At 51.2% G+C, this 237,667-nt stretch overlaps 7 protein-coding genes across 18 annotated transcripts; 3 read left to right on the top strand and 4 right to left on the bottom strand.

Moving 5' to 3' along the window:
• Positions 1-4,854: 4,854 nt before the first annotated feature.
• Positions 4,855-6,205, bottom strand: TOMM6 (translocase of outer mitochondrial membrane 6). The gene is made up of 3 exons (XM_080917420.1): positions 5,946-6,205; positions 5,265-5,365; positions 4,855-5,091 (listed from the first exon to the last, which is right to left on the bottom strand). Exons 1-2 carry the CDS (start codon positions 6,071-6,073, stop codon positions 5,269-5,271), a joined length of 225 nt encoding a protein of 74 aa, XP_080773546.1. The 5' UTR covers positions 6,074-6,205; the 3' UTR covers positions 4,855-5,091; positions 5,265-5,268.
• Positions 6,206-6,408: 203 nt separating this feature from the next.
• PRICKLE4 (prickle planar cell polarity protein 4) lies at positions 6,409-54,879 on the bottom strand. 9 transcript variants are annotated; one of them, XM_080917410.1, is made up of 10 exons: positions 54,796-54,879; positions 39,874-40,035; positions 19,639-19,821; positions 19,147-19,276; positions 10,343-10,487; positions 9,415-9,528; positions 8,633-8,770; positions 8,116-8,319; positions 7,323-7,527; positions 6,409-6,881 (listed from the first exon to the last, which is right to left on the bottom strand). In XM_080917410.1, the coding sequence occupies exons 5-10, from the start codon at positions 10,472-10,474 to the stop codon at positions 6,574-6,576; spliced, it is 1,101 nt and encodes a 366-aa protein (XP_080773536.1). In that variant the 5' UTR covers positions 10,475-10,487; positions 19,147-19,276; positions 19,639-19,821; positions 39,874-40,035; positions 54,796-54,879; the 3' UTR covers positions 6,409-6,573. The 9 variants fall into 9 exon arrangements, with proteins under 9 accessions (XP_080773536.1, XP_080773534.1, XP_080773535.1 ...); XM_080917408.1 differs by lacking the exon at positions 54,796-54,879 and adding an exon at positions 54,304-54,486; XM_080917409.1 differs by lacking the exons at positions 39,874-40,035; positions 54,796-54,879 and adding an exon at positions 54,304-54,486.
• On the top strand, positions 12,710-21,229 carry FRS3 (fibroblast growth factor receptor substrate 3). Of its 2 annotated transcripts, XM_080917403.1 has the most exons (7): positions 12,710-13,035; positions 14,693-14,836; positions 16,055-16,143; positions 16,913-17,099; positions 18,668-18,829; positions 19,645-19,799; positions 20,012-21,229. In XM_080917403.1, the coding sequence occupies exons 3-7, from the start codon at positions 16,078-16,080 to the stop codon at positions 20,909-20,911; spliced, it is 1,470 nt and encodes a 489-aa protein (XP_080773529.1). In that variant the 5' UTR covers positions 12,710-13,035; positions 14,693-14,836; positions 16,055-16,077; the 3' UTR covers positions 20,912-21,229. The 2 variants fall into 2 exon arrangements, with proteins under 2 accessions (XP_080773529.1, XP_080773528.1); XM_080917402.1 differs by lacking the exons at positions 12,710-13,035; positions 14,693-14,836 and having other exon boundaries at positions 14,853-16,143.
• PGC (progastricsin) lies at positions 42,813-50,254 on the top strand (the record flags this gene model as incomplete). The annotated part of the gene is made up of 9 exons (XM_080917417.1): positions 42,813-42,871; positions 44,776-44,935; positions 45,285-45,402; positions 46,258-46,376; positions 46,730-46,929; positions 48,250-48,369; positions 48,871-49,021; positions 49,716-49,814; positions 50,102-50,254. 9 exons carry the CDS (start codon positions 42,813-42,815, stop codon positions 50,252-50,254), a joined length of 1,179 nt encoding a protein of 392 aa, XP_080773543.1.
• On the top strand, positions 52,877-107,111 carry TFEB (transcription factor EB). The gene is made up of 9 exons (XM_080917407.1): positions 52,877-53,100; positions 100,797-101,022; positions 101,104-101,358; positions 101,662-101,742; positions 103,012-103,132; positions 103,228-103,284; positions 103,887-103,962; positions 104,467-104,614; positions 106,041-107,111. Exons 2-9 carry the CDS (start codon positions 100,819-100,821, stop codon positions 106,518-106,520), a joined length of 1,422 nt encoding a protein of 473 aa, XP_080773533.1. The 5' UTR covers positions 52,877-53,100; positions 100,797-100,818; the 3' UTR covers positions 106,521-107,111.
• A 22,564-nt stretch (positions 107,112-129,675) lies between these two features.
• MDFI (MyoD family inhibitor) lies at positions 129,676-145,401 on the bottom strand (the record flags this gene model as incomplete). Of its 2 annotated transcripts, XM_080917418.1 has the most annotated exons (4): positions 129,676-129,932; positions 134,083-134,310; positions 137,232-137,414; positions 145,306-145,401. In XM_080917418.1, the coding sequence occupies 4 exons, from the start codon at positions 145,379-145,381 to the stop codon at positions 129,676-129,678; spliced, it is 744 nt and encodes a 247-aa protein (XP_080773544.1). The 2 variants fall into 2 exon arrangements, with proteins under 2 accessions (XP_080773544.1, XP_080773545.1); XM_080917419.1 differs by lacking the exon at positions 137,232-137,414 and having other exon boundaries at positions 145,306-145,381.
• Positions 145,402-180,018: 34,617 nt separating this feature from the next.
• FOXP4 (forkhead box P4) lies at positions 180,019-232,634 on the bottom strand. Of its 2 annotated transcripts, none has more exons than XM_080917286.1 (17): positions 232,401-232,634; positions 214,282-214,517; positions 200,436-200,531; positions 193,466-193,588; positions 193,002-193,088; positions 191,420-191,567; positions 191,099-191,312; positions 190,777-190,881; positions 190,032-190,119; positions 188,663-188,746; positions 188,342-188,510; positions 188,183-188,259; positions 187,398-187,499; positions 184,058-184,179; positions 182,569-182,635; positions 181,949-182,118; positions 180,019-181,630 (listed from the first exon to the last, which is right to left on the bottom strand). In XM_080917286.1, exons 2-17 carry the CDS (start codon positions 214,498-214,500, stop codon positions 181,483-181,485), a joined length of 2,019 nt encoding a protein of 672 aa, XP_080773412.1. In that variant the 5' UTR covers positions 214,501-214,517; positions 232,401-232,634; the 3' UTR covers positions 180,019-181,482. The 2 variants fall into 2 exon arrangements, with proteins under 2 accessions (XP_080773412.1, XP_080773413.1); XM_080917287.1 differs by having other exon boundaries at positions 191,099-191,309.
• Between the last annotated feature and the right edge of the window lie 5,033 nt (positions 232,635-237,667).

The raw sequence follows: 237,667 nt of genomic DNA, 5'->3' as shown, positions 1-237,667 counted from the left end.
CCTTCCTTCTTATCCGGCACAGTAAACTTTGTCTTTGCAGTGGCTACTGCCATGCCCACAGTCTCCCTGGGAATACTCTCTTCCGATTAAGTAGCTCCTGTTAGTGTTTGAGTTCAGGCAGATCAGTTGTCACTTGGTGAGAGTTGTTGGGTAGGGAACAGGAACGGTGAGGCTGAAGGAGGCACCGCCACACTTCCAGGCACATCTGTGGTATTTACTGCTGCTCTCCTTTGAGGTAAACTCTCTTGTAGGCCTGCCAAACACCAGAGACATGGAAGAAATCAGACAGAAAGTGGCTCATCCTGACAGGGATGGCGTGCTGGATTTAAACTTGCTTTTTAATAACACTGTGAGGTTTCTGTAATATTTAGCTTTTATTTGGAAGCGATGATGTAAGGCATTTTTGTGCTGTTTGGTTTTTACTGTTGCAGGCTTTCTTGTGAGCTTTGCTTGGCTCCTCCTCTGCTGGACACTGTTGCCGGTCGCCCACACTGTCTGGGTTCTGATGTAGAGCTGTCCCCTTCAGGGAAGTCTACATTACTGAGATGGCATGGTGGTGACACTTTGTTACCATGGTAGGAATGCCCATTCCAAAACAGCCAGGTGTGCTACCACACCCCTGTAAGGCCAGCACTTGTCAGGCTGAGGCAGGAGGATCATGAGTTTGAAGCTACATTTCGAGGCTCTGTTTGAAAAACAAAACCAACAAACTATTGAGAGTAAAAAAAGGAAGGAAGACTGGCCTGCACCTCACTTTAAACCCTGTGTTTATTCTGGAAGGAGAACTTGCAGTCAGAGAATACAGATCTGCCTACCTAAAAGGAAACACATTAATCAATATAAACACAGGAACATTAAAAGACTCTTATTCAATTTTTAAAAATAATTTTATAGCAGCTATCAGCAGGACTGGTAAGCAGATTAGGAACTTTATTTAAAAAGTCGGAACTGAAACCAACTTCTCCAGAGCCACCCTCATGAAGTTGCCACACCCCAGCACTGGAAGCAGCAGCTCAAAGTACTTAGGACTATGGTGCTTAAGGAGACCTCTGCTGCATTGTCAGGGCTGCTGTACTGTGCTGTCCTCTGCTCTGGGACCTGCACAGCCAACGCAGAGCACTGTCAGCTGCATCACAGTGAAACATTATAAAAAAGAAAGGATAGACCTTGATTAGCTGACTCCAGGACAAACCCCAGCACTGCTCTCCCCGCTGCAGTCTGTCTTGAACCCTTTGTAACTGGCTGGTGTGTTTACTTACTGCTGTAGCCAGCCACGATGAATACACCCCAGCCCTCAAAAATGACCTTTTACCTCAGTCTAGCCTGGCTGTCAAGCTTGTGGTTGCCTCTAAGAGCAGTACCCATTACTAGTACAAAACCAGCAGGGATACCCCTGGCACCTGGAACTGCAGCTCTCATCCCACAGCAGGCAGAGCTCTTGCCAGCTTTAATCCAGCCCCTCTGGCTGACAAGGGAGAGCACTGCCACATAGTAAGGAACTTTTAGATGTGTCTTAGAACATCAAGAATACAATTGGAAACTGTAGAAGAGTTAATGTGTCCTATGGACCCAATACAGAGTTTATTTTTGTTCACAGTGGCAAGGCCTCTGAGTCCATGATTGTATGAGGTCCCTGCCCTGGCTATGCCTTCAGCTTCGTCCACATTCAGGGGGAACCAATGAGGTGGACTGGCCGGCGGTGCCCTGAGTAAGTGGAGAGGTCGCTGGTGCAGAATGAGAATTGGGGGAGGGGGAGATCTAAGATTTGTTTTACTGATAAAGCTTTGTGAACTAATTTTCTACATTCATAAAATTTGGTGCCTTGTACTTGATTGTGGTTTGCATGAGTTGAGGGGGAGGGCTCCTTTTTGTTAAGTGGCAGATGGGTCTGTAGTGTTTAAAGGATACGTGCTATCCGATTCTTAGAGCATTCCTTTCTCTTAGGTATGAATGTAAATTGTTCTTACCAGCAAGTTCTAGAGTTTTAATGTCCAAACTGTATTTGTAATCAATCATTCACCTTATGTCTGACTACCACTGCTGTTCATTGCCCCTTGTACATGCCGAACATTAATGCTGGCCTTTTCTGGAAGGTGACCCTTTCTTGAATGTTTAACACATCCCTGTGTGGGATTGCAGCTTTTGTGTGCAAGGGTTTCCAGTTAGTTGGGAGAGCACAAATGATCAGAAAAGCCTTTCTCTAGATGGCGATGAAGCTGGTGACCAATGGCGGTAGAATCTGCCACTAACTCTGGGGTCCTTCTGCATGAACCATCGGGAAGCAGTGTTACAATACCCACATGTGACTCTTCAGACTGTAAGACAAGCCACTGTGTAATACACAGCGAATCTTGTAGAAATGACCCATCTCCGCCACCCTCGACACTTTCTGATCAGATGACAAATGGGGCAGGGCTGAGTGGCTGGGGAAGGTATGGAGACTCAAGTGTGTTCAGTCAGGGCCAGTCACAGCCAGTTCTTTCACTCCAACCTTGAAGTTTCTACTGAACTAGTGAGACCTCACCAAGTGTTCATGAACTTACCATTCAAAGCATACTTGGTAACTGGGTCCCTCAGCTTCCTTCCTACACTAATTAGGTGAAGTTTTTATCTTTGGGGTGACATTTTCCAGGGTCACTTGACATTTTCATTAGCTAAGTGTGGGTCTCACAGGTTCTTTTTGTCAGTCCTAAAGCTGAAAACGAGTTCTCAGGCCTGTGAGCTTCCTCTCTGCTCTCGGTCCAGGTCTGTCACTTTAACTACGATGTACCTGTCAACCCATGCACTCTACACCATGGCCCAGTAGCTATGAAGTGTGGTCAGTTTTGTGAGATCTTCCCATGCTTATGTTAACATCTTTTATTTAAATACAACCAGCAGCTAGGGAAATGGCTCATTGCTGGCACTTTGCTCTTGAGGCCCTGGGTTCCGCCTGCTTAACAGACACTGCCCAACCAGCATTATGGCTTCAAAGAGCAACAGTAAAGTTATTTGAAATTAGAATCTGAACGAAACTTCAATTAAGCCCTGAAAGCTGTCATGTCTTAATTCTTTGCAGAGTCTGGTTTTTAAGATATTTTTTCATTAACTGTTCAATTTCAGGATCATAGCAAATTTTAAGGTTTTATTCCTCCAAAAATCAGGCTGTTCTTTGCTAGTTGTCTTAGTTAGGGTTTTATTGCTGTGAACAGACACCATGACCAAGGCAAGTCTTATGAATAACAACATTTAACTGAGGCTGGCTTACAGGTTCAGAGGTGCAGTCCAGTATCAAGGCAGAAGCATGGCAGCCTCCAGGTAGACATGGTGCATGCAGGAGGAGCTGAGAGTTAAACATCTTCATCCAAAGGAAGCCAGGAACAGACATCATTCTTAGGCAGCTAGGAGGAGTGTCTCCAAGCCCATCCCCAAAGTGACACACTTCTTCCACAAGGCCACACCTTTCTATTAGTGCTACTCCCTGGGCCAAGCATATGCAAACCATCACACTAGTGTAGCTTAGAGTCTAACACAGCTTACAAGGCTGTTTCCTGTCACCTTTTGAGGCTCTGCCAGTAATGGCTTCAAACCCAAGTCTTATCCTTGTGTTCATACCCTGACCCTGGCTAACCTGAACTACTCACTATGTAGAACAAGCTGGCCTTACAGATTCATATGCCTCTGGGATTAGTGTGTGCCACCAGCCCCCAGCCTGTCTTCTTCTCAATCTCTAAAATAAACTTTTCAGAGTATCTGTAATCCCAGGGTAAATTCTAGGCCTGAGTGCACTCAGGTGTTTCTCCTAGCCATCCACCTCAGGTTCTACCTGATGAACGGTCACAAGAAAACGGTAATCCCTGTCCTATATATGGCTAGGCATGTAGCTCAATAAAGCCCAGAGTTTGAGACTAGCACCATAGAAAACCTTTAATGTTAACCTGTACCTGTGATCCTAAGAGTTGGTTCATGAAAGTGGCAGGATAGGCAGTTCACAGCCACCTTCAACTATGTAGCTAAGTTTGAGGCCAGCCTAGGCTACAGACCGTCTTCAAGGAAAAAAAAAAAAAATACCAATTTTAATTGCACCCCCGCCCCCCAGTTATTTGTGAGTATGTGGAGGTCAAATTCAAAACGGAAGCCTTTTCTCCAATGAGCTGTATTCCTAGGCCCCAAGGACGGACTGACTGAGACACACAGGCCAGATCAGGAAAGCTGCCCTGATGGTTCCTTTAGTGAAACATCTGTAATAGTTATGCAGCTGTGGCTGACACACCTTCCTTCCTCACTGCTCTGTAACCCACAAAGGGGCTGGTGCATAGAAACACCCAGTAGATTAACTAAATGAAACTATGGAAACACCCAGTAGATTAACTAAATGAAACTACCAATACCTGGTTCCCTGGCACAGGCTTTCCATGCTGGTTCTTACATGCTTGGAAGAACACAGACAGCAGTACCAGCATGAATCTCGGGGTAGGAAGCACTTTTCTTTGTGAGGGAAGCTGCTTCCCTATGCTGACACATTTGCCTCCAACCACACATCACTGTCCTCTTTTGCCACCAAATCTTACTCTGTTCCAACAATGCCTCCCTGGTACTTGGAAACCCCACCTGGTAAACTAAAACGCCAACCACCACCAATTTCCTCCTCCAGGACTCAACAATAGGTACTGCTCAAGAATGAGCTTTGTTGGCATGTCTGCATCCCTGTGGAGTGGGTGGTTCCATCCCCATTTCATCTCCACTGAAGTTCATGTTTGGGGCTCATTCCTGTCTCGAGTGTGAAATACAAGTCATGTTTATTTGATTTTTGTAAACTGACTTTTTACACCTTGTTTTTGTAAGAAATTTCTTATTAAAAGAATAAAACAGCTGTCTTTTGTGCAGGCTTTATTTGAAATCTTTCAAGAACCATTGCTACTCTTCAGGACAAGGACAAAGATCACCCTCTGCAGAAAGTTGGGAACTGCACAACTGTGCAGAGGCAACATTTCAGCTGAGGTTCAGGCAAGGAGAGGTTGTCAACTTCAGCTGCCACTCGGGTAGTATCTTGTGATGGTCACAGACAGTAGGCTGTCTTTGGAAAGTTTGAATACACAGGAGTTTCATTCTCTACAAGCAAATAACAGGTGGCATTAGAAACAGGAGAACTGCTTTCCCCTAGAAACCCAACGGCAAGGCTTTACCCCAAGAATCTTCCCTACTTCCTGTGTACAGCTGACAACGTTCTGCTGTCTGCATCTTTCAGGACTCCTGAACTAGGCAGAGGAAAGTTAAGTGCTTACCTGGCTACACCCCTGGCTGAGGTGCCATCAAATCAATGTCACTCAAGTTCCTGGCCAGCCAAACTCCAGCAGCAAAGAGTCCCAAATTGAGGATCAAGTTCCTGGGTAGCGAAGACATTTCATTAACCCTACTGTGGGTGAGACTCATGCAGCTAATGACACCATGGGAAGTTCCTCTCAGCACCACCTTCTGGAGGTGCTGACAATTGATATGTCCCCCTATTATGCACACGAGAATTTTAAGTTCACAGCTACTTATGACACAAGCAAAGGCCAACTTGGCGCTCTGCCGGGACTAAATATTGTTTATGCGTTGGCACCCATTCCCTGCCTCAGATTAGGGTGACTTCTTAAAAATATTACATTCATTAATTTGTGTATGTGTGCACACGTGCACGTGACACAATGTAGGTGTGGAGGTCAGTGCAACCCGCCGGAGTTGGTATCTCCTTCCACCCTGCCGGTCCCAAGGATCGAACTCTTGGACTCAGCTTGACGGCTTAACTATCGTTGCAGCCCAGAGTGACATACCTTGAAAGCCACGTGACAGAAAGCTTTTGCCACCACGAAACCACTATGTTCTCAATGTGATAAAAGCCCTGGGGATGCATGCCAGACTCACCAGGTAGGGAAATACAAATTTAAGTTTATGTAGACCAGAGAGGGACCAGGCTCGGTTACCTCCGGAAGTCGTTCCGATCGGTGGCGAAGCGGTAGACGCCGCGGAGCCAGTCTCCCACGTTGTCTGGAACCTCGGAGGCCTCACTGGCCGAGCCGGTGGCACTCACCGTCACCCCGCTGGAAGCCATAACAGCACAGAGCACGTCTGTACCGGCTGCTTGTCGCACCGAGTCGGCGCAGGCCGTTCGCGCAACTTCCGATCCCGCACTTCCGCCGATCACAGTGAGAAGTGAGCGAGAAGACCCGCCCCGACCGCCTCCAGGAGTTCGCAGAGCTGGAAAGCCTGGTCGGAGGCGGAGTCCCAGCTCGGGGCCCCACCTCCCAAAGCCTGGGACCTGTCACCCGAGCTGCGCTACAACTCCGTTAGTTTAAGCGAGGTGCTGACGGGGAGGCTCTCCCAGCCTTTGGGGATAGGGGCTAGCTCACCCTGGAGGCTCTTGGCAGAGGTGTGCTCCCAAGAAAGTGTCATTCAGGTCAGAGAGCGTGCAGTATTAAGGGGTGTGTCCCGTGTGCCTGACTGCCTTCAGTGTCTGGTCTTTACACAACGCAGCCTTGTTATCTCACTTTACAGATCCCACCCCACCCCCCTAGCCCCCAATTCCACTACTACGATCTCCAGGCTGCGCCACTAACAAATGGTGCAGTGCTTCCTGGAGATGTCTCTGTCATCTGCTTGGAAGTTTCCGGGGGTCTTCCAGGGATCTGGAAGGCGCTGGCCAAAGAAAAAGCCTTCGGATTCTGACTCAGAGGAAGAGGAGCAGGTTGGGCAGGGGCTGTCCTCTTTGGGATTCCCGGGTGTCTGTGGGCAGTCCCTATCCTGCTGTTTGGACGCCCTACTCGAGGTTTCCACTGCAGAGGGAAGCGCAGCTCCGGGGGTGATCTTGTCATTCGAGGGGGCACGGTTCCAGCCGACGCTTGGATCTGGTCCTTCTTCCCCTGTTCCAAATCCATCAGAAATGCCCATCTCAGAGCCCCCAAGTCCCTGTGCAAGAGGCGGGCCAGGGTTGCGTGCGGCCTCCCGCCCCGCCCCAGGCTGTGCCGTGCGCGCCACCGCTGCCGCCAGTCTGCCCCAGGGGCCCCCCGCCTCCGTCCACCAGTGGGCGACCGCCTCCCCCGCCTGGGAGCGAGTCGGGCGCCGCAGCCCCACCGAGTGGGTTCAAGAGGCCTTTGGAGCTAGCAGGCCAGGGACGCACGGTGAGAGCTGTGGGCCCCAATGCTCGCGCCTGGGGGTTGCGGTGGGAGGACGAGGTGTTGCTGGAGTGGGTAGGACGGCGTGGGGATGGGGCGAAGGGTTCTGGCCTGGGAGATTACCCCCTTCTATGCTCAGCCCAAGCTGCCGCTCCTTCCCCTTAAGATCTGCACCATCCCCTCTTTTACCAAGGGACGCTTGTCCTTCCGCTGCCCCTACTGAGCTAGACCCCGTACTTCTGTAGCGTCTGGCAAAGCAGCTGGGGCAGCACGGGCTACCCCCGGGCAGGGCATAACGTCCCCCATTCAGGGGCCCTGCGCAGTCTTGGCAGCAGAAGTGGTTCTCGTGCCAGCGCCGTCCCTCAGCCTCAGTGCAGCGCTGGGAGAAGATCAACTGGGTGAGGGAGAGAAAACCGATTCATTCATTCATTCATTCATTCATTCATTCACTCACTCACCTATTCTTTCATCCATCCAATAGCCACGCCTTATACTCATTAACGCAATGCCCAAAGGCATTTTGATTTGAAGTACTTTGTGACTTTTAGATTCAGGGATGGTGATTGGCTTTGGGCCGGATCTTCCTCGTAGCAGGTGGCACAGCCAGAAATTGGACCCTAGAGCTTCCCTGACTCCTATCCCAAGGTTCAATACGGTCTTTCATGTTGATGTTAAGATCCTGCTAGTATTGGGCAAGCACGGCATTGGTCATCTGACACGGAGATGAGGTAAACATCTGTTCAAGAATCCAGAAACGTTCCAGTCCAAACTAATTTAAGAACCTTTGCTCGTACTGGGGGAGAGCAGAGGTAAATAAAGGCAACAGGTCCCACAGGCCCATAGCTCAAGAGAACAGAAGGGAATGGGGTGGCCCTGGCTGGTTCCTAGTTCTGATGAGCATGCAGCCTAGGAAGCTGTTCCCTGTTCCTGTGTTCCTGGCCCCAGAGAAGAGCTCCCCTATTGCCTCCTCTTGGTGCTCTACCTGGTCACAAGCCGGACATCGAGGTCGCAACAGCTCTGCGTGATGACGGCCACAGTACAGGTGCCCATCGTGGTAGAAGTAGATGAGGTTTACCAGGGCCTGGCCACAGGCCTGGCAAGCAAAACAGGGTCTGTGCCAGCAGCTCCGCTCACCGGCCCTGGCCGCGAGCACGCCATACTCCCCTGGATTCAGCAGTTTCTTGCACTGCCCAACCGGGAAGAGGGGGCATTGAATTGGTCAGGATCTGAAGTTTCTTAGCTTCTCTCATGGCTCTTCCACATAACCCCCAATCTGACCTCATATTGTACCGCAGGCCCCTCTCCACCAGAAAAGCCACACACCCCCGCCCCCCGCCCAAAATAACCTGGCTTCCATTTTTCTCTTAACATTTACCAAAGCACTGCTCCTGAAACCATTTCTCCACTAAAGTCCCCCAAAGCCCTTCTGCAGAATTGAGAGAACAATGGGTAGAGGAAGGGGAAGGCTCAGGGATGGACAAGGAAGGCAGACTCCCTACCTTCTCACACGTGTGGCCTTCGGGCTTAGGAGGCAGTAGACGGGCCACCCCCTGCCCCAGGGATTTCTGCTTCCGCTGGGCACAGAAGAGTCGAAGTTGGGCCAGTTCCTCCTCCCCAAGGGCCAGACAGTAGCGCTCCTGCAGAAACAGGTCCCCATGCACCCAGACCTCAGGGTAGAGCATCACTAGGACTGGAAAGTTCTAGAAGGCTTAGCTGCCGGACCACAGAGTGGTAGAGCCTTGAGAGAGAATAGTATATGTGCTCGGAAAAGGAAGAGAATGCACTGAGTGCCTTCGGTTCACTGTGCTGCCCATGGGAATGGGCACCACTCAGGGCCCTTAGCACCTAGTACTGTCGCCAGATAGCTTGGTTCCCGTTCCCCGTGTAGCTAGACCTCAGCATCGCTTTCAGATCTATGTTCTCTCTGCTTCATAGCTGCCTCGGCTCCCTAGTGAAGTGTGGTGCATGGTGGGGCCTCAATAAATGCTAAACGATCACATTTCTACATTTGTGCATTCCATTCTTGATTTCAAATGCCGTTCATGTTCATTTTCCCATTTGCTCTTGAGCTAAGTAAGCACCGTGGTGTACAGCAGACATCACTGTACCCATTATTAGGTGTGGCAACTCAAGCCAAGGGAAGTGACTTCCACCAGCTGGTGACACAGCTGGGCCTTCTAGTCATATCCTGGATTCTAGACCAAGAGTCTTTCCACTTATTAACAATGTGGGAAGAGGGAGGGAGAAGGAGGGAGGGAGTCAGAGGGGAGGGGATACCCACATCACTGTCCTGTGGAGGAAGCTGCTGCAGGAGGGTCCGAAAGCCAGGCCAGTTTGAAACTTGGTTGATATCCAGGCAAGGTGTGTCCGTGCTTGAGCAGGTAGGGGCCTGAGCCTGAGGAAGGGCACATGAGGAAAAGATGGGGGGCTAGGATTTCTCTTCCTTCATCACCTCTCTTCCAGTCTACAGCAACTCCCAAGCATCCCCCTGCACCTGGAGGGAAAGCCTTCAGTTCTTCACTGAGCCACTCCTGAGCTGAGGTCTGCCTGGAAGGAACCCCTAACACTACCTCATGTATTTGGAGCTGCTCCATTCATTCGCTCCCTGGAGTCAAAGTCCATCTGCTCTGATAACTCAGACTAGACCTCGGAGAGGTACTCTATGGAATTTCCAGTCAGACTCCCAATCCCTGACAAGAGAAAGGGTTGACAAAGCGTCTGTGGATCCCTATAATCCCACCCACTGGGAGGCTCAAGTAGGACTGAAGGTTCGAGGCTGCATAGCCTGAGCCTGGCTCAAAGTAGGGGAGAGCAGGGAACAGAAAGATGGCTCAGCAGGTAAACACTTATCACCAAGCCTAAGTTTGATACCCCAGATCCACAGGGTAGAAGAAAACAACTGACTCCCACAATATGTCCTCAGACCTTCACATGTATCATGACACACACACACTCTAAACAAATAACTAAGTTGGAGGTTGAGACAGGGTCTCTTGCCTGGAACTTGATATGTAGAGCAGGCTGCCCTTGTACTCAGAGATCTGCCTGCCTCTGCCACTGAATTCTGGAACTAACGGTGTGCACTGTTACACCTGGCTAACAAAGGCTTTGTTCTAATAGAGAAATGTAAACTATCTCCTAGTCGGCAGGAGGGGATGAGGGCCAGAGGGTGAGACCACTGCTGTCCCAGAAAGTGGAACTCCTACAACCTGAGCAGAGGTGTCCTCATAGCCCTCCACTAGCCAGGGGCCTGAATCACTGTCTGTGTTGACTGGCAGATCTGGCTCCCTGGAGATAGGCTTGTCCTGCTGGAGGGTCCAGTCAGAATTCTGAGCTGACATTGGTGACAGTCACCTGAAAGAAACAAAACCAGAACACCCCATTCGGTAGGAACACCCCACTCCGTAAGCTTTTGCAGTACACCAGGTGAACCAAACATCATCTCACAGCCTTGCCAACAGCTGGGTGACTTAGGTTGCCTTGTCCCATTTTACAGATGGCCAGACTGAGGCACAGAGAGCAGTGATATATATCGAAGGCTATACAGCTGAGAAATGGCAATGCCAGATGGTTTAGCCTCTGGGTTTGTGAAGTTCAAATTCTTGGGTCTTACAAAGCTGGGATTGACTAGAAGAGAGTCAACAGAACCATTTTCTCTGGACAGGGTGAACCTCTCCTACCCACCTCAGTCTTCCCTGGTTCCTCAGTGCACCCTTCCCCAGGACTTGCCTCCTCACCAAGCCCACTCAGTCTGCACATTTCTAGCTGTGCCATTCAGCCTGGTTAAAGGGCTTCTCACATGGAATCTTCCTCAGCTTCTCTGGCCTGCACAAGAGATCCCTTCCCTGAGTTCTCAAGTGAAGCATAGCCCATAGCCCCAGATTAGCACCCGGTGTTTCCTTATCTAGTCTAAATGCCCCGAGGGTACAAGAAACGGTTCATTCCGTCTCTGATGTCCCATAGCCTCTCACAAACCAGGTAAGCCATTGTCCATTATGTAGCTATACCTCTGTTTTAATATTAGCCCCACCCCAGGGTTTCAGAGCCAAAGCTGGCCTTGAACTCCACCTCCAAAGTGCTGAGATCCAAGGCAAGCACCACCACAGCCATCTTTACAGCAGCAATTTTAATGGCTAGTCTCAGGGCACCTGTTTAGCGAAAGCTTACACGGGACCACCGTGTCCTTGGGTGGAACTAGCTACTGAAGTAGAGAAAAGAGGGTCCGCTCAATGAGGTCACAGGCTAGTGAACAAGAAGAAACATAGTAGCTAGGGAGAAAAAGGGTCATGTACACCGATTCTTGGTGAAGGGTTGGGCTGTGTGGGGAGGGGACAGCCAGAGCAAACTTGTATCTTGATTCAGTGTCTGAGACTATTCTAGACCTGGGATGGAGTCTGACAGCAGCTGGGCTCAGGAGGACTGCCAGTATATCACTGGGCTTTGGGGATGGCCAGCAGAGGCTCAGTTTATAACCAGCAGTCCCCCTTGCTATACCCAGTGCTACCCTTCCTGGCTCCACACCCACTTGCTTCCTTCCTGATCTATCCCTCAGGTCAGGTTTCCTGTGGAAGGTGGCCAGGATGACCATATTCAGGGTTAGGAACAGTCACACCCCTTAGCACTGGTTCAGCTCCATGCAATAAGGCGAGGTGGGGGGACCTGGTTCTGGAGCCCCGGAAGAAGACTTGTACCCTCTTCCAGATTAGTTCTAGTTTGCATGAAAGTGTCCAGCCCAGAAATAACTATCAGAAAACAGACCTCTACCCAACATCCCTCCTGTCCCCTAACCAAGGACAACCTAATTCGCCTCCCTCTACCATTAGACCCCATCTTACTAACATTCTGGTTTCCTCCCATAGTTCCCTTCCTCTCTCCTTTCAGGTAAGAACGGGCCAAACACTGGCTCCCCATGCCCTCAGGTGCAACTAGATCCAGGGGGTCGACCTTCCCCAAACAACACCGGTTCTTGAAAGGATGAGCTGGAGAGGCCCCAGAAACTGGAGAGCATTAGACACGGGAAGGTGTCCCTGAACCAGAGAAGGGGAGGGGAGTGCACGCTTTCACCAGGTGGCCTTCTAGGCATAGCCCCCAAATTTTCTTGAACTTGGCCAGTCCACCCTCAAGGCAGAGGCTCAACGTGTGCTTACCGAGTTCGCCTGGGGTCCCTGTCTAGCTGCTGGTTTAGGAGTGGGGATCAAGAATCCGAAAGGGTCTCAGAGTGGCTAAGCGCCAGCGCCACGCAGAAGAGACCTGCCGTCGGCCACGCCCCCAAGTGGCCCCGACCAGGCGGGTGCTTCAGACCAAGGAAAGCGCTTGTGGGTCTCAGGACAGGAAGGGCACAGGCACCCGTGGAATAGGCGACACGATGCACCCCCGCCAAGCAGCGAACTGTCCCGAGTCTCTCGGCCGGCTCCCGGCTTAAGCCCCGCCCCCTCTACGGCCCTTTACAGAGCCCTCCCTTTGTCCCCAGTGGTCCCTCGCCACTTCCCCTCCTAGATTCCGAGTCGCGTCCTGTCTCAGATCCGCTTTGCTATCTTTCGTGATTTTCTTCTGCTTGAGAGATTGCTCCTACCTCTGTCTCCGCCCTGTCCCGCCCCGCGCCCCTTCTGCAGACAGGCCACGCCCCTCAGGAGTCCTAGTCACCGGCCCGGAGCGCCCTCTGGCGTCTGCGCATGCTCTCTGTTCCCGACTGCAAAGTCCTCCAAAGGGACCTTCTAGGCTGCGCGCCGGTTGCCCCGGCTGGGGTCGGTCCGCCAGCGGCGTCTCGTTGGTGCAGCCAGCGACCTCCGACCCCGCGGGCGCGGGGCGGGGCAGGGCTGGGAAGCCTTAGCTGCGGGCGGGCGGCGGCTGCTGCAGCGGGACCCGGGAGCGGGGCCCGGCGCCGCCCGGGCCGCGGGGCGATGTGAGTCGGGGCGCAGCGGGGCGGGGACCAGGCGGCTCTACTGAGGCCGGGTCGTGCCGCGCCGCAGTCTCCGCTCCTACCCTAGAAAGCCCCCAGGCGGACAGGCTAGCGGCGCACCCGGGGGCTGGGGGCGGGGATCCAGGCTGGGAGCGCGGCCGTAACCTCCGCATTCCGGCTGAGTATCTAGAAAACCTCCTGTTAGCAGTTTTTTTGGCTCCCCAGACCCCACCCTCTCCCCTGCTACACCTTCGGGTCTTCAGGATCCCGCAGAACCCCCTCACTTAATGCTCTCAACCCTCTGAAACGCCCACAGTCACATCGTTCTCTGCTCAGTGGCCCAAAGGCTTCATTCAGCCTTAGCATGCTTTTTTTTTGCAGCCCATCTTCTCCCGAGGCATCGTATACATTTTCAGATCTCATACCTCCATCTAGTGCCTGTACCCAACCCTATCTACCTCAGACATAGCCTCCCCCATCCCACCCGGTATAACCCCCCTCAATGGATCATTTGATAATATGTTTGATATCTCAGAAAAAAGGGGTGTCAGATGCAATCCCTCTCCCATTTACATCCAGTAGCTCTTGACTTTCACACCCCTTCCCAACTCCCTGTTGATAGTTTAAGCCCCCATGTTTTTTCAGTACCTACCTTTAGCCTGCGCACACTTCCTTCAGCCTGCTTCCTCCTTCCAAAAAATAAGCCAGACCAAGAGTGGGGTTCTTACCTAAGAATTGTACAAGGATGCAGGGCTCGGAGGACCCTGCGAAGTACTATTTTCCTGGAACAGGAAGGTGGGATTTCAAGCGTTTTCTTCAGAGTCCTGGTTTGTTGATTCATCTGCCTAGGGCTCAGATAATCTGAAATTTTTTATAATTGGACCTTTCTGACACTAGGAACAGAAAGTCTGTCCAGCTTTCAAATATGAAGTGCTTTATTTATAGCTACTTCTAGAAATTACCTTAACTAGAATTCCCGTAATTGACAGATGTTTCCTCAAAAACAAAACAACAAAAACCCCCTAGGGGCAGGAGTAGAGAGGGTGGAGGGAGAATGAATGACACCCCCCCAGATATAGCAACAAAATATTCTAAAATGTTGGTTTCTAGAATCATGCTGTGATATTGGTCTTCTGAGAAAGAAAGCTTTTTATAAGGTTAAAATTCTTTGTAACATTCAGGTGATAATTCAGGTGATATGTTTGGGTTTGGGTTTTGGTTGGGGGTGTTTTGGTTTTTTTTTTTTTTTTTTGAGGGGAAGTTGTTATAGGGTTTTTTGAGTAGCCTTGGTTCTGTGGACCAGACTAGCCTTGAACTCAGACATCTCCTGCCTCTGTCCTCTAGTGTTGGAATTAAGGTCATGGGGTCACCTTCTCCCAACTAGGTGATGTTCTGAAAGGTTCATATACCGGGATTCAGAGGGGGCTCTGGCTCCAGTGAGGACTGTGAACTCTCAGCACCTCAGAGTTCATTGTCTGTGGTCCTAAGAAGTCCCTTTCAGTGCTGAGAATTTGTGGTTCTTTTATCCACAATCTTCTGACCCACTAGAACCTAGACCAAATAAGTTCAGATGGGCTATGCTGATAACAAGTCTATTTCCTGAAGAGCCAAGGTTGAGAATAGGTCTCCATTAATTTCTGGTCTCTGTCTCCGGTGCTAGGTGAACCCCAGGTGTGACCCCCAGGGATCCAGGTGACATCTCTGCAGACACTCTGCCATGACACCCCACTGAGAACAAGGGGAATAAAGTGGGAACCTTTTCCCATGCCCCTCCCATGGTCAGCCCCCCGATGGCCTGGGTGAGGTAAGACCTGTGGCTTAGGGATAGGCTTTGTAGAGTTTCTTAATGTGGGAGGGATATAGGGGACAGGCCTGGGGGGGGGGGAGGTCGAGGTTCTGTAACGCCGTTCCTGGACAAGCCACTGCTTTATTTATTTATTTATATGTTTCAAGGCAAAGCAAACACCCCTTAAAACTTCAGGCTGGGGCCTAGGTGCCTTAGAGCCTTAGAGCCATTACATAGCAAGTATGAAGGACTAGGTTGGATTTCCAGCATTAAAACCAAAACAAGACTTCTGTTTGGGATCTCTCCACGTCCCTCTCAGTCCCTTAGGTCACCAGTGTCTGAGTGCTGTCCTCTCCATATTAAGGCAGAAACCTGTGGGTTGTGACAGATCATCCCATCACCAGTGTCCTGAAGGGAAAAACTAGCTAAGGTCTCATCTCTGCTTCGGCCTTTGGGAAGAAAACTCAGCCTTTTGTTGTTTTCGTTTTAGAGTGTTGAGAATCAGATCTAGTTCCAAATAAAGTATCCACCCTACCACTGAACAGCTGCATGCTGGGTCCCAGCATTTTTGGTTTCATCAGTAAAGAAATACAGGATGCACCTTTACTCCCAGTGCTTGGGAAGCAGAGACAAGAGGGTCTCTGTGAGTTCCAGTGTTCGGTTATAATGTGTGTCTTAAGATCACAACTCGGCAGTAGCTCACTTGAAGAGAACATTAGAAAATATTAACTTTTGGTAGATATTGGGAGGGTAGATAAGGGAGGAAAGAGAGAACAAGGTTGGAGCAGAACTGGTAAGGAAACTGAGGAAAAGAGAGGGACAAGATGGTGTCTGGGACACCCACGTGACACTGTGTTTGTTGAATCCAAATGAGAACCTCAGGCTAGCACACAAGTGAGGTAGCCACTCCCAACACCTTACATCCATCCTGCTCAAGACTTCATCCACATCACTCCATGGGTTACAATCCCGTGGACTTGCCAGGGGCCAGATTGAATGTTAACCTCTGAGAGGCTTACCGTCCTGCCCCCACCTGCAGGAATCCTTAACTCATTCTAACTTGAATTAATGTTTATCCCAAGCGTGGTTGGCCGTGGATTGAGAGAGAATCCCCTCGGGGGGGGGGGTGTCTGTGTCATACAGCCTGTTGGACAGAGGTGCTCACAGTGCAGTCTGCACAGAGCAGAGCAACTTGGCAGAGCTGCTGGTGACTGCTCGTCTCCTGTCTCTCCCTAGGGTCGGTAGGCCGCTCTGACACCATGGGGAGCTGCTGTAGCTGCCTAGACAGAGGCAGAGTGCCACACAACCACCCTACCAAGTTCAAGGTACCCAACTTCCCAATGCTCCCTTGAGGTTAGACTTCCTGTATCTCTAGGGAAAGGAAGATGACAGGCGGTGACTGTGGGCCCACTAAGGTTCTTGGCCTCTGAGGTAGTGTAAGAGGGAAAACCTAATTCTTGTTTCTTTCTTTCTTTCTTTTTTTATCCTCCCTCTCCTTCTGCCTTTCCCTCTCTTTCTCTCCTCTCTTACTACCAGGAACCATGTGTTTTAATTAGAGCACACATAGCACAAGAAGGAACACTGGGTTGGTGTTTTGTGAACCTAAGCTCCCTACATCCCATAGGAGGCGCCATCTCCTCTCAAGTAGGGTTTTTCTGGGCCTGTGTTTCTCCTGCCCAACTAGAGAGGAACCCTCAGCAAGTTTGCACAGTTCCAGGGTTGGAGGCAGGCTGTATTTGTTCTGCCTTGGGCCTGTCAACAAAACTTTAGATTTTGAATTAACAGTTAACCCCTTCCACATTGTCAAGCCCCAGGAAGTTCTTGAACATTGGACACTTAACCACCTGGTGTGGGCGGTCAGCAGATGACCTTTCCTGTCTGTGCAAACAACAGAGCTGAGGCTCATAGGAGAGACTTGCCCCCAGGAAACTGTGACCCATGGCACTGTTCTGTGTGATCAAGGGATCCTTTGGTACAGCTAGGAGCAACTCGGTCTCCCAGCTCTGTCCTTCATGACACTGCTTCCCGGTGTCTCGGGGCCCTTGCATACACTTCCTAGCTTCTCTATTGACCTTGGACCTCTTCTCTCTACAGGTGACAAATGTCGATGATGAAGGGGTGGAGCTGGGCTCAGGGGTGATGGAGCTGACGCAGAGCGAGCTGGTGCTGCACCTGCACCAGCGGGAAGCTGTCCGCTGGCCCTACCTCTGCCTGCGGCGCTATGGCTACGACTCCAATCTCTTCTCCTTTGAGAGTGGCCGCCGCTGTCAGACAGGCCAGGGTGAGTACCAGCCCTGCCCTCACGTACAGGGCCTGAGTTTGTTACAGAACTGAAGAATGGCCCTTACCACCCTACCATCAGACACTGGACTTGGCAGTATTGTTCAGAGCAGGGGAAGGTCTCGGCCAAAGCCCAGAGCACTTTGGTGCAGAATTATGTGGACCTAGACCATCCTCTTCCATTCCTCAGTCATTGCTGTTCTTCTAGACGCCTTTGTAGGAACACTTGTTACACAGCCCATGGAAGGAGCAATGTTCCTAGACCAGATTCTACATAGCAAAGACAACTCTTCCACTGTTGCCATGGTTTCAGGGTCCTTACTGCCTCTGCAGTAGGAAACACCTCCTGAGCTGCCAGGTCATACACCCTGGTCGCCAGGCACAGTGTAGGAGAAGTCAGGCAGGAGACTGGCTACAGGGGCTGAGTAGCTTGCATAGAGATTTGGGCAGCAGGAGCTTGGGTCTCTTGTATACAGTGCAACCTTCAACAGTCTGACCCGTGTGCACCATCACCTGTGGGCAGTGGAGTGTACTGTATTCCCCCTGCCCGTGTGCCCTCTGCAGCCAGAGGTCAGGGGCTGGCAGGCTACTCATGAACTTGAGGTCTGGGCTTGCTTCTTAGTCCACACAAGCTCAGCACCAGGAGTTCTTCTTGGGATTGTGCTGCAGGCAGACAGAGCTGTCTCTCCTGAGATAGCACAAAGCAATTTGTGTCCTGGGTTGATTGCTGAAGGGCCTTTTCCCTCCATGCACCCCATCCCTGTGGTATAGATGAGCATAACGTGTGAGCAGAGAGGAGGCAGAGGCAGCCTCGCCCCTGGTGAGGTTGATTAACTGTGGGTGTGTGGTGCCATACCTGGTAACATCTATCTTTGCTATGGATGTGTGCACGAGCTATCCCATAGGCCTGTGTTGCAGAGCCCCAGGCTGGTGTCTTCAGAGCCATTGAGTTCCATGTGCTCAGTCAAGCCCTGCCACTTTGGGGACAGACTGGACTTGGAAGTGCTTAGAGGCGCCTACAGCATGAAGGAGCACCGGACTGCCTTGCTGTGTCTCTTCCCAAGCTCTGTGAGGGACATATGTGTGGAGACAGGAGGCCTTTGCTTTCTGGCAAGCTTTTGGGCAGAATATTCTGTGAATGATCTGGGAGTAGGTCAGACCTATCTGTCTTTAGAGATGGTAGAGAGATTGGGTAGAGTTGGCCACACCCTGGATGAAGGGTTTTGAGGGAGGGAGCTGGGAAGCAGGGAGTGATGGGTACAGGAAGATGGGGAATCCATGGTTTTCTCCCCATCCCAGAAGGCACCTTTCCTTATAAAAACAAATGTTCTGGGTCTTGGGATAATAGTAGGTAGTATAGGGAAGTGGGTGCCTAGGGCTCACCCTCAGCGACCTCCAGTATCACTGCGATTCTGGAATGCCTCTGTAGAGCATGCTCAGGGAAGTTGAGGCACTCCTGCCCTCCAACATTGTGAGACTGGAGTTCATGGTCATTGCCTTCTTTTGATTGGCTGACCTTTCCTTACTAGAGGGGTGGGAGGAGCCCTCACTGCTTCTTCCCTTCTCCAGGGATCTTTGCATTCAAGTGCTCAAGGGCAGAGGAAATCTTCAACCTGCTGCAGGACCTCATGCAGTGTAACAGCATCAACGTGACAGAAGAGCCAGTCATCATCACACGGAACAGCCACCCCCCAGAGCTCGATCTCCCTCGAGGGTCCTCACAGCCCGCGGGTGAGAAGACCCCCACCCCACACACCCTATCATATACACACATGAGCACTAGTCTGGGAAGCACAAGTCAAGCTAGCAGGTAGGGAGGGGACAGCTGGGATGAGCCAGCCTTCCTGAACATTTTCTTCGTCATCAGAACCACTCCTGAGGATGGATCAGTCCTGGGCAGGGCCAGTTGGGTGACTCAAGCTGGAGCTGCAGAATCCTGGGCCTTGGGTCGACTAATGGTTGGGGAACAGACAGGAAGACATTCGGTTGCCATAGAAACAGCAGTTGAGCTTTTTGTTTCCTTCAGTCTACTGGCCTGGATCACATACCAAATACAGTTCTACTGGCTTGCTGGCGCAGCCATCTCTGCTCATGTTTGTGTGGCGGTTCCCATGATCTGTGCTTGATGGATCACTGAGTCAGAACGCACAGCCCTGAGCACTGTACTCCCCGGCCTGTCTGTGAGAGACAAAAAGGGCTAAAATGACCCCTGTGTTTGTGAGGTTTTCCTGGTGCTCCCTGCAAAGTCCGCCTGGACAGAGGGTGGTCCAGGGATGACAGGTGTGCCATCAGTGTTTAAGTAAGTCTATGAGGAGTAGGAAGTTGGGTCAGCCTTGGGATGGCTTCAGCAGGCAGGGCAGGGTTTGATTGCAGAGGTGCAGAGGAATGGAGGGTTGCCAGCTCCGTGCGGTAAGTCAGAATAGCGGCCATGCTTGCCATTGGAGGAGTTGCAGGGCACCCCACATATGTGTGCATGTGTGTGCAAAAGACTGTCAGGTAGCTCCCATACCCATCACCTTGGCTGATTCCCCTGAACCCACCTCTAGGCTACACAGTCTCCAGCTTCTCCAATGGCTTCCCTGGCTGCCCCGGAGAGGGCCCACGGTTCTCCTCCGCTCCTCGCCGACCCTCCACAAGCAGTCTGCGACAGCCCTCGCCTGGGGAAGAGTCCACCCACACCCTCATTGTCTCCGATGAGCAGGTGCACATGTGGTAGGGTGGGCCTAGGAAAGGTTGTGAGACCAGAAGAGACTCGATAGCGCCCTCTACCTGAGGGCGTTTGGGGGAGGGGGTTAAAGGCGGCGGGAGAAACTCTAGCTCTTTTCCGGTCCTCTCTGGTCCCGTCCCTCTGCTCTCCCCATTCTCCCAGTTCTTGAAACCACTTGATTTCACTTAACATCTTTACCCCTGCAGTCTCACACCTATGTCAACACACCAACCGGGGAAGAAGACCGCAGGAGTCGCCACTGCCTGCAACCACTGCCTGAGGGCAGGGTACCCTTCCCACCACAGACACAGGTTTCCGAGCAGCAGGACCCACAGGTGTTCCTGCAGCCTGGGCAGGTCAAGTTCGTGTTGGGCCCCACCCCTGCTCATCGGCAGGTGAAGTGCCAGAGCCTCTGCCCCAGTGTGCAGGACCCTCCCCTCCACAACAACAACAACGAGGGCCCTTCTGAGTGCCCAGCCCAGCCCAAGTGCACCTACGAGAATGTCAGCGGGGGCCTGCAGCAAGGGGCTGGCTGGAGACTGAGCCCAGAGGAGCGAGGGTGGAGTGGACTGGCCCACCGTCGGGCTGCCCTACTGCACTATGAGAACCTGCCCCCACTTCCTCCTGTATGGGAGAGCCAAGTCCAACAGCTGGGCGGGGAGGCAGGGGATGATGGGGACTCCAAGGATGGGCTTACCCCGTCCTCAAATGGCTTCCCTGATGGTGAGGAGGATGAAACCCCGCTACAGAAACCCACCAGCACCCGGGCCTCCGCCCGTAGCTTCCCTGTCCCACTCACCCGCCGACGAGGCTCCCCAAGGGTCTTTAACTTTGATTTCCGCCGGCCGGGCCCTGAGCCCCCAAGGCAGCTCAACTACATCCAGGTGGAGCTCAAGGGCTGGGGCACAGCCCGTCCCAAGGGGCCCCAGAACCCCTCAGTATCTGGAGCTCCTGGGCCCACCCCACACCCTGCTCGCAGCTCAGACTCCTATGCCGTGATTGACCTCAAGAAAACGGTGGCCATGTCCAACCTGCAGAGGGCTCTGCCCCGAGATGATGGCACTGTCCGGAAGACTCGGCACAACAGCACCGACCTGCCTCTGTAGACCTGGTCCTCCGCCTGCCTCTGCCCGCAGCAGGCAGACTCCACCTCACCCACCAGCCCAGGACTCTGACACTTCCCTGCATTGCTGGAGTCCCCAAAGATGTCAGCCACTGAGTGTCCAGTTCCCCAAGCTCCTGGGGAGAGGAGAGGGTGAGCCGGAGAGGAGGGAGCCACGGTGTAAACTGTGAAGGGTTTTCAAGGTTGCATTTTGCACCCTTCCCTAATGTCTGTCTGTCTAGTCTGTCAGCTGTCGTGTGATTGTGCTTTCTGTTTTCTTTTCCTTTCCTTTTTTTTTTTTTTTTTTTTTTTGGGTTGGAGTTTTGAGACATTTTATATCTGTTGATTTTATTTATCAGTTTATTTTTCTATTTATTGTTTTAAATGTAACTTAACATATTTATTATTAATATAATTATTTTTAAATTCTGGCTCAGTGAGTGCTCTTGTCTGTGCAGTGTTTCCTGGCAGGGTGTGGGCAGGCAGGCAGCCTCCCAGCGATAGGGGCTTCATTCATGGCAATCCTGAGGGCTGTAAAGTCTGTGGTCCCTTCTTTTTCTTCCCTAAGAAGCCCTGGCCTAAAACAAAAGTTTCCAGGGATGGACAAGCTTTTGCTTCTGCTAAGCTGAGAGCTCAGATGAAGGAATCTGGGAAGAAATATGCCCTAAGAGATGATGTTCACTTCACCGGCTACAATGGACCGGAAATGAGAGAGAAAGAGGCATTTCGCAAGACTCTGTAGCTCCTCCAGGCAAGCCCCAGGGGTCCCTGCTGTCCAGAGTATATGTTGACCGGAAGGTAGCCCACAGCTACTGCAGCACAACTGTACCTGGGTCAGAACCTTCCTTCACAGGGATATTTTGCTAAAATCTCAGAAGCAGCCAAAGGAAAACCATACATGCCTGATAAGGTTTCCAGCTCATCCTTTGGGACTAGCTTAGAGAACTGCCCAGGCTGGAGCACCCAGGGGCCTCTCCTTTTCTTGGCCCACCAGGCCCAAGGAGAGCTCTTGCCCTGCCCCCATCTGCACTTAGGGCATCCAGTGCCCTCTTGTGGCAGGGCCTGCTCTTTTTCTCAGTGTTCTCTATATTTTCTCTACCTTTTACAAGCCTCTGAGGCGTGAGTGAAGATAAGAGAGTTTGCCCAGGACATAGACAGGCTTCTTCTCTGGGCACTTTGCGTACCAGCTCCCTGTCCTGTGCAGTGAGCACATAGATCCCTCTTCATCAAAGCTACAGTCCAGGATGGGGCTCACTGGTTTCCCTCTGCCACTGCCCAGCCTCTTTTCTTTAGCTTCTTCTGTGTGAAGGTTAGACTAAGAGTGCCGTCTTGACTGTGGGTGTCACTCATACCTTCTAAGATGGACAAAGAGGGCTGATCCCAGCAGGACTGAGGGAGGAGACCAGCAATGAACCGCTGGCTACAAAGCCTTATTTTTCCCCACCTGTTGACCTCTGAACTGGGGGATGACTCTCTGCAGAACAGGTTCATTTCCGCACTGCGGCAGGGTGCTGCTGGCCCCTTCAGCCTCCTGGGCAGCTTTACCACTGTCCCATGTCCTCTGTGTCCTCCTCTGCCCATCCTGATTGCTTTTTGAGGCCCCCAGTTAGGAAGGCTTATGTTTGTACACAGGAAGATCAAACAGGGTTGAGGCAGATAAGCCTCTGCCTGGATCAGAGATTAGAACCTTAGCCACACTTTGACAGTTATGGGTCCATGCTGACTGATTTCCTCTCCATCCCTCCCTCTCTCATCTCTCGCCAGTTTTTTTTCTTTCTTGCCCTCTACCCTTGTGGGAAATGATGTGTACTAAGTGAACAGTCCACACTGAACTATATACCCCCAGTCCTCCAGACTCCTCCATGCTTAGGGACAGACTACCAAGGGGTGACCAGAGGTTGGCTATTGCCAAGAGACCAGATTCTGTCCCTGGCTCCACCACTCTCTGCAATCTCTCTCTCTCTCTCTCTCTCTCTCTCTTTCTCTCTCTCTCTCTCTCTCTCTCTCTTTCTCTCTCTCTCTCTCTCTCTCTCTCTCACACACACACACACACACCTGTTTACTGGAAGAGGGCTTCACTCTGTCCCCAGAAGACATGGAGCTACTGTGACAAGTAGCCAGCCAGATGATGAATGGGACTCCTCTTCAAAAGTAGACAGATCCCAAATATGGTGGCATGCACCTTTACTCCTTGTACTTTGGAGGTAGCTGCAAGTGGATCTCTCTGAGTTTAAGGCAAGCCTGTTCTGCGTAGCAAATCCCAGTGCAGCTAAGACTTGGAGTAAGAGCCCGTCTCGAAACCAAAAGGCCCAGCTGTTCCAGACAGCAACAATAAACAATGGTCCCCACTCTTGAGGCCCCCCAACTTCAGACTTGCTCCATTCCTTTATAGATACTTATTCTCATTCTCTTGCCCCCAAAGGCTGCTCTGATTCCCTGGATCCCCCAGAACAAGTCACCATTGCTTCACTAAGAAAGCCCAAGACACAGGCCCCCAGAATTGGCTCCTAGCCCAGTGGGGCCCTTCCCTTCCCCCTCTGCCTCTGACCCACATCTACCTCAGGAATTTTCCCCTCCCAGGGAATGGGTAGACAGTGTGTGAATGGACAGTTTCCTACAGGAAGGGATGGATGGATGGGAGAATGGCACAGTGCCCAGGAGGGTAACAGCTGCCCTTGTGTTGGGACCTGTCCCACAAAAATCAGGGTTGGGACCTTAGATGAAATCATCCATGTTATCCAAAGACCATTAGCCAATGTTAGTGGCTAAGTACTCCCTTTTCTTCTTTGGAAGCAGGCGCTGCTGGCCTCCTGGGCTTCCCTCAGGAAAGGACGGGATCCAGCATCCTGTCTGTGAGTGACATTTCAGGTCAGACCGGAGAGGCCCTCCCCAAACCCACCCCTGTGTAATAACAAGGCTTCACCAAATATACACACAGTGGCTTTCCACAGAGGCAGAGACCACTCATTTATCTCTGTCAGGCCTCACTGGGCAAGTTTGTTATCACCCTAGGAGAGGAAACAGCCAGGAGGTGAGGAGACTCACCTCAGGCTATAAGTTAATTAGCAGCTTGTACTGGGGCTGGATGCCAGTCTCGTGTCCTTCCCACCCCATCCCACCCCTGCTCTGGGCCAAGCCTGGCCTGACTGGGGACCGCTCCCCAAGGCCAAATGGCTCCATTCTCAGTAAAACCACATTCCACTTGGAAGTCCTTTGGAATTTCAGGACCTTGCCTTTTTACCTACCCAGTGAGCCTGCTTCTCCCCAGCCGTCCAACACCTACAGATCCACACTGCTTGTACACTCTTGTACCTCCTCAAGGACAGCTCCTTTTATCCATGGGAGGGGCTCAGGCAGTAGTGTGGGAGGCTTGACCTCACCTGCCCTGATTTCTCCTTCTTGTGGGTAGAAGGATCTCCCAGGGCAGGGCAGGCTAAAGGATCCTGAGCGTTGGCTGCTCCAACAAGTGCTCTAAAGTGAAACCCTACCCAGAGGTAGGGCAGGGTCACGACGGGTGCCACTGGTCCTCCAGAAAAGCCAAGACAGTGTGACGTAGGGAAGAGCTGGGCCCAGATGAACAGGGCTCTGCAATATCACAGCCCAGGAGTGTTACTTGTTTGTCTCATTGCTGGGACAAAGATGCCTGAGCACAGCAGTTAATGGAAGGCTTGACTGGGCGCACAGTTGATCATAGAAGGAAGATATGAGAGCAGGAGTGTTTGGCAGCTGCCCCAAGGTGTCCATTGTGAGGAGCAGGGGCTTAGATCACAGCCTCCTTTTTGTCCTGTCTGGGACCCCAGCCCATGGTGCTGCCCACATTTATGGTGGGTCTTCCCATCTCAACTAAACCTAATCTAGAAAGATGCTCACACAAGGCATCCCCAAAGCTTAGTCTCCTAGGTGAGTTTAGGTTTTGTCAGGTTGGCAACCATGGTTAACCAGCACAGGGCTGGGAGATGGCTTGGTGGTTACACATCCGGCTCAAGCAGAGAAGCCAAGTTCAGTCCCCAGCACCTATCTCTGTCAGCACACACAAAACTGTAACTACAGCTCCAGGGGATCCGGAACCTTCTTCCCCACCCCCGTGGGTGCACATACACGTGGCATAAGCACATGCGTGTGCAGAAATTAAATCTTTAAAGAAATGGATTAACCGTCAAAACTAGATAGTAGTAGTCCAGTGTGTTCTCCTTCCCATGGTCTCTTACCAAGTCTGCTGTTCAGTCTACTCAAGGCCTCTCTGCCAAGGGAGCTGAGCCCTGAGACTTGATCTCTTGCCATCGGTTTCTTCATCTGTCACCCAGAGATAATGACAGTCCCTCCCTCCAGGAAGGATTGCAATAGTGGAATAAGAAAATGTCCTCCCAACATGAGCCACGCAATTGGTTCACAGTTAAGCGCTCAGTAAATGGTTAATGACTGGCACTGCTTACATCCGCATTTGCTTCTTCCCAGCATGCCCTCTGAACTCTTGTTTGAGCTATGGCCAAAAGCCACCCCTAGGCCTGACCTCCTCCATGCAACCAGGTGTTGCCCTGTTCTAGACATTTCTATTCCACTAACACAGGCTGTAAGTGTTCACTTCACTGCTGGTTCCTGGGAGCTCAAGCCTGGCCTGAGACCATCTATCTTCTTCCATATAAACACCTGCCATGCTCCTGGTCCCCAGTCCCCTCTAGCATAGGTGTTCTTGAATGGTGCATGCATTCAGGTATTATTATCATTCCCTCTTGGCTTTCTGAGTATGCCGTGGGGATTGAGTGACACCAACTGTTGCTGTGGGCGTGAAGGTGACCAAACACTAGTGAAGAGGGTCTCCATGGGGCTGAACCATGAGAGTTTGGCTCAGTATCCCACTCCCTTAACTTATTGCTCCATGAGGCTTCATACTGTGCTAGAGATCAGCAGGAAGCCACCCTGGTCACTGTGGCATCTTCTCTGTCTCTTGTCTTGCTCTTTTGGGTAGACACCTCAGTGGTCCCCGCTTCCCCTGGATGCAGACTGCCGGCAGAACTGCCCCTGTGGAGGACCTGGGAAGCTTCTGGGGTCAAGCACATCACTCCTGTGTCTGATTCAAGCTGTTACTACTATGTTCACTTGTTTTGAACAGTGCAGGGTGTGGCACTCCCACTGGACTTGTGACCTAGGTGGCTGTGTCTTCCCCTGCCCCTTTCTTCAGCTCTGATCCTGTTAGCAGAGAGCTATGACCCCTTGGGGGACTCCGGGAAGACTCTCCCTGTTGCTTCCTTCCACCTGAGCCCCCGCTCCCACACTTCTTCATTTCAGTGTGTCCCATTGTCCCCACTGGTAAGAGAATCCCAGAAAGAGCGAGGCAGGGAGAGATACATGCTTAAGACTCCCAGCTGCCGGTGGGAAGGAATGTAATCAATGAAATCTCTGGTCTCCTCTGGACTATGTGCACCAGGCTAGGACAGAATGGCAGTGCTAGGAGCAGTTGAGGTGCTGGCTGGAGGGCATGGGCCTGAGGAATGGGGGTGGGGAAGAGGTACCAGGTGTTCCTGGAGGTTCCTTGTCTTTCTTTGCCTAGGAACATATCAACAGATTGATACATGGGGGTGAGGCCCAGTTTACACAGTGGCCTTGATTTCCCAAGTAAACATTGGCCATCCAGGATACAAACTCTGGATTGTGTGGACTGAGCCATAACAAAGCCTGAGCTCCTTTTGGGGACAAAGCTTTTGTCTAAAGGACAGGATTATGGGACATGTGCTCGTGTCTCTGATAGCTGTGGGACCTCAGGCGTACCCCACTCTGAATCTGCTCCCTCAAATATTATGGGGAGACGATTGCTTGGTCCCTAGAGAGTTACTATGAATAAAATAAAAAGATGCACATGGGGACTGGGGAGACGTCTGAGGAGGAGAAAATACCAGCTGTATAAACTGAGGGCCTAAGTTCAGTCCCTGGTGATTACATAAATATCCAAGTGTAGCTGTACACTGTAATCCCAGTGCCTGGGAGGCAGAGACACGAGGGTCCCCGGAACTTAAGGCTGGCCAGTCATTTTAGCCACATCAGTGAGCGCCAAGTTCGGTGCGAGACCCTGTCTCAGAAATTAACATGAAAAAAAAAAAAAAGAAAGACATCAGATGCCACTTCTAGGGGCAACAAGTGCACACATGTATACATATCCTCACACATGTGTGTATATTCTTACACACATGTGCGCACACTTGCGTGCACACACACACACACACACACACACACACGCACACACACACGCACACACAGAGGAGAGGGAGAGAGAGAGAGGGAGAGAGAGAGTAAAATTCTCAGTCACAGCATGTGTTTGGCCTTGTTGTGGTTTCCATGGCAACAGAGAGCTGATATGAGGCCATTCCTGAAGGAGGTGGACCCTGATCTTGCAGATTTTGGAAAGGACAGAAGCATATAGTCCTAGCAATTGGCCTACTGGGAGGGGAGACCCTGGAGTGTTGAGAGCAAAGAAGTGGGTGGGGAGGGGCTGAAAAGATAGCTTGGGGTGGACAGGGAAAGTAGAGATGGCTGCCCTCTGTGGTCTATGGGACAGAGATCTGAATACCTGTGAATGGCCCGTGGGGGGCAGGCTGTGAGTGGTGAGGAGGCTTACAATTCAGTGCAGAGTGCTCATCCATCCATGTATTTAACAAAGGATTTATCGAGTATCTATCTGCTAGTGTGCCGGGCACTAGGCTGGGGACCCAGCCATGATGGGGTCATTGAAATCCCGACCTCACGGCCCTGCATTCCACTGTCAAGGATAGCCTCTGGGAGGTCAGATTGGAGCAGAGACATTAGTGACAAGACAAAGATTGAGGGCTACCTCAGGGAAGGAAGTTCCAAGCAGAGGGAATTTCAGGTGCAAAGGCCCTGGGGTAGGAGTTCTTGATAAAGCAAAAGAAGGGTGAGGAAAGACCCGAGAAGCTTTTGCAGGGTGAGAAAGGCTGTGGTTGAGACAAGGCACATGGGCCCTGCAGGCCAGGGGTGGGTGGACTTTGTCTGAGGGCAATAGAATGGTTTTGGAGGGTCCTGAGCAGATGCTTTGTAATGAATGTCGAGTGCAACAGGATAGATCCTGTTTCTAGGTGGACAATGGGAGTTGCTAGGAACTAACTGTCTGTGTCCCCCAGTTCCCTATATCGACACCCTGCCCTCCACTGAGATGGCATTAGGAGGAAAAGTCTTCAAGGGGTGATCCATCACTAAGGTAGAGCACCCTTTAAAGGCTTTAAAGACTCAGTGCCATGCCATCTGCTTCATGTCCTCAAAGGAAAACATGGCAGTCTTCACACCTGCAAATGGTCCCCACAGATGTCACATCTGCTGGCCCCCTGGCCCCAGCCTCTGGAATTCCTTCTTATGCAAGCCCCCAGATTTGAGGTATATTCCAGCGGTGCTCCTAACAGGACACTGACATGCCTTTGCCATAGGAAGGGGGACAAGAGTAAAGGAAAGGAGGAGTCACAGAGGGCTCTGAGGCTTCGGGAAGAAGAGGTCACTTCCTGAAGTGGGGAAGGAATATGGGGTCAGATTCCAGCGAAGGGGCCCAGAGGACAAACCCTTCACACTGTGACCCATCCCTGGAGCCAGAGACAGCAGAGCAGATCATCTGGCCACTGGGCGTTTTGGAGCTGAGCGCGCCATACCCACCTCATCCTGGAGGCAGGACGTGGTGCTGTGGGGACCCCACATCAACAACTTGCACCTTCAGTCTGACCTCTGCTCTTTTTGAGGGTGACCTGGGTGGCAAGCATCAGTCCATCTTGGACTTTAGAAACTGGGGTAGCAATGGGCAAGACCACAGTAATGTTGTTACACAGCAGGCCCGAGGGAACACCGGCAGAGGACCCTGTGAGAACCTCCGTAGGCCATCCAGATCTCAGCTTCAGATACTCTAGAAACAGTAAGTGGGGAGCTCTATACTTGAGAAAAAGCAGGTCCCCTCAGAATCTACTCAATGAGAGCTTCAGATAGAAAATCTACGGGGATTACAGGAAGCCTCTGGACCCTTCCTTGTGGTACATGAAGACCCATCAATCCCTTGTCTGAGGCTCCAGGCCTCAGTTTCCCACCTTGTACAGAGCTAGAGGCTCCAACTCTAAGTTGGGTGGCTTCCCATTCTTGTCAAGTTCCTCAGCCAGGCTCTGAACTCTTCTCCGAGGAGCCCCATCATGTCCTAGGAGGCCACCACAGCCATGCCTGAGCTCAAAAAAGATCCAGGTGCACCCAGACAGACCCAAGCAAGCCTGGTAAGGCCACTCAGCTGAGACTTCACTGTGGGGCTGGGGTAGTGGCAAGGGAGAGCTGAGCCAGATCATCCCCGGCCGGAGCTCATTATCAATGTTTAGCCTGGGGCTCTGGGGTCAGGTCCGGATCCTGCTCCTTATCCAGGGATGTGGTTAGATTCTTTGGACTTTGATGTATCCGAGCTTGACACAGGCTCTCCCTTCACTGCCGCCCAATCTCTGTACTCAGCGTTCCCCTCACCTGAGGACACTGGGGGTAGGTTGCTTAATCCCAACAGCCCATCCTCACACTCCAGCCCTCACTGCCTCCTGCTGCTACCACCAGGCCCTGTAGGGCCTCCTGGGGAACACAAACAAGGGAGTGAGATATCTGGATGGAGGGGACCTCTGACAGATCACAGGGCCCCATGGCCACTGGTGCAGAAAAGGAGAAAGGCTGTGGAGACTAAGAGGAGGGACCAGGATAGAGCAGCTATCCTGTGCTACAGTGGGCACAACTGTCCTCATATTTGCTCTAGTCACTATATAATTGCTTTCCCTGATCTTCACTCCGTTGTGGTAGAGGCGAGCCGACCTCGCTGTCATTCAGTAAGGGCCTAACGGAAGCAAGGGCTGCAGAAGCCTTAGCAAGCCTACCCGTCCTCTCCAGTAAAGACAGAGGAGTGGGGTGGGAGGGACAGCATGGGGGTGGTTACCTCCCTGCTCCGAAGAGGGTGTGGCTCTGCAGAGGACACTTGCATAGACACATCTCCTATCCGGGGTCTGCCCCACCCACCTACCCAGTGCAGAAATATTCTCACCCAGACTAGTGGCTTAGGGAAGGCACCCTCTCAGAACCCGGGCAGCAGGGCCACATTGGAAGGAAAGATGGGGCTGTTGCAGAGGTAGCCATTGAGGAAGACAGGTGCAGGAGCGAGGCAGTGTGCAACTTGCATGGATAAATATAGACCTGTACCTGTTCTCCCGAAACTCTCTGACTTGGACTAGCTCCTGCCATCACACGGCACACTGAAGCCACCATCCGATCCTTTGCTGAGGTCTGGTCTGTTGCTAGGCATTGTAATGTTCAATTCTGTACCCCAGGCCTAGGCCCACTAGTGACCCCAGCTTTTGTTGTACAAGCCTTGCTCCTTAACTTAAAACTAATGGTTGAATAGAGATGTTGACAGCCTACAGCTGGGCAGGGGAGGTAGGCAATTTCAGTTCCTGGACTTAGGGTCTGAGACAGAGATCACAAAGGAAGAAGGTGGAGAGAGAAGATGCTGTGGGGTAGGTAAGTCATGAAAACATGGCCAATAAGAGTAGGAGCAGCCCAGAAGGCAAGTTATAACTCAGGGTTATTGGTGGGGAAGTAGATTCTAATAGCTTAGAGGGTAGATATCTGCCCAGCTCTAGTTCGGATTAAGGATTATTATAAACATAAAGGTTTTGTGTCTTTTATCTGGGAAGTACATGATTTAAGGCAGAGTAGAAGCCCCAAACTGATATTAATTAACAGATGCCAACAGTCCATTTTTCTCAGTGCACTGCATTTAAGAGAGACCCTCTGGGCCGAAGAGTTGTCTCAGTGGTTAAAGGCCCGGCTGCTTGATCTCACAAAGGACCAGGGTTTGGTTCCTAGCATTCACACTACGCAGATCACAAACAGCAGTTTCAGGGACTCAGACGCCTTCTGTCTTTTGCAGGCACCTGCAGGCGCAGGACACATGTACCCATAAAATAAATAAAGTAAATGAATCTTTAAAATTACGATTACTAATCTAAGTAAATAAATAAAGCCAGGTGTGGTGCTGCATGCCTTTTTTTTTTTTCTTTCTTTCTGCATGCCTTTAATCCCAGCACTCCCAAGTTTCTGACTTAGAATTTGATGCAGTCAATCAACACAGAACCTGAATTTTAAATATATTTGCATATATGAGTATGTCTGTGCTTAAGTATGTGCAGGAAGGCAGGACAGCCAGGGCTACACAGAGACACCCTGTCTTCAAAAACAAAAACAAACAAAAGCTTTTAATAAATAGAGAGACTCTCAGGCTGAGAATGTGGCTCAGTTGGTACAGTGTTTGCCTACCATGCAAGAAACCCTGGGTTCAAATCCCAGCACCCCACAGACCAGCAGCGGTGGTATATTTCTGTAAAGCCAACTCTCAAGAAGAAGAAACACAAGGATCAAGGTAATCCTTAGCTACATGAAGAGTACAAGGCCAGCCTGGGCTACAAGAGAAATGGAAGAGATGGGGGAGAAGGGAGGGAAAGAGGGAGGGGGAGAGCTAGGGCTGTTCTCTATAACTGGAAGGGAAGATGGGCCCAGCTGGGAGGCTCTGAGATTAGATTTACCTCCAGGCCAGCCTTGCCCGGTTTAGCCACACAATCCCATGAATACAATGTGTACTCCAGCCAGATCCCAGATGTCAGCGTAAGGACCACACACTTATTTTAATTTGCAGTCTTTTCCCTGAAAGGGTTCTCTCTTGCCTCCTGCCCCACAACTTCCAGACCACACCCCTAAAGCACCCCTCCCCTTCCTGCTCGGATTTTCCCCAGCTCTGCAGGCCTGTTCCTGTTTTCTCTGTTTCCTCAATACTGTCCACCCTCTGACCCCTACTTCCTGAGGCTTATGGCCTACCTCAGGACAGCCTTTCTCTCTAGCTTGGGGTAGACCCCGTGAAGAGCATAAATTGCTTGTAAGCCCTAATTGCTCCTGTTTCTCTGGAGAGCCATTCAGAAGTAGGAGAAAGAGGTTGACAGAGGACAGGGGTGTCAAACAAGAATTGGGAATGTTTCCCATCTGCTGTCACTGAAGAACTTGGGAACACTGATCCTTCAGGGTCCCTTAGAATCTGGTCTCTGAAGATTTGCTGTGGATTCCCTGCCGGATGACACACAGCAGACACACTGACATCCTATCCCCTGCCCTGCCCTGCCCTGCACCCTCTCCTTAAAGGCTTCCCCAACATCTGCCTTCTTTAGAACTTTCTGTCCAAGACAACTCTAGTGTTGGACTCCATCAGAGCGTCTCCAGAAGATTGTTAATCTGGGATGAGGATACATTTTGGTGTTGACTAGTTTTACATCAACTTGACCCAATCTCGAGACATCAGAGAGGAGAGAACCTCAATTGAGAAAACCCCCAATATGATTTGGCTGTAGGGTGTTTTTTAAATTACTGATGGATGAGGTAGGGCCATCCCTGGGCTGTTGATCCTGGGTTCTATAAGAAACCAGGCTGAGGAAGCCATGGTTTTGAGGAGCAAGCCAGAAAGCAGCACCCCTCCATGGCCTCTACATCAGCTCCTGCCTCCAAGTTCCTGCCCTGCTTGAGTTCCTGTCCTGACTTCCTTTGATGATGAACAGTGACACGGAAGTGTAAGCCGAAGAAACCCATTCCTCCCCAAGTTTCTCTGGTCATGGTATCTCCTCACAGCAATCGTAACCCAACCAAGACAATTTGCTCCAATGGCAGAGGAGGGGAAGCTGGGAAGTGAGGGTGGGAAGATTTGGGGTTGCATGGTGAATTTATTTTTGTTGTGACTGCTTGGGAGACAGGGTCTCATGCAGCCTCAAACTTGTTATGGAGCTGAGGACAAGCCCAAGTGCAGAGATCATAGGCATGTGCCACCATACCCCGCTTGCAGGGATTGGTCACCTCTACCTTCGAGCTCGAGGAAAGCACAGATTCTCACACCATTTCCCTCTCTGCTGCTGGGGCCAGAGCCTGCCCATCTCTGCTGTCAGCACCAGTGATGTCAGCTTCCCCACTGCTGAGCCTCACAGATTCGTCTTTCCCCCCCCTTCCTACCAGGGATAAAGAAAGCCAAGCAAATGGTGGGGGGGGGGGGGGTTGAGCACTCTTCACCCACAGCCTGTGGTGCAGGGTGTGGGAAAGATACTAAGGGTCATTTTATCTGTTTTTCCAACAGAAAGAGCCATTACCTGCTTCCCTCCTACCCTTTCCTCTTCCTTCCCCTCTCCCTATCGCCCCTCCTCCTCTTTTACTCCCCCCTCCCCTCTTTTCCCTCCCCCCTCCACCTGTCATCTTTTTCTTCCCTCTCTTCTTTTCCCCACTTTCCTAACTTCTCTTTGTGGCTTCACTGGCCTGGAGCTTGTGGTCCTCCTGCCCACCGGACAGCATTAGCCGTGTGGGGTGTGCAGGATACAGGATGAACTGAGCAGGAGCCAGAGGACACCGAACTATACTATATGTACCTCACTCACAGCCAGATGGCAGAACTCAGCAGAGGGTTGCATTGTTGACCATTGATGAAACCCTGAAGCTAAGATAGCATTATAGACTTGCTTCATGTCACAAGTTAGCTACTCACAGCTGGGCAAGGATTCAAACCCAAGCCCTCTAGCTTCGGAACCAAAATTGCTTTATTATTATTATTAGTTATTATTATTATTATTATATATTCTTTTTTCTCTTTCTTTATTTCTGATTCTCCTCTTCCTTCTTGTTATTTGTTTGCTTATTTATTGAGACAGGGTTTCTCTTATAACAGCCCCGGCTCTCCCGGACTCCCTTTGTAGACCAGGCTGGCCTTGAACTGACAGAGACCTGCCTGCCTCTGCCTCCCAAACTCTGGGATTAAAGGTGTGCTCCACCATGCCCGATCTCGTTTTATTTTATTCTTTTAATTTTGTATATGTGTAGGGGGCGCTGTGCATGTGAATGCCAGTGCCTGGGGAGGTCATAGGCAATGATTTCCTGGAACTGAAGTTACACACAATTGTGTACCTTCTAGGCAACTGCAGTGTGTGCTCGTAACCACTCCGCCATCTTTCCAGTCTTACCACCACCACCATCATCAGCGTCACCATCAGTTGAGACAGGTAGTCCAGGTAGACCTGTAACTCACTGTGTAGCAGCCCAGGCTTACCTTAAACTTAAGATTATTCTCCTGTCTCACATTCTAGTGCGCAATTCCATGCTTAGCATTCTCCATAGTTCTCCCTTCACTCCCTCCCTCCTTCCCTCTCTCTTTCTCTTTTGGTAGGGTCTCATTTGGCCTAGGCTGACCTTGAACTGAGGAACCGAGTTAGATACTCCAGACCTACATTAAATTGGAAGGTGAGAACTAACTCCTCAAGTTGTTTTCTCATCTTGATATATGTGCTGTGCACACAGAGAGATAGATGATTGATAGATAGGTGGTTGATAGATAATTGATAGATGGTAGATAATTGATAGATATAGATAGATGGATAGGTTGATAGATAATTGATAGATGGTAGATAATTGATAGATATAGATAGATGGATAGATAATATATTTTTTTAAAGTAATAAGTGGTCGAATATCAAGACCAGGTGAATGGGCCGCTCATGACCACACAGAGGCCAATTCTGTTTTTCAAATATTATTTCCCCATTGTTATCTGTACTGCCCAGATCTGAAGGTTGGGGAGAGGGGCATGCTGGTTCCCTCCCAGCTTCCAGACTCCACGAGGCACCATCTTTAAAGGATCAGGAGCTAGAGGAGAAGCCAAGGGGCTGCCTGTGTCTGCAGTCCATGTGGATATAACATGACCCCAGCCACATCTCTCTAGGTTTATGGCTGGGCCAGACAGGATGGATATTTCTAGAAACTGTCCCTCCTCCTAGAGCTGGCTTAAGAGCAGACAGACAAGTCCAATACTTGCAAACAGAGTCCCCATCACTCTGGCTCTCGGTGGCCTGGGTGACTGACTAGCCTGATGATCTGCTGGCTCCTCAGGAGTAAAGAGCTCAGGGCCTGGTTCCTCCCTGAAGTCCTAGTATCTCTTATGTGTGTGGGCCACTTATTTATTATAGTAAACCGTGGCTGTTCAAAGGGGAGAGGGTCCAGATGATGTCACTGGAAGCCTCTGCCTCTGTTTTCTGGGTAACTACACATCATCCTCAGCAGACCTGAGAGCAGAGACTATCCCCAGGCTACTTGGAGTTCTTTGAAGATACACATCCCTTCTGCCTCCTCCCCTCCCCTCCCCTCTGCTTTTCTCTTCTCCTGTCTCCTCCTCCATCTCCTCTCTGCTTATTCTTTTTTTCTAATGGAAGCAGAACCCAGATATTGCTGGGCAAGTCTCTACTACTTGAAATCTTATTTATTATATATAATTCAGACACGCTGGAAGAGGGCATCAGACTCCATTACAGATGGTTGTAAGGCACATTGTGGTTGCTGGGATTTGAACTCAGGACCTCTGGAAGAGCAGTCAGTGTTCTTAACCACTGAGCCATCTCTCCAGCCCGAAATCTTATTCTCTTAACATCATGATTTATTTTTTTGTGTTTGAAATTGAACCTAGAACCTCATGCTCGCTCCGCCACTGAACCATAAACATCTCTGCTCCCCACCCCTAACTTTCTCTCTTCTTCTTCTTTTTAAATCTTGAGACAAGGTCTAACTAACTAAGTAGCATAAGAAGGCTTTGAACTCACTCTGGGATTCTTGTTTTCTGAGACAGGGTCGCCAGTGGTCTAGGCTAGCCTTGAACTCTCTGTGTAGCTGAGGATAGCCTTGCATTTCTGACACTCCTACCTCCACCTACCTGCATGTAGTTCTGGGGATCAGACCTGAGGCTCTGTTCATGCTCAGCCCTCTGCCAACTAAGCCACACGCTCAGCCATCTTTGAAATCACTCTGCAGCCCACCAAGCTTTGCCTTGGTGATTCTTCTGCCCCAGACTTTTACCACTAATGCCTTGCTTAAGATCTTTCTGCCTTCTCATCCTCTGTAATTGTGGCTTCACTGAATTGTGTGGCTACAATGTAGAGTTTTCTCGTCTCGTTTTATATGGGGCTCAGACAGCAAGTGGTTTGTCGGGTCAAAGAACAGATGGATGGTAGACGCTGGTTTCCAAAAGAGAAGGTAATGATAACACGTGCAGCACATCCTTTCATATGCAAGAAGAGAGGTGATGTCAATGAAGTTGGATGCAGGGTTCTTGGGGGCATTTACGTGAGTCTTAGTCCCTTGCTCCTCCCAGGGCCTTACTTGTCCTGAGGACTTACAACCCAGTGTTCCTGTCTACCCTCTTCAAGGTGTTTTCTGAGGGAGTAGCCAGGATCTAGTAGGTTCCCATCTGCTTCTCATAGCGAATGGGTCCAGGATAGGTGCCTGATCCAATAGAATTTGCCTAGGAATTATGATCTCATTCTTTCTCTAGAAACAAAAATCCTAGCTGCTATTTGCAGGGATACAGAGAACGCAGTTGAAACCAGGCTGAGTGACACATGCCCATAATCTCAGCATCTAGGAGGCCAGAGCAGGAAGGGCATGAATTCAAGGCCAGCCTGGGCTATACAGCAAGACCTTGTCTGAGACACAGATAGAGTTTGGGGAGGGAGCACATGGAGAGGGAGGAGCTACAAATCCCGAATGAGAAACAAAGAAAGCCATCCTAAGGGTGTTTGATCCCTGGCTCTGCTTAGATCCCTGGTCCCACCCCTCCTCTCCTTCTGCAGCTGGTCAGTTCTGTATGAGGCTGAGCTTCCCCACCTATCCAGAGTGCCTCTTTCCAGCAGGGCAAGTGAGCAATCATCTGTGAACAATCATGGTTAATCGGTAGACCAGAGGACCCAAACAATCTGTCTTTCTCTGTATCTGTTGTATCCAAATGTTTAAAATAGGAACAGATGAAACAGATTCCTCCATAGGAATCACAGAGAGCCCGGTGATGAAACAGATACAAAGCCTTCTACACCTTCAGGAACAGGGATGTTTTTGCCAGGGAGGAAAAGACCACTTTCCACCTTGAGTCTAGTTCCTAACTTCAAAAGAAACGAGACAGGCAGGAAATCACCACCAGACTGATATCATAGTAATGACTTGGGGGGACTGGGACCCAATCATAGATATAAAGTCATGAGCAGAAACCTAGGCATGGTGGTACACATCTGTGATATCCAGCACTCGGGAGGCAGAGGCAGGAGGATCTCTGTGAGTTCCAGTCCAGCCTAATCTACACAGTGAGTTCCAGCCTAGCCAGGGTGACACTGTGTGACCTTGTCTTAAAAATAACAACAACAAAAGCAAACCAAAAATCAAAGGCGACATCAACCAAAAATGGTTCAAGCTTGTGATCCTAACACCTGGGGAGCAGAGGCAGAGGACTATCTGTGAGTTCCAGGCTATCGGGGGCACCATAGTGAGCCCCTGCACCCCCTCACCTCAAACAATAATAAAAGTAATAAAGACTTGCAACATTTAAGGGAAAAAGTAAAAATCCAAGCAAACACTAGACACTGCGGCGAAAAATTCATGTTGTGAGCTGTCAAAGACAAAGGTTATAGAACCCTGGTGTTGAGCTTAGACATCCCAGCACACAGGAGAAGCTCAGATCCTGACCCGATGTCACAGCTAGAGCAAGAGACCCTTGACTGTCTCAGAAAGGGTCCTTCGGCCTCCGCGTTCCTCTGACCGTGGGAGACTCACTTCTCTCTGTCTTTGGGTGCATTCTAGTGTGGGAGCCCGCGCTATCAATAACAACGGGAAACTGGAAGGAACTCAAACGAATTGGGCCAAGTACTCCTAGCTACCAAAAAGATACAGCAGCATGCAGCCTGGGAAGACGATAAGGGCTCAGCCTATCTTAATGCATGGAAATGTGTCCCTGTGGCAATCCAACGTGATAAGGCCAGAACAGAAGTTGCCTTGGCACAGGGAGTGTGACTGTGTTAAAGCACACATGTGTACAATAAGGACAGCTTGGTAATTTGAGAGGTGTCAACACTTACGCTTTAAAGCTACCTCGGATTTTCTTTTCATCTTTTTTTTTTTTTCTTTCATTTTGGTGATGTTGGTCCTTGAACCCAGGGTCTCTGGATGCTAGGAAAGCAAGCGCTCTATCAGTGAGTGACACTCCAGGTCCAGCTTAACTTTCATAAAAATTTAATATATGTATATGTGTGTATGTGAGTGCATATAATTGTAAAGGAAACTTGGAATTCTTAGTTCTTATTTTAATTAAAAAATTGTTTATGTATTCTGTACATGTGTGTCACAGCACATGCATAGGGAGCAGAAGACAATTTGGGGGCCGTCAGTTCTCTTTTTCCACCATGTGGGACACCAGGGATAAAACTCAGGTCATTAGGGTTGACTGCAAGCGCTTTTATCCCAGTACTCAGAACTAAAAGGGAAAACCCAAAATGCTATAAAGGGCTTGGGAGCTGGGGAGATGGCTCAGGATAAAGATCTAAGTGCATATTCCCAGAACCCATATAAAAGGCAGGTGTGGCGGTGCATGGATGGTGGGGCAGAGAGAGGAGGAACCCAGGGTTTTGCTGGCCAGCCAGGATAGATGAAGTTGTGAGCTTTATGTTCAGTGAGAAAACCGGTCTCAGAGGAATATAGTGAATGGGATGGCAAGGTGGTACGTCGGTTAAGAGTACTTGCTGCTCTTTCCAGAGGACCCAGGTTCAGTTCCTGGCACGTCATATTCTGGGAGCCTCGAAACCACTTGTTAATCCACATCCAGGGGACCCAATACCCCATTCTGGCCTCCAGTAGCATCTGCACACATAAGCTGTACACTCTTAGGTGCACATACATATACAGAAATAAAGAGAAACCTTAGGAAGATAAGGTGGAGAACTTACTGAAGAAATGCACCCTGATCTCAACCTCTCAACCTCTGGCTTCCATACATGATTGCACAGATGAGCACACCTCCTACACACACACACACACACACACACACACACACAGAGAGAGAGAGAGAGAGAGAGAGAGAGAGAGACAGAGAGAGAGAGAGAGAGAGAGAGAGAGAGAGAGAGAGACTTATGATGATGAACCCAGAAAGTATGCAGTCTAATGTCTAAGGTCCTGTCTGAGAAGTGTAAAAGAATAATACAATTGATTAGTGATGTCTGCCAAGGTTGACTTGATTGATCAGTGATGTCTGCCATAGGTGAAGAATAAACAATGGTTGCCATAATCCCTGCACCCCTATAGGTCTCACTATATAGCTGTAACTGGAACTCACTTTGCAGACTGTACTGACCTTGTTTCTGCCTCTCTAGTGCTGGAACTAAAGGCGTGTGTTACTCTCCCTGGCTTGATGACCATCCAACTCTGGTTGTCATGTTCTAGAACCACTGCCAGCTCCCTGTGTGACTTTGCAGTGCTCTCAATCTCTGACTGTTTCAGAAGTTGTATTTAGGGAAAGAGACTCCTTCTGTGAGTTAGCGGTCGTAGACTCTGGGTAAGGTCATCGGGATAGGAAATAAATACCATAAGGAAAAGAAAATCTGTTTTCCACACTGGTTTCAGAGCAGGCAGGCACCACATGGAAGACTCTGCGACCTTTGTCTGGGTCTTAAAAGGGGTGGGCTTGCTAAGTGAGAAAACAGCTGAGCTGCTGAAAGACTAGGAAGGGAATGTGAACTTTGGGTAGAAACAGGAGCATGGTGATAATTGGACCTGAGGAGTAGCTAAGACCCATTGAAAACTATTACCAATTGTTCAGGAATTCTGGAACCGGGGAAGGTAGGGGAACGTGAGCACTCAGTCAGCACACTGGGAGCTTCTGAAATGACATGTACCAGGGCAGGAGGAGCGGTAAGACGGCTCAGGGGTGAAAGTACTTGTTTCAAAGCCTGGAAGCCTATGTTCCATCCCTAGAACCCATATGAGGAAGGAGAGAAGTGGCCCCAGCAAGCTGTCCTCTGATTGCTACACATAAGCTGTGGCACACAGGTGTCCAAGTATATAAATGCACATACAATAAATACATACATAAAATCAAGCACTCTGGAGAACAGTTTGTGACTTATCCGAGACTGCTGGAGATTCAGGGTGGGGTCAGGGTAAGCTTGGGCTGAAGCCAGTGGTTTGGTTCCCAGTACTGCACTGGACAGAGGTAGATGGTCCTGCTGACATCTCAAGTGTCCTCAGGTCCTGCAGAGCCATGACACATAAAAAAAAAAAAAGTGAGATTTCTAGATACTGGGCAGGGGGACAGACAAGGGGCAGAGGAGGTTTTGGGACATCTAGAAACCCTGAAGTGATTGGCAGAGCTATTGGAGGGTCAAGTTGGGTACACAGGGGGTGTAGAGTCCCTGGGGCCTGTAAGCTGAGCGGGGATGTCCTGGCCTGCTGCAGGTCAGGAGCACTCTGTAGATGTGGTGGAACTTGGCCTAGAGATTTGACTGACAAGGACTCCTGGAGTCCTAGTGAGTCAAGGAAAAGTTCCTGAAGTCTGAGGCTGTGGAATCCGGCAGGCCTCACAGGACTTAGAACATTCCATAGCTTTGGCTAGCTACCAAAGATTCTCTCACTATCTTTTCCCTGTTCCCCAAATCTGGAGATCCTATACCTTACTCCACCAACCCAGACTCAAGAGGGTCTCTGAAGACTCTAGGGAAGAAGTCTGAGTTAGCCTTGAAATACAAATATTCAGAGATATCCCTATCTGTGCCAGGCCCAGGCAAACACCTAGTTCCTCATTTCCCTCCCCTCCTACATCCCAGAGCTTTGGCTGGGCGGTGGGTAGCAGTTGCCAGAGTGGAAAATTCCTCCTGGACAGATGACATACGTGCCTAGCGGATCTGATCCCAGCCTTCTGTCTGCAATGCTAGAGTGTGTTAAATCTATGTGGGGCCCTGAGTCTGGGGTAGAAGGTGACAGAGCTGGCAGGGGACTTTTCCCACTGACTCCAAATAGAGAGCTTGTTGGCGACCAGGTTGGAGGCCTAGCTAACTCAAGGCATGGGAAAAGTGTAACAAGGTTAGAGGGATGGAGCAGCAGTTAGTGGATGTGGGTAAGGGCTTTGGAAAAGGTAATGGGGGAGAAAGAGGGGCTTTGAGAAACCCTAAAGATAAGAGAGCCTGGCCTACTGGTATAGACCTGCAATCCTACCTACATAGTAGTTAGCTAGTGCTGATGCCAGGAGACAATAAGTTCAAGGCTTGCCTAGGCTACATCATGAGTTCAAGTCTAGCCTGTGCAAATTAGCAAGTGTCTGTGTCAAAAATAAAAATATCCAGGCATAGCAGTAGCACAGGCCTATAGTTCCTGAACTTGGGAAGCTAGGGCAGAAAAATGGTTGAGAATTCTGGGCCAACCTGGGCTACACAGTGAGTTACAAGTCAACTTGGCCTACAGTGTGACGACTTTGTCTCTAACTAAAAAAGTAAAAATAGACCAGGTCGTGCAAGCCTGGAATCTTGAGCCTAAAGTCATCACTCACATAGAGCAGGCTATGAATATATGGTCTGCATCTATTACCCTGGCATTGGAGACAGAGGCAGACAGAGCCCAGCCTTCAGTTTGGATAAAGCTGCAAGCTCAGGACTCAGTGAGATCCCATCTTTAAAAAGTAAGATGGGGGGGGCCAGCAAAATGGCTCAGTGGGTAAAGGAGCTTGCCACCAAGCCTGAGAATCCCCAGGACCCACTTGGTGGAAGGAGAGAAAAGAAACTCATGCAGTGGTGACCCATGGGCACCCCTCGTCACCGCTGCCACCGCCATCCTTGCTCCCCTCCCCACCCCTTATTTGAAAAATTTAAAAGTAAGACACGCAGTTGAAGAAGACATTCTGACACCAGCCTCTAGCTTCCACATGTACCTGCATAGATGAATGCAGGCACACACATGTAAACACACACATGTAAACACACACGCGCCACATGAACACATCCATAAAACGGGCTGAGGTATAGTTCAGTGGTAGAGTTGATTGGCACATATGAGACCCTAGGTTCAACCCCCAAGTCCCCAACCAAATAAAGCTCCCAGGTAGCAATGGGGAGGGAAAAGAGACAACAGAAGAAACAGCCAGGTGCAGGTGTGCCCCCTCCGAATGGTGTGATTCTCCTCTGGGAGTGATTTCCCCTGAATTGGGACAGGACTTCATGCCAAAAGCTTCCAAACCACCACTTCATTCTGATGTCACCTGTTAGCCCCGGCCTCAGTACTGCCACCACAGACTGTTACCACTATGATCCTAGGCACCAGACTGGTTCCTGCCCCGCCCCCACCCTCTCAACCAGAAGTTTAAGGGGGAGTGGGAAACACAACTTAAATCAGACCTCCAAGTATGTCGCCTGCTGGTGGACTAGGCGGTTCCTCGAGGACTTGTCTATACGGGGAAACCAGCAATGCCTGGAGACATTTTGGTGGCTACAGCCTGGGGTCGGAGGGCTGCTCTTGACATTCAGTGGGAAGATGGGGTTAGTGCTAGCACCCTACAGTGAACAGGACCATGCCCAGAAACAAAGAATTATTTGCTTCCAAATATCACTAGTGCCAAGCTTGAGAAACCAACCGTCAGGTCCCAGGCCCCTTCTTCAAGCCCTCACCCCAAATGCCTATATCGCTCCTCCGACTCCCAAAGGTGGTGATCTTTGCCACTCCACTCTGCGGCTACTTTGTTCCCTCCTATCACTTTTACCTCCTGGCCTTCCCTGCTTGAATTAAAAAAGTCAATAAGATGAAAAGTGTGCTGGTCCTGCTCCAGAAGGAAAAACACACAGAAACCATTGATACACGGAGTCCAAGGGACATCTTGGCTTGGGGTTGGGTGGGAGGGAGGGTCATGCTTGCCCAGGCTGGGAGGTGGGGGCTGGGCTAGCTCCTGGGTATAAAAGGAAGGAGTCCTGCTCAGTTCTTCACTCCACCGCAACGGTCGAGCTTGAAGTGAATTCTTCCTGTGAGACCAGCTGCGAACCGGCATCATGAAGTGGATGGTGGTAGCTCTGCTCTGCCTCCCGCTCTTGGAGGCAACTTTGCTCAGGTGAGACTGGAGAATGGCTCGGGAGAGCCTCAAGTGGGAACCTGGAGCCTGGTGCCTATGGAGGTGTCAGATCCCCTGGGAAGGCTAATACAACAGTTCGTGGGTGCTGAGACTTGAACCCTGCTCTTCTGGGAAAGGCAAGGAGTGCTTTTAACTACCGAGTCATGCCTTTAGCCCCTTTGTAGGTATTAACAGTGATCTAGAGATACTTTGAAGTATTGGGGAGGATTCTTACAGGTTATAAGTAATACCCATGAATCTGAGCATCTATAGATTTTGATAGCTCATAATTTCTTTTCTTTTTTTTTTTTAAATTATGACTCTTTCTTTTCTTTTTAAAAGTTGTGTATGTGGGGTTGGAAAGGTGAGTGTACCTGTGCCACTGAATACATGCAGAGAGAGGTCAGAGGACAGATCGCAGGAGTCAGAGCCTCCTTCTACCACATGGTGCTAGGAACTACACTCAAGTCTTCAGGCTTGGCAGCAAGCACCTCTCCCTGTTGAGCCATCTTACCAGGCCTTTTAGCTGGCAGTTTTTCGGGTGAAAGTCCAGCTAGCTCCTCCCATAAGCTTGCATTTGTGCAACCGCAGTATATGTGAATGGTGTGGCTCCCGTGAAGGTTTAAGCAGAGAAATCCTGGAACGTAGAGTTTTACAAGAATGAGGAATTATGATGGAAAAAGAGTAGAAGAGAAGGGAATTCTAGGTTGCGGTGTGAGTGGGTGGGTCTGCAGAAACCCCTAAGCAATGGCAGCCAGCAGCTCTTAGACCACTTATGGTGACATGGGCAGATGTCATGACTCCTAAGCACTAACTCTGGAACTTCTGAGTCATTTTCCTAAGGACTGTTCCAAGAGGCACAGGGATGTCCCCAGGCGGTGAAGTTACCAGTAAGTAGGGAGGACTAGCACTGTTTCCTTTACTCATGCTCTGTCACGTGGGCTGGTGCTCGGTGTTGGAAGACCACCATAGGAAAGGATTCTTTGGGGTGAACCCGCTTTCTATGGCACCTTTAAAAAAGTGTAGGTGTGTGGGCTGGGGTGTGGCTCAGTTGGTAGGATACTTACCTAGGACATAGGATGCTCTGGCTTTGACCCCCGGCACTCTATAAATTGGGTGAGGTGGCACATGCTTAGGAGGTGGGAGCGGAAAGATCAGACTTGAGAGGTCACTCTTTGATACATATGGACTTTGAGGCTAGCCTGAGACGTGTGAGACTGTCTCAAAACCATAAGCACACTGACTGTAACAATTCCCCAAGTCACCCCTCCATTCTTGAGGGAGAATTACAGGGTGTAGTAGAGAAGGACCTGGGCAGCAGGCCTTTTATGTGGGGTAAAGATGGGTGTAGTTGAAGTTGATTAATTCTGAATCTTGGAGCAAACGTTAAGGAGGAGTTTGAGAAAGAGAGAAAATGGAAAGAAAAAGATGAAAGGAAAAAGCCAAGAGGAATCGGAGCGAGAGACAGGGAGACAGAGAGATCCTGGTGGGCATGCAGACTGGCAGGGATACTGAGGCATAAAGACAGAGAGACAGAGACAGACAGACAGACAGACAGACACACACACACACAGATGCTGGTGGGTATGCAGACTGGCAGGAAGACTGAGGCACACAGACAGAGAGACAGACAGACACACACACACACAGAGATGCTGGTGGGCATGCAGACTGGTAGAGACAGACAGAGACAGACAGAGACACCCAGGGTGCGGGAGGGGCAGAGAAACAGAGAGACAGAGATAGACACACAGAGAGTCAGAGCCAGCCAGCCAGCCACACACACACACACACACACACACACACACACACACACGGGGGTGGGTATGGATGGATGGATGGATGGAGAAAGAAAGGAAGGAAGACAAAGGTAGGGCCTGGGCCTGACATACAGCCTTCCACAGGGTCCCCCTGAAGAAAATGAAGAGTATCCGTGAGACCATGAAGGAACGGGGTGTTCTCAAAGACTTTCTGAAGACCCACAAGTATGACCCTGCCCAGAGGTACCACTTCGGCAACTTTGGTGACTACAGTGTACTCTATGAGCCCATGGCCTACATGGATGTAAGTCTTAACACCCCCTAAGGAGTCTTGGTCCCTGCTGCCTTCCTGCCCTGGGGTGCACATCCTTCTTTCAAACTGCTATGGGCAACTGATTGAAGACCCTGGGGCTGGGAAGTCCTTTCTGTCCTTATAGCTGAGCCCACAAAAAGCTGTATGGCTGTCCGGGGCAGGCACAGATTGAGCATCCCTTGTGGCTTCGGGCAGGTTTTGAGGAGAGACTTGGGCCAGTGGTTTTGGTGTGGTCTGGAGGGCAACTTCTGGGTCCTTTTCCACCTGTTTTTTGGAGTTGCTGAGCCCTTGGATCCCTCAGAACTAAGCAGTTTATCCTATGACATCCCTACCCCATCAGGCTTCCTACTTTGGTGAGATCAGCATCGGAACTCCACCCCAGAACTTCCTGGTCCTTTTCGACACTGGCTCCTCCAACCTGTGGGTGTCTTCTGTCTACTGTCAGAGCAAGGCCTGCAGTGAGTGCTGGATGGGGAACAAAGGGGAAAGACACCTCCCTAAGAATGCTGGGAAGAAATCCCCTCCTGGAGAGGATGGTGCTGTTCTGCAGTCACATGACCTATCTAAGCCATGTCAAGAGGCTGGCCCTGCAGCTGGGTGGCTCCATTACCTTTCTTGCTAAGCAATATATACCTTGGTCTGTGCAGGCTCACCTTACCCACTCCACTGTTTCATCTTATCCATCCTGACCCCCTTTTCTCCTGGGCAATCACTACACTGTTTCACAACAGGCGATCCTGCTGTCTGTTCACCCCACCTGACCTCACTTCTCACCATGCTTGCATCAAGTGTGTCTAAAGGATGGGTTGGGACAATCCTGGATGTGGTCTTGTCCTGCAGTAGTTTTACCTTTATAATAGTATTTTGGTCCAAGAGTCTTGGAATCCTATTATCCCTGGTCCAAGGAGTCTCTCTTTGGTCATATCTTGTTCTACTTAGGGTCTTGGTGTAGGCAGCTTCTTGAAGGGGTGGAGGCCCTGGGATGAAGCATGCTTAGAGGCCCATTCACTCCTAGGGGGGAATGAGTAGTCACCCATTGGTTTGTGCTAGGACGCTTCTGTGACCTAAGACACAGAAGTAAGTCTAACCAACCCTGTCCAGAAACACAAGCCATGGTTCCAGAGCTTTCCCTGTAAGCCACAGGAGGGTTGAGTCACAGGTGATTCAATGCTGGAAGCCTCAGCTGGTCACCCCTTGATGTGGAGTCATAAGTAGGGGATGCTAACGCCTGGAGTTTCAGCACAGGCTGAAGAGGGAGAGGATGAAGATCTCCACTCACCAGCCTGTTTTCTATGTCCTGCTTCCTCTTGCAGCCACACACACCCGTTACAACCCCAGCAAGTCTTCCACCTACTACACCGAAGGACAGACCTTCTCCCTGCAGTACGGCACTGGCAGCCTTACCGGCTTCTTTGGCTATGACACTCTGACCGTGAGTGAAGTTCCTCACTCCTGGCTGGGGGATGGGAGGAAGATGAGGACCTGAGGCAACCCCCTCCCCACTATGTGAAGAAATTGCTGTTCATAGGACGGGGGTCAGCACCTCACTACATGTCAGGAGCCAGGAAAGCCATGAAGAACCCTTTGGTTGGGGCCATTTTCCTTCAGGAACATAAGCTTCACTGAGGAGAGAGGGGTGGGACAGGGACAGGGACCAAACTGTTAGTGCTGATCATTGAAAGAGAATGTGGCTCCTGCCCGACTTACCAAGACAGGGTGGGGACATGAGTCTCTGGGGAGAGGGTCCGGAGAGTCACTACCTTGTGTTTTAACCTCCATCCCCAGGTCCAAAGCATTCAGGTTCCCAACCAGGAATTCGGCCTCAGTGAAAATGAGCCTGGTGACAATTTTGTTTATGCACAATTCGATGGTATTATGGGCCTGGCCTACCCCGGCCTGTCTTCAGGGGGTGCCACCACCGCCTTGCAGGGCATGCTGGGGGAGGGCGCTCTCTCCCAGCCCCTCTTCGGTGTCTACCTTGGCAGGTAAGCAAGCTCTTAGCAAGCTCCGAGTCCTTCCACTGCTACTCCACTGAGGTTGGATAATTCGAGGGTTGGCAGCTTCAGTCATACCCATCCCAGTATTCCTCTCCAGTTCCTGAGTTTTGTGCTCTCCACCCGGTATCTGTTTCCTGTCCACTCCCTTCCCCCCCCCAACATTTATTTATTTGTATTACAGCAGGGGTTGGGACACATTCCACAGTAAGCTCGTGGTGGTCAAAGGACAACTAGCAGGAGTCGGTTCTCTCCTTTTACCCAGTGGGTCCCGAAGGTGGAACTCAGCTTGTCAGGCTGGCCACAAGCACCTTTACTTGCTGAGCCATCCTGCCAGTCCATACAATTGTTCTTTGTCTTCCGTGGGTGTGACAAGCTTTCCCTATCACTGCCCCCCCCCCCCCCCACCGCAGACCTCGCCCTCGAAGCTCAAATCCGGGACTCCAGCTTTCTCTGGGTCCACCTCCTGCCCCACTGAGGGCCCACTCAGGCAGAGACCTTCCATTCCCTATCTCTTCTGTGTGGTAATCTCACCTCATCTCCTTTGATCTGTTGTTCCAACTGGTCCTCCAGTATTTGGGGCAAGGCCCAGGATTGACTTCTAACCTGCTGTTATCCTTCCAACCACCTTGAGCCGGCGCCGGCTGGGCTTCACTTTTCTTCCCTCCACCTCCCCCACCTCCTTTCTTCTTCCAAGTTAGCCACCTTCTGGAGCGTCCATATACTCACTTTGGTTTAAGGGGCCTTAATCTGACTTTGTCACCAACTCTGTGGACTTTTTCACCTGTTTATGATCACTACACATCACCTCTGGGAGTTCTATCCATCTCTGCTCTCTACCTTTGACTGGAAGGCTACTAGAACAGTCTTTCATCCTCCTCCAGCCAAGCCCCACTTGTCTGTCCCAAAAGAAAAGTGAACAGCCTGGTGTGACAGGCTCTTGGACAGTTCAGGCTCCCGGGGATAAATGGCCTCCACCTATGCATGGAATAGCACAGTAGCTGGTGAGGCTCACAAAGCAGCTGCCCTTCCAGGGGGCTGGGACTCTTCACTCTGGAGTCTGAAGCACAGGATTCTGAGAGGCCCAGACAGGAAGCCCGTCGGAGGGAAACACATCCCATCTTCAGGGAGCCCCAGTCTGAAGGAAACACAGACTGTCCTCAGGAGCTCCATTCCGAGGGAGACAGAGCCTGTTCTCGGGAAGCCTCCATGCAAAATGAGGGAGGGGGGTGTTTTCCTCTGAAAATGGCTAACTGACCTCCGGAATTCCTTTGCTGTTCACCTCTCCCTTCTTCCTTTTGTCCTCCGCAGCCAGCAAGGGTCTAACGGTGGACAGATTGTGTTTGGAGGAGTGGATGAGAACCTCTACACTGGGGAGCTCACCTGGATTCCTGTCACCCAGGAGCTCTACTGGCAGATTACCATTGATGAGTGAGTCTGTGGTCAGGCCTCGGGGAGTGTCACCTTGTACCTCAGACATTATAGACCGTCCACCCATCCAGGCACTGCTGGTGGGGGATAGGGGTGGGAGAGAACCTCTTCCAAAGAAGTGGCCACCTATGAAGCAAGTGTGCAAGCCCAGCTAAATCTGGAGAAGAGGGGGTGAGGCCACACAGGAACAGTCAGCACATAAAATCTCAGCCCCGGAGTCCAACACTACAGTTGAGAAACTGAGGGTCTCAACCTCTTGTGACAACCAGTAGCTCTCTGGCTTTCAGTGTGCCTAGAGCCTTCCTTGAGAATTTGGAAGTAGATTCAGTGGTCATTCAAATGGCCTTGGTAGACTCTAGGATGATGTGAGGTGGGGGTCCCCTTACCTTCCTTAAGAGCAACTTGGCCTCTGTATGTAGCCGCCTCTGCCACTGTGGTGGGAGGCCCCTCTGACTGCCCTGATCAAGTGGGGACTGAGGCTCTCATCTTCTTACCATTCAGCTTCCTTGTTGGGGACCAGGCATCCGGCTGGTGCTCCTCCCAGGGCTGCCAAGGCATTGTGGACACAGGTACCTCTCTGCTTGTTATGCCTGCCCAGTACCTGAGTGAACTTCTGCAGACCATCGGAGCCCAGGAAGGAGAGTATGGACAGGTGAGTCTGGGAAGGGGCGCCCTTCCTGTGCATGCGTGCGTGCGTGCATGCGTGCGTGTCTCTGGGAACACAAAGATAGCCTTGGCCTCTAGGCTTTCGGCTACTGAAGTCATTGGGCAGGTTAGAGGCCCTGGGAGTATAGCAAAGCAAGAATATCTTCTGAGCCATAGTTGCCCTGAAATATGGATTGAACACTGTCTGAGCTTTAAGACCGGAAGAAAATAATTAGAAGATGCGGGCCGCACAGACGGGTGACAAGGGACAGCTCTATAATCTATACTTTCCTCACTTCCACATGCTCCTCTCAGTCCTAAACCCAGCAGAGAGTTTGCCCAGTACCGAGCCCATTCTTGGGGGGATTCTGGCTGGGCACTGACGGGCCACATGTTCTATAGAGCTGTATGTTAAAGGGCACTAGCTGAGAGAGGGCAGCGATTCAATCTCTCAGAGCAGAAATTCAGACAGGAGCAAAGCTTTAGCGGAATGGGCTCCTGAGGTCTCCCGGCATCCCTCCCCATCCGAGCCAATGCTGCTGAATTCTGGGAGTTTGTAAGTCAGGTTTCCCTCAAAGTTGTGCCCTCCGGTCCAAAGCAGATTGTGGGTGTGGGCCTAGGGTGTAGAATGTCCAGGTGGCGGGTGTGAAGGGCACTGTTCTGCGGGCGATGTACCAGCCTGGGCCGTGTCCTCTCTGCAGTATTTTGTGAGCTGTGATAGCGTCAGTAGCCTGCCTACCCTCAGTTTCGTCCTCAACGGTGTCCAGTTCCCCCTGTCTCCCTCTTCCTACATCATCCAGGTATGTTCTCCTTCCTCTGGGCAGAGCTTCCGGGATTTGGTGTGGGTCTGGGAAAGTTACGCTAAGTTTTGAACCCAGGATGGTCAGTATTCAAAGCTTAACTACCAGGCTGACCTGCTGCAGGCCCGGAGCAGGGGGAGGGTGGCTGTGGAGGAAGGAACCTTCCACCCTTTAGAACCATTGCTCAGCAGGTCCTGGGGCCCTTTGAATAGCCTTTGTGTTATTCAAGGGCTGAAGTTCAGTCTACAGGCAAACAAATGGGCGAATGTTTTCTTTCTGTTGAACAGGAGGACGGCCTCTGCATGGTGGGTCTTCAGAGCCTGTCTCTGTCCTCTGAGAGTGGCCAGCCTCTCTGGATCCTTGGGGATGTCTTCCTCAGGTCTTACTATGCTGTCTTCGACATGGGCAATAACAGGGTGGGCCTTGCCCCTTCTGTCTAGACTTGCCATCTAGACACCCCTGTGCCTTTCTCCCTGTCAGCCTGCCCCCTCTGTCCCTCCTCTCTGCTTTCCTTTCTGGACCCTAGACTTTCCCTAATAATAAATAGTCCTTCATATTGACCAGCCTGCTGTGTCATTTGTATGTAGGGTGTGTGTGTGTGGGAGCTGGGCAAAGTTGTGACTTGTCACATTCCTGGGTCTCAGGAAACTGTCAGAGTGGGAGACAGGGCAAGTTCCACTTTGACTGACCTTAGTGGCCACAAGGTTTCCCGGAGGGTCACTCAGATGCCTAGTAAAATGGAGTTTGAAGCCAGGCTTGGAGATAGGCCTGTACCCTTCAGTGCTTGGAACCTATTTACAGATTTCCTCTGAAGAGATAAGACAGGCAGTGGGGGAGGGGCTTGTGCATGATGGGCAAAGGGAAAATACTCAGTTGAACCACTTCCCCAAACTTTCCCACTGGCCCGAAGGCCACAGGAATGTCCACTAGCAGTGTGTCTGGGGGCGACAGGACACAGAGTGAAGATCTTGTCTCTTCAACTTTGTGACGATTTTAACTAGAGTTTTCTGGAGGATGCTGTATGCCCATCTGCTTCTAACAGTCGTGGGTCCTTGAGGAGGCAAGATGCCATTTCTAGGGAAGCTTCACGCGGGTGACACTGAGGTACAATGACAGTATTTTTACTCAGTCTGCTGAGTCCTAGGACATGCGTTGGAAGGAGAGCTGTCCCTCGGCTGTGGCCTACAGGGACAGCTTTTTTCCAGGCTTTCTCTACCCAGCCCAGTGAGAGGTCTGCTGCTTTAGATTTCATCTCTAGAGTGTTTTAGAAAGCCCCAGAAACTTGGGGTCACATGATGGAGGGAGGAGGAGCAAGAGAAGAAGGGGGAGAAAGAGAAAGGAGGAGAAGGAAGGAGAGGAAAACAAGGGCAGGAGGTGGAGTGGGGGGGGGGGGAGAAGGAGGTGGTGGGAGAAGGAATAAAGAAAAAAAGAGGGACCCCACGTTAAATGATCTCCTAGTTAGTACTGGTAGCGTCGAGCAGGAGGGACAGACATGACTGAAGACTGGGGAATTCTGAGCAGTAAAATGTCCATGCTGAAGTAGGTCCAACTTCTCTTACACTCAGGGACAGGGACAAAAGGGTGGGAGCCAAGTTGTACACCACATTCCAAACTGAGACAGGAGAGTTAGCGAAAAGTGTGGGCACCTGAGGGTGGAGAGTTTTATATCCCACATCCACCGGATGGTCTTCCGTAGGCTGAGAATCACGACTCCCAGCACAGTGAGTTTCCCAGGAAGCATGTAAACACAGAGGGAGTTCCACTAGGCGTGTCTGAACTAGCCAGGAACCGGTATACAGGCTTCAAACTCGGCATTCTCGGAAAGCAGAGGCAGGTAGATTTTGGTTAGATTGAGGGCAGCACGATCCACTAAAGAATTCTGGGCCAGCTAGGGTTATTGGTTGAGTCTGTCTCAATAAAACAAAACAAAACAAAACAAAACAAAAAAACCAATAAACCAGGTTTAAATCCCAAGCACGTGAGTCTGGCCTCAGTGCTCTCCTAGACATTGTCTGGAAATCTCACAAAAAGACTGTTTTGATTACAGTTAAGATATCTTAACTTCCTTTATAGCCTCTCACCTAATCAATTACAACAGTATCAGGTACACCTCAGGAAACATCCTGTGATCTTATTTAAGTTTCTCAGCAGTCCTTTGAAGATAACTTCAGAATTCACCAAAACAAAAATACAGCAATCGTAAAAGACAACAAGGAGCTCTTGCCCAGTTTCTCTGGTAAGCCTACTCTCTCCCTGATCTCAACTTTCTCTTAATCCCTGTGTTTTAAATCTACATTTAAAAGCATATATATTTAAGCCAGGCGGTAGTGGCGCACACCTTTAATCCCAACACTTGAGAGGCAGGTGGAGCTCTGTGAGTTCGAAGCCAGCCTGTCTACAGAGCTAGTTGCAGGACAGCCAAGACTACATAAAGAAACCCTGTTTTGAAGAACCATATATATGCATATATATTTATATAAATATATGTTATATATTTAATAAACTACAGCTCTGCTTCATACTGGTTTGTCCTGAAATAATAATAAATAGGATAATAATATTATTATTATGTAACAAGGAAATCAAGAGTCTCTCCAAGTGTAAGTTCCTAAAGGATAAGGTAACTCCTCAAGCTACTGCTGACAATTATGTGCGTGTCTCCTGTTGCACCACCTTTAACAAACCAGGAGGGACCACCTGGGTTCCTATATTTTTCTCACATTCCTGAAAAAGCAGCTTGCAATTGATCCTTTCACAAGATGTAATAATGTAGCAAGTCCTATCACTGGACATCACTGATAGAAAAGAGAGAGAGAATCTGAAACGGGAAAATAGACAAACGTTTAAAGTCAAAAGTTGACTTCTTGGGAAATCTCAGCCAGCAGAATGAAACTGCAAATCCCGGCGAACCCTGCGCGGCTACGACGGGGACTACATTTTCCAGCGGGCGCCGCGGCCGGCCTACGGGGGGGCGGTCCGCCGGAGGGGCGGGTGCTGCCCTCTGCCGGGAGCAGCGGGAAGTGGGCGCGGAGTGACAGCCGGAGCCCAAGCGCCGGGCGCGGGGCTAGGTGACAGCGGAGGCGGCAGCTGCGGGCGGGACGCAGAGAACGGCGACGGCGCCGACGGCGGCGGGAAGGGCGGACGGGGCGGGCCTGGCTGGTGGCGCGTAGCCCGAGGAGCCCGACAGCGGGCGGCGGGCGAAGCTCGGGGGCCGGGCACCCGAACTTGGGACAAGTTGCCGGAACCTCAGGGCGCCGGCGGCGGACAGATTGACCTTCAGAGCGAGGTGAGCGGGACTAGGGGGCAAGGGGTGCAGGGGAACTGAGGAACGCCAGCGCCGCACTTCCCATCCTGTGGGTGCCTGAGACAGGTGGGGGGTAGGTGGGGGTACAGACTGGAGCAGGACAGGGTGCGCTGCGCCGCCACCCACCCGTAGCCGGTGCAGCCCTGGGTACCCGGCGCGTGGCCCGAGCGATGCAGCTCGCCAGCCGGGGAGCCCCTCGGGCCCCTCCCTTCGGGCCGGGTTGGGGGCCGCCTCTCCGCGACCTTATGTAACCGGGGCGGGAGTGGCCGGGGCGGGCACGGGCCTTCCTGGCCCGGGGAAGCTGAGCGGAGCTGGGGCGGGAGGTGCGGGAGTGAACTTGCAAGAAGTTTTGAGGGACTCCGGGGCCCTGAGCTCTTTCCCCCCTCCCCCGATACAACGGGGCCGGGGGAGGGGGGTGTTCGGGGGAGGGAGTCCGAGGCCCAGGGAGGTGTGCAGGCACCAAGGCCGGCGGGGCCTGGCCCAGCCTGGATGGTCGCGCGGAGTGGGAGGGCCGGAGAGGCGCCACGCCCCGTGGGCTGGACTGCCTGTGTCCGGGGTAGGGTGGACGTCCCATCCCTCCCTCCTCCCTCGTTCGCCGTTCTCTCTCCAGGACCTCTTGCAGAAGACACCTCTGGTTTCAAACCCTGATGTCCCTGGCAAAGTTCTCCTCTTGCACTATCCCACCGCCCTAGGGAACCCCAACTCGGGGTCGCACCCTCTGCGCACCTTGCTTTCTGTTTCCCTGAGCTCCCAGTCGTCTGCCCTCCTCCTTGAGCCACCCTCTAGGTCCTCGATTCCGGAAAATACGCCCCCTTCTCCCTGTCTACCCCCACACTCGCACCGTCCAACCCCAGGCTAGCCCGCCCCGACAGGTCAATGCTTTCGTCTCCCCACCCCCAACTCCGGACCCCTTCGCCTCTTCCTCCCAGCGCCTCCTGGAAGGGAGCTGGCGGATGCCACCTGGGTCCCCGCCCTCGGCCCCCGCTGTGCTCTGGGTTCTGGCTTCACGCACTGCTGCCCGGAGCTGCTCCGAGCAGGTTCGCGCCGCAGTCGCCTGGCGCGCCCCAGCCCCGCGCCCTGGGGAGGAAGGGAGGGCCCGCCGGGTGGGGCTGGTCTGCGCCAGCGCTACCCCGGCCCCGGCTCTCCACTCTGAACCTGCCCCTCACCGCGACGCCCTTCCCCAACCTGCGTCAGCTCTCGCCTGTCTTGCAGGAGACCGTTCGGTGTGACAGTTGCAGGACTAAACTTGAGCTCTCAGTTCGCTGGGGAAGTGTGAGATCCACTTTCTCGGATCCGTAATGAGGGGCTGCTTGATGAAGCAGGGAAGTGGAGTCTCTAGGACGTGGCCTGAGGCCCCTACACCCACCCTGGCCCGGATTCCACTGGCTCAGACTAGGCACTCGGGCTGTTAGGGGGAGGGGGTGACGTGGGGACGGATCTCCAGTTTCCTCTATGGCAGCCAGGTGCAGATGCTGGCAGACCCGAGCGCGGAGGCCTGGCTCGGTGGCACGCTCCCTCCCGAGCTGCCCCGTGCCCCGCCGGGGAGCAAGTCGCCATCCCCCAGTCTCTGCCCTTGGGCGGCTCCCAGTTTGGAGAAAATAAGCCAGCCATAGTTACCCGCCAGCCAGGAGAGGCAGTAGAAGGGCCTTCCCCAAGCCTCTGGAGCTTTTGCTGTACCTCAGTTTCTCTCGGCTCATTTGATTCCCTTATTTCAGCTCGCCTCCTGGTTACAGGAGCGCCACGAAGCAGAGCGTGTGATGAAGGGCAGGTCTGTTTGGGGGTTCGCCTCTGTGAGAGGAACCGACTTCGCTTACACTTTCCCGGGCCCGGTACAGCTGAGTGCGAATTCCCCTGCCACCTAGGAGGTGGAGCTAAGTGGATACCCAAATCTCTTGGTTCCAGGCCCCATGGAACGAAGCAAGGAACAACTGAGGTGAACATTGGATCCACAGAGAGCCAACTGTGCATTTTAAGGCTGATGGCCTGGTGACTCAGTCAGAGGTGGGCAGGGAGTGGGCCAGAGAAGGCAAGAGTTCATTCAAGTACCACTGGGATGTCCAGTGCCCGCCCATCCCATCAGCAGTGAGCCGCCCCCCGCCCCCACCCCATTTCCTGAATGCTGGGAAGTAGGTGGGAGGGGGACGCACCCCTCGCCTGGCTGCCCTTTGAGGGTCTGGCTTCTGGCCCTGATCCCTCCTGGGCTCTGTTTATGGTTGTAATTGCGTCGTTAGCCAGGGTTTATAGAGTTACTTAGCACCTGCCCCCACAGGGAGTGGCCCAGCCACCCTTCCCCCGGCTTCTGTCTCTTCCTTTTCAAAGTCAAGTTGGTTTTTGCAGGCAGCAGGGGTTTCCCCAACCACAGCTGGCATGAAAGCCAGGTTGAGCCTTTGTCCTAGGGATGGAGGGCAGGGGACACTTGGGGCCCAGCATGGGGCTGCCGTAGCAGTTGACAGTGGAGATTGAGTTGGCCTCCTCTAGTAGGGAGGTGGGGGAAGGGAGCTCAGATTCTCAGAGCTTCCAGAAGCATCCGTGTCTCAGGACACAGCCAGCCCTTACACATGTGCTGTGAAGCCACCTGTTAGGCTGCTGTGAGGATTAAGGGCAGAGAAGTCCAGGTATCTGGTGAGTACGTGGCGGAGTATGTGTAGTGGATAGGCAACTGTGGAATTAAGTCTTCTTTGTGGGTGAGTTGTGTAGCTGGATGTCTCTGGAGTCACGAGAACACAACCCTGTATTCATGAGAATATTAATTCTACCAGAGCAGGACTGTAATAAAACCGAGCTGCGAGCACCAGCTGGCAGCACAGAATGTGTCTCTTTATATCCAGGTAGGAACTATCGTTTCCTTATACTGAATCAGAGAAGTTAAGTAAATTGTTGGAAGCCACGCAGCCTGGTAGCAGAGGGCTGGGGTCCTAAGCCAGACCCAGCTGGTTTCCAAGATCTACTCCCGAAATTCCTGAAGAAGACCACATCAGTGTTGGCCAGGGGTGCTTTTTTGATTTTTTTTTTTTTTTTTTTTTTTTTTTAATTAATTTTATTTATGTGTGTTTGTATGAGTCTGGGTGCATGGAGTGCAGTTCCTATGGAGTCCAGAAGAGGGCATCGGATCTCCTGCAGCTCTCTCCGGGTTCTCCTGTGGATGGTGTGTGTGTTGGGGGTGGGGATCTGGAGGGAGGGCTCAGGAGGCAGCAGTTCAGAGCACTGGCTGCTCTTCTAGAGGGACTGAAGTTCAGTTCCCAGCATCCACATGGCAGCTCACAACTCCAGTCCTGTGGGATTGGATGATTCTTCTGGTCTCCTTGGGAACTGTACACTTGTGGTGCACAGACATCCATCCAGGCAAACACCAACACACATAAAATAAAAATTAAAAAATAAAAACAATTTATATATAAAAGCTTTTTTTTTTAAAGTGGGGATGTGGTAGGTAGCTTGGGGACCTTGTTTTTTGCTGCCCAGGGTCTTCTGCCCTGGGGATACCCTTGTCTCCTGGCCCCTTTTCTGAGCCAGAGGACCAATGGGAGAACCAGTCCTATAAGGAGATAGGTTCCAAGAGTCTTCCGGGTATGTGACTTTGGCCATGGACGACATGTCTGTTAAGCCACAAGATGCCCTCATAAGGACTTGTTTCATCAGATGTGGAGGAAAGGCAGAGGGAGCTTTGGTTGAGAAAGTCACTAGGTCACAGGACTAGGATCCAGAGACCCACAACATCTCCAACCATCATCGGTGCTGACTCTGCTCAGTTGCCCTTTGCCTAAACACTACTCGTCGGTGGGGCACCCTCCAGTAAAGACCGGCTACAGGTCTCTGCCTGAGGCACCAGGACAGCAGCCTTCAGGACTGGAGGGTGTGGGTGGGAGAAAACCTGGGGACTGATGAAGTCCTGGAATCAAGGCTGGCTCATGTGTCCAGCGTCGTCAGGAATTAGCCCCGGCCACCATGTATTTGCAGTGTACTGAGTGTAACTTCGTCTGGGTGAATGCTGGAGCTCTGGGCTCTGGGGCCAGCTGCCTGTCTTGGGGTCCCAACTTACCACTGTGGGATCCTAGGCAGGCTGTTTAACAACCACTGCCTCTGTTTCCATGACTAACTAGCTCTACCTAGAGCAAGGGACAAATGTGGTGATTCCCAGAATACACAGAGTATTAAAATAACAGACACACACTCAACTCCTGTAGCTCTTTTATCTTGTCATGTTGCACGTTTGGCGTGAGAAACAGAAGCCTGGAGTGCTCCAGGAGGAAGAGAACTGTGGAAGGCTGAGGATGTGTGTGTAGCAGAGTTAACAGAGTACTGGCCTGGTGTGCAGGAAGCCCTGGATTTGATCCCCTGTTCCAATGTGCTGGGCATGGTAGCACATATCAGTAATCTCAGCACTGAAAAAGTGGAGGCAGGAGGATCAGAAGTTCAAGGTCATCCTCTGCTATAACAGTGTATTTGAGGGCTGGAGAGATGGCTCAGTGGTTACGAGCACTGACTGCTCTTCCTAGAGGTCCTGAGTTCAAATCCCAGCAGCCACATGGTGGCTCACAACCATCTGTAATGGGATCTGATGCTCTCTTCTGGTGTGTCTGAGGACAGCTATAGTGTACTCATATGCATAGGATATATATCCTTTTTTTTTTTTTTTAAAGCTGAGGGTTTTAACAGGCCACCCTATGCATCTAATATCCTAAAATCTAGGGACACTTTCTAGCTGTGGAAGAGTGGGAGGAAGGATGGTCGGATCCAGAGGGGTGGAGACCTCAGAGAATGTGGCTCACAGAATCACAGGGGCTCACAGAAATGGAACTTCATGGAGCCTGTAGGAATCTGAGCCACGTCCTCTGCATTTTGTAACTTGGTGTTCTTGTCGGACTCCTACCTAACAGTGGGGCGGGGGCGTCTCTGGCTCTTCTGCCTGCTTTCGAGACCCTTTTCCCCCTGATGTGAGGGTCTGTGAGGGTCCGTGCCTGGTCTCACTGTAGCTTGTTGCGCTGTTGCTCGGTGATGCCCCCGGGAGGTCTGGCTTTTTAAAAAATTCATTTTGATGATTTATTTATCTTCATTGTAAGTGTGTTTGTGTTTTTGCCTGCACGTAGGGTATATATGTCCGGGTAAGGGTGTAGGAGCCTGTGGAAGTGTAGTTACAGACAGTTTTAACTGTGTGGGTGCCGGGAATTGAATCCCGGGCTTCCAGAAGAGCAACCAGTGCTCTTAACCACTGAGCCATCTCTCCAACCCTGGGAAGTCTATTCTTTTCTGAAGGGAAACGGAGGAAGAGTAGATGTAGAGGAGGGGGGAGGTTGGAGGAGTGGAGAGGGTCTGGAGTGAGGGGAAACTGCAGTTGGGATGTATTATATGAAACAACAACAACCCCCAAACTCAACAGTCCCCCCCCCCCACACACAGGAAAAAAGAAAACCCATCTTCCAGGCAGGAAAATTGGCTTGGCCATTGGGAGCCCTAGCTGCTCTTTAGCACAACCCATTCCCAGCGCACACACAACAGCGTGGCTCACAACCATCTCATACTCCAGTTCCAGGGAACAGATCGCCCTCTCCTGGCCTCTCCATGCATGTGGTGCACAGACACACGTGCAGGCGGAAACACCCGTTAAACAAATATAAAACAGAACATAGGTAGATGTATGTATCCACGGTGTTTTACAGACTGTGGCCATGGTCCCTGCTACACTGTGCAACCCCATCTCCCATTCCCACTTGTTCTCGGTCACTCGGCAGTGCAGGGCATTTGTCGGTGCCTGCAGTGAGTGCCCACCCCTTCAGTTTCCCTGTGGAACATCCGTCCGCCTCTCCTCTCCTGGGCATGTCTCTTCCCTTCCCTCTCTTGCCTGCCTCCCTCTTCCACTCTGCACCAGAGACACTGATCCTCTTGGCTGCTGTGATGTTGCTGAGGGCAGAGATAAAGTCCCAGCGATAGGGAAAGACCGAGAGTTATCTCACCCACAGGAAGTGCTTTGCTGTGGAGTGGGTTGGCAGCGGGTGAGATCAGAGGACAGCCCAGAGAGGCAGATCAGGAAGGATCATGTTGTTTCATTTTATGTGTGTGTGTGTGTGCGTTCCTTTTTGGTGCTAGAGCCTTGTGCATGCTAGACGAGTACCAGACCCTGTAGCTCCACCCCTCCGTGGTTCTGGTCTTTCTGGACGAATAAGGAAGAGGAGGAAGGAGTCTGGCCAGTGCCATGCCTTGCCCAGTTTTGCTGGGGGACATCCACCTTGTTGAGAGTTATGATATAGTGGGGGTTCCAGCTTAGGGTTTGATGCAGTGGGGAAGAATCCAGAACGCCAGCAGACCCTGTGCATAGAGAGCGGTGGTCCGGGTGCTCTTGTTTCAACCCTCCTTCTTTCAAGCGCCTCTGCCTTCCTGGCTTCCTTGCTTTCTTTCCCAAAGTCTCTCAGTGAAGTCATAGCTCTCAAGGAGGCCACTGGTCTCTTCCATCTCCTGACAGGCCCGGCTGGCGGTTCTAATCACCTGGGAGCTCTTACCGAGCGTCCCGCCTCCCGGGCTCTGGGGTGGGGCTTGGGCCTCCGTATGAAAGCAGTGCCCTTCTGGTTCCCTTGCCGTCTCTAGGGCAACAGCTCCTGCACCAAGCCGGCCTGCGCAGTCTCCAGTGGGACAGCACCCTATCAGCTGTCGCTGCCCTGCTTCACATCTGCTTAAGTGGTTCCACGGGTTTCTGAGGGGGTGGAATTTAAGTTTGAAAAGTAAGGAATGTTTTAAAAATGTGCATGTATTCATGTGTGCCCACGCAGGTGTGTTCATGTGTGCAGAGACCGGAGACCAACCAATACTTGGGAATACTGTCCACCTTCTTTCAGACAGGGCCTTTCTTTGGTCTGGAGATCAGCGCTTAGGGAGATTGGCTGGCCAGTGAACTTCGGTGATCCAGCGATCCATCTCTTGTCTCTAGCTCTGGTATTCTAAACACGCACCATCACATCCCACAGTTTTACACGGCTGTAGGGATTAAACATAGGCCCTTGTGATTGAGTATTCACAGAACCATTTTCACCGTCATTATTTTATTAGTTTTTTATTTTAAGTTATGTGTGTTTATGTGTATCTATATGGTATATATGCTTATGAGTGCAGTTACTCATTGAGGCCAGGAGAGGGCATCAGAGCCCCTGCAGTTGGAATCACAGGCACTTGTGAACATCGGTGCTGAGTGCTGACAACCAAACTCAGGTTCTCTGGAAAAGCAACAGGCACTTTTAATCATTGCCACAGCTCTAGCCCATTTGCTTATTTATTTTTCTTTAATGTTTCCTTTTCATTTTTATGTGTACAGGTGTTTAGCCTGACAGGCTTACACATCTATCACATGCATACAATACCTGCAGAGGCCACAAGAGGGTGGTAGCTACCCTGGAACTGGAGTTACAGATGGTTGTGAGCTGCCACGTGAGTGCTGCCAGTTGAACCCAGATCCTCTGCAAGAGCAGCCAGTGCTCTTAACCACTGAGCCATCTCTCCAGCCCTACTTTACTTACATTTTTTAATAAAAATTTTTAAAATTTTTATTTATTTTTATGTATATGAGTACTCTGTAGCTCATCTTCAAACTGTAGCTGTCTTCAGACACACCCCAAGACGGCATTGTACCCCATTACAGATGGTTGTGAGCCACCGTGTGGTTGCTGGGAATTGAACTCAGGACCTCTGGATGAGCAGTCAGTGCTCTTAACCGCTGAGCCATCTCTCCAGCCCCTATTTTACATATTTTTGAGACAAAGTCCCACTATATAACTCTCAGGCTGGTCTCAATGTTGTGATCCTCCTGCCTCCGCCTCCTGAGCTCTAGGATCACACAAGTTTTCAAATGAAGCCAACGTCCCTAGTTGTGTTGTCTTGGTGTTTTGGATTTCTTTGGCCGGTGTTGTCTTTGAAGGCAGATCTTCAAGGCAGGGCCTCTTTTGAGTTGTGCCACCATTTCTGCCCCAGACTCCCACGTGCTGGTCTGTTTCGAGTTATTATAACAGAACACCAGAGAATCAATAACCCTATCAAGAAATAGGGTTTGGTTTTAGCTCACAGTTTGTATTGAAGGCCAGGGACCACATCTGATGTGACCTTTCTGACCTTGTATTGAGAGGAGAGTGAAGGGGGAATGTGATGTGTGTGTGTGCTTTTTAGTATAGGTGTGGTATGTATGTATGTGGTTGTGTGTGTGCGTGTGTTTGTATGTGTGCGTTTGTGTGTGCATATGTATGTGGTGTATGTGATGTATGTGTATCTTTGTATCTGTATGTGTGTATATATGTATGTATGAGCATATGTATGTGTCTGTGTGTATGTATGTATGTATGCATGTGTGCATGTATGTATGTATGTGTGTAGGCCAGACATCAGCATGTGCGTCCTTTATCACTCAACACATTTATTTATTTATTGCTTGCTTTATTTATTTATTTTATTTGTTTGTTCTTTGAGACAGGTAACAGCCCTGGCTGTCTTAGAAATTGCTCTGTAGACCAGGCTGGCCTCATAGGTCCACCTGGCTCTGCCTCCTGAGAGGACAACTTTGTGGAGTTCTTTCCTTCCACCTTTGTGTGGGTTCTGAGACTCAAACTCGCACCCTGAGGCCAGCATGCCAGGTTGCATCTGGGAGTCATCTCCCGTGTCCCTAAATCACATTGCATACTAGCAGTAAGCATAAAACACACATACAAGAACTAGTTCTCAGGCTGCAGAGATGGCTCAGTGGTTAAGAGCACTGATTGCTCTTCCAGAGGTCCTGAGTTCAAATCCCAGCAACCACACAGTGACTCAGCCATCTGTCATGGGATCTGATGCCCTCTTCTGGTGTGTCTGAAGACAGCTACAGTGTACTCAAATACATAAAATAAATCTTAAAAAAAAAATGCTTATCCTTTTTTTCTGTTCAGAAAGTTGCTAGGAAGACACCGTGGGAGGCCATTTCATCTAGGAGGTCCTGGGCCTATTTACTTATGTTACGTTACTTTAAAAATTACATTTACTTACTAAAAGTTATATTTACTTACAATTGTGTGAATGTGAGAGAGTGTGTGAGATTGTGTGTGTGTGTGAGCAAGCGTGTGGGTGTGAGTGATTGTGTGTGAGTGATTGATTTTGTGTGTGTGTGTATGTGTGTGTGTGTGTGTGTGTGTGTGTGTGAGAGAGAGAGAGAGAGAGAGAGAGAGAGAGAGAGAGAGAGAGAGAGAGTGTGAAGCCATGGTGCTTCTGTGGGGGTCATAGGACAACTTCTAGGAATTGGCTTTTCTCCTACCATGTGGGACCCAAGATCAAACTCAGGTCATCAGGCTTGGCAGCAATCGCCTTTACTCAATGAGCCCTTTTGTCTTGTCAGCCTATGTGAGGGATTTTGTTGTTCCTTTTTGAGACCTGTTTTATGTAGCCCAGGCTGTCCTTAGGGTCTCTGTGTAGTCAAGGATGACTTAAACCTTCTGCCCCACCTGCTTCCCTTTCCTAAGCAGTGGGGTGACAGGTGTGTATCGTCCTGTCTGGTGTTGTTTGTTCGTTTAACAATCGATGCAAGGTTTCTCTGTGTGCCCCCGCGAGGCAGGGTCTCTCCTCGTGACCCCGAGAGGCAGGGTCTCACCACGAGCCTTGTGAGGCAGGGTCTCATTGCGTGCCTGCCCTGTGAGGCACTCAGGCTGTTCCAAAACTTAGAGGCCTCCTATCTTAGTCTCTTCTCCCCCAGTGCTGTGGTTACAGGTATACACCGCCTGGGCCTTGTGTAGGAAGAGGTTGGAAGGAAGATGGTGGGGGGGTGAGGAGAAGTGAGCCGGACAGGGAGAAGTTTAGAAGTGACAGATGATTGAAGGTTCTGGACCTCAGATGCCCTCTCAAGGCAGGGACTGGGTCTGTTTGGGTCCATTCCTCCTTCCCAGAGGAGCGCCTGCAACACAGTGGATGCCCAGTGAAGCTTTTCATGGTGAATGAGTAAACACGGTTGAATAAATCACATGTCCACAAATGATGCCTGAAAGATGGCTCTCCATGACCCCTACTCCGAGGGATTCACCACCTGATGCCCAGGACCTCATACACAGCTCAGCAAAGACCCCGGGTCCTCTGCCTCCGCTCCGCTCCATCCTTGCCCTGGCTCTTCTTCTGGCTTGGGCTGCCCTGCCTGCTCTCCCCATGGAAAGATTGCCAGCACCCCACCCCTTCCCTTTCCACCCGTAGGTATGTGGGGAGAGGCGGGGCTTCTGCATGTTTGGCAAGGGGAGTCACAGCCTATCCTCTGGTTTGTTTATAATCGGTTTGGGGACAGCACCTGTTCTGCCCCCTGTAGTCCCTGAGGGGTGTGGAGTGGCCAGGAGGTGACATCCTATACTGTCCACCCGGCTGTCACCCATCCAGCCCCGGCTCAGCAGGTGTGCTCAGCCGGCGGCAGGGCAGTCTGGCTGGCTCTGTCCTGGATGGACTGGAGCCTTAGCCACTGGCATGACCTCCGTTACTGAGAGTACAGAGCCTGGGACTTAGAGATCCTGCCTCAGCCTTCTGCCCATGGCCTTCAGGACAGGGGGCACCAGATGTTTACTGGGCACCTCAGCCTGTGCTGTCCAAGTAGGTGGTTAGGAATGGAAGCTTCTGGAAATCTCAGCAGAGGGCAGAGAAAGGCAGCCAGCAGAGAGAATGAGAGAGGCAAATGAGGCCTCTCAGCTCTTGGGTGAGCCCTCAGCCCTTCTTGTCTTCTAGAGCCCAGAAAGGGCTTTTCTGCCTCACCCTGGGTTCTTGTCAAAGACGTCACTGCTACAAGTCCAGAAGGCTTTCTTCCTGGACAGAATCTGTCTTTCTAGGCATTCTGGAGTAGAGGGGAGGCCCCTGGGCTGTTCACCTGCTGTGTAGAAGCCTTGAGGTTGTGAAGTATGTGCCCTTGGAGGCCGGAGGACTTGTCTCTCCGCCATTGCTTTCTCTCTCCCCACTCCACTTACCTCCTACCCCTCTCCTCCCTCCACACCCACAGAACCCAAAGCAGCCCCGGTGTCTACCTCCAGTGCATGTTCTTCTCCCCCTCTCCCTGCCCCCCCTTCTCCACCCACTTGATTTCTTTTTCTGTCTTCCTCATGCTTAGAGAATGACCCAGAGTGAGCCTCCAGGTCCTGCCATTGGGTACTCTGAGGAATGGCCATGGGAGAAGGAGGTACGTGCGCAAGCACCTGCCTGACACAGCCAGCTCTGCCCTTATCTGGGAAGGGGCATCCTGGCCAGGGTGAGGAAGAGGCTGTGGTATCCAGCTCTGCTTGACTGAGAGGCAACCCGCAACATGGGCCATGTTGGGCCCATTGAGGGGGGTCTCCATAGAAGAGAGAGGGCCCCAAGCATTATCACATACTCCAGAACTATGACTAATTATAGGTTATCATCCAAATTTTTTTTAGCCTAATTATAGTGTTTTTCAAAGCCAGGTGTGGGAAGAAAATATTAGAATTTCTATTACTATTTACCTATATCTTGTCCTCTCCTGCCCTGTTTTATTGTGAAATAGAGCACAGTTGCCAAAGACGGCATAAATATATGAGTAGAGAAGTAACCGGGTCAGCAGATGGCTCAGGTAAGAAAGGAACTTGCTGTTAAGCTCAGGGACCTCAGTTTGATCCCCAAACCCACACAGGGAGGCAGGGGAGAGAACAGAGTCCTGGGAGTTGTCCTCTGACCTTCTCAGGAGCACCCATGAAAGATCATGGGCACACAAATACTAAATAATGGGGAGAGGGGCGGGCTGGAGAGATGGCTCAGTGGTTCAGAATACAGAACATGTGTTGCTCTTGCAGAGAACTGGCTCAGGTCCACCTGTAACTTCAGCTCCTGGGGAGCTGACACCCTCTTCTGGCCCCCAAGGGTACCTGTACACACGTGCACATATAAACATGCACACATGCACAGAAATAAAACAAAATAAAATCTTTTAAATAAAAGGGACTCCCCAGAGAACAAGCACCTGGATGGACTGTAACCTGAACTCTAAAAACAGCTCCTGTGAGCTGGGTATGATGGTGGCTCACACCTTGGAGCCCGCACTGAGAGACAAAGGGGGTGGATCTCTGTGAGTTCAAGGCCAGCCAGTGAACTGTTTCACATAGGGGAAAACATAAATCAAGTGAGCAGCAACAGAAATAACTTTTCAGCACTTCTAGAACTAGCCACTGCCTTAGCTTTAATTTTATTTATTTTTCTTTTCTTTTCTTTTTTTAAGACATGGTTTCTCTGTGTAGCCCTGGCTGTCTTGGGACTCACTCTGTAGACCAGGCTGGCATTGAATTCAGAGATCTGCCTGCCTTTACTTCCTGAATGCTGGAACTAAAGGTGTGCCACCACCCTTAATTCCTCCTTCCCCTCTCTCCCCCTCCCCTCCCCCTCTTTATGTCATGCCTGCATGTATGTCTGTATAATGGAGTTACAGACAGGTGTGAGCCACCATGTGAGTGCTAGGAATTTGAACCCAGGTCCTCTGGGAGAGTAGCCAGTGCTTTTAACCACTGAGCCATCCCTCTAGCAGGCTTTGTTAATGTTTTAATTGTGTGTATGTGCTTGAGGGTGTGTGCATGTGAGTGCAGTTAGGCCAGAAAAGGTCATCAGATCCCCTGAGCTGGAGTTCTCAGTGATTGAGAGCCATCCGCTGTGGGTGCTGAGAACGGAACTCAGGTCCCCTAAGAGAAGCTTGGGCCTTTAGCCCATGTGCCAAGTCTCCATCTGACTTCGGTATTATGGGCTCCTGTTGTCTAGCACAGGTGATGCCGTCCTGACCTCGGTGCTGGTCAGCTCCCTGGGTCTCTGGACTTAGCTTTGTGTGACACGTTCAGTGCAGATGAATGCCACTGTATGCCACTGTGGTACCTTTCTCAGCCATGGTGGGTCTGAGTGATCCCACTCCCTGTGGCTGGACTCTGCTTCTTTTCTCTACCGCATAGCATCCATCCCCCTGGACCTTTGGGTGGCTTGCTTTTCGGCTACCAGTAACAGCAGTCTTCCCTGCGTGTGTTTTTGGGGTGTTGGTGTGCAGATTTCTTTACAGTGCCAATAACCAGAGTGGAATTGACTGGGCTAGAACAGCCTTGCGTGTGATTCTAAACGGTTGTACAAACTTGATCCTCTCTGGAGACTCCCTGGAGTTCCTGTTGTTTCGGAATCTTGCCAGCCCTTGGTAGTGGTGTTAGACAAGTGTTTGGCATACCGGTGGGTTTCTTATCACAGGTGTAATTAACAGGCTCATCCTTAACTTTTAAAAATTATTCACACTGTGTGTGCAGCACCTGCAGAGACCAGAGAGGGCGTGGGATCCCCTGGAACTGGAGTTAAAAATGATTGTGAGTCACCATGTGGGTCCTGGAGACCCCAGCTGGGTTCTCTGTGGGAGCAGCAAGTGCTTTTAACTCCTGAGCCCTCGTTTTAGAAATAAGTCTATTTCCCCACATATTTTAGTAGCATGCATGTGGAATATAGTTGGTGTATATAGTGGGGCCACTGTGAGTCCTGCATTTAAGAATTCAGCCTTCAGATGGGTGTCACTGACCTTAGGGAACAAAAGCTGTGGCTGAGTAGTGCTAGGTGTTTAACTCAAAATATTCTTTTATCCCAGTGGGTGGATGGTTGATATTTGTAAACTAAATACACAATGATTTATGAATATTTCTGGTTCTGTGCATGCTAATCTAATGTATCGTTCACTGTATGCCACAAAGCAGCCATCATTACTGAACTAAGTAATATGAGGAACAACTTTAATTTTTAATGTTTTAACAATTCCATACATGTATAAAAGAAAAAAAAAAAAAAGAATTCGGCTAACTCCAGGTTTAAAATATTTGACAGGGAGACTTACCGGTTAAGAGGACTTGCTCCTCTTCCAGGGGGATTTGGGTTTGGTTCCCAGCACCACACTGGCTGTTCATAAACCGCCTTACCTGCAGCTCCACAGGCTCAGCACGTTGTGCCCATCTGTGTTCACTCACAGGCGCAGTGCAGACACATAAGAAAGCACCATGCTAGGTACACTTTTTCCTGCCACCATCCATCTTCTCAGCAGTACAACCAGGCTTTGCAATCCCAGGGAGCTGGTTTAGAGAACATCAGAGATGTCATTGGGTTGGAGGTCCTGTATGTAAGAGGCACAACATTTCTGGATTTTAGCGTCCAAAGGGATCCTGGAACGAACCGCCAAGAATACCGAGGAATGGGAATGTTTGTCAGCAACTCCGAGGAGAGGGGTGCGCATAACTAGGGTTGATCTTACTGTTCTTCCTTTCTTTTCAGTGATGGAAAGGGTCTGATACAAATGTGGGAAGAGTGTTAGAAAGCTTCTGTAATCATGCTTGAGCAGGAAGGGGACCCTTGGTGGCAGTTCCTGCTGTTGGAGCACTCTCTCTCAGAGGGTGTTACCCAACCATGCTTCTGGCCCTCTTGCCTAATACATCTGGCACAGGAGGATTCTGTGCCTTCCATTGAAATTGGGAAGCCCTTGACCTGTAGCTGTTCCTAAGGCTGAAGTCCTCAGGTGAGGGCGATTGACCAGTCAGGGGAACGTTTGGCAATCAATATCTGATGGCATTGGCTAGTAATGCCCATGAAGCATCCTGAAAGGACAGGCTATCCTGTCATCATACATCAGCAAGTGGCCTGGCCCAAGTCTCAGTGACCTCTGAGAAGTCATTTACGTGTTTTGTGCCTCAGTTTCTCCATCTGAAAAATGGGAGTGGTAGGCATCAGGGTCAGGGCGCAGGTGTTGGGGAAGGAACCTCGGGGTGCCTGTGTTTCCCAGACAAGCTAGGCTTTCTAGCAGTCTCCTTCCTTTGCTGTCCCTGCTCACTGAGCTGGAGGCATCAGCTAATGAACCTGGTGCTGTGGGTCCTCCTGTGGGGAACTGCCCTGAGGGCCCCCGGCTTTGGTGAAGACTGCAGAAATGTGGGACTCTCTGGGAGCTCTTGGGCCCCAGGCAGGACTTTGTCCTTAGCCAGAGTCCAAGGTTGTGGGGGAGATAAAGAGGAGCCACTGAGAGTTCCTTATCTGAGGCCCCCGCTGCTGGTCCAGGGCAGCATTGGGGGCTCTGCACTCCAGCCCGGCCTCTGCTCACCTGTCACATTCCTTCCTGTTTACTAGCTCAGGGCAAGTCAGGGTCATCACTGGCCTCACTGGCCTCTCTGTTCTGGGTCTCTCCATGTCACTGGCCTCTGACTGGCCCACTCAAGTCTGAAATACGGCCGGCCGACAGGAAAGGGTCCAGCGAGCCCCTCCATCCTGAGGTCCACTTCATCTGAGCTGTCTGGCCTGCCCTTCCAGACAATACCTGTTGGCACTGGGTGTTGGAGAGGAAGTCTAAGAGCCCTGGAAGTCACCTGTGTGTAAGAATGGTTTCTTGGGCCAGAGAGATGGCTCAGTGGAACGATCTAGTGTGTTGCACAGTGGCAGTCTATCAGGAACTTGTGTGTGTGTGTGTGTGTGTGTGTGTGTGTGTGTGTGTGTGTCTCCAAGGTCAAATGAAATACATCTTTCTGTGAGTCATGGTAAAAACTCTGGGGCCGCCCTTTAGAGACTCTCTCCTGTGCAGGGTTTATGTAATACCTACTGAGTACAAGACTGGCTGCTCTTCCAGAGGACCCAGGTTCGATTCCCAGCACCCACATGGTGTCTTCGTAATTCCAGGACATCTGATCACACAGACATATATGCAGGCCAAAACACCAGTGCATATGAAATAAAAATAACTAATTAAAAAGAGAGATAGAAAGAATGGTTTCTCTTGCTGGGCTGGGTGAGCACCCTTTAGTCCCAGCACTCAGGAGGCAGAGGCAGGTGAATCTTTGAGTTGGAGGCCAGCCTGGTCTACAGAGCAAGTTCCAGGACAGCCAGAGCTACACCGAGGAAATTCTGTCTCGAACAAAGGAATGTTTTCCCATAGGACAGAGTGCTTTGTCTCCAATCAGATCCTGATAGGTGACGTTTGGGTCTCTCACGGCAAGAGCGGCTATATAAGACTGAACTGGAGGCCAAGGCCACAGGTGTGCCTCCTTGGGAAGATGGAGGAGAGCTGGGAGAAACATGGGTTTGTGCTGACCGTTGTCCCTCTGTGTATCTCTGGGTGCCTCGAAGCCAAAGCTAAGAAAGGCTCTGTCTAGGACTAGAACCTGAGGTTGGGGAGATTGGAGCCAGCCTGCCTGGGTAGGGTAGGCTTTGCGGGGAGGGGAAGAGGCTTCTGGTCTGAGCTTCCCCCTGAGCTGTGAGTAATCCTTGGCCACATTTGCAGCTCCCAGGGGATTGTGCAACTTCCTCTCACTGAGGTGCAGGGGGCTGGGTGAGAAGCAGCACCAGGGGAATGAGGAAATGGCTTGGGAGGGGAGGGGAGCTGAGCACCCAGAAGGCCTCCTAAGGGTTACCCTCTCCCAGGTCCATGCAAGTGTGGCATTTTCAGACAGTCCCTCAGTCTGGTCCCTTCATCCAGGCTCGGCTGAGGAGAATGAGAAAGGTCCAGTCATGGGGTGTGCCCACATTCAACTAGGAGCAGAGGATGATGGGAAACTAGGAGCCCGCCACAGTTAGGCATAGATCTCCTCACCCCCAGACTTGTCTCTAGGTCCTAGTGAGAAGGTCATGTAGGTTGTTGGGTCAGGGGCATCAGTCAGGGTTTGAATCCCAGCCCTGCAATCTTTCAGCTATGTGATCATGACTGGTAACTTGCTCTCAGAGTGCCTCAGTTTCTACATCTGTAAAATGGGGTGGACGAGTAAGTGTACTCCCCCATCTTGTGCGTTCATTGCGGATATTAAAAGACACAAACTGGGGCCTGGAGAGATGGCTCAGTGGTTAAGAGCACTGACTGCTCTTCCAGAGGTCCTGAGTTCAATTCCCAGCAACCACATGGTGGTTCACAACCATCTGTAATGGGGATTCGATGCCCTCTTCTGGTGTGTGTCGTATACATAAAATAAATAAATAAATCTTTAAAAATGAAAGAAAAGATAGAAAGTGCTCAGAAACAGAGCCTAGACCCAGTAAGTGTTCCACACCCGTTCTCCGTGGGCTGTCTCTGCACCGATGACAGAACACGGCCAAGCAGGTGATTTTGCTCTTGTTCTGGGGTTCAGGCCTTGCCCTTGGTTATTTCTGATGGGGAGTGGCGGGGTGTGTGTCTGGTTGTACTTTCTGGAAAACTTGAGTCGGTTCTCTCTGAGCCATTTGCTGTGTGACTCTGAGCCTCGGATTCTTCGTACTGAAATTGAGGATCCTCTCGGGTTCTATTTGCTAGAGAGGTGGGGGACCGGGTTGAGTAGCATCGCCAGGCCTGGGCTGCGGCTGCATAGCTATAGAAGGGGGCTCAGGGAGGGCTTTTTCAACTGTGGACCAGGCCACAGGATTGCTTAAAAGATTATTTCATTTATTTTTATTTTATGTGAATTGGTTTTTTTTTTTTTTTGTTCTTGCTTGTATGACTGTATGAGGGTGTTGGATCCTCAGGAGCTGTAGTTACAGACAGTTGCCAGGGGCTATCATGGGGTGCTGGGAATTGAACTTGGGTCCTCTGGAAGAACCAGTGCTATTAACGGCTGAGCCATCTCTCTAGCCTTGTTTTGTTTAAAATATGTAAAACTTGGAGGTGGTGGTGCATGCCTTTAACTCCACCACCTGGGAGGCAGAATCTGGCGAATCCCTGAGTTCAAAGCCAGCCTGGTCCACAGAGAAAGTTCCTGGACAGCCAGGGCTATGCAGAGAAACCCTGCCTCGAAAAACAAAACAAAAAAATTATGTGTGTTTCTATGTGAGCATATGCCATGCAAATGCATGTGCTCATAGAGGCCTGAAGACAGTCGGATTCTCCCTGGAGCTGGGGCTTCAGCCTGCTGTGAGCCACCTGATGTGGGTGCCAAACTTAAATCCTCAGGGAGAGCAGGAAGCACTCCTTCCCACAGAGCCATCTCCAGCCCTCCATAAACATTTCTAAAAGCAAAGGGATAGTAGAAAGGGCTCGGTGGATGAGAGCACTTCCTGTGCAAGGGTTAGGACCTGAGGTTGCATCCACAGAGAAGCCAGGCATGGTCACACCTGTAACACCAGCGTTGGGAGTCAAAGACAGAAGGATCCCAAGAGCTGCCCATCAGCCAGCCAAGGGGAACAGTGTATACTCAGGTATACACACGTGAACATGTGCACACACAGACACACATACACATGCGTGGAATAGAACAGAATGATTTAGTGTGTTGCACAGTGCTAGTATATCAGGAACTAATGTTTTAGAAAGCACTTTGTTTCATGTGTGTGTGTGTTTGTGTGTGTGTGTGTGTGTGTGTGTGTGTGTCTCCAAGGTCAAATGAAATACATCTTTCTGGGGCTGCCCTTTAGAGACTCTCTCCTGTGCAGGGTTTATGTAATACCTACTGAGTACAAGACCCAGCACCCTAGTGGGGCTGAGGTGTCCATCCTAGAACCCAGAGACTTGGTGTATGGGGGAGGGGGCTTCAGGGCAGAGGATAGGTGATCTGGAGTGTTGGCTGGGGGTGGGGAGAGGAGAGAGGAGATGCATCATTCCTGGCATGATTGGTTGGCTGGCGATCTGGGGTCTAAAGAGTCTCTTAGTGGGGTCCTCTTGGTGGAGGCAGCAAGGCTGGGTGGCTAGCAGGAGACATCATGTGTGTTTGGGTGAGCATCGTCTGGAGACGGGGAAAGCTGTATTACTGCTCCAAGATGGTGGGATGGTGTTGAGGATTCCGGGCTGAGACGCTCCTCTCCCTGCCTGCCATCTGGGGTGAAATGAGGGCTTCACCTTTCCTTCTCTCTCTGTACCCCTGGAACCTCCTGAACTTTTTCCTGCCTTCCGCAGCTGCAGCTGGCTCTGGGAGGCCTGGCCTGTGACGTGACCCTTAGCTCTGAGTCCCTACTTAAGGAGCCAAATGCCCTTTTATGCCTTAAGGCCTATTCCTAGCAAGTACTTGGACCATCCTGGGTCTTACTTGTACAGTGGGTACCCTAACACATAAGCTGACAGCCTGCTAGCGGCAATGCGGTGCCTGCCTCGTGACTCAGCACGGATGGCCGGACTGCAGGAAGTGTGGGAGCTCTGGGTGGGTTAATGTTGTCTCTCAGGCTGGGACAGCTGAGGAAGGTCATGAGGACATCAGGTGCCTGTCTGGAGAATCCCCCTTCCTTTCCACCCTGTGACCCAGGGCAGTGGGAGGAGCTGTGGGGAGAGGCCTGTGATCATGGCAGGCTGGCTTTGAGTAGAGGTGCTCTGCTGAGGCCCCAGCCGGTGAGACCAGGTCTGGCAACCTCCAGCCTCTGGAGCAGCCCCTGCATTGAGTCTCCTAGGAGCCCCAACTTGAGGTTTCTGTTGCCAGTGGGAGGGGCAGTGACCAAGGTAGCTGTCAGTTTCCAGGAAGCTGTGGGCAGCTTCCAGTCTTCTGAGCAGGGATCTCAGAAGCTCAGGCATGAGGTCCATAGTACAGCAGGTGGGTAACAAAAAGCCACCTGTATTGAGTGCCTGATGTTTGGTCGTGAGAATTAACATGAGCTAAGTATTGTATTCATATGGACCCTGTGAATGGAAGCCGCTTTGTCATCTCTCTTCCCACAGCTGTGGTAATCCACTGGAGGAGTCTGGTCCTGGCTCTCCAGTGCCTCGGCGACCCTCCTTGCCTCTCTACATAGGGATTTAAAGTTCCCAGGTTGTGTTAAGAAGAGCTGGCCCACAGAACTTTCTAGTGTTGGTATCTGCCCTTGGCTTGGTTGGCTTCAGATTCTCCTGTCTCCTATCGACCGACCTCTATGCAAACTGCTCAGGTTGATAGATGTGAATCTCCTAGGGGTTTCCCCAGGATGGTTTCTGTCATGGCTTTGGGGGGTCAAACAGGTTTGGATGGTGGCCTCTGAAAAGTAGGATATAGGTGGTAGAAAATTAGAGGTGCCAGTCAGAGGAGGTGCCTTAATATGACAGGAGCCTTAATATTGGAAATATGACAGGAAAATGTGTACCCTCTTCTCGGGGCATGCAACACAGCAAATTCGGTGAATTTACGATGTCTCGTACATTCGAAAGTATCAATGATAAGTGTCTGAGGTGTCAGACACGTTAATTAGCTTGGTTTAATTATCCTACATTGTGTAAATACAGCATAACACCAATTGTGCCCATCAATATGTATGCTGTTTGTTTGTTTTTATCTTACATGCATGTGAGAGTGTCTGCAATATGTCTGTGTGTCCTGTGCATCCACGGAGGCCCAAAGAGGATACCAGATCCCCTGAGTCATCATCATTCAGGTTCTGGGGACCAAACTCGGTCCTCTGCAAGAGCAAGAGGTGTTCTTAACGTTGAGTCATCTCTCTACCCCTACACAGCAAAATGAGAGAGCTGGGTGGTCGTGGCATATGCCTTTAGTCTCAGTGTCTGAGTTCCAGGACAGACAGTTCCAGCTACACAAAGAGATTGTGTCCACAAAACCAAGCAAATATAAAATTAAAGGCAAAAATGAAGGCTGGGTTGTAGGTCAGTGGCAGGTACTTATACAGTGTACCAAGTGAGCTGAGTTCTTTGCTGGGCTGGTTAGAGGCTTCAGTGGGCTACTATCCATTTTAAAATTAGTTTTGTGTATGTGTGTATGAACATGTGTATGATATGTGCATGTGTGGTGTGTGTGTACCTGCACATGTGCTTAAGAGAACACTGAGTGTCCTGCCCTATCAAGCTCTATCTTATTCCCTGGAGACAGGGTCCCTTGCTGACCCTGGGGCTAGACTGGCAGCCAGCAAGCCCCAGTGACCTGCTTCCTGCTCCTGGACAGAGCTGGGTGCACAGGTGCATATGCATCCACTCCTGGCTTTCTGTCTGGGTTTTCCTGGGGATTTGAATTCAGGACCTTACACTGCTGAGTCATCCACCAGCCTTCCTGTCCTCCTTGTCTCTTTGATGTGCCCTGTGGCACTGAAGTCCTGATATTTAAAGCCGAGTTTCTAGATGGCCCTGGAGTGAGATTATGTGTGGTTACCTGTGACATCACTGACGGACACCCATAATATCACTGACAGACACCTGTGACATCACTGGCAGAGACACCTGTAACATCGCTGACGGACACCTGTGACATCACTGACAGACACCTGTAATATCACTGACAGACACCTGTGACATTACTGACAGACACCTGTAACATCACTGACAGACACCTGTGACATCACTGGCAGAGACACCTGTGACATCACTGACAGACACCTGTAACATCGCTGGCAGACACCTGTAACATCACTGACAGACACCTGTGATATCACTGATGGACACCTGTAACATCACTGACAGACACCTGTGACATCACTGACAGACACCTGTAATATCACTGACAGACACCTGTGACATTGCTGACAGACACCTGTGATATCACTGATGGACACCTATAACATCACTGACAGACACCTGTGACATCACGGACAGACACCTGTGACATCACTGACAGACACCTGTAACATCACTGACAGACACCTGTGACATCACTGACAGACACCTGTAACATCACTGACAGACACCTGTAATATCACTGGCAGACACCTGTGACATTGCTGACAGACACCTGTGACATCACTGGGGCTGGACCAGGGGCTCTGATTCAATGACCAAGATGGATCTAGGACCCTGTTCATCTTTCTTCTCTCTTCTCAGAGTGGAGCTTCTGCCCTGAGAGCTGTGCCCCACTTTTTTCCAGCCCCCACCCCCTGGCTCCCAGCATGAGAGTGCCTTGTGTGCCTGGCATGTGGCTCCTGGAGACACTTCAAAGGCTGGTGCGAGGCACCAAAGCTGTGTCTTACCCTCTGTTCTCTGGGCCTGGGCTCCCCCTCTGGAATAAAGTCTCCACCCAGTCTTGCTGCTGGAGAGGAGTTCCTTCTGGAGAGTGGGTGTGATCTCTGGGGGCAGTCAGTAGATGAAAGGAGACACAAGGCATGGGGTCCAGTTGGTTGAGACTTCTCTGGATTTACTGCTGTGTGACATCAGTCCTCTAGTATGCTGCTGCCCCTCTCTGGTCTCTGCCCACTGATGACTCTGCAGAGAGTTGGTCTGACTGGCTCTGCATACTCATTTCAGGTGAGCAGGTGTCCCGGCGGGGGCATGGATTTCTTCTCCATGCCCTGATGAGAACCTGTGTTAGGACAAGGGAAGAAACGTGTCTTGGTGCCTCAGTTTACCTGTGCATTGGGCCTCTCTGCAGCTCTTGGATGCCTGTCTTCCCTGTCTATCATGCGGGGCGACTGGAGGACAACCTGTGTTGTGGGTGCAGACACACATTGCCTGGCTGTGCAGGTGCTGAGGCAGGTGAAGGCTGTCTGTGGGGTGTGGGTCTCAGCCAAGGGCTGGGAGGCGGCAGGAGGCGGTACTCCCCGGCGGAGTGTCCTCTCCTGGAGGGCTGTCTGCCCATTTATTCTTAGTTATGACTCATCATGGTGTCTGTTTTTAGCTTTGGTTCCAAATGTTGCCAACACGTGGTGCAGGGCGACCCTGTGGCTTCCGGGGCCTGGGGACGAGCTGGGGCAAGCTCTTAAACCGTGCACCTGTTGTGACTTGAAGCTGGGTGTGTGGCAGGTGCCTTGTTTGTGCTCCTATGCTGTGGATGGGGACAGTGTGGGGGGATGTGGACACTGCTGCTAGTTACAAAGCATAGATCATAGCGTAGGCTTCCCAAGTAGCTATCAGGGAGGTTCATTTGACCTTTGACACCCTGAAGATGAGGGTCTTAGAAAAGGGAAGCAGGCCCCATGGGGCAGCCAAAGGAGGAGGCATTAGCTAATCACAGTGAGATGTAGGTGACACAGGGCTCCGCTGAGGGACTGAGACAGAAGGTGCCTCAGCTTTTCTCTACATCGGTTGACTCCTGGGATGGGGTTCATACCAGGCATAGTGACAGTGGTGACTTTGGCACAGCAGCCATGAGGGGTAAAGGACATGAAGGTGGGTTGGAACCTGGGCTTGTTACATAAGCCATATAGGCGAGATCAGGCTGTAAAACCTGGCCGCAGGGCACGAGTATACATGGGGCTGAAGCCATGGGGGCTGGGAGAGTCGCCAACCTCTTGCTTTGGAGTTGTGGAGAACAGGCTAGCATTTGGAGCCAGGGGCTGTGGCCCTGTCCTCTCTGGATTACGTGGCACACATCCCATCCATTTCCTCTGCCCAACTATTAGATGAGGAGCCAGAGAAAGCTGAGGTCTTTAAAAATAAACACATCAATATAATTTATTTCTTATAATATATATTGCTATTCTTTGGAATTTTTCATACATGTATGTATACTCGGTATCTGATTACACACCCCCATACTTCCCAAAGCTATGGTCTTGAGAATGTGGGTAGTCCTCTGGGGTGCCTACGGGGTAACCCTCCCTTCTCCCTTCCTTGCTTTAGTCTAAGGGGTCCATGTGTTTTTTTTTTTTTTTTTCTTCCTGAAAACAAGGTTCTGCCATTTCAGTTGGCCTGGGTTCTCTAGTAGGTGACTGCCCATGGCCCTCACCCTCTGATGATTTCTGTCTTGCCTCCGGTTGATGATCCCAGAGAGTGCAGACAGCACAGACTCCTTGGTACTATGTGCCCCTCAGAGTGTGGGCACAGCAGAGTCAATCTGGGGATGAGCTTTGAGCCTGGTATGGCTGCTTCTCCACACCAGGGAACCTTGGAGACAGCAATTATCCCAGAGCTGGGACTCACAGGTGGGATGGTCCTTGGCAGCCCCCTACAGCAGTGCAGAGCTCCTATACACCACACTGAGCTGCGAAGGGGCCTGGGCCTCAGCATGACAGCCCAGAAAACTGGGACTGGCACCACCAGCTCTCTTCTACCTTCCTTTTCTTTCTGCCCCTTTCTGATTTCCTGTCTCTTGCTTTGCTGAGTGAGCCTCATGCAACCCCAGCCCTGGATTCCAGACTCCATCAGAACCTTGAACATAGGCTCTTCCCAGACTTCTGTTTGTTCATCTGTAAGAGTAAAGGGCCAATCTCCACAAGGCCCCATGGCCTTACTCTCTGTTCTCAGGGCACAAACACACACACACACACACACACACACACACACCTATACACACATCTACACACAAACCACACATACACCTATACATACATATACACACATCTACACACAAACACCCCCATTAACGCACAAACACACACATCTATCCATAAATACCCCCATATACACACAAACACACACATACACCTATACATACACACACACACACATCTAAACACAAACATACACCCTACAAACACACAAACACACATCTGTACACAAATACCCCCTGTATACACACAAACACATACATATACTTATACATACATACATACATACATACATATACACACATCTGCATACAAATACACCCCCTATAAACACACAAACACACATCTATACACAAACATTCCCCCTATATACACACAAACACACATATCTACACACACTCTCACACACATATCCACATACAAATATACACACAGCTATGCACACATACACACATATATACACATGTACACATCCACACACACACATCCGTACACACATATTCACACAAACACATCTACCCATACATACATTTCTACACACATATCCACACACACACATCCACACAGAAACACACACACACACACACACACACACACATACACGCCTATATACACATACACATCCATACACACACATCCATACACACATGGATTACGCATGTTCTGAGACATGATACTGTGTGAGGCTGACAAGATGCCCATGACTGCTCTTGTTGATGGACTAGGGAGATGGAGGCCTTTGACCATCAGAACATGAGCGGTCATCTATCTGTGTCTGAGGCTGTCACTTTGACTTTGGAGTGTGACATTTGGGGAGTGTGGGCAGAAGCTTGTGGGCCGCACATTTGTGTGAAAGAGTCTGTGAAACCTATTGTGGAGCCCCAGAGGGAGCAAGGGAAGCAAGCTCCTGTCACCAGGTGCTTCCCCCAGCTCAGGAGATGGAAAGTGATTTCAGGCTTGGCCTCCTCCCTTCCCCGTGACCATTTTTATTCCCTGCTCTAACCTTGCTTGTTCCTGGGGGACATGGCTCCCTTTCCCTGCATTTAATGTCTCTACATGGTGCTTCAGTCTGTAGCCAAAGGAGGCATCAAGGCCCAGAATGCAGGCAGCAGCAACCCCTACCCCAGAGGAAGTGGCCAGCCAAAGTCCAGTCTGGGACACTGTGGTCAACACCTGATACCATCTGAGTGGCTTTCTACCTGACACCTGCCTAGGAGGGGGGCAGGCAGCTGAACCTGCCCACCGACTGCTCCACATCCTGGCTACAGCCGGCTGGTGACTCACTCCCCCAGGGAGGATGCCAACAGCTCTCCTGGGGCACCCTAAGGCCATCAATACAGGCTGTCTGGTCAAAAGTCCTGGGTGCCTCAGAAATCCTGTGCAGATGGAGTTCACACCTGGGTAGGCTGTGGAGGGAGCAGAAAAGTCCTGCATGTGGAGCCAGGCCACTCTCTTGTTCCCTCTGCCCTCTCTCTACTGCTAGAGAGACTACAATCCCAGGAATACACTGTCCCTGTTATGTAAGAGGTCCAAAGTCCCTCACAAGTGCAACTATCAGATAGACTCAGGAGTCCCTGTTCCTAGTGGCCTGTTTGCCTTCTCCTCCCTGGACTGAGGGTAGGAAGTACTTGCCCATCCTTGCAGCCCTTGCTCCAGCCCTGCTGCCCAGGAGGGGTGGGAGGCTCTCTTCAGGAAATGAATTCTTGGCCTGAGCCCAGATGCTGGCCTGCCTCGCTTTGCACCAGGGGAATGCTGGGTGCACACACAGCCCCATTGTGTGCCTGGGCCTCAGGCCTGCGTCATGGGCCTGGCACCAGAGCTATCTACAGCAGTGGCTCCCTAGTCTCTTAGCAGCTCCCACAGGGCCTGAGCTTTCAAACTCTGGTGAGGGGGTAGGGGCCCTGGTGATTAGGAGAGAGTCCTGGGGCGGGGCCAGGATTGAGCTGCTTGATTTTTGGTCCCCACTTTCAGGCTGGACTCATGAAATTGCATGACCCCTGCTCTTCCCAGCCAAGCTGGGCAAGCAGGGCAAAGTTCTTCCTGGTAAATAACTTCTGGGGTATGGAGGGGACCTGACATGAGAGGATCTGGATCCCCCATGTGTTGTGTAAGGAAGGAAAATAGTCATCCAGGTTGGTATGGTGAGTGGGGAGAGAAGCCTCCAGAGCTGGAAAGCAGGCCTTGCCTCAGTTTCCCCACTCTCGCTGTATTGTATGTACCCTGCCAATAAGGAAACAGGGCATAGAAGTGAGCTGTGGTCAAGCCTGGGCTTAGACTCCTCTCTCGAGCTCTATAGACAGGCCCTGAGCCCCGCTCCCAGGCCTAGTTCCACTGGCAAGCAGGACATTCTGCCTCTAGATGCTTCTATTCTGAGAGTTTGGCTTGAGTCTGCACCTCCTCAGGTTTCTAGCCTGAAGGGGCCTCTGTAGCAAAGGAGCCTGTCATGGGCAGCCTAGCTCCAGGCAAGAAGGATCCCACTTCTGCCTTATGCCCAAGCCAAAGGCCAAGGAAAGAGTCCCACACATGTCCTCTGTGGGGTTGTACCTAGTCCCGGAGCCCACAGCCCACCTTCCTAGCTACCTTGTCCATCCGGGGCATGAGGCCTGGCACCTTCCTTTAGTGCCTTAGCAGAGAGACAGGGCATCCTGTAGAGCTGTGAGACTGGCAGGCCGGGGCTGGGCATGGGCACAGGTAGGAAGTAGACGAGGATGCCCGGGGTGGCTCCCATCTCTAGAGTCCCCTCCATGCTGCTCAGACTTACTGTGTGTTTATACTGTTCTCAGCACCCTGCTGTCATGTCCTCCCTCAGAACACGGCAGTGGATGGAACAAGCTCTCAGCGCATGACCCAGAGGGTAGCATTGGGTACCGGGTACTTGAAGGATTGTGGGAGGCACCAAGGAAGAGAAACACCAGGTCAGGCCTTGGAAGGTTTACACACTAACTAGAAACTAGGCAGGGGACTAGAGATCTGGGTCAGCTGTTCAGAGCACTTGTTATTCTTGCAGAAAACCCAGGTTTGATTCCCAACATACGAATGGTGGCACACAGTCATTCCAGTTCTAGGAGACCCAACACACTCTTCTAATCCTTGCAGGCTCTGGGCATGCATGTAGTACATACACATACATACATACACACATACCATAATACATACCATACATACATACATACATACATACATACATACTACATACATACACACACATACACACTACATACATACACACTACATACATACATACATACATACATACACACATACACACTACATACATACATACATACACACTACATACATACATACATACATACATACTACATACACACACACTACATACATACACACATACATACTACATGCATGCATGCATACATACATACATACATACACACATACACACTACATAATACACACATACACACTACATGCATGCATGCATACATACATACACACATACACACTACATACATACACACACATACTACATGCATGCATGCATACATACATACATACATACATACATACATACCATACATGCACACAGGCAAAAGAGACACACATGAAATAAAAGAAAATTCAAAAATTGGACAGGAACTTCTCAACACCTGTTTCTCAATATCCTGGTCATCGTCATCTCCTTCCTTCTTCTTTTTAAATATTCATGTATTTTATTTGTATTGAGTACACTGTAGCTATTTTCAGACACATCAGAAGAGGGTATCGGATCCCATTACAGATGGTTGTGAGCCACCATGTGGTTGCTCAGGATCCCTGGAAGAGCAGTCAGTGCTCTTAACCGCTGAGCCATCTCTCCAGCTCCATCCTGGTCTTCTTGAGAAGGTCCCATGAAGGAGCCCATAAGAAAGCCCTTAAAAGTGTCCCCAGCAAGTGGTGAAGGGATGCACAGGGGTCAGAAGGAGCAAAGACTATGCAGTCACAGCTACCTAGCCAGCCCAAGGCTGGGGGCTACATGTAAAACACGTAGTTTGCAAACTCGATGGCCCGAGTTCAATCTCCAGAACCCACAGGGAGAGAAGTGGCTCTTGAAAAATTGTTCTCTGACCTCTACACCCATGCTGTGACATGTGATGCACACACCCACACAACAAATTAAAAAAAAAAAAACACTGTATATGTTCAACCGTCCATCTGTTATATCCAACCATCATTTAAAATTATTTGTCTCTCTCTATATAGACTATGTCAATCTACCCACTCATCCATTCATCCATTTATCAGCACATCTGTTTATCCACTCATCATCTACACACATATCCACCTGTCTTCCCACTTGTCCGTCCGTCCATCCATCCATCCATCCATCATGTATCTGTCCACCTATCTATGCATCCACCAATCATGCATGCATGCATACATCTGTCCATCCATGTGTCCATCCATTTAACCATACATGTATTCGTCCATCATTCAGCCATGCACCAATCCATCCATCATCCATGCATCTGAGAATGAATGGTGTTCATCTCTCAAGGTTTATGGAGCACTCAATCTACCAGATGCTGGAGTATATACTTTACGCTTGATCTGTACAGAACTCTCCAGGATGGAGGTTATTTTCATTTATACATTAGCAACCTGAAACTATTTTTAAAAAAGATTTATTTACTTATTTTATGTGAGTACACTGTAGCTGTCTATTGCCACATCAGAAGAGAGCATCAGATCCCATTACAGATGGTTGTGAGCCACCATGTGGTTGCTGGGATTTGAACTCAGGACCTCTGGAAGAGCAGTCAGTGCTCTTAACCGCTGAGCCATCTCTCCAGCCCCCTGAAACTCTATTAAATGAGATACATTGATGAAGCTCTCACAGCCAGTGAGTGATGGATCTGAGATTCTGCCCTGTCTACTTCTAAAAAAAAAAAAAACTGAAGTTGTGTTATATATGTGTGAGTGTTTGCTTGCATGTATGTTTGTGCACCAAGTGTGTGCTAGTGTCCACAGGCCAGAAGAGGGCTTTGGATTCCTTGGAACTAGAGGTACAAATGGTTGTGAGCTGCCACGTGAGTGCAGGGAACAAGACCTGGGTCCTTTTCAGGAGCAGCACGTGCTCTTAACTGCTGAACTCTCTCCAGCCTGGAAATGCGCACTTGTATCGCTGAATCAAACAGTGTTCCTCGGTGTCCCACTTACTTACTTCCTCCCTGGGTTCCAAACACAACAGCAGTGTTATCAAACGAGTGTTGTGCTAACTCCTGCCATGTTAGAGCTCTGCAGTTCTGCAGGTGGAGGGCAATGCCAGGCATCCCATCCCATTGGCGTCTGACTATAGGAACCAGGAACCACCCTGACATGTCGCTCTGCAGTTATTCTAGTGTTCCCGGTTTCTTCTCTCTACCTCTGCAAGTCTTGCATCTAGGGGCGGTCTTACCTGCCTGTTGGTCAGAAAGTTCTAAGTACACATTGAGCCACTGTATCTGGCTCTGACGGTCTTCTCCAGTGACTGACTCTTACTTTCTTGCTTCTCAGGTCCCCACAGGGAAGTCACCTGTCACTGGTTCATGTGCAACTAGCCCTTCTAAGCCTGAGAGCTGGCAATTCAGTTTCAGTTCGGATCCCTACTGTCTGACAAAAGAATGTGGCTGTAAATAATTTTGGGGGTGGGGTTTCCCAGGAACTACCTGGGAAAGTAGAGTCTGGAAGGGCAGGACTCAGATAAAACACAAATTATGGAGGCATGCTATTGGCTGTCTCTATCACAGAGGAGGGTCTTAGACCAGGCTTTCAGGTTATCCAGGAGGAGCTGGGGTTTTGGCTAGGGTACAAATGGTGGGGTGGGATCACTGCGCGGGATGTTAATTGCTATAACCTCTGGCTGCATATGCTTAGGTGGACTGCTTGTGGCCAGAGATGTGGGGCCAGAGGATGTGGCTGGACCCTCGCAGCTTCTTCTGGGTTCACCAAACCCAGCCTGGTGGTCAGCCTAGCCCTCTTCCTACAACTCCCTTTGGTCTGCATTTAAGGCAGCCCCTTCCCCCAGGCCCCATGGCACAGTCTGCGTTTAACAAATGTAGAGAATCTACAAGGTCCTATTAACTGAAAGAGGAAGCTGGCAGGATCTCTCCCGTGGTGTACAAATATGCCTTTGCTGCATTCCCAACACTGACTGGTTCTTTCCTAATCTCACTAGGTGAGAGCCTCCAGGATGCTACGTTTTCATCTAGAAAGATGTGTGACCTTGCTGGGTGGCACATAGCCTGCAGCCAACATGAAAATATGATTATTAGTTTGTTTGTTGAGACAGGGTCTCTTTATATAGCTCTCTGGCTGTCCTGGAACTCACCTCCTGTGTGCTGGGACTTTAGCCCAGTGCCACCACACCCTGTAAGAGTCCCCTTCAACCTCCCAAAGCTGTCTGCAGCTACCGTTATTCCTTTCCCTTGCCACCCCTGCCTCTTCTCCAGGCCCATGGCTACCCATTAGTCACTAGCGGGGAGTCAGGCCTTCTGGTGCCCCTCCCTTTTCGTGCCCATCTGAATAAGATGCAATTTGTGGCACATGGTGTGTGTGGGAGTTAGTTTTGCAAAGTCACCCCTGTTTGTTCATAGTGAAGGATCTGCCATGTCTGCTTTGAGAAGGGCTAACCTCTGGTTCCACCTCTGACTACCCCAGCCCTGCAGACATCATGTTATGGGCTCTACCTAGTTGGGAGCCTACTTGGGTAGGAAGAGAGAGTCAAAAGAGGGAGTGGTAGGCTGGGGTTATGGCTCAGTTGGTGGAGTGCTTGTCTAGTGTGCATGAAACTCGGGGTTTGATCTTCAGCCCCGTGTAAAACCAAGCCTAGTGGCTCAAGTCTGTAAAGTACTTAGGCAGAGGAGCAGAGGATCAAGGTCGTCCTCAACTCTGTAGTAAGTCTGAGGCCAGTGTGCTTACACACGATGCTGGGTAAGAAAGCCCCCAGTATGAAGCTGGTGAGGGCAGAAACCAGGCCTGGGGCAGGGCTGGGGCAGCCGGGGCAGGGCCTGGGCAGCTGGGGCTCACACGTCTCCACTGCACAGGTGCAGCACATGGATTCCTAAGGCTTTCATTTTCTTTCTAGCTGTCACTTGTAGTCCTTCTCTTGATGTTTGGTCACAGTTGGGTGTCTTGGTGGTCGTGTCAGGCACATGTCTGCCACTGTTGGCCACCCACCTCACCCGAGTCTCCCTGCTTACGAGGAGTGCGTCCTCCCCAGTCCACCGCTCCTCCCTTACCCAGTGTATAGAAAGGTGGCCATGCTGGCTCCAGACCCAGGTGAGCTAGCCCGGGACTGAGAGCTTTTGCTCAGGAGCTATAAGGTGGGTTTGTGCTGGGTGTGGTTTTCTCAGGTTTGGGCTTAAGCCTCTTGCCAGTGTGGGGAATCTGCTGTTGGAATGGCACCCCTGGGAGGGAGATGGAGCAGCTCAGAGTCTGAGAGAAAGGATGTAAAGATAATAAGCTGCTGTCCCACCCCAGCACAGTCAGGGTTCCCCTCTGTCTCCCGGGAAGGGCAAAAGGCTGATGTTTAAGGACCAACCAAAGGTAAAAATGGGAGAAAAAAAAGACTTCCACATTTCTCTCATACCTGCGTGTGGGCCCCGGGGAGGTGGCTGCAGGTGGCTGGTCAGCACTGGATGCTGATCTGAAAAGTGCTTTCACCTCAGGCTAGTGTCCTCTGGCTCCCTTGGCTGCTGGTTGGAGAGACCCTCAAGTGCTCCCGGGCAGGTACAAGGCTGAGTTCTGGGTCAGGCAGCTGACATCCCTGGAGACACCCAGGTGGGCTAAGCTGGGATAACCCCCTCGGCAAAGGAGTCTTCGGGGCCCCATCCCTGGAGCCCACCGTATCTTGGGTAGGGTGGAGTTGGGGGAGAAGTGCCCCTCAGCCGAGGGTTCTGGACCACCGCTTGTGGTCGTCCAGCGGCCTCGGTCCATACTGGCCACCCTCTCCTGCCCCCACCAGGCGTGAGTCAGACTGAAAGCAGAAGCAGCCAGACACTGTGCCGAGTGAAGCAAGGCAAAACCAACTGTGCTATTTTGGAACCTGGTTAATTCCCCTTCGAGCCCCGCCACCTCCTTGTTCTCAGGGCTCCTGTCCTCTCCTGGTCTTTAGTGTATTGCCTTCCTCAAGGGGACGGTCTGGAGGGTACTTAGTTTCCTTGGTCTGTATGAGGTGGTGTTAAAAACCCTCCTGTCTGGACTGCTGGCTAAGAGGTGCTGGCTTCTAGGGTACGAGTCCTTGGGTGGGTGTTGGGGCAGAGCGCCCCCACCTGGTGGGAACTGGCAGAAGCTAATGACCCCAAACCGCCCTGCCCTGCCCTGTTCTGTCTTTCACCAACTCTCAGGCCAGCTGTCAGCTGTGGCTACCGGGGAGGGAGCTGACCAGAATTTCAGGTGGGAGCCTGTCCCAGCAGTCAGTCTCAGAGGGATGGGGGAGGGGATTTCCTGACGCAAGATATTTTGGGGCCAAAGGCCTTTTCTGAACCTGTGAACTCAACTCTCTGTAACAGTCCCAACTGACCCCCAGAACCAGAAGCTCTTTCTTGGGAATGCTAGGCCTGTTTGGGGTTCTGGCCCCATACTTTGGGGTTTCTGTGGTACCCACATGAGTTTGGGTTTCCCAGAAGTCCAGCCTGCTGTGGTAAATGAGGTCAGTGGGGTGTGGGGTGGGGTGCTGATGATGTGGGGGGGAGGCTGGAGGTAAGATCTGTCACCTGTCCATGGATAGAGTGAACAAGGGTGGTTCCTGAGGCCTTGTGGCCAGAGACAGGCTGTGATTGCCGTTGTCCTGTGTGTCTGTGTGTGCATGTGTATGTGAGTGATTACTTGAGAGACCGTACAGTAAGTATTGAGCATGGCTGTCTGTCAGGGGACACCGAGGTGAGTGACACTCCGCTGCTGTCTCTCGTCAGCCTGGCTGGCACTTCTCTATCTACTGAGGAAGAGGGTCAAGCAGCTAACCAGTAAAAATGTGGATCCTCGCTCATCTTAGGGGAGTGGGAGTTGGGGGCTTAGGCAGGTGATAACAGTGGGGGGCTCCTTGGCTTGCTGCTGAGTCTGAGTGTCCTGAGGCTCTGTGTACGTGGGAGCCTTCTATCTCAGAATCATCTGGATTGGGGAGCGGGGCAAAGTCCCAGGGTGGTGTGTTGTGACGGGGAGTATCTGTGGGTATAGTGATGTAGGTATGAGTGGGTGTTCTTCATGCAGTTTGTCCTGATGGAGTCTCAGAACAATCTCAGCTTCCTCTCAGCTAGCCCATAAACAGTGGGTGTGGGTGCCTCCTGCACTGGGCCCAGCCGTGGATGAAACAGCCATCCTGCACTCCAGCCTGGGCTTTGGCTCCTGGGCTGTTCGCTCCAGTTCACAATGGAGACTATACCTGTACCTTTCTTCTAGGGCCTGGACCACCCTGTTCTCTCCTCTTTGTCCCCAGTTTTCACTCTTGGAATCAGGTGACCAAACCCTCAGAGGTCAGCATGTAAAGTGTCTTTGTTACTGTTATACAGATCTTGGACAGTTGTTGGAATGTAGCTTCTGTCTCTCAGGGGCCAAGCCCTGAGCCTCTGCCCTTCTATCTAGCACTCAGGAGTATGACGCTTGTGGATTGTGTGTGTGTGTGTGTGTGTGTGTGTGTGTGTGTGTGTGTACGCGAGTGCACTGAGGCAGGGTTTCATGTATCCCAGGCCACTTTCAAACTTACCATGGACTTGGTGATCACCTTGAATTCCTGATCTTCCCCCTCTACTCCCCAAGTGCTGGGATTGCAGGGGTGCAGCATCACCCTCATCTGATCACATGATGAAGCGTAGGGACATAAAATGACGCTTAGCTAGGTCTACTGCAATTGATGGACAGGGATACCAGGCAGGGAACTCCCATCACTCCTTCTGTGCCAGCTACGTGTCTACTCTGAGCTGCCTGCCATCTGTTTACAGACAGGGAAACTGAGGCTCTGAGAGGTTATGTACCTGCCTGTAATCACACAACTGCTAAGAGGCAAAGCCAGATCTGAGGTCAGCTTTTGGGAATCCAGAGCACATGTCCACTCCTTTGAACTTCAGAGCTCAAGTGAAATCACACTTCATCTGGGTCTCGCTGTCAGTGCAAGGGGTGGTCCTTGGTGGCCCTTAGGTGGGACAATGGTCTTGTGAGGAGGCTGAGTGGAGAGCAGTTCGGGGAGAGGGCTGCGTCCTGCTGCCACCTCCTTCCTTATGCACACTGCAAGCAGACATGTGTGCCTGGGTGACCTCTGTGTATGTGGCTTCAGGGGTAGAGTGTTCTATCACCTCCTTGTGTGGTGCACATGATGACATGTGACCTTAGGCATGTCATCAGTCCCTCTGTGCCTCTTCTGTAAAATGGGGACATAGCAGTACCTGTCACAGGTTGGTAGGGTTGCTTACAGGATTAGATCAGCAGTATGCGACCACTCAGAATGAGCTGTGTGCATCAGTGAAGTGATGAACGTGGGCAGTTTATGCCCTGGGGCTGCCTAGCTGTATCTGTTCAGGGCTGGTTTCTCCTTCCTCTCTCTTCCCTGCAATACCCCGTTTGTTTGTTTGCTTGCTTATTCATTGCCTGGCAGAACCTGGCTGTTGCAGTTAAGAGGCTGTTTCTGAAACACTTAGATGGATCAGAGGGAGTAGGTTCCTCACAGCTCTAAGCTGGGTGTGGGGGGCAGGGAGCCAGCAGAGGCTGGGGGGGAGGGTCAGGACCGCAGACCCTGAGGGACCCCAGAAGCCTGGGTAGACACTGGCCACTAGTACATTCAGGGCTGCTTTGTAAATTCCTACCAAACTCAAGGACTATGATGGGGTGGCAGTGACCCCAAGGGCTGTTAACAGCTCAGGAAGATAGAGGGAGGCCTGGGTCTGGAGCTGGTACAGAGCTAGCCTTGGTCCCAGAGCCAGAAGTTGCTATGAATTTGACAAGGAGTTTTTCTAATCCCAAGAAAGTATCTTAGAGACTGGAGGTGGAAGAGTGGGGTTGTGTGTGTATGTGTGTGGGTGGGGAGGGAGTAACAGGCAGGCTTGGTTCCCAAGGCTTTTACAGCTCTGGAGAAGCTTCTAGAATACCAGGGAATGAGTGTGGAAGGCAGCCCTGGCTCTTCCCATGGACAGCCTGTGGTCCTATCCATTATGTATACACACTTTAGCCAGACCAGGCCAGAAATCTATGAAGAACCCATTTAATCTCACACAGGGACCCAAGGCCCAGAGAGAGCAGGATCTGTCCAGAATCACATTGCTAGAGGCCTTGCCCATTGAGCTTCTTTCATCCCCACTCTGATCTTGGGCAGGCATTGCTGGAGCTTTGTAACCTGCCATTGTGAACACATCGTCTTTTTCACTGCAGGGAAACTGTGTGAGCAGCTGGGAGGCACAGATAGGGCACTGGTACTCGTGGTCCTGGTCTTGGAGTCCTCCTCTTCTGTCCTCAAGCCCCATTTCTGTCTGGAAAGCCATCTGAGGCTATACCTCCCCTCTCCTTCCACTGTCCCATGTTGGGTGCCAAATCTAATTCATGTAATCACATTCCCTCTGACAACTTGAAGTGTTTCTCCAGACACCAATGGCCTGATTGAGAGGAAATCGGTGATCCCTGGCTGTGTGTCTTCTTAGCTGGAAGGCTAAGAGATCCAGAGGGGTGTTCACTGAGGGTAGCATGTGTGGATATGTGAGTGGGACTTGGGGGTACAAGGGACAGCAGTGAAGCTTTCCTGTGCCCCTGTTCTTCTGTTGAAGCTAGTGTGGCACTCTGGGAAGGCCTGAGCTGTAGACTTGCCTTCACTATCCTGCAGTGTGATATCAGCTGGGACACTTTTCTCTTTTGCTAATGTTGCTGTTTGTCTCGTGAGGTGTTTGTTTGGGGTGTGTGCACAGGGTCTGGTGTGGGCCATGCATCAGCTGTGACTCCTGGCATTCAGCAGGGACCCAGTGCTTGCAGATGGAGAGGATCTGTGAGCATGTTGGGTTGACACTGACACACACTGCAGAAACCTCTGCACCTCTCCCAGGAAGTCTGCTGAATGGGCGGGTAGAGATTCTGAAGAGCTTGGAGGTGGTAGCCAGCCAGGAGCCTGATGGGTGAGCAGGAAACAACGGAACAGAACAGAGTGGACACAGGCAGCACGCACGGACTAGAACCAGTATGCAGAGCAGTGAGGGAAGGTGGCTTTTCTCGCCAACCAGGGGACAGGTGGCTTGCTGGCTAAGGGAAAGCGAAGGCTACAGATGGGTAGGAGAGAGGGAAGAAAGACTGGGGGGCGGGGAGAAGAAGAGGACAGGAAAGAGAGAGAGAGAGAGAGAGAGAGAGGTACGGATACAGGTAAGAGGCAGAGACAGCCTATGTGGAGGCTGGGTCAGAACCCAGCAAGTTCCAAGGTCCTTTCTGATCTCTGCTCCCCACCCATGTGTGAGCTGCACACTCTTCCTGCCTTCCCACCCTCCCACTTTTAGTCACTTTCCCTACACAGGAATCCAGCTGGTCCCCAAGGGACAGGACAGGCGTCTCTCTGGTCTGGGGCTGCCTTTGAAGCTGTTCCCTGTGCCCTAGACTGACAGGCTGGCCAGGGAGGAGGTGCCAGGAGGTGCCAGCGCCCACCTTTCCTGTGGAATGTGAGATGGGGCCTGGGGTTGAGCTGGAGGCTGCTCCTGGGATGCTGGGAAGCTCGTGCTATGCTCCCCCGCCTCCCTTTCTCCCCTGCCCACTTGCACCTCTGCTCAGGGGTTGGAAACAAGGCCTGAAAACACAGCTCTGTAGAATCCTAGCTCAATTTAGAGAGATCGTGTTGCAAAATAAAATGTAAAAAGAAGGCTGGGGTTATAACTCAGTGATAAAGCACTTGCTGAGGATATGGGAGACCCTGAGTTCAAGTCCCTGTACCTCAAACATAAAACAAAACAGGGCTGAAGAGATGAAGTCCTTTCCTGCAATCAAACCCCAAGGACCAGTTTGGATCCCCTGAACTCCTGCCAGATCCATGTGGTGGCCTGCCTGTGATTCCAGCACCTGGGATAGGTAGAGACAGGATTCCTGGAACAAGCTGAGTTCAACTGAGAGACCTCGCCTCAATGAATACGGTGATGAGAGACTGAGAAAGACTCCTGGTGTCAACCTCTGACCTTCACAGACATGCATTCCACATGCTCCATGCATACCACGGACTCATACACATGCACACCATATACACAGCACACACACACATACCAAACACATATACGCAGACCACACGCTCATATGCATACTAGAGTCTCTCTCTCTCTCTCTCTCTCTCACACACACACACACACACACACACACAGACCACACACCACAGACACACACACACCAAACTCACGTGCATACTAGACACTACACACACCAGACATAGACACACACTTGTTAAAGTCAGGCCTCTGACTGCACCCAGCCTCTAACCCTAGCAATGGGTCCATAGCTGAGTTTCATGTCAGCACTCAGCACTTCTTGGGATACTGTGTGTGTGATTTACTGATGTTCGTTAAGGTTCCCCTTTTTTGAGCCTCTACATGTCATTCTGTTTTGGGACCTGCAGTTGTTACCTGTAAGGGTTAGGCAAACCTGGGCTAAGTGTTCTAAGTCAATTAATGACAGGTCACATTCTGCATGACAGCTCCTGAGTGCCTTGGAGACCAGTTATTATCAGCCTAGGTGCTATAGGCCAGTGGAGAAACGGTCAGGAAGAGGCCTGGGGGGTCCTCAGGGGCTTTCCATCTACGCTACAGTAGTGACTGTGTGGGGGAAGGGAATGACAGAGTTTCTGAACTACATGATTCAGATTTGTGCATTTAAAATTTAAATGTATTCATTTGTTAGGGGTGCGAGTGTCCCAGTGGACAAGTTGCATGGGTTGGGTGTCTCTTCCAACCCTGTGTGTCCTGGGGCTTGAGCTCAAGTCATTAGGCTGTTTGGTGAGCACCTGACTGAGCCATCTCAGTGGTCTCAAATGTGACCATTCTGCTTTGCTGGAGTCAATTAGGAACCAATAAAAAGGAGAAAGACCTAAAGGTAGCTTACAAGTGCCCATGACTACAGGTCCAGAGGATCTTTTGCCTGGTTCTGGCTTCCATACCGGCGCACATCTGGGCAAGCAGGCACACACACACACACACACACACACACACACATAAATAAAAGCAAAACATTTAAAAGGCTATACAAATGTTGGGGCTAGAGAGATGGCTCAGAGGTTATGAGCTTGCTCTTGCAGAGGACCCAAGTGTGGTTCCCAGCACCCGCATGGTGGCTCACAGCCATCCATGGCTCACTCTTCTGACCGCTGCAGGCATGAGGCACTAGTTTGGTGGGTATACATACATGCAGGCAAACACTTATTTGATAAAAATGTAAAAGTGTGTACCACCAATCTCATTTCTACCTTGGTACCAGGAACCTTTCAACCAAACAGCATGCATGACTCCGGTTTGATATTCTCCGGACAGGAAGTAGCTGAGTCTTGTGCTAGCCTTCCTAAGCAAGGAGCTGCTGGCGAGACGCTGGAATGATATAGCCGGTGTTGAAGATGTCTCTAGTGTTCTGGGCCCCCGGCCTTCCCTGAGAGCCAAGGGAGCTGGGAACTGCTTGTCTGCTTCTCCAGCCCCTGCAGTGGACTTCATAATGAAATAGTCTTGCAGAGGCTGCCCTGTGCCTGCCTGGAGCCCTGGCTGGGTGTGGTAAATGGATAGGTGACCAGGAGGATCCTCTTCCCAAAAGGAACAGAGAAGGAACTCAGGCTCCATGGATAAAGTGTGTGCTGTGCATGAGGACCTGAGTCTCCATCCTCAGGACCTCTCACTCCAGTGCTGGGGAGGTGGGAGGCAAGGCAGCGGGATTCTGAAGCGCATCGGTGAACCACACTAGTCAGTCGGTGAAGACCGTCTCAAAAACCAAAATGGAGAAGTGGAGAATGATCTAGGAAGACACTTGATGTCAATCTCTGGCCTCCACATGCATGCACTCTGTCTGTCTGTCTGTCTGTCTGTCTGTCTGTCTGTCTCTCTCTCTCTCTCTCTCTCTCTCTTTGTGTGTGTGTGTCTCTCTCTTTCACACACACAAACACATTATCTCTCTCTGACACACACATTCTCTCTCACACACACTCTCTCACACACACATTCTCACATACACATACACACTTTCTCTCATACTCACTCTCACACACTCTCTCACTCACACACTATTTCACTCATACACACACACATTCTCTCTCTACACATTCTCTCTCACACACACACACATTCTCTCTCACACACATACACACATTGTCTCTCACATACACATTCTCTCTCTCTCTCTCTCTCTCTCTCTCACACACACACACACACACACATACATTCTCTCTCACACACATACACACATTCTCTCTCACATACACATTTTCTCTCTCTCTCACACACACACACACACACATTCTCTCTCACACACACACACATACACATTCTCTCTCTCTCTCTCTCTCTCTCTCTCTCTCTCTCACACACACACACACACACACACACACACACACACAGCTTATTCAGGGACATTATATACCCCTGATTTCAGACAGATGGCTCACAGGCTTTTCCCCTAGCCCGGGCATACTCTGAGGGATAGCTGGCTCCAAATAGCAAAACCTGGCTGACTAGTGGGGAAACGAACATTGAGTCAGGGCCAAGACTGACACTTGAACCGACTGCATCTGATCCCAAGTTCTGGGAGAACGCTACCGACTCTGCCTGAGTCCCATGGCTGCTTCTATAGGAAAAGTGGCCATGTCCTGGGGTATGGTCATTGTGTGAACATCTGTGCTGGTTTGATGCTTCCCTTGCTCTTTGAGACAGGGTCTTCTATAGCCTACATTAGCCTTGAACTTCTGATCCTCCTGACCCCACTTCAGGCAGATGTTGTGATTCCAGTGTGCATGTGTGGTTTATAAGGTGCTGGATGGTGATCATACCCAGAGCTTCATACATGCTAGGCAAGTTCTCTACATTGCCACCCGGCCTTCTTGCCACAGAGGCTGCACAGAGGAGAGACCACTCTCCCACCAGGGAATCTCTTCCCAGACTCCTTCCTTTCCCTTTGGCATCCACTCCACTGTGCGGGCCTTTGTCTAGGGTTATGGTTTCCCACATGATGTGTGGTTATAACATCGAGGAGAAAGGATGCCTTCCCACCATGGAGGCAGGCCTGCAGCAGATGACTTAAGCAGGCACCCCAGCTCGGAGCTATACTCTGTGGTTTCAGCGACCAGACATGTGTTTTCCTGGGAATGCAGGAAACTGGCGCTGCCCTTTGAAGAAGGGGAGCCGTGTCTCTGGTGTTTGGCGACTCCGGGCTGTTGCTGGACACCTTCCTGGCTCTGGGCTATGTGAATGAGATCAGCTGCTGAATCCTTTGATGAATACAGTACTTATTCAAGGGGACCCCTAATATCAAAGGAAGCCACCCTCACTCAGCCATACAGGATGGAGGTGGTTCCCAGCCCCGGAAAAGCCAGGCTGCCAGAACCCAGCCCTGATATCGGCTCTGTGGCGGGAGCCTCTGTCTGACTCCTGTACTGGAGCTATGAATGATCTACAAAAGTTAAATCAAGTGCTGGTGCATACTTGTCATCCCAGAAGATCAGGAGTTTGGGTTATCCTTAGCTACATAGCAAGTTTGAGGCCAGCCTGGGCTATAAGAGACCCTGTCTCAAAAATGTGGCGGGGCGGGGGGGGGGGTGGCTGGAGAGATAGCTCAACAGTTAAGAGCATTTGCTGCTCTTACTGTAGGACCCACGTTTGGTTCCCCAGCACCCACTTCAGGCAATGCACAACCACATGTAACTCCAGATCCAACATCCCTTCTAGTTTCCTTGGGCACTTGCATACACATGAGTGTACACACACACACACACAGAGAAAGTCTTTAAGACATATACATTTGCTGAACACCCTTGCTCTTGTTCACAAAAGCCAGTCATATTTTGTGTACTTCCTCCCAAGAGGTGCATGTGTCACACACTGTAAACAGTGCACCATCAGGTGATAGCAGATTCTACATAAAATTGTGTGTCTTAGATTCTGTCCCTTCACATAATAACCTCATGCTGTTTGCTGTAAACACATCAGCATGGTGCACCGGAATTTATTGAGCAACCATGTTACTGGACATTGAGAGTTTATTTGTTCTTATTTTATGTGTGTGGCTGTTTTTCTTGCGTGTGTGTCTGTGCATTACAATGTGTGCCTATTGCCCACAGAGACTAGAAGAGGGTATCAGATCTCCTGGAGCTGAAGTTACAGCTATGAGTTGATATGTGGGTACTGGGAATCCAACTGGTGCTCTTAACTGCTGACTCATCTCTCCAGCTACCTTCATTTTTAAAAACAGGCTTTGGCTATAGCCTAGGCTGGCCAGAAACTAGCTACATAGATCAGGCTGGCCTCAAACTGTTACTAATCTTCCTGTTTGACTTCTGCAGTGTTGGGAACACAGGAAGGACCCAACACCTATCTTGAGACTTTTTAAAGGATTTATTTATTTTATTTATATGAGTACACCAGAAAAGGGCATCAGATTCTATTACAGATGGTTGTGAGCTATCATGTGGTTGTTGGGAATTGAACTCAAGACCTCTAGAAGAGCGGTCAGTGCTCTTAAACGCTGAGCCATTTCTCCAGCCCTTGTTTTCATTTTTTGTTTTGTTTTGTTTTGTTTTTTTCAAGACAGGATTTCTTTGTGTATCTCTGGCTGTCCTGGAACTCACTCTGTAGACCAGGCTAGCCTCAAACTCAGAGATATATATACCTGCTTCCTGAGTGCTGGGATTAAAGGCATGTACCACCATCACCTGGCTCTTGAGACTGTTTTGATTTTTTTCTATATAATTAGTTTCTTGGGCTAGTGAACATTTGTAGTAATAATAATAAAAAAATCTTTGTATGCATCAGTGTATAAATGGAGGTTCAGAGGACAACTTGTGGAAGTCAGTTCTTTTCTTCCTTGTGGGTTCTGGGGATCAAACTCAGGTGTCCGGATTTGGTGACAGGTGCCTTTATCTTTATTCTTTGAGCCATCTCGAGGGCTCCCCAAGGAGTGAACTGGCTGCTGGGCTGAGGGAACCTGTCATGGACATGCTAGGCTTTTAAACTATGTAAGGTCAGCCTCCCTCCTTCAGTGAGCATCAAAAAAAAAAAAAAAAAAAAAAAAAAAAATGAGAACAATTTGGATGGAGCAGCTGGTTAATGCTCATAAACAAGTCAGCCTCGCTCACCCACACCTGCAGGAGTCAGACCACTCCAGGACCCCTCCTGCAGAGCCCTCCTGCCTCCTCCAGGCAGTTCCCCAAGGCTAACAGGGTCCTGATGTCTCTCACATGGTGGCGTTGTCCTGGATTTGAGCTTTACATTTGTCGTAGTTGGGACACTTGTGTAGTTCTGCTTTTTGTGTTTTTTTGTGGATTTTTGAGACAGGGTCTCTCTGTGTAGCCCTGGCTATCCTGGAATTTGCTATGTACACCAGGCTGTCCTTGAACTCACAGAGATACATTTGCCTCCTCTTCCTCTGAGTGCTTGGATCAAAGGCATTAGCCACCACACCCAGCCTGGCTCCAGGGATTTGAGTCTGGTCTCTCTTTCGACATGTCTGTGAGAGCCTCTGGCAACAGTGTGTGGGGTCAGTGGCTGAGTGCCAAAAGGCTGTGCACAGCTTTTTCTTGGGAGAGGGACTGGGAGGGGGAGGGGAAGGAGGAGGAAGAGAGAACCGTCCTGGAGCCTGCTTTGTAGACCAGGCTGGCTGGCCTTGAATTCATAGAGATCTGCCTGCCTCAGCCTTCAGAGTGCTAGGATTAAAGCCGTGGCCACCATGTCTGGCACAGTGCATAGTCTCTTTATCTCTTTCGTCAGTGAATACTAGGTAGTGTATAGTTGGGTTCTGGTCACAGTGCTGCCAAGGGACATCCTTATCAGAGTCCTTGAGTGACCACAAAGGCTTCAGCTTTGTAATCCAGCGCTTACTTCATTTTGATCTTTGAGACAAGGATTCGTGTGGTTAGCCTCAAATTCCTATGGAGCCAAAGATGACCTTAAGCTTCTCTTGTGTCTGCATTCCCTGATCATAGGCAAGTACCACAATGCCCAGTTTACACAGTGCTGAGGGCTGAACCCAGGGATTTGCCCAATAGGCTACATCTCCAATGCCTATGACCCAGGTTTTAAAGGTGCTACCTACACAGCAGAGAACTCCCTAGGAAGATGAGTATGGGCCACAAATACCTCCCTGCATGTGGGAGACTGGGACACTGCCACAGAGCTCATTTGGTAGAGTGCCTGCTCAGCATGCAGAAAGCCCTGAGTAGCACATGAAACCAGATGTGATGCACAGCTGGAATCCTAGCACTTGGGAAGAGGAAGCAGGAGTATCAGAGGTTTAAAGTCATCCTCAGTACATCATAAGTTCAAGAGCAGCCTGGGTCATATTTGTGCCTGACACTGTCCCCACCTGGCTTAAGAGTCATTGCTCTGAATAGGACAGAACTTGGGCCTGGCAAGACAACCTTCAGAGGCGGGGCACTTCTTTTCAGAGATGGATGATTAGACATGATCAGAGTCAGGTGGAGCCCCTGGGGCATCTAGAAGCTAGCCTGCCTCTCACCAGCCACACAGAATCATACCAGAGAGTTATGTGCTTCATAAGTTGGGGGGGGAACCATATAAACATGTCCCTACTTGCCACTCTTTCCCAAAGGTGGCCATGTGGAGCAGTTTCATGTACCAGGGAGCCCAGAATAGTGTGTTAAAAGTAGAGGTGGGGGTTGGGCTGTGTTCATCCATTGTTCTTCCTGTTGCTTAGAAGCTGTGCCGCTTTGGGCAAGTCGCTTCTCTTCTCTGTGCCTCCATTGCCTCCCTGGAAATCTCTACAATGGTAGTCCTCTCCCTCCAGACTCCCTCTCATCTTTCTGCCCATCCACATATTCTCTGCTTAACTGGTGCTCTTCCTCCTCCTCCTCTTCTTCTTCTTTCTCTTCCTTTTTTTTGTCCTCTTCCTCCTTCTTTTCTTCTTCCTCCTCCTGCTCCTCCTCTTCCTCCTCCTCTTTTTCCCCACCTCCTTTCTTCTTCTTTGTCTGTCTTTGATCTCTCCTTTTCTGGATCCAAGACTATCCACTGACATTTCTCTGTGCTCCAATCCTGACTTCCACTCATCTCCGTAGGAAAGCTCTACCCAGCTTGTTCATACTCAGATGTAAATGACTTTTTAGGGAAGTAGGCCTGCTGGTGGGCAGGTGGAACCAGAAGAGGCAGGAACCCTCTTCTAGTTACTGAATGCCTTCAGGGTGCATTCCCTACATTCTCTCCCTCCCTCTCTTTCTCTCTCTCTCTCTCTCTTCCTCCCTCCCTTCCTCTCTCTCTCTCTCTCTCTCTCTCTCTCTCTCTCTCTCTCTCTCTCTCTCTCTCTCTCTCTCTCTCTCTCTCTCTCAGCCTCACCAGGAAGACACTTTTTTTCTCTTTTTTTCTTTTTTTAAGAGATGGGGTTAACTATGTAGCCTTAATTGTCCTGGAACTCACTATGTAGATCAGGCTGGCCTTCAATTTACAGAGATCTGCCTGCCTCTGCCTCCCCAGTGCTGGGATTAAAATTGTATGGCACTACACCCAGCCCTGGAATGCACTCTCGTTACTTTACTGGGATCAAGAAAGATAGGCACACGAATAAATTCCCATGTCACTATGTCACTCAGCCAGTGATGGTAGTCTGCGGGCCTCTGGAGCTGACTGGGTGGTGACCAAGCTGGACCTGGACAAACAGCAGCTGGAAGTACAGGATAGGTCCTGGTATGCAGATGGGGTTGTCAGTGTCATTGGGAGAGGCAGAGACTTTCTGGGTCTCTGAGTCTTACTCTTAGGACTTGGCAGTGTCCGAGGTGTAGGGGGCAGGAGAGAATTCTGTCCTGGTACCTGGACACAGAGATGCTGTGAGTCCCATGTGGCTAGGCTTTCACAGTGGGCTCTTTCCAGGCTTTGAGGAGCGGGAAGGGTGGGACATAGACTTTGGACGTTCCCTGTCTCTTGGCTCATCCTGACCGGAAGGCACCAAGGCTGACCAGCATGCAGGGTCTCTCCTTCCCAGTTCTCACTGGACTTTTACCCTCCCCCGTTCTTCCAAGCTCATCAGGGGAAGCTAGAGATTTGCCACCAGGAGTACAGTAGCTCTGCCCAGGAGGTGCTGGGGAGCTGGAAAGTGTTTTCTGCCGGTCTCCTCTCTCAGTGCTTACTGATACCCACTGTTTACACTATCTGCCAGGATGCTCCCAGGGGAGAGGATGACTTCCCATGTCCATTTCACAGACAGAGCGGAGGCTAATGCAGCCAGAATGGGACCTATTGGGTCCTTGAGGTAGCCAGGCCAACTCTTTGTCAGGGGAACAAGGGACTCCTTCTCCCTAACCCTCCCTGAGCCGGCTGGCACGGCCAGGCACCTTGGCCCCCACTAGCCATCTGAAGTTGGATTGTCTGTGGAGGAGAGGCTGTGGGCTGTCTGAGTGGATGTGTGGGGCTGCATCTGGTCAGAGCTAGGGGTCTGTTTGCCAGCGTGATTGATAGGGTGTGGTGTGGAGACAGGGACACCCCTCTGTAAGAGCGGAGAAGGGGTCGTGGGAGGGAGTGGAGGCTGCAGCTGGTGGCCGCTACAGAATGGGGGAAGGGCGGGGTGTCATTGCTTGGGTTGTTGGGGGCTGCTCCGTAGAGCATGGGCAGAGGATGAGAGAAGATAAAGTGATGGCCGCCGAATGCTGCAGGGCACACAGGTAGTCTCACTCCATTAGGGAGCTGCTTAGATAGTGGCTGGAGGCTTGATTGGAGATCTGTGGCCTGGGGACAACTCTGCCCCTCCTCCACCCTCTCCTCCCCAGCATGGTGTTGACCAGATGTCCCAGCCCCCAGCCCTCTCCTCTCTAGGATGGGGTAGACCAGATACCTGGGGTGGGGGCCCTAGCTTTGTCCTACACTGTGCCTCTGTTTTCCCTTCTTTATGAAAGACCATGGTTTGTAGTTGAGCGAGGGCCTCCCAACAAGGCTGATGGAGGCCTTGGATCCCAGTTTGAAGTCTCTAGCTAGACTGTACCAGTCTCATGTAGCCAGACTGCCAGGCACTGCACAAACCCCACAGTTTTTACTGAATGCAGAGGAAGATGCCGTTTACAGAGCGGGGAACTGAGGCTCCTGGAGATTATAACTTGCCCAAGGTCACACAACAAAGAACCAGCACTCCATCAGCCCAATGAGGAAGCCATTGCTTAACCATGAAGTTGAATCTTGCCAAATCCCTCTAGTCCCTAACTGTACTGTCATGGACTCAGATGCTGCCAGGCCCTGTGCTTGTCAGTCTTGGGCTGCCCCTGAGGAGTCACTGGGCTCTGCTCTTTCCTTTGTGGCCTAGTGAGGGGGAGGGACTTGGCTACAGTCACTTTGTGAGCTAGCGACAGAGCAGGCAGAGTTGCTGGGCTTATTCTACGTCACCCTGCTACCCTTCAGCCTTGGTGTGGGGCCTCAGCCACACCTTCCCACAATAGGTTAAGCTCCAAGCTCCAAGCACTGAGGAGTCCTGAAGTATTCCTTCTGCACAGGCTCACCTGCCAGTGAGCCTCCCTTTCTCTCCCAGATTGTGGGATCCAGGGGCGGGGCGGGTCCATCTCCAATGCCTGGTACATGGACAAAAGCATCTCTTCACTCCTTCATGCACTGGCTTCTTTCTGTCTCCCAGGCCCCAGTGGCTAGAGGCCGAAGGTTTCACAGTAAACAAACAAGAAATTTATCCCCTCAGGGAACGTGCATTCCTGGTAAGGGACAGACAGAAATAACAAATGTAATAAAAAGCAAAAATATGCTCTGTCCTAGTCGGTGGCATCTGATATAGAGAAACAAGGTGGTGGGGTACGCCGTTTTAGCAGAGTGGTCCCAAATGACACTCTGAGGCCACATTCGAGTCTCTCGGAGGAGGCGAAGTAATCAAGCCTTGGTGGTGTCTGTGGAAAGAACATTCCAGGCAGAGGCGACAGCAAGTGCAGAGGCCAGGGGTGGAAGCATCCCTGGAGGGTTTGAAGGTTTACGGCTGGAGGTGTGGCTGGAGTAGGGAGAACAAGGGAGAGAAGCCTGTGTTGGGGGCAGGATGTCTAAGGGGGACCATGAGGACGCAGCATATTACAGAGGGCCATTTAGACCATGTCTAAGGATTTAGGCTTTTGTTCTGATGAGCTGGAAGCTATGGAGAGTTCAGAGCAGAGATCAGGGCAGGAACTAACAGGATGATGGAGCTACTGTGAGCAGATGGTGGGGGAGGAGCACGGAGAAGCATCTGGAGGCTCCTCAGGCCCTCAGGAGGCGTGGTGCAGGCTGGCCTGGGGAGGGGCAGGAGAGGAGGATGGAGCTGAGGCCAGGTATGAAATACTCGGGATGTGGATGTGACATCGAGCTGTCAGGTGGACTCCTGCAGTCACAGAAGGACAGAGTCTTCGCCTTTGGTCTCGAAGTCAGGGAACTTGGGTTCATGGCTCAGCTCGCTCAGTGGTCCTGGGCAAATCCCTTCTGTCCGGACTCAGTTTCTCCGTATGCTCAATGGGAGCAACCGCACTTATGCCAGCCCACGCTTAAAGATTACGAAGATGAGGAATACTTCATGGGCCTGTCTTCCCTCGACTACAGGGAGCCCGAACCAACAGCTGCCATGGCGTCACGCATTGGGCTGCGCATGCAGCTCATGCGGGAGCAGGCACAGCAGGAGGAGCAGCGAGAACGCATGCAGCAGCAAGCCGTCATGCATTACATGCAGCAGCAGCAGCAGCAGCAGCTGGGAGGGGCCCCCACCCCAGCCATCAACACCCCAGTTCACTTCCAGTCTCCTCCACCTGTGCCTGGGGAGGTGCTGAAGGTAGGACCTCTGCCTCTTCCATCCCTGCTTCCTGGAGAGGAGTCCCAGCCCCCTCCACAGCTGTGCCTGTCCCTTCCCCAGGTGCAGTCCTACCTGGAGAACCCCACCTCCTACCACCTGCAGCAGTCTCAGCATCAGAAGGTTCGGGAGTACCTGTCCGAGACCTACGGGAACAAGTTTGCTGCCCACATCAGCCCAGCCCAAGGCTCCCCAAAGCCTCCACCAGCAGCATCCCCTGGGGTGCGGCCTGGACACGTACTGTCCACCTCGGCCGGCAACAGTGCCCCCAACAGTCCCATGGCTATGTTACATATCAGCTCCAATCCCGAGAAAGAGGTGAGTGAGGCCCGAGGGAGGCATAGTCCTAGTCTGAGGAGAGTTACTATCTTCTTGCAACTCTGCTGGGGACAGGTGGGACCCACACAGGAAAGAAGTGCTCCCCTATCCCTGGGAAGGTGTGTCAAGACCTCCCTGTCAAGGGATTCCTGGGGACCAGCTGAAAGTAGCCCTAGGCTCAGCTGTAGGAGCCTTCTCAGGTCCATTTCCTGATGAGCAGGTTGGGTGAGGCAGTGCTGAGGCGGGTGAGCACCTGCCCCTCTCCAGGTGGGCCAGCCCCAGATGCACGTTTCTCTTTTCTAGTTTGATGATGTCATCGACAACATTATGCGCCTGGACAGCGTGCTGGGCTACATCAACCCTGAACTGCAGATGCCTAACACGGTACTTGTGGGCTGGACAGGAGGGGGAGGGCACACACAGTTCTCAAAGCAGAACTGGTGTCTCTGTGGAGAGTCACCTCCATCAAATGCCGTGACAGGGACTCAGGGCCCAAGTAGAACTGAGTCAGGAAATGCTGGGGACGCATAATTCCAGCGCTTGGGAGGCAGAGGCGGGTGAGTGTCTGTGAGCACAGGACCCTGTCTCTGACAGTCTTGTCTGCTTGGTCATTCTGTGGGTCTCATTTGCTTGGGCTGGGAGGGGGAGGCATAGGTAGCAGATGAGGAGCCAGGTTTGAAATCAGGAAACCCAGGGTTTCTCTCATGACCTTAGGAAGTCCCACCGCGTTCTAACTCCCCTGTCCACTCAGTTGCAAAAGGGAGGTGATGCCATCTACCACAGGGTTATGGGGATACTAGAAGGGACAAAAAGAGGGAGGGGTTAGAGAGATGGCTTAGTGGTTAACAGGTTAGGCTGCTTTCAGAGGACCTCAGTTTGGTTCCTGAAACCCATGTTTGTGGTTTACAGTGGCCTGTAACTCAGTGACCAGGGACCCACTGCCTTCCTGTGGACTCTGTGGCCACCACACAAACCTACGTGCAGACACATACGTATACACAAAACTTAGCATCAAACATAAAATGGAAATACAAAAAAATGGAAGGTGACAGGAGTTACTTCTGAGAGGCAGACCTTCTAGAGGCGGCAGCCCAGCTGCCTTTCTTTGGGCTCACCCAGTTCCCTTGGCTCGATCGGAATATTGTGTGTAGCTATGTCACCGAGAAAGAAGCAGGAGGAGGCAGTCAGTCTCCCGTCCCTTCTGCCCTGGTGACACTGCCCGGTGGCTGCCTAGGAAGCAGGGTTCTACAGTTAATTACAGTCTCCCTCGGTGGCTCCTGTCTGTGCAGTGGGTCTCTAGACCCGAGTCTGGTTCTTGCCTGGCTCTGCGGTAGGCCCCAGCAGAGCTAGCTTGCCCCTGCCCTGTGGAATCCTGTACTCTTAAGGGAACGTTGTAGAAACTCCCAAACTGATTGAGCCCCTCCCTAGGATTTCTACAAAAAGAGCCTAATCCCATCACTGCTTGAGTTGTCCTCGCCCTGGCCAGGGGCTACTAAGGGCAGGGCTGTGAGGAACTGTACTTTCTTCCTTTCTTCGGCAAAACCTTGCACACTGCATCCTGGAGAAGGGGCAAGGGACCTGAGAACAGCTGCTCCTGGGTCCATGGGTCCAGGTGAAGACTCACCAAGCCCTCTTGCACCCCTTCCCTCACAGTTACCCCTGTCCAGCAGCCACCTGAATGTGTACAGCGGTGACCCCCAGGTCACAGCCTCCCTGGTAGGTGTCACCAGCAGCTCCTGCCCTGCCGACCTGACTCAGAAGCGAGAGCTAACAGGTACCGTGTCTTCTTCCTTGTACCTTTGGGGTTCCCCGTTTTCCCTTTCCTCCCTGCCTTCTTTCCCACCACCTCTTTGTTTCTCTGGCTTCCAGATGCTGAGAGCCGGGCCCTGGCCAAGGAACGGCAGAAGAAAGACAATCACAACCTGAGTGAGTCCTGCTGGCCCTTCCTTCATCTCACCTAACCTAGGCTGGGGGGGACAGCCCCTGCCTCTTCCCTACCCTAGCTCCTCTACCAGCGTCTCTAGCTTGGGACCTTCCCCACCCCCCTTCTTCCAGGCTTTTTAGGAAAGTGGGAGGGGCTGCTGGAAGCAGTATTCCTGAATCTTCCAGTCCCTCGGGTTTCAATCTTCAGGGCCCCAGACACTACGAGTGAAGGAGGTTGCCCCAGGCAGTTCTCTTACCAGAAGCTGAACTGGTTTCCTGACCCCGCCCCCTAATTATCTAGACTGCACCCAGACCCTCCTCCCCTTTCTGAGGTCTCTCTTTTGTTTTTGTTTTGTTCTAAGAAAAGGTCTCTAACCCTGATTGCCTTGGAACTCACTATGTAGCCCAGGCTGGCCTAGAACTCAGAGATCCATCTGCCTCTGTCTCCCAAGCACTGGAATTGAATGCTTGGCCACCACACGGGGGTGTGGTGGGGGCCTTGTATTCTAAACAGATTTTTTGTGGGGTGTCCAGTTTGGGTTGGGGGCTTTTCTTAGGTGAGGGCCCACCTTTCTAACCATATCCTCTGGAATCTTACTCTGTAGTTGAGAGAAGACGCAGGTTCAACATCAATGACCGAATCAAGGAGCTGGGAATGCTGGTCCCCAAGGCCAATGACCTGTGAGCAGGCTTCTGCAGGGAGGGGAGGGTCTGGGCTGGGCAGCAGCTGTAGGCACTACCAACCCTCAGTTGCTAAGGGCAGCAGCTGTAGGCACTACCAACCCTCAGTTGCTAAGGGCAGTGGTGGAGGTAGCATACCTGAGAAGAAAAGGTTCTGCTTCTGCTGGGTCGAAACAGCTTCTGTTAGGAAGGGAGGCTTCAGGGTGAGGAGGGGACTTCCCGGAGAAGGGGCCTTACTGGGAAAGTGTCCGGAGGGCTGTGAACTGATGGAGAGAAGAGGGATGCTGGTCAGGGAAGCTGCAAACAGGAAGATGGGCATGGGGTGGACAGATTGCTTGAGCCCAAGGATTAGAGAGGAGATGGACGTTTCTGCAGACACTTGCACAAGGCTAGGTCTGAACAAGAGTGGGGACAGCTGGGACTGTGAACCAAGCTAGGGTCAGAGGACCCTAGCCAGGCTTCTGGGTTTGCCCTCTGACTGACTCTACCTGGTTGCGACTTCAGGGACGTGCGCTGGAACAAGGGCACCATCCTCAAGGCCTCTGTGGATTACATCCGGAGGATGCAGAAGGACCTGCAGAGGTCACGGGAGCTGGAGAGCCACTCTCGGCGCCTGGAGATGACCAACAAGCAGCTCTGGCTCCGCATCCAGGTCTGACTGGGACTTTGGACCCCTCGGGTAGCTCTCACTGATCTCATCCGTCTCCCAGGCCCGGGGCAGTAAACATCTGCAGGAGACCTGGAAATTCTGCCCATAGGGAAGGAAGCCATATCAGTCAGGATGGGATGCCTCAATGAAAAATGAACCCCAGTTCCTTCAAGCAGCCAAGAGCAGCAGGTTCCCTTCTGTGAAACCCTCTTTTTGCATTCCATACTGGAGGTCAGACAGATCTATTACATGCATGGGTGCGCGCGCGTGCGCTCTCTCTCTCTCTCTCTTTGTCTGTCTCTCTGTCTCTCTCTGTTTCTCATTCAAGGACAGGGTTTCTTTGTGTAGTCCTGGATGTCCTAGAACTAACTTTGTAGACCAGGCTAGCCTCAGACTCACAGAGATTCCCCTGCCTCTGCCTCTGGAGTGCTGGGATTAAAGGCATGTGCCTCCATAACCAGCTAGATCTAACTCAAAAAATCATGTAGCCATATGTTGTCCTGCTTTAAAAAAAATTCTTTTGAGAGACAGGATTTTTCTTTGTAGAGCAGACAGGCCTGGAAATTATGGCTCTCCTGCCTCTGCCTCCCAGGTGCTGGGACTACAGGTCCATGACACTGTGCCTGACTCTACAGGGCTACAGTCACTTCTGTTCACATACCCTTGGGTGATGCCACACACTGCACCTACCCTTAAGGAAGTGTGGCTACCCGCCCGACCCTGGGGGTCTGGGAGGCAGCACTGGGGAAGAACTGGGGCCTGCGAGGGCGCTGACCTACCAGAGCTGCAGCTCCTGTTCCAGGCTGGGCTGTCCTGACGACCACCCAAGGCTGGCCCTCTCCTCCTAATGTCTCACCCTTTAATACAATTCCTCGTGTTGTGGCGCCTCCCAGCCACCAAATTATTTGCGTTGCTACTTCATAACCAATCTTGCTGCTGTCATGAGTTGTAATGTAAACATTTTGGGAGGTAGAAGCCTGTTAGAGGGGTAGAGAGACCCAGGAGGTGAGAGCCGCTGCTCTAAACACAGTGTGCTGGACCACAGGTTTTCAACTCGGATTGTTCGTGGTGGGTGATAGAAGTCACGGATGAGAACTCACCGTTAATTCATGCAATGCATTTTGATAAATTTCCATTCCCACCACCACCACCACCCAGCTCAATTTAAAAATTTGAGAAAGAGCTGGCCAAGGTCTGCTGTGGTGGCGTCACAAGCTGCTGACCAGCTCCAATGTGCAGTCTGAAGAGCTCTAGCTCTAGACTTACGCTGCCCTCCACTTTCTGTTCCTCCAACTGAGCTATTGTCACAGGAGTGGGCAAGTGGTGCAGTGGGCTACAGGGAGGGCTAGCCTGTGCTGGTATCCTGTGTATAGAGGGCTAGCCTGGGCTGGTATCCTGTGTCTCTCATCATTTCATCCAACCCAAACAGGAGCTGGAGATGCAGGCACGTGTGCACGGTCTTCCCACCACCTCACCGTCCGGTGTGAATATGGCCGAGCTGGCCCAACAGGTGGTGAAGCAAGAGCTGCCCAGTGAAGACAGCCCAGGAGAGGCCCTGATGCTGGGGCCTGAGGTCCCTGACCCTGAGTCGATGCCGGCTCTCCCACCCCAGGCCCCACTACCCTCAGCCGCCCAGCCACAGTCTCCGTTCCATCACCTGGACTTCAGCCATAACCTGAGCTTTGGGGGTGGGGACGATGAGGGAGCCACGGGCTACTCTGATCCCCTGGGGACAGAGCATGGCTCCCCATTCCCCAACCTGTCCAAGAAGGATCTGGACTTAATGTTCCTGGATGACTCCCTGCTCCCCCTGACCTCTGACCCCCTCTTTTCTACCATGTCTCCCGGGGCCTCCAAAGCCAGCAGCCGGCGGAGCAGCTTCAGCATGGAGGAGGGCGATGTTCTGTGACACCGGCTGCCCCGTGCCAAGGAGCAGGGCTGCCTGGGAGCTGGGAGGACTGGGCAGAGCCCTCCCATCCTTCAGGCTGCACTTGGTGTGAAGTAGCCGCCTACCCTGCCTCTCTCCTTCCCCTTGGTTGCTCCCCCTACCCCCTTGTTTGGACTTAGTGCCTGCCTGGCAGCCGGTGGGGCTGGAGAAGCCCTCCCCCTCGGCTTCGGGCCCCCTCCTCTGGCGGCAATACTGTGATGGGGAAGAACAGGAGTGAGGCAGAAGAGAAATAAACCCTGCTAAGGGAGCCCCTCTCTTCTGAGCCTGGGCTCTCCCATGAAGGACATTTTGGAGAAGGGGGTACAAGTACCTGAGGCAGCAATTGGTCTGGGGGTGCCCAGGCCTGCCTTTCTGGGACTAGATGGCACCCAGCCTGTACCCCCCAGCCTGAATTCCCCCACAAGTGGGGCACCCACCCCCATTTGGTGCTAACAGCTCTCCCCTGGTGGTATGAGGGTGGGGTGGCCGGAAGAGGAGTCTGGGTTCAGGGTGGCGAGCACCCCTACCCCCAGACCTCCCACTTTGTGCCTTTAGTAAACACTGTGCTTTGTAGTATGTTGTTCTGGCTCTGCGATGCGTCCTCGGCCCATGGTAGGGGGGAATCAGCCCAGTGGACCCCTTCCTGGACCAAGAATTCAAGTGTTCCATGAAGGATCTGGAGGAAGTCTGAATTTGGAGGCCAAAGAAACAGCCTTGGCCGTGTGGTCTCACTGAGGCCACATGGTGGCGCTGCAGCCATGCTGGTGTGGTTGCACGCCTCCAGCTGTGGTCTGAACTGCTATGGTGGTGGGTGTGGGCAGCATCCCCGGGGTGCGTTGCTCTGGCTGGCTGTGTTCCCTGTGTGGGTAGCTACAGACCAGCTGGAGCCCAGGCTGTCTCCTTATGGCTGTGGGAAATGGACCCGTGTGAACCAGTTTTGGAACAGACGAGAGAGCACAGGACCCTGGCTGGAAGTCAAAGCTTAGGGTTCACCTTTCCCGTCTGGCACTATTTGCTAGTGGGGTTTAGGACACACTTTACTCCAGGTTCTGGGGTGCTAGATCCCCTTTCCTGGACGGAGAAGTAACCTGGGAAGGGTCTCTATAGGTTTTGCTTAGTTCCTTGATTTCCAAGGCTCTTTTGCCAGGGACCATTATGGCTTCCTCTTTCAAAGGCCAAAGGAGCCTAATTAAAAAGATTTTAAATTTTTTCCTCTCATCTTCGAAGAACAAGAGATCAAATCAACATTGGCACAATTAATGTTCAGAAAAAGAAGGCGGTCAAACGGTGTGGTGGAGACAGCACTGGGCTAGCTGAGCTGAAGGATTAATCTCAAGGTCAAATGGAGCTGTGGATGACCTTGAAGAGCCTGAGTTAGCCCGGGCAATCTCCTTCCAGTTCGGGCTCCTACTCCATTGCCTGGGACTTACCCTCGTTAGACCCATGGGGTAAACCCCGAACTCTGGCTGAGGTCAGCTGGAGACTGGAATTTGGGGTTTATGGGGGTCTGAGGCTAGCACTTCAGGTATTGATGGATCTGATATTTCTATCGCCCTGGGGAGTGACGTGGGAAAATTGTCTTCTGTTTCCTCATGTAACCCTGTCACCGAGGCCTGGGGTTCCCTTAGTTCACAGCCTGACACCTGGGCACTGGGTCAGGACCAGGGTGTGAGTGTGGTTCTGCCCACGAGAGGGCGCACAGGCCTAGGCAACAGCAGTCCGGAGAGCGGTTTCAAGCCTAAGCGGTTCTCACAGCCTGGTGACTTCCAGCCTGCCTGGGGCTGCTGATGTCCACCTCTGAGGCTCAGTCCAACCCAGGTGCTGCCTCCAGCAGTTCAAGCCACCAAGAAAAGTGTATCTGAGACTGGCTGGCCAGAAGCTGACCTGTGGTTGCAAGGGAGTTAGACTGGGGCTTATGACTACCAATTAAATAAGGGGACTGTGTTCTTCACCCTCAGACGGTGGGAACCCTTTCCAGACAGGACTTCTGCAGGGGGAAAAAAAATCTCATTAAGACTGATTGCAAAGTGTGCCATAAAGCAGAGATGGCCCCTTTGACCCTCTCCTTAAAAGGAGGGAATCCCCCTTTTAAGCTGTGGGGGATGCGGTCCTAGCAGCCATAGCTCCCTTGAGTCTCATGGAGGACCCCAGGAAGGACCTGAGTGAGCGGACCTGGGGCATGTGTATAGCATCCCACGGCCTGGCCCCCAACTTCCTGTCCGTCCACACCAACTGCTCCTGCTTCTCCACTTGCCAATTCTGGATTTCCAGGAGTCGCTACCTGTCGTCTACAGGGACACTGTGACCTCCAAATGACCTGGTTGGCATCTCCACCTCCATCGTCTTTTTGGGTTGGATTTTGTAGTTTTTAACAAGCAGAGGTTGTGAGACACTATGGTGTACACAGACAGACACACTTGTAGTCCTAACTTCGGGAACACCTGTCCCCTGCCCTCCCTCAAGGCCCGTCTCCTCCCCTGCTCTCTGAGCTCTCCAGCCAGCTAGGAAGAGCCCCTTTAATGCCCTTACAGCTTCCAGGGCCCCCAGACCCATGGTCCTGCCCTGTCCCCTCCTACATTCCGCTGGACTCTTTGCTGCCTTTTCTGAAAGGGGCAGTGGAATTTATACAATATTTAAGCAGCCAGAGCCAGGTCCTGGAAGATATTATTAATGTAAAAGGGATGGGCCGCAAATGCTTTTGGACCTGGTTACAATTAGAGGGTGATTTTTCTAAAGGTCAATGAATTCAGATGATATCCACAGGGGGAGAGAAATTTAATACCTTTTTAGTGAATTAATTAATTATAATATTATATCGGCTTGGGGTTCTTTTCCAGAGTGATTAAGGCAGCGATCTGTCTTCTGTGAGCTGGCTGTCGTGAGGACCCTGTCACAGGCTTGGCGACTGGGACCCTTCACTCTCAGCCAGCCTGGGGGGGGGAGGCAGATGGCTCAGAAGGCACTCCTGCAGGTGTGGTGACTGGCTCTTTCCTGCTCCCTGTTCTTGGTTTCAAGCCTCAGCCCACAGTGGCTTAGAGGACATTCCTTTACACTTAGGGAAACTGAGGCCCGTGGCCTATGAGATCTAACTGAGCATGCTGGCCCAGGACAGCTGGACAGAGCTGGTTGGAAACACCATCCCCCACCCATCCTTTAAGCCAAGCAGTCTAGACAACCAACCAACCCTCCATGGGGAAGAGCCAGTGTGTTATTTGATCTTCCTGTCAGGAAACTATTATGGGGTGTGGAGTGTACCCATGCAGCTGCAGGGCTGGTGAAGAGACGCTAAGATTTCTGCCCTGGGGAGATCGGAGCACGGCCATGTTTGTTACACAGCCTTTGAACGAACCTTCATGGAACGTCACTTTGTTCCTTGGGAGAAAGGCTGACACCGTGGTTCTGGAACCCCAGCTAGTCTTCCAGAGCAGTGGAGAGTGGGAGCCTGCGGCTAGAGGGGCATCACCAGGGAACTGCTGAGCGGACACTGGGTGCTGACCTTGGATGGAGATCCTTGGATAAAGGGCTAGACTGAGTCTGTGAACTACACCCATGGGGGTAAAGGTAAAGGGACCAGGCTGGCTGGAGTGCTCCACCTGGAGGAGGAGGAAGGGAACACTCCAAGAATGGATGCCAGTTGTGCAGAGAGGTCTGAATGTGCAGAGGCCAAGTGAGGGCCCCTGCCGATGGGGCCTGTCAGTCAGTCTACAAGGCTGGGCGGGCATGGCTCTCTCTGCCAACCCATGTCCCAGATGTGTTGACTGAGGCCACAGCATCTAGGTGGAAGGCCAGAAACAGCAAAGCCAAGGAGACCTGCACTTAATGGTGGGCTCTGCCATAGCTTGCTTTGTGAGAGTCTCTCTGTGCCTCAGTTTCCCCATCTGTGATAGAGATTGCAATATATAACTATTCAGCTGCTGTAGGAATTAAAATGGAAGTAAGGGGGAGCTAAACTTTGCTTTTAACTTTCCTGACATCCTGGGGGTCACTGCCCCACCCCCATTCTCTTTAAGGGGCACCAAAGGAAGTGCTAGATTAGGTGAGTTCTTTGTTGGGGGAGATAGACTTTTTCCTTGACTCTGCTTTTTTCTTCTGCCTCTGTCCCTCTCCCCCATGCCCTGGCTCCCCCACAGCCCCTCCCCCTCTGGCTCACTTGGTGTGCGGTGTGCGGCAGGCCAGAGAGGGCCTTCCCATTGTACTATCTTTGGGCCCTAAATTAAAATTGATGACATCTTGAAGTGAGCAGTGAGGGTAATTTTGCTTCAGAGCCGGGATGCTAATGAGGCCCCTTAATGGTGCAAATGCCGAGCTGACGGGTCGTGTGTCACACGCAGCAGCTAGGGGGGTAATGGCCCCGGTAAGTGCTGGTAATTACACCCTGTCTTGCTGTATTTTGGCAGGCCTGGTGGGAGAGCAGAGGCTCAATCACCACTGGTGGGGACACCCCCACCCACCATGAGACTGACAGCCAAGGATACCCCCTGGGCCCAGCCAGGCCCTCTCAACTCCAGCACTAGAATGAGGGTCTTGGGGACAGCCTCTGGCACATGCTGTGCAACCCATAGTCATGCCACTGGACACTGTTAGCCTTGCACGTTCCTCCCCGGAGCCCTGCACATGGGGCTGTGCACATAGCTTTGTCCATTACACTGCCTCTGAGCACAAAAAGGTCTATGTCTAGGCAATTGCAAACCCACGCAAAACTGCCTTCTCGGATAGTGTGCGTACACCGAGTACCTACTGTTTTTTGAATCTAGGAGCATTCATCTTCTCAAGTAACTCTCCCCTCTCCCCTCTCTCTCTCTGTCTCTGTCTCTCTCTCTCTCTCTCTCTCTCTCACACACACACACACACACTCTTTCTTTTGGACATAGTCTCTTTATTTATGGATTTATTTTATTTCCTATGTATGCATGTTTTACCTGCACTATGCATGTCTTGTGCATAAGGAGGTCGGAAGAGGGCATCGGATCCCCTGGGACTGGAGTCACAGGTGGCTGTGAGCGGCCATGTAGGTGCTGGGAGTTGAACCTGCGTTCTGTGGAAGAGCACCCAGAGCCTTTCAGTGACTCATTTCTCCAGACACTCAACGCTACATTTGAAAACTGCAATCATGTGTATGTATGTGTATATATGTATGTGTCCACATGTGAGTGCATGTCCAGAAGAGGGCGCTGGACCTCCTGGAGTAGAGTTACAGGGAGTTATGAGTGGTCAGATGTGGTGCTGGGAACTGGACTCTGGTTTTCTACCCGAATAGTCCATACTCTTAACCCAGGTTCAGTCCCTAGCACCCACAGGGTGGCTATACCCATGTGTAACTCCATTTTTGGGGATCAGATGCCATCTTCTGACCTTGGTGCTCAGCAGGCACACAGGTACTGCATATGTGGGCAAAACACCCATACACACAACATACATAAATAGTCTTTAAAAAGCAAGCAAGAAAAGAGGACCCGCCAATAAAATGGGAGACTGGACAAAGTTCACAGGCTCTTGTCCCGTGGGGACCCTGCCCTCCGGGGCTAACCTGTGGGTATCCTGCCTCCCCCAGGGTCTAACAGTCAGGTGATCACAGTAAGGATTGAATGCATGGACTCATTCCGGCTGCCCGGGATCTCTGTCTAGGGCTATCAAAATGTGCTGTCACTCAGCCACTGCCTTGGTTTTCTTGTCTGTAAGATGGGATTGATAAGGGCATCTGGATGTAGACAGGGTTCAATGAGTTTACAGGCAAAATGCACATGGTGATTGGCACAACTCCTGTAAGTGTGTGGAGAGGTTTGTGTCCTTGCAAAGGGTGCTCTCCAGGATGTGAAGGCAGTGGAAGAGCTGGGGCACCCTCCTGAGGCTGGGTGATCAGGGAGGGCCTCAAGGAGGAAGAAGGCTCGGGATTCTGACTAGCTTGTCTGTGAACCAGCACCCTCCTGTGCTGCTCTGCTGTGACATGGACCTAGGTAGGTGGGCACACCCAAGCAGTGGGGGACAGCTGAGAGTGTCTGGGAGAGGCAAGATGGAGGGCCGCCATTTTATATGCAGGGCCAATAGCATTCCTGCTATACCTGCTATGAGCAGGGCAACCTCAGGCCCTATTGGTACACCCAGGAATCTAAACAGGCCTAGAGAGGATACATACCTGGTGGCTAAGTCTCAGAAGGAGGAGGTGGTACCTTGGAGAAATATCCTAGAGATTATTCAGAGTTCATCATCAAAGGAAATCAGGACAGAAACGCAGGGCAGGAACCTGGAGGCAGGAGCTGATGCAGAGACCATGGATGCTTGCTCCTCACATAGAGCGCCGCTAACTTTTCTTTCTTTGTTTTCCCTCTCTCCCTCCCTCCCTCCCTCCCGTCTTCCCTCTCTCCTTGCCTTCTTTCCTTCCTTCCTTCCTTCTTTCTTTCTTTCAGCAGGGTCTCACTGTGTTGTTCTGATTGGCTGGCTTGGAACTCATTTCATAGACCAGGCTGGCCTTGAACTCATAGAGAGCCACCTGCCTCTAGTGTGCCAGAATGCCCAGCTGAGTTTTTGTACTATCCAGGACCGCCTGCCCAGGCGTGGGACCCTCCAATGTGGGTTGGGCCCTCCCACGTCTCGTATCAGCCGGGAAAATGCCCCACAGACTTCCCTCAGGCCACATGACAGATGATGTGTTTTCTCAAGTGAAGTTTCCTTGTCCCAGACGACCCTTGCTTGTGTCGATTTGACATAAAAACTAGCCAGCATAGCGAGTTCTGATCATTTTTGTCTTGTTTTTAAATTTTTCTTTTCCTTCCTTCCTGTTGTTACTGTTTTTGTTAATTATAAGTCTTGTTTTTACTGCATATGATTTATTTTGAGTTAATTTGAAGTTACACACACACACACACACACACATGCACACACACGCACACACACATACCACCAACAACACCACAAACACCAAAATCTATGAATGGAACCAGAGAAGGAGATTCTCATTTGTAATCCTAGCTCTTGAGAGATAAAGGCAGGAAGAGGAGAAATGCAAATTCATTCTTGGTGATCAGCCTGATAGACATGGAATTTTGTCTTTTAAAAATGTCCGGCATGGTGACTCACACCTTTTAATCCCAGCGCCCAGGTGGCAGGGGCAGGTGAGTTCGAGGCCAGCCTGGTCTACCGAGAGTTCTAGGACAGCCAGGGTCACACCAAACTTCAAAAAGCAAAACAAAAATTAAAAATAAATCAAAAGACAGGCTGGGGATGTGGTTCTGTCGCATACATGAGGTCCTGAAGTCCAGGTTCAATTTCCAGCACCCAATAAATGGGGAATGGCGGGCCACACCTGTGATGTTAGTATTTGGGAAGTGGAGGTAGGAATATCTGGAGTTCAAGGTTATCCTTGGCTGCATGAGTCCTTGAGGTCAGCCTGAGCTACATGAGAATCTGTCTCAGAAGCAAAACATAACAAATAATAAAATAATTCCCCTGAATGTCCACCACCATCAGCAGCTGGGGGCAGGTGTATTTGCATTGGTAGAGGGCAGCTGGACCCAGACCAGGCCAGTGAGAACATTCCCAGATATCCTCTGGGGCAGGGCTAAGCTGAGGTGGGCTACTGCTTTCAGTGGGTGGAGGGCCTGGGAAAGGGGAGGGGGAAGGGCTGCTTTCTAATGAACAATTAGTGTCTGCTGAGCTTCTCATCATGTGGTTCCGTGTAATTAAGAAGCTAATTAGTGCTGTGTCAGTTCAGGTTTAATTAGTCCCCTCTTCAGAGAAGCCAGGAAGACCCTCATGCTAGAAGCTGCTGGAATAAAAATGTGGGCATGGCATGGTAGATGCAAGGAAGGACATCAGGTATGGGATGGGGAGGGCCCCAATTCTTCTTATGGCCCTTCCAGTCCTGGGAGCAGTGACTTGGGCCTCCTTTATACCTTTATTCAGTGACCTTGGCTATGGAGACACTGGGGCCATCTGAGATGTGCCTCCCAGCATCTGTGGGGACACTCTGCTAAATGCCCTTAAGTTACCACACCCATTCCAGATTCACCCTGGAACCCATTGCTGGCTCCTCATTCTCTAAACTTGCTTTGTGATAGCCACTGGACACTTTTCCATATATGGTGGGGAACTAGGTACCCAGAAAGCTTAAGTAATCCACTCAAGATCACACATCCAGTAAAGTGGGGGACTTGGCCTGTCGGACCCCAAGACCTGCCGTGAGTGTGGAAGCAAAGCGTGGGTCAGATGCATCCTCCAGCCCTCAGCTCCTGCTGGTTCCGTGATGATGGTGGCCCTTCTCATTCACGCCTCTCAGCTAAACATACCCTCAGTCAGAGAAGCCTCTGGGCTCCGCGATGGAGAACAGCCCACACCCCTTGTTGTACCTCTAATGGAGCTGGGTTGTCACCATGACCTGTCTCCCACTCGAGATGAAAATTCTGTCTGGTGGGAACTTCCTGTCCTGCTCCCAGTGCCTGGCACCTAGGATTTGTTCTGAAGCCGTCCGTAGGATGAATGAACAGACACACCACGGACATCTAGAGTCCCAACACAAGGGCTCAGTGCGGTGTTCATCTCTGTGCACTCCCAACAGTTGAGCCTGACCTGACTCCACCAGCCATTGTTTCTCCCCCACCCCTTCCTTTTCTTTTTCAAAAAGAGTATTCATTCATTTATTTATTTACTTATTATAAGTACATTGCAGCTGTCTTCAGACACACCAGAAGAGGGCATCAGACCCCATCACAGATGGTTGTGAGCCACCATGTGGTTGCTGGGAATTGAACTCAAGACCTCCGGATGGCTCTTAACTCTTCTTTTGGTGACGGTCTCGTGTATCCCAGTCTGGTCTTAAACTTAGCATGTAGCAGAGGTTGTCCTTGAACTCCTGATGCTCCTGCTTCCGTGACCCATGAGCAGATTGTAGACATGCAGCACAACTCAAAGCTGAGGTTGCTGGCTTTGAGGTATGTGGGCCTCACCCAGTGAGCACAGGGCAGACAGCTAGCTAAGAAAAGCCACTCCCGGACACACTGAGAACCGAGGGGCTGCAGGCCAGGCCAGGCTGCCGGGACCTGGATGACCCCAAATGGCTCATAGCAAACAGAGAAGGCCAAAGGGTGTGTGAGCAGATGAAGCCCAATGGCCCTTGATAGTTCTTTGTCACATCCAGGAGGCACCATCCTCAATGGACTTCAAACTTTGGTTTGATTTCCAGCACCCATGCGGCTTCTCATAACCAGCCATAACTCCAGTTTTGGGGGTCAGAAAACCTCTTCTGGCACCGGGTATGAACAATGTGAAGCACAGGCATACATGCAAGTGAAAGGTGAATTAATTAATTCACTCTTATACATATTCATTTCTATTCACACATATATGCATATGTGTATTTATGTGTAAATGAATACACATAGTCATACATATCTACACATATATACATATGTATATATGCATGAATATATGTATGCATATACATATGTGTATATGTATACACACATATATTTTAAAAATTGAGCACCTAGAATGCTATGTGCAAAAATAACAGATAAAACTCATTTCTGCTTCTGTTTTGAGAGAGGATCTCATATATTTTAGGCTGATCCTCCACGTGTGTGTGTGTGCATGTGTGTGTGTGTGCGTGTGTGTGTGTGTGTGTGCTCTCTCGCTGAAGCTGATGGTACATGCCTTCTATTGCTCTTCACTTTCCTAATGTAGTCACTCGGTTGAAGCCAGAGCCAGACACCTGCTAGATGGTCTAGCCAGCTTGACCTGGGCATCCCCCTCTCTGCCGTATCTGCCTACCTTTTGTATACACTCATGGGTTCCAAACCCTGGTCCTGAGGCTTGTCTGACAAGCCTTTACCCAATGAGTCAACTCAGTCTCACCTCTAAGTGCTGGGATCACAGGCATGTACCACACCTGCTGTGTGTGTGCCCTGTCGGGATAGAAGGGGGAGCCTCATATCCCCGGGCAAGCATTTTTCCAACTGTGCTATACCCCCAGCCCTCTTTTTGTCTCTTCCCTCTGGCCCCAGCCTTAACCATCCTTCTGTTGTGGCTTCTTATCAGGGACACCCACCATGCCTTCCTCTGTTACTCAGCCCAGACCTGGTGGTTGGGTACCAAGCAGTCCTGATGACCATCCCTCTTGCTGTCAAAGGCAGCGCAGCCTGAGGCACGCTGGATGGTGAGGCCTCCAGCTTGTACGAAGAAGACACGTGGAGACACATGTCACACACTGTGGTTTTTCCTCTTCTTGCTCAGTCCCCAGGAGGGAGCTGAACACTTTATCACACCAATACAAACCCCTGTATCAATCGGCCGTCACTGCCTTCAACTCCCTCCCTGGTACCCTGGGCAGCTATCTGCTTCCGGTGTCTCAGGAGCAGCTTGTGATCTGTGTACTTCACAGGACTCTGGTCTTCCCTGCACCCAGAGGTCTTCCCCCCCTTTCCTCAACCTCCCTATTCCCTGGCAGATGTATCCAGTCAAGAGTTTGAAGGCCATTGAGGATGGTGCCTCCTGGATGTGACAAAGGCAAAGCAAGGGTCATTGGGCTTCATCTGCTCACACAACCCTTGGCCACCTCTGTTTGCTATGAGCCATTTGGGGTCATCTAAGCCCTGGCAGCCTGGCCTGGCCTGCAGCCCCTCTGTTCTCAGTGTGTCCGGGAGTGGCTTTTCTTAGCTAGCTGTCTGCCCTGTGCTCACTGGGTGAGGCCCACATCCCTCCAGGTCAGAGAGAGCTTTTTAGTCCCTCAAAGCCAGCAGCCTCAGCTTTGACTGCATCCGGGTACCCTCCCAATGGCTCAGCCTGACCGGACTCTCACAGCAACCTTTGTTTCTGGGCTTGTTTGTTTGAGATGATCTCATGTAGCCCAGTCTAGCCTTAAACTCACTATGTGTCAGAGGATGTTTTTGAACTCCTGATCCTCTTGCGTCCATGTACCAAGTGCTCACTGCAGAACTGAGTGCAGCCCCTCCCCCTCCCCCCCAGCCCCACCCCGCCCCGTTCCTGGAGTGCTGGGCTTTGAACCCACAGCTTCCTGAATGCTGGTCGAACACTGAATCAGTGGAGCTGTATCTCCAGGCTACGGGGTTTCCTGTTAACTCCAAAATATCCTGAGCCAAATATCAGCTGTCTCAGGCCCAGTGGGCTTTGCAGCCCAGAAAACTCACTTCTGAGAACTCTCTGAAGGCAGGCTGGAGCCTCTGTCCAGAGTTACAGGAACAACCGACAGGCCCACGCCCCATGTTCTGTTTTCTAAATGGCCCCAGAGAAAGTCACTAAGTGCAGGGGTCCCTGAGAGTAGAAACCCACTTCAGAGGCTGGAACTACCAATCGAGATTGCCGCGAGCCTCCACTACCCTCCCCCCTCCCCACCCACTGGAGGCAGGTCCACTGAGGGAGGAGAAGCAGAGAGATTTGGCTTGAGGGGGAGATGAGATGAAGAAGAGATATAATTGTTCCCGTTTGACAACTTTTTCTAATTAGGGAGCAATTATAACTTCGGGTACCTAAGTGGGGTCCTGGTAGATTCTCTAGTTTGCAAAGTAATTAGCGACCAGTAATCCTGGCAGCGGGCAGGCAGGGAAGGGTATGTTGCCTCAACATTTCTGTTTGCTCTGCCTGTGGTGGTTGTAGCTTTGTCCAGGGAGCAGGCAGGCACGCTAGTAAAACCCTGGCTGTTCTGCTTTTTCCCTGTCCCTGAAGTCTGAACTGGGAACTGGTTGATTCTTTGTAGCTATCAACCAACACTATAAGGTATGGGGACATCTGGGCTTGTGTCTCTTTAGCACCCATGTGTCCAATCAGCTTTCAGTAAGACTTTCAGCTTGGGAATTGTTCTAGAAAGCTCATTTGCACACACACACACACACACACACAGACACACACACACACACACTGTGGCAGAGAGATAGTTAATGATAAAGGTATCATCCCTACTTTATAAGCAAGAAAACTGAGATACCAAGTAATGTAAATGTAAGAAATCGCCCTACAGTTAACAAGACTGTGATGGAAGGTACAAGAAAGATGGCTCCATGGTTTGGAGCATTTACTGCAAAAGGACCAGGATTCGGTTCCCAGCACCCACTACCATCTGTAACTCAAGTTCCAGATCTGCTGCCCTCTTCTGACTTCTTTGGGTACTGCAGCCTGTGATGCACATACACAAGCACAGACAAAACACACAGGGAAGAAAATTTCTTTTTAAAGTGTGCTTGAAGACTTTTTTTTAAATGATCTATTTATTTTTATTTCATGTTTGAGTGTTTCCAGTTTCCTGCTCTGTGGAGAGGTAAGCGGCCAGTATAAACTCCCATCCTGAGCAGCCCCCTGCCGCCATTCCTTCCTGCCGTGACAGACTTGACCCCTCAGCCTGTGAGCCAAAGCAAACCCTGTTCCCTGAAGTTCATCTTGCCAGCTATGTGCTTCCAGCTACAAGAAAAGGTGATTAATACCTTGATATATTTGGTGAACAAATATTTTGCTATGCATATGATTTGTAGGTATTTTATATTAGCTTGTGTTCCCCCACCCCGCCCCCCCGCCACTCTAGGAGTAAAACCTAGGGCCTTATCCCTGAGAGGCAACGACTCCATCACCGCAGTCTCTGGGATTTTTGGAGAAAGACAAAGCTGGGGTTTGCTGACTAGCCAATATAGCCTGGTGAGCTCCAAGCCAACTAGAAACACCGTCTCACAAAAGAGCACGGAGGCTGGGGTGGTGGCGGCACATGCCGTTAGTCCCAGAAGGCAGACATCTTAGTTTGAGGCCAGGCTGGTCTATTGAGTTTCAGGACAGCCAGAGCTACACAGAGAAACTCTGTCTCCAAAAATCAAACAGGCTGACCTTTAAACTCTCACGGATTTGTCTCCCAAGAGCTGGGGTTGCAGGCAGGCCCTGCCACACCCAGCTGCAGGAGCAGATGGGCGCGCCTCTTCATTCCGGCCTCCTCGGAAAGCTGCCTCCAGTTCCCAGACAGGGCTCCTTCGTGATGCAGGTAAGCACTTCGGTGTCAGCACGCTTGCCTAGTGTGTGCACGGCTCTGGGTGTGATGCAGAGAGCAGGGCCAAGCGCAGATCGAGAATGCCTCTGCATTCATGTCCTCCTGCTTCATTGGCGAGACACCATTTCTGAACCAATCACTGGCGAGGGTCAGGGGAGCACCGTGGCTGACTTAGATCAAGCATGCTTTCTGCCCTGGAGCAGGGCACCGCTCTCTCAGAAGCTCGTGGTTGTCTGGCAGAGACAAACACATCAGAAGTCTGTTCACAAACAAAATAGGTGGAGCTGGAAAAAAAAAAAAAACCGACTTAACCCATAAGAGCACTTCCTGCTCTCATGGAGAACCTGAGTTCAGTTCCCAGCACCAGTTCCACGGGATATGACGTCCTCTTCTGGTCCGAGGGCACTATGTATGCATGCAGTACATAAACATACATTCAGGCAAAACACTCAGACACATTAAAACACATACATGCATGCACGCACACATCCGCATATTTGCCCGCATGCACATGCAGACAGAAATAATGTATGGGCCTGATGCAATCATTCTACATTTCCACTTCTAACCGCTCCCTCCTCTTCATCTCTTTCTCCTTTTCCTTTTCCCCTTCACTCGCCCCATCTCATCCCTCCTCTTCTCCTCCTCCTGGTCCTCCTCCTCTCCTCCCCTTTCTCTTGTCTAGGGATTGAACTTGAGACCCCATGGACACTAAGCAAGCACTCTACCACTAAGCCACACTCCCAGCTCATTTCTTCCATTAGTAGACATTTTGGCCAAGTGCAAGGCCACCCAGAAGGAAGATTACACTCCCAGCCTCTTGAGCAGCTAACTGTGACCAGTGGCAGCCTTTCCAGCCAATGGGAAGCTTCAGATGTCTCAGTAGCTCCCGGGAACCTTTTTTAAGGGAATCTTGGCATAAGCCTTGGCTCTCATTTCTGTCTTCTCTCTATTTGCTGCCTGGAATGTGGGTGTCACTGTACTGGACCACGAGAAGAAGAATCGTGGCAGGGAATGAGTTGCGAGGAGCCTGGGGCTGTTGAGACCACAGGAGCAGAGTCTGGTCTCCTCGCTGAATTAACATGGGACGAAAGGAACCGGAGCACACACTGTCTTAATGGAGACAGCATCATCGGTTACAGACATCAGCTGTCCAAGTGAACAGAAAGACTAAGTCAGCACCCAGGGCTTGGGCTCCCAGCACAGGGCTCACTAGAAAACAATGGAACAGAGTGAGACATGCCCAGGGGATCTGGGGACCAGCTCAGTGGGATACCCCATTGGAGAGGTTACTTAGAAAAGGTTGCTGGGCCAGGTGGTTCAGGTCAGTGATTCCAGCTACTTAGGTGGCTGATACAAGACAACTGTAACTTCAGAGCCTGCAAAGCAAGTTCGGGGTTAGCCTAGACAATTTAGAGAGATCTTGTCTCAAAATGAAAGGTGTAAAAAAAAAAAAGGGCTCGGGGCATGACGCAGAGGTAGAGCGTTTGCCTAGCATTCACGAGGTCTTGGGTTTGATAAAAACAAAAGGTTACTTGACTCTGCAGGTTGGTTTCCTCGTCAGTAAAAATGGGACAAGAATTTCTGGGAAGCGGAACACTGATGCACATAGCGGGGTCCAGCAAATGTGGGAGCTGAAGTGGGGGCTACATAGCCTGGTCCCTGGTAAACACGGCTGTCAGCTTTCAAGGTGACCCCCACTGACTCTAGCTTTCCAGGTTCACCGAGTCACACCCCTTCAATGTCTTCTCAGGTGAGTAGGGCTGACTCAGACTTCCAGGCCATGCAGGCCCCTGTTTGGCTGAAATGGGTCATTAGCTCTGAGGAAGCTGGGTTCAGTGAGTGAGTGTACTCAAACACCCCTGCTGCGTGCCCTCAGTGCTGGCACCGCCTTTAATTCCAGCACTCTGGGAGGCAGAGGCAGGTGGATTCAGCCTGGCTCTCAGTTTTGTAAAAGCAAATTCTAGCACAACTAGAGAAAAAAGAAAAAGAGAGCAAACAAACAAACAAGAAACCTCGCCACCACCACCAACAAAGTCCCTGTAGCAAGGTGGTACAAGGGACTGAGGTCTCTTGTTCTAGTCAGTACAGAATTCTAGCCACAGGAAGTGTCCACTGTCTTAGGGTTTTATTGCTGTAAGAGATACCATGACCACAGCAACTCTTATAAAGGAAAACACCTGCTCGGGGCTGACTTAACATTTTCAGAGGTTCAGTCCATTGTCATCATGGCAGGAAGCATGGCAGCACATAGGCAGACATGGTGTTGGAGAAGGAGCTGAGAGTTCTACATCTGGATCCACAGACAGCAGGAGACTGTGTGCCACACTGGGTGTAGCTTGAGCATAGGAGACCTCAAAGCCTACCCTCACAGTGACACACTTCCTCCAACAAGGCCACACCTCCTAACAGAACACTCCCTATGAGCCAAGCATTCGAACACATGACTCTATGGGGCATACCTATTCAATTCCCTCAGTCACCTTGGAAATAGGTCCTCTAGCCCCATCAAGATGACATGATGTCATTACCACCATCATTACCACTGTTGTCAACATCATTATCCATTATCAAGGGGTGAGTGGAATGAAATGGCCCCCATGGGCTCATATACTTGAATACAGTTGGCAAAACTGTTTGGGAAGGATTGGGAAGGATTAGGAAGAGTGCCCTTGTTGAGGAGGTGTGTCCCTGAGGGTAGTTGTGGGTCAAGACACAAGCTCTCCACTACTGCTCCAACACCATACCTGCCTATCTCCTGCCCTGCTCCCCACCATGATGGTCATGGGTTCTAACCCTCCGGAACCATGAGTTCAAATTAAATGCTTTTTTTTTTTTTTTAAGTTGGCCCAGTCATGGTGTCTCATTATAGCAATAGATAAGTAAGTAATCATTGTCATCTAAGACAGGGACTCAGCACAGGCTGGTCTAGAATTTGCTTTGTAGCAAAGAATGACCTTGAACTTCTGATTCTCCTGCCTCTGCCTCCCAAGTGGTGATAAGGGAGGCGTATGATACCATTCACAGTTTATGTAGCACTGTGGATGAAACCAATAACTTCATGCATACTAGGCAAGGATTCCATTAAGTAAGCTACATCCCAGAACCCCTGGCTACTGAATCTTCCTGAGTGACCCTGAGCCAGACCCAAATCACTCTATTGTGTGCAATTCTTGAGTGAAGCCATGGCTGTTCCAATGGTTTAGAGTCGGTAGGTCTGGGCTTATTTGGTACACAGCACTGGTAATGAGTAACGAATTAGCATAGACTAGCTTTGGGTCCTCCTGGCTCCTCCTCCTCTTTGGTTTTCTGAAACACAAAAGAAACACAGGATTCTTTTGTGTAGCTTTGGCTTTCCTAAAACTTGCTCTGTAGACCAGGCTGGTCTTGAACTCACAGAGATCTGACTGTCTCTGCTTCCCTAGTGCCAGGATTAAAGGTATGTGCCACCATTGCCTGTTGAATTCCCTCTTCTTTCTGGCAAGACTTTTCTTCTCTGCCATGCCCGGCTCCCCCTCACTCCCCATGTGATCCCAAGTCCCAGAAATACAGCGAGCAGTAAGATGTAGCAGGCCACTGCCTGCTCACACTGCTTAGAGGGCTTGGTGCTGCCTGCAGAGACAGAGAGAACCCAGAGATAAGGCTTACCCCAGAGGCATCCTGTCTCAACTGTCATAGAGACATCTTGCGAAAGAAGACAGGTTGGGGTCTGGGATGTGGCTCAGGTGATAGAAGAGGGGAAGGGGAGGGGAGGGGAGGGGAGGGAAGGGAAGGGGAAGGGGAGGAAAGAGAAGGGAAGGGGAAGAAGAGGGAAGGGGAGGAAAGAGAAAGGAAGAGAAGGGGAGGGGAGGGAAGGGGAGGAGAGGGAAGGGAAGAGGAGGAGAGGGAAGAGGAAGAAGAGGGAAGGGGAGGAAAGGGAAGGGAAGAGAAGGGGAGGGGAGGGAAGAGGAAGGAAGGGAAGGAGGACTTGAGTTGAGAGAATGTCCCCCATAGTCTTGGGCTTTTGAACATTTATCCATAGTTGGCAGTGCTGTTTGCAGGTCCAGGATGTGTGCTACTGCTGGAAAAGCATGTCTTTAGAGGTGAGCTTTGAGAGTTTAAAGACTTGTGGCATTTCCAGTTGGCTTTCTGCTTTCCTCGTGGCTCAAGATGTGAGCCCTGCTGCAGCCACCATGCCTGCCGGCGAGCTGCCGTATTCCTTGACATGACTCCTAGCCCTCTGCAGCCATAAGGGAAACAGTTTTTCTTCTATAATTTGCCTTGATTGGGGGGAGGGGGTCTTAGCATAGGAACAGAAAAGTAGCTGAGAGGAGAAGACCCAAACATCTGCCCCCTCCTAGTAGTCCTGTGTGTCCCTTCCAGTCCTACTCCTTAGGGCAGCAGTGGGTGACAGTGATTCTGACTTTAACACTGGGGATGGGTGCCCCTTGACCTCATGCTGTATGTGTGTAGCTTTGCCCAAGTAGATGCCCCAATTTGCAGTTTCAGGGGCAGCACGTGAGGGAGAGGAGGACTCAGGTGTATGCCACCCTGACGAGATGGGAAGCTACCTCAAGCCAAGCAGTTGGCAGCTGTCTCTGAGTGGGGAAGCTGGATTTCCCTGCCCTGAAAGCAGCCACTCTGGAGAATCAGGGCGACCTCTGGCGTCACATCTGTCCTTCTAGGCAAGGTGACAATACAGGTTCGACTACATTGCCAAGCAGTGGTGGCGCACACCTTTCATCTCAGAGCTCAGGGGCTAGAGGAAGAGGGATCTCTGTGAGTTCGAGGCCAGCCTGGTTTACACAGTGAGTTCCAGGACAGCCAGAGCTACACGAAGAAACCCTGTCTTGAAAAACCAAAAACTAGGGCTAAAACGATGGTTCAGTGGTTAAGAGACTGCTTGTTCTTCCAGAGGACCTGAGCTCAATTCCCAGCAACCACATGGTGGCTCACAACCATCTGTAATAAGATCTGATGCTTTCTTCTGGTGTGTCTGAAGACAGCTACCGTACTCATATAAATAAAATAAGTAATTAAAACAAAAAGAAAAAACCCAAAATCTAAAAACAATGACAACAAACCCAAATATCACTTACTAATGAAAACTTGAACCCTTTGGACTCCAATTTCCCCACCACCATCCTTAGCTTCTGGGATAGGGGCTGAGAGAGGGGCTAAGAGAGGCTTGGAGTGAGGGGGAAGGTGGAGGAGGCCACAGGCTTGAACTCCACAGGTTGGCTGAGGACTTGAAGCCGTGGGCTGGTCCTAGAAGGGAAAGGGACCCGAGAGCGGCTGGTGTTTGGGGTCCCAAGGACAAGGATGAAGAGGACAAGAATGCAAGTCCCCCATCAATCTGACCACGGAGCACATTATTATTGTTATTATGAAGTATCCCGAGGCTGATGCTCAGCCTGGCCTGGCTGGGGGAGGGGAGGCCCTAATGGTCCCATAAATCCAGGCCATAAAGAGTAATGGGGGGAGACAAATGAGATAATTAGAAATAAATCTCACCGAGGTCTCTACTCATCAGCGTCTCTGGAACTGGCCAATCTTCCAAGCCATTAGCCAGGGCCTCTAATTAATGCTAAGCTGCCCAGTTCTGGGAAGCTCCGTGACTGGGAGGGTCCCAGGCTGAGGGGTATCTCTGCCCGCACAGCTCATGATGGGCGACCTTGGGAGGTGCTGAGGGCCAGGTCCCCACAGCACACTCCTCTCTTGGTGTCCATATTCTTACTTTACCTTCTCGACCACTGCCCTGTGTCTTGTCTTTGTTTGTCTTGTGTGTGTATCTGTGCGTGTTCCCTTACTTTAGACCATGCTTGCGTCTGCTCTATGTCTTGGTAATTCTCTCTCATCAGATGGTTGTTCCTGTGGTTGAGCCATGGAGGGTCTCAGTCAGAAGGCATTGTGGGCGTCACTAGGGATTACCCTCCGCTATCTGTCTCCCCTATCATCTGGTCAACACCAGAGCAAGGACCTATAACAAACATGCCCTCAGAGTAGTCTGGGAATGAAGAAGCGGCCCTTGGGGGTCTTAGTTCCGTGGATGCTGTTCGTTCTCTCTCTCCTAGAGCTGGGGCCTCTCCGGTCTCCCTTACTCTAACCTCCATCCTATGGAGCCTGAGAAAGAGCCTCCATCTCCTTCGAGCCCTGGATGGTTTGAAAGCGTACATCCTTTCTGAGCTGCGTTTTACTGTTGGAGCTTTCAAGTCCAGCAACTCCACCTAACAGGGTTGGTGCACACACCCCAGCACCAGCCAAGGCAGTCCAACCAGAGGGCGGCTCCCATTATTTTCTTGCTTTGAAGCCTACCCGCCCACAAATGTCACGTGACTTTGGCCTAGCCAATCACAGCCTTTCACTATCAGCCTGGCGCGTAAACTGAGTGAATTGCTCTGATCTTTGTTATAGGAAACTATAACAAAGGAAACTGAGAAAACTGAGAAAGCAAAAATAGGAAACTGAGAGTGTGGGCCGCTGGTGTGTGAACAACCCGCAGCACACACCTAGTTCCTACCCCTCTGCAGTAATGACGACGTTGTCCTCCAAAAGCTGGTTTAGAGCTGGTAGGGATGGTGGGATGAGAGGTGGTTGGGACAGGGTGGCAAAGCCACTGAGGTACTGTGGCGTGGGTGTCATCCTAGATTGTGACCCTCCTCTGCCCAGGAAAGCCAGAGCTGAGAAAATCGCTTCGCGCTCCCGAAGCTCCTGCTTTGCCTACGCAGCTTCCCTAGTTACAACAGAGTCCTATCCCCCTCCCCCACCCCGCCCCCGCGCGCGCCCAGCAATACGGGTCTGCAGCAGCCCTGGTGTCTTCAGAGACCACCCCAAGTCCACTATGGTCAGAGGGCCCTGGGCATGGCGGCAAGTAGTTACGGCCGCTCAGGCTGTCTGCTTCAGAAGCTCTGAAGCTCCGTGTGCCAAGAACCCGAAGTGCGGGTTAATATGAGGCAGGCTGAGGGCATCCACTTTCACAAGCAGCCTCTGCTTCCAGTGCAGCAACTTAGACCCAGAACACGAGGTCCATTGGTTCAGGCCAGTGACAGCTTCCCTGGGACTCCTCAGCTTTATCCCCTCTAATGTGAGGAACATAGAATAAGGGGATGCCACGTGACTATGTAGAACGTGTTTGTGTGTGTGTGTGAGTGAGAGAGAGAGAGGTATGTGTGTGTGAATGTGTGTGTGTGAGGTGTGTGGTGTGTGAATGTGTGTGTGTGATGTATGTGTGAGTGTGTGTGTGGTGTGTGAACATGTGTGTGATGTGTGAAAATGTATGTGTGTGTGTATGAAGCAAGGGGTGTACACATAGAGGAGGGTGTGTGAAGAAATACCATAGGAATGAATTTGTATATGAAATTGTGTGTGGGAGTGTATGGGTATGAAGGTGTGTATGTGTGTGTGTGTGTGTGTGTGTGTGTGTACGACGCACATGTGTGTGAGACGCACATGTGTGTGCTGGTGTCTGACTAAATCCTTCCTGTGTGTGTCCTGCCCCCATCCTGTTCAGCTCTGGGGATTCAGTAACTATCCTAAAGAAAACAGCCTGGAGCCTCCAACAGGAAATCAGTGTTTGGACTGCTGAGGTGCCTCTTCCTGCCTCTGCCAGCAGTGTGTGTGCAGAGAGGCAGGCCAGGAGGGGCTTCCTGCCCACCTGGGCCAGATGCCGGATCGGTCAGAGCCCTTCACCCTTCCCTTTGCCCTGGCTGCTGACTCCTCTCAGCCCTCATTCCCAGACTTCGGGAGATCTGAGGCTGCCAGCGGCTGAGCGGAAAGCCCTGCACGAGCTCCTGAGGAGAAGAGCTGAGGGCAGTGGAGACGGGGCCAGCCTGAGGCCATGTGCATGGAGGCTGGTGGACATCCCCGGGGGTCCACTGGGGTGCTTTCAGTGTCGTGAACACTCACGGGGACAGAGACGCCACTTTCAGAGTCATTACCGGAGACACGGTCTTACTCTGTGGCTGACTCTTAACCTCGCTCAGCCTCCAGAGTGTAGGATTACAGCATGTGCCAATACAGCTACCTTTTGATTTCTGGAACATTCTTCAGAGATAGCACATTCACATAACGGATATGTTATGCCAAGTCACCCATCCAGGAGCCATCCATCCAGGAGCCAGCTGTCCATGGAACAGTGGCTCTGCCTCAGTCCTGTCACTGAGACCAGAATACAACAGTCTGCCACTTACCTCTACAGAGTGAGTTCCAGGACAGCCAGGGCTACACAGAGAGAACCCGTCTCAAACAAGCAAGACCATACATATAAAATGCAGATTGGACTCTTGAACCTTAGACATCAAAATAACTAAAAAATTGCAAACAAATATCGACAAATGGCCACAAGGGTCCTGCGTGCTTTTCTCTTGGTGTGATTGTGACATGCCAGGCAGTTCCTGCCTGTTTCCAGGGTGACGTTAGAGATCTGGGAAATAGGTAAAGTAAGGCCCTCGGCATGGGCCGTGTGGGGCAGAAGTCCCCTTTAGGGTCTATCCCAACCTTCAGCTTCTGTAAGGAAGCCCACTGATCCGTAACACTCCTAAAGAGAGTTCGGATTGCCACCGGCCATTTTTCTAGTATCCCTCCCCGCCAGAAGCCACTGTAGCCACCAAGTCTGGAAGCAGTCGGCACCCGTATCTTTGAGTGCCATCTAAGCCAAGTCTCTCCCTTGGACTCTTCCCTGCCCTGTGACTTGATCCTGGTCCCTGTGGCCCTGTGCACCCCAGTGATGCTCAGTGCCACCCAGGCCTGACAGTGCTGGCCACATCCTCCTCTCTGCCTGAATGGGTCACTCGACATGACCCGAGGCTCCTGTGGTCTTGACAATCACTTCCTTCTTTCTCTGCCTCTGGCAACTGGGGAAAGGACTTGAGCCACGGAATACGACTCTTGTTCAGGCCACATCTGCCACAACCCCCAGAAACTCAGGTACAAGTCAGGGTGTGCAGGCCTCGGGTGACCCCTTCTTAGGTATCCCACTGCAGCTGATACAGGGTCAGCCAGTGCCTTGGAGCAACTCCAGAGGGAAGCTTGGGGAAGCTGCAGTCTTGGGAGATGGATTAATCAAAGCCTGAACACAGCTGTTGTTAATTACCCTGTGCCAAGGTTAACTCTTCCCTTGCTGGACTCTGCTGTCAGCTGCTGGGCAGCGGGGACAGTGGTGGATCGGGTCTGTCCTTTTCCCATTACTGCTGGAAGAGAAATCACGGGCCAAGAAGGGCAGTGCATCTTCTTAGGATGAAAAAAGCAGAAGAGAGCGGCACAGGCCTGCCCACAGGCTGTGCAGGTATGTGTGTGTGTGTGTGTGTATAGAGTGCATGGACAGGTCTCAGGACAACCTCAGAGTCAGCCCTCTTGTCTTGTTTAAACAGTTTCTTGTGTGACAGCTGGCCTTCAAGTGTCCAGAGATTCTCCTGTCTGCCTCCCATCTTGCTGTGGTCCACCAGGATGATGGACACAGGTTTCCGTATCCAGCTTGTATGTGGATTCCATCAAAGCCGGGCCTCAAACATGTGTGGCAAGTGTTTTACCTACTAGCCCACCTCAGCCCCATACAAGGTGCTGCCGGAGGCCGAGGGAGCGGTTTGCTTTCCAGCATTTATGTCTATAGGTTCTGTAAAGAGCCCCAAGTGGAGACTGAACAGACATCTTTATTTACAGCAATGAATAGAACAGACCCTCCCTCTACCCCCTTCCAGTCTTTTCCATATTGGCCCCACCCACTCACCCCCACCCTAAAACCCTTCCTTTTGGTCGCTATATGGGTTAGGCTCCCACAAGAGCCCAGTACATGAGCTGGGGAAGGGAGGGGGGACTGACGAGTGGCGGGACAGGTGCCTTTTCACATTTTCTGTCCTCAAAGCTGGGGTAAGCTGAGGGTGGCAGGCACCTGGAGCAGAGGTAGAGAAGAACACGGGCCTACCTCCCATTCTGGCCCCCTCCCCTACCGTTCACAGTGTTCTGAGTCTTGGCAGCCAACTGGTTCTGTCCTACCAGGCTCTAGATGGCGTGTTCCTGGTCACCCGTTGAGGGGACCAGGCTATGCGTCTGAAAGCAGACCTGTTCCGTGGCTGAGGTGGCCCCTCTGAGCATCCCACCTTCTCACAGCTGGGTTGGGATTCTGAGGGGACCCCGGGGTCAGGGGAGGTGTCAAGCTTTGTGGGGCAGCTCTGGAGCCACCCTGTGGCATCAGGAGGAGAAACAGAGTCCACAACACTCCATGCAGATTTCCAGGCAGTCGGCCGACTCGCAGCAGGCATCCACGATGCCACAGTCCAGGTCGCAGGGCAGGTCACAATCTGCACACTCGCCAGAGCCACAGCAGCAGCAACAGAGGCAGGAGTCCTCGGAGCTGCAGGAGCCACAGGTGGCACAGTCCAGGACGATGTTGCAGAGGGTCAGGAACTCACAGAACAGACAGGACAGTATGCAGTGGACACAGCAATCTGTGGGCATCGGACAGGAGAGTGAGAGGCCAGAGCAAGGGAGCCCCGGTCACAATAGCCCAACAGAGCTGCTGACTGCCTGCCATTTCACTTAGCTCCCATAGTTCCCTCTAACCCAAGAAGCAAATGAAGCTTGTGGGGCTGCCCAATTTCTTTATAGGCACAGCAGCCAAGTGGGGAATTTCAGGGAGCCCAGACCGTCTACATGAGGAGTCTTAATTAGTTAATAGGCATGTGGGTGAAGAGGTCGTCCACACACAGCTGTAAGGACATTCATCTAAGCCTCTGGTAACAGCTCTATGATGTGGGCTGTTAACTAGCCCCATTCTACAAGGGAGGAAACTGAGGCACAGAGGTTGGCCACTTAAAGATGTGGCTCAGTTAATATAGCGATTGTCTAGCGCGCGGGAAGCCCTGGGTTGGATGCTGTGTGAGTTGGGCACGGTGGCACACATCTCTAATCCCAGCATTTGAGCAGAGGCAAGAGCATCAGCAGCTCAAGGTCATGCTCAGCTCCGTGGTGAGCTTGAGGTCAGACTGGGGTATACGAAACCTGTCTCAAAACAAAAACAAACAAAAATAAACAAATAAACAAGAATATAGAATCTGGGGGCTGCAGAGATGGCTCAGTGGTTAAGAGCACTAGCTGCTCTTCCAGAGGTCCTGAGTTCAATTCCCAGCAACCACATGGTGGCTCACAATCATCTGTAATGGGATCTGATGCCCTCTTCTGGTGTGTCTGAAGACAGCAACTGTGTACTTATATATAATAAATAAATAAGTAAATTATATATATATATATATATATACACACACACACACACATATGTATCCCTCAAGCACTGAACTCCCTAAGCTTGGTCTTTGACCACACCTTACCAACCTGCTGTTTATCCCACAGGCAGGAAGGAGCCTTTAAAAGCAGAGGCTGAGAAATGAAAACTAAAAAGAGAGGCTATATATCAAACCCCCAGTTTGCTCGGAGCCATCACTGACCCAAACCCCAAAGGATTCCCCCTTAGGTTCCTGGTGGTCCTCAGGCCCAGAGACCTCACTGTTCCTGCATAGCCCTGGACACCCACTACTTTACCTGGTCCACACTGACAAACCAGAGCCACTCTGTCTGAAATGTTCTCACTCCCCGTTCTCATTATTTCTCCCAATGTCACCTCCTAGCTGGGGACAGGCTCCACTACTCCTGCCCAGGGGAAAACAGAGCCTCTCTTCGCCCTGGCACACCCTGCTCTGTCACCTCCCACCAAGTCACAGCCTTTAAGCTGATGGATGGACATCCCATACTTCACCAGACCCTTGGTCTGTTATGTTCACAGATGTGTCACAAGTCCCCTGAACAGGATGTGGCTCAGTCAGTGCATGCACAAAGTCCCGGGTTCTACCCCAGCACTGCATAAAAGCTGGAGTTCTGCATTCTGCACGTCTGTATTCCCAGATCACGGCAGGTAGAGGCAAGATGACCAGGAGCTCAAAGTCATCCTTGCCTACACAAAATTTGAGGCCAGCCTGGGCTACACAAAGTGAACACAGTAGGGGCTCAGCTGAATTAGTGAGCTATAGTTCTTTGCACTGCTGAGTCCTGGGTAGTAAGCCCCAAAGGCCAGGCCAGGGGACAGAGCACCCATCCATCCCCACCAGAACTGCCCTTTGCTGACTCATGCTATCCAGCATCCTTTGAGGATGTCTGGTCATCAATCTAAGCTCAGTTTGTATACAGCAGTTCTCTTCAAATGCAGATGTGGTAAATTACTGCTATAATTAAAACCCTCAGCCCATTGCAACCATCCATGTGTGTCAGTGGGCCATCTTTGTACCCTACAACATAGTTGGCATAGTTAATTAGGCTTTCTCAGAGTTCCTAGGTGCCTAGCGTCTCAGTCTACCTGCCAAATGCTATCATACCCATTACCAGACATTTCCATGTTCAAGTTCACTACCTTGCCCTCTAGACTCTACACCCCCTCTGCAGCCTTCTGGGCTGGTGTGGGTGTTCCCATGCTAATGGAACCTCTCTACCTGCCCTTGTCACAGGAATGATGATGATCACGTGTGCCTCGTTCATGGCAGCCGAAGGAGGGCAAGGGCTGGGACCCTAGCATAGAGCAGATGCCCAGAATGCACAAGAGTTATATTATTTATTTTCTTGCACCACAGGGATTTGAACCCATGACCTTAAACATGCTAGTCATTTGGTCTATCACCTAACTTAGCCACTTCCCCACCCCTAGGGCAAGTTAAGTGAATGACTGTCTGTCATAAAATACTTCTGGTAGAATCTGCCCCCAGGGGTGACACTTCAGAAAGCATTAACAAAAGCACACCAGCATGTGTGTGTGTGTGTGTGTGTGTGTGTGTGGTGTGTGTGGTGTGTGTGGGGGTGTGGGGGAGGGTAGGGCAGGGGTTCCACGGAGATGGCTCAATGGTTAGAACTTCTTTTTCTTCCAGAGGTCCTGGGTTTGAGTCTAGTTCCAGCTCCCACACGGTGACTCTCAACCATTTGTAACTCCAGTTCTAGGGGATTTGATACACTCTTCTGGCCTCTGAGGGTATCAGGGACACACATGGTGTGCATACCTATGTGCAGGCAGAATTCTCACACACATAAATAAAATAAATGCATCTTAACAATAACAAGTGCCCCACTACCCTGTTTTCAGGTTGCTAGGCCAGGGTCCCCCAGCATGAACAGGAGACCTGGGCAAAACCAGCTGATTGAGGACTGGAGAGATTGCTCAGTGGTTAAGAGCACCGGCTGCTCTTCCAGGGGTCCTGAGTTCAATTCTCAGCAACCACATGGTGACTCACAACCATCTGAAATGGGATCTGATGCCCTTCTCTGGTGTGTCTGAGGACAGCCACAGTTGTACTCATCTATATAAAATAAATAATTATTTAAAAAACAAAACAAAAAAAAAAAAAAAAAAAAAACCCAACCAGCTGATTGCTGACCTAGGCAGCCAGAGGAGGCTCTGTGTGGTTGGAACAGCAGCTGTGTGTCCGATCTGAAAACTTTTGGCCTCCCTTGCTGTACTTTGTCCCCACTCCCAACACCACACACACCTGAGCCACCACCCCGGCCACATTGCCACCACCCCTGTTCTACTCTCTCCTATCACTTTAACTAAACAGGTGGTCCACTCCAAAAAGAATTTTTTTTTTTTCATTTCTTTGGTGCTGGGAAAAGAAAGTCATCCCCTGCTAAGCATGCACCCTACAGCCGCCTTGTGAACATTTCCTGATTCCAGAAATAAGGCAGCTAATGCCAGATCGGCCCAGATGTACCTTGTAAGGTTTACTAAGTCAAACGGGACAGCAGAGTCCAAGGGGTCCAGGCGCCCGGCTTAATCCCGTTACCTTTCACCTTAGCTTCTGCTTAGCCTCTAGCTGTTTTTTTCCTGTGGTCCCACGGATGATGATTCACTGGAAGCTGGAGGCCTACCTTTCTATACAAATGTACTGGCTGGGTCTGTGCGTCAATTTGACACAAGCCAGAGTCATCATCGAGGAAGGAGCCTCAGTCGGGGAAATGCCTCCCTGAGATCCAGCAGTAAGGTATTTTCTTAATTAGTGGTCAATGGGGGAAGGGTCCGGCCCATTGTGGGTGGTGCCCTCTCTGGGCTGGTGGTTCTGCGTTCTATAAAAAAGCAGGCTGGGCAAGCCACCAAGCAATACCCTTCCACTGCCCCTGCGTCAGCTCCTGCCTCCAGGAGCCTGCCTTGCTTGGGTTCCTGTCCTGACTTCCTTTGATGATGGATTGTGACTTGGAAGTGCAAAGCCAAATAAACCCTTTCCTCCCCAACTTGCTTTATGGTCATGGCGTTTTTTTTTTTTTTTTTTTGTTGCAGCCATTGAACTGCTCAGACACCATCCCCCACACATGTGGAGGTCAGAAGACAACTTGTGGGAGGAGTAAGTACTCTTTTCCCTCCCCGTGGGTACCGGGGGATTATAGCCATGTGCGCCACCACACCTGGTTTCTTGCTACTTCTTGAGACAGGGTCTTGTTATGTAGCTCAAGATGGCCTTGATCCTCTGACCTCAGGCTCCTAAGTGCTGTCCCGCTGAGTTGTGCATTGCTTAAGCAACACGCTGGGGATGCTGCCTGTCTGTGGATGCGGGGCAGCAGGGGCCTTACCTTCCTGTGCCTGGAGGGGGACCTGTGAGGCTGACCGGGTGCTGCCTTTGCTCTTCCTTCCGGCCTGGCTGCCCAGAGATGGATGTGCCTGCAACTTCCGGTGGGCCTTGGGCCCGCCCAGAGCACCGTTTTCCGCGTGCCCCGCACTGCCTGGTTCTGAGAGGTGGTCGTGGCCGGAGCCATTTGGCAGTAGTGGGGTGCAGCCTTGGGGGTTCCCTTGAGGCTGGGCTGGAAAAATGAAGAGGTGATGAGGAAAGAGGGTTATCCTCTAGTGATCAGTTTGAATCCTGCCTGCTTCATTCCTAGATGCACCTCAGGGCCGCGCAGGCGGATTTTTCTTCTTTACATGGAGAAACTGAGGCCCAGAACGCAGAAATGACTAGCCTACAGTGACAGTATAGAATAGTGGCAGACTAGGGCTCAGCTCCCAACTCCTTTAGCAGTGCTCATTTCAGAAAAACCAAGCCCCAAACTAGAGGTACAAAGCGGGCACGGGGTTGGGGGGACCCTACTTTCTTACCCACATGAAATCTGTTCTCTTATTTTAGGCTCTGGGATTTGGGCTAGAGTGGTGTGGTAGGGGAGACAAGGCTGGCTGGGGTGGCTTAAGCCGGCAGCGAATCGGTTAACCTTCACCTTGGCTTCTGCCAAACCCCCAGCTGTTTTCGCCCTTGGTGCTGTGGGTGACTTATTGGGAACATCTGGAGATGCATTCTTGGCCCTGGACTCAAGGGCCCCTCACAGCAGCCCCTTTTTTCCCTGCTTCTTTCCTTCAGCCCTGCAGAGTCCCACCCAGCCCTGCTGCTGTGGGCTGAGAGCGGAGGGAGGTTCTGGGTCTGAGTGATGGGGGAGGGGTGGGGGCTGGTAGGTGAGAAACCTCCCGGAAGGCCAGTTAACCCTCCCAGCCTAAGCAACCAATTTTAGGAAGCTGAGCCTGCGGGGGTCCCCCAAATCCTCCGCTCTCTTGTAGATACCAAAGGATCCTCAACTGAGTAGGAGGTGAGGGTGTGTGTATGTGTGAGGGTGTGTGTATGTGTGTGTGTGTGTGTGTGTGTGTGTGTGTGTGATGCTGGTAGGAGAAGTGGGTCACAGGAGGTCTGGAACACCCTGCTGCTGAGTGTCTCCTGTAAACAGGGTATTTCCAGCTCTTAGCTGACCCCTTGAGCCCTGACTTCTCCAGGCTACCTTGTGGATTTAAATTTTACTGGAGGTCTCAGGTGCCCGGGTGAGAAGGGGGCTGGACACTGGCTGTGTGCTGGCTGGAAACTGTCCTCAGCACTTGCTGACTGACTTCTCATGGAATCCTCTTTATAAAACTTTCTTTTTCCTCCATTGGATCTTTTATAGAGAAAGCTAGACTCAGACCCCGTAGCTGACAATCATCCTATTCAATCCCTCATTCTCCTGCCTCCACTTCCCAGGTTCTGGGATTATCGGTGTAGACCTCCATGCCTGGATCACTATCTTTTTTCACTGATAAAGAAACAAAGTTGCAGAGAGGGACAGTAAGTAACTTTCCCAAGGCTACACAACTAACAAGTCTCAGAAGCGGAACCCATTTGAGATTTGAGCTGGATTCAGCAAAAGCTGGGGACCGAGGAACTGGGAAATAATCTTTTACATTCACATAGTCACTTAAAGAAATTTTTTAAAATTTGTTTTTACTTTATGTGCATTGGTTATGTCTGCATGCATTACATCTGTGTGAGGGGGTCAGATCCTGGAGTTACAAGTGTGAGCTTTAGTGTGAGTTCTGGGACTTGAACTTAGGACCTCTGGAAGAGTAGTCAGTGCTCTTAACCGCTGAGCCATCTCTCCAGCCCTTATATAATCATGTCTTTTAAGCAGTAGCTAGTTAAGATGTCTTGAGTAGGTAACTTCTTGTAAGTAGATATGTTTGGATAGGTATTAGGGGCAAGGTGGATTACACATAGTCTTTGAACATCACAGTGATCTATTATTATTGGCCCATTTTTCCGATGAAAAACTGTGAGGACCAACTGGTATAATTTGAACGATTCCACAGCTAGGAAGGGGAGGGAGGAGGCCTAGTAGGGTAACACCAGTGACAAGGTGGGGAGCAGAGGTGACACGCTGGGAGCGAGGGCAGACACTGGGGCCTGCACCTGGCAAACAGCAGCACAGCCTCGGGAGTGGCCAGGCCTGAATCATCCTGGCCACACAGATGACTGGGCTTAACCTTTGACCAGCCTCACTGTCCCTTGCCCTAAACATGGGTACAGTGGCCAGAGGGAGGGAATGTGTGGTAAGCCCAGGGCCCTAGGAGTGCTGCAGACACAAAGCTTGCCTGTGGCCTTCGGTGTGGGGTGGCCAAGGGGTGGGGGTGGTGTTGAGTCATAGTGCAAACACTCAAGGCCACAGACACAGGGGTGTCTGTCCCACTCCCACCTGGGACACCCTCCCTGTGTCTGTGTGTGTAGGAGGCTGAGGACACTGCTCTCCCAGGAGTTAAGAACCCTACTTCCACACTTGGCCCCAATTCCCTGGCTAGAAGTCTAGGAGGCACAATGCCTGTGCCAACAAGGCAGATGGGCACAGTGGAGTGAGGCCAGCAGACTTGAGTCCCAGGCTTGTGTCCTGCTCTGTTCTAGGTCTGTGCCTCAGTTTCCTCATCTGTAGAATGGGCTTGATAAAAGAGCTACGGCGATGCCTCTCTAAGAAAGCATCCAAGCTCACTCAGAGACAGAAGTCGCTTTGAGGTACGATCACAGAAGGCAGCAGCTGCTTATTATAAAAGGACCTGAGGGCCAAGAGGCCTCCATCTTTATCTTGGCTTGGTAAAGATGATGAATTTCCACTCCTTTCTCCTCAGAGCAATGGGGAGCTTCCCTCTTTCCTTTGCACCCTGGCCCTGCACTGTACTGTGTTCCAGCTTCTGGGCCTGCCCAGCAAACCAATTCTGAGAGGCAAAGGTGCCTCTTGCCCTACAACCTTAACCTGGATTAAATGAGTCTGGCCTCTTACAGGGCAGAGAGGGCCCATGATGTCACATGACTCGTGGGACAGCCTCCCTGACACTTCCCCACCTACAGCAGCACCCAGGACAAAGACAGCGCACCTGTACTTCTGATAGCACATCGGATTTCCCCACATGTTGCCACCCCAAACCCCAGGTTCCTGGGACTCACATGTCACAGCTTCTGTGGGGACATCGAGGTCAGTGCTGTTCAGAGTCTGGTGAGCCCCAAGACCACTGTCTTGGGGCATGGAGGGTGCGGCCTCCTCCAGGGAGCCCTCTTCTGATGATGCCTCCGCAGGGTCAGTGGACCTTGCTGCTACCTCCAGCCCAGGGAGGAGGGACATGATCTGGGCTAGGGGGAAAGCAGATGATCAAAGGTTGTTTTCCTGGTGTCTTCCCGTGTGCCCAGGTCCGACCTACAGCCCAGAGCACCCAACGAACCCTCACTTCTGGTCTCCTTATGAGACACCAAGCTCTCACCCTATCTGGCTGTGGTATTTGACTTTCAAATTGATAGTTCCCCAAATCATAACTTATACGTGAGCAAGCATTTGTCCATGGGTGAATACATACATGTGACATCTGTGGTATAGAGATGTAGGGAGAGAAGAGGCATGCAGTGTAGGAGAAAGCTGACAAGCTGCTCATTGCTGCAGCCTATGAGTAGCTATGAAGACTGACAGGCACTGGATGGTAGATGCTGGGAGATGAGAATCGGGGAAGGCTGAGTCGCTGAGATCTGGTGACAGACAGTCTGGGATGAACAAGAAAGCCAGGAAGAAGAAAGACAAAGACTAGACAGGGCCTGGGCAGACCCAAGCAGGGAGCGTCTATGAGACAGGAAGAAGGCAGAGATAGAGAAAGTGGGTCGGAGAGGGGATGCTGGCATGGGAGAGAAATGAGAGAGAAACCTGGGGGTGAGGAGCAGGGAGGGACCTCAGGCAGGAAGAGAGGCCGGGAGCTAGCCAGGAGCAGTGGGAAGAGGTGAACCACAGGCCCATGTAATTAGAGTGGCTCTGGGCAGGGTGGGCGGAATGAGGGAATGAAGTCACCTACAACCCAAAAACTCCCCTGGCAGCAGCAGAGTTGGGCACCTTGGGCTCTCAGGAAAGCTCAGGGGATGGGAGGTGTCTGAGAGCCTACAGTGTTGGCGTCTGGGCTTGGGGAGATCTGGGGACAAAGCCAAGGGTCACGGGGCCTAAGCTATGACAGTTTTGGGGTGCAGTTGCTTCTTAGCAGACCCCAGCTTCTGTGCTGTACAGTGTGATGGTGGTGGTCTCAGGGCAAGGCCCCTCTACCTGTGTCTCCCTCATACCTCCCATGCTGGGAGAAAGAAGAAACAGAAGCAGACGCCAGAGGGCAGGGCTGCAGGGAGGCAGGTTACATAGACGTGGGTGGGAAGATGGAAGGGAACAGCAGTAAGGCCCAAAGGTAAGAGGCCCCCACCGCCTGGATTCAGGATGCGAAAAATCGAATGTCCCTTGGCAAATCACAGGGCTGGAATAAGGCATAATCAACAAGCAGAGTTGACGGCCAAAGAGATGTCACGCTGTCTGCGAGGTGGAATCCCTGGCATGACTGGAAGGCAGACACTGAGATGGCACGAAAGAATGCAATTAGGCACTTGGGTCCAAATTCTAGAAAGAAAAGCCTGCTAGTTCCAGACACCAGCCCTAGGCCTCTAGAAACATCTCTTCATGGTCCCAGGCCCTGGGCTTCCGACTCTCCCACATGGTGTCATGTAAAAGACCCAAGGAAGACTAAGTTTCATGATTTTAAAAAAACTTTATCTTGGGACTAGAGAGATGGCTCAGTGGTTAAGAGCACTTCCAGAGATCCTGAGTTCAATTCCCAGCAACCACATGGTGGTTCACAACCATCTGTAATGGGATCTGATGCCCTCTTGTGGTGTATCTGAAGACCAGGCACTCATGGACATAAAATAAATAAATAAATCTTTTTAAAAAGCTTATTTATTTGAAATACTATGTATGCATGTGTGCATTCACACACGTGGATTTGTGCACATGAGCACCAGAATCCATAGAGACCAGAAGAGGGCATCGGCTCCCTTAGCAGGTTGTAGGCTACCTGATGTGGATGCTGGGAACTGAACTTTGGTACTCTGCAAAAGCATCAAATGTTCCTAACTGCTGAGCCATCTCTCATTCCCCCCACCTCACCCCCAAACGCCTTTGGTAGATAAAGTCTCACTCTGTAGGCCAGGCTGGTCTTGAACATAATGGGCAATCCTCCCTCCTCCCGAGTCCTGGGCCACCACACCTGGCTTGCTACAGAATTTGAGTTACCTTGTGTAGAAAGGAGGCACAAATACTCAGCCCTCAAAGCAAGATGCATACCAGAGGAGCTGTATTTGCCAGCATCCCATTTACCCATCTAACCTTGCCTTCTCCTTCCTACCCTCCCCCTCCCCAGCACTTATTAGCATCTAAAAGATGCCTAACCTAATCAAGCACCAGGTTACCAGAATGAGAAAAACCAGGCCATTGTCAAAGGAGCTGCCCATCATGGCGAAACTGGCTGTCATACACACTGCAAGATAAGAATTATAGCAAGCTAGCAGGCATGGTGCCTCACATCTGTAATCCCAGCACTTGAGAGGCTCAGGCAGAAGCTTTTGTCCAGGAATTCCAGGTCAGCCTGGGCTACAGGGTGAGACTCTCTCCAAAGCAAAACAGTGAATGAAGAGATGGCTCAGCAGTTAAGAGCACCAACTGCTCTTCCAGAGGTCCTGAGTTCAATTCCCAGCACCCACATGGTGGTTCACAACCATCTTCAATGGGACCTGGTGCCCTTTTCTGGTATGTCTGAAGACAGCTACAGTGTACTTGTATACATAAAATAAATACATATTTTTTTTAAAAAAGAGTTTCTGTAGAATGTGGGGGTTGATGGGGCAGCTCTGTAGGCCTAGCACTTAGGAGGTCTAGACTGAGCTATGTAGCTAGACCCATCTCAAAATAAGATAAAAATAAAATAAATCCCAGAAGGTATATTTACAAGAGGGTTGATGAGGAAGAGGGCTAGGCATGTAGTTCAGGTTCAGCAATCAGAGAACTTATAATGTTAGCTTTTAAGGATCCCGGTAGGATCCAGGTGGGGTATGGTTCCACTTACTATAATCCCTGCATTTGGGAGGTAGAGGAAAAATGACCAAGAGCTATGGCCAGCCCTGACTACAGAGCATGGACAAGGCCAGTCTGGGCCTCATAAGACTAAGTCTTTAAAAAAGTTTTTTTAAGAAGCCCCCACTCCCATGTGTGTAGGTATGTGTACATGTAAGTTTGTGTATCTGTAGTTGTGTGTGCATGTAGGTGTACGTATGAATAGGTAAGGATAGTGTGTAGGTGTATGTGGGCATATGGGTATTTGTATATAGGGGTGTGTACATGCATATGGGCATTTGTGTATGTGTATGTAGGGATGTGTGTATGTATATAGGTTACTGTGTATGTTTAGGTGTCTGTGGGTAGGTGTGTGTATGTAGGTGTAACAGACATGTTAGAAGGTACCCTGGAGAAGACAAAATCCACTGAGTGTAAAAGGTCTGGATTAAAAATAAAAACCAAACAACCCAACAACACAGAAATCTCCTAAGAATGTGCTTTCCTTTTAACCCCAGGTGTGGGATGGGGGGCTGCTATGGACTGTCCACAGCAGGACCATGATTTACCTCATGCTTGGCAGAAGCATGGTTTTGTCATCTGCAGAAGATATCTGTGGTTGAGTGATATTTGGAATCACGGGAACTTTTCAGAGGGTTCATAAATACAAGAGCCCCAAGAAGCACTGCCTGAGGCTGCTGGTCATTTAGGGAGGCTGATTGTGGTTTATTTGTAGCCATGACCAAAGGAGACATGAAAGGAAAGAAATTAAGTTCAGGGACTTTACTAACTCCTCTCTCCCCTCTATCCTTGTTTTTCTCCTATCTAGTGTTAGGGGGTGAAATGGGGCAGGAATAAAGGGTGGGGGAAAAAAAGAACCCAGAAAGTAGTGAAGACCAGCTACAACTGAGATTTAGACAATCATTGGGGTAGGGAGATTGAGAAGAACCAGGACCTGAGAGCCACTGGTGTGACGGGCATGAAGGGTCATATTCTACTCGGTGCTACTGAGGATGGGAGTTTGTAACAGCAGCTGGTCATCAAAAGCTCTTGGCTCCCCAGGCTTCTTTCTGAGGTTACCAGAGTGTACAGTCCTGACAGCATCAAGATTCCTACTCTTTTAGTTCCTAGAATTTGAGGAGGAGGAGGAGGAAGAGGAAGAAGAGGAGGAGGAAGAAGAGGAGGAAGAGGAGGAGGAGGAAGAGGAGAAGGAAAAGGAAGAGGAGGATTTAAGGAGATGGGAGCCCCCATCTCTGTCCCATCTATTCAAGCATCTCTAGCAATAATCACCTACATGGCTTGTGACCTTGAGCCTGGAAGGAACCAAAAAGTTCTAGAGAGACCATGGCCGGAGGAAGCTGACAATGTAGGAAATTTGACTTTCTGGGACCAAGTCCAGTGGTTCAGCTTGGACTCAGAGGGGCAGACCTGAAGCTAGGAAAGTCAGAGTTGCAGGCAGAAGAGGGGAACAAAGCATGTGCTCAGAGTCAGACCCACAGTGCAGGAAGGAAAAGACATCAGACAAACCCATCTGCTCCGCAGACGGTACCCCATGGCATCTGGACCCCGAGACTTGGGCTAGGACTAGAACTTCTGGGATAAGTGGGACAGAAGAGCTACAGGTGGGAGGAGGGCTTGCAAATCAAGAGGCCAAAGAGTCCATTTTTCCTTCTGTGACCAAAAGACTCTGCTCTCTGGTTACGGAGAGGGTGTTTAAGGGAGTCTCCTCAAGTGTGAGTGTAAGAGAGGGTAGAGGAAAGGTGCAGTGGGGAAAGGCCAAGAGGGAACAGTGTAGGCACAAAGGACCCACAGGATAGAGAGGGACTGATGTCCGTAGCTGGAATCCTCGAAGGTGCCATCTGGTCACCTGGTAGCACATCATTCTTTAATGTACACAGTGACCTCAAACATGCTAGAGTCCTGCGGCCCTGCTGAAATCCAGGATTCACATGATCGTTCTGGTCAGCAGGTCAGAGCTCTAGGAAGGAGAGGAAGTTCCACATGTAAATCTACACACTGCACAGAAAAGTCAGGGAGACACACAGTGGCAGCAGGGACATCATGCATTCCCTCGACCATCAGGTGGGGCGTGGGGGTCCTGGCCAGGAAGAAAGAGGAGAACCTCTTCCAGGTGAGATAGGTTCACTTCAAGCCCAGCCAGTTCCTGTTCTGGGGCTCCAAGTCCAGGCCCCAGCATTGTCCTTGCGGACAGTGGATCTGAGCATCTAAGCTCCCCTGCCTTTTGGGCTATGACTGTCTCTAGAGAGAGCAGATCAGGACTTCCGGCCAGAGAGTGATGTCTGGAACCCCACATTTCACTCTCTGTCTGACCAGACATTCAAAGCCTCTGGTCACACATCTTCAGTAAATATACAGAGGTCTTGTGTTCCAGGCAGACTAGCTTGCTCACGCCCTTGGGCTATCAGAGTAGCTTCTGGCCAAACTACCTCTGCATATATAGTTCCTCTTGACCACACTGCTACCATCCTTCCTGGTCTAGCCACAATATCATCTCTTTCTCCAGAAAGCCTTCCTGACTCCTTGTGACATCAGTCTTTTCTCCAAACAGCCATGTTATACAGACAACTTGGCAATGAAGTCCTGGTTTCTGCAGACCCGGCCCTTGCCTGTCTCCTTCCCTTTTGGTGGTTCGTGTTGACCTCTGCACTGCTATGGCTGAGTGTTGGCGCTCAGAATGCCGTAGGTTAGGGAAAGGAGAAAGAGGGGCCATATCGAGGATTAGGGGTAGCATCTAAGCTGACCAGAGAAGGTGGACTCTTCTGATGCCCAATTCACAAGTGTGAATTCACTAGTCACAGACTCAGGCTACTGAGTGGACAGGGTCTGAGCTGCTACTTAGGTTCAATCCAGTTGTTTTATTTTAGATCTAAAAGCTTCAATTCCCAGGAAATTGAATTTAGACCCATGGGTAGAAATGTGACTTTCCAGCGCTGGGCAGAAATCTTGTGGGCTAGGGAGCCATGATCTTGGGGCTCTCAGGAGTGGGTGAGGCCAGTGGGGGAGTCAGAATCTGAGCGTTTGGCTACCTGCCCAAACCAGAGCTCAGCACTCTTTCGCCCTGTGAGAGAGGAGGCCATGTCATTCCCTGGCTATTCAGCCAGCAACTTCTACTCTAAGGGGACAGTGTAATGGCCTCCCTGTTCTGTGGGCGCACAGGGAGCATGGGGGATTCTGGCCTCAAAGTCTGTGGGGTTTTGGCTGAGTCTCCTGCGGTTTGGGCTTCCTGGGTAGCAGGCAGAACAGAACAGGATAAGTGTTATAAAAGCTGCATTGTCTGGCCCAGTTCTGGCTGGGGAGGGGGCTTGCTGGAACACTGGGGGCCTCAAATTACAGCCCAGGACCAAGCCTTCCCAGCAGCTCCCCCTGGACTTCACAGCCTGTCTTGAGCCCACTTTGCTCCCCTCCTTTGCCACTGGGTGGAGAGCAGGTCAGACATGGGAGGGGATCTTGTAAAGAGATATCACGGGAGAGCACAGAGGGAAAAAAAATGAATAAGGGAAGCAAGTAAGCAAGAAAACATGGGAGTGGGGGGGGGGGAGAAAGAGAGGGAGAGAGAGAGAGGAATTCCAGACACAAAGGCCTCCCAGCCCCCTGCTAGCCACTGTCCTTCCACGCTAAAGGATCCTAGTCCTTGGAGGAGGGCATCCCTAGAATTCTAAGTCTTGAATCAAGGGCTCTACCAGACAGGGACTTAGGGTTGGTGAAGACAGAACACAGACACATTCGTCTCCATTGGCCAGACGTCACTCAGTTTTGGGACACCCTCCACCTCTACAGCTGGGAGAGGCCAGGCTGGGTAGACAAGCAGCTGAGACCATCCCTCAAATAGATAAACAAGCTTGGGTGGCCTGGGGAAGGTGGAAATGGAAACCCAGGCCAGAGAAGGGGAAAGGACTTGTCCAAAGTCATGATGAGAGTTTGAGGTCCAAGATGGGCTTGGACCTCCATTACTGAGGCAGTGTTGGGGAAAGAAGAGACTGGTTTGGGTGGGAGGAAGGCAGGGCTTCCAACTGAGACAAAATAGGGGTTTAAGTCAGAAAATCTGGGCCTACACTTCTGCACCCTGCCTACCCTGACTCTGAACTAATCTGCATGTCCTTATGAGCCTCAGAGAAAACTCTAGAATGTGAGAGGGCCAGAGGCAGGAAAACTAAATTAGCAGGTCCCCCCCCAGGGAGCCGCACACCCTTCCTTAGTCTGTAGGCTCCTGGGGCAATCAGGGTAGTTTAGCCTGTGAGGTAGGGGAAGGGGCGTTTTTACTATGTTGTAGTGTGTGTGTGTGTGTGTGTATGTGTGTGTGTGTGTGTGTGTATGTGTGTGTGTGTATGTGTGTGTGTATGTGTGTGTGTGTGTATGTGTGTGTGTGTGTGTATGTGTGTGTGTGTATGTGTGTGTGTGTGTATGTGTGTGTGTGTGTATGTGTGTGTGTATGTGTGTGTGTGTGTGTGTGTATGTGTGTGTGTGTGTGTGTGTGTGTGTGTGTGTGTGTGCGCGCGCGCGCGCGCGAGGGCCACGCAGGGTCGGGACTGGCCAGAGGGAACTTCAGCTAGGAAGAAGAGAAGGGGCCAGGTTCCTAACCACTAGTTGCTGAGACAAAAGTTTTCAAAGAGCATTTGAGCTACATTCTGCTTAGTTTGGGGGAAGGGAAGAAGAGACTCAGACACCGCCTCCCCCCCCCCCCCCCCCCCCCCCCCCCCCGCCACACACCCCGCCTAAGGCCCTTATAAATATTTACACACTGGGCAGAAATGGTTCGGCCACAAATCCCAATATTATGGGCAGACATCACGGAGTGTGAGTGTGTGTGTGTGTGTGTGTGTGTGTGTGTGTGTGTAGCTGGGCTAGGGGGAGTTGAAGCCAACTCCGCACGGCCATGGCCGCCTGCTCCGGGCCCTGATTCCTCACCCTAGCCCTCTACTACCCTCTTCTCCCCTTGGACCTGGTCCCCAATCTTGAGACCTTTCACACACCCCCACCCAAGCTCCTGGGGGCCATCCGCCTGTATGTCTCCAAGAGAACCAACAACCCCACCCCCAGAACTACTCTCAGCTTTCCACACCACGCTGGTCTACCTTCGATTTCCACACCCGCTCCTACCTGGGTCCAGGGCAGCGCTGGGGATTCCATGAGGCGCGTCGCAGGGAGAAGGGCACTGACCGCTCACCTGGGACATCGGCCTGGGACCTGGAGAAAACTGCGCTCAGCGGGCGGGGCAGGCCTCCCTCGGGTGTGCGTGGGGAACCGGAGTGGGTGCCCTAGCGCATACGTGCAAGCTGCGCGCTGCTGGCCCAGGCAGGTCACCTCGTGGACCCCGCCATGCGACACCTGGGTGTCTGACGCCTGCGCCCCCTCCCCGCTCACTCGCTCTTGGCTCCCATTCCAGCGCCAACTCGCACCCACCGATCGCCCCTTCCTTCTTCCTTCTCTCGCTCCAGCCCCCTCGCTCCTCCCCTCTTCCCTGGCCCACCCCGTCCCCGCCCCCTCCTCGCTGTCTCAGCCCCCCTCAGGCGTCCCCTCCCCCGTGCAGGACTGGCTGCTGCCAGGGCAGGACACGTCTGTCCGCGGGGCGTCCGAGGCCTGAGCCCCCACAGGAAGCCAGCTCGTCTGGTTTCCTCCCCTCGCTCAGAGCCAGGATCTCCAGTCTCCCCAGATCTCCGCCTACCCAGGGCCCGGAGAACCTCGCGGGTTGCACAAGGGGCTGCATGTTTTCCTTCGATCTTAAACTTTGTAAAAGTTTCCAGAATATCAAAAGAAAAAAAGTCGCAATTACCCTGGGACAATGATCTGAATAGTATTAGCCCTCAAATCGCGTGGTCCTAAAGAGCAGAGCAATCTAGTTTTTCTGGCTCCCTTTGCTCAAGTCTTTGATTTCCACTTCGGAGCTGCGTGCCTGGAGTTTGGGACTCAGCCCATCAGAAACTGGCCCTCCGGAAAGCCGGGGAGGGGGGCTGTCTCATCAGCTTCCCTGGTCCCATAGCAGCCAAAAACATCCCTAAGGCCTGCCACCCCGTCTATCCCCTCTTTGGGCTCCAGGCTGGCACCCCAACTTTCTCTCACGGGGGGGTGAGTGTAGAGGGATTTAGGAGAGGCCAGTCTGTTGGTCCGGCTGGAACTGTAAGCTCTGGCTGTGCGGAGGAACTGTCACCAAGAAGTGGGGTGGGTGGGTTCGGGGACCCTCAGAGTGACCCCAGGAGCCGATTCCGAGAGCTTGTATGTAGTCAGTTGGGGCTAGACAGGCTCATGGAGGTGATCCTCAGGTAGGAAGTCTGGGACTCTCAATGGACTGAGCTGCCTCCAAGCCCGGTGTCTGAGTCCACACCACCAGGGCTAATTAGGGAGGTGGCGGCGCCAGGCCACCTCTGAAAGCTGGGACGCCAAGAATGGAGCTTCCCCATAGTCGGCTCCCAGGCCTCGAAGTAACTACTTACAGCTCTTGAAGATCTGGGCGCCGTCGGGGCCAGGACCCTTGTGGCCCCCACGGCGCCCTCAGCGCTCTCTCCGCTGTCCGCCACGTCTCGGGGATGGGCAGGCGTGGCTGCGCTGGGAGAAAAGCAGGACCGGAGGGGGTCCTACCCTGGACGCCCGGATGTTCCGCTGCGGGGGGGGGGGGGGACTTGGAGCCCCAGAGCCTCGGAGATCAGGCTGCTGTCTGGGGGCGTCACAGAGTTTGGGAGCACTCCTCCTTCCTGGTAGCGGCTGAGTCACTGCGACGCGCCCGCGGGAGGGCTTGGCTGCTGCTGCATTCTTCCCGGCTTACCTGAGCCGGTAGGCCTGGCCTCACCTGCCTTTAAAAGCAGCTCCTCAGTCTTTCCTTAGCTTCAGCGCCCCACCTTTTAAGTTTTTCTGTTTCAGCTCAGGGGCCCCTGGAACGAACGCAATTTTTGAACCTCATTGTTTCCAGATCCTCCAAGGATGTCAAAGCGCCCCACCCCCACCCCGTCAGAAGCCCTTGTATACATCTTTACTTATGTACGCTAGTTACATAGATGTGTTCCCTTTGAGGGCTCAGCAATCGGAAGAACTAGATTGCTTTGATCTCTGGGACAAGGGGATTTGAGGGCCACTACTAATTAGTATTGTGATACCACGGTACCAATATCACAAGGGTACTTGGGGTACAGGAATTTGTTGTTGAGACTACACAGTGTCCAGTGTGGCCACAAACTCCTGTGTGAAGACCTTCTGTTTCGAGCATCACATCGGTTTGAAGGGTTCTAGAGATGGCTTTCTCTATGCTGGGCAAAAGCGCTTTTCCAACTGAGCTACACCCCATAATGAGCTTTTGGGTATGTTACCTAGTAGTTGGATAAGAAGCATATTGCTAAGGAGTGTTCTAGTGAGACAGAATCTCGTTGACCTGGAACGTCTGATCCCCTGGCAGTAGCGTCCCAAGAGCTGGGATTACAAGTGAGCACGACAGACACAGGTCATTGTAGGTGAGGTTACCCTCAAACACTTGCTTTGCCTCCCAAGGGCTGGGATTAAAGGTGTGTGTCACCATCCCCCACTATTACTAGCAATGTTCATGTTTAGATTATCATAAATTAATGAGTTTCATCGGGTGTCATACTTCTGACTTGTCTCCCCTCCCCCACTGCCATCTCCTTTGCCCCCCTTTAACTGGTTGCCTCTTTGTTACATTTATTCCCGGACCCTTGCTCTTCTCTAGCTCCCTTCGGATCTCTTTCTATCCTCTCTTGATCTCCTTTCCTAGAGTTTTATCATGTGCACATACATATCTATAGGTAAATACACATATAGGGACATACCCATATGCTTAAATCAAGGCTCCACTGCTAAGAGAAGACATGCAGCGTTTGTCTTTCTGAGCCTGCCTTGTTTTGCTTAACATAGTTTCCAGTTTCAGTCATTTCCCTGCAAATGTTGCAGTTCTGTTTCTCCAGGGCTGCAGAGAATTCCATCCTATGTGTGAACATAGGACAGCTACAGTGTACTCACACACATGAAATAAATAAATACATCTTCTTTTATTAAAAAAAAAAAAAGTCTGCAACTGAACCAAATGTTCTACCTGGTCTTGCCCTGGTATCGTCTCTTCTTGAGGAACTTGGCTAGGCTGCCTCAGATGCATTCCGTGTGCCTTTGCTTCCGGACATAGCCCTTTCTTCCTTCCTCCCTCCCTCCCTCTCCCTCTCCCTTGCTTCTTTCTTTTCTTTTCTTTCCTTCTTTTTTTTTTGTTTTTAAGATTTTATTTATTTTATGTGAATACCCTGTAACTGTCTTCAGATACACCAGAAGAGGGCATTAGATCCCATTACAGGTGGTTGTGAGCCACCATGTGGTTGCTGGGAATTGAACTCAGGACCTTTGGAAGAGCAGTCAGTGCTCTTAACCACTGAGCCTTTTCTCCAGCCCGACCAAGGCAACTCTTATAAAGGACAGCATTTAATTGGGGCTGGCTTATAGGTTCAGAGGGTCAGTCGAGTATCATCATGAAGGAAAGCATGGTAGTGTACAGGCAGCCATGGTGCTGGAGAAGGAGCTGAGAGTTCTACTTCCTGATCTGAAGGCAGCCAGGAGAGCCTCTGTCTTCCACACTGGGTGGAACTTAAGCATAGGACCTCAAAGCCCACCCCCACAGTGATGCACTTCCTCCAACTAGGCCACACCCCCTAATAGTAGCACTTCCCATGGGCCAAGCATGGAAAGAGTTTCAGGCAGCTGTGACCTGACTCATGTGGGTGCTGGGATCTGAACTCGGCTCCTCTAGAAGAGCCACCTTTCTGCTCTATAGCTCCTCCATTATGGTGAGGTAGTGTGTTCCCTAGCATGGCGTCTGTACAGGCAACACTGTGCTTATTCAAATTGTATAGGTGGGGAAAGAGACACCAGGAAGGGAAGGGGCTTCATACAAGTCACAAGGGAGAGGAGCCTCTCAGTCCAGTGTTTTGCTACCCCCTTTGCTTTCTGGAGCCCCTAACAACCAAGGTGACAGTAAGCCACTGTGAAGTAGAGTAGAGCAAGCCCTTCCCCCCACATCTTCCTCAGTGTACTCACAAAGCCTGGTCACTCCAGTGGAGCACACCCCTCCATGTCCAGCAGCATGTGCCAGTCTTCCTCACGTCCTGTCTTGGACAGGGGCCAGTCAGCTGGTTGGATGCTGCAGCTGGACCACAGCTGTAGTCTCAGTGCCGTAGAACCAAAGCTAGGACACTGTCTCTATGAGGCAACCCCCCCCCCCCATGAGGGTCCTGTAAGGGGAGTGTGCCTTTTGTCTGAGTTGAGATCTCAGCCTGTTGCCTAGACTGACCTCCAAATTCTCACTTCAGCTGATCACTCCTGTCTCAGCTCCCATTCGGCTGGGGCTACGGGCCATGTGCCACATCTGGCAGGAGTGGGGATGCTGTGTGTAGCGAGGGGAGCCTGCTCTATAGGAATTAAAGATCACTTTCCAGCTCTAACTAGGCACATTACAGGTGTCTGCTTGTAACTCCAGCATTCAGATGCCTAGGCAGGGGGATGGTGAGATCCAGGTTAGCCTGGGCTACGCAGCAATTTCCAGAGCAGCCTGAGCTACATGAGGCCCTGACTCAAAAGAACAGTGACTATGAGGCAGGTGAGCTGGATGAGCAGTAAGGGGCTTTGTGAGCCTGACAGTCTCAGTTCATCAGTGTCCAAGTGGAAGGAGAGAATCCGTTCTACAAAGTGGTCCTCTGTCCTCCATGCGTGCACCGTGGCGTGTGTACCCACCCCAGTGTGCTCACACTTCCATGTATGGGCACATACAAATATTAAATAAAGAAATACCACCAAGAGGACAATTTCTCCCAAAGCCTAGTTTCCTCCTAAACCCTCCCTTGATGCGCTCCACTTCCAGATGCAGATAGAGATATAGTAGGACCCTGTCTTAAAAGGAGTCACCATGAGATATGTGAGCCATCTGGTAAAGGGCTTATGTGGCACTCACAGAGCCCTGGACTGTGAGTCCCCAGCACGTAGGCAAGCTGCTTGTGAGGGTGCACAGCCAAGTTTGCATTTTTCTAATAACACACGAGGGTGCACAGCTATAATTCCAGCCCAGTTACCTTCTTGTGGGACTCCTAACAGCGGGAGCAGGGCTGTCTCTGACTCTGTTGCCTGCCTTCGGGACCCTTTCCTCCTACTGGGCTGCCTCATTTAGCATTAACAGGAGAGGAGGTGCCTCACCTTACTGCAACTTGATCTGCCATGGCTGTAAATAGTGGTGGAAGACCTGCTCCTTTCTGAAGAGAAAGAAGGTGTGGATATGAGGGGAGAGGGGGGAAAGGTCTGGGAGGGGAGAGGAGGAGGGAGTGAAAAATAAAAATAACTTTTGAAATTTATATATCTTCTTTGTTGAGATGTCTGAGTTTCATTCCTAGTGGTTCGTTATTTTATAAAAATACAAAATATAAAATATATAATAATAATGTAATGTGTTTGGATAGTTCTCTGCGTGATTAAAAAGTGTGTGGGTGAGTATATACCCACGTGTGCAGAGGCCAACGGAGGACAGCAGTGTTCTGCCCTGTCACACTCACCGAACATGTAGCCATGGGCTGACAATAGAGTCCAGTGTCCCTCCTTTCTCTATCCCCACAGACCTGCAGTTCAGGCGGTACAGCTGGGCCTAACTTCTTGTGTGGTCACTGAGGATTTTAACTCAGGCCCTCAGTTTGCACAGCAAGCCCCCCTTCATCCATTGAGTCAGTCCTTCAACAGCTATGTCTTTTACAAATTTACTTTCAGTCTTGTTGTCTTACCTTATTGATATTTTTCCTATTATTTTAATGAAATCAGATTTATCAATTATTTCTCCTACAGGCCATGCCTTCTGTGGTTTGGTACTTAAAGAGTCGCTGCCAGGGGGCTTCTGAGAAATTTGTTTCTCCACATACAAATTATTTCAAAATTTAACAATCACCCAGTGTAGAACATGTTCAGTGGGTTTTGTTACATTATGTTATTGCTTTAAATTGCAATAAAAGATTCTGAAGTGTCCAACTCAGTTGGAATAATTTTACCCATGATACTGTGCAATAGCCTATTTATAAGGTTTTTTTTTTTTTAATGGTCACAGCACACAGAAACTCTTTAAATATTAAGCAATATCTCCCTGTGATTGATTGATAGATCCTAGTCCTTGACTTGCGGACCCCTCACTCTGACTAATGCTTTGAGTTATTTACCCTCTGGACAAGCTGGAACCCACATTTGTCGCTGTGGAATAATTTGGCATAAAAATACAAGCAAGTTGAGCAGATCTGCCTGAACTCTGCGGTGGCAGGAATGACCCCCGTCGCCACAAATTCCACGGTCAATTTTCCCACATTGGGGAAAGCCATGGGGGCTAGCACATGCAGAGTCTAGCACATGCAGAGTCTAGCACAAAAAAAAAGAGTTTGTCCCAGAAAAGCCTCACTGTCACGAGGTCACCCCTGCCAGGTAAGTGCCAAGGCAACTGAGAGTTGCTCTGCCCAAAGCAATGAACATTCTACAGACAGTCTTGCCTAACCTCCTGGTTACTATGTTTAGATCCTGTATTTCGTTGTCAATCTGATGATAGCTTTAGGATTCCTCTCCAAAAACTTACTCCACAAGTAAACAGAATTTCTGATACAATCTTGGGAGATTCTTGATATCTAGAAAGCTCCATGGGAAGACATTAGTGGCTGGGGACAGAGCTCATGGCCACCTTTGTGTCAGCTGGTTATTTGACATTAATGATAAAAAGTGACAAAGTATAATATACGAATAAGAAATAGGTTGAGTTTGGCAGTGAGAAGAAAGTAGAGAGACTAAGACAGGACTCCCGGTGCCAAGGGAGGTTGTAGAATTGGGAAGAGAGACTAAGACAGGACTTCTGGTGCCAAGGGAAGTTGTAGAACTGGGAAGAGACTGGGTATAGCTCTGTGTTTCCATGGACTTCTGTAGGGGTTGCCTGTTGGTTTACCCAGAAGCAGTCAGGTTGATGTGTGGAGCCAGACTTCCACTAACGGGAAGATCACCATGAGTTAGGGGTTCCTTTCTGCTTTGGAACTTGTTATAAGAGGCGATAGATTTTTACTTTCATCATGTGATGGTTTTAATCCTCAAGAAAACTGAACCTTCAAGGGGAGGCTGTGTCAAGCAAGGAGGAGCTGATTTGAAGCTGTCCTGGGTCACTCCCCGCTTCCTCCCCTCCCGCCCCCCTCCCGCCCCCCACCGCCCCGCCCCGCACGCACCTTCCCATCCCTCAGTAGCTCCTCCCATGGGGACCAGAATATTGGGAATGCAGTTTGTTGGCGTTTTAGCTCCACATAAAATACAGGAGAGTGTTCAGTGTTTGCAGGCAAAGCTACAACACCCCCTTCCCCAGTCTCTCTCGTTCCTTTGAGAAACTGTTTGAAACCGTTTCCCAGCACCTCGCTAGACTAGATTCATGGTTTATAAGCGCAAACCAAGGCATTCCGGAAGACAAGGTTCTGTCTCACCCGCTCCACTTTCTCCCACAGCTACGCCCAGGCCTGAGTCAGTCCCCACTAGAGATGCTCTCTGCTGGCTCCGTCCTCTCTTCAACAGAGAGAGCCAGTGTTCTCCACCTTTTATATCCAGAGATGCCCGAGTCCAGAGAACCTGGACTTACCCCAATCAATACAGCTGCTGTGACTTGCCCGGCTGGCCAGTCTAAGGAAAGCTGACTCAGCACTGCCCGCTCCCCGCCACGCCTCCCCAGCTGGTGCCGTGGCTCCCAGCCATGATCTCTTTCTTGTTTCTGTGAGTTCTGGGATTCGAGGCCAAGAAAGGCTGACTCAGACATGACCCCTTCAAGGCCTGCGACTTCCTCCCGCGCGCCAGGAAATAGGGCATCCTGCGCCTCTGCCAAGAGGACCACAAGGGAGGTCAAGGAGTTTAGTGACTGAGGTCTAGGCTGGAGAAACCTTATTCCCCAGGGTGGGGTTCTCAGGCGCAGAGTCGCTGCAGTACTGTCCTGACCATATTCCCCAAACTCAAAATTAGGCACATACAATTGTCCTCAAGAGAAAATGGGCAAGAGGGCGGTAAACAGACCTTGTCTTGGGATTTATCAGAGTAGGACCCTGGCCCTGTCCTCTCTTAGTACTAGACTTGACTTCTTTTGGGAGTCTCTCGGCAGGCCTGCAGTTGCCGGTCCTTAGGAAAGTCACCAGATACATTTCTCAGCCTTAGCAGCACGAATGACTTTTGAGAGAAGGACAGTTCTTTGCCGGAGAGCTATGCAGTGGACTGGAGGAGGTCCAGCAGCGTGCAGGACCTCTGCTCAACAATGCCAGGAGTAGTTACCCAGAAACCCTCTCTCTAATCATGGAAATGAAAATGCCTCCAGGCTGGCGAGACGGCCACCAGGTAAAGGTGCCAACACTGACAAGCTGAAATTAACCCCTGGGAAGAAGGACAGAGCTGACTGACTCCTTAATGTCCCCAGACATGACCAAATGTCTCAGGAGGAGCAGTGACTAAAGCTTTCTTAGTTGGGGAGTCCTGATCCCAGAACACAGGACACGAATGTATTGAAGATATTCGGTGTCCAGGAAAGAGTGGCAGAGGCATTCAAACCTCATAGTGTAAGATTCTGCCGAGAACTTCTGGGCTAAGGGAGGGAACATAAACAGAACAGGCCCTAGGAAGCAAATAACCAGGCTTTGTATCTAGGATGTCCAGGTTCCACCCAAGGCCTTTATGGGAGAAGCCATTTCTTCACGGTTTCACTTCCTTACCTACAAAATGAGGTTCTAGTTGCACCTGATGCAGGATGTAATTAAACTTTTAATTATTTCTCTTTATGAACTATTTTGTTTTTACACCACATGTATTCATTTGCTTTTAAAGGTTGATTTCATTTTAAATGATGTGTTTTATGTGCGTCTGGGTGTATGTACAGGTGAGTATAGTGCCCTTGGGAGCCAGAAGAGGGCGCTGGACTCTCTGGATCTGGAGTTACAGGAGGTTGTGAGCTGCCCAAGGTGGGTGCTAGGAACCAAGCTCAGGTTCTCTGCAAGAGTAGTGTATGTTCTTACTGGCAGAACCATCTCTCCAGCCCTGTGGCCAATTTCACGTAGACTTTTAGAAAAATCGAGGTTAGACTTGGTGGTCCATGCATCTGATGCTAGCACTCAGGAGGCAGAGCTGGTTTCCATAGTGAGTGTTAGGTCAGGCTGAATTACAGAGGAACATGCGGAGGAAGACCTTGTCTTACAAAGGCAGACCCTTTAACTGGGCATGGTGGTGCTTGCCTTTAATCCCAGCACTCTGAGTTCAAGGCCAGCCTGATCTATGAAGTAAGTCCAAGACAGCTAGGCTACACTTAAACCGGAATGTGGAGGTGGGTATAATCCTAGTATTGGGGAGGTAAAGGCAGAAGGATCAGAAGTTCAGAGTCATCCTTAGTTACATAGGGAGTTTGCAATGAGGCCTGGGGCATCCTTGGCTACACAGGTTAGGTTTTATGAGGCTGGTGGGATGGTTCAGTGGGCAAAGAACATTGAGTTCTGAGGTTTAATCTGCAGGACTCCTTTGATGGCTGTGGTCCTCTGACTTCCACACATGTGCTCTGGCATGTGTGCATGCTGCAGTAAATAGATTAATAAGGGATTAATTAGAAAGAATGACAACAAAAAGAACAAAGTGTTAGGAGACTTAGCTCAGTGGTAGGACACTTGCTTACCAAGCGCCAAGGTTCTGTCCCCAACACCGGGGGAGGGGGGGAGAGAAAAGAGAGACATGGAGATCCCACACACACATCCTGGCCAGTGCTCTCTCTCACTGACATACATAAGAATGGATAACCCAACACTGACATGTCACTAGTAACTGGACTCCCAGCTAATTCAGGTTTCCGCAGCTTTGACCTAATATCTTTTCCTGGAGCCAAGGTCCTGACCAAGACATCGAGTATCTAACTGTCAAAGCACACACTTTCTTTCTCCCTCCAATTTTTATTTTTTTGCATATGAATGTTTTGCCTTGCGTGTATGTCTGTGCACCACGCACATGACTGGTTTCGCTGGAGGCCAGAAGAGGGTACCAGATCCCCTGGGACCAGAGTTAGCAATGGCTGTGAACTGCGGTCCTAGTCGGGGATACTGTTGCTGTGATGAAACACCATGACCAAAGCAGCTTGGGGAGGAAAGGGGTGATTTCACTCACAGTTTCACATGACAATTCATCATCAAAAGCAATGAGAACAGGAACTCAGTCAGGGCAGGGTCTTGAAGGCAGGAGCTGATGCAGAGGCCATGAAGGGATGCTGCTTACTGGCTTGCCTCTCATGGTTTGCTCAGCCTGATTTCTACCAGCTCAGGGATGGCCCCACCCACAATGGGCTGGGCCCTTCTCATCAATCACTAATTAAGAAAATGCCCTGCAGGCCTGCCTGATCTTAAGGAGGCATTTTCTCAATTGAGGCTCCCTCCTCTCAGATGACCATAGCTTGTGTCAAGTTGGCATAAAGCTAGCCAGCACGCAGTGGTAGAAGGAATGAGCCAGCTCCTTCTCTTTGTCCTCTGACAACCACGACAGATGTGAACCTACACACAAACACATAGAGCTTAAATGTTTAAAGTACAAAAATCAAACAAGTGAAAAGAAAAAAAAAAAAACCCCACAAAACCAAAAATCTCCCCCAAAAAACAAAACCCACAAACAGCGCATGTGAGGAGGTACACCTGGCAGACAGAACAAATGTCCTCTAAAGACATCATAGGGAGGGGCTGGAGAGATGGCTCAGTGGTTAGAGCACCGACTGCTCTTCCAGAGGTCCTGAGTTCAATTCCCAGCACCCACATGGTGGCTCACAACCATCTGTGATGGGATCTGATGCCCTCTTCTGGTGTGTCTGAACACAGCTGCAGTGTACTCAACATATATGAAATAAATATTTATTAAAAAAAAAAAAAAAGACTTTGTAGAAACAGAAAAATGCAGACCCTGAAGTGGGATGACCTCTTTTAGACCAAAGCATCACTTATTTCTCAGCTTCTGACTGAGACCAGAGAGGCAGGGTAATCCCAGAGAAACACACGGGGACTCAGTCTTCCCTCCTAATGCACCCCGGAAAGATACATCCCCAACAACACCTTCAGCCCTGTCAGCCCTGAATCGGACCTCTGACCTAAGAATGTTAATATAAAAAATCCACATGGCTTAATGCTGCTGATGTCATGGTAATTGCAGCAGCTATGAATGAACGCGTGTGCTGGCAAGCGTGGCTGGTTGTGGGAAACAGAGTCACTGGGCAAAAAATTACTGCTCACTGCCTTTGCATGAGCTGCCCCCCTGGATCTGCAAGTTCAGTTCTTTTAACAACAATCACCAAGACAACACTGTGCTGGGTGTGGTGCTGTGGTGCCTATATTTCTAGCACTCAGGAGCCTGAGGCAAGAGGATTATATGTTCCAGGCTACAGTGAGATGGCTCTGCGGGTAAAGAGGCTTGCAGCCAAGCCTGATGACCTCAGTCCCTGCTCCTACAGGTAGCTAGTCCTCGGATCTTCACTTGTGTGTGCCCCCAGATAAATGTGAAATAATGATAGTGGCATAATAATAATAATAATAAACCTTCCAAGTATCAGGCTATCCTGAACTACAGAGGAAGAACCCTGGGCTGGAAAGTTGGCTCAGTGGTTAAGAGCACTGACTGCTCTTCCAAAGGTCCTGAGTTCAATTCCCAGCACCCACATGGTGGCTCACAACCATCTGTAATGAGATCAGATGCCCTCTTCTGGTCTGTCTGAAAACAGCAACAGTGTACTCCCATTAAAAAAAAATCTTAAGAAGAAGAAGAACCCTGTGTCAAAAAGTTCCACCTGATGAGGCAGAGGGAGGCAGACATCTGTTAGTTCAAGGACAATAATACATATTGAGTTTCAGGACAGCCAGGGCTACAAGTTTCAGCAAAACAAGGTCCCCGAGGTGGCTCGGAAAGTAGAGGTGCACACAGAGAAATGAGTGCACTAAGTTGTTCTGGGATCTCCATGAGGAAGCTGGGACATGTGGGCCCCACACAGACATCGTACACTTAGGGCAACGATAATGATACTGTTCTAAGGCTCATCGAAACCCAGATGTAGTGGCTTATGTCTGCAGGCTCAGGACTTGGAAGGGCAGGGTGTGTTGATCATTAGCTTGTAATGAGTCAACTGAGGCTCTTCGGGCCACTGAAGTCCTTGGCTCCACAACCTTTAGTTGAAGGAGCTATTCTGTCTCTGGCCAAGACTCCCTGTGAAGGTCTGGGTGTGAAACACCCCTACTACTTGGTCCCCAACTAGAATTGACATTGGGGAGGTTATAGGAATGTTGGGAGGTGGGCCCTAGCTGCAGGAAAGTGAATCTACTGATCCTACTTCATGTTGCGTCTCTGCATCCGGGCTCACGGAGATGTGAGCAAGCTAGTTAAACGCCATCATGCTTTCACTGCTGAGATGAATTTACTAAGTAAACCTTCAAACCATTAGTCAGCAAGAAAAGTAGCTGATACATTGCCCGGCTACGGTCCTTGCAGGCTTTCCTGAGTATCTTGCCAGCACGCAATCATTCATTCCTTTGTCCATCCATTCGTGCAAGGCTTGCTGTATTTGTTACTGTTTTTGTTGCTGTGATAAAGCTTCACGACCATGGGGCTAGGGAGATAGCTCAGGGTTTAAGAGCACTGGCTGCTCTTGCTGAAGAGTCAGGCTCAGTTCCCAGCAACCACATTTGGCTCACAGCTGTCTGTAACTCCAGCTGCAGGAGACAAAACACCATCTTCTGGCCCCGAGGGTACCAGATACACATTGCACACGCACATATATGCAGGCAAAGTGTTCACGGGGATAAAACAAAACAAAACAAACAAACAAACAAACAAACAAAAAAACCCTACAAAAAGACAAACAAATACATACCCCACTACAGCCAAAGGAATTTAAAGGTGAATGAGTTCATTTTGGCTTACAGTTTCAGAGGGATGAGTCTATCAAGGCAGGGCTTGTGTGGCAGCACACGGAAGGCGTGTCAGGACGAACAGAGAACTGAGAGATCACATCTTTACACAAGATGAGAGAGGGAGTGGGAGAGGGAGGGAGGCTCTGAACCCCCAGGAAACTTTCTAGCACCTTACCCCCCACTAAACAGCATCATTCACTGAGGACCAAGTGTTCGAATGTCTGCACCTATTCAGAGCATCCCTATTCAAGTCACCAGCTTCAGAGTTCTGGCCCTCAACCTCAGGTTCCAGAGGGTGAATAAGAGACTGATAGATATGAGTGTGGCCTGGGGCCGGTTAGAAGTGTGGCCTTCAGAAGGCATGTCCTGGTCATGTGAGTGGGCAAGAGACAGTAAGCCACGAGAATACAGGAGGCTTCATGGACGTGTGTGTGTGTGTGTCTGTGTGTGTGCACACGCTTAAAACTAAAATAAATCTTTTAAAAGCTAACTAAATTATACTATTAGTTGGTGGTGATGGCTGCCCAACTCTATACTGAAATCCTTTGAATGACATACTTGGGGGATTTAGGTGGGTGAATTATGTGGTATGTGAGTTACAGTTTAATAAACTGTTACCAAAAAATAGCCATCTGTCTGCTCATACAAACATCTCAAGATCCCGAGGTAGAACATTTGACCCATATACCCTGGTCCGCCCTCAGCACCACTACCTCCCTCCAAAAACAAAACCAAAGATATTAAAAGAAAAAAAAAGAAAGAAAAAAGAAAGAAAGGAAAAGTCAAGCAGAGGAGGACCTGCCAGCTCATGGACACACTAGAAGGGGTTTTGTTGGTGTTACCATGTCCCAGGGGGCCGGGAGGAGGGCAGCCTGCACAGTGGAGGGGGCTGTCAGGGCAGAGTGAGAGGAGGACAGCACAGAGAACTCTTTCAGGGCAGTTGGCAGAGAAAGGAAATAAAGGAGGAGGCAAGGAGCTCCTGAGGGAGGAGAGAAGAGGGCCGTCTCTGTTAGTGTTCAGAAGGCCGTAGACCGGAGCGTGTCCTCTGAGAGAAACATCTGTGGAAAAAGGGAAGAGTGAGAACTTACAAGGTGAAGGGAGGGAAGAAAGAAGGGGGGGGATGGGATACAGGAGGATCCTTTTACCTCAACATCCTCACGACTTAGACAAAGGAATGAGCCCTGGAGCCCTAGGCCAAGCTGAACATTCATTGTCTTCTCCTGTCTCTCTCATGAGGATGTCTGGGTCAACACTAACGTGGTACCTACCCTCTGCTTGTCAGTAGGGAGACTGAGGCACAGACAGGTGGGTAACAGGCATGAAATGACACCATAGTTAGTCCTGCTCTTAAACTCTGGCAGAGGGGCTTGGAAGGTTGTATATGTCACAGCCACAAAGAAGAATTGAATGTGTTAGCCAGATGACAGGCTGTGGCCATAGGGAAGTACCAGAGAGCAAATTTACTCTTCTGCCCCCAATGAGTACAGCTCCAGGCTGGGGTGTAGCTGATTAGCGTTCTTGCCTAGCATTCACAAAGTCTGGTCCTCAGAATCCTTCGCACCTATAGACCAGGTGTGGTGGTACATGCCTGTCATCCCAGATCATGAGAGGCAGAGGACAGGAAGTTCAAAGTCACCTACACTCTGGTAGCTCAAGGCCAAGCTTGGCTATAAGAGACTCTCAATGAGAGGGACAGTGGTAGGGAGACAGCTCAGTCAGGAAAGTGTTTCCGGGGCAAGAGTGAGGACCTGAGTTTGAATCACAAGCACTCACTTAACAAACCAGGGGTGCTAAGATGGGTGTGGTGACACTCGCCTCTCATCCCAGCACTTGGGAGGCAGAGTCAGTTGGTTCTCTATGATTTTGAAGTCAACCTGGACTACCTAGTAAATTCCACGGCAGCCAAAGCTACAAAGTCAAACCCTGTTTCAAACAAACAAATGTACCACCACTACCACCACCACTACCCCTACTGCCACCACCACTACCCCCACTACCACCACCATTACCCCCACTACCACCACCACTACCCCCACTACCACCACCACTACCCCCACTACCACCACCACCACTACCCCCACTACCACCACCACCACTACCCCCACTACCACCACCACCACTACCCCCACTACCACCCCCACTACCCCCACTCCCACCCCCACCCCCCACCACCACCACTACCCCTACTACCACCCCCACCCCCCCACCACTACCACCACTACCCCCACTACCACCACCACTACCCCCACTACCACCACCACTACCCCCACTACCACCCCCACCTCTACCACCACTACCACCACTACCCCCACTACCACCACCACTACCCCCACTACCACCACCACTACCCCCACTACCACCCCCACCTCTACCACCACTACCACCACTATCCCCACTACCACCACCACTACCACCACTACCACCACCACTACCCCCACTACCACCATCACTACCCCCACTACCACCACCACTACCCCCACTACCACCACCACCACTACCACCACTACCACCACCACTACCCCCACTACCACCACCCCCACTACCACCACCACCACCCCCTACCCCCACCACCACTACCACCACCACCACCCCCCTACCCCCACCACCACTACCACCACCACCACCCCCCTACCCCCACCACCACTACCACCAGCACCACCCCCCTACCCCCACCACCACTACCACCACCACCACCTCCCTACCCCCACCACCACTACCACTACCACTACCCCCACTACCCCCACCACCACTACCACCACCACCACCACCACCACTAAAAACAATAACAATAGACCAGACAAGTATTAGGAAAAATGAAATTCACAGATGAATGAATGGAGCCGGGAAAAAAAAAATCATCCCGAGTGAGGTGCCCCAGACCCCAAAGGACACATGGGGTATGTTTTCTCTTACACGTGGTTGCTGGCTTTAAAACCTGTGTGCACTATGATGTGAGCAACCACAGATGTTAGGTACCTAGTGATGGAATGGGGGAAGGAGAGAATCTCCCAAGGCAGGGAAAACAGTGTATTGTCATAGAAAGACAAAGAGAAAACAAGAAAAGGAGGTTGTGGGGGAGGGAGATGGGAGAGAAGGCTAAGGAGAGGATACAGGGAGGGACAACCAACACTAAAGGCCATCTGAGAAGTCACAGAGAAATGTACTATTGTAGAAATGTCCTAAAATATATAAATATTTAAAAAAAGAATCTAAATGGAGTCAGCAAATAACAAGAAGACATTTTATGTTGCTAAGTAAAACCTCCAGGGCCACCAACAGTTTGCATCTTGTCACAGGGGTCCCACAGAAACCCCCAAACATCACTATTTATTGCCAAGGCTACTGCTATTACCAAGGCTGTTGGTAACGCTCCACATCCTGACACCAAGGCCCTGTTGCTGAAGACAGCACTGAGGCCATCAAACATGGAGAAGCTGAGCTGGTGCCTAACTAGAAGTTCACCCCAACTGACTCGCACCAAGACACTAGAATGTACTCTGCATGCTATTAGAGGAGAAAGGTAGTCACTAGTTTCTATGTAACCAGTAACAACAACCTGCCTGCAAGATACATTGATCTATAATGGTCCAGAGGTTGCAAGGGCAACCGACCGCTGTCTAATGAGATCCAAGGCCCACTCTATGAGTTAAAAGCCACACCTGACACTGCTCAATGTTCAAGAACCGAAAACTAGAAAGGTCATGGGTCTAAGGGAAAACCTAACACCATTATTCTGCCAGAGGAACATATCAATAAAATAACACAACATATTTCTTCTCGTTGTTGTTTTAATTTTGTTTGTTAGAGGGAGAAAGAGAAAGTGAAAGAGGGAGAGAGAGAATGAACATAAAGTTGGGTGGTGGGAGATGAAGAGGATCTGGTAGAAACTGGGAGAGGGGAAAGGTATGTCCAAAATACATTGTTTGGGGGGAAAAAAGCAAGCAAATCGGACATGAATAGGCTAGGCATGGTGACACTTGTTCTAATGACAGGACTTGGGAGATAGAGACAGGCCGATCTCTATGAAGTCAAGGCCACCTCTACAGAGCAACTTCCAGACCAGCCAGAGCTACATAGAAAAAGGCCCAACAACAACAGCTGCTGCTGCAGCAGCAAGAGTAACAGCAGCAAAAGCAGCAGCAGCAGAAACAGCAGCAGCAACAGCAACAAACCAAACCCAGATACAGGGAGCTGGGGCTGGAGTTCATCAATTAAGAGCACTCACTGTTCCATCCCCGCACTGCAGCTCAGAACCGCCAGTAACTTCAGTTCCCCCGGGGTCTGACACTCTTCTGTCCTCGAGAGGCAGCAGGTACACACACGACGCACAGTCTCACATGGAGATAAAAGTCTACAACACATAAAAAGTAAAATACAAAGAGCCTGGAGTCTGGTCCTCAGCATCACGTGGAGCACGTGAAGCTAGGACAGACCAGCGCCTGCTGTTCCCACAGACCACATGCTAGACCGGTGCCTGAAGCTCACACAGACTGCATGCTGAGATGGAATCCATATTGGCTATTGCATGGAAGCCCCACAATCCTCAGAAAAGATTCTCCTTAGTGAATGTCTAAACTCCCCTTAGTCAGCTACTCTGTATCTCTGCCAAGAAGTCTTAAAGGCAAGCATCACAAGGAAGCTCTGATGCTGGGGATGGGGGGGATGGGGGGCGGGGGGGGTGGCTCAGAAGTTAAAGTGCAAATATGAAGACAGGTGCTCGGATCCCCAGAACCCACCTATGTGCCAGGTAGTTGTGGAAGGCCACCTGTAGTTCCAGCCTTTGGGAGTGGAGTTAGGAGATTCCCAGAGCAAACTGGCTGGCAAGACTTGCCAAACTGACGAGCTTTGGGTTTGATGGAGACCTGCTTTGATAAATAAGGTGGAAAGAACACTGGAGTGGGGGTCCCAACATCAATCTCTGGCTTCCATGTGCTCATGTGCACACAAGCAGTCATGTGAACATACTTCTCCCATGTGATGCTATTTCTGGAGAGATAGGGGACAGAAATCAGATCAAAATGAGAACACCACTAAAGTCAGCTTGGTGAAGGAGTGAGTTTATTGGGGTTCCTTACAGGGATTTGTGTAAAACAGTGTCACCAAAAACCGGCTCCCAAAAGCAGGAAATTTGGAGGGCGCAGAGCAACCTTCAGGTGGCTCAACAGGTTAGGGAATGCTGTTCCAAGAAACCCAAATGCAGCTTCAGGAAAGGGAACAAAGTATCTTATACAAGATACACTATGCGAAGGCTGGTTCTGTGTCAACTTGACACAAGCTGGAGTTATTACAGAGAAAGGAGCCTCAGCTGAGGAAATGCCTCCATGAGACCCAGCTGTCAGGCATTTTCTCAACTAGTGATCAAGGGGGGAGGACCCAGCCCATTGTGGGTGGTGCCATCCCTGGGCCGGTAGACCTGGGTTCTATAAGAAAGCAAGCTGAGCAAGCCAGTAAGTAACATCCCTCTATGGCCTCTGCATCAGCTCCTGCTTCCTGACCTGCTTGAGTTCCAGTCCTGACTTCCTTTGGTGATGAACAGCAATGTGGAAGTGTAAGCTGAATAATCCCTTTTCTCCCCAACTTGCTTCTTGGTCCTGATGTTTATGCAGGAATAGAAACCCTGACTAAGACACACTAGGTTAGAGAAAGAGCCTCTAGACACCGTTGAGGAAAGTCCACAAGGAAAAACACCTAAAAGGGGTACGGGGAGACTAGAGCAAAAGAGTAAACACCAGAGACGTTAGGGCTTATAGAAAACAATCCAATGCACAATCGAAGGTCTAGATTGAGAGGGGGTAAAATTTCATTTTATGTGTGGTCTGGTGACATGGCTCAGCAGGTCGAGGAGCTTACTGCCAAGCCTGACGACCTTAGCTGTCACAGGCAGAGGCCAGAGGAGTATGATGGGTGTCTGGTTCTATAGCTCTGTCCAGTTCTTTGTCTATCTTATTTCTTTGAGACAAGGTCTCCTACTGTATTGGGAGCTAGGCTGGTGACCTCTGTCTCTACCCTACTTAGCTTCAGGTTAGAGGAAATTGCTGAGTTCTGGGATTCAAATGCAGATCCGCAGGCGCCTGCAGCAAATGCTCTTGTCCACAGAGAAACCTCTTCAGCCCTCCAAGTTTGATTGTTCTATTCATTCCTTAATCTAGTCATTCACTTTTTCAGTGCTAGGGATTGAATCTGGGGCCTTGGGCATGTTAGACAGGTGCTCTACTGATGACTTCCATCCCCCCCCCCCCCGTGTGTGTGTGTGTGTGTGTGTGTGTGTGTGTGTGTGTGTGTGTGTGTGTGTGTGTGTGTTATTGAAAACTGAACTCGGGGGCAAATTCTTTACCACTGGACTATATCCCGAGACCACTTTTATTTTGAGACAGGATTTTACTAATTTACTCAGGCATCCTTTTAAAGATTTTTATTTATTTCATGTATTAATACACTGTTGTTGTCTTCAGACACACCAGAAGAGGGTGCCAGATCTCATTATAGATGGTGTGAGCCACCATGTGGTTCCTGGGATTTGAACTCAGGACCTCTGTAAGAGCAGTCAGTGTTCTGAACCACTGAGCCATCTCTCCAGTTCCCCAGGCATCCTCAATTAAATTCATTCCATAGCTCAGGCTGGCCTCAAAGCTGTGATCTTCCTGCCCCAGCCTCCCTACTAACTTCCAGGATCACAGGCATGAGTCATCATGCCCAGATTACATTTTATTTTAGTCTTACAGGTCATTGCTACCAATATAATTATTAAATGAAAATCTTGATTATAACACTCAACCATGGGCCAGATGGCTCAGTGGTTAAGAGCACTTCCTGCTCTTGCCGAGAACTTGGGTTCAGTTCTTAACATACCGAATAGCTAACAACTACCTCTAACTGCAGTTCCGGGGCATGTAGTGCCCTCTTCTGGCGTCTGTGAGCACTGCACTCCTGTGCACCTGCACACATGCACATACGAATACACTTTTGTTGAAAAAGAAAATTGTGACTGGTGCTTTTTAGAGCATAAGGAAGGAGAGGTTGTGCAGAATACATTCAATAATGTGTGGGGTATTGATTTTTAATTAATTGTTAAATCAAATATTGCTGTTGACCCTTCAACAGACATTGGGGTATTTAGAATTGCCTACTTTCAGTGATTTTTTTTTCCTCTTAAAAACAGATCTATAGGAGCTGAAGAGATGGCTCAGTGGTTAAGAGCACTGACTGCTCTTCCAGAGGTTCTGAGTTCAATTCCCAGCAACCACATGGTGGCTCACAACCACCTGTAATGAGATCTGATGCCCTCTTCTGGTGTGTCTGAAGACAGCGACAGTGTACTCATAGATATCAAATAAATAAGTAAATCTTAAAACAAAAAAAATTTGTTTTACTGACAACACAAGTTTTTTGCTATTTTTGTAATAAATGTATACATATACACATATATACATACATACATATATGTGTGTGTGTGTATGTGTGTATGAATGTATGTGTATATGTCTGCCCTTCATGACAGACACAGCCAGTCTGCTGGTATCCAGTATTTGTCCTGGGAGAATGTATTTTTCATATATATTTATTGCTATGAGGAGACACCACTACCAAGGCAACTCTTATAGCATTTAATCGAGGCTGGTCTACAGGTTCAGAGGTTCAGTCCATTATCGCTATGGTGGGAAGCATGGCAGTGTGCAGGCAGGCGTGGTGCTGGAGAAGGGGCTGGGAGTTCGACTTTTCTCTGCATTGTTTTGCCTGGGCGGAGAGAGTGGGCGTGTGGTTTAGAAAGAGCGGAGCATGGAGAAGTTTCTGGAAGAAGTCTATAAAGATGCCACAGAACGTCTATGGAGAATAGAGAGAAGTGTTGTAAAGGAAGTTTGATGGACTGGTTTGAAGACAGATTAATGGTGGCAGACGTGCGAGGGACATTGATTATTTCCCCCTGGGGACAACAGACTCATTGAAAGAAATGTCAGTAGGCGAGAGCTTGCAGCTTGCAGCTGGGGCCTGGCTTCTGAGTCCTTTTTTGAGATGGCTTCTTTACTCTGATTGCTCTTTGTCACCCTGGGAATAGAAGCCAGTGCCACTTGGCAGTCCTAAAAATAAACGCAGGCCAGACAAAGATAGAGAGGCATGGCTGGGTCAGAGCCAGAGACTAACTAGAACTGCAGAGGGTTCCTGGCTGGCCACATGAAGCCAAGATCCTTGTGAATCAAAAACTTATGATCTGATGCAATCAAAAGAATTCAAGGCTTGGGTTTGGGGCTCAACTGGTGGGGTGTTTGCCTAGTTCTTGTAAGGGCCTGGGTTCAATACCAAGTACCGCATAAAACCAAGTGTGGTGGGCCACATGGTTCTTTTACCGAAGCGTTTGGGTGGCGCTGTGGCCAGCCCCCGATACACAAGATTCTGTCTTAGAACAAGGCAAAGCAAAAGAAATCAAATGTGAAGCTACTTCTCATTGTGCCAAAGATCCCCCAGATGATCTCTAGTTCCCATGGCCTGGTTTCCCACTGGTTTCCCCAGAGACACTGACCCCTTAAGGGAGGCCTCTGTGCTGTGTCATTCACCAGCCCTCCAACCTCATGGTGGCTCCTGACAATCTCTCCTCCCAGTGCAGATCAGTTAAGGTCTCAGTCTGAAAAACAGAGATTAAACTCCACAAGTGGACCTGAATCTCCAGCCCAGGCTTCGGGTGCTTTTGTTTATTCTGCTGTGTAGCTCAGGCTAGCCTTGATCTCTTCATCCTCCTGGCTCAGCCTCCTAAGGGTGGGATTATAGGTGTGCCCCTCACCCCCATCCCCGGCTCTCAAAAGGAGTCTAGCTGCCTCAATCTGGATTCCCTGGACTCTGAGCACATTGCTGGGGGAAATCCAGCCAGCCTATGTGAATTGCAAGCACCCCAGCAGAATGTGGCCAGATGAGGAACAGGATAGCCCGGCTTTATGTCACAAGTGTAACCGTAAGTAGTGGCCATGTTAAGTCATGTAAGCTTTGGAGTGGTTTTTCTTGTTTAGACACTGTCGAAGCATGGAATCGTCCTGGCTGGCCTGGAACCTGCTACATAGATCCGGCTGGCCTCCCTTGTGCTAGGATTAGAGCATGTGCTTTGCTCAGCTTGGGAGTGGATTTTATATGAGACAGTCATTCAGAGCTCTGGGAAGAGCATTCTAGATCATTCTGCCCTGATGTGATCCTTGAGGGTGTTACTTTTAGTTGTTTTCAAGTGAGAAAACTAAAGCTCAGGAGTAGCCTCGACCAGCCCTCACCCTCTCAACTGGGGAGTCATAGAGACTGGTTCCTCAGCTAGGTCTATCTCACTCCAAGAAAGCAGTGCTGGCTAGAGGGTGGCGGGGGGGGGGGGGGACTGTGTCACCTGACATTAGAGAAGGTGAAGCCATGTTCCCCATGCCCCTTACCTACATTAGGCCATCCTGGGCTACAGCAGGAGGAGAGAGAAGAAAGGACAATGGCAAGCTGGAGTGGTGACCAGGCCCTGCATTTGGGTGACCAATGATTCTGTGTGGCCAGAGGCTCCTTGATCCAAGCTGACTGGGACAGCATCCTGCCCCCCCCCCCACTTTGTGTAAAATACCCTCTGGTGTCACAGGGTGGGTCCTGGTTTCGTACTATTTCCTCAAAGGTCCCCTGGCTCTGCCAGTTCTGCAGCCTGCTGCCCCATGTGACCAGCCTCTTGCTGTGCGTATCTGCAGAATGGCTCTCACAGGGCCACCTTCGATGAGCAACCTCGTGGTAGATCAAGCTGAGGGCCACTCTCTTCCCAAATCACTTTACTCACATCCTATTCAGTGAACTCTCTGTCCCCTCCCTCTCTCTGTCAGCTTGTGACATGTTGGCGCATGACTCCTTATGGTGCCAAGCCAAACTTAAAACCTTTGTACTCCTGGGGAAGCCAGACTGATTCTTTTCTGATGGACGAGCCAGGAAGTACAAAGTAGGCAAGGTGGCATCCGCCTGCCACAGAGCTCTAGACAGAGAATCAGGAGTCTGACACCATAGCCTTGAAGTTGCCACTCGTTTCTTCATAGGCCTTAGTTTCCTAATCCATCGGTGATATGGCAAAGCAGAAGTTGTCTGCCCTCTGCAACCTCCAGTGACACACCCTATAATCATGGAATTGAGGCCTGCTGTCGGACAGGTCCTGCCTGGGCTGGATACTGGGGGAGTGTGGTAAATGGGGCCTGGTCCATATCTCTGTGTTCTTGACCCTTCATACACACACTCACACTCATACATATACACTCACATTACACACACACAAATACACATGGACATATAAACATAAACAGACACCACACACTCACATACAAACACACTTATACTACATACAAACACATACTCATCCTCACATAAAAACACACAGAGACACACACAACTTATACTCACACATAAAAACCACACTCACACTCATAAACACACATACTCACACTAACACACACAGACGCATACTTATGCACACAAACACATACTCACTCTCACACACACAGAGTTTAAAATTCCTTTAACAGAGACTGTGACCTTTTCACCCTCCCTGTTAGCTGTCAGTTAGAGTCTTTCTCTGAAAAACACAGATTAAAATTTCTCTTCTGTTCTCCACATGGTAGCTGCTCTCCTGTCTCCTGTCTCCAGTGTGAGACAGTCCTTGGTTACCTGGGGTCAGCGCTACTGTATTCAGGGCTAAATGTTATATACAAATAGACCCTCTGTTGCTATGGCTTTTCTTTTTTCTTTAGATTTATTTATTTATTATATGTAAGTACACTGTAGCTATATTCAGACACACCAGAAAAGGGCATCAGATTTCCTTACAGATGGCCGTGAGCCACCATGTGGTTGCTGGGATTTGAACTCAGGACCTCTGGAAGAGCAGTCAATGCTCTGAACCACTGAGCCATCTCTCCAGCCCAGCTACAGCTTTTCTTTAGCTTTTCCTCTCTTTGGACTTCTGCCCCCTCTTCTGTGCCTGTCTTCTTTGTATATATTGGTGATATGACCCCTGAACCTCCAGGGTAGACACCGTTACAACACATTCAAAGGTTAGACTCCAAAATGTCAGGCTGGGCCTTCTGGAAGAAAGAACCCTTGTCAGGAGCCCCAGAACTCTGACTTGCTCTCGGGCTTCCCTTGCCTTGTGTGTGGGAGACTCAGATCCACTTGGTCGCTGTGGGAAACAGTGAACAGGAGTTCTGTATGGGAATTTGCATGTTTCCACAGTTCCCCGTGTGCTTAATTAATAATCAGGCAGGGTGAGTTTCAGGTTGGGGATAATTTCCTTTAGAACATCAAAGGCAATGCTTTTTTTTTTTTTTTTAAGGGTGGTTGAACAATCAAGAACCCTGCTTTTGATATGTCCCTGCCTTCTCCCTTCCAGTCCGTGAGGTCCGCTCTTCCTGCCAGTGTTCTGAAACTCTGTGGTGCTGCTCTGGGGAATAAGTTTATACTTGCTCTTTGGCTTATGCAGGTTGGAAATTCAAGTTTAAAAAACTCTTGAATTGCTCATTTTCCCTCTGTTCCCTCTCCAACTAATCCCGACCCGTCTCTTTTGAGAAGTCCTCAGTGTTGCCTGGGCTGGCCTTGAGGAACTGGGCGGACGTTTGTCTCCTGCCTTGGCCTCCTTAGGAGTAGCTGGTTCCACAGGTACCAATGCCTTTTCTGTTTTCTCTTATGGTGTGCACGTGTGTTTGTGTGTGTGTGTGTGTATGTGTGTGTGTGTGTGTGTGTGTTTACTTTTAATATGGTTTTTATTTTATCACTAATTGTTATACTTTAATAAATAATAATTATTAATTTATCTCCAGCTTTTAAATACTAATTTACTTTACAGATTTATTTATTTTTATTCTATTTATATGAGTGTCTACACAAACGTTTGTGCACCGCATTGTGCAATGCTGATGAAAGCCAGAAGAGGGCGCTGTATTCCCCATAGAACTGAACTAGAGATGGTCCTGAGCCATTGTGTGGGTGCTGAACAGTGGACTTAGGTTCAGTTGGAGTGTTCGAAGTCTTCTTAGCGCTGAGCCATCTCTCTCCAGCCCCAATTTTATTTTGAGATTGGGTCTCTGACATCTCAGACTGACCTCAAATTCTCTGGGTAGTAGAAGTTGTTCCTGAGCTCCTAATCTAATCCTTCTGCCTTGCTCTACCTCCCAGTCACTGGCATAAAAACTGTGCCTGGCGTTTGTGGTATTAGATACTGAGTCTAAGGGTCTCTGCACCACTGTATTGGCTGAACTGCATCCCTGGCCCTATTTATTTATTTATTTATTTAGAGACAGGGTTGCTCTATCTGTGTAGTCCTGGCTGTCCTAGAACTCGCTTTGTAGACCAACCTGGCCTCGAACTTATACTCATAGAGATCTGCCTGCCTCTGCCTCCCAAGTGCCAGGATTAACGGCGTACACCAATATGTCTGGCTCCTGGTCTTAGTTTTTAAAGGACATGATCTTGCTATATAGCCCAGGCTGGCCCCTCTATCCTAGCCTTCTCAGTGCTGAGTCAATAGGCTTGTACCACCATGCTGGGCCAGACCTTGTCTTTAACTTCCAGTCTTCCTGGCTTTGGTTTTCACTTCTGCTACTATATTTTTAATTTCTAAGACTTCATTTTGTTCTAAGAGTGTTCATGTTTACATCACATGACCTGTATTTTGTGGATATAGCATGGTATCAGAGAATAAATGAATACTTATTTAATGTACACCTTTCATTCTAACACTCAGAAGGCCTAGGACAGTAGATCTCTGTGAGTTTGAGGCCAGGGCTGCACAGTGAGACCCTGTCTAAAGAAAGAAAGAAAAAAAGAAAAGAAAAGAAGTGAAAAATTACAGAGAGAGTTACTACTCAGGCATAGTGGCCTGTAATTCCAGCACGTGGGAAGCAGAGGTAGTTGTATCTCTGTGAATTCAAGGCCAGCCTGGTCTACACAGAGATTTTCAGAACAGCCAGAGATATGCAGAGAAATCTTATCTCAAAAGAGAAAAAGGTTGTTTTATATTTTCTTGTGTGTGTGTTTCTGTGTTGCATGTGAGTGTGTGCAGTGGGTGTGAGCTGAGACAGCTCTGGAAGTCCATCATGGAAGACAGCTGTGTCTAGGCTTTCCTCCTTCCATGCCAAGGCCTTGGCTGCCTCCATCACCCTCCCTTCTGCTCTTCCAGCTTGTCTTGGGTTTATCTTCTGGATTCTATTCCTTAAAATAAAACAATGTCTCCTGTAGCGTCTCTGGCTTCAGGAGGCAGGAGGGGAAGGGCATGAACTCCGTTCGTCCTCCATCTTTAATTAGAAGTTGCTCCAATTGGGTTTTCTTTTGTCACCTCAAATTCTACTGGACTCGGAGCCTCTCTTTCATCCTCTACCACAAAATAAGCTCCTTCCCCCGTACCCTTGGTCCTGCCCCTGGTTTACTGCCGCTGTTACCCAAGCTTTAAAACCATAGGGTCCTTTTCTATCTTTGTTTTCCTTGCCTCCTATTTGTGGAACAAGGTCACCCTTTTCTCCTTCCTGACGGCCCCCTCCCACCCCCTTCCTCTCTTCACAGCTGCTGCCCAGACCTGCCTTCTCTCAGCAGGGCAGGAATGAAAGACTTCACCCTCACAGCTGATCTACAAAATGAAAATGTCTGTCTGGTTTTCGTTTTCTTTAGTTCGTGTTCAGCTTTTGTTGTTTTGTATTTTCAGGCAGGGCCTTGTTATGTAGCCCAGGTTGGCCTCAAACTCACAATGCCTTCCGCCTCAGCATCCCTAACAAGTCTAAGAAAAAGAAGAAAGAGGCTGGCAAGCTGGCTCAGGGATTCAGAGCATGTACTGCTCTTTCAGAGGGTCCACATTCAATTCTCAGCACCCATGTCAGGCAGCTTCAAACTGCCCGCACCTCCAGTTTCAGGACATCCCAGGCCTCTGGCCTCAATACCTGCACGCACACGCACACGCACACAAGACCCCCCAACACACATACTCATAATTGCAAAAGAAAATAATTTTTTTTTCTTTTTAAGACTCTGGGGCTGGAGAGATGGCTTAGTGATTAAGAACATTGGCTGCTCTTCCAGAGGGCCAGGGTTTGATTCCCAGCATCCACATTAAGACTCTTAGCTACCTGGACCTCTAGGTCCTGGGGACCCAATAGCCTCAGGCACTGCAGGCATGCAATGTAGAGGCACACGCTTCAAATAAAAGTTAAACAAAGCAGGCATGGTGCCGTATGCCTTTACTTTTAGCACTTGAACTAGGGAAGACAGAGGCAGGTGGATCGTTGTGAGTTCAAGGCTAGCTTGGTCTATTTAATGAGATCTAGGCCAGCCAGGACTAGAGTGAGATCCTGTCGGGCAAACAAAACAAAGAAACCCAAGACCAGAGCTAGAGGAGGAGGAGCCAAATGTGATGCCCATGTCTCTAACCTCTGTCCTTGGGAGGCAGAAGCAGCAGGAGTTCAAGGTCAGCCTCAGAGCCAAGCAGGCCAGGGTCTTTTTCAAAACCCAAACTAATAACAACAAAACATGAACATCAACAAAATAATGGACTCTGCAGGTAAGAAAGAGAGAGCCTGCCTCTAAGGGGGGCATCTCTGATCGCCACATGTGAACTGTAGTGCACTCTTGTACTGCACACACACACACACCACACACACACAGAGGCACACATGCACATGAGTACACATGCATACCAGCACACACACACACATGCATACACACACACATGCATACACACACACATGCATACACACACACACACCAGCAACAACAGCAATAATAAAAAAATCAAAGGTGGGGAAGACCTGTCGCAGCCACCACACATTAAGTGGGCTACATCCCCGGGCCTTTGCTTAAACACAGTTGATGCTGTCCAGAGCAAGAGTCCAGGTTTCTGAGGTGAGCACAGCTTCTGCCCTCTGACTTTGTTCCAGGCTGAAACCTTCCTCCCTCTCTCAGGGCCCTTCCCAGTGCTCCCCTGTGCCTAGCCCTCCCATCACCCCAATGCCCAGGGGAGCTACACAGAGCCTTTCCGAGGTCCCCTTTCTCCTGCCTCTTATCATCTGGCTCCCAGTTCTTTGAGAAGAGAGACTGTCTAACACATTCTGTATTTTAAGATCCCGCCAGGGTCTAGTGTGCAGGAGTCTCCATCAATTTTGAATGTGCGAGTGACTGGCCCATTCGATTTTGTGATTTCTCTCTCTGTAGCTGCCTCTCGCGGTCATGTATTAATAACACTCTTTACTGGAGTCCTCTTAAATAATTAAGGCACGCCGGGCATTGTCAAGAAGGACTCTCCTCACAGCAGAAGGGACTGGAATACGTTCTTTTCTTTGGTGGGGATGGATAAGGAGGATGTCACTGTGTAGACCAGGCTGGCCCAGAACACACAGCAATCAATCTGCCTTTGCCTCCTGTGGGCCACCACAACCAGGTAGAGGAGGTCCTTTTGAAATGTCTTTGAAGTTTTGTGTGTGTTCGTGGGCACATGTGTGTCAACTGTTATTCCTCAGGAGCTTAGTTCTTTAGATAAGGTTATCTTTCTAGCCTGGGCTTCCCTGAGTAGGCACTGGATGATCTTCGAGCCCCAGCAAGGAGGATTTCTGTCCCTGTCTCTCCGATGGTGGGATGCCAAGTATTTGCCATGCTTGACCCCACCCCACCCCCTTATGACATGGGTTCTGGGGCTCGAACTTGGGTCCTTGTGCTTTTGCAGCAAAGTCTTTACTGACTGAGCCATCACCCCAACCCCAGCTGAATGCTAACTTTTTACTTAATAGTTTACACATTGTGGTTGTTTTACCATCTGTTCCGTGACCCCCCCTCCCACAAGGCCCCCAGTACCAGTCTGGGTATAGAGAAAGAGGCTCAGCTAACACTGATAACCTGGCTTTGGACTCTGAGGTAGAGAAAGACCCTCAAGCCAGCTGTGGCCTCAGGCCTGCTGCAGGGCAGCCCAGGAACAGAATGGCCTCTCTTAGGGGGCTTCCCAGGCTCCTCTTAGAAGTGTGTGTGAGTGAATCGGCAGCTGTGGGGGTGGAGCACCCCATCCCCCATAAAAAAGAAATGAGGTAGGTAGGGAGGGGGAGGGCGACCTTACAAACCTTCTTCATACTCAGGCTGATATGCTGAGAGCCCCTCCCCTTCCCTGACACTTGCTTTTTCCTGCCTTGGTACCCAAGGGAGCCCTGACTATCAGAGAACCACATCTTATCCAGGGCACCCATTAGGCTCGGGCCTTTGTTGGTGGGAGAGACTCCCTGTCTGTTTCCTCCCAGCCAAAGTCAGCCGGGTGATGGTTTCCAGACCTGCAGGGCCCCATCCCTCTTCCTGAGCAGTGAGATGAGATCTGGACCACTTTATTGGTGTGTGTGTGTGTGTGTGTGTGTGTGTGTAAGGGGGAGGGCTGGAGGAAGGAGGGGTAAGAGATGGTCCAGAGAAGATGGAGGCCTAGCCCATGCAAGCTCAGAATCCTCTATTCATCTTAAAGAGCAATGACGTCATCCTAGGTGAGGTTCATACTGGGACTTCTCAGTTCAAGGCCATGGCCCCCTTCCCTCGTCATCTGAGGGTCTGCTGTCTCCCGTTTGTGACTAAAATCTCTGGAACAGAGCCTCAGCTCCACATCCCCCACCCCCACTTGCTCCCCACGTGACTGTCTTCTCATATAGTCTTTCTGGGAGCTGTTCTGTCTTAGGGTGCATTCTCAGGCCTCAGCCTCTAAGGGCCCCTGCTTGGGCTAGCCCTCTCCTGGGTCTGGCTTTCGAGACTCTCCACCTTTATTTTCAGGCTTCCTTTGTGGCCATGCCTCTTGCTCCACAGCCAAATGTGTATCCCTAAAGTCCATTTGTCAACCTGCCTGGCTGGGGCAGCAGGCATTCTAGGGTCTTCAGACTTAGGTGAGAGTCGCTCTCCTTTGTTCCGGCCGGAGTTGAGAGGGTAAGGATTCTTCCTGGGACATAGGACTTGGAGAAAACCCCTCTTCTTCCTCCTCCACCTCCTCTTCTGCCTCCACAGCACATGGACCCCAAGAGGTGTCAGCAGAACCACTGAACTTTATCTCAGGCTTGGGCGAAGTCTTTCCTGACTTGTTTACATGCCATTACACGCATGTAGAGGTCAGAGAACCACCCGTAGAAGTTGACTGTCTTTTGACCACGTGGGTCCCGGGGACTGAACTCAGATCTCGGCAGCCAGTGTAGCTACCTGCTGAGCCATCTTGCCACCTGTTGACTGTTTTGGAGTTGAGTTATCTGGCTGTTTCTAGCCCAAACTTAAGGCTGCCTCAGCCTCCTGAGTGGTTGGATTACAGGCCACCAGGTCCGGCTGCTTCTCCTTGCCCCTCTTCCTCCTCCAGGCTAGCCTCAGACTTGTTATATAGCCAAGGTTGGCCCTAAATTCCTGGATTCTCCTGCATTCCCTTAGGTGTGCGCCACACCAGTGCAGTGAGGCTCGTCTCGTCTCTTTGAGCTCTTCACCACCCTTACGCATTAACTCACTGCGTGTACACATGCCGTGGGAGCAGAGGTCAGAGGACAACTTTTAGGGTCACTTCTCTCCTACCATGTGGCCCCCGCGATTGGGCTCGGGTTCCACTAGGAACTTTCCCTCCTCCTGAGCCCTCTGACTCCAGCTCTTCTTTTTCTTATTTGTGCTTATGTTTTGAGACAGGGTTGTGCATGTTGAGATGAGCCCAGGCTGCCTGGAACTTCCCATCCTCCTGCCTCAGTGTCCTTGGGGTAACGGAGCAACCCTCGCTCTCTGCTCAAACTCGATGTCAGTAGCATATCAGAACCCCCAAGGGGTCTCCCCCTCTTATACCCCCTCCCCCAGGAAACAGCCAGATCCTGAGGGCTTGGCATTCCTATGAGTTCATTAACTCTGTTACGTGTATATATACCTGATAGAACATTGCCACACATGGTTTCAAACATGATACAAATGTAAGAACTCTGTCTTCCATCATCATCACCACCATCATCATCATCACCATTATCATTACCACCATCATCATCACCACCATCATCACCACCACCATCATCACCACCACCATCACCACTATCACCATCATCACCACCACCATCACCACCACCACCATTATCATTACCACCATCATCACCACCACCATCATCACCACCACCATCATCACCACTATCACCATCATCATCACTATGATCATCACCACCACCACCACCATCACCACCATCATCATCATCACCACCACCATCCTCACCACCACCACCATCCTCACCACCACCACCATCATCATCATCATCATCACCACTGTCATCAAAATCACCACCACCATCATCGTCACCATCATCACCATCACTTCTCTGATACTGGTCTTACTGCTGGGACCTCCTGCTTATCCCTTTTCTTTGCTGCAGGCTATTCCACTATAGCTCACCTAAGGTTCCTCCCCCATCTCTTGACCCAACACTTAGCAATACCCAGCTCACTGCCCTGAAGGGCGTGGACTTCCCATCTCTATTTCTGTACCACAGAAGCAGCTTTCCCCTGTCACTGTTTGGCCCACTCTGCTCCCCAGAGCTTAACCTGGGTCAGTTCAGGTCCTGGGGGTAGGGACACACCCATCCCACCCTGACACTGCCAGCTAGGTCAGCTGGCAGGGGTGTGGTCAGCCCCATGGCTGCCTGAACCCTCCTGCTAGGACAAAGGACCTTTCAGGCCAGGTGGGCACAGGGACAGGCTGTCTTTCTAAACCTTTTTTTTACATCATTTATTTATTTTATGGGGAGGGGAGGACTCAAGTGTGCCAGTCAGAGAAGTGTTTCTTCTCTTCCACCGTGTGGGTTTCTGGGAATCGAACTCGGGTCATCAGGCTTGGCAGCAAGTGCCCTTATCCCAAGAGCCCTGGTTTCTAAACTTTTGGTCCTGAGGCCCATGGCGGGGGCCAGGCCCAAGTGGTGGGACTTCTCTGCAGCCTGTGGAAGGGGCCTCCGGGTGTAAACCAACCGATGACGTGTGCATACACACATGGGGCCGCCGGCTCCCTCTCCGGACAGGGCTCTCTTTGTTGCCTCGCCTGGAGGTGCTGCACAAGGCTCCGTGTGATTATTTCCTCAGGGTGGCTCAGCCTCGCTCCGCTGCAAACCCGGCTTTACCTCATTCTGCTTGGGGAAGAACAGCAGCCGGGGGCTCAGGAAGCCACTGCTTACCTCTCACCTCTGAGGCGCTCTATGCCTCAGTTTCCGTAATGAACATCTCCAAGACACTAGGTACCAAACACCTCTTCTTTCCCCCAGGGGGGCAAATACAGCCCCCTTCCCACTCTGTAGCCCAGGCTGGCCTTGAACTCAGTGAAGGTCCTTCCTGCTCAGCCTCCTAAATACTGGGACTCCAAGTACAAGCCACTGTCTCTTCTGAATAACCTGCTAGCTAATTAGACGGTGCCTCAGTTTCCCTATCTGAGAAATGGGGATACAGTATCTAACCCAGAGGAGTGGTGGGGGGGTGAAATGCAAAGCTTCTAGAAGCATCTAGCACACAGTAAAAATCTCATTAAATGTTAATACTTTTTTTGAGGGGTTCTTTTTAAAACAGGGTCTTGTGGGGCGCAGTCTGGCCTAGGTCTGTGGGATTCAGAACGCCCTTAGACTCTTGATTCTCCTGCCTCTCACGTGCTGAGGTCTCAGGTACAGGCCACCACACCAGGCTAGATGTTGATACTAATCACTGTCAGAACTGGTTTCATCCCTCCTTGGGACCAGAGTGAGCAGATGTGGCGGCCGCTGTCTTTGGGTTCCCCCGACTCCTCCTCCTTCCTTCCGATTTTCTGTAGAATGTCTCATAAGCCACGCGCTGGAAGCATCTGGAAAGCCCCAGCAAACAGCAAAAAGAACCCGGGGTGAGGCGAGGGGCTCTCAAAGGACTTAGCTCCGCCCTCTGGACCGGCAGCGGCCCGCGTTGCAGGTCCGCTTTGTTTGAAGCGCCCTCTGCCGGCTGCGGGCAACAGGCCCTGGGACAGAAATGCTAAGACCGGGACCCGGAGGGACACGGGCTGGGGCTGGGGGTGGGGGGCTCGGCAGTTAAGACCACTTGCTGCTCTTGCCGAGGGCTGGAGTTTGGCTCACAGCATCCACGTGGTGGCCCAATAACCATCTCTAACTCCAGTTCCTGGGATGTGAACCCCTTCTCTGGCTTCAGGCACTAACGTAATGCACTTCCATGAAGGCAGGCAAGACATTCACACCTTAAAATAACCTTTAAAAAAAAAAAAAAAAAAAGGAAGCTAAACTGCATGGAGGACTACCTGGTGGAAAGGCGACAGAGAGACTGCTGGTGCGTAGCTGCAGACATCTGTCACCTTAGCCCAATCTCCATACTAAGTCCCAGGACAGCCAGGCTGTATAAGATCCCGAATCAGTAACAAAAATGGAAGACTTAAGCCTTCCTATGTCATATACTATAGGGGACAGTTTCATCAATATCCGAAGTAGACCTTCAGCCTTCTCGACGTAGTTTAATATTTCGGATAAACATTTCCATCACTCTATGGAGGAATGGAAAGACAAAAGCAAAGCCCACTAGAATTCTAGTTGAAGCAGGAGAAACTGAAGTTAGACTTCCGGGAGAACTATCATCCTGAGTACAAAACTGGGAGCTAAGAAAAGGATGGCATCTTGTCCCTTTTAGGATCTGAGTAAGCAGGCTGCCCCCAGGAATTGCTATCAGAACGAATCCTCTTTTGGTAGGGGTAGGGTAAGGGGGTTAGGTGCTCGGCAGCTAACATCCCTGGGTTCTCCTGGGGCCTCCTGTGCGGCTGGGAAAGTTTGGAAAAGGAAGCAAAGGTATTAGGAGGTCATGTCAGGTTAGGACGCATTCCAGGTACTGCCCAGAGTGAGCGGACGCCACATTGCCCTTTGGAGGGCAGGGAAGGCAGATCAGGGCATTAGCAGTGCTGGCGTGTGTGTGTGTGTGTGTGTGTGTGTGTGTGTGTGTGTGCGCGTGCGCACACGCCCATGTGCACCCGTGTCAGTCTGCCGGGCTCCAAATGCAGCCCGTTCCTCTCCAGATTGGGGTGTGCGCGCGCATGCGCGTGCTGGGGTGACTGGACAGACATAAGGAGATCGTCTTCAGACTCTTGCCAAGAGTACAGAGGACCAGGTGGAGGAGTGGAGGAGCTACGGTTGGGGAGAGGGGTCAGTGAGCCAAGGTTAGAAGCCAACTAGAGAGCAGAGGCCAGCAGGCCTTCCGTGCTCCAGCTGCAGTCACTGGGAAGCCCCGGCAGCTTGCAGGGAGATTGCACTTAAGTTTGCTACTTCTCTTCCTGCAACCCCAACCCCCAGTCCCGCCCGCCCACCAGCTTCCCGAGCACTTGCAAATTAGTACTGTCTGGCATAGGAGATGAGGCCCCAGTGGGTTCTCTGGGGTGGGGGGCAGTATTCAAAGGTGATGTCACCCCACAGGTAGAACTCAGGACTAGTTGGGCCACTTCTCTTTCCTCCTCCTCATTATCCAGAATCCCTGAATGGATTAAACCATCCGTCTTAACCCGGAGCCACCTGCAGACACACGCACCTTGGTGCAAAGAGGTAAGTGACCCTGGAGTGTCACAATGCACACATACCCATCCAAGTGACATGACTGCTTAGCTGGGCACCACGTGTGGAGCAACACACAGCCACAGTGACAGAGCCCAAGGTAGTGAGCTGCAATAATCCCCCAGATGCAACAGAGCGTCCTGGCAGAGAATCCCCTATCACCAATCTGAGCTGTGAACCCAGGGCCTGGCATTCACTGTGCCATCTGGGGAAGGAGGAACCCAGGGTCACCTGTGCCTGGCTTGCCTGCCATTCCTGTCATCAGCAAGCCGTCTGGCTCCAAGGGCCTTTCTCACCTGGGTGACACACACGGGGGCCTGGTGAATAGAGGACTTTAATATTTCTGTGCTGGTCAAATGGAACACAGGTGGGATACATGGGGAAGGCCGGGAAGGGGGACTTGCCTCTCGGGAGGGCGGCTTGTGTGTGGGGTAGGGATAGGGGGTTGGTGGTGAATGTGGGGTTCTCCTGGGAAATATCCAAGAAATCTTTCTCAGGGAAGGGGCCTGGTCAGGGTGTCCTGGGCATCCCCTACACCCAGTCCGGGGCCTTGGGTTGTGGGTCCCCCATAGGGGGTCTGCGGAATCTCATTGTTTCCAGCTCTTCTGCTGGAATCCACACTCCGGGCATGAAGGGAACTTGATCCCATGGAGGCATCTGAGGGGTCCCTCCCACCCCCCCCCCTGAAAGCAGCCCAGGGTTGGGGGCAGGGTTCTGCCCTCTCCTGTCTCTGTAGGCAAGGTAGGAGCAGAGGGGAAGTGGGTAGGACCCCTGGACCCTTGGGGGGGGTAGGGAGGGAAGGAGGGGGTCTTGCCACCAACAGACACTGTAAACTTTGGTTTAAAACAATAACTTAAGTGAAGGGAAAGCTTCCGGCCTGGGGCCAGGGGGCAGGGTTGGGAGGGCAGAGTGCTCGGGAGGCGGCAAAAGAAAAAAGCCAACAAAAAGTTTTGGTTTTTGCTTCTGGCATAAGAAAGGTCTTTGGTCATCCGTTTAACTGGTGGGGGGGAGAAGGGGTGCTGAGGGGGGGTGATAGGACCCCATTTCAGGGTACCCATAGGCTGGGGGAGAGGGTAGTTCCAGCCTGGCTTTCTCTGTGCTGTGATGCTCAGGCCACCCATGCACACAGCTCTGAAGGTGCCCAGCATGGGGGTCCCCTCAGTGCTTCCTCAAGTCGGGGTGCCGCAGTAGGACCCAGCAAACAGGGCGGGGTGGAGGCCTGCTTAGTCTAGGCCCTGTCTCAGGTCAGGTGGGGGGAAGGGCAGGGTACAACTTGCTCCACCCCAGCAGCTTGAGGGGTTGGTTTGCAGGTGTAACCCCCAGCCTGCTTGCCCCACTGAATGGGAAGCTGGGGCTGGAGAACTCATTTTCACAGTTGGGGAAAGAAAGTGAGGGAAGATGAACCAGGAAGGGTCCTCTGGCCAGAAACCTCTGCCACAGACAGGGCAGAGGGGATGAAGGTAGGGTTTGTGGGGGTGGCTCAGCCCCGCCTGCGGGTCTCCCCTATGCTAAGGGGCCCTGGAGGGGAGCGCTGGTGGGGAAGGAGAGCCCTGCTGCTGCTGGTGGTGGTTGGGAATACAGGGAGAGGCTGAGAGGGTCTGGGCCCTCCATGTCCAAGGGTTCTGTGTTCTCTTGGGAAGGCAGGTATATGTCTGCCCCCAGGCGTCTGTCAGTCAGGTGATAGAGGGAGCTACTGGCCCAGATCTCCCCTGTCTGAGTCCCCGAAGTGCCTTGAGGTTGGAGGGGCTGTAGAGTGGGGTGGGCGGGCCGGGGTCCAGACTGGGCGGCAGGGTCTTGGCCTGCCCTGCCTGCCCACCCAGCCCTTAGGACATGTCCTCTCCTGCCAGGCCCTCCTCCAGGTCCCTGTCCTCTGGAGGCCCCACAGTGCTGGGGTTGGGGGCGCCCAGGGGAGGCCCAGGCCGCCGGTCTTCCTCTGCCTCTGCAGGCTCCTCTTTGACTTGTATCTGGTGGCTGCGTGAGAAAAGTGATGTGAATATGGGGGTGCCAGGGCCCCCCCACTCTTCCTACAGAATGATCCAGAAGCCCAGGGCCCTGCTAAGATCCCACCATCTCTCCCCAGGCTCTGTGTAAAGAGAAGAGAGAGGCAGAATGGGGAAGTGATGAGGAAGAGTCTGTGGCGGGAGGGAGGGAGGGAGGGAGGGAGGGAAAGGAGGGAGGATAGAGAGAACTGTGGGGAGGAACATAACTGTCCTATGAAGATGGGAGAGATTGCTTGCCCTTTCTGTAGAGATGTGGGGTGGATGAGCCAAGGGGCTTGTATGTGCTCACCTGTACTGAGGAGGGGAGAGGCGAGGGGGACTGCTGCTCCCATTGCTGGGGAGTGGTTCCCCAGGGGCACCCATGTCATCCTGGCTGAGGGGCAGAAGGCTGCTGGCTGAGCCAGGGTTCAGCATACCGGGGCTGCTGAGGAGAGGAAAGCTGCTCTCTGCCAGGGCAGCCTGGAGCACACAAGGTAGGCTTATCAGTGGCTGGAGACCCTTCCCCCTGTCAGAACCCTCATGCAGGGGGCAGATTGATCTAGGTTAGTACCCCCCCCCAACATCCAAACATGCCAGCAAGAATTCTTCACTCCATTGTCCCGCTTTCCTGGAAAATGGGTCTGTCCTAACACCCCCCTACCCCCAATTCCCACCTGGGGACAGAGGAACCTTGTCTGAGGGGCTGAGGGATGGGATCTGGTCGTCTGTACCAGTCTGCATGTGCTATGCCCACCCTTTCCCAAACCCAGGCTTGAAATCAGAGGTGCATGCTGGTATGGAGTTGGGATAGGGCTGAGGCTAAGAGTGGGGTGTGGTCTTTACCCTACTTCCCACCTACCCCGCTCCTCTAGAGGAGGAGGCTAGGCAAAGCCTGGGGCAGGACAGAGGGGAGCAGGTGGGCTCAGTCACCTGGTAGCTGGCGTTGAGTGCCCCATAACTGAGGCCGGAGATCATGTTCTTCACCAGAGTGGGGCTCCTAGGAGAGAGAAGGCACTGTCAACTCACACGTCCACAGATGACCTGCCCCACTCAAAGCCAGGGTAAAAAGAGGCGCCCCACTCTTTCCATGCGAATGGAGTCTGTAGCTGGGTCCTTTCCATCCTCTCTGCTGTTTCTAAAGCACATGGGCCCACAGGGAGCAGGGACTTCCAGCCCTAGAGCTATCTGGAGCTGAGAACAGGACAGCAGGAGCTGGACTCCCAGAATTCCCCTCTCATGGGGCGTGGCCATCAGTTTCTCTGACCATTTTTTCTTATCCTAATCCCCACCCCATAAGCGGCATGCCTTTAATCCTAGCACTCAGGAGGCAGAGCGGGCGGATCTCTAAATCCAAGGCCAGCCTGGTCTACAGCCTGAGTTTCAGAACAGCAAGGGCTACACAGAGAAACCCTGACTAGTAAAACAAAACAAACCAGAACAGAGAACTTCTGACCCTCAGGTTCTCTCTCCCGAGTGCCAGGATTAGGGGCATGCACCACCACGCCTGTTTTCTCAAGTTTGGCAAGCAGAAGCCCGATCTATAGTTTACGTTACTCCTTATACCCAAAGCACACTTTCTGGACCTCTTGAACTTAGGGCAGATGAGCCCTGTGCTCAGACTGTCCCAGGAGCACCATATACCAAGCAGGCTCCAGAAGCCATTGGTACCGGGGAAGCCAAGCTAAGGCCATCACTGCCCCCACCCTGCCGACCCCTATAGAGCCTCTCAGAGGTAGCACAGGGGAGATGCAGAGAAACAACAGGGTCCAGGCTGGTAATGAGAGGACACCACCAAATGTGAAGGCTGGAATATGGGTTCAAGGGTAGGGCACTTTACAGTCTCACCCCTGATCCTGTATAGAAAGCTTGTTGCTTGGGAAGAAGAAACATTCGGTGCTAAAGGTATCTTAGCCTACTTCAGGTCTCTCCTGAGCCTGGGGCCAATGTATGTAGGCAAAGAAGTAGGTGCTGATGTGATAAGGAAAGGTTCTGACCTACTGTGTGCTGGAAAAGAGCATAAATCTGATGTGAGGCCTGTTCCTGGGCCCAGTTCAGCCCCTGGTCCTCTGTCACTGTGAAATAAAGATGTGGGGTCCAGGATTCTTATCCCATGGTGGGAAGAGTTTGAGATGGCAGCTGTCACCGCAGCTCACACCTCAACTCCAGCCATGGACGTCATCTCTCTGGTACCCTGTTCCCCATGATTCCTTCTCTTAGAAGTGAGGACGGAGGATGGCAGTGCCCATCTCCGGATTGTCAGGAATGTCCATGCAGCCTGCTAGGCACACTGGTTTCCTCTACCCTTGACACCCACATTCTCTTCTCGGGGGGTGCATTTGGAACCCAGGGTGTCCCTGTGAAGCAGGAGCTGAGGCCAGGCCAGGCTGGGGGGCAGCTCACCTGGCTGGGGCCCACATACCCTGTCATCTTTGGCGGTCGTCGTTTCTGATACTCCCGCTCATCCACAGTCCACACGGCCCCCTTGACATTCTCCACACGGACGAAACACTTGTGCAGGCTGAGGTTGTGACGCACGGCATTCTGGGGATGCAGTGAATGGGATTCACCCCCGTGCCAATGAACATATGTATGTAGAGAATCTTCCCATGGTCCCACATCTCATGTCCCAGGGAACAGCAACCACGTTCCAGGCACAGGGATAGTGAGAGGGAAGGTTCTTAATGTCTGCCTCATCTCAGAAAGTTAACATCCCTTTAATCCCAGCATTCGGGAGGCAGAGGCCAACCTGGTCTACATAGGGGGTTCAGGCTAGCCTGGACTACGTAAAGGCCCCATCTCAAGAAAATGCTGTTGTCAACAAAAGTAAATTGTCCATTTCTCCATCCTCACTGACCAAACACACTGGCAGAAATCATTCCCAACTTCTGATTTTAAAATTGCACAGGGACCCTGGTGGCTTAGAAAGGGGCACTGTACCTCAGGCACACAGTGCAAATAACTTCGGCAACTATCTCATGGTCCTCGCTACCTTTACTGAAGCCCTAGGAGTTTGGGGGCTGAGGCTTTTAGCTGTGACTCTGGACAGCTTCCTGGGAGCACAGGCATCCAGTGGGGTCTAATACATACACCTGGAAACCAAGTTCTGACTTGAAAAGACAGTCTAAATGCACAACCGTGAGACAAGAGAGAGGGTAAGACATCTTGTCACTACCTCCTCCTGGAAAGAGAACTTCAGAAATTGAGGTCACCTGGTTGGTAGGACACATGGGTGGGGGCTGCTAGGCCCATTTCCCTCTGGAAGTCTGGGTGAGGGCGCTGATCTACCATCTCCCGTCCCTAGGTCCCTTGGTCCCACCTCCATATCTCCACTCTCACCAGCGGCCCCAGCTCTGTCCCCATTACCTGTCCCCATCAGTGTCTCTTCCAATTCGCCCACCCCGTCTCCTCTTTACATTTCTAAACGGGGAAGAAAGCGGGCAGGGCGGGCAGTGGGTGCCCCTGGAGATCCCCTCTCCCTCTCTTCCATCCAACTCTTGCCTCTTGCAACTGGCCCGATTTCATTACCAATTTTAATTTGCCTCTAATTAAATCCTGTGTATTTTTCCGACTCGCTTGCTAATCCACGAGGGAGGCGGGCGGTTGGAGTGGAATCTCACGGAGCGATAATTACAAAGGGCCTAATCACGCCGGGGCTCCTGCCTCGGAATAAATTTGCCCGCATTACGGGGCTCCGATCCTCCGCTTTGCAAATGAGAATGACCCCAATTTCCGAGGGTGGCCTCGCCGGGGCTTTTTTCCCTCGTTTCGAAGCCTGATTCGTGACGAGAGACTAATTCGTTACGCTGAAACATTAACGGCAATTTAAGGGGTCTGGCGGGGGCTGCGTAAACAAAAGGATGGGCCCACAACACAGGCCCTAGGAGGGGATGGGCATGGGAGGGCTGCTGAGGACCATCGACTTGGCAGATGGTAGCTCTGTCCCTAGACATGGCAGCTGGCTTGGCACACGCCCACTCCCCAGCCTGGATGCTTTAGGTCTAAAGCAGGCAGCATACCCTATGGATGGGGACCAGAAGGGGTGGAAGTGGGGATCAAGAAATCCAAATGATGTAGAGAGAGGTGACCCGGAGAAGGCAAAATAATGTAGAGCGGAGACCCGGAGAAGGCACAAAATAGATGGGGCCGAAGCAGAGGGAAGAAGCCACAAGTTACATTTCCCCCAGTAGCATGAATGAAGTTGGCCGGGTTGAAAAGAACTCTCAAAGTCAGTGTGGATTTCATGCCAACATAGTCTGACCTGCCAGGGCAGTGTGGCACCCCTGGGTGGTGCAGGTAGTAGCACTGAATCAGAACCAGATTAGGGTTGTGTGTGAGAGATGAACCAGGCCAAGGGGAGGCTCTCGGGACGGCCGCTGAGAGGCTCTGAAAGCTCCGGAACCAGCTCTACACTGTACTCAACTTTAGGTGATGGGATTGTATCATCTGTAAAGTCTGCCGTCTGACCTAGCCTAGACGTTGAGGTTGGATCAGGTGGCTCTTAAAACACGATGCTGGCTCAAAAAGAGGGCAGGGCCCTGGTTGCCAGGAAGTGACATCACTCATAGCCAATCAGATGGCTGCCCCTGCCTCACGGTCTCTCTAATCTTTGGGAGCGTGGCATAGGGAAAAATGCCGTGATAGGCCCTTCTAGTAGTCCTTTGTACGTTACCAAAGTAGAAAAAGCTGGGCAGCTGCAGATCCCACCCAGTGCTTGACGGTGCCCCAGGCCTCCGTTACACAGTTGACAGAGACCCGGCATATTGCAGGAGGTGGTCTGTTTGACTGCAGTTTCTTCACTGGCCAGCAGGGGGACCCGAGAGCCAGGAATACAATTAGGGTTCTGAGAGCCTCCCTCTCCTGATCTAGACTTCCTGAAAGGGCCAATACTCCACCCCCCACTTCCTCCTCCTCGTCGACTCCACCTTAATTTAGACACCACCTTCCCATCTTGCTGCATAGTGCAAGACACACACATGGTGCGCGCGCATACCCTCTCTCGACCGTGGAATGGTTTAGTGTCCCAGCCTACATCTCTGGCCCATTTTCCTAGGGCCCTGCATTCCTCTGGTCTCCTAGGAAAATGCTTATGACTGAAAGTGTTACATGTCTAATTGAATAGAGACAATTATCTCCCTGCCACTGGTGAGCCGGGAGGTGGGTTATCCATTTGTGTCCCTGGGAATGGTCTATAGGCCTCAGTCTACCCATGTGTTGGGGCCAGCAAACACCTTCGACCTCTCCCTGGACATCATTAGCTACGGAATCTAGACTCATGAATTTACCCCAGGACCTGCCACTAAGATGACTGTCAACCCTCTGGAGGCCCTGTCTCAGGAGGCTGGATTCTTTGTACTGTACAAGAGAGAAGTAAGTCTTCCCACTAAAGAGACATTGGAAGGCTGGCCAAGGTCATTAAAAGGAAGACACTGTGTTTGCCTCGTTCACGAAGGGCTGGGTTCCACACCCAGCAACTGCCTAACTGGGTGTGGAGATGTTCACTTGAAATCTTGGCACCAGGGGAGGTGCATTTGCAGGACGGTCATTTGAACCCAGAGGTTTTAAGACCAGCTGAGACATTACAGCAAGTTCCTGGATTTACAAAAAGGGATTTGGGAACACTGGAGTTCCTGCTGAGGGCTGTTTGTGGCCCTGGTGGGTCTATTTCTGCAGAAGTGTTGGGGGACAAAGTGTTAGGTGGCCTTGGCCTCAGTAGGATGTGGCAGTTTAGGGAAGAAAGTCAGGATGAGAGCAGGCCTTACCTTCCAGGTGGCCGTGTTTCTTCGAAAATAGGCGAACATCCTGGTGAACCAGTTATAGATTTCATTTAGAGTCAGCTGCCTATCTGGAGTTTCCAGAATGGCCTGCAGGTAAGGAAAGGGCAAAGAGACCCTCAGCCTAGATCTGGAGGCTCCATGGCCCTGTGTTTCCACCCTTTTATGTACCCCACTCCCCCCGTGAAGACAGACCTGTGGCAAAGTGTGTGGACCAGATGGATAGATGCAGGAGACTGGCAGTCCCCACTAGGTTAATGAGCTAAGAGAGCTCAGGGTATGGGGAGCCCGGCGTGCAGAGGCTACACATGTGCACAAGGGACATGGAAACCTCTTTGGGGTTGGGGGGGGGCAAGGCTTCACGTGCCTTATCCTGAGGAAGCACATAAGCACTATTGTTGAGGCGGTTGGGAATTTTCATTATTTGGGCAAAGTGCACCCCAAGAGTGTGAGAGAATACAGACCTGTGGTTAGTACCACAGAATAGCCACATGTTAGTATGTCCGTGTGTTTATGAATAGCAAGTGTGATCATTAAGAACGTGAGGACTGTGGACAGGAGCGAAGGAACAGAAAAAGAGGGAGCTAAGAGCACATAAGCAGAAATGAGCGTCACACTGTGGCCCGTAAAGCTGAATAGGAATGTACCCAGTGAGCCCAGGCAGACTAAGTCACAGCCTGCAGGAGGGAGACTGGATGAGGGGGTCCCAGGAGCTATCAGAGGCCTGGGTGCAGCTAACTTGCCTTCCCACACTTCTTGCCTTCCGTGCTTACCTGGCGGATAAGGGAGGCGTAGGTGAAGGGGGGCCTGACGTCGGCGTTCTTGTAGAACTCATGATTCTGGGCCAGCTCTGGGAGAGAGACAGGCAGAAGGTGAGGCAGCCAGATTGGGAACCCCCATGGGGGTGGGGTTCCCACCCACAGCAGCCTCACCTGAGGAGATGGGGGAGCAGAATTTGTCGTTGCTTCTCCTGCGGGCAGGGCCCCCACCGTGCAAAGAGGCAGAGCCCAGGCCAGGGGGACGTAGGGGTGTGACAGGGGCAGCGGCTGAGGTTGGGGGGTGCACGAGGCCATCTGGGAACGGGTCTGCGGAGACGGTCACCTTGGAGGATGAAGAGGAGCCAGGTGCTGGGTTCACTTGTGAGCAGCGGGGTAGGTGCTGAGAAAAGCACCTAGAGGCTGCTCCCTGAAGGCCAGGGCTATGCTGCGGGAGGGCTGGGGGTGCCGGGGTGGGGGTGGGGGCAGGGCACTCACTGGCTGGCTGAAGGGCTTGGGCTCTGAAGGCCGCATGTGCAGATGTGCCATCATGGCCTGCAGTCTCTCACTCTCCTTGGCCAGCTGTGAAAAGACACAGGCAGGGAGGGGCACAGTGAGGGGGCGATGGGTCCTTATCCCCTACAGGGTACCTGTCACCGTCTCCGGAGGACCACTCAGAAAGTCCCAACATACGCACGTGTACATACACACACACACACCCCAGCTCCCTTTCCCTCTCACACACACATCCCTCCCCACCTGTCATACACATACACACACACAAACACACACACACACCTACCACCTTTTCCTTACCTCTCTCTTTTACACAAACACCCCTCCTCCTATCTCTCTGTTATACATACACACATCTTCCTCTCCCCAGCCCCCCCCACGCTTGAGCACATTTGTACACACACACATACCTATCTTCCTTTCTTTTCTCTCTCTCACACACACACCCCTCCCCCACCTCTGTCACAAACACACAAACATGAGCACATGCACACAGATGCATACACGCATGCACACTCCTGGGCTCACGCTCCCTTTCCCTACCTCTACCTCTCACATACACAGACACACCCCCTCACCCTCCCCCCCCCTCACAGAGGCACCTGTTGTCTCTGTGCCTCATGTCTGAAAACTTGCTAAAGGCCTTGGCCATTCTTTGCCCCTCTGGACTCCCATCTCCTCCTCGAGACCAGGATGTGAAGCTCTCTCCCTTTCTCCACAGGTGTCTAGGCTCACACCACCCGACACAATGGGAACCTTCTTTCAACCAGCAATGTGCCTTTTCTCCCCATGGAAAGCAGAATTCAAGGCTGAACAACCCCAGTGCCTGCCGGCTCACTATTGAAGAGGTGTGTGGGAATGGATAAATGATTTATAATTCTTCCATTCATAAATCTGATGCATCTTTTACAACTACCCTCTCTACCCCCTATGAGGAGTCAGAGATGGTCAAACATAGGCGGCTAACTCGGTGACTCTCTTAAGGACTTGATAGCAAGGGATCTAATCCCAGTCCCTCCATTTCCTGAGTGGCTACTTTGTTCTTCATGCTCCCCAGGCCTGTGCTATATGAGGATGTCAGTATCCTGCAGGCAGACTACTCTGAGGATGCTTTGAGCTACCTAAATGGCTGAAGAAGCCACACAGCAGGCCTATACAGTAGCCATTCATTAGTCTTGGTTTTCCATAGTATATAAAACAGCTCCCTGTGTAAGGGGCCTCAGCCTTGCTCGACCTCACTGCTCAACCGCCCTCACCTCACACCATGGTAAACAAGACCTAGAGAGCAGAAGATGGTGGCTCTGACCATAGGACCCCCCCGGGCCCCTCCCTGTACACCCTCGTGCCACACCTGGATCTCCAGCTGTTGGACCACCTGCATCTGCACGCGGCATTGGGCCGTGCTCCGGTCATCCAAAGCATGTTCTGTGTTGAGGTGTCTTAGAGAGGAGGAGGGCAGGGAAGAGAATGAGCTCTGGGGCTTTCCTGCTTTACCTCTCTAACCCATCCTCCAACCCGGAGTCTGTCAGCCAGCCCTTAGCCAGAAAAGCAGACAGAAGAAGAGATACAAAGAAGAGAAGGGTAGAACAAAGGGGGGGGGTGCAGCAGCCGAGGAAGCTTTCTCCTCAGCCTCCTTTGATGTCTTAGCTAAAACCGGGCTACAGAGAGATCTAATTGCAAATGAACTAATTAAGTAAACCTCTGACGAAGCGTGAAAACAATTTGTTTGACCCTGATGCTGCAAGGGTCCGGGAGACAGCGGAGTTAATCAGTCAGTGACAGAGCTTGGCACGGTGGTGGCAGAGCTGACCGCCTGCTGCCAGCCGCCTGTCTGCCTCCCACCCTGCCTGTCCTTGGCTGGCCATCACTCTCCAGGATGTGGAGAGAGAGGCTTCCTCCTCTGACACCACTGATCTGGAGTGGGAGAGAGTTGGGGGAGAAGCTGCCAGCAGGAATGGGGGGGGGGGAGCAGCGGAAGAGCTAGGCCACCCCACTGCTCTGGTTGGCTCAGCTCTGCTCAAACATTAGGACCCCAGGTGACAAGAGCAAGCAGGACAGAGAGGGTTTCCCCAGGGAGAAGGATGGGTGATACCTACTTGATAAACTGGCCCAGGTCTTCGCACAGGGTCTCGCAGCCTGGCCACTTGCATTCTCCGTGTCCATAAAGAGGGTGGGAACTGGGGGTCTCCTCATGGGAGGAGCTGGAAGGGGAGGGAAAAGGTAGTAGTCAGAGCTGCGGATTCCCTCTCCTCAGCAGCCCTGGGCCCAGCTTTTGTCTCTACTACTGGTTTAGCATTCTGTATACCCGGAGCTCCAGCCCCTCCCCCCTCTAGGTCCCCACCACAGTGCCACCCTCGGGCTTCCAAGTACAACCCAGGGCAGGGCCTTGCCACGTGCTAGCCCCAGGGCCGTCCATACCTGTCTCTCCGAGGTGTGAGCACAGTGGGTTGTCCGTTGGGTAAGGGGTGGTGGGAAAGGGGAGGGGAGACCTTGGGGGGGCTGGCGAACGAGGTAGCGGTAGCAGCCGTGCTGGCGAGGTCCAGCCCCTCCTGCCTGCCGCTGTCCTCAGCAGGCTGCCCCGGGGCACCCTCGCCTTTCCACAGCTGGGGCAGGTCTGTCGGGCACACGGCTGCTGCGGGAAATAGAGGCTGGCTGGCTGGGAGCGCAACGTAGGGCCTGTGCCTTATCCGGGGCTTAGTGAACGCTGTGGGGTTGGGGGCGGGGTGGGGCATTGCTCACCTTGCGGGAGGGCCTGGAGGGGCCCTGAGGCTTGGCTAGGCTGCAGGCTGACCAGCCCCTGCCTCTGTAGGTTGAGCAAGTGCTGTTGCTGCAACTGTTGCATCTGCAGGAGCTGCTGCTGGAAGGCCAGCTGTTTGTTCCCCAGAGCCTGGGAGGGAGCCCGAGGGGGTGGGCAGAGAGGGGCGCCGTTGGCCTCAGCCGTGCCATCTGGCCCCCACGCTGCCGCCACCCCCTCCCAGGGCCTGTCAGCCCCTGGAGCTGTCGTGGTAGCGTCTGCAGCTGTAGCTTCTCTGCTCCCGGCCCAGCTTCCATAAGGCTGCATGCCTTCTCGCAGTAAACACACGCATGCACGCACGCACGCACACGCGCAAACACACACAGCCAGACCCAGACACGCAGCACGACGCCCTCCCTCCTCCCTCCTCCTCCTTGGCGGCAGCTTCGGCGATGCACGCTACAGCTGTGTGCTGGGGAGGGTGGAGGGTGGTGATGGTGGGGTCTCTCTCTCTCATCCTAGTGATCGATGAGCCCGTCAGATCTGGGGACCACTCCCATCTGGAGGAGACCTTTCCCACTTGGCTCAGGGCCCCCCTTCTTCTGGGGTGGGGGAAGACCTCACTCCTCCCCCAATCCAGTCCTAGTTTTGATACAGTGCTAAAGGAGTGGATGGGACATGCCCAGCCTCAGCTGAGTCCTGGAACAGTGACGTCACTGCTGCCCAGACACTCGCTCCTGCATATATGTTCCCCGTCTCTCCCATTCAGTTCTTCACACAGGGCACTGACAAGTCAGACTGTCAGCAGGTTTCCTGAGCCCAGAGAGCCAAGCATGGTCTGGATGTCTCTGCCTGCCTGCCCTGGAGGGTGGGCTGGTGTATATTTGGGGTGGCAATTCATTGAGGCAAGAGGATAAACAGCTTAGAGAAATCAAAACCAGATCTGTAGCAGTTGAAGGCACACTGGAAGGGCTGAGGGGGTGGGGAATACCTGGCTACTATCAGAGCAAGAGCAGCTGTCTGGGAAGGGGCAACCAGGAAGTAGGGCTGCAGTCTTGGGGGTGGGGGGCTGATGTAGCCTCTCAGGAGGAACCGTTGCAGAAGGTGGAGCAGAAGGCAAGGTTCAGGAGTTACAAGGATAAATTGGTGAGGGCCGCCCAAGGCATCATGGGACAAGACAGAGACTAGGGCAGGCTGAGGGATACTGCTGAGAGTCCTCAGGATGGGACAGCTGGCTCTCCAGGGACAACGCAAGCAGGGAGATGGCATGACCGGAATCCACTGCATATAGGCAAAGACCATCAGACACATCTGATGGCTTGCACACACTCTCACACACATGTGCAGAGACAATACAGTTTGAGGCAAGGAAAGAAGGAAAGGTTAGGGATAAATGGAGACACGTGAGCATTTGCCCCTAACGTCTTCCTCGAACCCTTTCCTTACAACTTTTTTCTTTCTTCTGTTTTCTACTATTCCCACAAGGCCTTTCTGTTTGTCAGGCTAGAGAAGGCTGGGCTGTAGGCGTTGGGACTAGAGCCCTCAGGGGACATCCCTGAAGGAGGCTGGGCCCTGCTGTACACTCACCTCTTTGGGCTGCTGTTTCCCAGCCTGCTGCTGGGTGAGGAGCTGCAAATGGAGCTGCTCTTGCTGCTTCTTGTAATATTCCTGCAGCTGGGGGAATAAGAGAGGGCAGTTTCCGGAGCTGCTAGACACCAACCCAGCCCTGCCTTGCAGACAAGACAGGGGAGTTCAGTGAGCAGGGCCAGGCACGGAGACCTAATCTCTTCAGCATGCCTCAGTGTGTGTGTGTATTGGGGATTGGGAGGCATGGTGTTCCAATCCTTCGGCCTGCTCCTCCAGAGTGGGGTCAACACATGAGAAAAAAGTGCTGGGAAAATACTGGGGACTGTCCCAGGAGCCCTGGAGGAATGGAGGTCCACCCGGTATGGGCAGCCCTAGGTCCTCAGTGAGGCTCAGGGAGGGAGTGGTAGGGTGGGAGGTGGGGGGCAGAGTGTGTGTGGAGGTGTCTGCCCTGGGGCTCAACTCACCTGCTGGAGCATGAGAGCTTGTTGCTGCTGCAGCAAAGCCTGCAGCTGAGGTGGGGACAGGATCTGCTGCATCTGCTGGGGGGTAAGCATCTGCTGGGACATCATGGCCACAGATACCGGCACCTGTGAGATTGACCCCGTGAGTCAGAGGCAGGACCCAGGGCCCCACCCACAGCATGGCAGAGTAGCTCCCAGTGTACCTGCCTGGCTTCATATTCTAGCTCTCCTACCTAGGGGGCTGTGTCTCTTTTGACTTTTTGCTTTTCATATTACTTACTACTACTACTATTGTTGTTATTTTTTTTTTCAGGAGGTGATGAGACAGGGTGTCATTATCTGTCCCAGGTTGGCTTTGAACTCCTAATCTTCCTATTTCCCAAGTGCTGGGATCGCAGGCCTATGCTGCTATACTTCATTTGTTTTATTTGAAGACATCTCATTCTGGAGCCCAGGCTGGTCTCGAACTCCTCTGGTCTCAGCACTTCCAAGTGCTGTGATTACAGAGTGACCCACACACTGTAGAGCTCTGGCTCCAGACATATAATTTACCCTGTTCTCCGATAAAAAATGACCAGTGCCAACCTCTTCAGGCTACTAGCGGATTAGCAAGAACAGCAGTCGGAGGCTAGCTCGTAGCGGTGGCATTAGAACGGCTGCGAGCGTAGGATGCCTGCTTCCAGATGTGGGAGATGAGATGGCACAGGAACAGACCACTGGGCCACTTCCTCTCATTTCGCATGTTTGAGACTACTAGCCGAGGTGAGCCTGCGGGGGAGGGCAGCTGAGACAGAACCAAAGCTGTCCTCCTGCTGCACACGGGGATGACTGCCCGAAATCCCGACACGCAGCAGATCTCATGTCTGGCGCACATAACAAATTCTGGGCCGGCCAGAGCTCTGTGGTGAGATCCTGTCTTCCCCAAAGCAGCACCCTTGACGTGATCACACCCTGGTCCCACACTCGGTGATCCAGAGCAGAGACCCAGAGAGCACACACTCCTGGGACCGTCCTGGTGAATGTGCATATGAGAGGAGTGGACGGCATAGTAGGCCAGCAGGCTTAGAGTTCCTTGCCCTTTCTGGGATGTCACTGTCCTCAAATACATAGTTGGGCTTCAGGAAATGAACTCAGGATCCATGAAGCCCAAACGGGGGGTGGGGTGGGGGGGGCTGTCTGTCTCCTGATCCTGTTTGCACTCTCTAGGAGGTGCAGGGTTCACCTATAGAAAATGCCTTCAGAGAAAACAATGACATCATATGTTCCCTTTGCTCTACCTTCTCTGAGCTTCCCCAGCCACAACAATGCAGCTTAAGCCAGGACACAGTCCTACAGTGGCAGCCAGATGCTCCCACAGGGCTGTCTGTATCCTCACCACTCTGTGAGCCCGGCACACATGTGACTAACTTTTTACTCCCGTGCCCCAATGCAGGAGCTGGGGCACAAAAGGTGCTCAGCTAAGCACTTGCTCCCGGAACTGAAGGGGCCTTTCCCAACTGACCAGAAGTTGTAGGCTTTGGACCCAGAGGGAGAGGAGGGGGATGGGCTGACAGGAAGTAAGTGAGCAAGCAAGTCTAGGGTGGAGATGGGCTAGGTGTCTAGAGGATCCTTCCCTTGACCCCTTGTGAGACAGGGGAGGAGTTGCCCTCCCTTCCCCCCACATCCCATCTCAGGCCTCAGCTCTGAGCTAACCCTTAAACCAGAGATTAGAAAGCCCTCAAGCAAGAGGAACTAGCTTCCCCCTACTCAATTCTTTTCCCACCCGTAACCAGTGGCTAGGCTCTGCTCCTGACGTTCCCCCAATACTGTGAGCCCAGATCTGTCTTGAAGCCCCCAGGAAGGGTGACAATCCAGCTGTTAGTCTCAGGCACGAACAGACCTGGCTGAAAGCCTCTGGGGCCCTTGTGGGCTTTTGTTTTTAGGACCCATTCTTACCCAGAAGTGAATGGGACAGGTCAGGTGGCTCTGACAACCCTGAGATTTGAGCTCTTGTCTACAAAGGCCAGGGGTCCCACCACAGGCAGGCCTAGAGGATGGCAGACAGGATCTGGGCTAGGCTAACTTGAAGTGGTCCTGTAGCTCAGCTCTCAGGGTGACTGCCCTCTTTAACCCCAAAGCTGAGGATGTGATTCTGTTGGCAGAGCTTGCCTAGCTGCCAAAAGCCCTGGGGTGAACCCAGCACTGTATAAAGTCAGGTGTGGTAGCATCTAAGCATTAGAAAGCAGAGGCAAGCTGGAGAGATGGCTCAGCAGTTAAGAGCACTGACTGCTCTTCCAGAGGTCCTGAGTTCAATTCCCAGCACCCACATGGTGGCTCACAACCATCTGTAACGGGATCTGATGCCCTCTTCTGGTGTGTCTGAAGACAGCGACAGTGTATATATATATATAAAATATAAAGAAAGCAGAGGCAGGAGAATCCTAAGTTTGTTATCTTTGACTATATATTGAGTTTGAGGACAGCTTGGGATACATGTGACACTGACCCAGAATGTGATAAAATAAACAAAAACAACAACAACTTTGCCAGACAGTAGGGGTGGCATATACCTTTCATCCCAGCACACAGGAGGTGGATCTCAGTTTGAGGCCAGCCTGGTCTACAAAGCAAGTTCTAGGATAGCCAGGGCTACACAGAGGAACCCTGACTTGAGAACCCAAAAATAAATAAGCAATCACTTAAGTAAATGAAAAGGAAAAAAAAAAAAAGACAGTTACCACCAAGGCAAGAAACCTAGGTCACCTGCCTGAGGAACTTGGGCTTGAGGCATGTCAGCCTCTCAATTGGGGGGCTCCCCATGAGAAGAGGAAGGGGAGGAAAGCTACAGTATATGCTCAGTGTTGGGGTGCTTCCCGCCTGAGTCCCTGAGGCACAGAACCTAGCTCCACTGTCTTGCCTCAGCAGCCTAACCTTAGAGATCCTCCTCCTCTTCCCCTGTTTTTTTGAAGCAGGGTCTCTCTGCATAGCCCTGGCTATCCTGGAGTTGGCTTTGTAAACAAAGCTGGCCTTGAATTTCACTCAGGGGCCTACCTACCTCTGCCTCCAAGTGCTGGGCTTAAAGGTGTGTACCACCACTGCCTAGTTTATTCTTTTTCTTTTAAAAATATAATTTAATATTATTATTGTTGTTGTTGTATGTGTATGTATGTGTGTGAGAGAGGAGACAGGAGGGAGGGAGGGAGGGAGACCTCCACAAAGGACAACTTTTGGAAGCTGGTTCTCTTCCCATCATGGGTTCTAACCGTGGCAGCCATGCTTGGGTGGCAGGCACTTTTACCCACTCTTTGAAACCAGTAAGCATCATTGTCCCTACCTGGCTCCCTGGGATTTGAACACCTTCCCTTCTTGGCCTTACAAAGGAGGAAATAAAGATGCTGCTGACTTACGTAGGTGCCAGGCAGGCGGCTGAACCCGCCATTTCCCCCTGAATGTTCAGGGCAACCACTGAGTCCTGTCCAGTAGGGAGACCCAGAGGATCCTTCTGGGCACCAGGATGTGAATGACTGACAATGTGGCCTATTCTTCCTTGGGGCTTTTTCACTTGGAGACGGGAATGGAAGAGATGATCTTAAAAGGCATTTCTGGCCCCTGTGCCTCTTGCCAGTTGGCTGTGAAGCCTCAGTGGACATCTAGGTAGCCTTCACCCTACGTTCTGTCTCCAGGTGGCTGGCCCAGAGGGGCTCTGAAGTGAGTGGTGGCCCTTCTTCTCACCAGTCCCTGCAGACTCTCTGGGCTGGGCTGGGTCAGTAGGACACCGGTCAGCTGGGAGCCCCTGTCTAGAGACCGGCTTAGGCAGCTAAACGGCCCATGGTGCCATGGCAGGGAGAATGCTGGCTGAAGTCTTAGCCAACTCGGCTCAGGCCCTAGCCCTCCACCCACTTCAAGTGCAGGAAAGACAGTGGTAGCCAGGAGTTGGGTGGAGTGCCTATGATCCCAGCACATGGAGTGTGAGGCAGGAGCATTACTTCAAGTCAGAGGCCAGCATAGGCAATATAGCGAATTCCAGGCTAATCAGAACTACAGCTGTAAGACCTTGTTCCAAAGAGCTAAATAAAACGAGGCTAGGAAGGAGGGTAGGAATGCAGCTTCGTGGTAGATTTATCCAAACTCCCAGAGCTCTGGGTTTAACTCCTGGCACTACACAAACTAGGGGTGGGGGTGCATGCCTATAATCCTAGGTGGAGACAGAAGGATCAGACGTTCAAGGTTCTATTCCTCTATATCTGCATACAGAACTGGAGGCTAGCCTGGGCTACATGAGACCCTATCTTTTGTTTTGTTTTTCAAGACAGGTTTTCTCTGTGTAGCCCAGGCTTTCCTGGAACATGCTCTGTAGATCAAGCTGGCCCTGAACTCAGATATCTGCTTGCCTCTGCTTCTTGAGTGCTGAGATTGAAGGTGTGCCCCCCCCCCTCGGCTTAGCCAGGACCCTATCTCAAACAAAACAAAGAACAAAACTTCATAGAACACCAAGAAAAGGCACACTGTTTGGAACTGGGGGAGCCGACAAACCAATGAACCTGGCCCTCGTTATCTCCCCGAAATTCCTGGTGCCTGCTCGACCCCCAGTAATATCTCTTCCCATCTACAGTGATGGTAACCCCTCAGCCTCAGTGGTGTTTGGAAGCTCACTGATGCTGCGGGAAGACAGTAAATGAGGCAAGGACAGGTAGCCCATCCAGGGCAGAATGTGCCCATGGGGCCTCGTTTGCTGGGTGGGACCGTTTTAATCATCAACTTCACACAACCTAGAATCAATCTCTTGAGAGTTCCGATGAGGGACCCTCTAGAGTGCCCGTAAGGGATGGTCTTGATTACATTAATTGACAGGTGTGTGGGGGTGGGACTTAGCCTGAAAATGAGCTTCCTGGTGGCCACACTCCCTGTACTGTGTTAAGAGGAGAGAAGACAAGCGACCCTGGTCATGCATGCATTCATTTTCTCTGTTCTTGGATGTGATGTGCCTAGCCACCTTGAGTTCCTGCCTTGATTTCCCTGCAATGAACATAACCTGGGCTTATGAGCCTAATTAAACCCTCCCTGCCCTAAACTACTCTGTGCCAGGGTACTTTATCACAGCAACAGAAATTAGGGCATGGAGTGACTTTGGACTAGTTAGACACTCTCTCAAAGCCTTATTTTTTTTTCTCTCATTTGCAAATGGATTAATAATAGCAGCTGTCCCATGGGTATGAGGGGGCAGCCTTGGATAAGCACTTCGCATCCCGGTGGGCAGGGTGAGGTGGGCAGGGTGGCTCATTTGGTAAATGCTTGAGAAGTCCCGGAGTTTGAACTTCAACACCCACCCCTGGGACCTGCTGGTTAGCCAGTATGCTGCAGAGACTGTCTCAGAGGTGGTGAGGACTCTGAGGCTCTCTTGGGGATGACATGTGAGGTTATGTCTTCATATGCATATGCTCATACGTACACACAGATATGCATGCATGTGCACACACACACACACACACACATGAAAGAACAAAAGAAGTACTCGGTATCTGCTGAATGGATGGGGAAGCAGACTCCTGGGAGGTGAGGAAGTAAAGAAGCATCTTTCCTCTCTCAGAGCCCAACACAGCAGCTCGCTTTTAACAGGGGTTAGGCAAGCTAAGGAAGTGACCTTCAGATCACCATCCCAGCCCCCAGCTGGAAAGTCCCCCCTGAGTTGTCTCCCTGAGAAAGTCTCCCTGAGTGTCTCCTCCAGAGACACCCAACTCCTCCTGTCCTGCTGGGGTTCATGAGGCACTTCCCAACTGGTTCCTGTTCCACAGCTCATAGCTCCCTATCAGGCCGGCATGGAGAGGGTTGCTGGAGACCCAGAACATCCTTGGGGATACCCCTTATCCTGTGCCACCTAGTCTGACAGCCCTGGACTGCCCCCACTCCCTCCTGCTGCCTTTCCAGACTGTGCGCTCCGCCCTCAGCCACACCCCCTCGCCAGCTCCCGACTTGGAGGATCTCAGCAGTGCTTAGATGGCTCCGGGGAGCCTGACCGTCATGGCTGCACAGCTGTCTGGCACCTTGAACTTTTTTCGAAACCCTTTCCAAACATCAGCTTTAAAAAGAAAACCCAAGCACGGATAAGTTGTCTCAGCTCTGGACCCTCTTCCAGGCCCACGCTCAGGTCTGCGTCCTTAGAGCACCCTGAGTCTACCTCTCTCCTCCTATATCGTCCAGGGCCCCTAGAGCTCCAGAGGGCTCAGGATCAACACTGCACAGTGCCCACCCCAATTCCCCCTTACATAAACTTCCTTTCAGAGCCTGGTTTAATCTTCTCCCCGTCCCCTGCCCTCCCCTGCCCCCCCCCACAGCAGGGAGGGGACGGGGAGGGGGGGGATGCTGGGAGGAAGGCAGTTTGCCAGGATAGTGGCCCACTGAGACCCAGACTGCAATTCTCCCAAGTTCTTTGTGACACAAAAGGTAAACAGAAGGCCAGGCTTCCCCACCCGCTCCCGCTCCCCCTCCCCCTCCAGCCAGCCAGATGGGCTGACAGGCTGGAGGGGGAGGGGGAAGGGAAAAAAAGGGCAGATTGTGCAAAGGAAAACAGAAGAGACAGAGAGATGTCAAGAGACAGGAAACGGGGAGAGACTGGGAGAGATGGGGGAGGGGAGACCTAGTGATTCTTCAACTGAGAAACCAGAGCAGGGCCTAGGCTCAGTTTAGGGACAGGGTAACACGTGGGGAGGAAGGAGGAGCGCCTGAGAGCCAGTAGGAGGAACCCCAAGTGAGTCAGGTCCAGAGAGGTGCAGACAAAGAAGCTAGGCAGACGCAGCCCTGGCCGACCAGGAGACAGGAGAGGTGTCAGTGTCTCCACCCCACCCTGCAATGACTACTTCTTTCGGGAGCATGGAGCTTGGAGAGTCGGGCCCTCTCCGAGTGGTCTTTGACAGCCCCCACCCTGCCAAGAATAACCCCCCCTAGCCCTGTCCCCCTTCCCACTCCTGCCTAGTATGGGTGGGTCCCCCCTCCTCACCTGCACTGCAGAGGCCGACTGTTTACCGTCATTGTTCCCTGGGGAGTTCAGGCTGGAGGCTTGCTGCAACAGGAACTGCCGGGCCACCTGGAGAGCCTGTAAGACAGGGGTTGAGTCAGTGAGAGGCCCCAGCAAGGCCTTCAGAAGAGGCTGGGATCAGGGATGAGTACACGGAAGCGGGGTAGGGGCTGGGGGGATGATGGGGGTGGGCTCCGGGCGGGAAGGAGGATGGCAGAAGGGAGTGAGGAAGGGCCACAGGTCCTTCTGATAAGGATGGGGCTGGGAGTCACCGAGAACAGGACAGTACAGCCTTCAAGGACTGACCCCGGGCTCTGAGAGTCCATTGGTTTTCAATTAAGACAACAAATGAAAGGGTCAAGGGTCAAAAGGACTCCAGGTAGAAGGGCAGGAGGATGAGCTCAGGGCAGAATAGTAGCTGGTTTTTGGTGATCATCCACATGACTGGGGCTTTACAGATCTCTCCCTATCTATCTAGCCATCTATTTAGCTCTTTATTTATTTCTGAGAAAGGCTGCGGCTGCTCTGGAACTCAGTATGTTCGAAACCAGGCTGGCCTTGAACTCAGAAATCTGCAGACATCACTCTGGGATGCAGGCAAACCCTTGAGCTCCCTGGATAAAGCCCTGAGGTAGCTCGTTAGTCTCCTCTCCCAGAGGAGGCAGCTAAATCCCTAGGAGGCTAAGGAAGTAACTTGTCCCAAGATCGGCTGATCAGTCCAGAAAGTCAGACTTAAGGAGGGGAGAGGGTGGGTGTCGATCAAGGAGCTGGGGGTTGGGGAGCAGGACTAGCCCCTAGTCCTGCAGCTAGGGAGCACGGGGGTGGGGGAGGGGAAGGGTCATTGGCCCCAAGGAAACTGGTCATATTTGAAGGCTGTGTCTAAATGATTACTCACATGGGTGCCTGGGCTTGGTGGCCACAGTGACAAAGGACAGAGCCAAGGGGGCCATAGAATGTGTATAGGGATGCAGCTGGAGATAGGTGGGGAGTGTTAAGTCTGGCCTGAAACTGAAGGGTCGAGACCCAAGGAGTATGGATCTGGGCCAGGAATATGGGCCCAGCCAAGACCTTGTCCCTAAGACCTGGAAGTGGAGGTGGTGACAGTCCAGTCAGCTCCAGGTTTCTTAAAGGTCTCCTAGAGAGCTGAAGGACAGGTATCCAGGCTCTGGCACCAGGCAGATAAGGGCTGTAATCCCCGCTCCTTAGTTCGATGGCTGTGACCTTGGGTAAGTCAACCCATGTCTCAGTGGTTACGTCTCTTTATCCATAAAACTGGGACACTACCCACTTCAGGATCACTCAGAGGGATTAAAAGACCAACGCTCGCTGCCTCGCTGCCGCCTCCTTGGCATTCTGGAGGTCTGTACCCTTTTCTTCTCAGTAGTTCCCAGGTGGCTCCCCACTTAGCCACCCCCATCAGCTCCACACTTGTTAGCTGAAGGTGCCCAACTTGTGGCTGGTTCTCACAATGGCACACACACCTGTTTCTTTCTCACTTGGGCCCCATTCTTCTACCCCAGAATCTTTTAGGATAAAACTCCTTTCCCACCCCCCCCCCCCCCCCGCCGCACCCTCTCTCCAGTGCTTCCTCCCCCCAGATGATCAAGCCCAGGGCCTCCTACACATAGCTCTCCTAGTGAGCTACACCCCCAGCTCCGGCAGTACCAGGGATGTGTGTGGTGGACACTCACAGCTCAGCAAACACCCTCTGAGCACCCAGTGTGTACCCAGTATAACTATATATATATGCAATCTACCTGCGTGGCCCTTCCCAATGTTGACTGGCCCAGCTTCCTGGGGTTTCAGTCTAGTTTACCTTAGGACACTATCTAAATACACACTGGCGTATCTATTGGAACGTGTGCCCCTTGGCAGCTCTGGACCCTGACCACCCCAGCTCTTCCCTGCCCTAATGTTCCAGGCTTCCAGGCGGAGTCTGCATCTCCTTCCTAAAAGGTCTTCAGAAAGGAAACCTGACCTTCCTGGGTCAAGAGACTGAGATTATAGGAAGAGAAGCTGGCAAGGAGAGGAGAGGAGGTAGCCTAGGGTCTCTCAGGAAGGTATCCTGCCTCTGTTGTCTAGCTTTTATTGGCCTCCATGTTTAACCTAACATAATGATCCTTACCCTCTGAAGTTGGAGAGCGCATGGAAGGCAGCCAGCTTCAGTTGTGGGAATGGGGGTTGACCCCAGAGCTGACTAGCACAGGGGATTCAAAAGAGACACTGGCCAGTGGGACGAGGACAAACCCCCGATATATGTGGGGGGGCAGCAGCAGAGGGATTTCTGGGGAAGTGGGGGGAATGAGGAGTGGGGGAAGAGCTTGCCCGGTCTCTGGGGCTGCAGAGTAGCCAGGGGTGTTGAATTCATTCCTCCCTCACCCACTCTCTTACTTTGTGGTTCCCTGGAGCACGAAATTACAAGATTTACAGGACGAGGGCAATGACAGCCCTACAATCTCATTTTTTGGAGGCAGCAGACCCTCCTCTCCCCACCCCATAAGCTTCCTTTCCCTCTCTCTCCCCTGCCCTAGGCATCTCCCTCTTGGGCCGGACTCTTCCTACCCTACCAGACAGAGTTGTCGGTTCCTTGCCTCCCTTCTCTTTCCCACCTTCATTAGCATGAGTGCCTACTGTGTGCTAGGTCATGCTAGGTGGTAGGGCCTCCTGGCCCCACATGGAAGGACGACATGTGCTCTGGAGCTCTAAGCAGGCCTCCCAGAGAAGTCCTGGAGGGCCAGCTCATCAAGGGGACGAGGAGAAAGAGGTGTTCCTACAGCGTGACAGCACACAGGAAGTGACACACAGCAGGGGCAGAGGGGGCTGGAAATAACTAGGCAGAAAGCTAAACTGTGCTGGGGAGGCAGGAGGAAAGACTGCAGAAGGACTCAGGGCACCAGAAACCAGGCATCGCATCCCCAGACGCGCCTCGGTCACCCACTCGATCATTCTCTCATCCATTTACTAACTCACTCTCCTCTCCCCCCATGTGCAGGTCTGGGCCCAATGATGGGAAGCCGACGATGGACAAAGTTTGTTTCCTTTCTCATGCTTGTCTAGAAGCAGCCTTGACCCAGCTGGAACCTAATCCCACCTAAAGAATACACTGTGGGTGCCGATGATGTGTGTGGGCAGATTCCAGGGCTATGGTCTGGACTCCCTTCCTTGGATGGCTATGACATGTCACACACTGCTCAGTGGGCAATGACTCCTGTTTGGGCTCTACTCTATGCCATGAGCTTTGCTGTCCACACTTCTAGGCCCTGGCTGAGAATGGTGCTCTGGGAGCCCTGGGCTTTCCTCCAACCCTGGGCTGACTTTCTGTATACTGCTTGCCTAAGGGACCAGGCAAGTCTAAGACACTGAAGTTTCATTTGAGTTTTATTTACCCATCCATCAGTAGACACTAAGTGTCAAGGTCTTTCCTGGCCCTGTCACTGAGAGTTAAATAAACTATTGGACCCACAGTCTCTGAGAGATATGGAAGCTACAGGCCCTAACCTAACTAACAGCCAGGCTCACCTATTTTAATGATGCTGACCAGACTGGAGCCACCTATTGTGTGTTTGTGTGTGTGTGTGCACCTATGCATGTAAATGTGTGCGTGTATGTGTGTGCGTGTGTTTATGTACGTAGGGATCACAGGATAACTTTGTGGAGTCCGTTTTCCCCTTTCTCCTTTACATGGATTCTGGGGTCTGAACTCGGGTCACCTTTACAAAGCACACCCTTTACCGACTACGTCACCTCGCTGCCAAGGTGAGGTCCAAGTTTCTAGTACTCTGAACAGGCAAGAGGGTGAAGCAGGCTGAGGTGGGGAAAGAGACGCAGAGTTTCTTCAGCACGGCCCCTGAGAGAGAAAGCTGTTCAGATGCCCAACACGGGACAAGCCACCAGGGAAATCTTTCTGGATTTGTTTCTGTCTTTTTGACCAGGCTAGCCTCAAACACAGAAACCAGGCTGCCTCTGACTCCTGAGTGCTGGGATTAAAGGCCTGTGTCATCAGGGAAATCTTGAGGGATAAGAAGGCAAAGAAGGTTGATGAGACTGAAAATTAGGGAGCAACCCTGCCCTCCCCAACCCCCTTTTTCTCTTCCCAGTCTTCGAACTGAAAAGCAAACATGGACTGAGAATGCAGTGTACTGTCTACACTTAAAAGTAGTAGACTGTCTGGCCTGTATGCACAAAGCTCTTGTCATGAAACAGGATGAAACCTGTTTCATCTCCAGTCACATAAAACCAGTCTAGGTGGCAAGTGCCCAAAATCGCTCGCAGCTCTGGTGGTAGAGGCACAAGGCCATGCTGATGGTGATCGTGGTAAAGGTGGTGGTGATGGTGAGGGTGGCACACACCTCTAATCCCAGCACTTGGGAGGCAGAGGCAGGTGGATCTCTGAGTTCTGGGGCTAGCATGATCTACAGAGAAAATTCCAGAACAGCTAAAACCAAAGAAGAGGTGGAAGAAGGAGGCTGAGGAGGAGAAGCAGAAAGTAAGTTCAGGGTCATCCTTAAATACATAGTAAGTTTGAGGCTAGCCTAACCTATATGAGACCTACTTTCAAAACAAAACAAAACAAAAACAAAAAACCAACACACTATGCTATGTTTTGTGGGACATGGCTATCTTCCTCTAGGGGAGGGCTGTATTTTTCACTCAGCACACAGACCCTGGCAAAAGGGATGAGACAGAGACTTCTCCCCTGCCCCTTTATGTTGAGCAGCCTTAGCAAAGCCTGACCCTCAGGCTGTTCCTCTGAAAAGCTAACTCTCCTTCACATGGAACCTGAGTAGAAACACATGGGACAACACACAAGGACTTAGCTCAGCACCTGCACGTAGAACCGGAAGTATTCCCATTATTACCAGGCTTGCACAGTACCACCTGAATGAAGGTTTGGCTCGCTTCGCCTTTCCTGGCTCACAACCTCCTGTAACCCCTCAAGCCCCTCCTGCTCCCCCAAGTCATCAGCAGGAACTCCACAAGCATCTATGGCAGATGGATGGAATCAAAGCATGCAGCAAGGGTCTGGACCAGGGCCGAAGCTGTGGGCTGAGAACAGGGTTGGCTTCATTGAAAAGAACAAGTCTTGGGGCTGGAGACATGGCTCAGGGGTTAAGAGCACTGGATGCCCTGCCAGAGGACTGGGGTTCCATTCCCAGCACCCATATTGCAGCTCTCAACCGTTTGTAACTTCTGTTCCAGGAAATCCATCTCCCTCATACATGCAGGCAAAACATCAGCTTACATAAAACAAAAATAAATAAATTTAAAAAGAGTGAGTCTCAGGAAAGAGGGTTCTCCCACCTCTGGGCTGAGGCTATGTGGTTAAAGATGGGTAAAGAGATGTTCAGTCTTTTGTCAGGTTGAGAACCCCAGTTTGTGTTGGCCCCTCCCCATCCCTCCGTGTGTGTGTGTGTGTGTGTGTGTGTGTGTGTGTGTGTGTGTGTGTGTGTGTACACCCAGGGATATGCCAGAAGAATACACTGTTTTATCCTCTACCTCGGAGTCTTGAGTGTTGGAGGGCATCCACCCAAGTGGGGTCCAAATGGTTGATTATAACCCAATGACATGGTCTGAATATAACCCAATAAATAGGTTAACTAGGAACATGGAGAGGCCAGAAAGGGGCTCAGGGCTCACCCAGAGACACACTGACACAAGGAGGAACGACATCTACCAGACATGACATGGGTGTTGGGAGACTTCACACCAGCAAACTATGATCACCGGAGGTTCTGAGGGCAGCCTTAAAGAGCAAATGGCACACTTTCTCGCATGCCTCTGGAAATACTTGACAAAACTGGAATTCAGCCCCATCCATATTGTGTTGATAATTATGTGGGCTTCAGGATCAAATGCATTACTAAGAATGAAGGGCAAGCACTGTTAGCCCCTGAGTCACCACACTGGTCTGGTGCTGATTACTAATGTCTGGGGGCAGGCTGGATTTAGGTAAAGGGGAGCCCAGAAGGACTCTAAGGATGCTCACACCTGCCCCCACCCCCTTCATCCCATATTCAAGAAGCATTCTTAAGCTTTCAGCTTCAGGTCCATGACAACTCACTCACTGAATACTGTCCCAAGAATACTGTCAAGTTCAGGGGACAATCCTAACTACCCGAGCTACCTAGTTTAGTGGGCAGATCGACTACCAGACAGACAAATCCTGAGGCAGCTAAGCCCTATGCTGACAAAGAGCAGCAACATAAAGCCTTCCATGGAGACTTCAGGGGAGATTCCTCACCATAGAGGCCACTAGTCCTTCCCAGGGAGACAATTCAAGGCGGGTGCAAAGGCCCCGGGGTAGAAAAAGCAAAACATGAGGCCTACACGTGCTAGTCTGAATGTGGAGGCCAATGGTCAGCACTGGGCATCTTCCTCAATAGTGCACCCTTTGTTTTTTAAAAGATTTATTATTTTTTTTAAATCTATATGAGTACACTGTCACTGTCTTCAGACACACCAGAAGAGGGCATCAGATCCCATTACAGATGGTTGTGAGCCACCATGTGGTTGCTGGGATTTGAAGTCAGGACCTCTGTAAGAACAGTCAGTGCTCTTAACCGCTGAGCCATCTCTCCACCCCCCACCCCCTGATTTTTGAGACAGTGTCTCTCATGAGTCTCTGAGCCAGCTGGCCAACTAACTGCCAGTCTCCGCCTTTTCAGCACTAAGATTCCAGACCTTTTAAATGGGCACAGGGACTAGAGCTCAAGATCTTCATGCTTTTTACCAAGCACTGTACTGAGTCAAGTTCCTGATCTGTTGGGTTTTATCTTTAATATAATTTTTAAAACTTAAAAAGATTTGTTTATTTATTTATACTGTTGATGTCTTCAGACATACCAAAACAGATCCCATTACAGATGGTTATGAGCCATTCATGTGGTTGCTGGGATTTGAACTCAGGACCTTTGGGAGAGCAGTCAGTGCTCTTAACTACTGAGCCCTCTCTCCAGCCCCTCTTTAATATTTTTTTTTCTTTTAGTGTGTATAGTGTTTTTGTTCATTTTTGTGTTTATGTACCACATGTGTTCCAGAGATCAGAAGAGGGTATCGGATTACAGACAGTTGTGAGTCAACAGGTAGGTGCTGGGAATCAAACCCCAGTCCTCAGGAGACGGTCAGTGCTCTTAAAACACTAAACCATCTCTCTAGCCCCATCTAGTTCTGTTTTTTAAGACAAAAATCTTGCTAGTTGTGGGTTAACCTTAAACAAATGACTTTCCTCCCTTAGCCTCTTGGCACATGCCAGGCAGGTCGGATGAAGGTTACCTCATTCTACACCCAGAGGTGGGGGGGGGCATCCTCTGGAAGACTTTGAGCAGAAAGTGATACCTAACCTCCAGCTCGTAAGCAGCAGGCGTCTAATAAGCATTCCTACACACTCATCCACTCCTCAAAACTCTTTTTGGACAGAATGAGGGGGGGGCAGGGAAAGGGGGTCAGAGGCCTGAGGTCACTGTCAAGCACCACAGAGAAAACTAACCTTAGGAAAAGACCCAGGTTCTTGACTAGTAACGGTTTATCCTCCAATGAGGAGACATAAAGAGGAAGTTACACTTGAAGGGGGAGGCAAAAATTGTGTGGTGGGGGAAGACTATAAAACCCCCAAAGTGATTCTACTTTTCTTCCCTTGGATCTTTCTCTCTCTCTATTTTTTTTTTTTTTTAAAGAAAGCTTTTTGGAAAAGGCTGTAAATTTTTTTTTACACCAACCTCGTAAAAATGACATCGGCACATTCTCAAATTAGAACCATTAAAATGAAACCCAGCGAAGCACAGGCAGATGGGCCCTCAGGGGTGGGAGACATCCTGGTACAGTTGCAGGTTCTCCCTGCCGGCTCTACAGAGGGCTCCCGCTTGTCATGAGGAGGGTGGCCTCTGCAGGTGGAGGGCAGCCAAGGGTCTGCAGCACAGAGGGGACTTTGTCCTCGGAAGGCTCTCCTGGCCTCCCTTTCGGGCACCAGCACAGGTGAGCTTCTCACCAGCTTAGCCCCCAGTGACAGCCAGAAACAGCTAACAAGGTGCTGCAGTGTTGGGAGAGGCTGGACGGTGATCCCAGTGTTTGAAGGGATGGTATTCAGCCACTGACAAGGACCAAAAGTGCTGAGGTGCTTCGTAGTCAGGTCCTGTCTTAGCTGTAGAATTCTCTGGAAGCAGGTCTATTCGGCACTGCCTGGCCCCAGCTAATTCTACAGGGGGCTGGGTTTAGACTACAAACTGGCAGATCCCTTCCTTCCCCACGAATCATGTAAGAGCATCTCAGAGCAACACTAGCTCCCATTGAAGGTTTTTAGGGGAGCCCGGTAGGTGGCTAGGATACAACCCTTCCCCCTTCAATGCTACTCTAAGCCCTTTGCCTTCAGGTGAAAAAAGATCCCCCAAATCCTCCTCCAGCCCCTCAGTGAGGAGGAATCCTCTGCCACATGAAAAGGGGGAGGGTCCCTTCCCCAGGCCTCTGGCCCTTCTCTCCTAAAGGGGCAAAAGGGTGACCTTTGACTTACTAATTCAGAAAATGGAAGGGCAGCCTTTCCCCATCTACTTTGTGCTGAGGTACAGTTCCAAAGCGCTCCTCATCCTGGGTAGTATCTCTTTGTATACCCCAGCTCCTTTGGGGAGGAACCCTATCTCCAGCTGGACAAAGAGAAGTTAGTTACAGGGAGCAGAGCCGAAGCAGAGGAATCCAGGGCATGAAGCTGGAGTCCTGAAGACACGGCCCCTGACCAGCAGGAAGCCTTCAGACCTCGGCTGCCTGCCGGTCTGCAGTGGGGCGGGGCTGATTCCCTCTGGAAGCTCCCTTTCCATACAGCCCTAAGTAGCTTGGGCAGAAGAGGGCCAGATGGAGGAAAGACTCTTTCTAGTCTTCTTCTCCCCTCCCCCAACCCCCTGATTCCCCAACCCCCATCTCTTTCTCTTTGGAGGGGGTGAGTTAAAAGCCCATTACTGTGCTGAGTCCCCCAACCCTTTTGAATCTCCCTCACAGGATGTGACCAGGGTGGGATTTGGCCCAGTTGCTGTGGCAACTGCAGTGGGAGTTCCCAGACGCTAGGCAACCCTCTGGTGACCCTCCCTGACCTGTCACCCCTGCAACCCAAGGACAATGGGAACGCTGGGGCTGGGGGCCCAGGACGCCTTTCAGCTCGGTGGCCAGAGGCTCTGAATAGCCCCACCCTGCCAGTTCAGCCTTCCTGGCTGCAAGTCCAGCTGGCTGCCAGCAAAACTGGGCCAGTCCCTAAGACCTTCCAAAACCAGGGGCCCACCTCTCACAGCCCAAGCTCAAAGGTGGGTTCTCACAGCACTTTCAGCAGCAAAGGCAAAAAAAACCCATGTCCCTTGCTCAGGGTGACCTCCGACTACATGGTGGCAGATGACCTTGAACTTCTTCCATTTCTGTCTTTACTGTTCAAGTATGGGTGTCGTAGGCCTGTGACTATAGGTGCCTAGTTAATGCTGGGGGTCGAACCCATGGCACTATGTATGTTGGGCAAGCACTCTACCAACTGAGCAACGCCCCCTGCCCTAGTGTTTCTGCTAAAGCATCCAAAAGGTCTGCGGTCCTCCCACACCTTCACAGGATCTCCACAGAGATATGGGGAAAGCCCCAGAGTGACAATTGAGCTTGGCATCCCAGTGGCTCTGTTACTAATAAAGGCTCTGGGAAGGGACTCTGTACAGCCAGAACTGGCCTGGCAGCTACGCTGGGTCACCCCTTCACCTCTGTTTAAACAAGGTCACAGCCTGCAGTTACATGAAAACAGGAGCATCAGCTCTGTTCTGTGTTCTGAAGTGACACGGCAGCCTAAGGTCCTGTCACTGCCGGCCGGCTGTCTGACCAGTCCTGTCTGGCTGTCTCTCAACTCATTACTCCTGAAGGCCAGAGATAAATTTGTTTACCCACAGCAGACAGACAGGGACCCACAGACAAAGGGATCTGGGCAGGGACATCCTGGAAGGCAAAATGACAAAATGTGACCTGCAGACTTATTCTGTCAAACCTCTGCCTCTAAGCAGGCGCAGAGAGTGGCCACTCAGGGCAGTGGGCAGAGTCCTCCCTGCATTCCTGACACAGGAATTCGTGTAGGCTAGCCTCCAACTCTGTGTACCTGAGGATGGTCCTGAATTTCTCGGTGTCCAGCATCTACGTCACCATGTACCACCATGCTCCACAGGGATGCTTGTGCACCTCTGTGTCTGTGTGTGTGTGTGTGTGTGTGTTCACATGTGTGTGCCAGCACGCTCACCTGTGAGGGTGCATGTGTTGAGGTCAGTGGCTGACAGTGGGATACCTTCCTCAATTGTTTTACCACATTACTGCTTTGAATGTCATCTGTTCATTCCGCAAGGATTATGGACGGATATGCAATGCATTTAAATTGTATCAACCCCGATTCCCACCTCACTGAGACAGTGCCTCTCACTGAACCTGGGGCTTATAGTTTCAACTAGACTAAAAGGCCAGCCATATCAGGGAATTCCTTTTCCTCGCTGTCACCCAAACACACTATGCTGGGATTATAGGTTTGTCCCATGACACCCAACTTTTATGTGGGTGCCAGGGATCCAAGCTCGGGTTCTCATGTGTGCACTGTGTCCACTCAGCCATCCCCGGAGCCCCAAGACCACTTAGGCTTGATCAAGGTCTCATTGAGTAGCCTAGAATATTCTTAAATGTGAGATGCTCTGGCCTCAGCTTTCTGGTGCTGGGATTACTGGCATGTGTAACTATACTTTAAATTTACTTTTGGTTCCTGCATCTATTTTTATATTTATTAGTGTGTATATACATGCACTCCAGTGCTCCAGTGCCCGCTGTGAGCGTGTGGACAACGGCTGGATTTCTTCCACCGTTGAGCTCCTCAGCTAATGACCCAGGAGATCTTGCCTCTTTTTCTTGTTTTAAGAGACCCTTACAGTGAGGCAAGAAGTATCCTTACTCACCAAGCATTCACACATGTGTTTAGCACCTACTATGTGTGAGAAGGTCTTCCTTTGCAGGTAACTGGGTGCTTGTAGTGGGAGCCACAAGGAAGGAGCACTCAGCCAGGAGGGAGTGCTCAGCCCTGAATGAGGCACCTGGAAGCTGTCAATGTTGCCTCTTCTGTGATGTGGGAATGACATGACCCCCTCCCCAGGGAGGGGGAGGGAACTTAATGACATTTAACATAGGGTGAATCCAAAAGCTGTCTTCTGCAGACTTCCTGCTTGTGGCTGAATGGCGGGCAGACCCAACAGAGCAACTTCCTTTTCTCCATCTTGCTCACCCCACCAATAATAACATCATATCAGTGTTGGGGGTGGGGAGGGTCACAGCCCCCATTTGTCTGTTAGAAGTAGGAGAATAACCCTCAGACTATAGTTTCACTTCGATTGAAAATTTCATAGTTTTATAGCCAATGAAACCTTCCTTTTAAAAAAATTTTCACATATTTTCCTTGGGCCCGGGCACTTTGCCCACAGTGAGCCCAAATGGATAAAATGGGCCTCTGCCTGCCTCCAGATTCCCATCCCAGTTCATTTGTGGAGCTGATGCCGGATTTCCCAGGGCTTTGGGATGGTACTTAAAACAAACAAGAACAACTGGACTGTGGAATTGTGACTGGAAGCCAGGGCCAGTGTACAAGGCAGAGCCCAGAAACCTGATCGGCACAGACGGCTCTGTCTCTCCCACCCAAACCTCTCCCCAGCTACACAGAAGCCTGTGTTTATGCCTCGTAGCAAGTGTTCTACTTTGCTTTTGAAAATTACATATTATTTATTTATTTTGTGAGTATCCATGCATGTGTGTATACAGGAGCCACAGTGCGTGTGTGGAGGTTAGGAGCCAGCTTGTTGGAGTCAGTGTGTTCCTTCTACCTTGTGGGTCCTACAGATGGAAATCACGCTGTTGGCCTTGGTGGCAAGCCTCTGAGCCATTTTGCTGGCCCCAAGGTGTTTCTTGTTGTTGTTGTTTTGTTTTGTTTCTTAAAGTTTTCAGTCTAGGTGGCTGTTCTGATCCCCGGCAACGACTGAAATTCTGAATAGTTCTCTTTGCAAAGAGATGCAGTGGGGGCAAAAACAGCCACACAAAACATGTGGCCTCTGGAAACTTCTAGGGGTACATTGTTTTAAGAATTATTTTTTAATTATGTGTATTTTAAATTGAGTGCAGGTTCCTACAAAGGCCAGAAGAGGGCACCAAATCCCTTGAGGGTGGAGTTGGAGATGGTTGAGCTGCATACGTACTGGTACTGTGAATCAAGCCTTAGTCCTCTGCAAGAGCAACAGTGTTGCTAACTGCTGGGTGACCTCTCCAGCCCATGTTTGGTTAGAGACTGTTTGATCCCTTGGTGGCACATGGTGGGAGGAGAGAACTCTCCAAAGCTTCATAAATGCACTGTGGCATGTGAACACCACACACACACACACACACACACACACACTTACTTTCACAAACGTAACATAAAAAATAAGATGCCTGGTTTAGACCTTGACTCTCAGCAGAGGCAGGAACTCTGTGAGTATCATGCCAGCCATAACTACACAGTGAGACCTTGTCTCAAAACGAAACAAACAAGCAGAAACAACCCTCAAAACCCATAAAGATGGAGTGCAATTAAGGCAGGCACCCTAAATCCATCTTTGGCCTCCACACACAGGAACACACATATGCAAGCAACACTCACAGAACCCTTTTGAGTCCTCTCTTCCTGTTCACACCTACTTGAACAAGTGTCACACCTGTCTGCTTCTGGTCCTAAGAACTCAGTATTTTAGTGGCTGAGGTCATACAGCTGATAAAGGTGCCGGCTGAGGACAAGTCCCTTCTGTCCCTGCTTTGAAGCCCTCTGATCAGCTGAAGCACCAGAAGGTTCTTCTCGTGCAAGCCTGAAGCCTCAGGTACTGTGGGGATGTGCTATGGTATAGTTGAGGACCCTGGGTTAGAGAGAAGGCTGGAGGAGGCATGAAGGCCCTGGCTGCACAGCAGAGAAAGATAATATGGGGCACACTGGGCTTCTCCCGCTCTGCTTTCTCAGCTGTGCCCCTAAGGGCTAGGCTACCAGCAACAGTTTAAGAAGCAAAATCAGGTAAGACTCCAAGAATGGGCTGGCTGGGCTGGTTCTTCTCAACTCTTTAAGCATGATCCCTTCCACCCTAACCCCTGGGCAGAGCTGGGATCTAGGGGCCATGTTCATTCATAACTATGTCCTTCACCTAATGCTCCTGCATCTCCGGAGAGGTTAGGCTTTAACTCTTGGAGCCCCGCCCTTCAGGGTGGAGATTATAGGCATAGAAGAGGAAAGGGAACACAGACTGGGTTTAAATACGGACCTAGGCTGGAGAGGTGGCTCAGCAATTAAGAATATTTGCTGTTCAACCAGCAGACTGAAGTTGATTCCCAGCACCCGTATCAGACAGCTCATAACCATTAATAACTCCAGCTCCTTGGTACCTGATACTTAGGGCCTTTGCAGGCACTTGAACTCACAAGTGTGCAAAACGCAGACATACACATAAAGACATTCCCGTGTGCACAGCACCTCTCCCAACCCCACTAATATAGCCACTTTCCCAGCCACGTGCCTACAAGAGCCAAGACACCCACACACTCAAAACAGACTTTTAAAGCCTGCTGTCCAGGTGGCTGTCGGTCCTTATGGCTTTGCTGGGACTATTTCAAACTCCAGAAACTTGGGCTCCCACTTAGAGTCCCTCGGGCTCAGGCTAACCATCAGAACAGGAGACACATAGCCTTGGAGGCTGGCCCTTCTCACGGATCGAAAAGCCAGGCTGCTGGCACAGTGACCCAGGCGGTGTGGGATAAAGACCTGGGGAGGTCAGCCTGCTCCTACCTGTTGCTGTTGGAAGTGCAGGAGCTCCGCGGGGCTCATCTCGCCATTGCTGTCAGCTCCGCTGGCCGCTTCCCGGCCTGAGGCGTCCCTGGCCGCAGCCGGGGCCGTGCCTGCGGTCCCGGCCCCACCGCCGCCATCAGCCTGCGCGGAGAGGCTGCCCACGCCGTTCTGACTAGACGGAGCCGACCTGATTGTCTCCGATGCAGATTCCACCATCATTGCCGCTCAGTAGGGACCTGGAGAAGAGACACGGGGGAGGGGCTGAGGCTCGAGAATAAATGGGCAGAGCACGTTCTACCTGGGACTGCAACCGAAAGCTACCCCCCACCCACCTCACCCACTCCCAAACGGGGGTCTCTTCCTCAACCTCCCAGGAGCTCCTCCTGAGACCCTCTTAGTGACATCCCTTCCTTAGGGGCCTGGTTGAGGGGCAGCTAGCAGCATACTGAAGCTGAGGATCCTTCCCTGCAACCTCCCATTTCCTCCTTCTAGTAAGACTAGATGGGGGGAGGGTAGGAGGTGAACCCTTGCCTCTTCCCTCGGGGTCCTAAATCTGTTCCGTCTCTCCCTGTAGCTGGGGCCTAACAAATCTCTTCCTTTTCCACCAGTAAATGGCCCTTGCCTTCGTTCCTACATAGATACGGAGTTCCCTGGGGGCAGGAACTGCTTTCCCCAGGTCACAGAAGGTCCTAAACAACTCAGGAAACCAGCTGTCCTAAGCCCCTGCTCTCACCTACAGAAGGGATCCTGGCCTCACTACTCACAAGTCTCAAGTCCTTAGCCCAGCTACCAAAGTAGCTGCTGTATCTTATTTCTTACTACCTATAGCCCAGGAGTCCTCCTCACCAGCGCAGTGAGGTGTGTACTTGACACCCATTTCACTGATGGGAAAACAGAGGCTGAGGGTACAGACTTAGGTAAAGGCTTAGCATGTGGATTTCCTAGATCCAAGCTCCACCCCATTCAAGGATAGAGCACGTGGGGCTTTGGCTTCCATTCCCAGACTATGTAAATGGGGTGGGGTGGGGAGAAAGAAGGAAGGAAGGAAAAAACCTGTCCCGTGTATAATCTCAGTTTGGGAGGTGAGGTAGGAGGAGTTCCAGGCCAACCTGAGCACTGGGAGAATGTGCCTCAGAAACAGAAATACAGGGCTGAAGAGGTCAGGAGTGCTTGCTTTCAGCTCCCACAGAGGAGTGCTCATAACTGCCTGCAACTCCAGCTTCAGGAACCTGACAACCTCTTCTGGCCTCCTCAGACATCCTCACAAACAAGCAACTACAAACCACACACACACACACACACACACACACACACACACACACACACAATCTGAAAACTAAAAACCCCAAATGAACAAGTCAATTAAAAGCCATACCTTTACCCAAATCATGAGGGTCAAGGCAAGAGGTCAGTTCCCCTTCCTTAGACACGGGTAAGATGGGGCAGATGTAAATTCTCCAGAAAGGTGTGTTTGGAGCAGAAAACAGAGGGAGGGGCAGGGATGACGAAGTTCCCTTCCCTTCCTTGTAGAAGTCCAGCCTCTCACCAGTGACAAACAGACCTCAGAGGGGGACATGAGCAAGCGTTAGCCTTTGACCCCAGGTGCATGCCTGCAGAGGAAGCACAATCCTGACTCTACAGGACTTGCTTCAGCTACGCCCTCACCAGCACTCACTAGTCACATATACACACTCACTCACACACCCCCCACAGACACACTCACACACACTCATCCACAGACACACACTCACTCACACACCCCACACTCATACTCACCCACAGACACACTCACACACACTACACCCCACACTCACACACCACACCCACTTATACTCACCTAGACATACACACACTCACACACCCCACTCACACACACACTCATCCACAGACACACACTCACACACACCATACCCACTTACACACACACTTACACTCACCCACAGACACACACACACACACACACACACACACATACACGGATGGGCACACAAACAAAAAGCACTTCTCAGATTCTAGAGTTTACTACCCCATGAATCACCTAAAGGGAACAGTTGGTACCCGCTATGAATTGTTGTTTAATGCATGTCTCAAACTCCCTAAATCTCTGTTTGTCTGTCAAAGGTACTTAGTCCTAGTCTCTTGGAGTTCTTTCAAGACAATCAAAGCACCTGCCTAAGGAACATCCCTCCCCCACCCTCCCCAGACATTCTCTATCTACATAATTTTGAGGACAGAGATGATGAGTTCAGAGAAGTTAAAGATTTGTCTGATGTCACAAGCCACTGTCTCTCTCAGCCAACAGGATGAGGCCCTTCAAGTTAGGGAAATTGTAGGGAAGAGCTGAATTACTCCTCTTCCCAGGGTGAAGGCTCCGAGTGGCATCTGCCTCTCATCCCTACAGTTAAGCCTTTCTCCTCCTCCTCTGGACCACAGCTCAGTCTTTATCCCTGCTGGAAGCAGGGTGGGAGGGTCCTGGGGGGTGAAGAGAGGCCACACCACTGCCCTGGAGGTCTCCGTGTTGGACTCTGGATTATCTCTTGTAGGGCTGGGAGAGGGATCCACACATTGCCTTAGTCTCCTCCCTGTGTTCTCTCATCAGTGGCTCCCCGCTCCTGAGTTCTGAGAGGAGCTAGAGCAGGGTTAGGGTGTGGGGGCGATGGTTTGGAAGAGATTAAGCACTCGGTTCTAAGCCTTTAATGGTGGTGTTAGCCTCAGGGCTAGTAGCGGCCAAATGATGGATGGGGTGGGCTCTGGCCTCCACCCACCACAGCACAGGCCTTCAGCCCCCTCCCCTGAAACCACCCACCCTGCAAACTGCAGGAGCAACTTCCCCTACGCAGCTGGGCATGAGGAAGCAGGAAGACAGCAGGGAGCCCACTGCCCACTCAGGTCTCCGATCCTCCAATTCCAGCCCTGCTGGGGTAGAGAGCAGCTAGCTGCCAGCTCGGAATCCCAGACGAGCTGCTCTGAGATCTGAGAACTCCTGGGCCCCAGGGGACAAAGACTAGAGCCTCAGGGGTGTAAGCACACAGAGGAGAAAGCAAAGAGAATCTGGCAGCTTCTTCCCCCAGGGAAGGGAAAGTGGTCCCCTTCCAACCCTCACAGCAACACGAGTTGTAGCTCACTCGGACAGCAAGTTTTGAAAAGGGAGAATGAAAGAGAGGAAGTCAGCAGACATGTCCCCTCCATCCCGTAGTTTCTGGGGGGGGGGGGGGAAATAGCAAAACCAAGTGAACAACATAATTGTGGCCATGTACCATGTAATAATAGCTATTCAAGGGCCGATCACTCGAATTGAACAGGGTGAAGCAAACCTCTCATTTGCATGCTTGAGATTATATGCATTTGAAAAGTCATTTCTGCAGGGTGGATGAATAGCAGCCATGCCTTATGGAGTGCTCTGCCCTCTCCTGGGGCCTTTGCCCACTGACACACACACACACACACACACACACACACACACACACCTAATCTACCTCCTTCCAGGTTTCCACCCACCACAAGCACCAGCCCCTCAAACTTGCATGGCAGGAACTTCCAGGCCCTCTAGGAAACCTCACCTTTGCCCCGGGACACCTGCCCTTCAAGGCTGAAAGCATGCCAACAGCCAACAGCCTCAGGGTTCCTACCCACCTCTCTGAAGGATGAAGAAGATGGGGAGTTGACTGTTCTGTGTCTGGGGCCCAGCCAGCTAGAGGGTTCAGTGGGATGGGGTGCTGGCATGTGCTTTGTTCCAGTGCCTGGTAACTAGGAGGCATGTGAGGGCAAATCACTAGGAAAGATGTCAGCCTAAACTGTCACAAATTAGCTAAGAGCCCTTTGCCTCTCTACATCTCTGGACCTCAGTTTCCCTTCTCTCCATGAGAAAGTAGTGTCAGAAGCTTCTAAGATTTGGGGGGAGGGTGGCAAAAGTCCTGAGGGCAATTGGTGGATAGGAAGCCACCGTGGTGTTTGGGTGTTGCTGGGAGCCATCAGGATGCCACTAGATGCACAGCTGTAGTCCCTTATCCTAAAGGCTCCGCCCAGCATGGATCCAAGTTGGTTGCTCTGGGCAACCCTTCATTCCTACACTCCCACCTTACTGACTTCACACATCCCTGTTCCCTCTAAATACAGTCACCCCTTCATAACTCACCATTTGCAGCTGGAGAGGGTACAAGCTGAGACTAAACCATTTAGCCCCAGTTGTGTGGTCCTGGGCAAGTCACTAGGCTATCCTCATATAATAATCACCCCACCCCAAAACTTGGTGTGTGCTACTGAAATCTCAGCACCGAAATAAGGGTTGGCAAGGAGGATCAGGAGTTCGAGTCCAACCTCAGCTGAACGGTAAGTGAGCAGCCAACAGTCCCTGCCTTTCCCTCCCTCCAATAGCCAATAAGGAGTGGACAGCAAACCTTTTCAAATTTCCCTAAAGTTTGCTAAGACGAGGCTTCTCTTACCCCAGCATTTCTGGGCCACTCTCCCACCACACGATGTGGGCAGTGGAAGACAAGATGGTGTGTGGAGATGGATAAGGCGTGATCCAGGATTTGGAGGAGGTCCCAGAGTCTCCCATTCTTCAGATTCCCTTGGTAAAGTCCGGCCACTTAAGGAGCCATGGCCAGGCCGGGGCTCCCGCAGGCATCATCCGAAAAAAGTTAGGTCAGAGCCACTTCTTCCACTTTGGGGAGCCCTGTGGCCATCTGAGGCTCCCACTTTCCCTAAGGCTTTTGCCTCTAAGACACACCCCAGCGGGAACGAAGGCAGCAACGCCTTCTCTGAACTAGCCAGGGACCGCCCTGTCCCCTCCCTGCCGGAAGTGACGAGTTGCACCTAGCTAAGGGCCAAAAGGGCACTCCGGGCCAGGGGTGCTTTGAGGAGGAGAGGAAAAGACACTAGAGCCCCACACGTGGACAAACCTTTTGTGCCTTTTCGCGGGCCCATATGGCGTGGGGAGTATTAATTACCATCGCATTTTAATTAACAGTCGCTTAATCTGAGCCGTAACATTTGCCACGACACCCTGCGCCTCGCCGCGAACCCGCGCCGCCCGCCCTGCCAACTCATCAATTAATTTTTATTGACGTTTTCGTCCCCCAAACAGGCACAATACCAGGGTTTTCCAATTAACACCTTCGCGATCTCTAATTAGTGCAATTAACAGACTGATGGATGCCCGGAGTTTACCCGCGGGGGAGGGAGGGAGGGAGGGGACCGCGCAGCTTCAGCACGCTCTCGGGGCGCACTCCGTGGGGGAAGCAGCAAGCGCACCGGCAGCTGGCGAGGGGGCAGATGGGGGCGTGGCCACGGGTCACCTGTACCCAGAGTCCTGGTGGTCACGCCCCCCCCAGCAGAACGTGGCCCTGCGGAGAGCCTGACAGTATAGCCGCAGCCCGGTCGGTCACTTGCTGGACGCACTTGGGAAGATAACTATGAATGTCGTCTACTTAAAACTCCAAAAGGAGAGGAGGAAACGGAATGCCAAGGGGACAGATAGAAAGTCCCAAAACCTAATACCACAGAGAAGGAGCCCAGGAATAAACCACAACTTCAGCATACTTCTACTGAGCTCCATCCAAGAGGCTAATTCTATTGGTCTGAAGAGGATGGTCATTTGTATTGCCTAAATGTCCCCAGTCCTGCTGACCTGCTTGTCTGAGGCAGTAGAGCCCCGAGGACCAGAGCAAACTTCAGTGAAGAGATTGCTGGTGGTCCAAACTGATGGTCCACTAAGGTCCTGTATTCACTCGACAAGCACTTAGGGTCCAATTAAGCTAAAAACTTAGATCTAGCCACAAGAACCCAACCGGTCCAAATGGACACAGCTCAGCCTAGGTGACTTGTGGGACCCTGTTTTCCTGAGTGTCTGTCTCTGAAAGTGTGGCCACTTGTGTGGGGGGGGGGATGGAGGGCGTTCTTTCCCTGTGTGTGGCTAGCCAGCTAGGAGTAAGGGCACTACACTAACATTGACACTTCACCCATGGTCTCAAAGAGCATCTAGGCAGTGACGGTGTATCAGGCTGCATGTGTAGAGAGCAGGCCTCAACCTGCAGTGATGGAGCACGTATTCCCAGGAGACAAATGATAAAGACATTTAAATAGCCTCTCTCAGCTGGGATGAATCCTACCCGACCTGAGTATACAGAATAAGTGTGTGTGTGTGTGTGTGTGTGTGTGTGTGTGTTGCTTTTAATCCTCAAGACTTTCATATATACACACAGTGTCTTTTGAGCACATGAAACCCCTTCTTTCGGGGCTCTGCCTTAAATGCAGACTCCATTAAGGGAAGCCCTCTTTTGCTGAACCGCATGGAGGCTTAGCTGTGATGGATGAACAGGTTTGGCCATGATAGACTCTAGCTTGCATGCTCCAAAAGCACACGCAAGGCCTTAATTTCCCAAAAGAGAACCTACTGGGCTCAGACCTTTCTAGGGCCACGGGTCTCTGACTTGGTGACATTTCCTAGGCACACATAAAGATGCACATGCATATGACATGGGGTACAGTGTGGAGCCCACCTTGGTAGTCTGGTCCCTTCTTTCTGATCATCCTGCTAACAGATCTTTAGTAAGAAGCAGACAGTAAATAGCTTTTCAGAGCCACCGACCTTGGTCCTACAGGCAGCTGAATGAACATCTCAAGTCAAGGATCCAGGCCCGGCCTCTCTCACTGCATCTCTGACCTTCGCTGGCTGCAAGGGTTGGGGAAGGCTCTGCACAGCACCCAGACATTCGCCATCTTATTGCTAACCCTTTCCTGGCATGATTCATGACAAGGGACAGGGAGGTCACCAGTCTACACCTTGGTGTCCAAATCTCCAACATGGACTGATAAACTTCCCTCCAAGGGTCCTTCAGCAGCAAGTAAGACATTGAACATGAAGGAGACCGGCAGAGAAAGGCAGTTTCTAGGACTCCCAGAGGTCCTGCAGCAGTTTACAGGTTCACCTGGCCCCTCTATCCCAGCTCTCTGGTCAGCTTTTGAGAAAAGTTAAGGTAGGACCCACAAGTAGAGTGGCACACGGGGCTGAGGAGCCAGATCAGTGACGTAGCAGCTCTCCAAAATGAGCAAGGCCCTGGGTTTCACCCCTGCAACCAACACCACTTGGTCCCCAAATTCCTATCATCCTGGAACACGGGAACCTTCCCATCTGTGAATCAGAGGCCTGCACCTCAGCTTCTCCACCCACCTGTGCCTGAGCACCAAGCCAAAGATCCTCCACAAATGACAGGTGGCACTTTTAAGAGCTTGCCTGCCCCCAACTCAAGGAACCATTGAAGACCTCTCATAGGCAGGGCAAGGATGGCCCATTTAAAAGGTCACTTCACTCACATAGCCTTTGACTGGGATGGAAAGCGGAGGTGGGGGGGTATCTTCTTGGGGAAGGTCCTCTCCTAAGTTTCAAAATTTTTATTTTCTAATTCTAAAAGCAACAGACATCTTAGTAAAGTATTCTGGGAGGGAAGGATGCATGCTGGGTGTGGTAGTACAGGCCTATAATCACAGCTCTGGGGAGGCTGAGCCAGGAGGATGAGGTTTAGGATAGCCTGAGCTACACAGTTAGATCCCGCCTTAAAAAAACAAAAAACACCCAGGTCTGGTCTCATAAGCTTGTAATCCAAGCACTTAGAAGGCAGAGGCAAGAGGGGTCAGCCTGGTCTACATAACAAGCTATCTCTCCAGTCCTCAGAGTTTATTTCGCTAACCCCAGAGTCCGAGACCTGAACATTACTTAACCTACCTTCACTTAGGAAAACAGGATACTCTACAGTTTGCTTAGAAGAAGGCCCAATCATTTCTTTTTCTTCATCTCCTCCGCTCTTCATTTTGTCTTTGTTGTTTTCTGAGACAGGATCTTACTAGGTAGACCAGGATGGCCTGAATTCCCACGATCCTCCTGACTGTCCCAATGCTGGGACTTCAAAGATACTGTCCTGTAAAACCCCATTCTTCTGAGGGTGACTTTGAACTCTTGATTCTTTCGCTTCCGCTGCCCAGGTGTTCAGATCCCAGACCTGGGCCATCACTGCCCGGCTTTTTAACTGTGTTATCTTTAAAGCTCTTGATTTCACATGTCCACTGATCTGACCTTTCCTCCAGAAGACTTGGAAACCTCTGGGGACATTTCCCTCCAATCTTCACAGCCCATTCTCTGAGACAGTCTCAGCTCTGCAAAAGGAGCCAACCCTAAGCCTATGCAGTCTGCACAAGCCCCTGGAACAGAGGTAGGTGTGGGCCTTGTTCTGCAGTGGGAATCTTGGCAAACAGGGGTGAAGAAAACACAGCCCTGGCTTTTGCAGAGTGAAAAGAGTGCTAAGCAAACAAGCGTCCTTAAGGCTCTTCCCAGGGACAGATGGATGGACCTTAAACCATTTCTCTTTCTTACCCATGGTCGGTTACATCAGACCCTGCAGAGTGGGGTACAGGCACGGGCACCTCAAACTGCTTTGCAGAATTCAAATTCCTAACTACAAATACGGCCAGGGTGGACACACACACACACACACACACACACACACACACACACCCTCCATTCTGCAAATGTTATGTTAGGCACTGAAAGGAAGGTTGGGTGCCCCAACAGGGTGTGGTGCTCTAGAAAGGCCTCCTGCAGGTGACTTCTGAACTATGCAGTAAGGCCTCCAAAGCAATTTCTCTCGATGTATTTTTATCCTCTCTGTGTGTCTGTCATTCCGTGTGTCTCTCTTTCCTTACGGTACTGGAGATTGAGCCTCAATTCTCATGTATGCCAGACAAGGGTATGATCACCACAGAGTGATGACATCAACCCTTCAAAAACCATTTCCCTTCTAAAGGAGGAGACGGGGTTTCCCTAAGGAAGCCAAGACTAGCCTTGAACTCACTCTGTATCCTAGACACACCTTAAATGTGTGCCTGTCCTGCCCCAGCCTCCTGAGGAGCCTTGATTATAAGTCCAGACCTGCAAGTTCATCTTGTGCTGCACAGAGAGCTCTCCAGTCTCTGACCACCTTCACCATGTTCAGCCCATTTCTCTTCCCCACACTCCTAGGGAACCAGTCTTCAAAGACAAACTAGACAAGGTCATCCAGCTCCGGGCCTTCCCCAGCATCCCACCCCACTGGTGACAAATCCACAGACCTGAGACACTTCACAAGACAGGTTTTCTCCGTTTCACCTTTTACCAGGAGAATGGGGACATCACAATGCCTTCCACCAGGCCCTGGCAAGGAAGCCTCATTCAACACTCCTTCCTGTTACCATGACCAAAAGGAAGGATTAACAGAGAGGCAGAGACAGAGAGACGGGAGAGAACCAAAGAGCCCACTCCATCTCATTAAGAAAGTAAACATAAGAGCCATCTAAGTGTCTAATTAAGCTTCTAATTAGTCCCTGCTTGTTACTAATGCAAATTAGATTACTCCGCTTAACTACAGCATGTCCACAACACCCTTGTTAATTGCGGCCTTTTGAAATTAAATTACTCCCTAATTAGCATATCAAAGCCATTGATTCGGAGCTGGGAAAGATGAGGGCAAGAGGAGCCTAATGCCAAGTTTGGTTAATCAGACACAGCTAATTAAATAGTGACGTCTTACGTGGGGGGCCTGCCGGTTCAGGGGTAGGGGCAACCCATTCAGGGCCCAAGTGACCATCTGGAGCCTGTCTAGAGTCTGGTTCTGGTGGTGCCCTTGGCACCAAGGGCTCCTGTAGGCCTGCGGCAGACCACCTGGTCTGGGTCCTCCAAGGCCCTTGACCCAGCCCTGGCCCCTCTCTCTCCCTACAAGATTTCTAAGCATAGCCTTCAGAAAGGGTCTTAGGCATCCATCCAAAGACATCTAGAACACAGCAACATGCAAAAAAGGCTGAACACCCCTGCACCTCTCTATCCCCACGCTGAGAGTGGTTTCAGAAGTGACTTGTTCCCTCTAGGCCTCTGTAGGCCAGAACCTACTTGTGATCTCATTCTTAGAGGACAGCTCCTCCCTATCCATTAACTGATAACAAGAGACATCAAATTCTTTTCACAAGGATGTGAGATTCTGGTGAGGGGAAATCTCATCCCTGGGGAATGGTAGGAGGTGGTAGGCTTCTGCCCACACAAGGAGGATACGTTTTTTTTTTGGGTGGGAAGAGGGAAAATGCTAAGAATCTCTGCAGCAGAGAGCCTTACCTGGACAGGGGTTGGTGGTCCTTTTGGACTTGTATGGCCTCTGGAGGCATTAAAATGCACTTCGTAGGAGAAAGGGGGAAAGACTTACTTGGAATGATGTTTAATGGTTTCAGGTTCAACCCCTAGTACCACCAAAATCCAACCGGAATTGCACACTACTGCCAATTCTAAGGCAGCCACATGGAGAATTTGATCTGGTCGAGTGTCATCCTTATACATCTTCTCTGAGACACTGCTGTAGAGGCAGCTTCTCCCTACCCATCCCTGACGCCAAGTCTCCTTAAAGAATACCGAGATCAGTTAAATACGTCCACGTGAAAGAGGGTAACCAGCTTTAATTTCTAGAATCCCAGAAGTTGGGAGGCAGAGACAGAATATATACACACGAACTTAAGGCTAGCCCCCGTTATACAGTACACCCCTGTTATACACTCTGCTTGGAGTGGCGGGGGGAGGAAGGAAGAGAGGGGAGGAAAAGATGCAGGGTTGGAGAGATGGCTTAGTGGTTAAGATCAATGGCCTCTCTTCCAAGGAATCCTCTTGGAGCCAGGCACACATGTGGTATGCAGACATACATGTAGGCAAAACACCCATATGCATAAAAGAAAAGGATGCTAAGTAATATGCCCCCAGTAGCTACAACAGCCACTGAAGAGGCCAGGGGAGAAGCAGCTGTCACTCAATCTCAATAGGTCCTCACTGCGCAGAAAGGCAGGCTGTGTGTGACTGTCCGAAGGAAGCCCAAGTGGGGAATATTTATGTGACATTTACCATGGGATGAACTATATGGGAACCAACAAAAGTCACCAGGGGTGAAGTTAATCAATATGTGACACCCCCTCCCCTTGGAATAATAAAGCATTTCAAGAGATTCGGTCCAGTGGACAGGTGATTCTAGCTAAGTCAGATCACTTCTCTGGACCTGGGTCCTTGAGCTGTCGTGGTAATAATAATCACACCTTGGGAGTCACTCCAGGATGTGGGATAGATCGGGATGAAGCTGTAAAGCAATGCTTCTCAACCTTTCTGTGGTGACCCCCCAACCATAACATTATTTCCTCGCTACTTCATAACTGTAATTTTGCTACTGTTGTGAGCAGTATTGTAAGTGTCTGACTGAGAACTCCTGTCAAGCACATCTTTCCTTGTAAGTCCTAGAAGGGAGGTATTTTATAAAACCACCATACCATCCATCATCTTTCATCCAAGGGATAGATCCGGTAATTCCACACGCTTCTGGATGCTGAGAACTGGTCCTGCAGATGGTTAACCTGACTGTTAGGAATCTGGGAAAGGGGCCCATACCAGTGTCTTTGCCCTGCCGAGGCAACTTTTATATAACTCCTAAACACGACGGAACAAGATGGCGGAAGGATGGGTTGGTGAGATAGATGGCTCTGCCTGCCACCAAGCCTGATACCTGAGTCTGATTTCCCAGAACCGTGTGGTAGGACGGAACCGACTCCCAAAAGTTGTCCTTCAACTTCTAACGTGTTTGCCGTGGCACCTGTTCGTGTGTGCACACGCAAGTAAGATGCTTTTTGTTGTTGCTGTTTTTTGTTGTTGCTGTTTTAAAGTTGGTGAGAGATTCCCTACCCTGTGTGTCTCTTTCCCTAACTAGGAAGTGGCTGCCCCAACCCCTCCCAGGTTCTAGCCTGCGAGTACACAGGATCAGGGTCAGAGACAAACCCGGAAGGGTGAGATTTTGTTTGTTTAAGGAGAAACCAAACAGAGGAGAAGACTGTAAAGGTGAGTCCAGCCAGGACCCAGCCGGAGGGAGCCATTCAAGCCAAACCTGGCCAAGAGGCTCACAGCAGCACTTTGATTTAAAAAAAAAAAAAAACATGTGAAATTAAAAGCAGAAAGAAAGAGTTTGGGGGAGGGAGGGTTAGGCTGTCCTGGTAAGGGGGGGGGGGGACAGAAACACATAAGGGCCAAGCTGCAGCCAGCCTCTCGGAGCTCTCTCTCCCAACGAGATTCAATTAATTGATAACAAGAGGCATCAAATTAATTTCTGGAGGATGTGAGATTCTGATGAAGGGAAATCTCGTCGATGGGGATCAGGCAAGGGCAGCACTCCTCTGAATCAGGCCCTGCCTGTCTAATTGGCAGAGTCACAGGGTTTCTTGCCCTGAGTTCCATAGCGCCCCCTTCAGGAATTTTCCTCAAGGGTAGTAGGCCAGGGACATGTGCACATCCTCAAGAAGGTTAGGCCAGAGAGGCGGCCCAGTCATCAACTGCACAGTAGGAAACTAGTGCTGCAAAGGAAAGAGTGCAAGATGGAGTCTGAGCACCCACGATGCACAGTTCCATCCCTAGGCCCAGGTCTTTGTTATATGTGACCTTCCATCAAGGGGCAAGGATGTTTGATGTTCTTAGGGCTGGGAGAAGATGGGGTGGAGTTGGAGGAAGCATTCAGAACTTCCATTGCCATTATCCTCCAACTGGGAAGGGCAGGTCGCTTGTGGTCTCTGGGGCAAACCCAGGAAAGACTGTCTCAGGGGACCAAAGATAAGACCCTGAATGCAGCCTACTGCCTTGAGTGCCATTAGCCCCTGGCTGCCCCTACCCCCAGCATTTCCAGCTGCTGCCCTTCAGTGGACCCTGGGTGCATCCTGATGTTTCATTATTCCCTCAAGTTCTCCCTGGCAGGGTGTTTCCCTTCCTTTACCCAGGGAATTACTGCAGAAAAGGAGAAAGACATTATCTTTGGGAGTGACTTCTTTAGGCTCTTTCTACTAGAAATGTGGACTCCAGAAATGCAGGCCAGTCAGAACTATATCCCAGGAGCCAGCTCTGGTTTGGCAGGGTTGAGAAAAACAGAACTCGACCCTCCTTATCTACCCACCTCTCCATTTAACCCTCACACTGGAGTGGGACAACGGTAAGGCAAGAACTCTGTCCCCACACATGAGCCCTGCCAGAACCCCAGCTGGCCTCCCTGGTCCCCAGCAACCATCTCCATGATCCACATCCCCCCTGCTTGCTCAACTTTGGATTTTCTGAGGTGCAAGAGAGCCCCCTCTCATTTCCTCTCTTCTCTGGGTCTTTCCAATATGTCTGCAGCACAGAGGGAGGGTAGAGGGTTAGAGGCTGGACATGCTGCAAAGCCTGTCGCTATTTCCCAAGTCTTGTCCTCAAGCCTGGGTGGGAGCCACCACTTTTCCCTCTCTGCCTGCCTGCCAGTCAGAGTTTTGAGACATGCCATGCCCCACACCATGATGGATGGACAGACGGACGGATGAACAGACAAACAGATAGATTTGTGTTGCTTCTGCCCTACCCCCTACTTCAAACAGTTTGTCTGCACACTTGTCCTACTATTATGTGGAAATTCGCCATGGACGTCCCTGCACATTTACACAGTAGTGCTTGGGGTCAGACCCATCAGAACCAACCTCAGAAGGACAGCAAATTCCTCTCACTGCTATCTGACATCACACATGCAGTCCAGCCATCCTGAGGCAGGAGTAAAGAAGGGGCCCAGGTGAGGAGGTGACATCCGGGGCTGAAGACACAAGGGTAATGGGGCTGGAGGAGAAGATTCATGGATTTACTGCAGGTAAGTGGACACGTGTGTATGTGTGTGTTTGTGTGTATGTGTATATGAGAGAGAGGTTGGAGGGGAGAAGATTCATGCATTTACTGCAGATAAGTGAACGTGTGTGTGTCCATCTGTCTTGAAACAAGGAGGACCACCCCACTTGGAAGACTACATGATTCGCCACCCTGTGGTTCTATGCAAAAGACCTTTTGTGTTGGGTTCTCATTTTCCAGCCCATCAGTGTCCCCCAATCCCTCTGAGTGAGTAGGGTTGGAGGAGGCAGGGTTCCCCTGGAAGATGCGCTTGGCACAGCCAGGAGTAAGCAAAGGTGTTCACTTCCATAGAGAACCCCAGCTGGTGATGGGAAACACAGCTAACAAGCTTAGGTTCCTAGCAAGAAAGGCTCCTATCTTGCCTCTTTGACATGACCACTCAGTGCAGTTCCTAAATCTGAGACTCTCGGCCTGACAGTTTTCTATAAGAACAAGCATCCATTCCAAACACTAGAAATCTCCCTTTTGAAAAGAAGGGACACCAGGCTTCCAGTAATTTCTTCTCTTCAGCCTTCTGGAGAAGTCTGTCTCATCTGTATTTGCCTCAATTAGCACCTTAAGAAGGCCTAAGGGACAAGCCAGGGTAGGTGGATGTAGGGAATGCAGACCCTTACCAAAGGCAAGCAGGAAATACAGCCCAGACACATCAGGGAGAGAGAAGGCTGGGCCAGGCTGCTGAAAGGAGTGGTCAGCCCCTCTATTCCTCTTCTCCCTTACCCACAGCAGAGGCTCCGGCCCCTGGTTATTCTCGAACAGGGCAATTTAGTCCTAGCTCTGCGCCTGAGCAGGAGCGAAAACCTCACACAAGTTGCCGCCTCTCTTTGGCCTCACTTCCCAGCCTGTAAAATGAAGGTTAAGACTCCAATATTTCCAGTATTCGGCCCAATAAGTGGCCTGGCAGTGCTGGTAAACTAACTTTAAAAAGAAAGAAAACAAAGCTAGGATCATCAGCGGACGGCCCTCGGCTGGGCAGACACTCGCCGGGCTGTGGAGATGTACCTCTGAATCAACTCTCTCAGGCTGCCCGTCCACTCTGGGCACCGCTGACCTACTTTATCACCTAAGAAAACGGAGGTTCCAGCCGCTTAATTAAGTCCCCTAGAGCCCTGTCTCCAGTGCCAAGTTCCAAAGCCCTTTTCACTCGGACCCACAGATGGCCCTAGAGATGCTTGAGTTCTGTGCCTCAGGTTCTAGGGTTCCGGAACCACCTCAGAGGGAGCTACTTTGGCCAATGGAGGCACAAAATCCTGACAGAAAAAAAAAAAAAAAAAGATGGGCCCATGGCTGCCTTGGGCCTGGGGAAGCTGAGAGAGGATAAGAAAGTGGATTGGGGCAGAGAAGAACGGAAGGAAGTATTTCGTGCTGTTTAGGGAGTAAGAATAAAGGCTCAGGTGTCTGGAAGGGAAACCTTCCAAAAAGCACCAGGGGCAGCGAAGGGTTAAAATGTAAAAAGAATGACTTCAGGGAGAGATGCTCTTTCCTTCCCTCAGATAGTCCTCTGAAACCAAACCCCTTCCATGCCACCCAACACCCCCCCCATCCTATCTGTCTCTTCTCTTCAAGAATCTGAGGTCCACAGAGGAGACTCCCCACGGCAGCACAGGGGTACCCTAGTACCCAGTCTGGGATCTGCCTAGGCTGGGGAGGAAATTACCAGAAGAAAGAAAGCTACCTTCTTTCAATCCTCTGGGGGCCCTCCCCTGCTAAGGAAAGGTGTGTTGGGAGTCAGGGCCCAGCAGAATGTGCACATTCCTGGCAAAAAAAAAGGGGGGGGGGGCAACCTGCCAGACAGTCAGAAAGGAAGTTTCTGTCCAAAGGTAGAGAAAAGGGGTGGGTAATTTAGGAAGGAAAGAGGTCCCCCATCAAGTTTAGCCTGACCAGCTGGGCTCCCCTACGTTCAGAGGTTCCTCAATTCCAACCCCCTGCGTGGGGCCCAGCGCCAGATGAGACTGCAGCCAAGGCCTCCTCCATCTTAGTGCCAAGGTTGGAACTAGGGTAAAATAAAGTAGGTGCCCTGGTGGGGTGTGTGTGGCACACCTGTAATCCTAGCATCCCAGAGGCCACTACAAAAGGAAGCACACTGATTGTGAGGCCAGCCTAGGCAACAGAAAGAGACACTGTCAGGTCTCCCCTTCCTCCCCGGAAAACAAACAAAACAACGCAACAGAAACAACAACAAACCAACGAGGCACTTAACCCTCCCCGCAAGCCAAAGTTCGGATATCACAGGATCTGTAGCGTGAAGGGGGGGCACGACATCCCCGATACCCCAGGCCACCTTGTCCAGCCTAGACTGGTGGTCACTGCAGTCTTTACACTGTTCTCAGGATACCTCGGAGCCAGCAAGCCACCTAGCAAGGGAGAAGTTTCCCAAGTTTAAGGAGAGAGAGAAAAAGAAAGGAAAAGAAAGAAAGAAGAAAGAAGAAGAAGGCTTGCAGACTTCCCCACAGCGGTTTTCCGCGGGGGCGGGCAGAGGTCGTCTGAGGCCAACCGCTCCCCTTTCAGGAGGCTCCTCCTGGCTCCTCGGTTGAGATCAACCAGGGGCTTAAAATGCCGGTCCCGCGGGGTACCTAAGCCAAGGGGCCAACCCACTGAGGTTCACGTGAGTAGGGATAGGAAGGGGGTGGTGGAAGGTTAAGCTTTGCCAGGAATCGGTGGAACAGCGTGGACCACTCGTTCCTTTCTTCGTGGGACACTCGGGCAAACCACAGGGACTGTCGTTGAAACTGCGTTCTCTCTCCCGACCCTGAATTACAGACCCAACGCCGTCGGTTGCCAATCTATGCGGGTGCTCTACAACCCGGGTACAGACGCTCTAAGTTTGAGGTAAAAATCCCGCATTAGCCAAAATTCTTCTGGGATTGCTCCGGAACCGCCAAACGGATAGCTCGGACTCCGGTTTATTCCTCCCGGCCCCCAAGTCTACCCAGCTCGGATCAGAGCGCCGCGGTCCGCCCGGTGGGAAGACGGGTGCAAGGGTGCACGCCACAAGCGCTTATCTCCAGATATCTGAAATCTCAGGTGCCAAGCAAGGGAACCTGGAAACCCACAGGGCAGTGTTGGCGCAAGAGGCCCAGGGTGCAAAAAAGAGGGTCACTGTCTGAGAGAAAGGACCCCGGCTAATATCCCGCCCTCCCAACCTTGAGTCGCTGGATGCAATATAATAGTGTCCACGGGGTCGCTTCAGTATGGGGGGGGGGGCAATCTGTGATGGTTAGAGACTTTGCCTCAGAATCCGCATCCCGCGAAATCACACGTTCCTTTACACAGGTGGCCTCGGCCTCAGGTCTCTCAGGACACCACCGGGCGCCACCAGGTTCTGCTCCGGTGAAGCCCAAGAAGTAGAAGTTTTACGGAGAAGCAAAGTGCAAGGTTTGAGCGCCGCGGAGGACGTCCACGGGCCAGAAGGGTGCTGGGGAGAGTGTCTAGCCAGTCACTAGAGTCCTCGGTCTGGGGGAAGGGAGTCCAGATTGGTCAGCCCAGCAGCCTCATCTCTGGTGGCTTTGGCCCACCCTCCGTTACCTTATTCCCCAACTCTTGGACCTCACTACCCCGCAGGAGCTCTGTAGGAATGAGGGTATCCCACCGATCAGCTCCGGCGCACAAAAAGAAAATCACAGGGGCCATTACCAGTCTCTTTCAAGTCCCCCAGAAGTTTTCCGCTTTATCTCAGATCTGATTAAGGTATGCGGGGAAAGGGGGTTGACTAGTCTCAGCACTTCCGAAGTGTGACCTCCGCAAACCAAGGCGATGAGGTGTTTGAGATGGTTGGTGCCCCCTCCTACACACACACACACACACACACACACACACACACACACACACACTCACTCAAGTCCTTCTGTTTGTCCTGGGGAGTCCCGTGCAGACTGGACTTGGGGGGATCCCAGTTCACCACTTCCCTTCCTGGCTTAGGAAAGTCCGGGCCGGGAAGTATTCTTTGTCTCACTCCGGGAGGGGGGGTCGCGCCCCCTAACACCCCATTCCCAGCAGCTAGGCCAGGAGGGGGCGGAGCCCAGATTCTTGGGGCAGGGCGGGCCTCAGTGGCCTCTCCAAGTCGCCCCCCCCCGACCGGCTTCCCGCTGCCCCCCAGCCCCGCGCCTCAGCCCCCACCTGTTCCCCAGACAGCTCCGATCGGCTAGGGGCCCGGGCCGGGGGCAGGGTCTCGCAACTCACCAGGGTCAGTGCGCCGCGGCCGGCCCAGCTGGAACAAAGTGCTCCAGCCCCGGGCCGGGCTCCTCTCGGCGCCCGACGCGCCTCGGGCGGGCAGTTTGCAAACACAAAGTGAGCCAGGGAACAGGCGAGAGTGTGAGCGAGCTGGGGAGTTGGACGAGTCGCCGGCCCAGCCCCCATGCGGGATCCTGGGGTCCCTGGATCGGCCACCTACCTGTCCGGCCCGGCCGCTCAGTGCGGGCTCCGGCCCGTCAGCCCGCACGGGGCATGGGGCTCGCTCGGGTCGCAGCCCGGGCCCGCCGCCTCTCTCCGGGGCTGCCCCTGCGCGCCGCGCCGCTCCGAAGCGATCTTTTCTAGCGCCGATCGCCGCGCGTCTCAGCCCCTTGGGGGCATCGCACTTTGTAGGATGGCTTGGCTCTCTCCGGCTTCCGATCGTCCTTCCCCGGGCTCCGGCGACGCTCCTGAGCTCGCTCCGGCTCCGGAGCTCCGGGACCCCGGCGTCCCCGCCCCCGGCCCAGCCCTGGTTCCGGCCCGGGCTCCTCCCCGCCGCGCCGCGGCCGCCTGCGCCGCGCCCTGCTCGCGTGCTGGGGGGATCCGTCCCGGCAGCCGGTGGCACTGTCCGGTCCGCAGGGGCGACCGGCTCCGGACTCCGAGGGGCTGCGACTGAGCCCCGGCTGCGAGTGGCTGCAAGCGATCGGCGCGCGGGCGGGGCGCACCGGGCGGGGGACCGGAGGGGTGGAGGGAAGGAGGGAGCGCGCCGAGCGACTGGGAGGAGGGAGCGAACGAGCGAGCGGCGGAGGGAGGGGAGACTAACTTCTAGTGCTACCATAATTCGCCTAAAGCAGGTGCAGCCACTTTTCCCTTTGCGAGGCGGCCAGCGGCAAGCCGAAAGAAGACCACGTGGACCAAACTTTGGGGAAGGAAAAAAATGGGGACGTGGGGCTACAGATCTGCCAAAGTCGATAGTCCGTAAAGGTTCACGGTGGACTGGGGACCCATCCGACAGGACGCTTTATTAACTCTGGCCTTTTCCAAGAGCCTGGAGGTACGGCCAAGTCCTGCTGGCACACGGTTCACTGGTTTCGGGCGGGCTGCGCCTGGCGCGGGGAGTGGTCAGGGGGCCCCCCCGAGTCCGAAACCGACGTCCAGCGCGGGCCCTGCCGCGCCTCCCTCTGACTCCCCACTGTGTGGGGGCTGGGGCTGGGGAGGCTCTTTCTGGGCTTTGTGAACAGTCTTTCTCCCAACCCGGCGCGCACGCGCTACCGCCTCAGTCTGCTAAGGGGAATTTCCTATAAAGTGCTGTGAGAACCAATGGAGAAGGGGCGTCAGGCTGGATCCACGCGGGCCAAGCACAGAGCAAAGTCAAGGCAATTATCTGAACAAATTAGATTGTAAACAAAACTCGGCGTCCCTAAATACCACTTGTGCCCAGGGGAACCGGGAAGATGGGGGTTGGGGTTGGGGACGCTGGTGTGTGTTTGGGTTGGGAGGGGGAAGTCCGGGCACGGAAAGGCCCACGTTCCGAGGGGAAGGATTGAGTCGAGTAGCAGGAGCCAGGCTCAGAATGTTTAAGAGCTGAAAAAAAATCTTCTCACTCTCCCCCCCCCCCAAATATCTTCCCTTTCTGGGTGTGTGAAGAGGTGAGGGGCACCTCAGGGACCCTCCGTGTTTGGCCAGGTCCCCAGACCCCTCCTATAGGCTGAGCACTGGAAAGCAGTGACCCTGGGAGGTTCTGTTGGCTTCGGATTACCTTGAGGCAGGTGACCGAGGTTAGGCAGACCCATGCCCCATGAACTGGGTAAGGACTGGGCCTAGTTTCTTGGGGATAATATTTTGGAGAAAACTCCTTAAAAAAAATAGCCTTACAAATAGAGATAATAGCTTAAGCGGCTTCTGCTCACCTATTCTGCCCCTTTCCTGTGGGCCCTGCAACCAGTTGAAGGGTGGTAGTGACAACCCAGGTCTGAAGCATCTCTGTTTGCCCAAGTGGACAGATGCAACAGGTAGACATAGACCCTGCTGAGGTTTTGCAGACATGTAGGTGTCAAGTTGAAGTGGCTGCTATGCCACTTGCTTGGGTATTTGTGTTGCTGGGGATCAAATCTGGCCTCAGAAACGCTGAACACACGCTCTCCCACATAGCCACAGCCCAGCCCTTTATTTGGACAGTTCTAGGAGAAATGAACATCAAATGACAGTAGGTGTGGTGAGTGGCCAGCTCTGGGGTGGTGAGGAGAGAAGGTTCAGCAGTTTAAGGTCATCACCTACAGATAGACTTCCAGGCCATCTTGGGCTACAAGAGACCCTGTTTCAAAAATCCTAAACAGTGCTGGCCAGATAGGTCAGTGGGTAGAGTCACGTCCCTAACACCTCCCTATGTTAGACCCTGGGCCCCACATCTTAAAAGTGTTCTCAGACTTCTGCATGTATGCACACACACAAAATAAATTACTTTTTTATTTTTAAATCATCTTTTAATCCAAAACAAACAATAAAAGTCAAGGATTTGATGATAGCTAACATGTGACTCTCGCCTTATGCCAGATAGGCTGGCTCTTTGAATCTTCATGATTATCCCATGGGGAAGATATTCCGTTGGCTCTGTTTTACAGAGGAGGAAACTGAGGCACAAAGAGCACTCCCCATGTGTAAGTTTACACAGCTAACTAGCAATGGAGCAGTTCTAGCAGGAGCAGCTGGTCTTGGATGGGGTGTCACTTTGTAGCTCTTTACCCAGAGGGTCTTCCTACTGCCTTCTGGGGAGAGGCGGTGGGTGTGCACCATGGTGTGCAGATAACCAGGAACTGTCCGGCTGGTGACCCTGCTCCTCAGGTCCCTTCCCTTTGTGTCTATGACAGAGGCTAAGGGTAGCAATGAGAGAATGAATAGGAAAGAGAAGTTATTTCTACCCGGGGTTGTCAGAACTCTGCCCCTGAGCCTTGCTACCACAGCCCCTTCCCCATCCCCACAGGGCATGCTGGGAAAATAACTTTTGCTTTTTTGTTTTTCTTTCATTTCAGTTTACCCCTCAAACTAGGGGCCCACTCAGTCTCCTGAGGGACTGTGGGCCTTGTGAGTCACAGTGGGAAGCCCAAAGGAGTCAGAAGACACCATCTTGTCCTAATTGAGGCAATTCAGGGGAGAAAACAGTCCTCTTGAAAGAAGGTAACAGGACAGACAATGTCTTCCTCACCATAGCCAGTTCAGAGTCCTTTCCCTCAGTGCCAGAGTTTGGAGGGGTTCCTCACAGGAGCCCTAAGTTCTCTAGTGGAATACTGTGCCTCCTCCTGCCCCAGCATGCAAGGCAAGTGCAGAAGCTCAGGCAGTACCTATAGGCCTGACTGGAAGACAGAGGCCAAAGTCAGGGCCATGAGGGCTGGAGTCGGGCAGTCTTAGGTTAAATGGTGTCCTGGGCACCTACAGATGTTTGAGCTGGACAGCTATAGGTCTCAGCCTCCCTTCAGTCACAGAATTAAAAGGGTGCCTTCTTAAGGGGTGCAGTATCAAGAGAGCTTGTGCAAAGATCAGCAACCTGTGGCCAAGTGTTTTCCTTAAACCCTTAGCTTTTCTTTTGTTCGACCTGGCTTTCCTCTTCTTTTTTCTGTCCTTCTTTCCTTTCTTTTTTCCGTTTGTTGTTTGTTTGAGGAAGGGTTTCTCTGTGTAATAGCCCTGGACTAATTTTGTAGACTAGGCTAACCTCAAACTCACAGAGATCTGCCTGTCTCTGCCTCCAGAGTGCTGGGATTAAAGGTATACACTAACACACCTGGCTCACCTCAACACTACTTTGAGCCCCAGTTTTCTTAAGGTGACCTAAGAAGCACCAAATCATAAGAGCTGCCAGTAAGGAAGTCCTGGAGTGTACTAGGCCATCTGCCGGGGAGCGGATCTTCTCCCCATTCTACAAACAAAGATGGCTCTGAGAAGTCAAATAATTTGTTTGGATCACAAAGCGAGGAGGTGGCCCAACAAGTGCTTGCTATCAAGTCTCCTTGGAGCTGGGAAACAGACTTTCCAGGGCATGAGCTGGCCAACAGCAGGGATTGCTTCCAGCAGGAGGTCTGAGATCGCTTTAGAGGCCCTGATGGGGAGTACGTATGCATTTAGAAACACTGTATCTAATCCCACACTGCGAAAACACCCAGATATTTTGTTTCAACTCATCTGGCTGCTAGGGAACTTATCTTTTTTTTTTTTCCTCTTCAAAAGTTTTCAATCATTTTATCTTTTTAGATTTATTTTTGTGTGTATAGGGGTGTTCCGCCTGCATCGATATATGTGCACCACATAATTGCAGTGCATAAGGGGGCCAGAAGAGGGCGTCAGATTCATCCCCCCCCTAAAACTACAGTTACAGATGGTTGTAAGCCTCCCTGTGGGTGCCAGGAGCTAAATTCAGGTCCTCTGCAAGAGGTATTCCTAAAGGTTCTCCAGTCTCCACTAGTTTCTGAAAGATTTTTTAGAAAAACGTGTGTGTGTGTGTGTGTGTGTGTGTTACACACAATTGTGTTGGGTGCCTGAGAAAGCCAGAAGAGGGTGTCAGATTCCCTGAAGCTGCAGTTACAGGTACTTGTGAGCCACCTGATTGGGTTGCTTGGAACTCAGCTCTGATTCTCTGAAAGAGCATCCTGTGCTGGATCCAGAGTCCCACCAACAAACTCAAGGCTAACCTGCTATCCACCCGAATCTCTAGGACATGTCAAAGTCTCCGGATGCTATTCCGCCACATATGTGTCTGTTTCTTTCCCTCCTCCCTGTCACACTTAGAGTGACACACTTAGAGTGACTCCCTGATGGACACTTAAGAGTCTGGATGTTTGCCTAGCATGGCCTCACTGCAGTTCCCTTCCTTTTGTGACCCCCATTTCCCTTCTGCAGAGTTGTTCCTCTTGTCTTTCCTCACCCCAGGTCCATCCTTCTCCAGAATTTTCACCCCTCCCCATCTACCATTTGCTGTCTTTCAGAAAGATCTGTGTTGCTTGGGCTGGGGGAGGGATGCAAGGGCAGGTTTTTTTGTTTGTTTGTTTGTTTTATGGTTTTTTTTTTTTCTTCCCATATAGGCCTCCGTTCCCCAAGATAAATGACAATTTAAACAAAGAAATATTTCATTAAGGGTTGGTATCTTAATGAGTTGTGCCAGGATACTTCCAAGCACGCTGTAGACTCCCCTTACACTGAGAGGGGGCTCCAGCCCCTGCAGGAGGATTATCAGTTTACCATATTGGCCCGAATAGAAGACCATGCTGTGGGGCTAGGTCCCTGGCACAGTGGAATTGAGACCCATCAACCTATGTGCCAGAGCCCTGGGAGATGCTTGCAGGAGCCTTGAAGTTACTTTTAAGAATACAGGTACTTAGATTTGTGTCTGTGGTGGTAGTGGACACAGGGACTTGGGGCTGATTGGTGGGAAATCTCTCATTAAAGATCAGGAAATGAACAATACCACGACAAGCTGTGAGCAGTTTTCCGTTAATTAGAGAA

Source organism: Micromys minutus, assembly GCF_963924665.1.
Source record: "Micromys minutus genome assembly, chromosome: 5".
Taxonomy (NCBI): Eukaryota; Metazoa; Chordata; class Mammalia; order Rodentia; family Muridae; genus Micromys; species Micromys minutus.
The sequence above is the reverse complement of the archived record's forward strand: the minus strand, read 5'-3'. Positions and strand labels throughout refer to the sequence as shown.

Bases quoted from the DNA above. Each gene is read 5' to 3' on its own strand.
- TOMM6 (XM_080917420.1), bottom strand. From the start codon at position 6,073: ATGGCTTCCAGCGGGGTGACGGTGAGTGCCACCGGCTCGGCCAGTGAG. The intron at 5,366-5,945 runs GTAACCGAGCCT...TTCGCTACCCAG, and splicing joins GATCGGAACGACTTCCGGAG to GAACTTGATCCTCAATTTGG.
- PRICKLE4 (XM_080917410.1), bottom strand. From the start codon at position 10,474: ATGTCAGCTCAGAATTCTGACTGGACCCTCCAGCAGGACAAGCCTATC. The intron at 9,529-10,342 runs GTTGTAGGAGTT...GCCCTTCCTCAG, and splicing joins ATGAGGACACCTCTGCTCAG to GCTCAGGCCCCTACCTGCTC. The intron at 8,771-9,414 runs GTGGGTATCCCC...CTGTTTCTGCAG, and splicing joins TTCCTCCACAGGACAGTGAT to GAGCGCTACTGTCTGGCCCT.
- FRS3 (XM_080917403.1), top strand. From the start codon at position 16,078: ATGGGGAGCTGCTGTAGCTGCCTAGACAGAGGCAGAGTGCCACACAAC. The intron at 17,100-18,667 runs GTGAGTACCAGC...TCCCTTCTCCAG, and splicing joins CCGCTGTCAGACAGGCCAGG to GGATCTTTGCATTCAAGTGC. The intron at 18,830-19,644 runs GTGAGAAGACCC...ACCCACCTCTAG, and splicing joins AGGGTCCTCACAGCCCGCGG to GCTACACAGTCTCCAGCTTC.
- TFEB (XM_080917407.1), top strand. From the start codon at position 100,819: ATGGCGTCACGCATTGGGCTGCGCATGCAGCTCATGCGGGAGCAGGCA. The intron at 101,359-101,661 runs GTGAGTGAGGCC...TCTCTTTTCTAG, and splicing joins GCTCCAATCCCGAGAAAGAG to TTTGATGATGTCATCGACAA. The intron at 104,615-106,040 runs GTCTGACTGGGA...CAACCCAAACAG, and splicing joins AGCTCTGGCTCCGCATCCAG to GAGCTGGAGATGCAGGCACG.
- FOXP4 (XM_080917286.1), bottom strand. From the start codon at position 214,500: ATGATGGTGGAATCTGCATCGGAGACAATCAGGTCGGCTCCGTCTAGT. The intron at 191,313-191,419 runs GTGAGCAATGCC...TATTTCCCGCAG, and splicing joins CCTCCAGGCCCTCCCGCAAG to CAGCCGTGTGCCCGACAGAC. The intron at 184,180-187,397 runs GTAAGGCCTGCT...CTGCATCCCCAG, and splicing joins GAAACACGGCCACCTGGAAG to AATGCCGTGCGTCACAACCT.